Source organism: Phascolarctos cinereus, unplaced genomic scaffold (genome assembly GCF_003287225.1).
Source record: "Phascolarctos cinereus isolate Bilbo 61053 unplaced genomic scaffold, phaCin_HiC Scaffold_726;HRSCAF=1367, whole genome shotgun sequence".
NCBI lineage: Eukaryota > Metazoa > Chordata > Mammalia > Diprotodontia > Phascolarctidae > Phascolarctos > Phascolarctos cinereus.
This window is the reverse complement of record NW_027556098.1, coordinates 315577117-315845753: the sequence shown is the minus strand read 5'-3', so window position 1 is coordinate 315845753 and position 268637 is coordinate 315577117. Positions and strand designations below refer to the sequence as shown.

Sequence of the window (268637 nt, the reverse complement as noted above, 5' to 3'; positions counted from 1 at the left end):
TGTGACCTCATTTGGGTTTTTCTTGGCAAAGATACTAGAGTGGTTTGCCATTTCCTTCTCCAGCTTATTTTACAGAAGAGGAAACTGAGGCAAGCAGGGTTAGGTGATTTGCCTAGGGTCACATTGGTAGTCTGAGGCCAGGTTTGAACTCAGGAATATGGGTCTTTCTGACTCCAGGCCTGGGACTCTGGCCACTGTGCTACCCAGCTGCTCCTGTTATACACATGGTGCACCTATGTTTCACAAAGTGTTTCATGCTATCTTTATGGACAGACTATGAGCTAGATGATAGGACAATTAGGTGCATTCAGCATTGGTTGGAGCAATGTAAAATAAAACTGAATCCAAAGAGGAATTCTGAATGGTCAATGTCAGCTTGGAGGGAAGTATTTTGCTGATCTGTCCTTGATTATACTGTTCTGCATTTTTGTCAATGACTTAAATGAAGGCATTTTTGTCAAATTTTCTGATGACATTAAACTGGGAGGGAAAGTGAATGTATCAGATGACAGAGTCAGACCCAAAAGGACTGCCACAGGTCTTAGCTCCTCTCCTAGCTGTTTAAAGTCCCTTGAAGAGAAGGCTGGGGTTATGTTCTGTCTCTGTACAGTCAGCACTTTGCATTACTAATCACTAACCATCAGAAATGGCAGGCTGAAGACTAATTTTACTGAACAATTTTAGTGGAACAGTAGTAGATGAGCTCCTCCAAATTTCAAATAGAAGGATATATTTTTACAGAAATATTTGAAGTGTAAAAAAACAAAAATGTGAACTGACCTTTATTGTTTTTTTCTCTTGATTTTTGAGCTTTGTCAAGGTCTGGAAACAAATATTAGAAAAAACAAAGAGTTATTTCTATCAAAGTGTGGTTTCAAGGTAAATATTCCTCTAAAGGTAATAATAAATATGTGTCAGATTACTATACTGTAAGCTCTTTGAGGATGGAGGCTCTTAAAAAATCTCCTCCTATCTTCTAGTACTTTCAATATATAATATAGTACCTTGCATATAGTAGGTTCACAGTAATTATTTGTTAAATGAATAAATATATGATTAAAGCCATCACTGATTCAAGCAATTTTCCTTTGGTGAACCCTAGCTATTGTGGTTAACCTTCATTTTAATGAACTGCCAAGAAGTAAGGAAGAGTCAGCATAAAGTGGTGGATAGAGCGCTGGCCTTTGAGTCAAGAAGACCTGGGTCCAAGACCTGTATTTGACAAATACTTAAACTTTCAATGCCCCAGGCAAGTCTGACTAGCTGCCAGTCTGCATCAGTGGAGGCAGTTCTTTGCAATTCAACACATTCCAAAATTCAAGCAACATTTATTAAGCACCCACCATGTGCCAGGCAAGGTACTATGTGCTGGGGACACAGTAAGGAATGAAAAATTCCCTCCCCTCAGGGAGCTTACCCTTTACTGGGGGATGCAACATGAACACAGATAAGTAAATACTATGAGTGTGTATAAATAAAATACACACATATGCATGTACATACCTATATATGCACATACACATGTGTACATTGTGCATGTGTATATACACAGTATATTTATTCATGTACCTGTGTGTATGTGTGTATACATATATGCATGTGTGTATATTTTACACAAAGTGATTAACAGTGAGAATCAGGAAAAACCTGATGTAAAAGGTAGCACCTGAGCTGTGTCTTTAAGGAAGCTAAGGATTCCAAGAGAGAGAGAAGTGAGGAAAGAGTGCAATCCAGGCATGACAGACCACCTGTATAAAAGCATGGGCTGCTATTTACTGAGAACAGCTAAGAAGCCAGTTTGATGGAATAGAATGAAGAGTGTCAGAGGGGAAGTAATATGAGATAATACTGGAAAGCCAGATGAGAGCCAGTTTCTAGAGAGCATTTCTAAATGCCAGGCTGATGACTTTGTATTCTATCCTAAACATATGAGGGAGAAGAAGTTGACAAGCATCTATGTTTTAGGAATCCATATACTTTGCAACTGTGTGACGAGTAGCTTGGACAGGGTGGAAACTGGAAGCAGGAAGACAAAATAGGAGCCTAAAGTCAAGTCTAGGTAAGAGATGATTAGGGCATAAATTAATGTGAATAGAGAAAAGGAGATATATGTGAGAAATCCAGCAGAGACAGAATTGAAAAAAGACTAGAAAACTGATTAGAAAGGGGAAGAGGAGGAGGAAGAGGAAAAGTCAAGGGTAATTCCAATGCTGGAAGGATGATCATTCTCTTAACAAAATATTTAGTGGGATGGGATTGTAGGCCAATGAATTTTGTTTTGCACATGTTGAGTTTGAAATTCCATTCAAGTAGAAATATCCATCAAGTAATGTCATACAGCTCTCAGGAGAGAGAGTTAGGCCTAGATATATAGATTTCAGAAACGTCTGCATAGAATATAATAGTTGAATTCATGGGAGCTGTTGAGAAAGTATAGAGAAAGAAGAGATGAAGGCCTTGGGGTAAGGCCCATGCTTAGGAAGTCAGTGCTAGATGATAATCCAGCAAAGATAAATGATAGTCCGGTAAAAAAAAAAATCAGGTAACTGCCTTATACATAGAGATTATCTGGTCACAGATTCCTAGAAAGTGGGATGAAGTAATGTGATGCAAGCAGTGAAAATGTTTCCAGGATGTAAGATGGAACATGGCTAAGGCTGCCTAGATACAATGAGCCAGATGAGCCACTCACCAATCAGAACTCTTGGAGCCTATGGTAAGAGGGTATAGTTTCTGGTCCAAGGGAGCAATAGGAAGGCATGATTGTGGCATAAGAGTGGCAGATTTAGGCTGGATATAATGAAAATCTTCCTATTAATAAAGATTCTCTAAAAAAAATGAATGGGCTGCCTTAGAATAATAATAGCTAGTATTTACATGGTGCTTTAAAGTTAATAAAGCACATTACAAATATTGCCTCATTTCATTCTCATAATAATTCTAGGAGGGAGTAGATGCTATTATTGTCTTCATTTTTCAGATAAGGAAACTGAGGCATACAGTACTTAACAGCTTTGCCTAGGGTCATACAGCTAGCAAGTTTTCTCTTGATCTTTGAGGTTTGTCTGAGACAAAACTTGAATCTGAGACCAGATTTGAATGCACCTTATCCACTGCGCCAATTAGCTGTCTCTAGGAAGCACTGAGTTCCCCTTCACTGAAAGTCTTCAAGAAGAGGCTGGATGACTACTTTTCACTGATGTTGTGGAAAGGATTCTTGCTAAGGAAAAGGTTAGACTAGGTGGCCTCTGAGATCCCTTCCAATTTGAGATTCTGATACTCAACTATTGTTTGGCATAGTTTTATTTACCAAGGAGAATGATTTTCCTGACTTGGGAGAAAAAAAAAACCAAAAATTTTAAATTTGACATCAAAGATAAGTGAAGAGATGGTAAGAGAGGACCAAGCTGGTCTCAGTGAATTTGAGTCACCAGGATACTGAAATAACTGATGACCTGATGAACCATTGTCAGTGATCTTTTAAAATTGTGGAGAATAAGAAACATGCTGCAGAAAATTTTAAAAAAGAGAAAGGCCTTCAGACTATTGGCTAATGAACTCGACCTCAATGCCTGGAAGAATTCTAGAATAGACTATTAAAGATGTAGTTTGTGAGCATTATGAAGAAAAGCAGTGATCATTAAGAAATAGAATGGCTTCATTATGCATAGATCATAGTGGATCAACCTAATTTTCTTTTTTAACATGACAACTGGACTAATAAACCAGAAAAACCATTATAGACTTGGTATACCTGTATTTTAGCATTGGCCAAATCAGTCAATCAACAAGTGTTTGTCTACTATGTGCTATACACTGTAATCATCATTAGGGACACTTAGACAAAAACTAAACACTCTCTGCCCTTAAGGAGCTTCTATTCTGTCAGGGTAGATAGCATATACATGATTAATTTATTTATTAAATATGTACAAGATAAATTTAGTGAGAGGATGCTAGTAGCAGCTGGGGAGAGGATGGAGGGAGGTCCAGGAAAGACTTGATCAGACCCAATCTCTCATCCTAGCCTTGTGGGTCATGGGAGCTAGAGGGATTATACAGTTGAGAGATTCAGAACTGGTTAAAATACCAGACCCCAAAACATTCATTAAAGGAACAACTTGGAGGAAGAAATCTAGTGGAGCATCCTAAGGATCTTCCCTTAGTGATATGCTATTTAACATTTTTCCAATGGTTTGGATGAAGGCATATTTATCAAATTTGCAGATGATACAAAACTTAGAAAGACAGATAACACATTGGTTGACAGGCATGATCTTGAAAGATTATGAACCAGGATAGAATGATGGACCAGATCTAATAAGAAAAAAAAAATAATTGAGATAAAAGTATACTGCTGCTCTTGGGTTCAAAAAATCAAGTGCACAACTACAAAATATGGAAGAGGTGATTAGGCAAATGATTATGTGAAAAAGATCTGGGTTTTTTGTTTCTTGTTTAGTAAAATGCAGGCTCAACATGAATCAACAGCATAACATGGCACTGTTGAGATTTGGGTCTGCATTCAAAGAAGTGTAGCATACTGACCACCTCAGATAAAAATCCCACTGTCCTCTGTGCTGGTTATACCCAACCTTGAGTATTGTGTTCAGTTCTGGGGCAATATAAATGTGGGAAAGACTCATCAAACAAGAACATACCCAGAGCACAAACAAGTAGAGGAACTGGAGCTTTTCCACCTGGCAAAGGAATGACAGGAGGGATATAAGCAATGTCTTCAAGTACTTTAGGCAGAGGCACAACTCAGGGCAATCAATCAGTTAGTCATTCTATGCCAAGCATTGCGCTAAGCCTGGTGTATTAAGACAAAAAGCCAAACATTCCCTGCCCTTCAAGAGCTCACATTCTAATGGAGAGCCTCTGTCTCTCTTCTCCATACCCTCTCCAACCCTGCCCGTAGTTAAACCTTCTGGGAGATTTGTGCTTCTCATCAGCATCTTATTAGTATGCCCAAAATAGCAATGATTGGTGGCAATGTCTTCATCGGAGCTGAGAATAAACTAGACACTTTGATGAAAGGTAGCTTCAAGACTCTACAAGGAACTTGGAAGAAAGCTATACCATACCTAAGGGGAACTTCATAAGGACTCTACAAATATGGGGGAAGGATTTCAGATAATCATGAGCTGTGAGATTATACCTTTGCCATATGAGCTGTCTAAGCTCAAATTTGCTTTCCTCTAGACATTGTACATACCTGCAAAACACTATGTTTCAAACTTTGGGGGGAGGGTTTACAGCCAGTGTTCCCCTTATACCACCTTAGTAGTACCTTTAATGAAAAGCTAATTAAGTCTAGCTGGCTAATTGATATCAAGTGAAAATTACTGAGGGAAGCACACAGGTAGGGGCTTCTGATTAATATATTAATTTATTAATTAATATATTCCTAATATATTATTAGGAAAATTATCTCCCTGGTCCCTCAGGGTCTCCAAGAACCCTGATGGGAAAAGCAGCTGGCCAAGCTCTGGGAACACACTACTGTGAGTGGGATTTGAAGTGTGTATCCCAGAGCTTGTATTACAGGTATACAACACAAATACAAGGCAGAAATATGATAACCTTGGATGGAAAGGTACTAACAGCTAGAGGGACTTGGAAAGGCCCCCTATAGAATGTGACTCAAATTGATTCACTAAGTAAATCAGAGATTCTGAGAGGCAGAGGTGCAGGCAAAAAGCATTCCAGGTGTGGGGGTAGCCAGTGCAAATGCACAGAAACGGTAGATGGAGTATGGTGGGTGAGGAAGAACAAGTGTGCCAGTATGGTGGGACCATAGAGCGCATGGAGGAGAATTATATGTGAGAAGACTGGAGAGGTAAAAAGGCTTTAAGTTACAAATAGAGGGCTTTGTATTTGATCCCGACTCCCAGCCTATGGGGATCAATACAGTTTTTTATTGACACTTTTTTCTTTGAGGCAATTGGGGTTAAGTTACTTGCCCCGGATCACACAGCTAGTAAGTGTCTGAGGCCAGATTTGAACTCAGGACCTCCTGACTCCAGGACCAGTGCTATATCCATTGTGCCAACCAGCTGTCCCTCAATCCAATTTTTTTAAACAATCTCTCAAACGAAGGTGATCTTAGCTGAATCTACACAATGTTGCAGGAAGAGCACTCACTGTATGGCACTATGCAGATGTTCTCCCTTCTCTGGTACTCAGTTACTACCTCTGTGAAATGGGAATAATAATACTTGCCTTATCTACCTTACAAGGTTGTGGTTTAAAAGTACTCCTCCCCATATGTACAAAAATATTTATTATGGCTCTTTTATGATAATAAAGAATTGGACACTGAAGGGGTGCCCATCCATCAGGGAATGGCTGAACAAGTTACGGTATATAAATGTGATGGAATACTATAGTGCTATAAGAAAGGATGCAGGGAGGGGGCAGCTAGGTGGCACAGTGGATACAGCATGGGCCCTGGAGTCAGGAGGACCTGAGTTCCAATCTGGCCTGAGACACATAACACTCACTAGCTGTGTGACTCTGGGCAAGTCACTTAACCCCAATTGCCTCATTCATAAAAACGAAGAAGAAGAAGAAGAAGAAGAAGAAGAAGAAGAAGAAGAAGAAGAAGAAGAAGAAGAAGAAGAAGAAGAAGAAGAAGAAGAAGAAGAAGAAGAAGAAGAAGAAGAAGAAGAAGAAGAAGAAGAAATGATGCAGGGAACACTTTCAGAGAAACTTGTGAAGACTTTAATGAACTGATGCAAAGGAAAGTAAGCAGAATCCATTGGACTGTTTATGCAATAACAATATTGTAAAGACAAACAAGTTCGAAAGACTTAGGGACTTTGATCCACACCCAGTGACCCACACACGATTCCAGAGGACTCAGGGTGAAGCATGCTACCCACCTCTTGAAAGAGAGGTGATGGACTCAGAGTAAAGATTGAGACATATTTTTTTTTAACGTGGCCAGTGTGGGAATTTGTCTTGCTTGACTAAGCATATTTTAATGGCTTTTCTTCCTCTTGCTTTCTCAGTATGGGGGATGGGATTAGAGACAAGAAGTGGGGAATAAGAGCAGTTGGGAGAGCGAGAACATGGACCTGAAAATAAAATTAAAGTGAATTTAAAAAGTATTCCTTGTGAATTGTGAAGCTCCACAGTAGTGGGAATCGTTATATATCCTGAGCCAAGAATCTTCCCCCCAAAATGACAGAGGCTTTATTTACAGACAGATGTGTTTTGGCTTTAATTCAGTCCCTGATTTTCATCCTACCCCACAACCAGCCCCTCACTCACTTTCTTATTTATATTCTTTTATATTCATGGATTCTAGGCACATAGTAGGTATTTAATAAATGCCTACTCACTGATTGACTGGAAGTGCTTTGTCTCAAGGTACTATACAAATATGAGCTAATTTTTTAATTAATCCTAACCCGTATTCTGTCTTAAGATTCAAAGCTTCAGAGTTAGAGAGTTAGAGTTAGAGAGGGCCTACACTTTTGGGGGCTTGGTGATTGCTTATGTAACATGTTGAATATACCTCATCAACCCCAACCTTGGGATTAAGTTATTAGGCTAGCACCAATCAACCCAGCACTTTGGGAGAATCCTCTTAGTAAATTTACCACATAACATGGGCAAGAGCCTCACAGAAGATGGACAGGAATGGATGGATTATGATCTGCTTTGTTAGAAAGAATACACCCATCTATGAGATCATATATCCACTGGGTATTAGAGAATAAGATCAAGTTAGTTTTCCTTTCTTTTTATGAAATGTAGGAAGACTCTAGGAAGTCAGGACAGAGGGCAGAGAATTGTACTCATGTAAACTAGGTGCCTGAGATGGGAATTAACTTGGCCTGTGAGGAGGACAGTGACAAATTAACTAAGCTGGAGAAGGTGCCGTAGACAGGAAGATACTTGAATGTTATGCTAAGAACTTTATCCAGGAGGTCATTCAAGGCTTTTTAGCAAGGGAGTGATGTAATCAGAGAGATGGCAATATAATTAAGCTATGGCAATAATCCAGTTTTGAGATGATAAAAGCTTGAACTCTATTGGTGAGTACTGGTGAACATAGGGTTGGGGAGAAAATAAAATTGGAAAGATGGCAAAATGTGGAGGTCCTCAAATGCCATGATAAAGAGTTTGCCCTGTTTTGGTGAGTTACATAAGATTCCTGAGCAGAGAGGGGACTTGATCAGAACTGGGCTGTAGGAAGATACTTCTGGAAGCACATACATGATAGACTGAAGGGGAAACCAAAGACAGTTAGGAAGTCATTACAATACTCCAGATAAGAGGTGATAAGGCGGCTATGTGAGAAGACCAGAGCGGCTAAATCCAAAAATATTATGGAGACCACAGACCTACAGCTAGGGACCTCAGAAGTCATCTAATCCAACCCCATTATTTTATATATGAGGAAACTGAGGCCCAGGGAGGTTAAACGATTTACCCAAGGTTGAACTGGTAGTAAGTGTCAAAGGTAACCTGAGCCTACTTGACTACAGAGCCAGTGAACTTACTGTGTTACAGTACTTCCTGTAGATTTGACAGGACTTAGTAGCTGATTGACTGTGGCAGTGAGAAAGGGAAGAACCCATAGGACTTAGAGCCAAAAGGGACCTAGAATATAGAAGGTTTGAATTGAAAAGGTCTTCAAAGATAATCTAGTTCAGACTCTCATTTTTTTTTTACAAAGCAGGAAACTGAGACTCAGAGAAGGAAAGCAACAAAGGGTTAAATAATAGAGCTGCATGTCTGGGGAAATGGTGCTGTTGTTGATCAGAATAGAAAGTCTGAAGGACAACCCTGGAAATCTTATTTCAGAGCCCAGTAGAAGCGGGGGCGGAGATGTCTTTAACAACCACCTCTCTACTCTGTCTGAAAATGCTTATGTAATGAACAAGCCAATAAATCAGAGCTGAGTTGAGCTAAACCAGTCAGAGTCAAGATTTAATCAGAGGATCCCAGAAACTGAGAGCTGAAAGAAATCTCAAAGGTGGAATCCAGTATGAGCCCAAACAGTCATCCCCCCTAAAGTATCCCCAATAAGAAGTCACCTCACCTCCCCTTGCAGATTTCCAGTGAGAAGAAACCATCTACCTTCCCAAGCCTGTCCATTCCACTTTGGGGAAGCTCTAATTGTTACGGAGTTTTTCCTTTACATCAAAATGAAATTGAATCAACTGCTCTGTAACTTCCACCCCATGATTCTTATTTCTTCTCTTTGCTAAGTAAAATAAACTCAATCTTTTGTCCATGTGACTGGTGCAGTGAAAAGAACATTGCGTTTAAGAGTCAGAGGATCTGGTTTCAAACCATGCCTCCATAACTTGCTACCTTGGGTGACTTTGGGGGCAAATAACTTCTCTGGGTTTCATTTTTCTTCTCTGTAAAATGAGGGGCTTAGATGAGATGATCTCAAATATCCTTTCCTAAAATAAACCTACAGTTCTTTTATGAAATGCTTAAAGACAGCCACCATGTTCTTGTAAGTCTCTTCTCCGGGATAAACATGCCTGCTTCCTCTAATCAATCCTGTTACACCGTGGTTCCTAGTGCCCTTGCCATTCTGATTGCCCACATCTACACTCATTCTGGTTTATCAAGAAAATAATAATAGCTAGCCTTTACACCACACTCCCAAGGTTGGTAAAGCACTTTAAATATGCTATCTCATTTGATCCTGACAACAATCCTGTGAGATTAGTGTTTTTATTATCTCCATTTTACAGATGAGGAAACTGAGATTCAGAGAGGTTAAGTGACTTCTGTCCATGGTCATGCAAATAGTAAGTGTCTCAGGCAGGATTCAAACTGAAGTCTTCCTGATTCCACGCCCAATACTCTACTCATGGTGCCACTCGGCTGCTTTCCTAAGATGTGGTACCCAGAACTACTCAAGCATTACAGATATGGTCAGATCAGGTCAAAGTACAGTAAGATGATTAATCCACTCCCCACCCCCTCCTCATTCACTCTGCTTGTTCTAGATGCTATTCCTCAATTAATGCTGCCTGGGATAGGATTCCTTTTTTTACCGACTGCTTCTCACTGTTGACTCATATGGAGCTTTCAGTCTACTAAAAAACCCTGGACCTTTCTCACACAAACTACTGTCTAGCCACACCTCCCCCATCCCGTATGTGTCTAGATGATTTTCTGAGCCTGGGTGCACAAGAGACATCATAGTACAGTGAGCAGAACATATTGTCAAAAGAGCACTGAAAGTGGAGACAGGGGACCTGACTCAGGTCCCAGCTCTGTCATTTACTATCTGTAACCCTAAACAAGTCATCTCATCTCTCTATGCCTCAGTTTGTTTTATCTGTAAAATGAGAGCATTAGGGCCTCTACCCTCTCCGTTTTTTTTTTCCTTTTCTAAGTGTATGATCCTGGGAGGTCACATCTGAACATGTCATAAGAAGATCCAGTAGCTTCCTATTGCCTGTAGCATAGAATACAGTTTCCTCTGTTCAGGATCTAAAGCCCTTCATAATCTGTCTCCAAACTATCTTTCCAATCTATTTCATACTCTATGCTCCAGCCAAATGGCCCTATTTGATGTTCCAAATATACAACTCCCATTTCCATGTCCTTACCAGTCTGTCTCCATTCCTGGAGACTTCTCACTCTTGCCTTTTGAAGTCCATACCTCCTTCAAAATTCATCGCAAATGCCACCTCCTACAAAAGATCTTTCCTGATTACCCTGTTCCCCACAACCAAATTTACTTTATATTTCATTTGTCTATAATGTGTTTTTACTTATCTTTGTACACATTATTTTCCTCCAATAGGATATAAACTCCTTAAGAGCAGGGACTATTCTGCTTTTGTCTTTGATTTCCCCGCCCAGAACCCAGGACAGTCCTGGCATGTAGTAGGCACTCAATAAATGTTTACTATTCAAATAAATTCATCCGAACTGAATGGAATTGAATTGACAATCTTCATCCCCATTGCATTTCTTCTTGTTAGATTTGGCTCATTTTTCTAGCCTCTCCACACTTTTTGGATCCTATCTGACATCCTATGTCTCTAAATTTTGTACTACATGCAGACTTGATCAGCCTGCCACCTATGCCTTCGCCCAAGTACGAACTGAATTTTTAAACAGCCCAGTACCAAAGAGAGATTTTTGGTCACTCCATTGGAGACCTCCTTCCAAGCTTTTGTTGTTGTTCAGTCGTTTCAGTTGTGCCTGACTCTTTATGACCCCATTTGGGGTTTTCTTGGCAAAAATACTGGAATGGTTTTGCCATTTCCTTCTCCAGCTCATTTTATAGATTTGGAAACTGAGGCAAACAGGGCTAAGTGAATTGCCCGGGTCACATAACTAATAAGTGTCTGAGGCCAGATTTAAATTCAAGGAGATGAACCTTCAGGATGCCAGGCCCAGCATTCTGTGCACTATGGCATCATCCAGTCACCAGCTTTTCAAACTTTAATGAACCCCTTTTGGGTCTAGCCATTCACCCACTTTCAGATCTAGTAACTATATTGTTGCCTAGTTCACATTTATCTATCTAGTCCTCAGGAATGTGATGCAAAGCTATTGCTAAAAATATAGGTAAACTATAGCATTATCCTCTTCTACTAGGATAGTAATCCTGTAAAATTTAAAAAAAAATGAAAAGGAAATAGGGCTAGTTTCACATGATTTGTTCTAGATGAAGCCACGCTGGTTCTTTGTGATTGTTGAGTCTAGACATCTACCCAGTCTCAAACCTCCCTAACAACACTATCATTTAGCCCACACTGTCCACAAGAACAAAAGGAGATCCTTTACCAAATGTTTTTGCTGAAATTCAAGAATGTCTCCAGCATTTCCTTGATTGGTCACTCTAGTGACACTGTCCAAAAAAGGGAATGAGTTCAGTCTAGCATGTCCCGTTCTCGATGAAGCTATTCTGGGTCAGGGATCACTGCTTGCCCTTTGTAAATGTTCACAAAGTTTCTCTTTGAAAAAATGGAAAGAAAAAAAACCTTTCAGAATATGTTCTCTCTAGTTTTCAGATCCTACTCTTTATCTTTTAAATATAACAATTAACAAAAAAAATTCTTAGTATAGTCTCCTCCATGCGATCAGTGTTTATTCAAAAGAGAAAGGTCTAACAATCTATGCAGGAGGGTAAGACCCACAAATGGATAAAAAATGCTTATTGTTCAGATTACAACATTCAGTTTAATGATCAATACACTGAGTTAGAATACCAACACATATGTTTGGAACAGATACTGCAAATGAGGGTTAAGGTGGATTCAGAATTGAGTAGGAGGAAGAGACCTGGCTGTTGTACTTGAGGAATTGTGTAGTGTTTTTAATAACCCCAAGATGCTTCCTGATGCAAAGACCCATTTTTCTTTTCTTTCTTTTTCTCTTTTTTAGCTTACAGTAAGCAAATTTCATTTATTTATTTTAAATAATATTTTATTTTTCCCTAGTTACATTAAAGACAATTTTTAACTTTTTTTTTTATTTGAGTTCCAAATTTTCTCTCTCCCTCCTCACCGAGACAGGAAGCAATTTGATATAGGTTATACATGTTCAATCATGCAAAACATGTTACCATGTTTGAAAGACCCATTTTTCAATACAAATGTTTTCCCAGCAATGTTCTGTGATTGAAAATCTGAGAACTTCACAATTTCTGAATAATCAAAATCACAGATGACCCAAAGGGCAAGGAAGAGATGCATGATGGGAGCAAGTAAGCTGAAGCGTATTTCCAAGAATGACTTCTCCTCCAAGAAGTCCCATAAGGTATATCACTGAGGAAATATATCATCAGAAAAGGAGGCAGTCTGGTCATGTAGAACGAGGGAGAAATAAAGGGTGGACATTCAGGGGACTCCACTGCCACCCCCACAATGTAAAATGAATCTGTAATCTCATCGTTGAGAGTGCAGATTTCAACCTGTCTATGCCTTCTTACTCTCAGCAATTCTCGTCCATGTTTTTTTCCCATAGATCTTGCAGATGGTATAATAAAGATGTTAGACTTTCTTTAGGTAACAGCAACAACAACATTTAAATAGCACTTTAAGGTTAATGAAGCATTTTATAAATATTACCTCATTTGCTTCTTACAACAACCCTGAGAGGTAGGTGCTAATATTAGGCTCATTTTACAGTTGAGGAAACTGAGGCTAACAGAGGCAAATGACTTGCCCAGGATCACACAGCTGGGAAATGTCTGAAGCTGGAATTAAAATAAAAATTTTGTGATGTACAAGCCCAGCACTCTCTCCTCTGCACTGCCTGGCTGCTTCATTGATAATAATACTGCCTTACTTCAATGCACTTCCACACACATTATTTCATTTAATCTTCAAGAATTCCCTGTGTGCCAGGTCAATGTATCCTCAAATTTGAGAGTTGGAAGGGACCTCAATGGTCATCTCAAGCAACCCATCCAGGAAAGGAAGCCCTGTTATAATATTTCTGACAAGTGGTCACCCAACCTACCACATAGCAGGTGCTGAAGAAATGCTTGTAGACTGATTAATGGGGTTCTTTCAAACTTGTTTTTCTTTACCCATGGTATCTGGAACTGACTCTAATCCTCCAAATGAGGTTTGTCCAGGGCAATGAGCAAACAGGAAAAAATATTAAAGCTAGAAAAAAGCTTAGAACATGTAATGTACGATGCCACAGCAGAAAGAAACCTTGCAGGATTGGGAAAGAGAGTTGGAAATGACCTTAGAGGACATCTACTCTAACCTCTTTGTTTTAAAGAGGTGAAAACTGAGATCCAGAGATGTGGGCATGTGACTTGCCCAAAGTCACACAGGTATTAAATGGCAGAATTAGGGTTAGTGTCAATTCATCTTTTTTCCTCTTGTTATAAAATATGGAATCATACATAGCTAGAAGGGACCTAAAAGACCATCAAGTCCAACTCCTTTTTTCCAGATGGGGAAACAGTCCCAGAGAGGGAAAGTGACTTGCCCAAGGTCACACAAAGCTCATGAGTGGCCGAGCTGGGAGTCAAACCCAGGTCTTCTAATCCCTTTTCTTCCACCTCCACTCCTCTTGCCTGCGCTAAATGAGCCTGTACAGGCAGGACTCATTCTGAATCCTTCCTTCCTTCCTTCCTTCCTTCCTTCCTTCCTTCCTTCCTTCCTGAGGCCAGCTTCAGTATTGTGTGCCCCTCCCCCCCACAAGTGATCATCCTTCCCCATTCCCATTCATCTTGCCTCGGGCCTGGGATATCTGGAGCCTGCCTTCAATTATGAGCCAATAAATATGAGATGGGCAATGAGATGGTTCTCTCCCCCCCCCCCCCCCCCCCCCCCCCCCGCTCTGCTCAACGTTCCCGAGGAGATTGGATTCTGTGTCGTTCATTTTTTATCTTCAGCCCTGTGTCGGATGGGGAGATACACAAAAAGGACGAGTAGGTAATTTTATCCTCTCTCTGCTTATCAGAGATGGAGAGAGGGGGAGCCATCCTTCTCCTGGGCAGATGCTTCTTCACTCCTCTCCTCTGCCCTGCCCCCGCAAAGAGAGCTCAACTCCCACCCCCACCCTATGATAGAGCCTGCCTAAAATCCCTGATCAGGGCTCCCATTTCCTCGGGTTCTGCCCCTTACTCAGCCAAAGCAGGGTGGGGAATCAGCCTGGGAATCGGGAGACCTGGTTCTGGTCTCAGCTCTGCCACTGACTCACTGTGTGACCTTGGAAGAATCACTTAATCTCTGGTTCTCTGTTTACACATCTGTAGAATGAAGGGATTGGACAGGTGAGAGACATGGGTTTGGGGGGACTGAGGGATCCAGAGACAGACAGAGAGACAGACTCTGAGGCTCAGGAGCACAATGAGTATCCTTAAGGTGGGCTAAAGTAAGATGTTAGAGAGGCTCTGTGGGGAACTGAGTAGGAAGCCATAAAGGCCGAGCAAGGACAAGGCAGGGACCCAGGAGATACAATCAAATACAAGGCTGGAGATTGGTACCAGAGGAGCCTGGATGCTAAGCCTGTGGCTCTTGGCCTGGGGCCCCTGAGTTCTCCTTGTCTATGTCAAAGGTGGCAAAGGTACACCAGCCCCAGCTGTGAGGAGCAGAGGAATGTAGGGCTGGGAGGAAGGTGGGTCACTACACTTAATCATTTCTTTTTATTTTCTCCTCTCTCCCTTTCTCCCTCTCCCTCTTTCCTTCTCTCCCTCTTCCTTTCTCCCTCTCTCCCTCTTCCTTTCTCCTTCTCTCCCTCTTCCTTTCTCCCTCTCTCCCTCTTTCTCTCTCTCTTATTCCTCTCTTTCTCTTCCTCTTTCTCTATCTCTTCCTCCTTTTCATTCCTCCTCTCTCCTCTCTCTTCCTCCCCTTCTCTTCCTCCTCCTCTTTCCTCTTTTTACCCCCTCTCCAAACTGAAAATGTGTTGCTATCACTGTGGGTAAGTGATTCACCTTTGTCTACCAACACTGGGGAGCTGTGAAACCCTGCAGGGAGAGAGACAAAGGCTGTCAGCAGCGATGCTTCACGGGCCTTTCCACTCACTCCCCTTCCCATGACTGTCTCCCCATCCTCCCTCCGGAGCCTCTCTGTGCTCTCTCCACTTTTGTCCAGCCCTCAGTTCTCCTCTATGTATGTACCACAGTCTCTTCCTGGAGACAGGATCATAGCAGGAATTTCTGCTCCTGTGACAAATGCCACACACCATACCTAATGCATAAAGGATGCCCTGGAGCACCATAAGACCAACTCGGGGGAGGCTACTCCCACCCTCACTCCAGGAGGAGGCAGGCCAATTGGTAGCTTCCTTTTTAACGGATTATTCTTGACAACAGTCCTGCCTCTGACACTTCCTGTCTGTGTGACCCTAGACAAATTCTCTAGTGACCCAGGCAATTGTCTAATGCTGTGATTTACAAAGTAGGTACTGACCTGTAGTTCTGTATTAATAGAGGTGATTATATCAACTGGCTTTCTCTACATCATAGGTATGGTTGAAAACAATGACTTCTAACGAGGCACTAAGGCCGGCTGCTTCTTTGTACTCCAAGAAGCCTGATTACTTAAAGTGGGTCTGGGCTGGGGGTTGGGTGGTGGCTTTATGGCAAAAGAGAAATGCTTTTTCACAGAGGGGCTTAAAAGAGGACGTGAGCCAGCACCCTCCCCCTTTCCAAGTTCTCAAAGTATCAGGTCAGAGCTGTGTGGGAGCCTGGAGTCACTGGGTTCAATTTCTTTATTTTACACAGGAGCAAATAGAGGCCCTGATGGGGGGAGTTAGTTATTCAAGGTTACAGAAGAAGGCTTGTTTAACTCTTACTGAAATGGCAAAGTCAAAGCCTCACAATCTGTTAAAGCCAGGGACCACTTTGTCCAAATCCCTTCCTTTACAGAGGAAGATGCAGAGGCTGAGCTGTGTCCGAGCAGAAGTAGAACCCAGGACTCTTGGTTCTGTCAGCCAGGTGGATGAAGTCTAACCTCCCTGGGGAAACTGACCCTTCCCGAGCAGAAGCCTTTGGACATGTGACCCTAGGCACACAGCTGAGCAGGGAAAGGGGAGGGTGCCTCTTGATCCTTTCACGTGTATCCCAGCCCCAATTCTCCTAACCTCCTTATTCAGGAAAGTTTGAGAAGCCTAAATGGGCAAAACTCTGGGAGAAAGAAAGCATGCTCTGCTTAGGAAGGCAGAGACATTCATTCCTGGGAAGGTAGGGCCCTCCATGACCTTTCTCTGGACTTTGGTGCACTCCCTTCCCCCCATCTCTTCTGGTGATCCAGAAAGGATGGTGCTGAGAGGCAGAAGATGCTTTTCTGGGATGCAGGTTGGTACCCGACCCCCACAGGTCTCCCCACATTAGCTCACAGGGTAGTCCACTACACTTTCTATCCAGTCTTTCTAACCAAATTCCCATTCGCCTGTCTGTTGATGGTCTCCTGGACTTCTGCACCCTAGGTTGCTCTCCCGCCCAGGTGTAAGTTTACAATAAGGCCCCTGAAGTTATTGGCACCAAGAAGCCTAGCTCACTGGGCCAGGACCATGGTCAGAGCCAGAGCCCAGTATCCCTCTTTCCCCCAAGGCCCAGTTAGAGCTCAGGTCCCAACAGCTTTGACCTACAACCTCTCTACCTCCTAAGAAACTCCAAAGACAAAGCCTGAGCTAAAGTCTGCCGTTCCCCCATCAGGAGATCCCTTTCTGCCCCAAATCTCATCATCACCTCATCACCAGATCTATCCTAGCTTAGCTCTTCCAAGCTAGTAGGTTACAGCCCTTCTTCCTCCTTAGGCAGGGTCGAGAGCTGTAAATCAGACCCTTTACATTCCCCTTCACTGGGTCTACCCTACAGCAAGTCCTCACCATGAGGAAAAGTCCCATCTCCCTGTCCCAGCTTCAGCTCTGCTTCCTGGTATACTGGGAAGACCACTAGATTTGGGGTGAGGAGAACTGAGTGTGTATCCCAGCCCTACTCTGCACTAGCTGTATGAGCATGGGCTAATCAACTTCTCTAACGCTAAATTTCTTCTATGAAATGAGGTGGTTGGAGGAGACAATCTCTATCTAGAATTGGCTAGCTTGGATCCTAGGACCCTCCCCATCTTCCTGCCATCCTAAGCCTTGTCCTTCCTGCCTTCAAATCCCTCCAGCATCTTTACCTCCTCCAAGAAGAGCTCTTGGATTAGCCTCTCTAAATTCTAATCATTTCTTTGCTCCATTTCCCCTCAGCACTCATCCAGATAGTTGGCCTCAAATCCCCCCGGATTTAGGATGTTTTTATATCTCTTGAAGGCTTTTTCAAATTACTTTTTCTTATGTGTGCTTAGGTCATCCTAAGTGCTGTATGAGAGAATAGAAATGGCATTGAAGAAAATAAAGACGGGAAAGCAGCTGGATCAGATCAAGTACACATAGAGGAGGCATATAATGGAGACGACATGGGTTTAAGGGCATTAAGCAATTAATTTTCAAAATAACTGAAATAGGAGAGAATACTAAATTCTTTGTAAAAGCATGAATATCATTATTACCACTTGGGAAAAGACAATTGAGAAAATATCATAACTAGCAACCCATATGATACTTTTTCACATATACAAAATCTTTTTGAGGAAAAAAGGTGTGTGTATATAGGCATATATACACACACGTATATGTGTGGATGTATGTATATGTGTTATATACATATATGTGAACACATATATACACGCGTGTGTGCGCGCACACACACACACACACACACACACACACACACACACACACATATATCCACCACCTTTCCTGGCAGATGAGGCTAGTTTTTCCTTTAAAAGCATCAAAATGTCCTGAGATTTAATAGTTCAGGCTGTGGACATGGCTTCCTGGTCTCTCGAGTACCAAAGCAATAGTCAGGATACAAGGGACTAGAGTTCTTCCCTGAGGCTTTGTGACCAACATTTGTGCAGTATCATGAACAACAGTGGCACAAGAAAGTTGCACTCAACTGAATCCATTGTATCCTTAAGGAATATCCAGCCCCTCTTCTGAATGTCCTTCCCCTGCTACAGCTAAGTAAACCTCACTGGTTAACTGTTAACTCCCCAAAAGAAATAGTCTACACCTATAAAGGGTATCTTCACTGAAGATATGCAAAGGGAACAAAAAGATTTTCACAAATGATATTCTATGACCACAGCTTTATAATCACACAAGAGACAGCGAAGGGCAGAAAATACATCACTCTGTGTTTATTGCTTGTTGATTATGAAAAAGCATATAATTTGGTAGAGCACAGAGCCACCTAAATACTCTCCTCTATCAAAGTATCTCTCATGCATATGTAAAGTCTTTCAATATTCCTTGGAAAATGTTGTTCGGTGACACCAATATCAAGCAAAGCATAAAACAAGGAGACATACGCTCACCGATGGTGTTCATCACTGTCACAGAAGATACCCAGGGCAGAATGCAAGTGGAAGAGTGGTTGCCTATAGATGGAGAGATACTCCTATTTGTGGATAGCATTATATTAACCCCCAGAATATTGCAGACTCCTAAATGAGATCCATAATCACTCTAAAGTGTTTCACTAACTATCCACTCAGGGAAAATCAAGTGGATGACAAATATCTATTGTCATCTCATCTATATGATATACAATTGGATGGACACTGTGGATGTCAGCTCATACCACCGATCCATCAGTATTGTGGATGGACAATGATCAGTGCCTAGAATGGAACTGAAGGAGAGAAGGCCAGATTGCCTTTGGGACAAATGTGCAAAGAATGATCCAAAGCTCATCCCCGAAACAAGCCCATCTTTTTAACATCAATATTCATCCAGTGACACTATGCAAGTTAAGGAACACCCCAGTCTCTAAAGAATCAAAATTATGGGTCACTCAAAGAGCAATGGAGGAGGGACAGTGGACATAAATAGACTGAAGTATATTATAAATGAAGAATTCCACCTGAGAAGCAGTGCAAATTGGAATAAGCATTTATAAAATACCTACTATGTGCCAGGCATTGTGCTAAGTGTTTTTTTTTAAACAAATTTTATTTAACTTTATCCTCTCAGCACTTCTGAGAGGTAGGTGCTATTATCATCCCCACTTTACAATAGAGGAAACCGAGGCAAACAAAAGTTAAGTGACTTGCTCCAGGGTCACACAGTTAGTAAATGTCTGAGGCTGGATTTAAACTCAGGTCTTTCTGACTCCAGGCCCAGAACTCTATCCACTGAACCACCAGATACATGAATAGAGAAGGAGCTGGGCTTGTGTTGTATAAAAATCAAGGGAGGGAGCTTGGAGGGCTCACAAATCTACTGAAAACTTGAAGTTTTGAAAAAACATGAGTCATTCTGGGAGCTCCTGAAAGCAAGGGCCTTATCAGCCTCATTAGATCAGGGGTTTCCTGAAGGCAAGTGCTATACCTCTCCCTCCCCTCCTCATATTGGGCCTCCTTAAAAGCAGAGGTCTTAACTTCCCATCAGACCGTGGAGTCCTTGATCTCTGGAACTGTGTCTTCCCACTTTCTTGTCCCCTTCTCCTTTGTACCCTCCCTCATTCCCTTCCTTCCACCCAAAGCCAGTTTTGCTCAGCAGAAGTGCTCAATACTCATTTGGAACTATGCCCAAAGGGCTATAAAACCATGCATTCCATTTGACTTAGCAATACCACTACTAGGTCTGTATCCCAAAAGAGATTAAAAAAAAAAGCTAAAGGACCTATATGTACAAAAATATTTATAGCAACTCTTTTAGTGGTGGCAAAGAATTAGAAATTGAGGTGATACCCATTTGGGGAATGGCTCAACAAATTGTAGTACGTGATTATGATGGAATACTATGGTGCTATAAAAAATGATGAGCAAGATGCTCTCAGAAAAACCTGGAAAGACTTACATGAGCTGATGCAAAGTGAAATGAACCACATATAAAGTAATAGTAATATTGTAAAATGATCAGCTGTGAATGACTTAGCTAGTTTCAGCAGTATAATGATCCAAGACAACTCTGAAGGACTTATGATGAAAAATGCTATTCATCCCCAGAGAAAGAGCTGATGGTGTTTGAATACAGATTGAAGCATATGTTTTTAACTTTATTTTTCTTGAAGGTTTTTTTGGCCTATGTTTTCTTTCACAACATGGCTATTATGGAAATGTTCTGCATGACCACACATGTATAACATATGGGATTGCTTGCCTCCCCAATAGGGGAAAGAGGTGTGGAGGGAGGAAGAGAGAGAATTTGGGACTTGAAGTTCTAAAAATCAATGTTAAAAATTGTTTTTACATGTAACTGGGGAAAATAAAATACTAACAAATATTTTTTTTAAGAAAAAGAAGTGCTCAGTATTCATGGGGGGAAGGAGAGTCCTAGTTGCTTTCTAGGACTCATTATAAGGTGACTTTCCTTATGAAGCTAGGAGTCACTGTGTTTTCAGTACTCCGTGGTTCAAAGAGAAGCAATGGGGATCACTGGTTTTAATTTAATTTTAATTTTTAGCATTTAAAGAGAACTTTAAGATTTTTAAATTACTTTAAATATGTTAATTCATTTGATTCTTCAGATAGATGCCCGGACTCCGTGTAGGGAGTCAGGGGAGAGTGATGTATGTGAGTCAATAAGATATAAGTTCCTCCCAATAAAAAAGTTCCTAGTACATTGCCTTGCACATAGTAGGCATCTAACAAATAAATATTATCAAATTGAATTGAGAGGGAGAGGATCACAAAATGCTCAGTCCACAGCAACCTAGGGGTCTGATGACCTAACATTTTATGGGAGAATGGGAGGAGGGAGAGGATAAAGCAGTACTGCCTTGGGTCTGAGTAACCAGGAGAACCCCAGTGACCCAAAGCAAGGAGGAGAAGCTATAGTCAATAGAATAGAATTAGCAACAGTTTAGACACGTAGAATAAGTGAGCTACAAGGGAACTTGGAAACTACTATTTACATAGTCCTCATTCCTCATTTTACAATGAGGGAAACAGGCTGATGGTGGAAGGTCATATGGCCACTTACTGTCAAACTAGGACTAGAGCCCATCACACTAGACTCCTGGTCTACTGTCCTTTCCTCACATACCTGACTCATGGTACTCCTCTTGAAGGCCTCATAAAAAAAGTCCTGTCTATATCTTGTTTGTACATAGTTGTTTGCATGTTGTCTTCCCCATTAGACTATAAGGTCTTTGAGGGCAGGGATTGTCTTTTGACTTTCTTTGTATGCCCAGCTCTTAGCACAGTGCCTGCACATAGCAGGCACTTAATAAACGTTTATTGGCTGACTGAGCAACCTTTGAATATTTAGCTGCTGCAATTCCACCCCCCCCCCTTTTTTTTTTGAAGAATGGAGCACAGTTATGTAGGACAACAGAATGAATATAAATTTCTCTGCTTGCAACAGGGAAATTGTCCGGCTACCTTCTCCTTTCAGGCACCAAGGCAATAGAAGCAGACCTTCCTTTCTTTGGCACATATTTAGTCACAGTTCTCCACATCTCCCACCCCTACTATGTTCTTTTAACAATATTTTCCCAAGTGAAAATATCACAGGTATGATCCAGAGTGCTGTAGAGAAAAGATTACTGGACAGGAAGTTGAGGTCTGCCTTCTAGTGTCCACATTCCCCTCCATTTTGACAAATTTGGGGCACTCAGGCCCAGTAAACCCAATGGGTATTATACCCTCTAGGTCCTGCTCCCTCTGCTTAGACAAGACAATTCAATAGGTAATTATTAAGCACCTAATATGTTTATTATGCAAGTCTCTGGGAATCTGAAGACAAACACAAAACGGGTCCTATTATGAAGGAATTTATATTCTACAGGAATCATGTTAAATAGTTGTTTTAGACTCCAGAGGCTTTGGCTGTATTCCCAGTTCCATAATTATCCAACTGTTTGACTTTCAACTCATCACTTTCCTTTCATGGGCTTCACTTATCTTTAGAAATGAAGGAGTTGCATATGAAAAAATGCTCTAAATCGTTATTGATTAGAGAAATGCAAATCAAAACAACTCTGAGGTACCACATCACACCCATGAGATTGGCCAACACGACAAAACAGGAAAATGATAAATGTTGGAGAAAATGTGGGAAAATTGGAACACTAATATATTGTTGGTGGAGTTGTGAAATGATCCAACCATTTTGGAGAACAATTTGGAACTATGCCCAAAGGGCTACAAAAATGTGCATACCCTTTGATCCAGCAATAGCACTTCTAGGGCTATATCCCAAAGAGATCATACAAATGGGAAAAGGACCCACATGTACAAAAATATTCATAGCAGCTCTCTCTGTGGTGGCAAAGAATTGGAAATTAAGAGGATGCCCATCCATTGGGGAATGGCTGAGCAAGTTGTGGTATATGAATGTAATGGAATACTATTGTGCTATAAGAAATGATGAACAGGCTGACTTCAGAAAAACCTGGAAAGACTTATATGATCTGATGCTGAGTGAAGTGAGCAGAACCAAGAGGACTTTGTACACAATAACAGCCACATTATGCAATGACTAAGAATGTTAAACTGAACCCTTCTCAGCATTACAAGGATCTAAGACATCTCCAGAGGCCTCGGGATGGAAAATGCTGTCCACATCCAAGGAAAGAACTATGGAAGTCGAATTGCTATCACTTATTTTTACCTTCTGTTGAGTTTTTGTTTCATCTTTCTGATGGTTCCTCCCATTGGTTTTAATTTTTACTTACAACCTCACTAATTTGAAGAAATGTTTAATGGGTATGTAAATGTAAAGCCTGTATCAGATTGTGCGCCGTCTTGGGGAGCGGGGGGGAGGAAGGGGGAGAAAAATTTTCAACTCAAAAGCATATGGAAGTGATTGTTGATAAATCAAAATAAATTAATAAAATTTAAAAAAATAATAATGATAATAAGGCTGAAGCCAAGTCATGAAGAACTTTAAATGCCAGAGGAATTTGTATTTGGTCCTAGAGGTGGTAGGGATCTGGTTTGCCTTATTGAAAAGGAGAGTGGCCAGATAAAACCTGGGCTTTAGGCATATCACTTTAGGAGTTGAGTAAAGAATGAATTTAAGGCTGATTGAAAAGCAATTTCAATTATACAGATCAGAGATGCTATATATTCTATGTATAAGGTATTGCTAATTAAAGTCAAGTCAACAAACTCTTATTAAGCAAAAAAAAAAAAGAAAGAAAAAGAAATGAAGGAGTTGGACTAGATTATGATCAAGGTTCTTCCTAGCCCTAATATTCTAGGTTGTATGTTCTAAGGTCCTTTCCAGCATTAACATTCTATATTCTAAAGTCCCTTCCACCATTGACATTCTATGGTCTAAGCCATCTTCTAGCTCCAACATGATATATTTTATTTTTAAGTGTCCTTTCCAGATCTGATATCCTATGATCCATTTCAAAATCTCTAGGGAAAGAGGCAAAGCTGAAACTAGGAATTTTTGCACCTCTAGTAAGGTTAAATGAGCTGAGGACCTCACCTGGGACATAGCCTCAAGATGGAGCTATTGGTATCCTCTGAATTTCATACCCAGAGGTAAAGCCTCAGTCACTACCACCATCCTTCTGGCTCCAGGGAGAAGGGAGACATAATTTACAAGGTATGCAATATGCAATTAGCTCCTTGGCTCTCCTGAGATCCTGAGAGCCCCCTTGGGGACCACAGAGGAGATGCCAGGGGTGAGGGAGGAACAAATTGGGCACATAGGCCCCCGGGCTAGGAGTCTGAGATAGTTATGGGGCTAGAGAAGCCATGCATTTGCCAGTGGTCCAGCTAGCATGGTAAGGAAGGGATGGATGCCAGCAATAATGTGGGTATTGGATATTGGAGAGAGGAGAGGATGGGAGGGAGGAGAAGAAAGGATGAATGTGAGAGAGAGAGCAGTCAGAGACAACTGAAGCTTTATGCCTGGGTGACAAGAAAGATGGTGGCATCAACAAGAGAAACAGGGACTTGGGATCAGAAGTATAGCTATGATATGTGGGTTGAGGCAGGGAGTCTGTCTGAGGCAGTGTTGGGTGAGGGAAAGCACATTAGACCTCACAAGTGCTACGTTCTCAACCCAGGTCTATCATTAACTCAACAGGTGACAGTGAGCACATCCCCTCACTTCTGTAAAATGAGAAGCTGGACTCTAAGTTGGTCTATATGGTCTCTTTCAACTCTGACATTTTATGGTTCCATGGGACTTTGGTTTTAGACATCATCAATTTGAAATGCCAGCTAAAACATCTAGGTAGAGATGATAGGGAGGCAGTTCAAGGGTCAGATCAGAGTTGGAGGTATTGGTTTTGATTCATCTGCACAGATGTGATAAACTAACAAATGGGAGTGGATAGGCTTGCTAAGGAAAAGTGGGTAAATCAAGCTGGCAAACAGTAAGCATCCATGTCTTCTTTGTGTCTGGGTCCTGGGGATACAAAAATGAAACAGCCCCTGCCCTCGAGGAGCTCAAAGTCAACTGGGAAGACAACATGTACACATATAAGCACATGCAGAATAAAATTTTTTAAAAATGTAAAGTAGTTCCAGGGGTAAAGAAATTAACAGATGCAGAGATCAGGAAAAGCTTTGTGGGGAGGGTAATGCTTGAGCTGAATCTCGAAGGAAGTCAAAGATTCTCTAGCCAGAAAAGACACAGGAGAGAATTCCAGGTATGGAGGATGTCCAGTGCAAATTTACAGAGATGAGAGGGGGACTGCTGTGTGAGAGGAACAGCAAGAAATTCTGCATGCAGAGTGCACAAAGGCAAGTAATGTATAATGAGGCTGGAAAGATAGGTTGGGCCAAGTTGAGAAGGGCTTTAAAAGCCAAAGAGAGTTTTATTTTATCCTAGAGCTGATAAGAATCCTAATAAGGAAATTTGTGTGTGTGTGTGTGTGTGTGTGTGTGTGTGCGTGTGTGTGTGTGTGTGTGAGAGAGAGAGAGAGAGAGAGAGAGAGAGAGAGAGAGAGACAGAGACAGAGACAGAGAGACAGAGACAGAGAGACAGAGAGACAGAGAGAGACAGAGAGAGACAGATGGTCAAATCTATGATTAAGCAACTATGTCAAGAGTCTCTCCATATCCCACCCATTTCTTCATATTCTACCCTTTATTCTAGACTCCACTCAAGTCCCACTTACCTGCTCTAGGAAGCCCTCCACCTTCTCCTTTCCTTCCTCTGACCTCCTACACACTTAGAGTCTGCACTATGCACTCTACCAGTTGTCTTGCACCATTCTCTAGCTCTTGAGTCCTTACTCAGTTCTCTGAAATCAAGGACTGTGTTTTCTCCTTCCTTCCCATGGCTTACAGAGCCTAACATCAGGCTGGGCACATATTAGTTGTAGAGTGGGGAGAGCTTTGAGAGAAGAGAAGAGAGGCTGGGGCAGAATTCTGGGGAACAAAAGTCAGAAGGAGAAAAGGGGGAAGGACGAGCCCCTGAAAGCATAGGTCAGAGAAGGAAAAGAAGCAAATGAGTGCAATCCCATGAGGACAGCCTGTCAGATACAGGAGGGGCTTAACAGCATGAAAAGCTGTACAGAGCTCAAGGAAGGTAAAGACTGGGAGAAAAGGTCATTTGGTTTGGAGATTCCATGGTCACTGGAAGACTTGGACACTGTCATTGCAGTAGAGTGACAGAGTGGTACCCAGATTTCAGAGAGCTGGAGAATGACTGGGGAGTGAGAAAGCAGAGACAATGAATAAAGGTTATATCACTAGGAAGTTTAGCAGTGAGTGACAAGAAATCAGATGATAACTGAAGGGGTTAGAAGGATCAAAAGAGGCATGAGGTTTTTTGGCTTTGTTTTGTTTGTTTTGGGGGCTTTTCTGTTTGTTTTTTAGGATGAGGAGACCTGAACATGTGTACTAGCAGATGGAAACAAGCCAGTAAATGTGGAGACAGGAACCAGGCTCTAGAGGGGACCAAAAAGGGTGAGATCAAAGAGCACAGGTTTGGGGGTAAGTTGGCAAGAAGAAGTGAGGGCCACCTCACTCTCTGAGATCCAAGGGAAGGAAGCAGGGATGGCAGAGGTCTGGAGGAATAGGGGAGAGTGGAAGGAGCTCATGAGGAATGGCCTCCACCTTCCCCAGTGAAGTTGAGTCTATGGCATTTCTTATGAGCAGGGGTGCTGATGGTGCTATTGGGGACTTGAGGGAAGAAGACAAAGTTTGGAATACCTGCTGTGGAGAATGAGGTGGGGAGATTCAGGGCAGCAACAGCCACACAGCCCCAAATACCCCCCAGTTATAGTAAAGGTAGCTCAAGTCCTGCCTTGGGAGGACAGTATCAAGGAAGAAGACTATAGACGGTCCTTTGTGTCCACAAGAGGCAATATGAGACACTGCTGTCCCAGCCTCTCCACATCCTATCCATTTCTTCATATCCTACCCTTTATTCCAGCCTACACTCAAGTCTCACCTATCTCCTCCACGAAGCCTTCTACCTTTGCATCTCCCTCCTCTGACCTCCTACACACTCAGAATCTGCACTATATACTCTAGAAATTGCCTTGTACCATTCTCCATCTCTTGAGTCTCCACTTAGTTCTCTGAAATCAAGAATAGTATTTTCTCCTTCCTAGCTGTGCCTCAGAGGGCTAAGCACACACTACAGGTTTAATGTGTGATGTGGTAGAAATAGCCAAAGAATCAGAATCAGGATGCCTGGGTTCTGGTCCCAGCTCTGCCACCGACTTGTTGTACGTATGCAGGGAAAGCCAATTCCCATCTTTGAGCCTCAGCTTCTCCCTCATCAAAATGAAGGATTTGGATGAAAAGATCCTTACAGTTATTGGATCATGGAGACATAGAGTGTCAGAGTTGGAAGGGAATCTTAGAAAAAAAAGAATAAAGAATGTCAGAACCAGAAGGCACCTTAGAGGTCCTCTAGTTCAACCACCTCATTTTACAGGTGCCAGGATGGGGAGGAGATTTCTTCAATCAATCAACAAGTATTTACTAAATACTTAGTATGAAGCAGGCACTGTGGTAGGCATTGAGTATACAGGTGTAAAGAATTAAACAATCCCTACTCACAAGGAGCTTACATTCTCATGGTGAAGACAAATATGTAAAGGGAAAGGGAATGCATATTTTCAAGTGCCTACTATGTGCCAGGCACTCTACTAAGAGCTTTACAAATATTGTCTCATTGATCCTCACAACAACCCTGGGAGGTGGGTGCTGTTGCTACTCACATTTTACAGAAGAGAAAACTAAGACAGACAGAGGTTAAATAATTTACCTAAAGTTAAGTGTCCGAGGCTAGATTTGAATTCAGGTCTTCCGGACTCTAGGTCTAGCACTCTACCCACTGTGACCACTAGCTACTTCATAGTAATACATATATAAATATATACAGCAAAAATATAAAGTGCAGAAATATAAACATATAGAAAGTAGTTGAATGTAAGGTAGTTTGGGAGGGAGGGCACCAGTATATTGGGGGAGGGGGGTCAGGAAAGGTTTCATGAAGAAGATGGTTCTTAAATGAAAAGGCAGATGTCAAAAGGGTGTGTATCCCAGGCATATGGGATGGCCAGTGTTGAGGCACAGAGATGAAATATGGAGTGTCTGGTGGCAGAGCAGAGAAGATTTAGACAAGAAATAACTTTCTTCAGGTCTCTGAAGGGCTATCATGTGGAAAAGAGATTGGTCATGTCCTCAGCCCCAGAGGGCAGAACTTACAATAAGAAATAGACGTTATAGTCTTAGCTTGAGGTAAAATTACAAACAGAAACTTCCTGACCATCAGAGCTGTCCCCAGGTGGAGTGGGTTGCCTTGCTAGGTAGTGAGTTCTGTGATAGCAGAGGCATTCAAACAGAAACTGAATGACTCCCTGTAAGGGAGTTGTGGAGGGGATTTCTGTACAAGGACAGGTTGGAAGAGACCCCCTTTGTGATCTCATCAAGCTCTGAGAGTCTGTGATTCAGAAACTCAGGTCTTTTGATTCCAGGATCAATCTTCTGCTACACCAAGCTGCCATGACAGGTATGTCCAATGGAGCCTATTTCACTATCCTGGGATTTCCTGCAGCTGGCTTGTCCCCTGTCCTGTCCTGGGAGATCTTTGTTATCTCTGCTCAGCCTCCTATTGCTCCATCCAGACTGCCCCACCTCTAATGGACCAAGCTGAGTCCTTCCCCAGGCTCACAGACAACCAAAGCCACCCCTGAAAGGCACAGCCTCCCAATCTCTAGTCCAAGTTCAAAGATTCAGAATCATGAGGTTTCCCTGTAGCTCATGAATAACCTTCCCTCACCTGCGGCAGTCTCCTTCTTATCTAGAGAAAAGCAGTGGGCTTAATATCACAAGGTAAAGAGCCCCCAACTCAGAGTCAGAACACCTGGCTTTAGGTCTTGGTCCTGCCATGCTCACTATGACCTTTCCCTTCCTGGGCCTCAGTTTCCTCATGTGTAAATAGAGAAGGTTGGCCTAGATGACCTCTAAGCTCACAGGATTATAGATTTAGAGCTCTAATCCATTAGATCAAAGGGCCTTAGAGATCATTGACTCCAACAATCTCATTTTACAGATGAAAAAACTGAGACCCAGAGAGGTTAAGTCATGTTTTCAGAGTAACACAGGTATAGAGTATCTGAGGTAGAATCCAAACTCATATTTTTATGACCTCAAGTCCAGCCCTTTACCCATCACACCACTCTGCTATTGGTTCACTTCTTTCCAGCTTCAATACTACGCTTCTACCCAGTATCTTCCAGGTTTAACATTCTATATTCTATGTTCTTAGGTTCCTTCCAGGTCTGATATTCTATAGTTCTGAATTTCAGTCACCTGGGAGGCCATTCACTCAAGAGGACAGAAGCTCTGAACTGACCGCATATGTCTGGCTTCCTGTTCCTGTCATCTGTAGCCAGGGCCTAGAACCCTCAATCTTTTTCTTCTGCAAAGAGGATATAAGCCTCAGCCCAGTGGACTGAGGTAAGACATGAGTCTGGACTTGGCCCCCTCCAGGTCTGTGTCTGCTCTAGGCAGTTCCCTGTTCCCAAAATAGAACATCCTCAATGCCTAGGAGAAGAGGGTATAAGAGAGCCAATGTGTCTTTGGCCACTAACAGAATCATAGATTTTCAGAGCTAAGAAAGACCTGCCGTTATATTTGCTTTGTGACCGTGGAGAAACCAGCTTTCTCTCTCTGAGACGTATTATTACTCCTATGCAGATTAGATAATCTGTCAGGCCCCTTCCAGAGCTAATATGGTCTGTATTCCTATGAAATTACAGATCACCCAGCCTAACACTCCCATCTTTAAAGACCCTAGACAGATAGTGACTTTTCCAAGGTCACAGAGTGAGTCCATGGCAAAGCTAGAACCAAAACTCATCTTCCTCTTGTCTCTCAACTTTCTCGGCCACATTCCCACATATTGAGGAACAGCTACCAGCTGAGCCTTGGGCTATGTTCTGTAGGGAAATGGAAGGAAGGAGAAGGCCTATCCCTGGACTCAAGGCACTAGATGGGAAGTCAAGAGCTAGCAAATGGCACAAAACACATACTAGAGTGTGTGGTACAGACTCTATGGGTTGTAGGATATCAGTGGGAGGCCAACATGGTCTGAGGTGGTCCAAGAGGGCTTACTGGAGGTGATGGGTCTTGAGTTGGTCCTGAAAGGATGGAAGAATAGAAAGAGGCCAAGAGAAGGGTAGGTATCATTACATTTCAAAGGTGTTTGAGTAGCTCCTGTCCCAGAAAGCTCCAGGAAAAGCATACAGGAAGAGGAAGAATGATGAAAACCAGAGAGCTAAGAGGTAGATCAATGGGCAGGCAAAGAGCCAAGGAACCTAGACCATCCAGGAAGAGTGTCACTGTGCCCTCTTCACTCTCTGTCACTTTTCTGCCCTAATACTCTTGAGTCAAGCCCAATTTCCAGTTCCTCCAGGACAGGGCTGGGACCCCTCTGGCCTAACCCTGGGTCTGAAATTCATTTGAATTTCTTCTGGCAAGAACCTGGCGAGTGGTATCTCTCTGGCCTCAGTTACTGTTGTCTAAAGTCTTTGTGGATTTGTCTCATGAGGACAGCATTAACTATTATTTGATCACAATTTTTTTGTACATTCGATAAAAGCAGTTGAAAATCTGTGCATGATATTAATTCATTTATGCCTGAAGGCATTCAGGAATTCATACTAATTCATTCATACCTGAAAGGATTCATGTGATTTTTTTTTACTTCTTTGCTCCCACTCTATATTAAATGTGTAACATATAATTTGCACTATATATTATCCCCACGAGGACCCAACTGGACTCCAAACTGCTTTTTATTTTTTTTAAAGGTTTATGAAAATAAAATTTGTGCTGATTACAGATATAAGGCAGCTCTAGCCTCTTAAGAGCAAAGGTAAGGTACCTTTTTGTTGACTATCAAAGGTCTCTTCAGGCACTGATTAAATTGCATGGTGTGTTGGAAGACCCTCTGGACTGAAAGTGAGGAGATTTAGGTTCTCATCCTGGGTCTGTAACTGTATGAACTTGAGTAAATAACTTCCCTTCTCTAGGCCTCAGTTTCTCCCTCTGTAAAGTGGGGATGAAGGGGCAGAGCATCATCTCCAAGGTCTCTGATGACTCTGAGATCCTATGAGTTCTAGATTCCAGGGCAACATTTCAGGACATGGATGCTAGAACAGGACCACTGGGTATTTTGGGACTCAGGGAATTCTACATAAAAGAGGGATCATCATGGTCTGGGTTACAGTAATAAGAGCTCCTATTTCCTTAGCATTTTAAGGCTTACAAAAGGCTTTTCTCGTAACAACTAGGCAATGCAAGGATTATCATACTCACTTTCCAGAAAAGGAAAGTGAGGCTAAGAGACAGGACAGGGAATTAATACTCAGAACTAGGACTAGAAAGTGGGTCTCCAGAATCATGGTTCAGGGATCTTGCCTCGATGCTACCTGAGCTCCCCATTACCCTCTCTACTCTCCAGGCATCCTGGGTCACCATGGTCCACTGTAACAACCAAAGCATGCCTCCCCCCATGACAGTCTTCGTGCTGCTAGGCTTCCCAGCTCTTCAGGGGGCCCCTCTCCCACTCTTCTTCATCTTCCTGGCCCTGTACACCCTCATCGTTGTGGGCAATCTAGTGATCCTAGTGGCTGTAGTTGGAGACCCCAGACTCCACAAACCCATGTATTTCTTCCTGTGCAACCTCTCGGTCCTAGATGTTCTCTTCACAACCACCACTGTGCCCAAGATGCTAGCCATGTTCCTCTCCCAACATAATACCATCTCCTTTGCTGGCTGCTTCCTGCAGATGTACAGTTTCCATACCCTCACGGTCATGGAATCCTTTATCCTGGTAGTCATGGCCTATGATCGCTATGAAGCCATATGCCACCCGCTGCACTATCCTGTCCGCATGACTCCACAAGCCAACGCCAGGCTGGCAGCGAGTGCCTGGGCCATGGCACTGATCATCCCAGCTCCTGTGATGGTGGAGACATCCCAGTTGGAATACACGGCTAGGGCCACAGTGGAACACTGTTTCTGTGACCACCTTGCTGTAGTAAGGGCTGCCTGTCAGAATGCTGGGACTGAGCACCAGACTTTTACTGGCTTCTGCATTGCCATGACTGTCTCCTTGGTGCCTCTATTCCTAGTCCTCTTCTCCTATGGGCGGATCCTGGCCTCTGTTCTAAAGATTGCTTCCCAGGAAGGTCGGGCCAAGGCTTTTTCCACCTGTACATCCCACCTTCTGGTAGTTGGTACCTACTACTCATCCATCGCTGTGGCTTACGTGTCCTACCAAATGGAGATGGCCATTGACCTTCACGTGCTCAGCAATGTCATTTTTGCTATCCTGACCCCCATGTTGAACCCCCTTATCTACACATTGAGGAACAAGGATGTAAAGGAGGCCATTAAGACTGTTTTTCTAAGAATACTTCCTCATTCAAAGAACTCTTAGCCAGTTCATATAAAATGGCCTGGGACCTTTATTAGACTACAAAATCAATATGGGTCAAAAGTATGATTTGGCAGTCAAAAAAGCAAATGCAATTTTGGACTGCATTAACAGAAGCTAAGTATCCTAAACAAGTCAGGTCTTGCTGTTCTCCACTCTGTAAAACCCCATTTGGAATATTGCTTTCAGATCAGGTGGCCACATTTCAGGAAGGACTTTGTCAAGTTGGAGAGGGGCCAGAGGAAGTTAACCAGGATGAAGAATGGAACAGAAAACCATTTAACGTGGGGGATGATTGAAGGATTTGAGAGTGTTTAGACTGAAGAAGACTTAGGGGAATATTCTACTTTTCTTGAAATTTCCAGTCATTTCAGTTGTTTTTGACTCTTTGTGACCTCATCTGGGATTTTCTTGGCAAAGATAGTGGAGTGGTTTGCCATTTCCTTCTCCAGCTCATTTGACAGATGAGAAAACCAAGGCAAAGAAGATAAAGTGATTTCCCTAGGGTCACACAGCTAGAAAATGTCTGGGGTCAAATTTGAACTCATGAAGATGAATCTTTCTGATTCCAGGCCCAGGGCTCTATCCACTGCACCACCTAGCTGCCCCCTTTCTTCAAATGCCTGGAGGAAATGTGGAAGAGGGATTGGATTTTTTTCTTCTCGTACTCAGAGGACAGAACTAGAAACCATTGAGAAAGTACTATTTTAACTACCTACTGTGCACAAGGCACTGGGGGTGCAAAGAAAAAAGATGAAAAAGTCCTTGCCCTTAAGGAGTTTATATTCTCCTTGGGCAGAAAGAACATGTATGCAGTTCAGACAATACAAAGACAGAGAGAGAGAGAGAGAGAGAGAGAGAGAGAGAGAGAGAGAGAGAGAGAGAGAGAGAGAGAGAGAGAGAGAGAGAAATTATAGGGCAGAGAGTACTAACAATCTGGAGGGAGCAGGAAGGTCTTGTATAGGAGGTGACTCTTGACCTGAACCTTGAAAGGAGACTAGGTAATCCAAGGGAAAGAGAGAAGAGAAGCCGATTCCTGGCATGGAGAATAGCCTGTGTTAATCATGGAGGTAGGAATTGGAAGGTCATGTACAGGGAATGGCAAAGAGGCCAGTTTGATGGGAACATAGAGTGCACTGAAAGGAAGCAATGTGAAATCAATCTGGAAAGATAAGTTGGAGATAGATTGTGAAGGGCCTTAAATGCCAAACAGAGGAATCTGTATTTTATGTTGGAGGAAAGACAGAGGCACAGAAAACTGTTTAATAGGCAAATGAAATGGTCAGACCTGTGCTTTACAAATATCAATGTGGCAGCTGGATAGAAGATGGATTCAAGAAGGGAAAGACCTGAGGCCAATTAGGAGACCAGGACAAAGATGATGAGCTCTTCCAGCAGGGTGGTGGCCATGGGAGTGAAGAGAAGGGAACAGACGCGAACGATGTCATGAGGCCAGAATGGATAAGACTTAACAACTTGGGACAGTAGTTGCAGAGAGGAAGAAAGGTTCAGTGTCAGGTAAACTCACTGACCATTAGAGCTGTCCAAAAGGCAGAAAAGACTGACTCATGATGTCAGGAGGCCCACTTCACTGAAGGACTTTGAACAAAGGATGGATGAACAAATGTCAAGTATGATCAACAGAGGACTCTTTTGTATATATTGGTTGGACTCTACAGCCTCTGAAGTCTTTCTAATTCTGAGACTATTTGATTCTTTAAGTCTCCATGGGAAATTCATTCTTCCTAAGGGGGAGGGGGCCTACACTGCAAACTGAAACAGCCTCTGGGGTGGGTGGCAAAAACGCCCATATGTCACTGAGGTGACACAGCTAACCCAGCATCAACAGAGTAAAAATTTTGGTTAGGGTAGTTGGCAATGAGGATGGGTTTTTCTTGAACTATCCATCCTCTCTCACATGTTTCCACATGAGATCAGTCTGGGATGAGTATCAAGGCTCATTCTGGGATGGGGATCAGGATCATGGTTCAGCCTGGGGCCAATGTTAGGGCTCATTTTGTGGTGGGAATCTTAGGTCACTATGGGGCTAGGATTTGGGATCAATCTAAGGCCAGTGTTAAGGCTTAGGCTCTGACTAGGGGTCATAAGGTCATAGATCTAGAACTGGAAGGAACCTCAGAGGCCATTTGGCCCAAGTCTGGGTCCATCCGGATTACAGTCATCCAAACCTATCACCCCATACTTCCCAGATGAGGCCCTGGGCTAAGCTCAAGTGGGAAGCCAATAAGATTCTGAAGGTCCATTCACAACAGAGCCCAACCTATGTAAGAGGACAATCAGGTCCTTCCAGAAGACTCCTTCGTTCTGTTCTGCCCTTTTCTTCCAGCCTCTAGAAATACTTAACCTAAAATCAAGCTCAATTTGTCTAGTTTCTCCATTGTAAATCAGGGAAATTCCAGAAATTGGTTTTCCCCCAAAGTCCTGAATTCTCCAGGCTTTGCTATGATAATTAATATCCAGGGGACAGGTTTGGCTCTTCTGTTTTCAGCCTCCAATCTGAGTGGGCAGCAATAAGTCTCAGTCTGACACAGTCGGGCAAATTTCAGTTGCTATTTTTGTAGCTCTCTCCATGCATAGTACATTGGTCTTTCGGTGGGGTGAATGTCTACCATTTGATTGAGGTGGCCTGAGAATCTGTCTTTGCCTTCTTCCTTCATTTCCCACCTTTTTCTCTCTCCCATCTGTTCCTTCCTCTCTCACAGCCCCCATCCTAAGACAGGTCCTCATTGCCACCAAAGAGCCTCCTAATAGATCCTCTTGCCTCTACTCTTTCCCTTCTGGGCCATCTTTCATATGCTGCTGGACTGATATTCCTTATCCACAGATTTGATTATGTCACCTCTCTTTAAAAATCCTCCCTGTTTTCTTCTAAGTTCAAATTCCATTCATTCATTCATTCAGTAATCATTTGCTAGCCTCCAACAGATCTTCTGTATTTTCTCTCTCTCTCTCTCTCTCTCTCTCTCTCTCTCTCTCTCTCTCTCTCTCTCTCTCTCTCTCTCTCTCTTTCTCTCTCCCCATTCCTTCCTCCCTCCTCTTTCTTCTCTTTTTTCTCTTCTCTTCTTCTCTCTCTCCCTCTCTTCTCTCTCCCTCTTCTCTCTCTCCTCTCCTCTCCTTTTCTTTGCTCTTTCCCCCTCCCGTCTCTTCCAATCCATCCTTTACCTACTGTTAGAAAAAAATTAAACATATATCAGGTCACATCACTCCTCTATTTAAAGGAAAACTGAGAGAAGTTCAAGTTACTTAGCCTGGCTAATCTCATCAACAAATTTCTCCTTCATGCATTTTTGGGGCCAGACTACCTGGTCTACTCTCCCTAACTCCAGAACACACCCCACGCTTTCTTTCCTCTGTGCCTTGCTTGGCTCATTCTATACCACCTTTCCTCTCCTTCTATGCCTGTTGCCCAATTTAAATGCTACCTCATCCAGGAGGCCTCCCTGTTCTTGCCAGACACTAACAGCCTGCTCCCTCGGATCACACAGAGCCCTCTTTTTGCACCTCTTTATATATTATGGTTTACTGCATATTATAGCCATCTGTGTTGATATCTTATTCTTCTACTTGACCATGAGGTCCATGAAGGCAAGGACTCAGTTTTAGTCAAACTTTTTATGTCCATCAGTGCAAAGCACAGTGTTCTGCACACAGCAATGATGATGATGATGATGAGAGTGAAAGCCAGTCTAGACAATCACCCAACCCCACTTCAAGCAGGTAACAAAATGCTACTCCCAATAGTTTTATCAAGTAAGAGCACAACTGGATAATATGCTATGTATGAGCAAAGCCTAGATACCTCACTCACTCACTTAATCATAGGCTTTAGACTATGTGCAGAAAAAAGCCCTTGATCACCATTTTGTAAACTAGATGATGAAGGAAACTGTTTAGATTGACTAAGGAAACTTGGTTTCCTATCGATGAACATCATGGTTCATCTATAAAAAAAAAAAACAAAGCCAGTTTAGAACCCATCACTGCACCAGCAGTATCCCAGGGACAGGAATGAATGATGACAGTGTCTTCATCAGGAGCCAAAGACAGACTGGATGCAATGAGGAGAGTCTAATTAAATCCAAATCCTCTAGTCCTTCTCCAGCCAAAGCCTTAGTCCCCTTCCTCCTCCCTCCCAAATCATTCCATCTTAGAGGTATGGCTGGAGGCTTCTTTCCTTTGCTGGATTCTCAAATTTCTGGGTTATGAACTGGCTTACCATTTTACAGGTGACCTACAGGGCATGATTAAGTTTTCTCAACCATTCTGAATGTGCTTCCTGGGCAATAGCCCTCCAGTCCATCCCGTGGCTTTCAAAGACATCTAAATTGATCAAGTACTGTCACCCCCTCCCTCCCTACACACTTAGTCTGAGCCTACTTGATTGATTGATTGCACTGAGATTGAAGACCAAACAACTGAGATATGTTCTCACCTGATAAAGGTACGAAAGCACAGCATTTGGCTACTTTAAGTGGAGTGGGATACTTATCTAGGCTGACCTCTACCCTTGACAACAAGAGGTCATCATCAACAACAATGAAAGCTGACATCTAAGGTTTATGAACCACTATACAACCATTATCTCAACCGATCAGCAGGCACTTGATAATTCAATTTCTATACCACTTGAAGGTTTACAACCTGCCTTTCCCACACACTATAAGAGAAGTAGACCAGTATTATTATCCCAGTTTTATAGAGGAGGAAGCCAAGGTTTATGGAGCTTGCTGGGAGTTGCACAGCCAGTAGAGATGGGACTAGAACTGGTCTGGTCTAATACTTAGAGCTGTCCCAAAGTGGAATAAATGGCCTCAGGGATGGGGGCAGGGTAAGAGGTCCTCCCAAGCTGAAGGTCTTCAAGCAGAGATTGAAAGACCACTGGGGGATGTGGTAGAGGGAATTATTGGTCAGGTGTGGGTTGAACAAGGTCTTTGAGGTCCCTTCCAGCTCTTACAGTCTGTAATTCTGTGACTACTGTGAGTTTTCCCATTTAATAAACCTTCACACAATAAATGGTTGTTGTAGTTCTCATCTTTTCCCAGTTAATTTCTATTTTCACTTCCACAGTGAACAGAGGAAGTAACAAAGTTCTTTACTTCCCTTTGACCAGCTGGAGGACTTAGATTGGGACAAAAAGTCTGGGGGATGTTTTGTTGTCATCTGCTTTTTGTCTAGAGAAGATGGTGTTGGTCTTCTCTCAAATTGCATTGTTATCCCTAACGCAAAACAGGGAATTAAAAGAAACACTAAATGGGAAAGGACCAAAGAGTACAATAAGACAATGTCAGGATGTAGCACAAGCTGGGATCCTGTCTAGAGGCTGCCATTCCAGGTGTAGGTGTGGGATTCAAGCTTGTCTATAAGAGGAAGAGGGAAGCTGAGACAGGGCATAGAAGGTGGAAGGGAAGGTGTTAAGGAGAGAAAAGACAGTAGGAAGAGGCCAACATCATATCTGCAAGGGTGCAGGGTTCTAAACATCCATGTGGGGGAAGGGAAGTCTTCCTAGATGAAGTGGCTTTCAGATAGGGTCTTGAAAGGTGAGTAGGATGTCAACAGAGACAGCAGGGAAATGAGCAGAACTGGAGAAGACCCCAGAGGACAAGGTGAGTGAAAACACGGATGGAAGGGCTCAAGATGTGTTTAGGGGTTGGTTCCCCAAGGGAACAAGAGATGGAATTTATAAGGAGGCAGATTTCCGGCTAACATGGGAGAAACGTTCTAACAATCAAAGCTATACAGACATGGAATGGACTACCTTGATAGGAAGTTCCAAGTCCTGACCAGGTATTTAAGCAGAGGGTAGATGATTTGTCAGACTACTATAGATACAATTCATGTTTGGGGTGTGAAATGGGACTAGACACCCTTTGAAGACTCTTCTAAGGGCTGTGGCGTACAGCTCAGTTTGACTAAAGATTCACATGTGAAGAGGAATCAATATAATAAGGTTGGAAAGGTAGAGTGGAGACAGACTACAGAGAGATTTTAATACCAAGCAAAGTTTAGACTGTCCGATGGCCATGGAGAACTAATGGAAGGTGTTTAAGAGATGGATCCTTGTATTTTTAGCTACCCTTTTATAATCTTCCTCAAAAAGGCAGGAGTGATCTCTCCCTTCTGAGCTCCAATAAGCCTGTTTCTACATCTCTGCCTTGTATTATGGTTAATTTCTACCACACTCCTCTCCATTAAACTATGAGGTCTCTGAGAGCCATAATCAGGTTTGACCTAGTTCCCTACCTTTAATCCTTCATAGACACCTAGCACAATTCACAGGACCCTATGCTCAATAAACTTTCACTGATTATTAATGAACTCAAATGAGTTTCTCTAATGGTGGGATTTTAGTTATAGGAGCTGGCCCACATGGTAGAGACTTTAGAGACAGCTGGCTTGGGATGTTTCCCATATCACCCTCCCTGTGGATCACACTACCTATGCAATGGGAAGGAATTCACAACTCTCACATGGCCTCCCAGATATCTCATGAAGCTAAACCTTCTCACTCTTCAAAATGGCCAAGGGAAAATGCAGCCTAGTTCAAGTGAAAAAAGGATCCTGGACTGGAAAGCAAGAGGCATGTATCTTAAACCTTGTGACTTTGGACAACTCACTGAGCCTCAGTTTCCTCTTCTGTAAAATAGGGATGGTAATAATACACATGTCCCTTAACTCCAAGTATTGGTGGGAGGCTCAGATTAGACAATGCATTCGATTTTAGGGGCTACAAATAAAAGAGAGGGAGTTTCAAGGGTCACTAACCCACAGTTCCTCATGGAGAGGAAGGGCAGTGGCAGGGATGAGCTGATAGAGGGAGAGAAGTTAAAAAGCACAGTGAGCTCCCTAGGAATCCCATGGCAGCCCTACAGAGGTGGAGCAGAAGCTGTAGGATGCTGCCATCTGCTGGTTAAGGTAAATTTTGGCAGCCCAGCTGAATGAGGAAAGCTCACTTCTGTTATATTCCTGTCTTGGATTACTTCCTGGGCAATCTTAGACAAGTTCTCCTCAATGGGACTCAATTTCCTCAACCACAAAATGAGGGGATTAGATTGTAGGCCCTGCGGCATCCCTTCCAGTTCTAAGAGTAAACATAATAAGAATTCCCATTTATACAGCATTTCTAAGTTTACAGAGTGCTTTCCTCACCACAGCTCTTTGAGGCAGCTAGTATAGATATTATTATCCCTCCATCTTACTGATGGAGAAACTGAGGCTCAGACAGTTTGAGGGATCTGCCCCAGTCACATTAATAAGCATTAGAATTGGGATATTGTATGTTATATGTTTTATATGTTCAAAGGTCCATTACAGCTCTGAAATTTTACATTCAATGTTCTAACAGCATGTTCTAAGGTCCCTTCCATCTCTGACATTTTATATCCTCTATTCTAACTATAATTCTATGCCCTAAGAAGGGGCAGCTAAGTGGTGCAGTGGATAGAGTGCTGGGCCTGGAGTCAGGAAGACTCATCTTCCTGAGTTCAAATCTGGCCTCAGACATTTAACTAGCTGTATGATCTTGGGCAAGTCACTTAACCTTGTTTGCCTCAGTTTTCTCATTTGTAAAATGGGCTGAAAAAGGACATGGCAAACCACTCCGGTATCTTTGCCAAGAAAACCCCAAATGGGGTCATGAAGAGTCAGAGTCAGACATGATTAAAATGACTTCAACAACAACAACACATCTTAGCCAGCTACTGGACGACATGTCATGCCATCAACTACCAGTTCAAGTAACTGCAGACATGAACAGGACCCACAGATCTCAAGCCTAAATCCCTTTGCACATGCACAGGCTGATCCCTCCTGCATTCCACAGCACCAAGCCTTTCCTTTTAGAGACTGAGATCTGGTTTCTGTTTAAGGGTATGGAAAACTGTGGGAACTCATAAATTTTATAGCTTGGTTCTCATCTCAATGTGATTATATTCTTTTCCAACTTTGCATGTCCCTAAAGGATTGCTTACTCACATCTAGATTGAATACATTTTTCTAAAACAGATTGGAATTAGTAAAATATCAGATTTTAAGTCTAAAGCATCAAGATAGCTCCTCAGCAGTCTGAAATCTCAATTCCCCTACCTTCATTCATATTACTCCTCTATTATGATGTCCTACATATACTCCAATGAAAACAAAATTAACTGTCAGCTTCTATGTCTCTGTGACTAAAAATGAAAAAAGGGGACATTCTGAGAAGGAACCATTTACTGTTCAGGATGAAGGGGATGATAATAATGGATGAAAGAGAGAAGACAGATCTATTAAATTATCAGCTTCATTTCATTTTCTTCGTCAAGGAGAAGAGTCTTCAGGCCAGAAAGAACAAAATAAAAATGGTAAATAGGGAGGCAAAACCCAAAAAAGGAGGTGATTTTTTAAGTCCCTACATACTCTCAAATTAAAGTGTCCTAGCCACCATAGTTCTGAACTATGGAGCCACTCTTGCGTCTTCCCTCCCCCTCACCCCAATATCCATTCATCTGTCAAATCCTGTTGGTTGTACCTCCAAAACATCCCACAATCAACCAACCAGTGAATCACTAAGCATTTATTAAGCTCTTACTATGTGCCTTCCATTGTAAACCCAGGGGATACAACGAAAAAGGTAAAAAACAAGGAGTTTACATTCTAATGGAAGAGACAGCATATACACGAATACAAGAGATGTTCAGAGAAAATACCTTAGAGGGGAAGCTGCTAATATTTTTGGAGCACTGAAAAAGGCCTCCCACAGAAGATGACATCTGAGCTTGAAGGAAGCCAGAATTTCTAAGAGGCAGAACTAAGGAGAAAGAATATTACAGGCTGGGAGACAGCCGAGGGAAAGGCACAGGAATTCAGGAGATAATGTGGTATGTATGAACAGCAAGGAGCACAGTATTGCTAGATTACAGTGTACATGAAGGCAAGACTGGAAGAAGAGAAACTGGCCAGGTTAAACACTAGACAAGGGAGTTTATATTTTATCCTAGAGATAATATCTATCCTAATAAATAATAAAATATATGATTAAATCAAATAAATACATAAATAAATCATGAATGAATATCCTAGAGATAATAAAGAGGCACTAGAGTTTACTCAGTAGTGGGATGAAACAATCACCCCTAAGGTCTAGAAAAACCACTTTAGGAGGTTTTGATAGATTGATTAGAGTGGGGAGAGACTTAAAGAAGAGATGATAGATAAATAGGAGGTTAATGCTAAGGTTTGGTAAAAGGTGATGAGGTCCTCAACTGGAGTTTTGGCCGTGCCCATGGAGAGAATCCAGCAGATCTCCCCTTGTACCATCCCTACTCTCTCCCTTATCTTCAGTCTCTCCTTATCTACGGTCTTCTTTGGCATTGCCTACAAACAGGCCCACATTTCCCTCATCCTCACAAATCCTCACTTGATCCATCGGTCCGTGCCAGCTGTTGTCCCATGCCTCTCCTGTTTTTTGTCACTAAACCCTCTGAAGATGCCATCCACAATCGGTGTCCCTACTTCCTTTCCTCTTACTCTAATTAGGTCTCCATAGTTTGGCTTCAGACATCATCATTCAACTGCAACTGCTTTCTCCAAAGTTATGAGATCTCTCATCCACCTGTAAGACCTCATCAGCCTTGGTACTCCAACTCATTACTACCCTCTGGCTCTCTGATTGAAGGATGGGGCCATGAACTCCAAACCTTCATTTAAGGAGAGACCTCAGCTCAGACATCTCCTCATTTCTCACCTAGCTGCACTACTTTGAAACTTCTCCGACTGATATCTCCATCCATTTTGGGTACTTTCTCCTCCCCCCAACTCTGCCCCGACTTTTCAACTTCCTTTTGAATAAAGTCTTCCCCCATTAGAATCTAAGCTCCTTGAGGGCAGGGACCATATTTCTTTTTTCATATTTGTATCTCCAGCACTTAGCATAGTGCCTGGCATATAGTAGGCACTTAAAAAATGTTTATCTGCTGAGTGACCAATGATCTCCCAGTTGCCAAATCCAATGGCCTTTTCTCTATCTGAATCCTTCTTGACCTCTCTGCAGCTTTCCACACTGTCATGTCACCTACCTGTCAGACCACTTCTCAGTCTCCTTTGTTGAATCTTTATCCAGGTCAGACTTGCCAACTATGTGTGTCCCCATATATTCATTCTAGACCCTCTTCCCTTTGTCTTCCATAGGCAGCTAGGTGGCACAGTGGATAGAGCACTGAGCCTAGAGTCAGGAAGACCTGTGTTCAAAACCAGCTTCCCTCAAACATTTACTAGCTGTGTGCTCTTGGTTAAGTCACTTAGGTCTCTGTTTCCTCATATGTAAAATGAGGATAATAATAGCACCTACTTCTCAGGATTGTTGTAAGGATCAAATAATATTAGTAAGTATTAAGCACAGTGCATAGCATATAATAAGCACTATATAAATATGAACTCTGGTGATGATGATGATGATGATGATGATGGTGATGATGATTGTACTATTTGACTTGGTGGTCTCATCAGCTTTCATGGATTCAATCATCATCTATGTGTTGATGATTTTCAAATCTACTTATCCAGCCCTAATCTCTCTTCTCATCTCTATCTAGTCTCAACCCTACAACTGCTTGACTATTGAACATCTTGAACTGAATGTTCCATAGACATCTTAAACTCAATTTATCTAAAATTGAAGTCATTATGTTCCCTTCCCCCAACTCTCCCCCACTTTCTACCTTCCTATTACTGTGGAGGGCACCCCATCCTCCCAGTCACCCAGTCTAACAACCTAGGCGTCATCCTCAACTCCTCATTTTCTCTCATGCTCCATAATCTATCTATCACCAAGCCCTGCTGATTTTACATTGGTAATATCTATCATATGTTCCCCCTTCTCTCTGTAGACACTGACACTACCCCGGTGCGGACCCTAATCACTTCATGCCTAGACTATTACAATAACCTTCTGGTGGGTCTCCCTGCTTCAAGTCTCTCCCTATTCGTCTATCCTCACTATCACAACTATCAAAGCTTTCTTGACTCTGTCTCTCTGTGTCTCTCTCTGTCTCTCTTTCTGGCTCTTACACACACACACACACACACACACACACACACCACATACACACACACACACACACACATACACACACACACAGCACCCAATAAACTCCGGTGGATCTTGTTGCTTCCAGGATCAAATATAAAATCTTCTGGTGTTCAAAGCCCTTCACAATGTGGCCCCTTCCTGTCCTACCTTTCTGGTCTTCTTCCACTTCACTCGCCCTCACATCCTCTGTGATCCAGTGACATTGGCCTCCTGACTGTACATATTCACTGGCTGCCCCTCGTTTCTGAAATTTTATCCCTCTTCGTTTCTGTCTCCTGGCCTCCCTGGCTTCCTTCAAGCTTCACCTGAAATTCCACCTTCTACAAGAAGCCTTTCCCAATTAACCTTAATATTAGTTCCTTCCCTCTGTTGATTATCTCTAATTTATCCTTGATATGACTTATTTGCACTTAGTCATTTCATGTTGTTTCTCCCCTCCCTGTGCCCATTAGACAGAGCACAATGAGAGCTCAGACTGTTTTTGCATTTCTTTGCATCCCCATCACTAAGGCCAGTCTGGCACATAGTAGACACTTAATAAATGTTTGTTGATGGACTGGCTGACATGCTTTACCTCACACACAACAAATTAGCAAAGTTGAAAAAAGATGGGAACAATCAACAGTTGGAGGAAAAAGTGGCAGGCAAGTGAATTGTTAGTTGATCTGTGAATTGTCCAACCACTCTGAAAGGCAATTGGAAATTACACTAAGGGGAGGGGGGAGGAGAAGCAATACAGAATTGTACGAAGGAGCACGATTAAAACATCCACACCTCTGACTCAGAGATCTCACTGCTAAGCGTGTACTCCAAGGAAGTCAATGACAAAATGAAAGATCCCATATACACTAAAATCTTTATAGCAGCTTTTTTTTTTGTAGTATCAAAGAACTAGAAATGATGTCCATTGATTAGGAAAAGCTAAACAAAATCTGATAAAGGAATGTAATAAAGCATTAGTCTGTTATAAGAAATGGTAAGTATGAAGAATACAAAGAAAAGCAGGAAGATTTATATGAACTGATGTAAAATAAAATAAGAAGAACCAGGAAAACATTGTGCACATTCATTAATTGATTCATTACAACGATGTAATTGCAAAGAACAACAACAAAACAACTGCCACTGAATGCTACAAAATGATAATGCCCAAGCTTGGCTAAAAAGAGAAGGTCTGAGAATGCACCTCTTGCTTCTCTTTGTAGAGAAGGGGGTTGACAGGTGTGAGAAACTGCATATAACAGACTTTGCTGGCATGTTGCTTAAAAATTTTTGCTGAACTTTTAAAATCTTTTTATTCTGTATTATAAGGCAGAAATTCTTAACCCGGAGTCAAATAACTGTTTTTAATATTCTGATAACTATTTCTCAAATATAATTGTTTGCTTTGTAATTCCATGTATTTTATTTTATATAGTAGCAAAGAACTAGAAAGAATGTTGATGTCTATTTATTCCATGGCTTTACAAGACTGCTGAAGGGGTCCATGACACACACACAAAAGGCAAGAATCCCTCTTATAAAGGTGGGGCCAACATGGTAGAGTAGCAGGAAGCAGAACAGCGCTCCTCCCCCTGCCCACCCCCCAAAAAATACCATTTTCCAAACAGATCTAAAAAAACACACCAGGCAGAATCCTGGCAGAGGATGCCAAGGAAGAATCCAGGAGGAATGGAGGAATCCAAGAAGAAGAAAACAACAGTGAGTAATTTTTCCAGCCCAGGTCTGCCTGGAGGGACAGAATACTTTACAGACATTGGAGAAAGACTCTGGCCGGGAGCACAGGTCCTAGAGCACTCCAGCACAAGGTAAAGCTTCACATCAGGGCAAGAGGAGCTGCCACCCCATACCAGGGTACAGGTGAAAGTTGGCAGCTCTTCTGCCTCATTACCCAGTTCCACATCACAGATCCACCTGACCCAGGGTTAGCATTTCAGTAAAGAAGAGAAAATTCAGAAGCAAACTGCAACCAAGTTGGCCCAGGAGATCAAACTCAAAGTTCCAGCTTCCAGCCAAGTCTGAAGCCCTCTGAGAGGGCTGAGTTCAGCAGCGATCTACTATTTCTCAGGTCCAGACCTTGCAGAGCTCAAAGGGTTGGGGTGGGGTGGGGAGGGGGTAGGAGAGCAATCAGACTACTTTGGGAGCACTGAAAGCTTGCAGGCCCCTAGCTTGTCCCTGAGATTCTTGACTAACACAAAACTCAATATTCAAAAAAAACCAGCAACAGGTGTAGCCCAGACCTTCCCTCCAGAAGGATGGTAGAACTCAGCCGTCACATTGAACCTGAAGTTAGGAAGTAGGCTGAAAGAATGAACAAACAAAATAATCCCACCATATTACTATGGTGACAGGAAAGCTTAAGACACAAACCACCCCCCCCAAAAAAAATTACTCCAAAACAAGGAAAACCTCAATTGAAAAACACTGCTTGGGTACAAATTCAACTAGAGTTCCTAGAAGAGACAAAGCAAAAGCATAAAAAGAGTTTTGGTTCATGTGTGTGTGTGTGTGTGTGTGTGTGTGTGTGTGTGTGTGTGTGTGTGTGCGCGTGTGTGTGTGTGTGATAAATGTGTATTGTTAATAATATTTTTTCCCAATTACATGTCAAGACAATTTTTAGAATGTATTTTTACAAGATTTTGAATTCCAAAATTTTCTCCCTCCTTCCTCCCCTCCCCTCTTCCTAAAATGGTAGGCAATTTGATAAAGCTTATACACGTGCTATCATGTAGAACATATTTCCATATTGGTCACAGTTGTGAAAGAAGAAACAGATCAAGAGGAAAAAAACCATGAAAAAAAAACGAAAGAAGTATGCTTCGATCTGCATTCAGAGTCCATCCACTCTTTATCTGTATATGGATAGCATTTTCCTTCCTGAGTCCTTTGTACTTGTCTTGGATCACTGTGTTGCTGAGGAGAGCTGAGTCATTCATAGCTAATCATCACACAATGTTGCTGATACTGTACAATGTCTTCCTAGCTCTACTCATTTCACTTTGCATCAGTTTGTACAAGTCTTTCCAGGTTTTTATGAAATCTGCCTGTTCATTTATTATTCCACGATAGTATTCCATTACATTCATTTTCCACACCTTGTTCAGCCATTCCCCAATTGATGGGCATCCCCTCGATTTCCAATTCTTTGGCACCACAAAAAGAGCTGGCAGCTGAGCCAGGGTCCTAGTGCTGGTGTCTGGCATGTACTGAGGACAGCGGGGTGTTTCTGCATTTCCCAGGGGCTATGCTGAAGGACATGGATGGCTGGCCACTGCAGTTTGCCTGTTTGCCTGGATATCCTGAGGTACATGGCTGGGAGGAGTCCCTTGTTTTGGTGTTTGCCTGCTCTACCACACTGGGGCTCAGGATCTCCCACTGGTTTGCTGAAGTGGGACTTGCTGCTGGCTTACTGGGGTGCTTCCTGTCCTGGACTGTTTTCCCCTTTTGCCTGAGTGAGATAGACATTTCTTGGCTATCTTCAAAGTTTCTTGGGCTAAAAGATTGTTTTACCCCATCTTTTTGCCGGTTCTGCTGTTCCAGGATTTATTTCAGGGCATTATTTTATGGTTGTTTGGAAGTGAATACGGTAGAGTTACAGCAATTTACTAATTACTCCACCATCTTGGTTCCCAGAAGTTCTTACCATAAAAAGAGAGTTTTTAAATGTTTTTTATAAACAAAATAAGTGCATTCAAAGAACAAAGTAGGAGGTGGGGTGGGAATGAGTTATCAAAGAAAGAATTGGGGGATGGGAATTAATAGCATGGTACAGGAGGTACAAACCTTGCCCAAACAATAAAACCCCTGAGATTTTGAATGGATCAAATGGAAGTTAATGTCTCTAAAGTCAAAAGACTAAAAAACACAGGAAATAGGAAAAAAGTAAGGCATCTAATAGCAAAAACAACCGACCTGGAAAACAAATCGAGGAGAAAAAATTGAAGAAGTATTGGATTATCTGAATTCCATGATCAAAAATAGAGCCTAGACATTCTATTTCAAGAAATCTTAGAAGAAAACTAGAGGGCAAAGTAGAAATAGAAAGAATCCACTGGTCACTTCCTGAAAGAAATCCCTAAATGGGAACTCTTGGGTGTATCACAGCCAAAATTGAGTCTCTACCTCAAAGAAAAATTGCTACAAGCAGCCAGAAAGAAAGAATTCAAGTACCCAGGAGCCATGGTCAGGATCACACACAATTTGTTGTTGTTCAGTCATGTCCAACTCTTAGTGACCCTATATGGGATATTCTTGGCAAAGATACTGGAGTGATTTGCCATTTTTTTATTCCAGTGAATTAAGGCAAGCAAGTTCAGTAACCTGCCCAGGGTCACACAGCTAGTGAGTTTCTGAGGTCAGATTTGAACTCAGATCTTCCTGACTCCAAGACCAGTTGGCAGCTTTTTTGTCTCATTACCCAGGTCCAGATCACAGATCCCCTGACCCAGGGTTGGTATTTCAGTAAAGAAGTGAAAGTTCAGAAGTTAACAGCAACAAAATTGGCTCAGACACCAGGAGGAGACTGAAGTCAAAGTTCTAGCTTCCACTGAGCCACCTAGCTGCCTCCACACACAATTTAGCAGCTACCATCATAAAGGAGTACAGAGTTTGGAATAGGATATTCTGGAATGTCAAGGATTTAAGCTTATAAACAAAAATAACTTAGCAAAACTGAGTATAATGTTACACAGGGGGAAATGGACCTTCAATGAAATCAAAGACTTCTGAGCATTCTTAATGAAAAGACCAGCTGTTTGAAATTCAAACACAGGGTTGAGAGAAATATAAAGAGATAAACATGAATGAACAATCATAAGAAACTAAACAAGAATAAACTATTCAGATTCTAATGTGGGGAGATGATATATCTGTCTCCTCTGAACCCTATTATCATAAAGGATCAGAAAAGGACTATAATTCAACAAGACTTGGGAGTGCTTCTGTTATGTTCTGATGACCTTAACAGAAGAATGGAAAGAGAGAGGATACAGGGAAAATTAAGGAAAATTATCTCACATAATTGAGGTGCACAAGTAAATGTCTATACAAACAAAGGGAGATAGGGGAATTGTTTGACACCTGAATCTCACTCTCATCTGAATTGGTCAAAGGAGGGAAGAATACACATACTCAAATAGAGTTGGGTATATTTACCTCAACAGGAAAATAGGAGGGAAAAGAGAAAAGGCAGAAGGGGAAGTTAGAGGGAAGATAGATTAAAGGGGAGATCAGTCCTAAGCAAAACAAATCCCAGCTACGGACATAAAAAAGTATATGTGGTTCTTTTGAGATGGCAAAGAATGGGAATCTGAGGGGATACCCATCAATTGGGAAATGGCTGAACGAGTGATAGTATTTAAATGTAATAGAATACTGTTGTGTTAGAAGAAACAATAAAGATGGTAGTTTCAGAGAATCCTAGGAAGACTTGTATGAAATGATACAGAGTGAAGTGGGCAGAATCAGGACAATAATTTGTTTTTTAATTAATTTATTTTTTGTTTTCAACATTCACTTCCATAAGATTTTGAATTTAAAATTTCCCCCCTCCTCCCTCTCCAAGACAGCATGCAATCTGACAGAGGCTTTACATCTACACTCACATTAAACATATTTTCTCATAGTCATGTTGGAAAGAATTAGAACCAACGGGAGGAATCACGAGACAGGAGAAACAAAACAAAACAAAGAGAGAGAGAGAGAACAAATAGTGTGCTTCCATCTGCATTCAGACTCCCTAGTTCTTTCTCTGGATGTGGACAGCATTTTCCATCATGAGTCCTTTGGAGGCATCACAGATCCTTGCAACGCTGAGAAGAACTATGTTTATCAAAGTTAGTTATCGCACAATGTTGTTGTTGCTGTGTACAGTGTTCTCCTGGTTCTGCTCACCTCACAGGAGAATAATTTATGTAATGACAGCAAGATAGTAAGGACAAACAAGTATGAAAGGATTAGGAACTCTGATCAGCATAATGACCAATCACGATTCCACGAGAATCAACGATGAAACATGCCATCCACCTTCTGATAGAGGTGAAGAACTCAGAATGTAGAATGAGACATATTTTGGGGGGACACAGCCAATGTAGAAATGCATTTTTTTTTGCTTTTTTTGGCGAGGCTTAAGTGGGGGTCATGTGTCTAAGACTGGATTTGAACTCGGGTCCTTCAGACTCCAAAGCCAGAGCTCTATCCACTGCGCCACCTAGCTGCCCCTAAAATGTATTTTTCTTGATTATACATGTTTTAAAAGTTTGGTTATTTTGCATTCTCAGTTCGGGAAGAGGGAATTTGGGGAGGGAGGTAGTGAAGTTGGATGTTTGCTAATTAAAAAAGTAAAATACAACATTTCTTTTTTAAAAAAGAACTGTTAAAAGGGATGGCTCTCTGGAAGAAGGAGAGGAAGGAATATATTTTGGTGTATATATATTTGAAATATATTTCAAATGAAGATGAAGAACAAAAGATATCAATAATTTTTAAAAGAAAAAGAATTATGAGTGGTAATATTGTAAATGATAACCCCTTTTGAGAAATTTTACACCTAAAACAAGTTCACATTAATATCATTATTGTTATTATTTTTATAAAGGCCACTTAGCAGAGTACATAGAGAGCAGGTCTTTAATCCAGGAGGACCTAGGTTCAGGTCAGCCTCTGACATCAGCCAGCTGTGTAACCCTGAGCAATTCACTCAGTGAAGCTCTGTGCTCTGGGCAACTCTCTGAGACTAACCATTGCAGACACGTTGTCAACCTGCATTAGTAGAGGGAGTTTGTATTATACTAATAACATGATAGATACAATTTGTTGTTGTTGTTAAAAGGGTGGAGGTGTTAATACTTACAGGTTGGAAAACCCTGGACTGAGCAAGTGGAGCCTTCTTTCAGAAGGCAATAGAATCAAACACTAGGTGGCAGTAGAGGTCTAAAAGGGAGAGAATTCATGTCAATCACAAGGGCTTAATTCAATTCAATAAACGTTTATTAAGCACTTACTTTTGCCAAGCACTGTGCTAAGCTAGAAGGGGGAGGAGAAAGAACACACCAGGAAGTGTCTTGTTCCACGGAGTTCAGAGCAAGCAGATAAGCAGATGTGAAGTACTTACTGTGTGCTAGGCACTATGCTAAGTGCTGGAGATATAAAGAACAGCAGAGTCCGCTCCCCACTCACTTCAAGGAGCTTATGATCTATCAGGGGAGAGACACACAAATAACTATGCACAAACAAGATATGTACAGGATAAACCAGAGATAATTAACAGAGAGACGGCACTAAGCGTTACGAGTGATCAGGACAGGTTTCTTGTAGAAGGCTAGGGCTTGAAGGAAGCCAGAGAAGCCAGGATGAAACTGATTTAGCTTTAAATGACTGCATGCTGTCTTTCACTAATGTCCTCTAATGTGGCTCATTCTGGCATTGAGATGGATTCTTGAAAACCTTGCCACAAGAGCTGAAGCTCTGGCAGTTTTGACTTAGCCCCAGGTCCTAGTAAACTGTGCCTGGTGCAGTAGAAAGAACACTGTAAAGAACAGTCATCACATAGCTGAGTGGAGGGTGGATTAGAAGTGGAAAGAGACTTGAGGCAAAGATGACAGTGACAATAGTCTAAGCCTGAGGTAATGAGAGATGGTGACAATATAAGAGAACAAGGCATTCTTCTATCCATCCATCCATTCATTCCATAAGCATTCATTTATCACCTGCTGAGTGCAGAGCGCTGTCTAAAGTTCTATAGGAGAGACAAAGTTTAAATAAGACATGGTCTCTGCCTTCATGGGGCATGGAGACTGTGGCAGAGACATAAGTATATTGGTATAAGGGTGTGCATGTGAAGGCTTTAACTTCCCTTTCCCTAGCTAAGTTTATGTAATCACATGTGATGAGGTGTCCATTTATTAACACGGTATTAATACAGGTGACTCTTTTATGAAGGGTGAACAACTTTCTCTGATTAAATCAGAAAGGTTAATTCTACTGGCCATTTTTGAAAACTAGCCATTCTCTTAGAGGGAAGGGGAAAAGAGAACAAGCATTAACTAAGTTTCTGATATGTGCCAGGCACTTTGCTAATCTCTCTCTCTCTCTCTCTCTGTATGTGCGTGTATGTGTGTGTGTGTGTGTGTGCGTGTGTTCACACATATACATATATATGTGATAGAAAGTTTAAAGGCATTATTTTATTTGGAATTATACAAGGTATAGAACTTCATTATCTAATATAGCTTGGCAAGAGTGGTTAAAAAAATTAGAAAGGCACTTGGTGTTGTGATACCTCAATAAGCATATGCTAATTTTATTTAATAAAATAAACAATATTTCTATCTAGCAAAATGATGAAAGGTCTTTTGAATTTCTAAATAGAGTGGATAGTCAACTTCTAAGATTGATAGTAAAATGAGGAGTTAAACCTGAAGAGACAGGTGCCATTAAAATGGAACAAGTGCACCAACTCGTCGTATATTTCCAGTGGTTATAAGGTATAGCTATTTGGTCAGAGATATAAAAAAGATAGCAAATTTTTAAATAATTTTTAAATAATATTCCATTTTCCTCACATGCAAAAGGAATTTTAACATTTTATTAAGTTTTAATATAGGTTATACATGTGCAATCATATAAAACGTGATTCAAATTTTTAATTATTGAGAATAGTTCATCTGTCTGAACACTCTGAAAACTTTTAATACCATTTCCAGCCCATCAATTCAAGTATGTGCTACAAAAATCAAGAATGACTGGCGTCCTGGTGGCAAACAGAACAATAAACCATACCAATCCATTTGTAGTAACCAGAGAGCAAGGTACCAAAAATGCAGATGCTTTCATGGAAGATGACCAGCTTGGTAGAAACAAAATAATTTTTTTAAAAGAGTATCTTTTGTTTAGCTGTGACTTGGCAAAAGAATTTGCATGTATTAACAAGCTACAAGAAATGCAATTTTGGCATGTAAAACATTGAACTCCAGAAAGTTACTTCTGAGAAACAAAAATAAGACATAAGGACAGAGATCATCCTGGTGCCCAAACAATAAAAATTAGCTCATTCTCATATCATTGCCAGTTGGTGCAGGAACATTACTCTTAAGGTACCATCAGGAGAAGAGAACTATTACTTGTTGTAATTTTGAATTACCTGATCACATATATGTTATGTGCACTAAGAGACTGAGGGTGACCAACACATCTTAAAGCATCAGTGAGTTAGGAAGATGTCTACCCTAAACATGTGAAGACTTCCCCCAGCCGAATGGGCAGATGACAACAATTTGCTCCTATGCCCATGAAGGAGACTGAAGCAGCTGCCATGGAGCACTTAGAACTTGGTCAGACATCAAAGAAGCCAAAGTCATTCGTCACATCCCAGGCCATTGCCAGGTGTCTCGACTTTTGTTTTACCACTGTACTTTAATGAATGAGGAAGGAAGAGTGAGGCTGACCACTTTGTGTAACTCTGCCCTACTTGAATCCAATTCACATGCAAGTCAAGACACTGGTTCTTTTTGAAAATAAAGCACAACAAGAAGGAGAACTGTCATTTGGGTCAGAGGAAGCTGATGCCCGTAGAACTAATGTCAAAAACTGAGAGAACTTGTGGTCCAAGTTTGTTTCTAAGGCATGAAACAAGATTACAATGTTTTGGTGAGGAAACAAACAAACAAACTCACGAAGTATGGAGAAACTTGATATCCAATTGGATTGGAGAATCTTAATGGGAATTATTAATGAAGAGTCTTAATCATCACCTGAAAAATTAATCTGTTATCTGAGTTGAAGAAAAAATTTGAAAATTATATCCCAACATAACCAGGAATCCAAGTGGTATATCAGAAGAAGCTACGTGGAAGCAGAAACCAAAGACTATTGAAAAACCAGAAGAGGCAGAGCCAAGATGGCAGAGAAAAGGCAGGGACTCACCTTAGCTCTCCCAAATTCCCCCCCAAACAACTTTAAATGACTCAAAGCAAATTCTAAAGCACAGAACTGACAAAAAGACAAAATGAAACAATTTTCCAGCCCAAGATAACTTAGAAGGTCAGCAGGAGAGGTCTATTGCATCCAGGTGAGAGCAGAGCACAGTAGAGGAAACAAAAGGCCCCAGCAAACCAATGGTGCACACACCAGAAGTAGCAGGTCTTGGGGACAACTGAATCAGTAACAGCTCGGGTGTCAGACAACTGCTCAGAAGGAGACTACAGGGAGCCCCTTTGCTAGCACTGGTTGCAGGACTCTGTTGCAATGCCTGTAAGTAGATCCAGGTCATAGTCCTGGGCCACAATTCCAGGGTGATAAGGAGCACTAGTACACTAGGGCTTGTGGCTGCAGGGAAGGTGGGACCTTGGTCACATTCCAGGACAGAAAAGAGTGCTTGTAGTTACAAAGCAGAGCACAGGCCAGGAGAATAATAAACACACCTCTCCTTAGATCACACTACCTTGGAAGAAATGGAAATTTGCAGATTCACCACCACCACCAAGAACTAGCTCTAAAAACAGCTGCACAAAAATCCTGAAGCTTGGGACAGTGCCTCCTCCACCCTGGGAGCAGAGGTCAGCTTTAACATAAAGTTACAAGTCAAGAAATAGGCTAGAAAGATGAGCAAACAAACAGACAAAAAGAACCTGACCACAGAAAGTTACTATGGTAACAGGGAAGATCAAAACACAAACTCAGAAGAAGACAACAAAGTCAAAAAGGCTACATCCAAAGCCCGAAAGAAAAATGTGAATTGGTCTCAGGCCCAAAAAGAATTCCTGGAAGAATTTGAAAAAAGATTTAAAAAATCAAATAAAAAGGTAGAGGGAAATTTGGGGGTGGGTGGTGGGGAAATGAGAGCAATAAAAGCAAATTATGAGAAAAGAGTTAACATCTTGGTAAAGGAGGCACCAAAAAAATACTGAAGAAAATAGTCTCTTAAAAGACAGAGTAGGACAAATGTTAAAAGAGGAACAAAAATCCACTGAAGAGAAGAATTCCTTAAAAAGTAGAATTGTCCAACTGGGAAAAGAGGTACAAAAATTACTGAATAAAATAATTCCTTAAAAATCAGAATTGGGCAAGTGGAAGCTAATGACTCCATGAGACATCAAGAAACAATAAAATCAAATAAAAGAATTTTTTTTAAAAAGAAGAAAATGTGAAATATCTCATTGAAAAAACAATTGACATGTAAAATATATTGAGAAGAAATAATTTAAGAATTATTGGACTACCTGAAAGCCATGACAAAAAAAAAAAAGCCTAGACATCATATTTAAAGGAATTACCAAGGAAAACTGCCTTGATATTCTAGAACCAGAGAGTAACATAGAAATTAAAAGAATCTACCTCTTTCAATTTCTATTTCAACCTGACTTCATGAAAGAGAACTCAAAATGACAGCTAGAAAGAAACAATTCAAATATCATGGAATCACAGTCAGGATTACACAAGATTTAACAACTTCTACATTAAAGGACTGGAGAGCTTGAAATATGATATTCCATAAGGCAAAGGAGCTAGGATTACAACCAAGAATCACCTACCCAGCAAAACTGAATATAATCCCTCAGGGGGATGAAATTAAGGACTTTTAAGCATTACTAGATGAAAAGACCAGAGCTAAACAGAAAATCTGACACTTGAACCTGAGACTCAAGAGAAGTAGAAAAAAAAGGTAAACATGAAAGAGAAACCATAAGGGCTTTAATAAGGTTAAATTGTTTATGTCTTACATGGGAAGATGATACTTGTAACTCCTAAGACATTTTTCTTTATTAGATCAGTTAGAAGAAGTGTACGTAGACAGAGGGCATGGGTATGAGTTGACTATGATGGGATGATATCCAAAAAAATAAAATGAAAGGGTGAAAAAGAGGAATGCACTGGGAGAATGGAAAAGAAAGAGGCAGAGGGGGCAGCTAGGTGGTGCAGTGGATAGAGCACCGGCCCTGAAGTCAGGAGGACCTGAGTTCAAATCTGGCCTCAGACACATAACACTTACTAGCTGTGTAACCCTGGGCAAGTCACTTAATCCTATTGCTTAGCCAAAAAATTAAAAACCTTTTTTTTTAATTTTAAAAATTTTTAAAAAATAAAAAGAGAGAAGTAGAGTGGGGTAAATTATCTCACATAAAAGAGTTGTAAAAGAGCTTTTATAGTGGATGGGAAGATGAGGGGGTGGACAACACTTGAACCTTACTCTCATCAGAATTAGCTTAAAGAGGGAATAATATACATGCTCATTTGCATATAGAAATCTTTCTCACTTGACTGGAAAGTAGGAGGGGATTAGAGTAGGGGTGGGGCTGATAGGGAGGTTGGAAGAGATGGTAGTTAAAAGCAAAACACTTTTGAGGATGGACAGGGTAAAAGGAGAGAGAGAATAAAATAAACAGGATGGGGAATAGGATGAAAGAAAATACACAGTAATCATAATAATTGTGAAAACAAATTTATAGGAAGTTTCTCAGATAAAGGTCTCATTTCTCAAATATATAGAGAATGGAATATAAGAGCCATTCCCAAATTGATAAATGGTCTAAGTACATGAATAGGCAGTTTTCAGATGAAATAATCAAAGCTATCTATAGTCATATCAAAAAATGCTCTAAATCACTACTGACTAGAGAAATGCAAATTAAAACAGCTCTGAGGTACCACCTCACACATTTAAGATTGGCTGATATGACAGAAAAGGAAAATGATAAATGTTGGAAAGGATGTAAGAAAAATGAGACACTAAAGCACTGTTGGTGCAGTTGTGAACTGATTCAATCACTCTGGAGAATAATTTGGAACTATGCCCAAAGGGCTATAAAACCATGCATACCCTTTGATACAGCAATGCCACTACTAGGTCTGTATCCCAAAGAGATTTCAAAAAAAGGGGGGGGGAAGGATTTATATGTACAAAAATATTTATAGCAGCTCTTTTAGTAGTGGCAAATAACTGGAAATTGAGGGGATGCCCATCAATTGGGTAGTAGTTTAACAAGGTGTGGTATATGATTTTAATAGAATACTATCATACTATAAGAAATGGCAAGCAGGATGCTCTCAGAAAAACCTAGAAGCACTTAGATGAACTCATGCAAAGTGGGAAGAATAGAACCAGAAGAACACTGAACACAGTAACAGCAACATTGTATGGTAATTAACCCTGAATGCCTTAGCTATTCTCAGCAATACAATGATCCAAGACAATTCTGAAAGACTTATGATGAAAAATGCCATTCATCTTCAGAGAAAGAATTAATGGAATCTGAATGCAGATCAAAGCATACTTTTTAAAATTTTTCTTTCTTTTTCTTAATTTTGGGGGGGTGTTTTCTTTTACAACACGACTAATATAGAAATCTGTTTTACATTTCTGCACATGTATAACTTGTATCAAATTGTTTGCCTTCTCAATGGGGGAGGGGGAGAGAAGAGAATTTGGAACTCAAAAATTTTTTTTAAAAGTTAATTGTTTTAACATATAATTGGGGGAAAGAAAATATTAATTAAAAAAGAAAAATCAATGTACTTCATGATGAAGAAAGGGAACTAGTAAGAAAGATATTGTTATGATAAAATCAAAAGCTGCTTCTAGAATGGAGGAAGACTCCAGGTCAGATGATAATCATTTAATTGCATGTCAGTACTCACCAGCTTTGGATCACTCCACCAGTTTTATCTCTGTCAAAGGCAAACAAGAAGTCACAGAGTAATAGAAGTTCAGAAGATAATGTGGGAGAATTGAATCCAAAAGTAATCCCATTTTCTCCTGATGTATCAGTCATATAGAGATAGTACATTACATCAATAAGTAACTAAAGTAAGCACCTTAAGTTAACCAAGAGTAGAATTACTATCACATGGCATTGCTAATAAAACACCTAGAAACTTTGAAACTAAGGGCAAGAATACGAGACATATTAAACTGTCAGACTTAAATGCAACATTCCAGGTAAATCTGAAAAGGCAATTACTCATATAGCCAAACATAATTCTATAATGGCAAATGTGAAATATGCGATGTGCTTGTTCCTTTTTTTGATGTATTTTATGCCATCTGTGAAATGATTTGCTCATTGTTAAAATGTGACTACATGCATGTATTATTGCTACATGCATAGACACAGAATTTTACATGTGAATGATATATTTGGTTGTTCATTTGCTGATAGTTTTATGTATGTACGTGTCTACATAGTCATTGTATAGACACAGATATTTTCATTTTCATGAATGAAAATGGTTACTTTTGCCTATATATTTTCTAAAATGAGAAAAAGGTATGCTGTGTTGATCTAATGTGAAGTGTTAATATTTACTTTTGGTAGTATGTCGTACTGTTTTCTCTTGAAATTTTCATTTTCTTATTTTTAATTTTTTTTTGAAATTTTAATTTTCAGAGGACTACAAATACTGGATATGCTGTCTCTTTGGGGCCATTTTCATGAGGAGCAATTAATGGTGAAAAGGGCAGAAAACATGTTTTTGCCTCCTCTTACTAGAAGATAATTTACCTTGTTTATTGTCCATAATTTGTGTATAAACATCCGAAGCCATGGCTTTTATTGCTTGCTCCTTTCTTGGATTTTGAATGTTGTAAATTGCTAAACCTCCTTACTACTACTTTTCTTCTTATATTGTAGCTGCTACTCTCTAATCTCTTGTTGGAAAATATTTTAGGCAATTTTCTCTTTTCCCCTTCTTATAGCAGCATGTATGTATGTATGTATGTATGTACGTATATGTATATATATATGTATGTGTGTATATATATTATTATTCTGTACTTAATAAAAAGAAGTGTTTTCATTTGCAAAATAGAAAATAAAAAGAGGATTATACATGAAACCACAAATCATTATTCTGTACAGCTTGCTTTTCCTACTAAGTATACAATAAATTCAACAGGTAAGTTTTAAAGTTGTCCTGTTTGTCATTCTTTTCTTCTATTACCTTCTATGCATTAAAAATTTTCAACAACTATCTTTTTTTGGGTGGCAAACTGTTTCTGGTCTCCCTGTCCCTGCCCCCAAATCTTCCCCAAAACTAGAGGGAAAAAAGAAAAACAAAATCCTTATAACAAATATGCATAGTCTAGCAAAACAAATTCCAAAATTAGCTTTTGTCAGAATATTTTTTTAAAATAACATTTTGTTTTTCCTCAATTAGGTGTAAAAATGATTTTTAACATTCGTTGCTTTTTTAAGTTTTGAGTTCCAAATTCTGTCCCGCCTTCCCTCCTGAGATGGGAAGCAATCTGATATAGGCTATACATATGTAATCATGTGAAATATATTTCCATATTAGTCATTGTACAAGAAAACTCAAACAAAAAAAAAGGAAAGAAAGTGAAAATAGTATGCTTCAGTTTGTATTCAGATGCCATCAGTTCTTACTCTGGCAGCAGATAGCAAGTTTCTTCATGAGTCCTTTGAGACTATCTTGGATCACTGTATTGATGAGAATAGTTAAGTCATTAACAGCTGTTCATGATACAACATTGTTGTTACTGTGTACAATGTTCTCCTAGTCCAGGTTCACTTCACTTTGTATCAGTTGATATGAATCTTTTCATATTTTCTGAAATTATCCTTCTTGTTATTTCTTATAGCACAATACTACTCCATCAAAATCACATACCACAACTTGCCCAGCCATTCCCCAATTGATAGGCATCCCCTCAATTTTCAATTTTTAGCTACCACAAAAAGAGCTGCTATAAATATCTTTTTTTTTATAAAAAGGTTCTTTTCCTTTTATTTTTTTAAAGTCAATTTGGGATACAGACTTAGTAATGGTATTGCTGGATGAAAGGATATGCAGTTTTATAGCTTTCTGGGCATAATTCCAAATTACTCTCCAGAATGGTTGAATCAATTCACAGCCCCACCTACAGTACACTAGTGTTCCAGTTTTCCTACATACCCTCCAATATTTGTCATTTTCCATTTCCATCATATTAACCAATCTGATGAGTATGAGGTGGTACTTCAGAGTTGTTTTAATTTGCATTTCTTTAATCAGTAGTGATTTAGGAATAGCTAGGTGGCACAGGGGATGGAGAACCTGCCCTGTAATCAGGAGGACATGAGTTCAGATCCAGACTCAGACACTTGACACTTACTAGCTGTGTCACCTTGGGCAAGTCACTTAACCCCAATTGCCTAGCCCCCCCCAAAAAAAAATCAATAGTGATTTTGAGAATTTTTATATGATTATAGATAGCTTTGATTTCTTTGTCTGAAAACTGCTTCTTCATATCTTTTGCCCATTTATCAATTTGGGAATGACTTGTATTCTTATACATTTGAGCTATGTCAAAATATTTATATCTCATTCCACCTCTTGAGTCCATTGTCTCTCTGTCATCATTCTTCTGGGGTCATGGCTGGCTATTATATTAATCAGAATTCTTAAATCGTTCTAAGTTCTTTTCCTTTACAATGTTATTGTTATTATAAAATTTATCATCCTGGTTCTGCTCACTTTACAGTGCTTAATAAATTCTACCCCCAGTTTCTCAGAAACCATTCTTTGCATCATTTCTTATGATACAATAATATTTCATTATAGTCATGTAGCATAATTTGTTCAGCCATTCTCCAACTCATGGACACTCCCTTAGTTTCCAGTTTTTTAAACCCACTATAAAAAGAGCTGCTACAAATATTTTTATACATATTATATATATATATATACATATTATATATATATATATATATATATATACACACACACACACACACACATACATTCATTCTTCAATTTCTTTGGGGTCTAGACCTAATGTTGGCATCGTTGGATCAGATTTAGTGACTTCTGGAGCATATTTCCAAATTGTTTTCTAATTCATAGATCCATCAACAATGTATTGTTGTTATTCAGTTGTTCCAGGCAGATCCGGCTCTTTGCTGTTCCACTTGGAGTCTGCTTGGCAAAGATACTGGAGTGGTTTGCTATTTGCTTCTCCAGTTCATTTTATAGACGAGGAAACTGAGACTTCAGTTAAGTGACTTGCCAAGGGTCACGCAGCTAGTAAGTGTCTGAGGCCACAGCTGAACTCAGACTCAAAAGTTTTCGTTTGAACTGACTTTGTCCACTGCGCCACCTAGCGGCCCAATAATGTATTAGCGCAGCTTTCCCAACTGTCATTTCCCATCTTGGTCTTCTTGTTTATCTCACAGGTGTTTTTATTTGTTCTATCCTTCTATCAGGGATTTGGAGCATTTCTCATACGCAATTGATTAGATTTTTTTTTCTTTTGAGAACTGACTGTTCACATCCTTTGAACATTTATCTATTGGTGAATGCCTTTCATTCTTATATGTTTGAATTCTATGTATAATAATAATATATGTAATATATAATATATAATAATATAATGTATACGTACACACATCTTGGATATATATATATATATATATATATATATATATATATATATATATATATATATATATATATATATATATATATATATATATATATATATCTTGGATATCCAAATTTATTAGGGAAATTTTCTGTAAAAAAAATTCCAGTTAACTTTTTCCCTTAACTGCCTTGATTTTATCTGTGAAAAACCTTTCAAATTTTACGTGATCAAAACTGTCCATCTTGTTTTCCATCTCATCTTCTCTATCCCATCAGGTTATAAACTCTATCCATAAATTGCAAAAGGTGTTTCCTTCCTTCCTTTTTAAATTTGTTTAACATGAGACCTTTGATAAATAAGTCATGTATCCATTTGGACTTATCATGGTATATGACAGGTGTGTTTGTGTATGTATAAAACTTCCACCACACTGCTTTTCAGTTTTCTCAATTTTTGTCAAAAAAAAAATACATCCCAGTAGTTGGGATCTTTGGGCTTAGTGAACACTATGGTACTATGTTTATTTGTTTCTATATTTTGTATAGGTAGTCTTTTCTGCTAATCTACTTTTCTATTTTTGTAGCCAATTCCAAACACCTTTGATAAATATTGCTTTGTAACATAGTTTAATATCTAAAAGTTCTTTCCTTCTTTTTTTCCCAATCTTCTTCCCTCCAACTTTTCCTCCATTATTTCCCCGGAGATTCTTGAACTTTTTTTCCTCTAGGCATTGAGAATTGGGTTATTCCAGAACTTAGGGACTGCTCAGGTTGGAGACCTGCAAGCTTTTAGTGTATCCAAAGCGCTCTGATCCAGGGGCAACATCTAAGTACTGCCTTGCTGTTCTGAATTCTGTAAGTTCCTAACCCGAGTTTGAGTCTGAGCAACAAAACTGTGAGCTTGCCCCTGGGTTGGAACTCCAATAGACTGCTACCAGCCTCAACTTCTGTCACATAGCTGGAAGGCCCTGTAGGTTCAGAGTGAGAGAGCTATGGGACCCTCTCTGACCTGTGCTTCCTGCCCTGGTTATTCCCTGGGCTTCAGACTGGATAAGAGGTTGGATCTGAGATCCTGCTCCACTCTTAGGGTCAGAGAGACACACAGTTGGGGCTTGCTTCTGTACATGGTATTAACTTAGTACACCGTTTACAGCCTAGGACCACTCCCCGACCTGGACAGGCATTCCTAGACACAAGTCTTTTTCTCAGTCTGCACTTGATTATGTGGCCTAACATTGGGTAGGAAGTGACATGACTTCTCCAGATAGCACCTAGTCCTGTTCCAGTGTCAGGTACCTCCGGGGCAGTCCCCATGTTAGAATGATCTACACGGACACTTCTGGCTAGATCCTATTCATGGTGTGCACAGATAACTCTGTCTACCTATGTAAACCTGGGTTGAAAATTAACTCGTGATTTTTAAAAAATTTCCTGTTCAGAGCTTAGGCTGATACACTGTTTAGATCCTTGTGGGATAATTATGGGGCAGAGTCTGGCCATACTATTTGTTCCTACTCTGGCATCTTGGCTGTTCTAATATGTCCATTTACTTAAGCAAAAGAACAAACGGATACTGGAAAGGTCATACAGATTATAACATACCAGAAAAATACACAATTGAATGAGCTTTTCCAATGGGAATGAGCTAAGATCTCAGCCCAAAGAGGAACACCAATCTTATTGAAGGGGAGGGGGGCATTGGGATTCTCCAAAGTCTCTAAGTAAACAAGCTGGAAATTAGAGACACATGTTGAAGACCCAGTTTCTTTTACATGTCTGCATCTTCAAAAGTCCTTCTCTTCCCATCCCTCCCCTCCCACCCTCAGAGTCATTCCTGAAGAATGTCTGGAACCACATGGGTCACTGCTGAAGGCTATGTCTCCTTCTCCACCTCTCTTGCCAACACACAACCTCAAGTCAGATTTCTCTCTCTTCACCAATTAGGAATCTTCTGTATACACACTGGCATGCACAATGCCACAGGCTTAGAAGTCCTGATTACAATGAAATATGCTATTCAGGCCTTTGCTCTGGTCATTGTTCTCAGCCAGTACAATGATTTTTAAATTATCTCTCCTTGCACTGTTTTCCATGTCAAGTTGTTTTTTTTTTTAATAGAAGACACTTTACATTTTTTCTATTATTTCAACTTTTTGGGTTTTTTAAAATATTTTTCATCGTCTCACAGAGTCATTGATTTCTGTTTGGTCCATTCTAATTTTCAAGGAACCCATTTCTTGGGCAAGGTTTATTATCATAGCAGTCTAAGAGTTTCATTCCAAGTCTTTCCTCTATAGTTTTAATTTCAATCAATAATTTATATATATATATATATATATATATATGTATGTATATATATATACATACATATATATCTATAGATAGATAGATAGATAGATAGATAGATAGATAGATAGATAGATAGATAGATAGATATAAATTTATTAAGTGCTTACTGTGTGCTAGGCATGTGCTAAGCTCTGAAGATACAAAAAAGAGCCAAAAGACAGTCCCTGCCCTCAAGGAGCTCAAACTTAATTGGGGTAGACAACATGCAAACAAATATATACAAACTATAGCCAGGATAAACAGGAAATAATTAATGAGGGAAAGCGTTAGAATTAAGAAGAGTTGAGGAAGGTGCCCAGTGAGTGGTCAGACTCTGTTTTATCCTGACCTTGCTCTCCTGGGTTCCTGATGCTGACTCCCACTTCCTTTGTTGCATCTGTGTCCAGAGTATTAGTAGGCTTCAAGGTTCCAAGAAGAGATGGAACCAGTCTCTGTGGTACTTTGTCCCTGTTCAGGGCTAGGTGGTCTTCTGTTCCATTTGAGGCTTCCTGGATCAGAACATTTCTATAATCTATTGCCCCTCCCAGGTTTACCTAGTCAGAGTACTGCCTTTTCTGTGTCCCTGGGGACACCCCCACACACACACTCAGGGTACTGATGCAATCTAACACTTTTCCAAGTTTTCCCAGTCAGGTTGCTTCCTTTTCTCTGTTCTCTGAAGCCCCCCCCCCCATTGTCAGGGCACTGCTATGGTCTGCTGCCCTCCCTGGGGTTTTCCTCTTCGCAATTTAAAGGCCACTTCATCAGACTAGTAAGATTCCAGACAAATATATATTTTTCCCAGCCTTTATCAGATGCATTCCAACCCTGACCAAGAGCCTATCATTCCCATATTTTAAGACTTGGTCCAGAAATCCAACCATCTTCTTAATCAAATGTTTTCTTCCTAATTATTTCCCTTCTGAAGACATTACCATTAGTCAGTGTCAGTGAAGAATATACCAATTGCCCTCCAAAAGTCTTTATATTCTTGCTTGGGACTTCATAACCTTTAGCAATGATGCTTAAGTTCTTCCTGGTGGTGCCATTTGTCCTTAGGTGAATCAGGAAGGAGTAATGACTGTCATGTTTTCAGAGATCTCTTTCACAACCCAGATCTGTTTCTTCCTGGGAGGAGTCCTAAGAAAGCCTCCCACTTGTTAATAGTTAGGAGGGATCAAACTCAATCATATCTCAGAGTCCCTTCTAACTCTGGGATTCTGGTTATTTTCAGAGAAACTTCATGCAAAGACTTGCAACCATGTTCACACAGAGATGCATGTAAACAGAGGACAGCATCCACAAATGAGGCTCCTATTTCTTGCTGCCAAGTCAAGAATTTTTATCAAACAAGTCCAACTAATCTTGGCTTCTTACCTAAGTGGCAAGTTTAACAACAACTCTGAGACGCTGGACCCAATCTCCAGGTTGAGTTACTTAATGCTCTAAACAAAGCTTGCTCCATGACACATTTCTAGCCTCAACTCCATTTCAAGGGGAGAGAAGAGTTGAAGGCAAAGGAATCGAATTCCAGCTCTGCTCCACAGAGGCAGGAGTACTGCTCAATTTCCCTAGCTCACAGCTTCTAACGAATTAACTTCAGCTCAGGTTCAAGCACTGATCTCTTCTAGATACATCTGGTGGAAAGGAGAATACTGGACTGGACTGAACTTAATTCCATTAATTGAGCGTCTACTATAGGAGAGCCACTAGGCTAAGTACTGGGCAATGTTGTTCAATCATGTCTGACTCTTCATGACTCCATCTGGAGTTTTCTTGGCAAAGATGCTGAAGTGGTTTGCCATTTCCTTCTCCAGTGGATTAAAGTACACAGAAGTTAAGTGACTTGCCCAGAGTCATACAGCTTGTATCTGAAGCTGGATTTGAACTCAGGTCCTCCTGGTTCTAGGCCCAGGACTCTATCCACTGAGCCACTCAGCTGCCTGGGTGTCTAAATAAATGAAAGGACAGACACTGCCTTTGAAAGGATTCTCTATTGGCAAGTTCACAATCTAAATTAGTGGGCTTTTTGCAAAGTCCTTGGCCTGGCCAGAGCAGAGCAGAAGGTCAACAACTACATTCCTGTTGCATGAGCTGCCAGTACTAAATGAGCTCTTTGGGAGAAAAGCCATGGCTTCAATCAAGCACTTGAATTTTCAGGTATTAAACCTAATCCAATACCAAAAAAATGAGGTCACTGGACTTGGGAAAAGTCCCAAGAAGCTCAAGGCGATTGCAACACAAGTGTCTTCAGATCTGATGGGCTTGACATATGCTATTCTTTCATAAACTCAGAGAACCAACTCTCTGGACAGCATGTAACCTAAGCCACTACCGCGCAGTGGAAATACCCTAAAATGATACTCCTGCTAGGAATTCTGTTGGGGTTGTTTTTTCAATTCTCTTTTGGAAAAATTCTCTGTGAGAGGGTAGCCTGTGAAAAAGCTCTCCGACCAGTTCTGAGTCAAAAGATATTTTGCTAAGTTCCCAAGGCTGACAAAAAACATCAGAGTCTGCCCTCATTATATACTTGGCCATGGGGCAAAACTCTGTGATCCACCTGAATGCCATGATCGTCTTCAAGGTCAGGCTGCAGTACATGTCTATAAAGTCTTGGTGGATTAGGTTGCCATAAAAAACGCTTTAATCTTGTATGGATGAGGCCAACATGTTATTTTCTGGCTCCATTTGGTGGCCTAATAAAAAGTATGTTAGAACTTATTGTCCCCACCAAGCCTTCTTTGCACCACAAGCAGCCTGAATGGCCTGTCTGGCTTTCACATCTGCAGGGGGTGAGGTCACCAAGGTGACAAGGAATGGGTCCTGCTTGGGGCAAGTCACCCACTTACAGAGTGTAAAGGCAAATTCTGTATGGTAAATGGATTCATATGCACAGAAATACATCCTATTTTGGTCCTCAATCATCATATAGGAGAGAAGGTAGGGTTGTGCTTCTCAAAGAGAACCACTGATATCAGGGAGATGACGACATGACTTGCAATGACTTTGATTTCAGTGACGGAGGGCTGTGCAGGGTCACCAGCCTTACTTTCTCCCCAGAGCCATCTGGGTCCAATGGCCAGATATTCATCAGGACAACTGGAGATGGCCCAGGAGAGGTATCAGAAGAACAGTGACTGTGAGGAAGCAGAGCATCCAAAGGCTCCATCTTGGGTATCTCACAGACGTTCTGTGCCTTCCAGTGGTCAAAGAGGAGGCTGGAGTCACAGGCTTCAGAGGCTCATAAAACACTTGGGATACAAAGTCACAAAACAGTTCACCATCTCAAGGAGCAGGGAGGATGGGAAGGGAGGATGGACACTATTTGGACACAGGTAAGTAAATACAATAGAACTTGAGATACCAGGTTTTCCCCATGTACTTGTGGCTCATGCTTGACATGGAAAGTTTACACCTTGCCTCCTTGTCAATCTCACTTTTCCTCTCTTCTCTCTTTCCAAGAAATCTATAAGTCTATAAATCTCCTCAACATGTACTTAGTGTATGTCAGTGTTGGGAAACAAGAACAACAGACTGGCCAAGAAACATAATTTGGACCAAGTAGGATTTATTGAGTTCGCCAACAGGGGAGTCTCACTGGAAGAGGCAAAAACTCTCCAAACGAATAGTACACAAGGTATAAATAGGTTTCAGGGAGTGAGGAACAGGGTAGGGGACAGGGAAAAGTTGATTGGTCAAGGTCCTTGTTGCTCAAGGCTGATCCGGTGTAATCACCCTTTTACCCAGTTTCAAAGTTAAGAGTTTCTGCATAATAGGATGCCAGAGGCTATAGGAGTGGGGAACCTATGGCCTCAGGGCCACATGTGGCCCTCTAGGTCTTCAAGTGCAGCCCTTTAACTGAATCCAAACTTCACAGCACAAATCCCCTTAACAAAAGGATTTGTTCTATAAAACTTGGGCTCGGTCAAAAGGCCATACCCAAGGACCTAGAGGACCACATGTGGCCTCAATGCCACAGGTTCCCCACCCCTGGTAGGCTATTTTTTGGACAAGGTTGCACAACAGGATACCATGGCTCATCATACTTGCATTGCAAGCACTAATGGTAGAATACAGCATATATGTGGGAACAAAATGGGGTGATTTGCAAAATGGAGTAGCTCTGGATCCGCATGTCCCAGGGCTGGCCTCCAAGGAACTGCTCAAGCCACTTGTTGGAGTGGGAGTTATACAAGGGACTTTGGCAGCTACTGACAACAATGGAAAGATCAACTGATATCCTCATTCAGGTAGAAGGTAGAGGAATAGCTGGTAAATCACTTTGGTTAGGAGATATTGAGTACAAAGGAGAATGACATGAAGTAAGTATGGAAAAGTAGATTACATAAGAGTCAGAAGCCCTGGTTTTGAGTCTTGGCTCTGCCACTTAATGATTGTGTGATCCCAGTGACAGCCTCCTTGGCTGCCCTTTCTAGCACTGGTTGCACCATGCTCTCCGGCTCACTGGTCAAGGTGGAAGAGTTAGAATAGTTCTTGCTCTCCATTGCCATTTCTAGGTTCTCTCCCTACCTCCATCACTCAGTAATCTCTCCTCCTTTGAAGTCCATGCTATTTATCTTTACCACCTAATCGAAGTCATGGTAGCTGTTGTCTACAGACCTCCAAGTCACTTCCTCAATGAATTTGGTACATGCCTTACAATTTTTCTCTCCTCCCCAACTCCTGTCCTCATAGTAGGGAATTTCAACACACATACACACACACTCACGCACACACACATACACACACACACACATACATATATATATATACCCTCCCCCAAACACCCTACTCTGTTCCCTCACCTACTTATTTCCTGTGACCTAGTACTCCACCCCACCTCAGCCATATACAAAATGGTCTTGACCTTGATCTTGCCTTCACCCACAAATGCACCACCTCTGTGGTTAAGAATTCTGAAGTCCCCTTATCTATCATAATCTATTGGGTTCTCACCTCTCCCTCTGCCCTCCCTTTCCAAACTCAACTCTTTGCTAACAGCATGACCTCCAATCCCATGACTCAGATATAGCAGCAGTATTGCTGGGTCAAAAGATATGCACAGTTTTATATCCCTTTGGGCAGAGTTCCAAATTGTTCCCCTGAATGGTTGGGCCAGTTCATAGCTCCACCAACAGTGTATTAATATCCCTATTTTTCCACATCCCCTCCAGCATGTATCATTTCCCTTTTCTGTCATGCTACCCAACCTGATAGGTGTAAAGTGGTACCTCAGAGTTGTTTTAATGTCTATTTTCTAACTATTAATGATTTAGAGCATTTTTCACATGGCTATTGAAAACTTTGATTTCTCCTTTTGAAAACTGCCTATTAATATCCTTTGACCATTTATCAATTAGTCTTATTTTTTATAAATTTAGCATTGTTCCCTTTGTATTTGAGAAATGAGACCCTGATCAGAGGAACTTGCTATAAATTTTTCCCCAGTTTCTTGCTTTGCTTCTAATTTTGGCTGCATTAATTTTGTTTATGCAAACACTTTTTAATTTCATGTAATCAAAATTATCCATTTTACCTCCCATGATCTTTTCTATCTCTTGTTTGGTCGTGAACTCTTCCCTTATCCATAGATCTGGCAGGTACTTTTTTACATGTTCCCCTAGTTTGCTTAGGGTATCACCCTTTATGACTAACTGATGTACTCATTTTGAGCTTATCTTGGTATATGGTGTGGGATATTGATTTATCCCATTTCTTCCAAATTGCTTTTCAGTTTTCCAAGCAGTTTTTGTTGAAGAGGTACTTCTTGTCCCAAAAGCTTGAATCTTCTACATATTGTGTACCTAATCTATTACACTGATCCACCCACCCTATTTCTTATCCAATATCAGATTGTTTTGCTGATTACTGCTATGTAGGGTAGTTTGAGTCTGGTACTGCTAGGCTACCTTCCTCCCCTTTCCCCCACTTTACTGATTCCCTTGATATTCTTGACTCTCTGTCACTCCAGTTGAATTTTATTATTTTTTTCTAGCTCAAAAACATAATTCTTTGGTAGTTTAATGGGCTTAACATCTTGAGTTAAGCAACAAATCTATTCCCTAAACAAAAAACATATCTTCTCTCAAAGCCACACAGGGCTAAGTTCAAACAGTGCAATAGAGTTTTCACACCCCTGCATTGTTGCCATAAATTTAACTTGGTCATAAGGTATGACCTTTGTGATCTAGTGCTGTAATCTTGTTGGGTTGGGTTTTTTTTTTTTTTTAGTTTTTGCATTAATATTCATTAGGGAAATAGGTCTTTAGCTTTCTTTCTGATTTTGTTCACATTAGTTTAGTTACCAAAACCAAATTTTGTTATAGGAAGAATTTGGTAGGACTCTACCTATTTTTTAAGTAGTTTATATAGTATTGAAATTGTTATTTAAATGTTTGGTAGGATTTGTTTGTAAATCCATCTGGTCCTGGGTTTGTGTTTTTCCCTCTTGGGGAGCTCATTTGTGACTTGTTTAATATTTTTTTCCAAAATAGGGTTATTTAAGTATTCTATTTCTTCTGTTAATCTGGACAATTCATATTTTTGTAAATATTCACTCTATTTAGATTGCTAGTTTTATATTACATATAGTTTGGGTAAAACAGCTCCCAATAATTGCTTTAATTTCATCTTCATTGGTTGTGCACTCACCCTTTTCATTTTTCATATTGGTAATTTGGTTTTCTTCTTCCTTTTTAATTAGTTAATAGTATTTGAATTAGCTAACAACGTATCTTTTTTTTCATAAAAGCAGATCCTAGTTTTATTTATTAGTTCAATTTTTTTTAATTTTAATTTTATTTCTCTTACCTTTGATTTTCAGGATTTCTAATTTGGTATTACTGGGGATCTTTAATTTATTCCTCTTCTAGTTTTTTTAGTTGCATGCCCAATTCATTGATCTATTCTTTCCTTTACTGATATAAGCATTTAGAGAAATAAATTTTCCCTTAAGTGCTATTCTGGCTGCATCCCACAAATTTTTTGTATGTTATTTCATTGTCATTATCTTTAATGAAACTATTGATTGTTTCTATGATTTGTTCCTTGACCCACTCATTCTTTTGGATTATTTAGTTTCCAACTGATTTTTAATCTATGTTTCAAAGGCCCTCTATTGAATATATTTTTACTGCATTATGGTCTCCAAAGGGTGTATTTAATATTTCTGCTTTTCTGAATTAGTCTATAAGGTTTTATGCCCTAATATGTCGACAGCTTTTGTGAAGGAACCATGTTGTTATTTCTTCTTCGCTTTCAAAGAGGACAAATGGCACCAGAAGGTAATGCCTTGACTTGTGTGTGAATTGGATTTAAGTGAGGCAGAGTTGTGAAAAGTCATCAATCTCATTCTCTCTTCCTGAGCCACTGAAATCCAGTTGCAAGACAAAAGTCAAGACTACCAATGATTGCCCAGTATTCACTGGATGATGTTGGTGTCCTTAATACTTGAAAAAGCTCTAAGCACTCCCCAGCACCTGCTTTAGCTACCTTCATGGCCATCAGAACAAATTTTTCTCATCTACCCATTCCACTGGGGAAAGTCTTCACATGCTTGGAGTAGACATCTCTCTATCTCGCCAACAGGTTTGAGGCCTGTGGGTTATCCTCAATTTTGTTTAGCCCATTTTCTGAGACAATTTACCAGTGCATAGGTGCTATTCATGCTACAATTCCTTGGAGCCACAAGTGAGAGTTGAAGATGAGACACCAAAAGTGGATGAGCAGCCCTGTACAGTTAAGAAAAAGGCATACTCCTTTCTATTCCCATTCAATTTTGTCCATAGGTTTATTATATCTAACTTTTCTGAAATTCTATTCATCTCCTTAATTTCTTTCTTATTTAATTTATGGCTAGATTTAGCTAGGTCTGAGGAGTAAACTCAGGTCCTCACTAGCATAGTTTTTCTATTTCCTCCTATAATTCATTTAATTTTTCCTTCAAGAATTTGGATGCTATGCTTTTAGTGCATATGTTTAACACTGATATTAATTCATTGTCTATAGTACCTTTAAACAAAATGTAGTTTCCCTATTTCTCTCTTTTCATTAGGTCTATTTTTGCTTTTGCTTTGTCTCAGATAATGATTGCTAGCTACACCATTCCTTTTCTACCTCAGTGAAGCATAATAGATTCTGCTACAGCCCCTTATTTTAACTCTGTATATGTTTTACGTTTCAAGTGGGTTTCTTGTAAACAACTTATTATTGGATTCTTGTTTCTAATCCATTCTGCTATCTGCTTCTCCTTTATGGGCAAGTTCATTATATTCAGAATTAGTTGCTATGTATTTCCTTCCTTTTCTTCTATTTATTCTTCTCTTTTTTTTAACCTGACTTCTCAAAAATCTGTTTAGCTTTTGATCACTCTTTTCCCTAATCTATTCCCTCTTAGCCCTCTTCCCTTTCTTTTATCCCCTCCCCCTCCTACTTCCCTACTGGGTGAGATGCATTTCTATTCCCAACTGTGTGTATATATATATTCTTCTCTTTTTGAACCAGGTCAGATAAGAATGAGGTTCAAGCATTGTCCACTCTCCCCATTTTCACCTTCATTGTAAAAACTTTTCTTTGCATACCTCTTTTATGTGAGATAATTTTCCCAATTCTTCCTCTCCATTCTCTTTTCTCCTAGTGTATCCCTCTTTGTCATGCTTCTGTACTTTTTTTTGGAGATCATCCCAACATAATTGACTCCCACTCACACTTTCTATGTAGATTCCTTCTAATTGCCCTAATAATGACAAAGTTCTTAGGAGTCAGATGTAGGAATGCACACAGTTTAATTTTGTTAAGCTCCTTATAATTTTTCTTTCATGCTTACTTTTTTTTATGCTTCTCTCAAGTCTTGTGTTTGAATGTCAAAATTCAGTTCTAGTCTTTTCATCAGGAATGCTTAAAAGTCCTCTGTTTCATCAAATCTTCATTTTTTTTTCTCCTGAAGGACTATGCTCATTTTTGCTGGGTAGGTTATTCTTGGTTGTAATCCCACCTCCTTTGCCTTCCAGAATATCATATTCCAAGCCCTCCATCTCTTCATTGTGGTAGCTGCTAAATCTTGTATGATTCTGACTGTGGCTATATAATATTTGAATTACTTCTGACTGCTTTCATTATTTTCTCCTTGACCTGAAAGTTCTGGAATTTGGCTGTAATATTCCTGGAATTTTTCATTTTGGGATCTCTTTTATGAAGTGGTTGGTAGATTCTTTCTATTTATATTTCACTCTATTGTTCTATAAGATATCTGGGAAGTTTTACTTTATTCATTCTTGAAATATGAAGTGAAGGCTCTTTTCTATCATGATTCTTAGATTGTCCAATAATTCTAAAATTATCTCTCTTCAGTCTATCTTCTAGCTCAGTTGTTTTTCCAGAAATAGCTCATTTTTTTTTCAGTCTTTTCACTTCATTTTTATTGCTTCTTGATGTCTCATGGAGTCATTAACTTCTAATTTACAAATTCTAATTTTTAATTAGTTATTTTCTTCAGTGAGTTTTTGTACTTTTTTATCAAGATATTAATCTCTTCATAATTTTCTTGCATTGTTCTTATTTCTTTTCCCAATTTTTCCTCTACTACTCTTACTTGATTAAAAAAAATTTTTTGCTCTTTTTAAACTCTTTCTCTAGCTTTTCCATGAATTTTTGTTGGGCTTCTGTCCATTCTGTATTTTTCTTTGAGGCTTTGCTTGTAGATGTTTTCAAGTTTTTGTCTTCTTTGTCTTTTTATTTTATTTTATTTTTAGTTAGGCAATAGGGTTAAGCGACTTGCCCAGGGCCACACAGCTAGTGTTATGTGTCTGAGGCTGGATTTGAACTCAGGTCCTCCTGAATCCAGGGCTGGTGCTCTATCCACTGTGCCACCTAACTGCCCCTTGTCTTCTTTGTCTTGAGCTTCCCTGTCACTATTAAAGATTTTTATAGTCTTTTTTTGTTGTTTTCTCATTTTTCTAGTCTATTTCTTATCTTTGGACTTTGTTTGAGTTGATAATTAAACTATGAAATGAGGCTGGAATGCTTAGTTCTTTGAATACTCACCAGGAAAGATCACGATGGCAGCAAGAAGTAAGGCTGCAATCACACTTTAACAAGACATACGAGGGCAAACAGCAAGGAAAGTACAGAGATAAGTGGCAAAAAGAGGTACAGAGGCAGACCCAAGGGTATGGGATGGTGAAGGAAGATAGGCAGCTCTCAGGTTGGGGAGAGGGGAGAGGCACAGAGAGAATCACTCATATACCGTGGATTAGAGTTGGGGCACTTGGCAGCATGGACCTGATGGAAATGGAAGAGGGCTCTAAGATACAGGAGTTTTATAGGGTTTGGGGGGTGGGGAGGTGGGAGAACAGGCTAACTCTTGTTCATGCCACCTTGGGCACACTCATTAACATATCCAAATCGTCTCAAAGTTGTTGGTAAAATTTTAAAGTTAACATATTTATATCATCTTAACGTTATCAGCATTATTTGGTGTTCTAAGAATGTCTGGAACTTATCTGAGATTTACATATTATGAGGCCAAAAAGTTCTGATAGTAATGCTTCAATGGCTTCTTCTGATTCAGCACATATTACCAGGATATGCTTTTTGGTTACGATATAATACAGTTTATAAATTATATTCCTTTGATCTTTGGGACAGTTTGCACATGACATCCAGGTTCCCCTTTGCAGTCTTATTGCCTGCTGTTGCTACTTTATACTGGCTACTTATAAACTTACTTTCTATACTGACTAGAGGTGGTATGGGGTAGTCAGGGGGACCAGAATAAGATGCAATTTTAACACAATGTTAGAGTTAGATTCTGATCACCTCTGGGGGTGGAGGGGCTGGCTAGCCTGACCTTCTATGGCCACATTGGGGGTTTTCAATGTTTATGAGGTGGTGTGATCTGGGGAGCATTCTAGTCCCTATCCCCCCGGTCTATACGCTGGTCCTTACCCATGTACGTCCTCTGCTCCCTTGTGACAGCAGACCATGAGAACTCCTCTCCACCCTGGAAGTGCAACCCAAAACTGGGTAATAGATGAAAGAGCTTCCCAATGGCACCTGGTTCCGTGCCCAGTGCTAGCACAGGGGGGGGTCTCCTAGAACCTCTTTCTGAGCTTGCATGTCCTTGGATGCTGAGCACTCCAGTGCTACCACTGCTGTTCCTGCTTCCTCCAAAACACATCATGCTCCTAGGCTTCTCCCCCACCTTCCTCGTATCCACGGACTTCTCTGTCCCCTTAAGCAGTCCTAGGCTCAGAAAATGTTTCACTGTGACTTTTTTATCCCACTAAAAATTTTATTTGACATCCTTCTAGAAAGCTGTTCAGAGAATAAGATTAAAAGAGCTCAGCGGAAATGTTCACTGCATTCCACCATCTTGGCTCTGCCTGTCTAAAACTTTCCAATCTCTGTCTATCAGCCGTTTTCCTATTGCCTACAAACATGCTCATGTCTCCCCCATTCTCAAAAAAACCTCACTTGATCCTTTCATCCCTGATAACTATCTCACTAGATCTCTTCTGCCCACTGTGGCTGAGTGTACTCCATTTTCTCTCCTCTCAGTCTCTTAACCTCTTACAATCTGGCTTCCAACCTCATCATTCTACCAAAGCTGTTCTCTCTAACGTTACCAATAGTCTCTTAATTGACAAATCCAATGGCCTTTTCTCATCCTCATTCTCTTCGACTTTTCTGCAGTCTTTGACACTATCACCCTCTCCTCCTTGATACTCTCTTTTCTCTAGGTTTTCGGGACACCACTCCAGGCTGGTTTTCCTCCTCCCTATCCAACTCCTCCTCTTCTGTCTCCTTTGCTGGATCCTCTTCCAGATCACTCTCTCTAACCTTAAAGTTAGAACAAGGTTCTATCATGGGCCTTCTTCTCTTTGCCCTCTATATTACTTCACTCGATGATCTCATTGGCTGCCATGGATGTAATTACCATCACTATCCTGTTGATTCTCAAGTCTACCTATCTGCCCTGACCTTTCTGCTGACCTCCAATCCCACACCTCCAACTGCCTTTCAGACATCTTGAACTAGACACGTGGGAGATATCTTAAACTCAACCTGTCCCAAAGTGAACTCTGTATCTTTCCTCCTAAACCCTCCCACCTTATTACTATGGAGGACAACGCCATCTCCCAGAGTTCCAGGCTCACGGTTTAGGCTTCATCCTCGATTCCTTGCTATCTTTCACCCCCTACATCCAATCTGCTGCCAAGGCCTGTCACTGTCACCTTTGCAACATCCTGTTTTTCCTCTGACGCTGCTACTGTCACCACTATGGTGCAAGCCCTCATCACCTCACACATGGATTACTGCAATACCCTGCCGGTAAGGTTGGTCTGCCTCAAGTCTCTCCCCACTCAAATCCATCCTTCATTCAGCCACCAAAGTGATTTTCCTAAAGTGTAGGTCTGATCCTGTCATTCATACACACACACACACACACACACACACACACACACACACACACACACACACACCCCACTACTCAATAAGCTCCAGTGGCTCCCTATTGCCTCCATGATCAAATATAAACATTTTCTGTTTAGTGTTCAAAGTACTTCATAACCTAGCCCCCCTCCCACCTTCCCAGTCTTCTCACACCTTACACTTTAGCATATACTCTTTGATCCAATGACATTGGCCTCCTAGCACTTCCACTCACAAGACACTGCATCTCTCAGCTCTGGGCATCTTCTCCAGCTGTTCCTCCCTTCTGAAACGTTCCCCTCTCCTCATCTCTGCATACTAGCTCTCCTGACTTCCCCTGAGTCCCAATTAAATTCCCACCTTCTATTGGAAGCCTTTCCCAATTAATTCCAGTGCTTACCCTGTCTCACTTATTTCCTCTTTACCTTGTATTTAGCCTGTTTGTACATAATCGTTTGCATCTTGTGTCTCTCATTAGATTCTGAGCTCCTTAAAGGCAGGGCCTGTCTTTTGCCTTTTTTTGAATTCCCAGCACTTAGTCTGGTGACTGGCATATAATGACCCCTTAATAAATAAATATTTATTGACTGACTGACTCATGCAAATCCCTTCATCCTCTCTCAACCTTTCTCCATCTATAAAAGATGGCTAACACCTACATTATCTACCCCAAAGGGTCACTGAGAGGAACATATGAAATAATAATGATACCACTTACGTAATGCTTTAAAATCAGCAAATCACTTTCCTTGTAGTAAGTTGGTGAGAGATATATGTATAAATAGAGCCCGGTTCAACAAGGTATAAAGCTGAGCTCTGTACCTTTGTGGGTGCTAGAAGAACTCTTAGCTAGCAACTAGTAGGAAATTTCAGCCAAATTGTCTCAGTGTCTTTAAGCAGCTAGAATTCCAATGTCTCAAACTAAAATGGCAGCAGAAAGCCCTCATGCCAGAGTCCAAGGATAGGAAGAGGTCTTTACCAGCACCACCAGCAGCCTAGCTGGAAAGAGGAACAGAGAGGATCCAGTATCACTAAGGCTGATCAATCTCTTCTGTCCCTAAGAGAGGCTCTGGGCTATAATTATATCTATCTGCTACTCCTCAAATATCTCTAGTCTAGTGCAATATTCCCTGATTACTCTCAAGGGGATGAGTAGCCCTTGGCTACATCCCCTTCCCACTAAATATGTTGGTTAAACAAGGGACCATCATAAACAGCAAATAACAAGAAAGCTCATTTATCCAAGCAAAACAGGAAACACAAACAAGATTAAATGAGCTCTTTAGCCAGTAGTAAGATAATATTCTCTCTCTCAAACAGAGAGAGAGAATGATCTCACCCAGGAAAGATCCACTCTCAACAGTCTCTAGGGCTGCAAGCCCTGGAGTTCAAGGGACATAATAAGGCCAGCTTTCCTTAAATATCTGTGACTCCTCAGTCCACCATTCAAAAGTTTATATCTCATCTCTCACGCTCTACCCCTCTTTGAAGTTTCTCTCTAAAAGTTTCCCTCCAACCAACTGAAGTCCTTATAGTATCTTGTTCAGCATTTTCAGAATGAAACCAGGAGTCACAGTTCCCTCTGAATTTATAGTACAGAACAGCTCCTTTCCCAACCTCATCTGGGTAAGAGTGAATACTACACATAAATTCACTTTTATTTGTTTTTGCATTAATATCATGAATATCTACACCCAGAACACTGTTATGTTCACTGACAAGAACTATTACTTAATTTTTATATTTTGTATCTTTCAATGAAATAAAATATCAAAAAAAAAAAAAAGAAAGAAAGAAATCCACCTGCTTGGCTGACTACATTAATCAAATTAACTGAATAATTAATTACTAATATTATTTATAAGTCTGCCCTATCTCCCAGGATATATACATGATTTTTATAAAATAATGGAACATGGTCAATAATATTGCTCTCAGGAGTAAAAATATATATATAATATATATATATATATATATATATATATACTATCAATACATACAAATCTTAAATTTAAAATCAGCTGAATCCTTTAATTTCTTCCAACCTCCAGACATCTCCAACTGGATGTACAGTGGACATCTTAAACTCAATATGTCCAAAACAGAACTCACCATCTTTCCCCCTAAACCCTCTGTCCATCCAACCTTCCCTATTACTGTAGAAGGTAACACCATCCTCCCAGTCCATTGGGCTCAAAACCTAGGTGTCATCCTCGACTCTCTCACCCCCCATATTCAAACTGTTGCCAAGGCTATCAAATTCACTTTTGCAGCAAGTTTGGTATATGTTCCATTCCCTCCTCTAACATGACCACTACTCTAGAAAAGACCTTCCACACCTCATGCCTGGATTGTTCCAATAGCCTACTGGTTGGTCTGCCTGCCTTCCTCAAGTCTCTCCCCATTCCAATCTACCCTCCATTCAGCCACTAAGGTAATTTTCCTAAAACACAGGTCCAATCATATCACCCCCTGCTCAATAAATACTGTCTCTAGGAGCAAATACAGAATATTCTGTTTGGCATTCAAAACCTTTTATAACCTACCCCCTCTTTTCAGTCTTTTTACAATTTACTCCATGATACCCTTTGATCCAGTGACCACGGACCCCTGACTATTCCACGAACTAGACCCTTCATCTCAAGGCTCCAAGCACCTTCCCTGGCTGTCCCCCATGCCTGGAACACTCTCCCTCTTCATCTCCACCATCTGGCTTCCTTTTAAATCCCAACTAAAATCCCACCTTCTTCAGGGTATTTTTACCAATCCCTCCTAATTCCAGTGCTTTCTCTCTATTCGTTATTTTCTATTTATCCTATACATAGCTCATTTATATATTGTTTGCTTAGTCTCCCCCATTAGATTGTGAGCTCCTTGAAGGCAGGGAATATTACTTGCCTCTTTTTGTGGCCCTAGAACTTAGTATAGTACCTGGAACATACTATGCATAATAAATGCTTATTGATTGTTTTCTTCAAACAACTGACATGACTACAAAAGAGAAACAATTAAACATGCATAAAATATCATTTATCTTCATTGCATCCTTTTTAGTTTTTGTTTTGTGTAGTTATATTATACATATTAATACAAAGTACCATGTACATTCTATAATTTCACATAATTACATATTATATTTGTTGTTGTTCAGTCATTTTAGTTGGGTTCCAATCTTTGTCGCCCCATTTGTGATTTTCTTGGCAAAGATACTGGGGTGGTTCACCATTTCCTTCTCCAGCTCATTTTACAGATGAGGAAACCAAGGTAAACAGGGTTAAACGACTTGCCCAGGGTCATACAGCTAGTAAGTGTCTGAGGCAAGATTTGAACTCAGGAAGATTCACCTTCTTCACTTCAGGCCTGGCACTCTGCCACTAAGCCACCTAGCTGCCCCATATATTACATGAGATGTGTAAATATGTAACTTTATAGTTATATATGCGTGTATGGCATATGCTAAATTTTTTTTTTTACTTATAAGTATACTTGATCAATACAGTTTCAAGGGCACTGGTCTAGATGGTGATTGCTTAGGTCTGGCACTGTCTCTATGGAAAGCCATGGGCCTCTCTACCTTTCCATAGTTTGCACTGAAAAGGAAGAGTGTCTCCCATCTCCTTAACAGGGTAAAACTTCTTCCCAAAGCTGTTCTAAGTCACTGTCATTAGCCAAAGAGACAGCATCAACTTTTTTCTTTTAATATCAGACAACTGAAAAAGCTTATAGTCAAGATAACAAAAGAGTGAGCAGCTTGGGATCGACAGAATAAAACCTTTTACCTTTATTCTTCCCTTCCCCACAAATGAGGAGATGAAGTAGATGGTTCAGACAGATAACAGAGGGCTCCTCTCCAGACTGGGACAGAGGAGGAGAAAAGGCAGGCAGCAGGGACCTGGGGTGTGAGGCTCATCAGCCCTCCCCACAACAGGCGGCTTCCACTGGCATCCCTCACAGATCCCACCAGTTCTTGGGAGGGGCGTCACTCCTCAGCCTCTAATCACCATCATGCACAGCAGCAACCCTCGAGAGCCCAGTTAGCCAAGCTGGGTAGATGGGTGTCCTCTGCCAAGGCATACCCTCTAACACTGCACTTCCATGTGGCTCAGAAAGACAGATACTCTTCCTCCTTCCTCTTCTCAGCAATCTCTCCCACAATGACAACAACAATAATAGGTAGCATTTATATTGAGCTTTAAGGTTTGCAAGGTGCTTCACAAATATCTCATTTGATCCTTATAATATTCCTGGAAGATGCTCATATTATACCCCTTTTATGGCTGAGAAAACCAAGGGAGAAAGGGATTAAGTAATCTACCCAAAGTCAAAAATATAGTAAGGCTAAATTTGAACTCTGGTCCTCTTGACTGCAGGGCCAACACTCTTATACATAATTTAGCTGCCTCTTCTTCCACATGACCTAAACTTAAAAATTCTGGGAGAGTCTGACATCTATCTCATCTCCATGGTAATGCTCATAAGGTAGAGAATATGCAACACTTGTGGAAAGGTACTTAAAATCTCCTTTTTAGTTTCTCTAAAAATATTAAGAAATTTTATTAAGAATAGTAATCAGAAATTACTTATCTCTCCAGTCTAACTCCATTTGCAGACTTTTCTCTTGAGGAAAATGAGAACAAAAGCTGAGGCCTTTCTTAGGAAAATGGGATTCAGAGTGATAACCAAATTTAACTCTTTTTTTTTTTAAAGCTAAATTGCTCAGTGGATAGAGTGCTGGGCCAGAAGTCAGGAAGACAGGAGTTCAAATTTGGCCTCAGATGCTTATTAGCTGTTTAACCTTTATTTAAGTCACTTAACTGCTGTTTGCCTCAGTTTCTCCATCTGTAAAATGGGGATAATAATAGCTTTGTAAAGTGTATAGCACAGTGCCGGGCACACAGTAGGCACTTAAATAGATACTGATTCCCTTTTGTCCCTCCCACCCCTCTAAATATGTTACTGAATTGCAATAGAATTCAGCCCTGTATGGGACCCATCCGTTGTCTAGACAACAGAGCTTCTTCACTTTTTTTGTATCGTGGGTCCTTTTGGCCATCTGGTGAACGGTATAGCACTCTTCTCAGAAGAACATTTTTCAATTCATAAAATAAAATACACAGGACCACAAAGGGCACCAAGGTCAGCAAAAATGAAGGTGGAAGTTGATGGATCCCCTGAAATCTCTCCATTGCATTGACCCAAGTTAAGGACCTCCACTCTATTCTGATACCCTCACTTCGTGGAGTAGGGGATTGGGACCTCAAGAGATTACGTGACTTATCCAGGGTCACACGGTTAGTAAAGAGTAAAACCAGAGCACAAACTAGATCCTTGGGATTCAGATTCACATATCCTGTCTCCAAATCCAGCGTTCCTGTGTCGCTGCACCAAAACTGCTTCCCAGGGTATGTTAGATGTGAAGCAGACTTTGGAGGTGATCTCGTTGAAGTTCCTCATTTTGCAGAGGGGGAAACTGAGGCCCAGAGAAGGAAACTGACTTCTTCACATGAAAGTTATCCAAGAAAAAAAACATTAACACTAATATTGTACTCTGCCTCTTTAGACTCAAGTCTGCCAGAAACAATTTTGTTTAATTTATCATTAATCTAATAGTCAGATATTTCTATCTTAGACGTCCAGACAAATATAGTCTCCCATGCTCTCTGACATGAATTCCTACCCCAAGAAAGTTTTGTTAACATTTATAGGAATCCTGAGGAAAAGGGAACAATATGGAACAATACAGTTCTGGGTTAACATTCAGAATTGCTGCTTGTCACCATCCCATTCCTTCTGGACCATTCTGCTTGAAGTGGAATCAGTGGGACTCTTCCCAGACATCTCCATGGAGCATCTACATTGAACAGACAGTGGGAAGGTCGTCTCTATTTCAGTGGAAGAGGGCACTTCCCTCCCTGTGTTCTTGCTTCGGGTCATTTCAGAGGTGGGAAAGGCAAGATCTATCTCGATAATAACAGTAATAGCAAACATTTATTGAGTGCCTACTACGTGCCAGGCACTGTGCTAAGCACTTTACAAACATCTCATTTGAGCCTCACGACAAGCCTGGGAGGGAGGGGCTGTTATGATCCCCATTTTACAGTTGAGAACACTGAGGCAGACAGAAGTTAAGTGTCTTGCTCGTGGTGAGGCTGAATATGAATTCTGATCTTCCTGGCTCCAGGCCCAGTGCTCAATCCACTGTGTCACCTAACTAAAAGTCCTTTCTAGTTCTGAAAATACAAAGTCCCAGAAGTAAACTGAAAATCAGATATCCTTAGGGGGTTGAGAACAGTAACAGCTAGCTAATAAGCCCTTGAAGGTTTGTACAGAGCTTTATAAAAATACATCATCTCAGGGACAGCTAGGTGATGCAGGGGATAGAGCACCGGCCCTGAATTCAAGAGGACCTGAATTCAAATCCAGACTCAGACACATAACACTTACTAGCTGTGTGACCCTGGGCAAGTCACTTAACCCTACTGCCTAGCCAAAAAAAAAAAATATATCATCTCATTCTATATTTGTAACAACCCTGAGAGGTAGGTGTTATTATTATTCCACTCTTATAGATGAGGAAACTGAGTCAGATAGAGATAAAATGACTTACCCAGGATCACACAGCTAGTAAGACTCTGAGGCAGAATTTTAATTCAGGTCTTGCTGATTCTAAATCCAATACTCTAATCACTTCATCAACTAGCTGCACGTAACATCAGGCATTTTTGTAAATGTTATTTAGTTTTGTGGAAATTTTTTGCTTTTCTGGGAGGAAGTGACAGAGATACACAATGGAAAACATAGGTAGCATAAAAACAAGGAAGGGCAGCTGCTGAGGGGTGCCATAGTTTACAAAGCGTGGAAGACCTCAGTTCAAAACCAGCCTCAGACAGTCATCAGCTGTGTGACCCTGGGCAAGTCACTTAATTTCATTTGCCTCAGTTTCCTCATGTGTAAAATGAGCTGGAGGAAATGACAAACCCCTCCAGTATTGTTGCCAAGAAAACCCCAAATGGGGTCATGAAGAGTCAGACATAACTGAAATAAATGAACATCAACAACAAAACAGGAAATTCCCCATTCAGGAACAGGTTAGATTAGATGCCATCTGAGGTCCCTTCCTTTCAGCCCTAAGATTCTGTGACATGCAGGTGATAAGTTTAGGGTGGGGACAGGAAAAGTGGCTATCCTGTTTCACTGAGAAGTCTTGGCAAGCCAGTCCTGTGTCGAAATTCAGAAAGCCTCCCAGCCTCCAGCTTTCCCTGGCCTTGTCACACTTCCCAAAGTCAATACACCAGCTGTTGATTTTCTCTTTGGAGCCCTAAGCTCTCTCAAACAGATAAGGTAGAGGCAGTACAACAGGCTCTCACTTCTGATTCTGTGCCTAGGTGGTGACCGAAGAGTCTATGTTTGGAATGGCTCTGTTTCTAAACTCTTACTGTACTGAATATCAGAGACACTAATATGTAAAGTGACCATATGTCCCAGAATGTCAACACTGGAAGGAACCGTAGAAAACAACATCAAGCTGGGAAGGGCCTTAGAACGGTGAATGCCATAGCTGGAAGGAACTTTGGAACACTGGTAGAACTGGAAATGATCTCATGTAGAAATGCATTAGCTCTGGAAGGGGCCTCAGAACATAAAACACCAGGGTTGGAAAGGCCTTTAGGAGATTAGGGGAGGCAGCTGAGCCCTGCAGAGGAGGGATTTACTTAAAAGGACTGAAAACCAGTCTTGTGATTCCATGTCCAGAGTTTCTTGTTAGTTCATCATAATTTCAGATACCCTAAACCATTCAAAAACCAGAAGACAAACTCCTTCATGGAATACCCCCTCTAAGGGAAAGACGAAGCAATGGACTAAATTTGATGAGAGTGTGGAACCTCTGAGTTGCCAATTAATTTCAATCAATTAATTAAATAATTAATCTCAAGGCAAGGAAATATCAAATGGTTTCGGAAGCAGGGAGAGTAGACTTGGGAGGGCCTAGCTGAGTGAAAACCCAAAAATCTTTGCAGTCTATGCAAGCCCACCCCCTAACTCCTCCCCCCCCAACACAACATTCTAATATATCCTGATGAATTTGGCCATCATACTTGAAAGTTATAAAGGTCTAGCCCAAGATTCCAAGGGGAGACATGAGCACAAACAGACCTTACCTAAAGTGACTGGTTTTCTCTTGTAGGATTAGGCTTCAGCTGTCTTTAAGCCAGTTGGTTTAAAAGGCAGTCTAGTAAAGGGTATCCAAAAAGTCTTTGTGCAATGTTAAGCTTTAACATCTTAAAACTGCACTAAAGATTTATGGGACACCCTGTATAGCGAAAGGCCTCTGGACTGGTCAAGAGAAGACTTGGGTTCTACTCCAGGATCTTAGTCTCCCATGACATGTACACAATTATAATACAAAAGAGAACACGCATAGCACAATGGAGACGTGGCCTCAGAACCAGCAAGACCTGGGTTAAAGTCTTCCCTTGGATCCTGGCTAGGTGACCTTGGACAAGTAACTTCTTTACCTTCAATGCTGGGCAGAGGTGCCAACCTGCATTGTTAGAGGGAGTTTACTCATCTGGGAGTTCCCTCCATCCACCTTACCTCACTTAAATCCAATTCGCTTGCAAGTCAAGATATCACCCTCCTGACGTCACTGTTCCTCTTCAAGAACAAAGGCCAAACAACAACAAATGGCAATGAAATCACAGACCCCGTCCGCATAAAACAGAAGTTAAATATGTGAGAGGCACAAGCCGAGCTGGTCTGTTTCCTCATCTGTAACATGAGGTAGTCGGCGAACTTCCTAAGGTCCCTCCTAGAATGGTGCTCAACTTTTCTGTTACGCTGTTTCTGCCTGCCCACAGTCACCCTGGAATTTTGGCTGGCTGCCATGCTCCTTCCCTCAACTCCACAAAATCTTCAACTCAACTCAATTCTACTGGACAAGAACGCCGTTAAACGTAAAGTCCGGTGGTCAGAGCCAGACCTATAAAAGTGGGGAAATGATGTAATCCTTCCCAAGGAGCTTATAATCGAACAGAAAGCTACGATATAAAACCAACTAATTACAACACACTATGGAATGTTCTAAAAGTGAACGGCAGAGTCAGAGAAGGTGCCCTAGGAATTTCTGAAGAGGGAGAAATCATTCTCAGCTGTAGGTAATCAGGGAAGGATCCATGGGGAAGGGGGCTCCTAAGCTGGGCTTTGAAGGGAGAAAAGGGTTTTAATGGGCAGGAGTGAGGAAGCAGGAACGTTGGCATAAATGCAGAGGTAGAAAAAGGACGGATCAAATTAGACATCAGCTAAATCAAGAGTAGGTGAAGTGGGTGACTGTGAAATAGGGTTAGAAAGTGAGGTTGGAGACAGACTGTAAAAGAAGGTGAAGGAGTTTTTACTCTACTCTCTAGGCAATAGGGAGCCACTGAGTGTTTGAGAAGAATGACATGGTCAGAGCAGTAGATTATAATTATTATTCTGGCTCTGTTCCAATCTTTTCTTGAGATGATGTGGCAAAAATTTTCAAAAATGAGTCGGGTAGTCTAGTAAGGCTTCAAGCTTACGTCTTTATTACAGCACATTTTAACTCACACAAGAGAAGTCCTGAGGCAAGGCTCCCAGTGACAGGAGCACCCGTGGGTAGGGACAACAGAGGAAAGAAAACAAGAAAGGTCACTGGGCCTCAGGCATCATGTTCTTCAGTCCACAGCAGCAGAAGGAAGAACAATCAGCCTCTGTGGAGAGGCTGTCCTTAAGCAAGGCATGCCCGGCTTCTTCAATTCTGCCCTTCTTCCTGGTTAATGTGGGAAATTGCTGGGTGTCAGCCTGTTAACAAGAACGTATTAAGTACCTACTAGTGTCAGGCACTGTGCCAAGTGCTTAACAGTCTCATTTGATACTCACAACAACCCACACAAGGTAGATGCTGTTATTAACCCCATCTCACAGGTGAGGAAGCTGATGTAAACACAAGTTAAGTCATTTGCTCAGGGTCATACAGCCTGTGCCCGAGGCTGGATTTGAACTCGGGTCTTTTTGACTCCAGGCCCAGCTCTCTACCCATTCAGCCACCTAGCTGTCTCTGAATTAGGTTCGAGTTGAGCCTTCTTGGTTTAAAGGGATATCCCAAAAGTCTTAGTTCAATCTCCAGAAAGAGAGAAGAAATGCTGAGCAGAGGCAACTGTTAGAACATGGGCTAGACCCTTGGAGGGCTTGGGGGATAACCTAGGCAGCATGTGCAGAACTGACTGGAGGGAACAGACACCGGAGGCAGGGAAAGCCATTCATAAGATCACTGACTAGAGTTGGAAGGGTCTTTATAGGTCTTATAGTCTAACCCCTTCATTTCACAAAAGAAACAAATTAAGTCCTCGAGAGAAGAAATGACTTATGCAGGGTCACACAGGCATCAAGAAACACACCAGAGGTTCAAAGTGGGTTCCTTGTTTCACAAATTCAATACCCTTTGTGCTACACCAAACAGCCATCAGAAAGCTGTTTATAACGGTCAAGGTGACGGGCACAGAGGGACTGACACTGCCGGGGACAGTGAAGGAGAGGGGACGGAAGCAAGAAAGATCACAGAAGGCGAAGAGGGCTTAGAAGTTAATTACATGTACGGGTTTGGGAGGCTAAGAATCACAAGCAAGCCTTAGGTTTCCAAGGTAAGCGACTGTGAAGATGGTGAAAATATCAGCAGACCTGAGAGGGGTGAGGTGCCAGGGTGGCATTCAGGTAGAGATAGCCAGGAGTCAGGTGGACATCTCTGGGCAGTGCAGCCTCGCAGCTAGAAAGACGGCCTTGGTCAAGAAGCTCAGCTCTAACACGCATCGGCTCAGTGAAATCCTTTAACCTCTCAGAACTCAAGGCTGAGGTACAGAGCAGGTGCAGACTGCATCAGTAAAAGGGGTTTCCTCACTTACATCTGACACCAAAGAAAAACAGGTCCACCTCTGACCCCTTCTTGGGTAACCTATATGTAACAAGGCTCTCTTAAAGAGGAACCCCTTCAGGAGCAGAAGGAAAGAATGTAAGCTTCTCAAGGCCAGAACTGCTGTTTTTCTGTGCATTCCTAGGACAGTGCTTGCAAGGTGCACACACACGATAAGCATTAACAAATGTTTGGTGACTGACTGATCTCTCATGGTGAGATTTTAAGCCAGAAGGCAGATATTTTGGGGCAAGGCCTGGTTTTTGAAAGGCTGCACTATGCCCCTAAATTAAGGCCTGATCCACACTGCTCTTAAGACCTCCTGGTAAGGCCGGGGCATGAATGGTCTGGTCAGATGGCAGTGGGCCAGGCCATGGGTGGGGTATCTGGAAGCCAAAATTTTATTATACCCAGGGATTGGCTCACATGGATATGTGAGTGTGAAAACCAAGTGTGAAGTTCCAAGAAACTGCCAGATCCAAGCTGGGATTCCAGCTGTAGCCAGAGGAAGGAGACTCAGTGATGTCAGGTATAAGGAATAGACAAGGCATATCACTTATTTGTCAGTTAAGTCTCACAAAACCACAGACAACACAAAAAAGTTAGAAAGGAGCCCAGAGCACAGCAACATTACAAAAGAGGCTTCTTCTGTCTGAACCTCAGTGTCCTCATCCTTCAAATGTGATACTTGTCCTACCTACCTCACTGAGATCTGGAGGAGAAAATGAACAAAAAGCACTTACAGGCACACCTTACAGTGTCATACAAACATCAGCGATTATCATCATTATTATCTAGCAACTCTCTCAAAGATGCCATTTTCTCATTCAATCTTCCTTCCTCTTCTCTTCCTTTGTAGTACCTGATGAAGAGTCCTTGATCTGCTGTTGCTGTTGAGTACTGTCCAACTCCTTGTGACCCTATCTGATGTCTGCTTGGCAAGGATACTGGAGTAGTTGGCCATTTCCTTCTCCAGGTCATTTTACAGATGAGGAAACTGAGGCAAACAGGGTTAAGTGATTTGCCCAAGGTCACACAGCTAGTAAGTATCTACGGTCGCATTTGAACTCGGATCTTCCTGACTCCAAGCCTGGCATTCTATCCATTGCACCACCCAGCTGCCCTTGATCTGAGCTTGTTAAAATGAGACCCTCTTAAGAAGTCACCCTCTCTCATGGCCAAAGGGATGAATGAGCCAGGGAAGAGCTCACTCTGATAACGAGGTTCCTACTTTTTCCCCAGGCAGGAAAGAAAAGTTTCTGTGGGAGAGAGGAAAGCTTGAAAAAAGCTGCAAAGATTAAGAAGGGAGTTCAAGGGAGTAAGATGACCTTGGAGCATGAGAAAAGTTACACAATGGGAGCAGTGTGACCCTAGTTTCCTTTACAACAATCACGTAAGGGACATTACTGGGTTCCTCATTTTATAGGTGTAGGAGGTAAGGGACTTGCCCAGGGCCACTCAGCTAGAAGTGCCTGAGGCAAGATTATAACCCAAGGGGTGGTCTTTGACTCCTCCCCATCTCTTATCTCCTATATCCAATTTCTTGCCAAATCCTGTCAACTCTGCCCCGGTCACCTCTCTCCCCAACTCATCACCTCACACACCTCTTACTGCAAAAGGTTGTTCTCAGTCTCTCCCCACTCCGGTCCATCCTCCAATCAGCCCTTGGGATGCCCTTCCTAAAGTGGTTCCAAAGCTGCTCCTATCCTAGCCTCTTCCTATCTTCCCAGCCTACCTATCCCTCGCTCTCCTGCACATACTCTACAATCTGGGGATGCTTGCCTGCTCGCTGTTCTTCACTCAAGATGTGCCGTCTCTGACTCTCATCTCCACGTCCCTGATTATCTCCCATGCCTGGAATCCTCTCCCTGCTCACCCCTTCGCCAAGTCTTGGATGAGGTCCCGCCTTGTACAAGAAGCCTCTCCCAGTCCCCTTTCCCTCTGTGATTATCTCCACTCTGTCCTGGCTATGGCTTGTTCATACACAGTTGTTCACATGAGCTATGTGAGGGCAGGGACTGCTTGTGTCTTTCTTTGTACCCATCACTCTTGACACAGTGCTGGGCACATACAAGGAGTTTCATATAGGAGGAGTTTAATAAATACTTGCAGGCTCAACTGAGATCCTTGTCTCCAAAGACTGATTATGCAGGAGGTCACGGCTGGGCCAGAACTGTCCAAGCCCCTTGCATCTCTCAACAGGGATGAGGAGAGGACTCAGAGTTTCAGAGTTCAGCTTGCTCATTTCTTTCCTTCTCAGACTATCAGTGTTTGCTCCTGTCTATGCATCTTAAGAACCTCTGGGACACTGAGGCACTGAGAGGAGAAACAACGTATGCAAGTCAGCACAGGAATCAGCATCAGAGCAAGGACCAGAAATGAGACTCCCTATCCAGCACTTTTCATAGCATCAGGTCTTGGCAAAATGCCAATCAGTCCCTTTTGCTACTTGGAGAAGGGATGAAGGAAGATAAGGAATAAAATGCATGAAGCAGCCAGGCAAAGTGAGAATCAGAAAAGAGATACAGAATAACTCTAACTTCTAAATCTCCCTAGAGGCAGCTGGATAGAGCTCTGGTCCTAGAGTCAGGAAGAGCCAAGTTCCAATCTGACCTCAGAGATTTAATAGCCATGTAACTATTCATTTAACCTGCTGTTTGCCTCAGTTTCCTCACCTGTAAAATGGGAACAATAACTAGTAGCAGCTACTGGGTGGGGCTGTCGTGAGGGTCAAATGAGATAATATCGATAAAATGCTTTGTAGATATTAACAATATACAAATGTTATTATTACTACACGCCACCCCCCCACACACCCCCAGTTACCCTGAGATGAGAGAGACGCAGCTGTGGTTTCCACTCCTTTCACCAGGGGGTGGTGGCCAAAGCTAGTCTACATTTGAGCAGCTGGCCCTCTCTGAGCCTGAGCAATTGTCCTGAATGTGACTTAGAAGTTCTTGGTCTGTGAACACATGAAAGGCGATCTGTTCGTACTCATGCTTCTCCCCACACTCAAACAAGCACCCAAACGAGCCCTCCTCGAGGGCAGCCAGGTCGGAGTAACCACTGGGCCCACTGTGGAGAATCCAAGGTGGGGACCAGCGAGCAGTTTCCAGAGGGGCCTGGTTCAGATAGATGCCCAGGTCTATCCTACACCTCTTGCTCGTTGGGTGTGAATAAATGAGCCATGAACCTGGAGGTTTGTAACTGTTCTGCTCTGGTCCAGCAGTGCTGACCAGAGATGCTGGTTGGCTAGAGAGGTCACTGCCACCATCTGGGGCTTCATCTTCCTGAAGGCCCCTCCTGGGCCTGAAGCTCACAACACTTCCCTGGCAACCATGCGGGGGCTCATGTAGCTCCCGGACCAGGGAAGGTTTCTGAAAGTGTTCCCCCAGGTCTGTGCTGAGTGCTTCAGCCCGATACCTACCAGGGGTCCTGGCACTGCAGTATAACACTGGGCAGCCACTCGAATTCATCACTTCTGCAACCTCACACTCTATGGTTGGCCTAGATCGGAAGAGCTGCCCATGTTTCCATGTAGCACCCAGGTCATCACTGTAAAACATCAGAGAATGGGGCCTGGCTCTGAACCAGAGAGGGGGCCCCAGGCAGGACCAGCGGGATGAGGGATAGGCATAGGCAGGGATGACCAGTCTCCCAGACTGTAGCTGGACCCCATGGCCAGGTCCCACAGCAAACGTAGCCCAGTGCTCTATGTCCTCACTAAGGACCTGCTCAGTCAAGTCCTTGATCTGGCTCCAAGAATGTCCGTGGTCTGCGCTGGAGACAAAACACAGTCGAGCAGCGTTCTTCCCTGAACAAATCTGCCGCCTCTCTGTGACGTGGTTGCGAACACAAATGAAGAACAGAAAGACCCGCCCACTCTTCCGCTCCCATACAGGGCAGGGGTTCATGGTGCGGAATCCAGGTAACGTGGCCTCCATCAGGGACACCTGAGGCCCCCACTAAGAACAAGGGAGAAAAAGAGAGAGCATGGGAAAGGGCTAGGAGACGTGACTTACAAGCGTTCAAGAAATGGCTGCTGAAACAATAAAGTTGTTGTTTGTTTAACTGAAAATAAACCCAAATAAAAGGCAAGCCTCTTCCATCTAGAAAAACAAAGGTTAAGAAGGGAAGCTATAATAAAAAAAGCTTACATTTATAGGATATTTTTACAAAGCATATTATCCCACTTCATCCTTACAATATGTAAATAGTGTAGGCAATATTGCAATCACTAATATTAATGCTATTATTAATAACGGTTAGCTCACATTTCTATAGTGCTGTAAAGGCGATAAAGCACCTGCCCCACAAGGGGTCCTGAAGTAAATAACGCAAGGACGATTATCCTCACTTTAAGAATGAGGAGGGGTGAAGAGAGACCCCCAGACTCAGGCTGTTAGTAAATATCAGAGCTGATTTCCTGCCAAACCCAGGGCTCTTCCCACCACACCATACTGCCTTGAAAATGAAGATAACTGAGGAAACTAAAGCTCTAAGGCGTTGGTGAATTTCCCAAGGTTATCCAGCCAGGAAGTGGCAAATCAAATCCACAAACATTTATTAGGCTCTTACTATATGTCAGGCACTGTGCTAGGCATGGAGGATACAAAGAAAGGTAAAAACAAAACAAAACAAACAAACTCAGCACCTGCTCTCATGGAGGTCATGGCTTAAAGGGGAAGACAACATGGCAAACAACTATGGACAAACAAGATACAGACTGGATGGGCGAAATGCGAGAAGGAAAACACTAACATTTAGGGAGACTAAGACAGGCTTCTTGTGCAAGGTGGGCCTCTTAGCAGAGACCTCAGGGAAGCCAAGAGGTAGAGAGGAGAAGAGACAGAGAATTCCAGGAAAGAAGGACAACAGTGAGGATGTACAGTCGAGGGAAGGCAGGGAGGCAGAAGTGAGGCCAGTGTCACCAGATCAGGGCATATGGGGGTGGGTGAGGTGTAAGAGCACTGGACAGTCTGTCAATCAAGAAACATTTATTAAGTACTTCTTGTGTGACAGGCACTGTGCTAAGTGCTTGGGATACAAAAAGAGGCAAAAGACAGCCCCTGCCCTCAAGGAGCTGACAATCGAACGGGAGAGACAACATGCAAACAAACATATGCAGCTAGCTATCTGCAGGACAAATAGGAAACAGTTAACAAAGGGAAGGCACTAGAATTAAGAGGGGTTAGGGAAGGCTTCCCCTAGAAGGTGAGACTTTAGTTGGGACTTCAAGGAAGCCAGGGAGATCAGTAGTCAGAGCAGAGGAAGGAGAGCGTTCCAGACATGGGGAGCAGCCTGAGAGAATGCCTGGAGCTGGGAGACAGAGTGTTTTGTTTACGGGATAGCCAGGATGACAGTGTCACTGGATGGAAGAATATGTTTTGAGGAGTAAGGCAGACCTGCGGGGGAAGGAAAGGGAACAAGCATTTATTAAGCTCCTACTGTATGCTACAGTACACTGTGCTAAGTGCTTTACAAATATCATCTCATTTGACCCTCACAAAAACCCTGGGAGGTAGGTGCTATTATTTGCCCCATTTTACAGTTGAGGAAACTGAGGCAAACAGAGATTGACCTGCCCCAGGGTCACCTAGCAAGTAAGTGTCTTCCTGACTCCAGCTCAGTGCTCTATCTGCTGCACCACCCGGCTACCTCTAATCTGTGCTTTCCTAGAATCATATATTAGATCTCGAAGGGACTTTAGAGATCATCTGGTATAACTACTCACTTTACAGTTGAGGAAACAGAGGCTAAAAGAGGGGAAGTTAACCATCCAAGGTCACACAGCCTAAAAGCAACAGAGCTGGCATTCAAACATATCTCTGGAAACTTCAAGTCTGGACCTTCTACTATATCTCATGGCTTCCTTCCAGCACTAGAGTTATATTCTAATTAAACAGGAGAATGTACTTGCCTGTGTAAATGGTGGTGGTGGTGGTTGTGGTGGTGGTAGTGGGTAGCAGTACTGAAAATAACAATAATAACTACAACAATATTTATGTACAACTGAGTTCAAATTCAGGCCTCAGACATTTACCAGCTGTGTGACTCTAGGCAAATCATTTAACCTGTTTGTCTCAGTTTTCTCATCTGTAAAACGAGGATAATCTGAGCATCTACCAAGTGCTATATAAATGTGATTACTATACTGCTGTTGTCATTCCATTGTATTTTAAGCTGTGACCTTGGATGATTCACCTCCCAGAGGAGTCTCAGTTTCCTAAGCTATAAAATAAGCAGTCAGATCAGATGATCTCTAAGGTCCCTTCCAGATCTAACACATTATGATTCTGTGCAAGGACAGAGATACAAATTCGGACACTTGTAATCTGTAAGGGGAAAAAATGCTGGGATTTGTAGTTTGGTTCTTTAAAAGCAAGAGGACAGGACAAAAGACCCTTAAGAATTCTGGTTTTCCTGCACTAAGCGCCCTCTTCTGCAGTCATATCCAATACAACCCACATCACAACTCATCTGTGCACACAACCCATTCACTCATTCAATGAGGACAGTGGACATGGACTGGATTTGGACTCAGAGGCCCTGGGTTCAAACTTCAGCTGTCTTAGCTACTGTGTAACCTCTGACAGGCTGACTAGTTTGGAACTGTCTTTGGGCTCTTTGTTTCTTCATTTGTCAAGGGAGCATTGGTCTGGATGTTCCCCAAGGCCCTTGCCGCAATACCTAGAAAGTCTTCGTCATCACACACCCAACAGTTGGCCCTTGGCTTTGGGCTCTGCCCTGCCCCTGGGAAAAGGCCCACTGCGAGTACTCTAGCCTCTTGACAAGTTCCTCCCACAGGGATTCACAAGTTCTTAGACTCTTACAGCTAAAAGGGACCTTAGTTCCCCCTTACAGTACAAATGTCTTCTCCAAAATCTCTCATATGTGGTTGTTTCCTTGACAGGAATGTGAGAAGAAAGATAAGGACTAGAATTCCTCCTTCCTCTATGTGACCCCAGAGTTCCCAGGAGAGGGATCAGACCTACTTCTTTTCTTTTTTGGCTAGGTGATGGGGTTAAGTGACTTGCCCAGGGTCACACAGCTAATAAGTGTTATGTGTCTGAGGCTGTATATGAACTCAGTTCCTCCTGACTCCAAGGCTGAAACTCTATCTACTGCACCACCCAGCTGCCCCCCAAACCCACTTCTTCAGAGGCTTATAGTTCTCTTCCGGGTATAACAAAGGGCTGAATGAATAATCTCTAGAGGACCCTTCCCTCCCAGCTTCAACATTCTATGTCCCTCCAAGCATTCTCTATTTGAAGACCCTCAGAGAAAAATTTCCAAGAAGCCTTGCCAAAATGGAAGGATCAGTTACCTGCAAAGAATGGCCCACCCTTTGTCCTCGTCGCAGCACCAGATAAAGTGCATCTGTATCATCTACTGTGGAACGCTTCTCTGCAAAGGCCAGCAATACCCGGGCTGGTGGGATATAGAGCAGTGCTGGGATCCGATATGTAATCCCACTCACTCCTTCCTGATGGAACAGGGTGGTACTGGAACAGCACGATGTTCTTTCTTCCATGGCCCCTGGTAAAAAAAAGCAGAAAAGGCAGCTGAAAGAGACAGAGAGGGACAAGGAAGGTGAGGGGAAGGGAGAGAAGTAGAGAGGAAAAGAAGGAGAAATCGAGGAAGTGAGGGAGGGCGAGAGGAAGAGAGACACAAAGAGAGAGACAGAGAATAGGTGTGGGTGAATGCTCATGCCCATGTGGACACCTTATTGCTTACCGTCTCCAGAGCAGGGATTCGGGCCTACACTTCTCATTTTCTTCGAGGTCACAAGTGAAGTGCCTCATTTTACAGAGGAGGCCTCTCCAGCCCTCAGTGTACAGAAAGGGAAAGTGCTTTCCCATTGTCCCACAGGGAATAAGAGCCATAGATTCAATCCAAATTCTCCTACTCCAAATCCAGAGTTCTTTCAACTAGACCATATAATCATTGAGGATCTGAAGTCACCAAGAACCAGTTCTGCTGATCTTTCAATGCCTCAATATATCATTCCATCCTCAATCATCCTGCATGCTAGTGAAAGCTTAGACCACACAACACCAATTACTGCCAGAATCTATTGTAGTGATCTTATTTCCTCAAGCTCCTACTCTGCTATCTCTCTCCTCTGCTTTAGAAAATGTCATTTAAAAAATTAGCAGGCTAGAAGACTTCTATTAGCTCTGAAAAATCTGCCCTGATAGCAACTAAGTTTTCTACAAAGAAACAAAGACTCTCAAAATCAGAATGGACATCATAGCGTGTCTAGGAATTCCCCTGCAGCGTCCAGCCTCAGCTTGAAGACCTAGAATGACAGGGAAGTCACCATCCTGTAAGACATTTTCACTTATTTCTAGACAGATCCCTTTCTCCAGTACCACATTCTATGGTCTTACCAAAACAGAAGACAGAAGGACTAGCACTTTCCTTGGTCCACATGCTCTGGTTCTAACAATACGATATAATACCAAGTTAGAATTGTGCTACCTTGTCTCATTGCTGACTCCTATTAAAGCCTGAAGTTAACTAAGACTCCTAGGTCTCTTTCAGAGGATCTGCTTTCTAGCCACCTCTCTCCCATCCCTCAACTCATACAGTTGATGTTTTAAACTCATGTGCAGGACTTTACACTCCTCTTGATTCAATTTTATTGTCCTAGTCTGTTAAGACTATTTTGGATCCTGATTTTATGGTCCTACATACTACCTGTGCCTCCCAGGGTTGCATCATCTGTCGATTTTATAAGCACAATGCCTTCATCCAAGTCACAGATAAAAATAGCTCTTGTAACTCTAATTCTATCTCTCTTCCAACTCTTAACGGTTAAGGTCTCTGTTGTAAGGTCACTTCCTGTTCCAGCATTCTATATTCTATCTTCCAATGTCTCTTCCACCTCTCAAATTTGAATGTTCTTTTTTTTCCTTTTCCCAGGGAATACGAGCTAGCAACTTTCAGAGATGTCTAGCTACTTAAGGGTCCTATCAATCAGCCCAGTGTGTTCAACAAACTAAATGCCAGGTTGGGAAATAACCTCTCTGCTGACCAGCCTGCAACTTATCTCAAGGCAAGAGGAAACTACTAATGGCAGAGAGACCACCTTCCTGAGTTAGAGAGAGGGTAGAAGGGAAAAAGTGTTTCAGATGGGGAAAAAAAAAATCTTTCAAACACATGACTTCTTATTACCTGCCAAATAAAGTCCTAATTTTTCTTCCTGACATTCAAGGCCCTCCAAACCTTTCGCATACTACTCCCCTCCACCTTCATTTCAAACACTTCAGCTATCTTCTGAACACACCTTTCCCATCTCCCAACATCATACTGTTGAATTCAAGTCAGTAACACTTATCATGCACCAATTGTAAGCAAATTGCTGATTTCACCAGTGTAGGAAATACAAAGCATAGAGAGATGCTGAAGATTGGCAGCTTAAAAGGACCTGGGACCTCTCTACATGGAATTTACAGTCTAACAGGGGCACCTAAATAGCATAGTAGAAAAGCCAGAGATTTGGTGGGAGAACACATGAGTTTGAATCTAGGCTCTGCCAAACTTGACCAAGACATTCAATTTTCTGACTCATAAAAAAGGGATGATGATCTCTGCACTAAGTAATTCAGGAGGTTCAGAGAATCATATAGAATACTGGATGTAAAATACTTTGGAAACCCAAAAGCACTATATATAAACAGACTCTTTAGAAGGATGAGACACATATACACATAATGTATGAAGAGTGGAGTGCAAGCAAAATACCATTCCAGGTCTGAGGGAAACAAGGTCTTTACCAACAAAGTGGAAGGGCTTCCTGAAGGAGGTGGCATTTGAATTAAGCTTTAAAGGATGAGGACAGACAATGTAGAGGGAAGAGAATTCCCAGGCACAGAAAATAGCAGCAAAGGCAACGTGGCAAGAAAGCCTCGTCTCACACCCCTCTGCACCCCAGTATACTGAACTATTCTTTGCCACCCAATAGGGCCTTATTATATTATAGTTGGCACAAGAGAAATTATACAGTATTGCATCTTTTTGTATGTATTTTATTCCCCTGCTAAACTATAAACAAGCCCAATGAAGTCAGAGGTAATGTCCCATCTGAACTTTGTATGTTTCCCAATACCTAGCAGGGTTTTATATCTGGGAGGCATTTAATCGCTGTTGAACCAATGAATGAATTCCCAGAATTCCAAGTCTTCAGATATCTATTAAGGAAATGTGATAATGGAGTTATTTCTACATGGCACAACTTCAAGAGCTAGTCTCCCTGACTCTGTTCTCTCTCCTCTATAATCCATTTATCTTCCTAATGCAGGTCTTCCTATATCAGTGGCTCTCTATTACTTAATGAATGAAATATGCTCTTGAACCTAGTGTTTAAGGCCCTCATCTGGTTCTGACTTACCTCCTTCTCCAGCCATATTTCCCTCCCACTCCTCTTCACACATTCTTCTACACACTAGCAAATTATACACCTGCTGTTCCTTCATCACAGCCTGCTCTCTCCTGGCCCTGTACATGGAATGGGTTCCCCACCAGCCATCCCCGATTATTAGCCTAAAGTATCTTCCTGAATCCCCCTCAATGCCTTCCAGCAAGGAGGTGCAGTGGAAAGAGTACGGGGTGGGTAGTCAGAAGAGTGTGTATAAGCTCCACTTCTCCTTTTTCCCTGTGTGCCTTTATCCAAGATACTCAGCCTCTCCAGCTGTAAAATGAAGGGTTTGGCCCTCAGAATTCCCTTCTGGCTCTAAATCTATATGAAGGGAATTCCTGGACGGACTGGAAGACCTCTAAGGTTAATTCCAACTCCGAGGACCCTACAACAGGAGAGGTTTCTTTCATTCACTGTCAACTACCCAGACATTTGCTAGAAACCCTATTATCATAAAAAGAGTGCAGTGGACACACTTGTGACTTACTTGGCTCAGAACACAGAGAGAGCAATGAAGGGAAACACTTTTGAACTTAAAACTAACCAGAAAAGACCAACTAAATATTTAAAGGAGATGGGGTACATTGGAAGAAAGTGACCTAGAATTCATGCAAACAAATAAAGATAGTGCTAAGTATAAGCCAACATATTCCCAGGACTACAGAGAGAACCAGGAGTAAGCAGCTACTTAGGATGTACATACCCAGTAGGGGTTGAGGGAGACAAGGGACACTTTGCTTGGACACAAGCCAATTTGTTTGGACAAGTAACAAATTAGTTGTTGTTCAGTCATGTCTGACTCTTCATGACCCCATTTACGGTTTTCTTGGCAGAGATACTGGAGTAATTTGCCATTTCCTTCTCCAGCTTATTTTGCAGATGAAGAAACTGAGGCTTAACTGAAGGTTAAGTGACCTGCCCAGGGTCACACAGCTAGTAAATGTCTGAGGCCACATTTGAACTCAGGTCTTCCTGACTCCAGGCCTAGCGCTCTATCCACCACACTACCTCAAGCTGTTAGTGTCTGGTTAAATCTGTTGTATTTGCAGTGTTTCTATGTGATTGTAACAACAAGAGCTCGGCTCCCTGCCTCTCCCTCCTCTGTAATGCATGTTATCTTCCTAATGCAGAGGTCTACCTATATCATTCCCTTGCTCAAAAAAACTACAACGGTTCTCTATTGGTCACTGAATAAAATATGCTTCAGCGGAGGCAGCTATAGCTTAACGAAGGGGTACAATGACCTGTTTCTGTCTCTTACTAGGTGCAAGATCTTGGGCACGGCATCCTGTAAAACTGGGATAATAATACTATGCCACCTACCTCATAGTACTGTTGTGAGCAAATCACTCTTACAAATTTTAAAGTGGCTGATATTTCTACACGTTCAGGTCTTTCCCTTCAAGAACAGAGAGGTGCCACATTTTCCATATCATGAAGCTCGACTAGTGGAGTATAGGATCATAATAAAGATCATAGATTTGGAGGTGGAATGGATGCCAAGGTCTGGAGAGGGAGGGACCTCAATGGAATATCCACAGTGGTACACTGGGAAAACCACTGGATTTGGAATTACAGGACATGGTTTTGGTTTTGCCCCTGGGCAGGTAGCAGCCTTTAAATGTCTCAGTTTCTTCATCTGTAAAACTGAAAAAAAAAATTAAAATATAATATTCATAATATCTCACACAGGTTTGTTGGGAAGCTCAAATGAGATAATGGAAGCAAAATACTTTGCAAACCTTGAAGCACTATAAAAATATCAGGTAATATTAGCCTTAAAAATGTAGGGTATTACAGTAATCGAACTCTAAGATTCCTTCTCACTCCTCTTGGAAAATTCTCTCCTCCTCCTCAGATTTTCAATAGCACTTTACCTGAAACTCTCCTTTGTACTTATCTCCCTCTCCTTTCTATAGTAGGTAATGTGCCGGGGTGGGTCTTCATCCCCTTTACATAGTAAATTCCTTCAGAGCCAGGCTGGTGGATATCTTTGTGTACACAGCATAGCACTTCATAAACAGAATGGAAATATTAAGAGTCCTCAAGAGCCCTGGAGCTCTCCTACGGAAAAACTGGCCCACACTTAACCACCTCAAGATGAAACTGATGCAATGGGCCAGGGAACACTGATCCTATGCCAGGCATCACTTGGCTTTCTCTTCTCTACTTCCCCCACTCAATTCTCCTAAGAACTAAAACTAAAATTTTAATAACATCAGATGATATTTCTTTGGGAGACTGGAGAGAGAGGAAAGAATAGAGGAAGAAGCTGGGGCTTGGACACAAACTCAAAGATACTGATTTGTATAAGCTAAAAGTCGTAGCCTGAGAGTAGAAAGAGTGCTGGACTCAAAAGGAAGTTAAGCTCTACTGCAGTCTTCTAGGTCTAAGTTTCTCAAGAACTATGGTCTTCAATGGTATCTAAAGCCCTTTCCAGCCCTGACACTCTCTATTCTAAGGGCCTTTTGGCTCTGACATTCCCTGTTCTAAGGTCTCGCCCAGCTCTGACAAACCTTCCCGCTTCTAAGGTCTAAGCCATTACTAACTTTATAAATTCTAGTTCCTCGAGTCATTTGCAAATCTGATTGCAGGTTGTCCCAGGCGGCACTCCCATACCACCCCACATTCCACTCCCGACCTCGCACCTCCCTTCCCCCTCCTCTACCCTCGTCCCCTGCATGTTTTCCCCAACCCCCCCCCGCCCCGCATTCTATCCCCACGCCCCCCAGCCACCCCCGTACGTCCAGCTCACCGGGAGCCCCAGGCCGGCCCCCAGGCTCTGGACTTGGCCGAGGATAGAGGAGGAGCGTGACCCGGCCTGGGGCAGGCGGGGAGGAGGGGCAGGGGGAACAGGTCGAGCGCGGCAGACACGAAGTCCTGAAAGACTCCAAGTGAGCCTGGGAAGACAGGGGGGAAGAGATCCAGAAATGGGAGAGACAAAGTGGTGGGAGAGAAGACTGAGGAAAGACCGACCACAGAGCCAGCCCCAGGCCGAGCCTAGCCGGACTACCGAGCCGCGGACCCCAGGCAGGAGGCTTTATGCAGAATGCTGAGCATGCGCACGGGGAAGCAGCGTCCCTCGTGACCTCTCCGGGCAGCAGCCGGGTGGAGCGTGGGAGGAGCAGCGGTCTCCCTGCGCGCCTGGCCTTAAACCTCCCGCTTCCTGCCCGCCCCGCCCCCCTCTCCTCTCTCCCCTCTCCCCCACCCCGCCCCCGGGGGCCTAAACAAAAGTTGCCGCGTGCTCTGGAGCAAATGTGCAGGAGAGCCGGCAGCGGGGAGGGTGCAGACGTGGAAAGCTCCGATTGGGAGTTTAGGACCAGTGGGATCTTGGCCAAGTAACTAAGCCTCTCGGGTCGGTTTTGCCCTCCGTCAGGCAGGTCCTGGATTAGAATCTAGTTCATAGGCGGCTGCTCTCACATTCTCTGCTTAGAAATCCCTTCCAGCTCTGACATTCCCTGTTCTAGAACCCTCCCAGCTCTGACATTCTGTGTTCTAAGGTGCATTCTAGCTCTGATCTTGTGTTCTACGGTGTATTCTAGCTCTGACATTCTATTTTCTTAATTATTTAAATCTTACTGATTTTCATTGACTTATTTACTTACTGATTTACAGAGCGGTCAAAGGGACTTTGGAGAACATGTGCCCTCCCACTTCATTTTTCAGAGGTCATTTTACAGGGGAAGAGACCTAGTGTCAGAGCAGAGACTAGAACCCAAGTCTCCTGATTCCCAAATATAGCATTCTTTCTGACTGGTGGTCTGACAAGTCCCCCTCCATCCCCACTTCCAGAACAAAGGTCCTTGGTCCTATGACCAGCTGATGAATGAGGAGGAAGCCCTCAGATTTTTTCCAGTCCTCAAGCTCACTTCACTCCCACTCCCCTCCTGCTTAGGAAAATCTGAGATGCCAGAAACGGCAAAACAAAGACAAGGCCCCTGTCGAGAGGCAGAGGTAACCCCAGCGAAGCATGACCTTCAGCAGGCCTACCTAAGGTATACTGTCTCTCTTAGGTCACCCTGGCCCAATTCAGCTGACCCCACCACTTCCTGACAGGCCACTTATTGCAGTCCCTGGTTGCCCCATCTCCCCAGGCAAGCCATTTATGTTGTGGCAGCAACCCACGAAGGTTATCGCCCTGGGCAAAGTTTCTAGAACTATTTTAAAGTACAGCCCCGCTCAGGTCAACCTACAAGTTCAAGAGCATCTGCCACAATCCTAGATATTAGTGTATAGTTGCAATTTGATTAAGTCTCTGATCCCATCACTTCTCACTGTCCCTTGTCAAAATCCTGACTCCCTGTGGCCTATAGAACCAAATTCTAAACCTAGCATTCAAGGCCCTCGTTCCCCTTCCTACATTCTCTCTCCCTGGGCTTCCCCTTCATATGCTCTACCTGATAGCCAAACAGGATTACTTGGCTCTCCTCAGACAAGGTCCTCGGCTCTGCCCTCTCAGCTTTGCTTATACTGTTTTCTGCACCTACCCCGCCTATTGAGATCCTGTGGTTCCCTCAAGGCTTTCTCTGATAACCTCCACCTCCACTCTGAGGTGACCACTCTCATGTGCAGTCATATCTCTGTACTCCTGTGGATCATCACCTTCACATCTGTATTCTTGTTTACGTTACCTCTTATACTAGTCAGGGAGTTGTCTGAGAGTAGGGACTGTTAGTATGCACCTCTGGATCACTCCTACTGGACGCAACAGATGTCCATGTTCAATGAATGGGCTGTTAGGGCTGCAAGGCTCCTCAAATTATCTACTCCATCTTGCTAATTTTAAAGAAGCAGCTCAGACTCAGAGGTGATCTGAAAGGTTCCTTCCAGCTCAAACTACATATGAAATCATCTAATCAAACTTCCTTCTTTTACAGATGAGAAAATTCAGGCTCAGATTGATAAAGGACCTCATTCAGGAAAAGCAGCAAAGGCAGGAGCTGCATCCAGACCATGGCCAAAAGTAGTCCCTGCCTGGTCTAAATCCTAGGAGCTTCAACTCAAACCTGTTAGTGGATAACTCAACAAAAGCTCCACACCAATACAGGCTGATCTTTCTCTGCCATTAAGTCACAACACCACATTTGCATCTCTTCTTTCCTTTTATTGAAAAAAATTCATTTAGAAAATGGCAGTTAATAAGGGACACAGAACAGAAATTAAGAAAACAGGGGAGTTGGGGGGCAGGGGTGGGGGGAAGTCATGGAGGACATAAAGAGAACTAAAAATGCCATTGACTGATTTGATTGGTCAAGAGCATAAAACCTGATATCCAGAAGGATCTTTCCTTCCCCTGGCCTGTTTTCAACAAATTAATGTGATGGGTATTGTGTATTATTACTTTTTCAAAGTCACCCCCCCCCAATTCCGTCAAATAAATATGAAACTCAAAAGTAGGTCTGTGACTAGAAGCTGTTGTACCCCAAAGGTTTTGTCCTAAATCCCTAAAGGAGGCAGGGACTGAGACAAAAAAAAAATAATGGACAGATGCAACAGTCAGCATTATGGGGAACAGGTTAAAAAATTTAAAAGAAAGGGAGGGGCAGGCATGGCAGGAAGCTGTTGCTGCATGGTATAAGCACTGCCAGGTACAAAGGACAGCTTCAAGCAAAAACTCCTTCCAAAAGTCCTCGATAAGTCTAGAGTCTTTCAATCCAATCAATCCCAAAGGTCAGAGAGCAACCGTAATGACAGGTTAGAGCAAGACAGCCATACGGACTGGGTCTGATCATGACCTCGCTTGCTCAACACTAGCTCCCAGCTCCTGGTTCCGCTTTAGAAAATCCTATTGATCCAGAAGGGAACTGGGATTTCATGACAAAACATGAGACATTTTAAACATTTTTATTTTACTCTATCTGTTTTAGTTTCTGGCTTGTGGGGTGTTTGTTTCCGCTTTGTTTTTGTTGTTTGTTTTGTGTGTGTGTGTGTGTGTGTGTGGTCAGCATGATCCCAGCAGAAAAAAGGCTGCTCCTGGAAGGGTTATTTCATTTTCCTCTCTGTGGCGAGGCTGTCGTGGAGCTTGGAGATCTCAGGCTCATAGGCCTCCATGACCAGCATCCCGCTGTTGTCGAAAAACTTAGCGATGGATTTAGTGAACTCTGCTTCTCTCTGCTGCTTGGTTTTCCCACTGATGAAGGTCAGCTTCAGGGTGTACTTGTCATCAAATCTGAGTACCAGGACACAAGACACAGAATTCAGGTTTGGTAAGCATTTCTCAACAGTGAGTGGCATCTACTACAGACAACACCTTGGGTCCTGAATCTCAAAATGAATCATAACTAACATTTGTACAGACTTTTACAGTTTACAAAGCACTTCTTTATCAACAGAGGCAGGTGCTGTGGAGCATACACACCACATGAGAAACATTTATTGAATTACTGAATTCAATGGAGCAGTACAATTAAGTGACTTCTATAGTCACATGGTTAGTAAACTAAAGTCAGGACTGCCCTCCCACATGATTTTTCTTTTCATTTTTTAAAAATCAACTTAAATATCAACAAACATGGACATTTCAATAAACAAAAAACAGAAAAGGGGATTGTATGTGACTGTGAACTTCAGTTAAAAAGTTTTTTTAAAGAGTGTATATTAAATTACCATGAAATTAACTAAAATGCTCTGGTTTTCTGTGGACCTTTCTGAACTTCCTTTTATAGTCTGGCATATATTTTTAAAATGTTTCATTGATTCTCCTTTTTTCTTTTCTTTCTTTATTTAGCATTAGTCATCAACTGTCTCCCCTGAGCCCTCTACCTTCCCTTGTCTTCACGTTCTTTTTATTTTTGCTGCAGAGTCTCTGTCATCAAGGACTTTACAGTAGTTAGATGGATACAACAAACCTTAAAGATGTGAAATTTCACCAGTGTAGGGGCTCCCACCCCTAACCTCATTTGATCTTCACAATAACCCTGGAAGGTCCCTTATATCATCAAACTCCTATACAGAATAAAACAGGCAGGGTGGTGTCACTGGAAGAATACTAGACTAAGAGCTGAGACCTGGTTTCAAATCCCAGATTTTCTACCTAATGCCTATGTGACCATGAGCATGTCACTACATTCTTCATTCGGTGTATGGGGTGTTCAGAGAGAACTAGCACCTCTGGTGTGAGGACTTGCTGAGCCCTTTTCGGGACTGCTCGTCCATATTTGCTGTCTATTTGTCACCCAACTCTTCTTACCTGTGGCTCCAAGAAGCTGCAGCATGCACAGCAGCCACATCTGGCAAAAAGTCTCAGTAGATGGGCTAAAACAGGCTGAGAGTAACTAACAGGCCTCAAACCCATCAATGAGTTAGGGGGATGTCTACTCTAAGCATGTAAAGACTTTCCCTGGTGGAATGGGTGGATGAGAACAATTTGTTCCAATGACCATGAAGGCTGCAGAAGCAGGTACTGTGGAGCACTTAGAACTTGGTCAGACACAGAAAATGTCACGGTCATGCCAAGGTCATGCACTGCATCCCAGGCCAGTCGTCTTGACTTTTGTTCTGCCCCTGGACTCCAATGACCGAGGAAGAGAGAGTGAGGCTAACAACTTTGTCCAACTCTGCTTCTCTTAAATCCAATTTGCACTGGAGTCAAGACATCGTCCATGATGTCACTGGTTCTCTTCAAAGGACAAACAACACTTCCTCATTCACCTTTCTCACACATCACCAACAATGAAAATTACAACTAAATCAATAGAGTTGGTCACTACGTGGCACACAGTGGATAAAGTGGTAGGTCTGGAGTCAGAAAGAATAGAATTTAAATTGGGTTTCAAACACTTACTAGCTGTGTGACCCTGAGTAAGTCACTTAACCTGTTTGCCTCAGTTTCCTGAACTGTAAAATGATGATAATAAAAACACCTAACTTCCCAGGATTGCTGTGAAAATCAAATGGGATAATATTTGTAAAGCACTTAGCACAGTGCCTGATAAATAGCAGGCACCATATCAATAATCAGCTAGCTATCACCATCATCATCACTAATGCTTCTAGAAAAGGCATTTTCGATGGACTGCCCTATGGTTTTACTCACTATCCTGGTGAATTCCCAAACCAAAAACACTTCCCTGGCCATCACTCCTCTATGGGTATGATTCTTAAGGGAAGCAACTATGTCTCTTTAGTATTTTTATTCCCAGTACTTAGCACAATGCCTGGCACACTGCCTTTAATAAATGCTTTCTCATTCATTCATCCTATTTCTTTCTCTAGGCCTCAATGACAATCTGATTTCTAAAATCCTTTCTAGTTAGTGATCCTATAATCTACCTCTGTCAGACTCATCATTCATCTGGCACTTGGGAAAGCCAGCAGGTTTTATATCTATCTTTCTGTTGATATGTCTTGGTTCCCAAACTAGTTCATCAACACTCAGATTGTATTTTATACTTCTATGTCCCTAGTACTTGGCACAGAGCCCTACCTGTAGAAGAAGCTCAACGAATGTCTGCTGCTGGCATTGATTCAACAAACATCGAGCTGTGCAACAAATTCTATGCTAGGCACTGAGGCTTAAAAATGGGGGGGGGAACTTTTCTCTCAGAGAATTTATAGTGGGATAAAGTAGGAGAGGAAGACACAGTATAGAATGAAAGTTACACCTAAGAATAACATGGAAGTCAAAAGATTTGAACACTTTTCAAATGAGAAATTATGTACTATAGTTACTATATTACTATACTACAATGTACTCTATTATAACACTGTGTGTGTTATACATACACATACACTATATATATAGTATAGAAATCATACTATAATACTCTATATTCTCTCTCTCTCTCGTATAGTAATAGTACTATAATACTCTCTATATTCTCTCTCTCTCTCTGTGTCTTGTATAGTAATAGCACTATAATACTGTAACTACTTCAGGAAAGAAAATATGCTCTAAACCACTAATACCAAGAGAAATGCAAATTAAACCAATTCTGAAATTTTACCTCTTATTCAAATTAGCATGATGACCAAAAAAACAAGAAAAGTCAATATCAGAAGAGCTGTGGGAAGAGATATGTGTTTTTTTTTCCTGTCAATGGAACCATGAAGTACTCAACCATTCTGGAAAGCAATTTCGAATTCTCTAAGAAAAGTGACTAAAATGTCTGCTGCTCTTTGACCTAGCAATGCCTGCCTGTCATGAGTATTAATCTCAAGAAAGTTAAAGTGTGAAATCCCAGAATGTACTCAAACATTCAAAGCAGCACTCTTTGTAGCAGCAAAGCACTAGAAAGAGTGTGATGCAGTGGGATAGGTGCTAGTCAGAAGTGAAACCTAACCTCTCAGAAAGGAGGAAGGAAACAAGCATATATTAAGTGATTATTATGTGCCTAGAACTGTGCTAACCACTAACAGATATTACTCATTTGATCTTTAAAACAACCTTGGAAGGCTGGTGCTATTATTAGCTCCATTTTATAGATGAGGAAATGGGAAAACAGAGGTTAATTGACTTGCCCAGGGTCATATAGCTAGTTAAATCTCTGAGGCTGCTGAGCTGAGACTCAAGTCTTCCTAACTCCAGGCCCCACCCTCTGTCACTGCACCACCTTGCTACCAGTGGAGAGACTCTGAGTCTTACTTTTTCACAAATTTTTCATAAAATGGGGATAATAAAATTTGTACTACTGAACTCACAGGGTTCTTGTAATTAATTTTTTTTAACTTTAAAAGGCTACATAAATGTGAGTTTGAAAGAAAAGAATCAGAGGGAGGGAGGGAGAAGAGAAGAAGGAGAGAGGGGAAGGGGATGGATAGAAAGAGAGAAGCAGGGAGACAGAGAGAGGGAGAGAGAGACAGAGAGGGCAGTGTGTGTGTGTGTGTGTGTGTGTGAGAGAGAGAGAGAGAGAGAGAGAGAAAGAGAGAGAGAAGAAGAAGAAGGGGGTTAAGAGAGAGAGAGAGAATGAGAATGAGAATGGCTGGCAGTAAATATGCTTGAAGGAAAACCCATTTCTTTATCATATAAAGAATCATACAGTGAGCATACCGTTTAAGACTGGAAGAGAGCTGCCAAACATCATCAGGATCCATTCCTGATGGATCTTTTCTATGCGCTACAAGAAAAATGCTTTTCTCCTTATATGAAGTATAAATGGTCAGGATCCCCATCATGATGAAATAGGTTCAGAGTATGTTAAGGAAACAGAAAGCTATGACAAAGCAAAACAACGACAAGGAAATTAAAGAGGCCCTGGAAACTTTCTGTCTTCAGAGATGGCTGTGTTACTGCAAACATGTCAACCAACCTCTCTGGGTCCATTTCTGAACCTGTCAGATAAGGTTGTACTCAATAATCTCTTAACATCTTTCTACAATTCTACAGCATTTCTCTAATAGTTCATGTCTTTTTGCTCTGAAATCCTTATTTATTTCACTGGCTTCTTAGGTTACAAAAAGGGGTAGCAAGCAGAAGGACACAGAAAAGTAGCAGGTTATCTGCAAGAGAGGGACCAGGATTGTAAGGGACTAGAAGGATTGGCTAAGGACCTGTATCAGAGAAAGAGCCCTGGATTTGGAACCAAAGGACATGGGCCTGCATTTCAGCACTGCCAGTTACTACTTAGGTGACCTTGGGGAAGCCCCATCCCTTCCAGCAAAATGGGTTGGACTCAATGATCTCCAAGTTCCCTTCCAGCTTGGAATCTCTGATCCTATGACGCTGATCTGTCAAAGGAGAACTTATGGCTCCTTCCTAAGATCACCCACATTAGTCGGGCATGAAACCAGATTTCTGGAGTCAAAATGCAAATTTCTAAGCACTCTGTAAATCTTAAAGGTGTTCCTCACAACAACCCTATGAAATAAATAGTGTCAGAACTATTACCCCTATTTTATAGATAAGCCAACAAGAGGCAAAGTGATTTGTCCAAAATCTCACTGTTTAGTGGAAGCAGGACTGGAAGCCAGATCTCGTCAGTCCAAAAGTAAGCTGCCTCTTACTCAGTCTGATTTCCTTTAGTTCTCTTTCCTGTTCCTTCCCTCCAGTTGAACTGTTATTCAGACCCCTCCTCCCAGGTAAGTGAATCAATAAACATGTTTTGGAAGGGAAAAAAGGGCAGTGATTAGAAGGATATGATATGACACATAAGGCAAGGACTGGCTTGGACGCCGGAAAGGGGTGCAGGTAGTCCCAGACCAAAGCCACAATGGCAAAGAAACAGGAGATTGTACAGATGATGAGGCGGCCATCAATCAAACCAAAATTCTCCACATACTTGTACTTTTCTAGGAGCACCTGATGAGAAAACAAACATAAAAATAAATTGAGGAATCCAGCTAACAAGGATATTTCTTCTTCTCTTGGTTTTGTTTCTCGTGTGTGTGTGTGTGTGTGTGTGTGTGTGTGTGTGTAAAAATGCTTTTTTTATTACATAATCAGCATCATGTTGGGGGATAAGATGTACAATGTTGAAATAACAGATCTTTTGAAGTAATCAGAATCATCAAATCATAAAGACAAGCACTTTCCAAAGTCACCTAATTCAAGTTGTTTCAGTATTATTAAACTCTACACCAAAGGCTGGCAAACTACAGGCCATGAGGCCAAATACACCTGCTTCCTGCTTCTGAAAAACCCAAGAGCTAAGAACAGTTTTTACATCTTAAAATAAAGTTCTAACATATTTTAAAATGTAAGAACCATTCTTAGCTCAAGGGGCTTACAAAAGCAGACTAGGACATAGTTTGTCAACCTCTTCTCTAAATCACCTACGGCAACTTGAGTGTTTAATCTATTACTTAAGAACTTCAGAGAAAGTCCACACATTCTGCTACTAACCCAAAGCAATTTGATTCAATTCTACATGCCTTGGTGATGGGACTGGAAACATGAAAAATAATACAATCCTTGCCCTAGAGAGATTACAATCTAATAGAAGGATGGAACATGTACACAAATGTGTATGATACAAGGTAGAATGTGAACAAAGTGCTCTAGGAAAATTTAGGGAAATGATTATTTTTAGTTGAGGATTAACCAGGGGAAATGACAACATCTGAACCGGGACCTTGAAAGAAAAGAATTTTAATAGGTGCAAAGGAGTACCTCTTAGCCATAGCGGACAGCTTGCATGAATGCACAGAGTTTAAAGAAGGAAGCAAAATAAAAACTAGGAACAACTTACTTATTCCTGGCTGGAATGTACAAGTATGAAAAGGGAATAGTGTGAATTAATGCTAGAAAGAGAGATTATAGCCAGAGAGAAATAAAATACCAATCTAAAAAGGTTTATTTGTAATCTTGGCATCTCTATGTCAAGGATGTATTGAAGAGGGGGAAAAACTAGAGGTAGATATACCAGCTGGATCATTTCAATAGTACAGGTAAAGTTATAAAGGCCTGAACTAGAATGGCAACCATGGGAATGGAACATTTTTAGACCAATTTGGCAGCTCCACTATGTGGAGACAAATCACCAAGATCCTTTCTAGCCCAGTTTCAGCCTTTTGAGAACATTGGTCATCTGAGTCTACACAGAGAGAGAGGGGCACTCACACAAAGAGAGAGAGAGAGAGAGACACACACACACACACACACACACACACACACACTGAAGATGGATTACTGGTTGTCCACAGGCAGGTATTTTGAAGGCTCTTAATTTTAAAAGGGAAGCTACAATGATATTACAAAGAAGCAAGTACCTTTTTGGCAGAATCATCCAAAGAATTTTTCACCGCAGATCCATCCCACTTGTCAATTTTTACAGGTTTATCATCAATCTTCCACTGTAATACAAATTGAAAAGTTTCATATCAAAGGACTTGGTATCCAACTGAAATTAAAATGTATCTCCAAATGCTATGAGGCCCAATTTAGAAAACCCACAAATATACATAATGTTTGTTTACTCTTTGCCTACTGATGCTGTCTGAAGTTCTAGGGAATACAGCAGTTAAAAATGAAGAAGAAAAATAGAAAATTTTCCAACAGAAGAGCCACTATCTCCTCTTCCTTCTGGTACAGGGAATAAAGACTTTGAATGCTCTCCAAGGCTTACTTGCTATTTCCTGCAACACACTAACACCATAGTGTGATACAACATGGACCAATTTTATTTTATTTTTAAAAGTTCAATATTATTTTATCTTCAGTTGAGAATTCTCTCTCTCCCACTGAGAAAGCAAAAAACAAAAGCCATTACAAATATGTATAGTTGTATAGTTAGGCAAAACAAATCCCCATATTAGCTGTGTATTCTACCCCTCCCCCCGACCATGCTTCAATCTGCACTTTAGTCCATCAGCTCTCTATAAGGTGGTGGACAGCATATTTTATTATGAGTCTTCTGGAATTATAGTTGGTCATTGTGTTAATCAGAGTTCCTAAGTATTTCAAAGTTGTTTGTCTTCACAATATTGTTATTTTGTAAATAATTCTCCCGTTACTGCTCACTTCACTCTACGTTAGTTCACACAAACCTTCCCAGATTTTTCTGAAGCCATCCCCTTCATCATTTCTTACAGCACTCACTGTCATTCACATACCGTGACTTGTTCAGCCAGTCTCCAGTTAATGGGTACTTCCTCTCCCCCCAGTTTCCAATTCTTTGCCACCAAAAAGAGCTGCTAAACATATATTGGTACATGGGGGTTTTGGGCCAGTTTTAAATGGATCACTTTGCTGTCTTTTGGATCACAGGAAGCCACTCTTGAGTGACAATCCCACCAAACCAGGATATTCATGAACATATGCCATGCTTTGTGCCTTTATTTCCTAAATCCATCCCTCATCCTCACCTCTACTCACTGACAGTTTATCTCCAATACCACCTCTTTCATGTAGGAATCCTCTCTGACCAGAAGCATCACTGCTTCATATGAATTCACAGAAGAAAGAGCTGGGTTCACATCCTGGTTCTGCCTCTTATTAGCAATGTGCCCCTGGACAGGTCACTTCCCCTCTCTGGGATCTGAGATTCCTTATTCATAAAATAAGGGAATCGAACAAGATGATGACTAAGGTCCGTCCTACCTATAACAACTTATACACCTATAACATCTTTTCCCTTATATTCTTCTATACTTACATGCTATCTGTACTGCAATTATTTGTGCCAGTGTCTTAACTATTTTTTATCAAAAAGCACTAAACGTCAGGTAAATGACGAAGGGCATCATGGCACAGATAAATAAAACAAGCAGTTAATACAAAATTAATTGAGTTTTGGAATATGTTGTTTGGCTTGGGGAGAAGGGGCGTGAAGTGGGAGAAGTAGAAAGGGATGTATAGTATTTAGCTTCTTGATTATTTGGAGCTTAGACACAAAGGTACTTTTGTCTAAGTATTTAGACAAAAGAGTATTTCAAATAACAATTCCTTACATTTTAATTAAGACTTAAAGTTACCAAAGAATTTTCCTAACATTTCCAGGAGGCAGAATGCAAAGATGATTATCTTCATCTTACAGAAGAAACTGAGGTTCAGAGACAAGATTACATCCTGTGTGAGTGCTAGAAACAAATCACAGAATCTCAATATTTGAAGAGATTCAAACATTGGGAAAGCATGAAAAACAACAGTCATTACAAATACATATAGTTAAAATTCCCACAGTAGCCATGCTCCCCTCATTCACACTCTACCTCACAAGTAGGATCCCAGCTATAAATATGCCTAATAACTGATGATCCGAGGTCAGATGGAAAGCCTTTCAACGAAGGCAAACCCAAGACCTCCTGTGGCAGACCATTCTATTTTTGGATAATTCTGTTAGATCAGTTTTCCTTATCTGCTAGATGCTGGGATACAAACACAAAAATGAAAGTTCTCTGCCTTCAAGGAGTTTACAATTTCACCAGAAGAACACAGCGTGTGCCAACTCTATATAAATCAAAGTAATCTAAAGAGGGAGAGAACCTAGCAACTGGGAGCACCAAGAAAGGTTTCACGAAGGAGATGGCAGCTGAGCTGTGCCATGAAAAGCCTTCTCAGACAGCAGTTTGTATGGAGGGCTTTTCAGGAATAAGGAACAGCTAGCAGGCCAGTTTGTCTAGAATATGAAGTAGGAAGAAAGCATAATATGCTTATAGGGAAAGTTTTACAAATTATAAAGTGATAGAGAACTGCTGGCCAAAGTCAGATAAATAATACCAGGTCATCATTATATAGAAATATATAGTCTTTTACAAAATACTTATGCTACTTTTCTCCCCTTTATTTTTTTTTTCTTACTCCCACGGAGTTTCTTTACTTACTGAGATTACTGACTTTGAAAAACTTTTAAAGTAGCCTTCTTGTTGTTGTTCAGTCGTGTCTAACACTTCCTGACCTCAGAGACCGTAGCGCCCGTAGAGTTTTCTTGGCAAAGAAGATACCGGAGCGATTTGCCATTTATTCCTCCAGTGGATTAAGGTACAAACAGAGGTTAAGTGGCTGGCCCAGGGTCACACAGCTAGTACGTATCAGAGGCTGGATTTGAACTCTGGTCTTCTTGACTACAGGCCCTGAACTCAATCTACGGAGTCACCTCCCTCTGTCCTGGTATGTACTACTAAAATGGGCAATAACAACAGCTAACATTTACACAGAATTTTTAAGATTGAAAAAACATCTTAACACATATTATCTCCTCTGACACTCATAAATGCATTATGAAGTAGGCACTTTTATTATCCCCACTTTATAGAGAAAGGAAATTAAGGCTGACAGAAGTTAGAGAACTTGTCCAGGGCCATACAGCATATAAGTACTTTAATAAGCATTTCAGCCTTTTCTAAAGGTATGTGCACTGATTTCTATACTCACAATGAAAACTCAAGAACTCTTTCTTTAGGGATCACCTTTCAAAGACACCATCTTGTTTTCTATAGTCCGGCATTTCCAAATTGTAATCAGTGATGTTCTACATAAGAAATATGCCTATGCTAGTGACATTCCCTCTTGAAAATCAAATATGAAATTGTATGTGATAAAAATATATTGATTACATGCACCACTTTTTCAGTATGAAAACAGAAGTAATTTCCTCCTTTTTGTTACAAAACATTCCTGGCCATCCTTCATCCAGCAGGGTAATTCCATACCTACTTTTATGGAATCTATCAATATATTTCATGGCCCAAAGTGTTATGTGACCAGTGAGTTTGGGAAACAATGCTTTGAACAGATGCTAATTTGGAGTCAGAAGCCAAACTAATTTATAAAGTTTCTGAACCGGATCTTTTAGCCTAGAGAAGTAAAGATGGAACTGTCTTCAAGTATTTAAAAGAACCGTCATTTAGAAGAGGGATGCAATTTGTTCTGCTTGGCCCCAGAAAGTACAGAGAAGAAAAGAGTCTGACTACAATAATATTAAGAGTACTCGTCTCTGGAACCTCATAGCTTTTCCTCCCGACAACCCTAAGATAGAAAGTACAAGTACTATTATCCCCATTTTACAGCTGAGAAAACTGAAGCTCAAAAAGATAACATGACTACCCTATGGTCACAGAAGGTGAGTTTCCTGATCCCAGAGCCACTGCTCTTTACACTCCACTACAATGGTGAGGCCAACACATCCTTCACAGCCAAATTCCTAGAAAAATTCTTCTGTTCACAGCTTCCGCTTCCTGCCCTCCCGTTTCCAACTCCATTCTACTAAAAGTACTCTCTCCAAGGTTATCACTTATCTTAACTGCTAAGCCCAGTGGTCTTAATTCTCAATCTATTTGACCCAACTTCGGCCTGTGGCCCTGCTGACCATATTGATCTCTTCTCCCTTGGCTTCTGTGACAAGGAAGGCTGGCACTGCAGCCTGGTTCTCTTACCTATCTGGTTCTGCTTTCTTGGTCTCTTTGTGCAACATCGGACCACGTGTGAGTCTCTCTCATGCCTCTCAGTATCTGTGGACCCCCTGGCTCTCTCTACTCTTTATTTCGGTAGGCTCATCAGGTCCCATGGTTTCCAGCATCATCTCTATACAGATGACTCCTGAATCTCTCTCTATATATATATAGACAGATAGATATGTAGCTACAGACATATAGACAGATGGATATATCCAGTTTCAATCTCCCCCCTAAATGCCCTGTCCTGCATCATCAAGCGCCTGCATCTTTAACTGAGTGTCCCTCAGTTTCAAAATGAAACTGGAGCTCTGCCAACCATTCCCCACCTGCCCCTCCTCCAGACTTCCCTCATTCTGTTGGAAGCACTCCTTTGGGTCACTCAGTCATTCATCATAGTCATTCCTGAGTATTCTCTCTCCTTCATCCCTCATATCCAAGATTTGCTGATTCTACCTCCGCTTCTCTGACAGCTTTCCCATTTCTCTACTCTCAAAGCCACCAATATAATTCAGTTTGAGAGCTAGGTTATGACCTCATCCCTCTCTGATATCCCCTTTTCCAAAATATTAAAGAAGAGATGTGATCATGTCACTTTCCTCATCAACAATCTTCAGTGGCTCCCTAGTGCTTCTAGGATAAAATGCAAACTCTAACCTGGCACTGCAAAACTCCACAGTCTGAGTCTAACTCCTTTCTCAGACTTATTTGATATTACTTCCCTTCATGAACTCTAGGTTCCACCCAATGTGTTCCCCAAACTTTACAGTCTATAACCCCATTTGTGTGCCCTCTCCCAGACTGAAGCTTGCTTCTGAGAATCTTTCAAGGCTCAGCTCAGGTGCCATCTCCTATCTGAGATCCTTCCTGTTCCCCCCACCCCGTCACTGCTCTCTCCTTCCTTGATCCACCTTATATATCCTTACCCCTTTTCATGTTGTCTGTCTGTCTCTCTCTCTCCAGGAGAACAAAAGCTGTTTGAAAGCAGCATGTTTTGTCTTTAAGTCCCTCAAGGTTAGCAAAATATCTTACACATAGCAGTCACTTGCTAAGTATTTTAATTGCTAAAGTCTGTTTTGAAATATATAACCCCCATCTCACACTATACTGATTCCTTTCAGCAATTACACGTCTCTAGTTGGTCTGCTTAAATACTAAAAATGTCATTATGTTCAATAACAGTAAATGGCTGAAAAATGCAGCACTAGGATGAACAGCAGGATGAGAATGAAGTGCTAGAATAGCATGGGAGACAAAGTCAAATAACTCACGGCACTTAGAACATTAGAGTTGGAAGACACCTTAGAGATCATTTAGGATACCTCATATCTTCTCTGACAAAGTTACCAAAGTAGTAAAATAGATCAGAGGAAGGCCACAGACATAGAACAGGTGGATTCCAGCAAAGCATCTGACAAAGTCTTTCATGCTCTCCTTGGGGTCTAGACGGAAAAATATGAGCTAGACAATAATATAGTTAGATAAATTAAGAACCAGTTGAAATACAAGACCAAGAAAGAGTCATTAAGGTTGACTTTTGGGAGGGTCTCCAGTAGAGGGCCCTAGGCGTTTGTATTTATACTTGTACAGTTCATAGGTAAAAGTTGGAGGAAGATATATAGGTATGTTTATCAAATGTGCAAATGAAAGAGATAGCTATGTCATAGTAAGACAGAATCAAGGTCCAAAAAGATCTCAATAACCTAAAAAGATTAGATGAATATAAGACAATTAAATTTAATAAATACATATAAAGTCCTACACTAAAAATTCAACTCTGCAAGTGAAGGCGTTAGAGGGAGGAGACGGTTAAACAAACGTTCATGTGGGGAAAAAATGGGAGTTTTAATGGACCACAAGGTAACTAGGCATCAAGTGTGACTGGGCAGCCAAAAAAGCTGTGATCTTACTTTGAGTTCACAGAGGCTTTGTGTCCATAGGTAAGAGCAGTAATAATAATAATAATAATAATGAGAATAATGAGAAGAAGAATTAGCAGTAGTAGTACTCGTCAGTATTTATATAGCACTTTGAGATCTGCAAAGCCCCTGACAAATATCTCATTTTACCTTCACAATAACCCTGGGATATAGGTGCTATTATTATCCCCATTTTACAGATGAGGAAACAAAGGCAGACAGAGGCAAAGTAATTTACCCAGGGTCATATAGCTAGTAAGTGTCTTGATGCCACATTTGAACTCAGGTCTCCCAGACTCCAGACCCAGTACTCTGTGCACTATGGCACCACCTAGCTACTTCAGTTAGTACTCCTGCTCAGAGTACTCTATTTAGTTGCCATCATATTTTAGGGAGGACACTACAGCCCAGACTGATGGAAGGAACAGATGTTAAGCCAGGAGAAAAGAAAGCCTAAGAGACAAATGATAATTAACCTCAAGTATTTGAAATCACTTGGAAGAGGAATTATACTTGTTCTGCTCATTCCCAGAAGGGAGAGTTACAAGCAATGGGTAGAAATTAGAGGCAGATCTTAATATAAGGAAAAATCTTCTAACAATTAGTTGCTCAAAAGTGAAATGAGCTGTTTATGGAGGTGACATAGGTTCCCCCACACCAGAAGGCTTCTCTCAGAGGCCACATGATGACCCACCACAGGAAGTTGGAGAGGAGCTTTTTGATCAAGTGTAGTTTACACAAGATGATCAATTAGGTCACTTTCAACACAGATGCTGCAGTCCAGTACCTACAACCAACAGAAGGAAACTGAGGCTCAGAGAAATTAAGTAACTTACTCAAAAACACATAGGGAATTAGCAATAAAACTAAGCCTAGAGTCCAAGGGTCTGACAATTCTCTGGAGTAATGGAACCTTAGAGTAGCAAGGACCTCTGAGGTCATCTAGTTCAACCTCAACCCAAAATGGTAATTCCATCTACATTTACAAGCCATCCAAATTCAAATCAAAAACTTTTCTTGACAAGAAACACAAAATTAGTCCTTCAAGAATGGTTTTTCCTAAACTGCCTATTTTTCAAATAACTCCAAACAGCAAAATCCCTACTACCTGCACATTTCCAACAAACACCCCCACCCTCCACCACAACAGAAAGTCATATCTGCAAAAATACAAATGTGTATCCCTTGTGATATCCTCTGTCAACTAAAAATACTTTAAGCATCTATGATATCAGAATGAGTCCTATTTCCTCAGATATATCAAAGGCTCCTTCACACCTTAGTATCCAGAAAAATCCATCCCAGTGGCCAACCTACTGGCAATTAGCCTCTCCAAACTTGGGTTGGACCTCAGATACTTGACATAAAGTCCACTACAGACCAATACTTAAAACTTTCCAAGCTGGGCAAGACCCGTCACAGCCTATCATTCAATGGCACAGTACTCAATGAGCCAGAAGTTACCTCCACACGACAAGGAAGTTTCAGAGGAGGACTAAACTGTGCTACAATAATATAGGATGCAAGAGCTGGAAAGGCCATTAAGAGATCCTCTGGTCCAGAAGTTCTTAATACTTGTGTCTCACAGACCCTTTTGGCAGTCTTGTGAAACCTATGAATCCCTTAATAGTTTTAAATGCATAAAGTACATGGAATTACAAAGAAAATCACAAGTTAGCAGAAAATAAAGATGATTTGTTTTCCATCCAAGTTCATGGATCCTCTGAAATCTATCTACCAGCCCCCTGAGGAGCTCAGTCCTAAGCCCTCTTAGCTCCCTTGATACTACTTCACTTGGTGATCTCATCAACTGCCATAGATTTGATTACCATCTCTATGCTGATGATTTCTCAAATCTACCCATCCAGGCCCAACCCCTCTGCTCACCTCCAATCCCACATCTCCAAATGCCTTCAGACATCTCAAACTGCAAGTCTAGAAGGCATCTTAAACTCAGGTATGTCTAAAACAGGGGTGGGGAACCTGTGGCCCTCTAGGTCCTCAAGTGTGGCCTTTGATTGAATCCATACTTCACAGAACAAATCCCATTAATAAAAGGGATTTGTTCTGTAAAACTTGGACTCAGTCAAAAGGTCATACCCAAGGATCTAGAAGGCCACTAGTTCCCCACTCCTGGTCTAAAACAAAACTCATTGTCTTTCCCCCAAAATCTTTCCCTAACCTGCAAACTTCTCTATTACTGTGAAGGGAATCGTCTCAACTCACAACACAGGTATCATCTTCAGCTCCTTACTATCTCTCACTCACACCCACTCCCCATATCCAATCTGTTGTAAAGACCTGCACCATCTCACCAATATGCTTCTCTCCTCTGATACTGCCAGCAGCATGGTCCAGGCACTGTTTCAGTGGCCTGCTGGTAGGTCTGCCTGCCTCAAGTCTCTTTCCACTCCAATATGCTTTCCAGTCAGCCACTAAAGCACAAATCTTTCACCTACTAACTCAATAAATTCCAATGGCTCCCTATCATCTGCAGGATCACATACAAAACCCTATTTGACAGTCAAGGCCCTTCATAATCTATCTCTTCCCTACCTTTCCAGTTTCACAGTCTTCTTACACCTTATTCCCCATCCCATACTCTTCAATCCAGCTGTTGTTTGTCCTTAGTTCTCGAAGAGGACCATGACCTCAGGAAGATGATGCCATGACTTGCAAGTGAACTGGATTTAAGTGAGGGAGGGCTGTGCAAAGTCACCAGCCTCACTTTCTCCTCCGGAGACATCTGGGTCCAGTGGCAAGATACAGACCAGGACAACTGGAGATGGCCCCCTTCAATACAGTGACATTGGCCTCATTTGCTATTCCACAAACTAGACACTCCATCTCCAGGCCCAAGGCATTTTCTTTGGCTGTCTCTGATGCTTGTGATGGCTTTCCCTCCTTATCTCTGCCTAATGCCTTCCCTGGCTTCCTTAAAGTCCCAACTACAATCCTACCTTCTATACGAAGCTGTTCCCAACCCCTCTTAATTCTCATGCCTTCTCTCTTTTCATTATTTCCTATTTATCTTATATATATCTCGTTTGAAAATATTTGTTTGCTTGTTATCTCCCCCATTAGACCGTGAGCTCCTTGAGGACAGGGACTACCTTTTGGCTCTTTTTGTATCTCCAGCACTCAGCACAGTGCCTGGCACACAGTATGCACTTACATGTTTATTGAGCTCTCCCCTTCAGCCTGCTAATGGTGGCGAGCCTGTGAGGGTGGGCCAAACATCCTGCTCACAAACACATAAGGGGTTGGACAGACCACACTAGGTAAAGAACTTACATCAAGAACAGAACTTACCTACATTAATATGGGTATATTAGCACAAGGACAGTTATACAATGGCTTTGATGAAGAATATGAATGTCCCATTTTGGATGAAAGAGCAGCTGATGGGTTAGAAAACAAAATGAAAGAAGGCGGAGTTGTTGTTGATTACCATGGCTGGGACTTCTTCCCCAAACAACGGTTTCATATAGCTTTTGTGCTTCAAACAAATAATTCCATGTTGTACAAAAGATTTGAAAACAGGATATATAATGTAAAGAAACTACAGAACAACATTCAGTGTGAAATTTTCCAAATTCTTTATAAAGAAGCCATGGCCTCCTACATGAAATAGTATACTGGCTACCCAGCAGTATACCAGAAAACTAATGAAATGGATTAAGAAATGGATGAAAGATAATAATTGAACCTTGAGGGGAAAGCACTGACTTCAAGGCTTACCACCTAATGGTTACGTATTTTCTTGATGATCTCTCCCTCCACATGCAATAGAAATTAAGACAACATACACCAAATTTTACTATCCAAGACTACTGTAGAAGTAGCAGATGGACAATATATAAGGTTAAATTATGGATGAATTAATTTTTTTCTCCATGAGAAAACTAAAAACCCTTAAATAGAATGAACAAGGTATTAAGGACTTTTTTAAGTTTAGGAAATATTTGCATTCTCACTTAAGTTGGTTAACTACTAAAGAATAAGTAAATTTGAAAAAATAAGTGGAAAATTTTAATACTTGACATACAAAAGAAAATGAAGATTAGGAGAAATTGCTGACATAAACAAAAAAGCCTAAGGATAAAGCTATAGATATCAAATTAAGTGTTCTATGGTGGTGAACTGCTGGGGTTGTTTTGTTTTTTGTTTTTTAATTTTGAAAGTTGGTAATAGATTAGAATAATCACAAAATGAATGGTGAGGTCTTTGAGAAAACAGCATTTTTTTTAGTACAAGAATTCACTAAGCTCTTTTGCTTATAAAATTACTGCTGATCCCAGTACTGATATTTGTCTCTACAGAAGAATAAGCCAATCTTATTTTCCATATGTAGAAGGGAAACAGCAAAGTCTTCTGTGCACCCATGGAAACTGTAAATATTAACTTACTGCTTGACTAATTTCAGTCTTGCAAAGTTACATGAAAATTTATGTGATAATGCTTTGCTATCTTATAGGTGGTAGCATCTGAACCCAGGTCTTCCTGACTCTAAGTCCAGCACTCTACTATACCATGGATAATTCTTCAAAAATTTTAATAACTAATGTTTATATATTAATTTAAGGTTTGCAAAGCACTTTACACGTATCATTTCATTTGACCATCACAACAACCCTGGGATGTAGGTGCTATCATTAGCCCCATTTTACAAATGAGGAAAATGAGCTTGAGATCTGCCTTTTGGTGTCTGAGGCAGGCCTTACATACAGGTCTTCCTGACTCCCTGCACTCTACTGTGCCACCTAACGGTCTCACCTCTGAAGTTCCTTTAAGAGTCAATGACTTCAGCTTTCTTGGACTCAGTTTACTGATCTGAAAAATAAAGGGTCAGGCCCTGATAATCTCTAAGGACCTTTTCCAGTGCTAAAATGCCATGATTTTTATGATTCTAAATTTAATTCTACCACCAACTTTGAGAGCAGCAAAAAGGTAATCCAAGACTTTGGAACCTGGTTGAGAAAGTCAGAGTGAGGGAGTAGCCTGTCCTTAACAAAGCTGAGATACTGTATTCTGTTACCCTTAAAATATATGCAGACGATGCAACGTTTCTTGGACACATCACGCACATTACTTGGGAATCTCCCTTTACATCTGTCTTATCCTTTCTCCAAAACATAGCACAAATCCCTTATACTCTGTGAAGCCTTCCCTTAACCATCAAAGAACCAAAGAACGTACATTAGAGCTGAATTGGCTTTAGGGATTAATTTCTCCAGCATCTTTATTTTGTTGGATGAATAAGCTGAAGCCTAAAGAAGGGAAGTCATTCATCTAAGGCCAAAGAACAAGTTAGTGATGACAGAGCCAGGTCTAGAACCCAGCAATTCTTGTGGAGTCAAGCAAAGAGGATTTGGAGTCTGAGGCCAAGGCACCAATCCCACCTCTATTTATTCTTTATATAACCATGACTAAGTCACTTAACCTTCCTGAGCCTCAGTTTTTCTCATCTGTAAAAAGAGGGGATTGAACTAGATTAGCTCTAAAAACCTCTAACTTTTTTTTATTCTAAAGCCCAGGCTCTTCAGTTACAGAATTACAAAGATGAAAAGGAACTCAGAGATCTAGCCTAATCCCATTCAAGGCAATTTCATCAACAACATGCCCAATAACTGGTTATTCCACTTGAAAACCTTTAGTCAGGCAAACTCACTTTGAGCTGTTCCTTAAAGGATATTCTCCCTTAAACAATCTATTATTTTTTAAATATCTCCATGAAGACATATTCTAAGCAGATATATGTATGTGTGTATGTACATACACATACATGTATGAAATATCAATTCTGCGTTCTCCTAGCTTTCTGTTGGCGTGTGTATATGTGGATGTGAGTGCATACAAAAGGTTCTCTATTTTAATCTCCTCTTGAAATCTTTAACTTCCTAGGAAATTAGCATTAGATATATTCCTGAATATTGTCTTTTTGAGGCTTTCATGACACCGCTATTTCCTGGTTCTCTTCCTATCTGATCACTCCTCAGTCTTTTAACTTCTTAACTGTGATGTAGCCCCAGGTTCTATCCTAGATTTTCTATCCTCTCTCTACAGTCTCTTTCTTGGTGAACTCATCACCTTTGATAGGTTTAATTATTATCTCTATGTAGATGTCTCACAAATCTATATATCCTGCCTCAGTTTTTCTCCTGAGCTCCAGTCCTATACCATTAAGTGCCTATTGGACATTTCTGACAAGATGTCCTGTAAGAATTTTGAAATCCACATGACCAAAACAGAATCATCATTATTCTCTTCATTCACTCCACTTTGGAGCTTCTGGATAATTACTACAGAAGGCACCAATATAATTCCAGTCACTCAGGGTTACACTATAATTCTCAATTCCTCCCTTTCCTTCACCCCACATATCAAGTTTCCAAATCTTGCTATTTCTATCTCCACAACATCTCTCACATCTGTCCTCTTCTTTCTACTCACTGCCATTGCCCTACTTCAGGCTCTGATCACCTCCTGTCTGGACTACTGCACCTGCTTTCTGTCCTAATTCATCTCCTTGACTCAGGCTTTTCCCCATTCTACTCTATACTTCACACAGCTGCTAAAGTGATTTTCCCTAGATTGCAGGTATGACCATGGCACTCTCCTACTTAAACTTCAATAGCTCCCTATTATTTCTAGGATCAAAAATAAATTCCTGTTTGTTCTCCAAAGTCCTTCATAACCTGGCCCCAATTCACCTCGCCAAACACATTGCCCACTATTCCATTCACACACTCTCTGGTCCTACCATACCTTGCCTTCATCTCCGCAACTTTGTTCTGGCTGTCCTTTATGCCTAGAAGGCACTCCTTCCCTCCCTCTTTGATTCTCTTATTTCCTTCAAGTCTCAGCTATGACCTGAGGCCTTTAATGACCATCCCCCCACCTCTCAAGCTGCTAGTACATTCCCCTACACAAAGTACCTTGTATTTATTTTGTACATACCTATACATGTACAAGTTTGTTTTCCTTTGTAGAATGTGGGCTCCTGGGGGACAATGCCTTTACCTTTTATCTTTACATCTCTAGTACCTAGGGTGCTTAATAAATGATTGATGATTAATAACGAGGAAACCAGTCTGACAGTAAGACAGGACATATGTTGTGGAGCAGTCACTGTGTAAGTCTCTTTGCTAAAGGCTGTCAGACATGTAGCAGAAAAGATTCTTTAATGCAACAAAGAACAATAAATTCCAAGATCTTAGGGGTTGTTACAAGCTTTGGGTAGATCCCAGGTATTACTAGCTTCTGACTACCCACGCCCAGCTTCACACAAAAGGTTTCTTCCAATGCTTGTTCATTTACCAAACACTCTGCTTTTCTACCATATTTCCTAAGACCTGTTAGTAGATCCTATAGAGAAGTAACCAAACTCTGCTTAATGTTCACTACAACTGAAGATGCTACCATCTGCTTCAAGGACTTGAATCATGTTAGGTTTTTTTTTCTTTTTTTTCCTTCAGAGAGCCCCTAAGCCACTTAGGGTCCATTCCTGTAACTTACTCTTATGACTTTCAATCCAGATCATCAAACAGACTGCAAAAGCAGTCTTGATGAACAAAAACATTGAAATGGCCTAAATTCAGAAGTCACTAGACAAGGTCTGGGTCAATCCCCCCCACCAGAAGGAAAGCACTTCAAGGAGGCATTCTGAGCACAAAAACATGTTATAGCTCCACAACGAACGGGATGGACTCAAGTGAAGAGAAAAGAACTCTGAAAGGGGAACAGAAGAGAAATGAAGGAGGAAGAAGACTGAGGATTTGAGGGGGAAAGTAAAGAGAGCAACATGGGATGGGGAAAAAAGGAGGCAGCTAGGGGAGAAGAGAAAGGGAGGGGCCAAGAAGAGCAAGTGAAATGGAGAGGATTGAAGACAGCTCAGGAATGAAATGCGGTGAGAGGGAGAGACAGGAGGAGATGGGGCAGGAGTGGAAGGGAGGAAGCAGAGAGATGATGTAGAGGGAAACGGTACGGATGAAAAAAGGAAGAAGGTGTAGGAGGAGCTGGGGTGTGGGGATGAGAAAGCAGAAGCAGAAAGAACAGACAGGATAGGTGAGGAAGAGGAGGGTAGGAAGAGTCTAGATGGGGAGGAAGAGCAGATGAAATGAGGGGAAAGAAGATAAGCAGGAGATGAGGATGGGAAGAAAGGAGGAGGAATGGGTGAGGGAGAAGAGACAAGGAGGAGAGGGAAAGAGGAGACGGAGATAAAATAGGGATAGAGGAGATGAGGTGTAGAAAAAGGCAGGGGGTGAAGACGGAATGCAGAGAGAAAGGGTCAAAAGGAAGAGACGGTGTAAGGGGGAAAGGGGAGGAGGAAACTAGGTGCAGAGGAAAAGGAGGAAGAGACCAGGTACAGGGGAAGAGAGGGCAGGAGGAGATGGGGTCTAGAAGGGAGAGCAGGCAGGAATAGATAGGGTGCAGAAAGGGGCAGAAGGAGAAAAGAGAGTATGGGGGGAGAGGTGGCAGAAGGAGATGGAGTCTAGAGGGGAGAGCAGGTAGGAGTAGATAGGGTGCAGAAAGGGGCAGGAGGAGAAAAGAGAGTATGGGGGGAGAAGGGACAGGAGGAGATGGGGTCTAGTGGGGAGAGCAGGCAGGAGTAGATAGGGTGCAGAAAGGGGCAGAAGGAGAAAAGAGAGTATGGGGGGAGAGGTGGCAGAAGGAGATGGAGTCTAGAGGGGAGAGCAGGTAGGAATAGACAGGGTGCAGAAAGCGGTAGAAGAAAAGAGAGTATAGGGAGGAAACGGGACAGGAGGAGATGGGGTCTAGAGGGGAGACTGGACACGAGAAGATAAGGTGCAGAAAGGGGCAGGAAGAGAAAATAGAGTATGGGGGGAGACAGGACAGGAGAAGATGGGGTGCAGAGAGGACGGGCTGGAAGAAATAAAACGACTAGAGGGGAGATGGGGTGCAAGGGAGAGAAAAGACGAGCAGAGTCAGGAAGAGGGGATGGGGAAGGCAGCGGGGAGTGGAGGGCGGTACAGAGAAAGAGCAGGGTCGGGGGTCAGGGTCAGGCGGTGAGGTGGGTGGGGGAGGACACGGACTCAGGCCCCCAGGAGAGGAGGAAGGGCAGGGACTGGGCGGAAGAAGCGAGGTCAGAGGTCCCGGCTCAAGCTATCACGGCCAGGCTCGGCCTCCAGGCCCGGCTCCTCACCTTCTCCAACAACCCGCTCTTGTTGCTGCCGACTCGCCCCGGGGGCTGAGGCGGCGGGGCCGATGTCCCGGTCGCAGACGCCGACACAGGCGGCGGAGTAGCCCCAGCAGCGGTCGCCGCGGCCATCTTGTCTCCCTCTCCCTCCTCTCCTACTTGTCTCCAGCCCATTGGCTGACGCCGACGCCCCGCGCGGGGGCCGACGGGATCCGTAGTTCGATTGACCGCTAGGAGTCGGCGGCGGAAGCGGGCCGTGGGGCATCATGGGATTTGTAGTCTCGCGCAGGCCGGGCCTCCGGTTGCTGGTGAGTGGGCCCCGTGGCGTCCTGGTTGCTAAGGGGCGAGGAAGGGAATGGTGCCGCCTACAAGGAAGCCCGGTCCGGGCCGAGGTCCCGGCTCCGGCCCCGGAAGAGGAAAAAGCGACTGAACTACTGCCCGTCTCCTTCCCGGGAGCGTGGTAGGAGGAATAGACGCTGCCGGGTCAGGTGCGGCTGGAAAGTTTGGGAGCTCAATGGTGAGGGAGGAGCGGAGGGGCCGCATAAGGGGAGGTGACGTCCCCAAACCGCGTCTGTAATACTCTGGCCCAGCCTAGACGGATCGTGGTCCTCTGTATCTCACACCTCCAAGGTGGTCTCGATAGCATTAGACCCACCTTTGCAGCAGTGTAGGCTGTGTGACACCCCCCCCACACACACACACACACGCACGCACACACACGCTTTTGGGCAAGCCTGCCACCTGGTACTGCTCGGCATTCAAAGCCCTTCCCAACCTGGCCCCCTCTTACCTTTCCAGTCTTCTTACACCTTAGTCCTCCCCCCACCTCTACAGGGTCTCTAGTGACTCTGGCTTTCTAGGTGTTTCCCCATGTGACACTCCACCTCCCGCCCGTGCCTTTTCCTTGGCTGTCCCCGATGCCTGGAATGCTCTCTCCCCTCATCTTCCTCCCTGGCTTCCCTGAAGTCACAACTAAAGTCTCACCTTTTGTTAGAAATCTTTTCTGCTCCCCCTTCACCCCGACTCAGTGCCTTCACATCTCATTAATGTTTTATATATCTGGTACTTAACATAGTTATTTGCATGTTCTCTCCATTAGGATGGGGACCCCTTGAAGGAAGGGACTATGTTTTTCTTTGTATTGAGTTTAGCACAGCGCCTGGAACATAGTGATTTTAAAGTACTTAACAAAATATTTGTTGACTAATTGACTGGCAGGTTGGGTGTCCTGGGTACTATCCCAGGTGGGTGTGCACTCGAGCCCCCATCAAGGTATTGATAAATAACTTTTGATAGTCAGCTAGGGTGCACAATTAGTACAAGACAAAGGCATTTACTGAAATAGTAAGAAAAATAGTAAAACATCTCTCTACATAAAACTGCACACAGTCCCACAAGTACAGAGTGTCAGAGGGATGACTGATGCTCATAGAATTCACAATTGCAGAGGCCCACAAGTAGAAAACACATGTGGTCAAGACCACTTACATCTCTGGCTCTATAGGATGGAAGGGGCATGACCCCTTGTGACATTCTGGAACTGTTCTTCATGGGGTGCTGCATCCCTTTTGAGTTGCTCTCCTGGGATCACTGGGACTCTTGTACATGAAGGATAAAGCTCTGAGGCTTAACCATAATGCCCATAAATCTCCAGTTTGGGGCTCATCTGAAATCCTGGCCTAGGATACTTTTGTGTACTTTCAGAAAGACCTGGCATCCATAACCAGGAGTCTCAGCTCTGAGGCCCACCGTCTCCCAAATAGGATCCCATTTCCAGGCGCCTGATTCTTTTCTACAGGATGTTGCCATGTGTGTTTGCTATAAGAGGCCAACAGTGATATAGGGAGATATCCTAGAAACATACCGTACTGTCCCAGAGGCAAACAGAAGAAGGTAAAGAATAAAGTCAACAGCTGAATCTTTCCTCCATAAACGACTCTTTCTTTCTAAAGGCCATCAGGCACAGAATTGGAAATTGAGGGAATGTCCATCAATTGAAGAATGGCTGAACAAGTTGTGGTATATGATCATGATGGAATTCCATTGTGCTATAAGAAATGATGAGGAGGATAGTTTCAGAAAAACCTGGGGAGACATGTATGAACTGATGCAAAGTGAAGTGAGCAGAACCAGAGAAGATGGCACATAGTAACAACAATATTGTAATGATGATCTATTGCAAAGATTTAGCTATTCTGATCAATACGACGATCCAAGACAATTCCAAAGGACCCATGATGAAAAATTTTATCCACCTGCAGGAAGAGAATTGATGGACTCAGTGCAGATTAAAGCATATTGTTTTTTCTGTATTTTTCTTGCTTTTTTTGGCAATATAACTAATATAGAAATGTTTTGCATAACTTCACATGTATAATTGGTATAATTGGGGGAGGAACTGGAGGGAGGGAGAGAATTTGGAACTCAAATTTTTTAAAAAGTGAATGTTAAAAATAAAGGGGAAAAAAGATTACCAGAGCCAGCCAGTCACTAGAAGTTCACTGTGTACCATCATTGCCTTTTTCCAATGACCAATGCCCTATAATTCCATTGGGTTAAAGAACTTCATGCTTTATTGTTAGATTACTTAGATAATTCCTTTATACTCTATTGTTAAGTTATTTAGGAAAACTTTTTACACTTCCTTTATACTTACATATTCATCTGTATCACTTATCATGTTGTTTAGTCATCTCAGTTGTGTCTTCGTGACTCCATTTGGGGTTTTCTTGGCAAAGATACTGGAGTGGTTTGCCATTTCCTTTTCTGGTTTTTTACAGATGAGGAAACTGAGGCAAACAGGGTTAAGTAACTTGCCCATGTTCATATAGCTAGTAAGTGTCTGAGGCCAGATTTGAACTAGAGAAGAGGAGTCTTCCTGACTCCAGGCCTAGTACTCTATCCACTGCGCCACCTAGCTAATATAGTCTTATTATACATTACTGTATTAAACATTCTTCTATGTCACACATTATTATATTATATACATTGTTATATTAGACAATGTTCTCCATCACATGCCATTATAAAATAGTCTTTGTTACATGTCATGTAATAGATAGCCCTCCCTATCTCCTACCATTATATTATAGTACAGTCAATCAACATTCTCAACTTTTTCAGTTTCAAGCCTTCTCATGATTTTTTATTAGTAACCTCATTTTCACTTTCAAATTGGCAACCACCCACATTCCCGGGTATGTGCAGAAGAGAAAAAAATGAGAGGTACTATGCCAGAGTCCTGCCTCCCCACTGCTGTCCAGCCCAGCACAGCATCATGGCCAGCTTTTCACTGGGGAACAGTTCAACCACAGAGCTGAAAGAGAGAATAGAGAAGACAGGTTCTCCTTTTCCCTGTCTTACCTCATGACTCTTCTGACATCGCCAGCTTGCCCTTCCCTGTCCTATTCAGTCTTGCTTCTCCTCTCCCTTGTATTATATGGATTAATTCATGGTTACTGTGTTAGGAAAAGTGTATAACATCAGAATTAATGTTTTGTTATAAAGAATCACATGCAGAAAAGTGTATTTTCAGCAGTCTCTAGCAAATGATTATAGTTTTTGATGGTTGCAGGAACCTAATCCCCTATTTCCCATAGGTTCAATGTGTCAACAGTCTTTTTTTTTTTTTTAACTTTCAGGCCATTTTTTTTAAGGAACTTTAGCCCCATGAAAGTTGAGGGTTTGACTATATATTTCCCATTGTTCCCTTTTCCCTTTCCCAGTGAGAAAACCTTTTATCCATTCTCCCATAAGAGGGAGCCTGGAGTAGCACCTCTATTCCACCTTGGGACCCACTCCACTCTTCCCAATGATCACAAGCTCAGGCCCCTTCAGCTTTCTGGCTGTGGGGAAGATAGGGCCACTTACAATGCTTTAGTAAGCAGGGAGTGACCAACTATGATTCTAGTAAGATGGCAGACCACTGGGCATTACTATCTACCCTGCCACTGAACCCTAAAATCCACTTAGTCTTTCCATCTGCCCTGCTGCAGAGCCCTAAGGACCTCTGGGTCTTGCTATCAACCCAGTAGATGAACTCTTCTACATGTATTATTTCCCCCAATTAGAACATAAGCTCCTGGAGATAAGAGACTATCTTACTTTTCTATGTGTGTCTATAGCATGTAGCACCGTGCTTGGCACATAGCAAACACTCAATAAATGCATATTTCTTCACTCAATATACATTTATTAAGCACCTACTGGGTGCTGGGCACTATGCTATATGGGGTACACAAAAACAAAATAATCTATTCCCTTAAGGAGCTTACATGGAGGAATAACAAACACAAATAAGCAATCACATATACAGGAACTAATTTCAGGAGGGCTGGAGCAAGATAGCTCTCAGGCAGGAAGTAGCTGAGCCTCTACAGAAGCTAGGGAATCAAAGAAGTGGGGATGAGGAGGGAGGACAGCCCAGACAAAGATACTGAAAATGGTAGATGGAATGGCCCTTATAAGGAAGAACCAGTAGGTCAGTTTGGTCCTTAGAGTACAAGAGAGGAATGATACATAACAAAGCTAGAAAGGTAATTTGAATCCAGGATGTGAATGACTTTAAATGCCAAATAGTGGAATTTGTGTGCTAGCCAAGAAGCAATAGGTTATTACATACACCTGTGCTTTAGGAATGTCAGTTTGGCAACAGTATATTAAATAGTCTTCTCTATCACACATCATTAAGTTATAGTCTATATCATAAATTTTTTTGTGTGGGGTTGATCCAGGGACTTCCTTGAGCATTAGGGGTAGTGAGCCTTCATGTGAATATATCTTCTTATAGAGGGTATAGACAAGTCCTTTGCTGCTTATGGAGTATGGGTTTCACTGATGGGGGAAATGCCCCTAAGATGAATTGCTGTCCCCCATTCTTGAAACACTTTCACCCATCCAAGCTCCCACCTGTCAGAAGCCCCATGTTCCTTTCAAGGTTCAGCCCCAGCCACCTCCCATTTGAGCTGATATCTTCCAGCTGTTAAAGCTTATTAAGGAATGTTCAGGGGTCCCCTGAGCTTGTCTTTTTGAGTTGCCATATTTTCCAGAAACATTGGACCCAGAGTATGCAGGAGGCCCTGAGTATGTCAAGGATGAAGCCTCTCCAAGTTGACATAATTTGTTGTTTGTGTCTGAAGCTGAACTCCCTATGTGTTTTTGGGAATCAAGATAGGCACCAGTCAGTCTGCACTAGGCTGAGAAATTGCTTGTGTAGCTGGGGCCCATGTACATAAGCAGACCATCCTATCTTCGTGGTCTAGTAGTTCCCAAGGGGAAAAAAAAAATGGCTTTTGCCATCTCCTTTCTCTTCACCTTTGGGAAGGGTTTTGTCCTTTTCCATCTTTACTGCACAATTTCCCTTCCCATACCATATCCCTCTAGGTGGAGATTTCTGATACTTCCTCCCTTTGTCCTGCTATTATAAAAATGCAAACTTCTGCATGGATTGCCAACTCTTTGGGTTCCACATGCATGTTCATTTGTCTTATAATCAACCTAGTTTTCACATAAGTTCCTTGAAGTTGTGATTTCCTGTTGACAAGCTCTCCTCCCTGAAATTACTTTGGGTGAATTTTATATTAAGAGAGGCAATTTGGTAAAGTAGATGAAGAGCTGGCCTCAAAGCCAAAACAATGAATGTTCTGGGTTCACTATCCCTCAGGGATACCCCCGAGGGAGCGGGGTATCTCTTCTTTACTACTATTGGCTGATTCCTCCATTCTAGGTATGTTTCCCTCCCCCATTATTAGTTTCAAGTAATTATTGCTCTGATTCCATTTAACCAATTGTCATCAATCACCTTTTACATAGGGATATTTACTTTGAAGCTATAGCAAAAACAGAAATGTAAATATTTCCCCCCAACATCTTGAAGGCACACTCTCCTGTCTATCACCTGTCTCTAGGGAGAGTGGGTTCAGATTTAATGGAGCTTTTATTTAGGATTGGTCTGACCAAGTTTATGTACAAATGTGGCATCACTACTATATGAGTCTTCGTCTCCAGTTATAGCTAGGCTAGAACCTGAAGGTCACTCCTTGCTCCTCGGGGCAATGATGTTGAGCAAGCCACAAAACTTTTCATGGATTCCACTTCTGGACTCCTGGACCTTGGATGGTTCACTCTCTTGACCTTTAAAAACTCACAAGGTCATAGCATCCTACCTCTTCACTTAAAATGAAACAACAGATGGTAAGGCAGGCAAGGAACCTCGGAGCCCTGTATTTCTGGGGCCACATATTAGCTTTGGATGGGGGAAAAGCTCAAGAGTCCTCTCTTTATAACATTGTCTATCTCTCAGGATGCTGTCAGGCAGAAGGAAATCAGTTGAAGTGACAAAATCAAACCAAGAGAGGAGACCAAGGTCAACTAATGCTGCCTTTTGAAGTCACCCAGAGTTCTGGTTCTGCAACTGCAGCCACTCATCATAAAGCTAGCAGCCAGGAACCAGGCTCAGAAAGTCTTCTTCTAAATGTTGTTTTTAAAAAACCTGATTGTTGCCCTATAACCATGCTTCAATGAGAGAAATACTTGGAAAGTAATGAAGACAGAGGATCATAAAAATAAATTTATCTTTATTTGAATTGAAAGAAATATGAGCATGTTTCATAATAAATATATTTTAAAAAGTAATTTTTGATAATGACTTTGGGGTGTGTATATATACACACATACATACATACATACCTGTACATTTATTTCCCTTTCAAAAGCATCTCTTTTTCAGAACATAGCCCATATTCACAAAGAATTTATATTCAAAACAATACAATATATTTTTTTATTTTTAACTTTGCTTTTTTTGGTGAGGCAATTGGGGTTAAGTGACTTGCCCAGGGTCACACAGCTAGTAAGTGTCACGGGTCCAATGCTGGATTTGAATTCAGGTCCTCCTGACTCCAAGGCTGAAGCTCTATCTACTGTGCCACCTAGCTGCCCCTGTCCCTACTTTTACAGAAAGATCTTGTATGCTTGAGGGCACAGTCTGCTCAGATGCATCATTGCACTTGTTAAAAGATTCCAAGTTCACAGGATTCTCAGAATGTGTATAAAGAAGGCTATGAAAGAAAAATTTTGTTAACATTTCTGGTGACAGTGTGAGGAGTCCTTTGACAAATCATTTGACTCTCTGAGCCTCAACTTCATAGACTTATAAAGCATTAGAGTTGAAAGGGACCTCAAAATATATACTATCAGAACTAGAAGGAAATTTAAAGATTACTCAGTCCTTTAATTTTACAGATGAAGAAACTGAGGAAGGACAGCAGGAACCAGAAACAGTCTCATGAGTTCTGCAGCTCAGCGCTATATCCCATTGAATATAATAATATATGTGAAAACTGTAAGGTACTGTGCAAATGCCAGGAATTATTATTATTACATTTCATTCATTCATTCAGGAGTACCATATGGGTTGGAATATAAACCATACTTTCCCTCCAAGTGTGGCTTGTATAAAATCTGGCTGTGGTGTACAGTTGTTATTCTTTTCCTGTGTTTATATATTTTTGTCTTCTCAAAGAGGTTTCATTTTCGGGACACTGCCAATTTGGGGGATAGCCTATATTTGACCCAAAGTAAAATTTATGTATATGTACAGAGATGAAATAAGAGTGAAAGAATTTTTAAAGTATGTAAAGGTCATAGGTATAAAATATTATACTAATTGGTCCAGTTTCACCAGATGGAAAGAGAGCAATGAGAGATACAACTGGAAATAGGTAGGGACCTGGTTCTGGTTGTTGTGAATCTTAAATGAGATAATGAATGTGAAAGATATCTGAAAATTGCAGTAAGGCTAGGACTTCTAGCAAGACAGTGAAGCAAAAGATTCTGGCCAAATCCAGCTATCTTTACCATAGCCTAAAAAAGAATAAGAAATGTATTAAATATAGTAAAAGAACAGCAATAATGAAGGAAAAAAGAAAAGAAATCCCTGCAAGGTATTGCTCACAGAAAATGTTATGGAAGAACAATAAAGGTTGTATTCTCAAATCTGTGCTTCACCTCTCCCTTTCCCTTTTCTTCCCCCCCAACCCCTACCCTGTGCTATGGACTTACTGTGGTCAGTGGTTATACTAGATAACTGAGTCCAAGTTTGAATCTAGCTAAGTGTAGTAGGTGGGATGGGGTAGACAATCATGAGGGACCCTGATTAAGCACTTCATAATTCAGTGCATTTATCAGCTCCCCACTACCATTCCCAGTTCAGGTCATGTGATGAATATTCCTTGCTATGGGCTTCACATTCAGACAAGTGGCTACAGTAATTACTAAAATAAGATTTGAAATAAACTGTAAGTGAAGAGGATGAACACCAAGGCTCTTCATCATTCAATCTCAGTAAAGCCTCACATTAACAATGATTCTATCAGACTCATTCTGCCTATCCATATGGTAAAGTTTGGGAGTTAAGTCCCTATAGGAAGGTGAGGGGGGGTAGCAAAGAGATTGAGGAAATGAGTAAGCAAAGAAAAATTCCTACTAAAATGAAAAAAAAAATACCGTGGAATATGAGAATCCCAAGATAAAACTCAGAGGAAGAGAATGATGCTTCAATAAACCCAGAAAAGAATACAGAATAGTCACAAGGATTTTGAAAGTGATTGGGAAGCCTAATAAAAGAACCAAAGGAAGAGATGTGAAATAGCTATCCTGGAACAAAAGCTAGGAAACCTCAGTAAAGCAATGAATACTCAAAAAAAGAATAGAGGACTCCAAAGTTCAACTATCATAAGCTCATTCATCTAGAGCTGGAAGGAACTCTAAAGGTCATTTGGTCCAACTTTTCATTCATGAGGCCTACCAGAGAGATTAAGAGACATCCAAGGTCATACAGGTGGTAAATAGCAGAGTCAGGATTTGAAATAAGGACCTGTGACTCTTATCCAAAAATATAAGTACAGTGGGGGAAAAAAACAAACAGAAAATAATGGAAGAATATAAGAGATATTTTTTAAATGACCTGGAAGATGGGGCATAGAGAATTGATCTAGTAAGACAGGCTCCTGGAAGAATAACTCACAATACAGAAAACCTGCACCATATATTTAAAATTTTTGAAAGAATATTGCCCACTATTGGAACCAAAAGACAAAGTGCATATTGATAAAATCCTGAGGTCACAATCAGAGGGAAATCCCAGATAAAACTAAGAAGTTTATTTGTCAAGATACAAGGCTCCAAGGTCAAAGACAAATTATATATATATATATATATATATATATGTATGTATGTGTGTATGTATACATATTATAGAGCATCTTTACAATTCCAAATTGTTTTCCAGAATAGTTAAATCCATTCATAGCTGCACCTATAGTGTATTACTATGCCTGTCTTGCCAGTCTCTTCACCATTGAATAATTCCATCTTTTATCATTTTGATGAGTATGAAGTGACACCTCAAAGTTGTTTTAATTTGCAGTTCTCTTATTAGGGATTTAGAGTAGTCTTTTATATAATAGTTGTTCATTTGCACATGTCCTTACAAAAATTTTTATTTGGCTTTTTTTTAATCATTTTTCTTTTGGAGAATGACTCTTGATGTTATGTATTTGTGTCAGCTTTCCTATATATCTTATGTTCAAGATCTTTATGAGAAATATTTGATACAGATTTTTTCCCAATTGACAGTTTCCCTCCTTATTCTAGCTCTAAAAATGTTGTTTGTGTAGGAATTTTTAAACTCCATATAATAAAAAAAGTAACTATGCAAGAAATTTCATTAAATATTCATTCCCTTTGAACCATTGATCCCACAAGCTAGCTTATACCCCAGGAAGATCAATAACAAAAAGAATGGTCCTACATATAGCAACATATTCATAGGAACCTTTTCAGATAAAAAAATTAGAACAAAACAAAACATGGGTATTGATGGGGAAATAGTTGAACAAGCACCTACTGTGTACCTAACTTTGTATTAGATACTGGGGATAAAAATACAAAAATGAGACAGTTTCTGCGTTCAGAAAGTTTGTATTTTATTGGGAGCAGGGGAATAGAATGCAAAACATTCTGTGATAAGAAGAGAATGTGCGTACAAAATAAATACTCAGTGATAGGGTGGAGAGAGCTGGCAGCAACAACTGGGGAAGCAGGAAAGACTTTTTTAAGGAAGTGACCTGCATTTTAAAGGGAGCTAAGGTTCCAAAGAGAAGAGAATTACAGCATGGAGGCCAGAGGTGGAACATTATGCATGGTAAACAGCAAATAGGACAGTTTGTCTGGATCACAGAGTGAATAAGGATAGGTAGTGTGTAATCAGCCTGGAGGGATATGCAGAAGCCAAATGATGGGGTCTGTATTTTAAACCTATAGGCAATGAGGAACCACTGAATGAAGCTTCTTAAATAGAGGCAAGACCTGGTCAGAATGGTGCTTTAGGAATATCAGCTTGGTAGCTGTGAGGAGGATCAATTGGAAAGGACAGAGTCAAATGCAAAGAGACCAGTTGGGAGGACATTGCAGGAGTTCTGATGAGAGGTGATGAAAGCCTGGACTAGGGAAGGCATGCCGTGAGGAGAGGCATGGATATGAGAGCCGCTGAGGGGAGTAGAATAAACAAGATTTGGCAACAGATATGGAAAGGGGAGTGTGAGAGTGAAGAGCTGAGGCTGACTTAAGGTAGAGAACCTGGGTGTCTGTAAGAATAGGCGTACTCTTGACAGAAATAGAGAAGTTAGGAGGAGGGGTAGGTTTTGGGAGGAAGATAATGATTTCTGTTTTGGACATTTTAAGTTTGAGATACTTATGGAATCTCCAGGCAAATATATCCAGTAGGCAGTCAGAGAAGATGACAGATAGGAAGATGTATATGATGTTGCAAAGAGCATAGAATATAGGAGCAAAAGAACACTATAGAAAATGACTACAATAGTGCAAACGAAAACAAATGGCAGCTGAACCTGGATGAAGTGCACTGACCAATTTCAGACCTAGACGACAGAAGATGAAACACATCCCTCCTTGGTATAAATTGTTGCATATATTGTCAGATGCAGTTGATTTGTCAGTCGGTTTTGCTTAACTTTTTCTTTGTTACAGGGAGGGTTCAGGGGTGGTACTATCAAATCATTTAATCAGTCAACAAGCACTCTGCTGAGCCCTGAGATTACAACCAAAGGCAAAAACACACCTTTTCTTCAAGTAGCTCACGGTCTAATGGAGGAGAAAATTTGCAGACACCTATGTATAAGCAAGATGTTTGTAGGATAAATTGGAGATAATTGACACATTAGCATTAAGAGGGACTGAGACTTCTTGCAGCAGAGATTTGATTTTAGCAGAGACTTGAAAGAAGCCAAGGGAGCCAGGAGGCAGAGTTAAGCAAGGAGAGAATTCCAGGCATTTTCCAAGGAAATTGTATAGAGTCAGGAGATGGAATGTTTTATATGAGGAACAAGGAGGCCCCTGTCATTGGATCATAGAGTATGTGGAGGGGGAAGTAAAGTGTGATAAGATTGGAAATGTAAGAAGAAAGGGAAGGAGGGAGGAAACAAGCATTTAATAAGTACCTACTATGTGCCAGGCACTATGCTAGGAGCTTTACAATTATTGTCCCATTTGATCTTCACCACAACCCTGGAAGCAGGTTCTGTTATTTCCACATTTGAGTTGAGGAAACTGAGGCAAAAAACAGGTTAAGTGACTTGTCCAGGATCACACAACTAGGAAGTGTCTGAGGCTGGATTTGAACTCAGGACTTCCTGACTACAGGTCCAGTACTGTATCCATTGCACTTAAGGGCTTTAAAAGCCAATCCAATGATTTTGTATTTGATTCTGGAGCTAATGAGGAGCCTCTAAAGTTTATTGAGTGACAGTCAGGTCTGAAATTTAGGAAGATCACTTTGATACCTGAGCGGAGGATAGCTTTGAGTGGGGTGAGACAAGGCAGAAAGACTAACCTGAAGGCTACTGCAGTAATCCCAGTGTGCGGTGATGAGAGCCAGCATTAAAATGATGGTAGTGTCTGAGGAGAGGCGATATTGCAAAGGGAGAAGCTGACAGGACTTGGCAACTATGTGAGTGTAGGGTCTGAGAAAGAGAGAGAGAAGAAGAGAGAAGAGAAGAGGCACCTGGCTGCAGTTCCCTTCCCTGCCACCATGTGTCTGTGAGCACATGGCACCTCTGTAGTTGAGTGTTCCTTCCTGATTTTGAATAAAAGAAGATTCTGAATGGGAAGTGCTCAGGTGTGAGTTGGGGAAATCCTGAGATCTCATCATAGATCTCACCAGTGACTAGAATCAGTGGAAGAGTCCAGCAGAGTTGGTAGCAGTAGCCACCAGAGTTGGGAGGTGACCAAGCAGCAACCTTCAGCTAGACATGCCCAAGAAATGATCTTATGAGCCATTTCCTTCAGCCAATTCTCAAATTTCATGGTCTCCCTTTAGTCAAAAGCAAGCCTTGTAGCAAGTCATAAAAGACTACAAAGTCAGCCCTAGTCTAGACTTTTTAAAAAAAAAAATTGTCTGGCTTTTCCCAGGGTTGTCTTGGATTGAACTTTTGAAAAATCCCACTGTACAGGCTTCATGAAGTCTACAGAAACAAAGATACCAAAGTTAGTTATGTCCTGAATTTTCCATGTAAAATTTTTACCTTCCTGGACTACATATGGAATCTTCTGGAGAACAGGTTTACATTCACTTAAGTAGGGTCATTCTCAGTACTTACAATACTATAAAATCTCACATCAATAAGAAGCAGCCTTCTTTTTTTTTTTGCCAGGGGCTGTATATACTCCATTTAATCACTAACCATAGACATAAAATTTAAAACTCCAAGATGAGATCATTTGAATAGGCTACAACAGTTTGGTTATATTTCTACAAATCACTAAATGTATCACTTAAATACGGTATAAATAGTCTATGTTGTGTTTTTTAAAAATAAATTTTTGTTGATATCTTTTGTTATTACATTGCTTAAATCTCTCCCCTCCCCTTACCAGAGAGCCATCTGATATAACAAATAATATGTTTTAAAGAAAAAAGAAGAAAATCAGCAAAAATGATCAATACATTGAAAAAGTCTAAAAATATCTACAGTATTCCAACCCTATGTATCTCCCACCTCTGCAAAGAAATTGGAGAATGTCTTTTCTCATATTTCTTCTTTGAGGTCATGCTTATTCTTGTAATTCTGCACCATTCACTCTCCACTGTTCTGTGGTGGTGGTTCTTTCTGTTTATGTTGTTGTAGTCACTGTGTATATTGTTTTCTTGGCCTGCTTCATTCTGTATCAGTTCACATGAGACTTCTCTGAATTCATCATATTTCCTAGGGGCAGCTAGGTGGTACAGTGGATAGAACACTAGGGTTTGGAATCAGGAAGACTCATCTTCCTGAGTTCAAATCTGGCCTCAGATGCTTACTGGCTGTGTGACCCCAGGCAAGTCATTTCACCTTGTTTGCTTCAATTCTTCATCTGTAAAATGATCTGGAGAGAGAAATGGCAAACTGCTCCAGTACCATTGCCAAGAAAACCCCAAAATGCAGTCACAGAGGGTTGGACAGGACTAAACAAGAACAACAATACAGGTTTTTGAGCCACTCCTCAGTTGATGAGCATCTACTTGTTACCGGATCTTTGCTACCAAAAAAAAGTGCTCCTATAAATATTTTGGGGTATATGAGGACTTTCTTATCATCGTCTTTCTTGGGCTTAAAGCCTACCAATGGAATCTTTGGGTCAAGGGGTATGAACATTTTAGTCACTCTATTTGCTAATTACTAATTGTTTTTTTAAAATAGTTGTACCAGTTTATAACTCTACCAACAAAGAACTAGTGTGCCTCTCTTTCCACATACCCCCAACATCAACTATTTCCATTTTTTGCTATCTTTGCCAATTTGCTGGGTGTGAGGTGAAACCTCAGATTTGTTTTGATTTATACTTGTTTTATTAGTGATTAGGAACATTCTTTCATGTGGTTGTTAATAGTTATTAATGGGTTTTTTTGAGAACTGTTTCTTCATATTCTTTGACTATCTATTAAGAAATGGCTTTGGATGACATATGTATACACAGGTATACACAGGTACACAAACATATATTATAGATAATCGTTAGTTGTCGATATATCTGGATACCAAATTATTATCTGAGAAATATGACACAAAGATTTTTTTCCCATTCAGCTGCTTCACTTCTTAACCTAGATGCATTAATTTTGCTTGTGTAGAAGCGTTTCAATTTCGTGTCATCACTTCTGATTACACATAATCAGTAATGATTACATGAAATTGTAAAGCTTCCATTCTAAACCGAACAAGGGGTAGAGGCAATTACAAAAAATGAAATTAATTAATAATTGCTGCTAGCTCTTGTTTGGTTAAGAATACATCTCCCTGGCGTTGAGGAGGGAGAGCATTCCAGGCATGGGGGACAGCTAGAAAGAAGGCCCAGAACCAAAATATACAGTGTCTTGTTTGTGTAACAGCCAGGAGGCCTGTTTCACTGGATTGAAAAGTATGTGTCAGGGCGTAAGGTATAAGAAGACTGAAAAGTTTTGATAATTATGGAATCCCCTAACACACACCTTTACCCTTTCTTTTAAGGAGAAATACTTAGTGGAGATGAAGCCTTCTGATCAGGATACAAGTCTTTGACCCATTGCCTTCAAGAGACAGTGTAGCAGAGACTTCCAGGTCATGTTACAAATAAGATGAAGGACTAAACATTTCCTCCAGTCCTCAGGAACTCAAAACTCTCCCAGATAAGAATTATGTGCAAAGGTAAAGTAAATACAGCTGTCTTCGCATGCCAAGATACCGAGAAATATACATCAGAGAAAGATAATACCCAATCCCAAAAGTGTTCATGCAGCATCTCTCCTGACCAGCCTGAATATTCTAGCAGGCTAGAACAACTGTTTGTCCCATTGGCTTGTACTCTGAAACGTACTCAACAATATTCTCATTGTGGCTATAGTTGATGCTTTCTTGCCATTCTGTGGCAATAAGGAGAATACTTTAACTCTGCCCACCCTCTCCTGGAGGCAGGAAGGGTTGAGGAAACAGATGTATGCTCTGCCTAGGGTAGAAGCATGTTGTAGCAGTACTCACCCAGATGACTAAAGAACAGAGGGAATTGAGTGTATTTGTGTATGTAGGGGTGTGGGAGCTGTACCAAGCATGAAGGAAAAGTGACTAGAATCCATCTGGGGCTTGTTCTGACCTCCTAGAAGTCACTTTGGGTTGGGACTGGGACTACTGAAAATTCTTCACTGTGGGGGAAGGCTGAGATAACTTTTATATCTATTCATAAGGGGATCTAACATCAAAAAGGGGAGAGTCAGAATGTGAGCAATAAGGAATGAGGAAAAAAAGCCTGAAATTCCCAAAGACCTCAGGAAGAAAAAACTCAGTTAAAAACAGCACAAGCGGATGAATCAATAGGAAAGATTGGAAAGGAAAGGCTTTTTGTTGTTGTTGTTCAGTTGTTTTTCAATTATGTCTGACTCTTTATGACTCCATTTGGAGTTTTCTTGACAAAGATTCTGGAATGGTTTGCCACTTCCTTCTCCAGTTCATTTTACAGATGACTAACTGAGGCAAACAGGGTTAAGTGCCTTGCCCAGGGTCATATGGCTAGTAAGTGTCTAAGGCTGGATTTGAATTCATGAAGATGTCTTCCTGATTCCAAGCCTGGTGTTCCATCCACTGTACCACCTAGCTGCCTTCACCAAGGCATTTAAACAAGTTCAAATATATCTAAATAAATATTAGTGGACAAAGGAAACTGAGCTATGAGATGAGGCAGAGGACCCTGTGGAATCCCAAGAGACCTTGAAACCACAGCAGTATATTCCTGAATTTTTTAATAGAAAAACAGGAATCTTGAAAAACAGAATTTATGGCCTTGACCTGTACAGCAGAAATAATTAGCAGAATATAAAAACTTTAATCCTGAGTCTCTCCAAGGAAGTGAGAGAACAACAGATTGGGAATATAAAAATACTGAAGCAGAAGGCAACCTGGAAGAAGCAAAAAAAGCAATATTGTTTTTAAAATATTATATATATATATAGTATTATATATATGTGTATATATACACACACACACACACACACACACACACACACACACACAAGCATATTATTCTCTTTGTCAGAATGTGGAGAGACAACTTACAAATTATAATTCTCCCAGAATACAATAAGACAAAAAAGCCTAACCACCATAATGCAAGAAACAATACAAGAAAACTGCCCAGAACTTTTGAGTACAGAAAATAAATTGCCAACTGAAAAAACCTCTGGATTGCTTCCAAGAAAACAAGGCAAAACAAAATCAAACCAAACAGCTATCATGCAAACCTGAAGACATAGAATGATTAAATTTAATAATTCAAATGACAAATTCTACAAGCAACCAAGAAAAGGACATTCAGATATAAAGGAAAGGAAATTCGAATAACAAAAGGTGCCAGTTGAAAACCACTGAATGGAATAGTGTTTCAAAGAGCAAAGAAACTGAGGATGCAACCCAAAGTGATACATGCTGCAAATTTGAGCCTCCATGTCAATGTAAAAAGAAAGACATTCTGTGAAAGTCATTTCTAACATTCCTACCAAAAAAAAAAACCGAGCAGATTATTTACTTTACAAATGCTTAGGATCATAAAACATAAGAAAGGTAAATAAATACACAAATAACAAACACAAATGCAGGATTTGTGTATGGGAAAACACAAATAAAATAAATTACCTTCTAGAGACTTTTGAAAGGGGAAGAAATCTAGAAAAAGAAAAACAACTATGGGTTTAAAAAAAAGCAACAAACACTGAAAGGACCATTGAGAAGTTTTCTTGCTTTTTGTTTTTTGTTTTTCTAAAAATATACAAGATCAAAGCTGAATTTGAATAAAAGTGAGGAACGAGCCTGAAATGCTATCATCAGAATAATTTACTAATAACCACATGACCTCACTATAAGTGCATCAATGTGTTTTGTGGTACTAAACTGTAGAATGGGAGTGCACATGAAATGGTAAAGGTGAGATAGAAGACGGAGGGGAACATGTGATATACTCTAATCGAATCAATAATAAAAACTGAAGAAGAGAAAATAAGAATACATCTCCTTAAGATAGTTGCGAAAGGTATATGATCTCTTCTAATTGTTTTTGGCATAATCTTTAAATATTAATGTCGCATATCCATTTTGAATTTATTGTTGAATATGGTATAAGATGTTGATCTAAACCTAATTTTTGCCAGACTGTTTTGAGGTTTTCCCAGCATTTTTTATCAAATGTGGAGTTCTTTCCTAAATAACTTATGTTTTCAGGTTTATTGAATGTTGAGTTATTGAGTTCCACTGATTCTGATTCTACCTTGTCCTAGCCTGTTTTCTCAATCTACTTCTCAATCTCTTATCCAATACCAAATGGTTATGATGGCTACTGCTTTATAATATAGTTTGAGGCCAGGAAGTCCCTTCTTTTATTTAATAAAATTAAATAAAGTTATTTTTCTTAGACTTATGACTAAAATGTGATGTAGAGTATTTATATTTTTCTAAAAAATAATTGTAAGGTGAGCTCTGGCCTTGGAGTCAGGAGGACCTGAGTTCAAATCTGGCCTTAGACACTTGACACTTACTAGCTGTGACCTTGGGCAAGTCACTTAACCCGGATTGCCTCACCAAAAAGAAAAAAAAAGTAAAGTAAAGCCCCAGAGCTACCTTAATTTTCATTTCTTTTATTTTTGGAGCAGGCTTTCTTATGGTTGTTGAACATTTATATTTCTTCTTCTTCTTAAAACACTTATTTAGAATTCTTTGAGCAGTCATCTATTAGAAAATGGCTCTCGGTTTGATATATTTATATCAATAGCCTATATATTTTGGATATCATACTTTTATCATAGACCACAGCACTAGAATGGACATCAGATGCCATCTAGTCTATCCCATTTCACAGATGAAAAAACTGAGACCCAGAAAGACTTAATAATTTGTCTGAGATATGTGATGCAAAGATTTTTTTCCCCCTAATAATTTCTCTCTGTGTTAGTTTTGGTCATGCAAAAGTTTTAAAGTTTTATGTAGTTGAAATTATTAATTTTTTTCTTTTATGATTACCTATATCCCCTTTTGGTTAAGAATTCTTCCTCTCTATTCACAGCCATAGTTGTGAATGGTATCTTCTTTCATTATACTACAATTTTTATATGGTCTTTTATATTTAAGTCACCTATTCGTTTGAAACTTAACTGTGGTATACAGTATAAGTTGCTAGTCTAAGTCTAATCTCTTCCCATCTGTTTTGCAGTTTCTTAGCAGTTCTTTTCAAACTCTTCCCCCAGGGGTTTGTATTCTTGTGTTTATCAAACACTGGACTACTGTGTTCCTAGAGAAAGGGTTGTTTTGATTAAGTCATGGAAGATGAATTTTGATAAACATGGATAGTGATTGGGGGAAAAGACTGGCCCAGGGCCACTGGGCACCACAAAAAGATCCAAGAGAGAAATCACTCATACATATACAATTTCTATAGTGGAACTTTTAACTGCAGCAAAGAACCAAAAGCAAAGTGGGCCCCCACGAAGCGGAAAGTAGTAAACCAACGCGGTTGAAGAAGTTGTCAGGGTTTCACATACAATCCTCTTTTTCAATTTTCTTTTGTTTATGAAAATGCTTGTATTTGTCAATGTTTGCTAAGAATAACAACAACAACAACAAAAATTGTTCTTAAATCTGAGGTTCCGCTTCACACCCATCATTTTGCAAAGATGACAAAAAGCAGAAAATGACAATTGTTGGAGGGCCTGTAGAAAGACAAGAACTTTGATGGAGCTGTAAATTGGTTTAACCATTCTGGAAAACAATTTGGAACTATAACCCCCCAAATCACTAAACTACACATGTTTTTTGACCAAGTAATGCCACTGCTGGTACCAGAAAGAGATGAAAGAAAGAGGGAAATCACCCATACATATAAAATTTTTATAGTAAAACTCTTCATTGAAGCAAAACCCTGGAAGCAAAGTGGGCACCCACCAAATGGGAAATGACTGAAGAAATCATGGTATATAAGTGTAGCAAAATATGTTGGAAGAAATGTCAAAAAGGATGGATCCAGAAGAACTTGGGAAGACTGATGTGAATTAATGCAGAGTGAAATGAGAAGAACCATGTCTAACACGGTAGTTAATAGGCTCTACTCTGCTGAGACCACAGGGGCTTGTGACCTACCCCAATCCCTGTCTTTTACCTGCCTTTGAGGTCTGCACATTCATTGGCTCCTTATCCCCACCTCAACTTCCTGGAGAAAGTTGCTAATAACAGAATATTGCCTTTGACCTCTAGTCTAGGATTTCCCCAAAGAAGGGAGAAAGTAAAAAAGGTAATCAATATACAAACATGAATCAGATATGGAATGGATAGTTTATTCCCACACAAAAAAAAATGCAATAAAGAATCATAGAAATTCTGGAGTCAATCAGTCAACTAGCATTTATTTAGGCAACTATTACATGCCAAGAACTATGCTAAGAACTGAGGATACAAAGAAAGGCAAATGATGGTCCCTGTTCTCAAGAAGCTTACGGTCTAATTGGGGACAGAAAATGCAAACCACTTCATACAAGACATACGCAGGATAATTTGGAAATCATCAACAGAACTTCAGAAGGCACCAGCTTTAAGGGTGATCACAAAAGTCTTCTTACAGAAGAGGGGGCTTTAGTTGAGGCTTAGAGGAAGCTAAGGAAGCTAGAGGAAGGAGAAAGGAAATTCTAGGCAGTGAAAATTCTTGGAGTCAGGATGTGGAAAGTCAGTGAGAGGAGTAACAAGGAGGTCAATGTCACTGGATCCCAGAGTATGTCGGGGCTAGCGAGGAGGTGGGGAAGAATAAGGTGTAAGACTGGAAAAGTAGGAAGAGAAGAAGTTATAAAGGGCTTTATAAGCCAAATGGAAGATTTTTTTTTTTGATCTTGGAGGCAATAGAGAGCCATGGGAGTTGATTGAATGAGCAAATGAGGTAACATGGTCAGACTTGCACTTTAAGATAAATTTAACAGTCGAGTGGAGTGAGTGGGGAGTTACTTCCTATCTCCTCAGGAGCTACTTTAAGAGAGCCATTTCTTCTCCTGGTAGGCTTGGCACTTCCTGTCCTAGGCTCCAGCACAGCAACCAAAGTGGGTGGGAAGACTCAAACCCACAATGACACTTGCCTAGCCAGAGGCAGGCAGATGATATCTGTGCTTACTGAAGTTTCCATATGGTCCCTCAAGAGAAGGCAGAGAACACCTGCACATGCCCCAAAGGAAAGAGTGGGCAGAACTGTTACATACAATAGCTACAACAATACAAAGAAGAGCAAATTGGAAATACCCCGAAACTCTGATCAAGGCAATAACCAGCTACAACTCCAGAGAACCAGCAAATGAATCATGCTACCTACCCACTGGCTGGCAAAAAGGTGGAGGACTAAAGGAAGGTGCACATGTGCGGCCAGTGTGTGGATCCTCTTTGTTTGTCTGGGAGTATTTAGTACAAAGGGGTTTTTTTGTTTGTTTGTTCTGTTTTTATGGGAACAAGGAATCTGGAAAGGAGAGGGAATAGTGAAAGTAGTGCTACCAAAAAAAAAAAAAAGAAAAACAAAAGAAGGCCATTATGGCATTTTTAAAATTGATTTTGAAAATAGTATAAAAATAGCAGTAGATTAAGGAGACACAGAGATGCAGGACTTTTTTGGAACTAGTGGATAGAGTGTATTATATAACTTTTTAAAAGAAATTCAAGCTCTAAGTAATTGAGAGATGGGATTTCATAGGTGATCCTTTTTTTTTCCCTGCAAATGTTCATGTTTGTCAAGGTTAAGACTAAGAAAAAGAATAGGTAATTAGAAGACAAGTCAAGAACAATGAATGCCAAGCTAAGGAATTATTATTCATCTCTTTTTCTAGATGAGGAAACTAAGACACAGAGAAGTCAAGGGGTTTTATTCAAAGTCACACAAAAGGTAAGCGTTAAAATCAGCACTGTGGTCCCTAATCAAGGGAACTTCCTTTTTAAAACTTCGATGTTATTTTCAGTTCTGAATTCTCTCCTTCGCCCACCCCTCCCCTGTCAAATACAATGAGGTAAGAAAAACAAAACCCATTACAAATATGTATAATCATGAAAAGCAAATTCCTGCATTACCCATGTCCAAAAAGAAAAAAAAAGGAAGAGAAGAAAATACACTTCAATTTGCATTTTGAGTCTATCCATTCTCTATCTGTAGGTAGATAGCGTATTTCACCATGCATGAATCCTTTGGAATTACAGTTTGTCATTGTACTGATCAGAGTTTCTAAGCCTTTCAAAGTTGATTTTCTTCACTATGTTACTGTTGTATAGATTGTTCTCTTGCTTCTGCTCGCTTCACTTTGCATCAGCTTATGCAGGTCTTCCCAGGCTTTTCTGGAACCCTCTCCATCATTTTTTATAGCACAATAGTGTTCTATCCCATTTCATTCATGAGGGATGTATGCTTTTTAACTGTGGGTGCTCCTTGGGGCTTTGTCCTCAGCTTTCTTCTCCCACTTTACTAATTTACGTGGTGACCTCATCAGCTACCATGGATTTAATGACCATCTCTGTGCTGATAATTCTTAAATCTACTTATCCTGCCCCAAACTTTCTGCTGACCTCTAATCTCACATCTCCAAATGCCTTTCAGACATCTCAATCTGGAAGTTCAGTAGACATCTTAAACTCAATATGTCCAAAACAGAACCATTATCTTTCCTCTGAATCTTCCCCTGCTTCCTACCTTCCCTATTACCATAGAGGGCAACACCATTCTCCCAGTCCCTCATGCTTGATAACTAGGCATTATCCTCAACTCCTAATTGTCTCTCACAGCCCCCGATCCCATATCCAATCTGTTGCCAAGATATGTTGATTTCGCCTTTGCAACATCTCTCCAATATGCCTCCTTCTCTCTTCTGATACTGCCACTACCCTGGTGCAGGCTCTGACCACCTCATGCATTATTACAATGCACTGCTGGGAGGTGAGCCTGCCTCAAGTCTCTCCCCAATCAATTCCATCCCCCAGCCATTAAAGCAATTTTTCTTAAAGCTTGTCTAATCACATCACCTACCCACCCTCAGTAAATTCCAGTGGCTTCCTGTTGCCTTCAGGAGCAAATACGAAATGCTTTGTTTGGCATTCAAAGCCTTTCATAACCTGGCCCCTCCTACTTTTCCAGTTTTCTTACACCTTACTCCCCAACACATACTCTTCCATTCAATGACACTGGCCTCCTGGCTGTTCCACAAACAAGATACTCCCCATCTCTCATTATGGGAGTTTTCTTTCACTGTCCCCATACCTGGAATGTTCTCCTCCTCTGTCCTCTGCTCAGACTGCTGGCTTCCCTGGCTTCCTTTAAGTCACTAAAATCCCACCTTCTACAGGAAACCTTTCACAACTCCTCTTAATTCCAGTTTCTAACCTCTGTTAATTATCTATTTATTTATCCTGTATATAACTTTATTTGCATGTATCTGTTTGCATGTTGTCTCCCCCACTTGAAGACAGGGACTGTCTTTTGCCTCTTTTTTACTTCTGGTGCTTAGCAATGCTTAGCATGTAGTAGGCACTTAATAAATGTTGATTGATTAATTGATATTCTGGACCTTTTGTTCATTTAGATGAATTTATAATTTTTTTAGCTCTATAAAGTAATTCTTTGGAGGTTTCATTATTATGGCACTGAATAAGTAAATTAATTTAGGTGGTATTGTTATTTCTATTATATTAATCTAGCCTATCTAAGAGCAATTACTATATCTCCAATTATTATATTTCCAACTATTTAGATCTGTCTTTATTTGTGAGAAGAATGTCTTGTAATTGTATTCAAATAGCTAGTCCCTGTGTGTGTCTTGGCAGGTACACTTCCATTTTATACATCCATAGTTATCTTAAATGGAATTTCTCTTTTTTTTCCTCTTCCTGATAGATTTTGATGTTAATATGCAGAAATGCAGATGATGTGTGTGGCTTTATTTTTTTTCATCTTACAACTAGGGTTCTCAGAACAAACCATTATATCACCTGAAAAAGTGATAATTTTGGTTCCTCTTTGTCTATCCTTATTCTTTCAATTTCTTTCTTTCTCTTTCTTTCTTTCTTTCTTTTTGTCTTAATCCTATAACTAGCATTTCAAATACAATATTGAATAGTAGTGGTAAAAATAGACATCCTCCTGATCTTATTAGAAAAGTTTCTAGTTTATTTCCATTACAAATAATGCTTGCTCTTGGTTTCAGATAAGTATTACCATTTTAAGGAAAGCTCCATTCATTCCTATGGTTTCTAGTGTTTTGAACAGGGATGAGTATTTTGTTTCATCAAAAACTTTTTCTGTATTTACTGAAATAATCTATGATTTTTGTTGGCTTTGTTATTAATATGTTCAATTATGTTTATGGTTTTCCTAATATTGAATCAGTCTTGAATTCCTGGTATAAAGCCAACCTGGTCATAGTGTGTGATCTTTGTGTATATAATATATTAAAATTTTTGTATCAGTATTTATTAGGAAAATTAGTCTATTGTTTTCTTTGGCTGTTTTAACTTTCCTTGGTTTAGGTATCAAGACCATATCTGCATCATAGAAGCAATTTGGTTGGATCCCTTCTTGATCTATTTTCTCACAATTTATGTAGTACTGGAATTAATTGTTCTTTAAATGCTTGGTAGAATTCAGTTGTAAATCCATTGGGTCCTGGGGTTTTTTCTCTTTGGGAGTTCATTTATGGCTAGTTTAATTTCTTTTTCTAAAAGAGGGTTATTTAAATATTTTATTTCCTGTTCAGTTAATCTGGAAAATTAATGTTTCTGTAAACATTCATGCATTTCATTTAGATTGTCAGATGTATTGGCATATAATTGAACAAAAGAGCCCCAAATAATTGCTTTTATTTCTTCCTCATTGGTTCTGAATTCATCTTTTACATTTTTATATTAGTAATTTGGCTTTTTCTTTTTAACATAAAATTAGCCAATGTTTACCTATTCTGTTAATCTTTTTTTCAAAAAAACAACTCAGTTTTATTTATTAATTCAGTGATTTTTCTAACTTCCAGTTTTGTTAATTTCTCCTTCTATTTTGGTGTCTAATTGGAAGGGGAGTTAATTTATTGGTTTTCTAGTTTTTCTTTTTAATTACATGCCTAATTCATTGATCTGCTTTTTCTGCCTTTTATTGATGAAAGAATTGAAAGATATAAAATTTCCCTTAGGTACTACTTTGGCTGCATCACATAAATCTTGGCATGTTTTTTCATTGTTGTCATAATCTTTAATGAAATTATTGTTTCTCTAATTTGTTCTTTGACCTACCAATTTTTTAGGATCAAGTTATTTAACTGCCAATTAATTTTTACTCTTTGTTTCAAAGGTCCTTTACTGAATATTATTTTTATTGCATTATGGTCAATAAAATATATACTTAATGTGTCTACTTTTCTGTATTTATTTTGAGTATTTATGCCCTAATACATGGTCAATTTTTGTGAAGATGTCACACACAGCTGAAATGATAGATACACTCCTTTCTATCACAAATTAGTATTGTCCAGAAAGCTATCATATCTAACTTGTCTAAAATTCTATCCACATTCTTATCTTCTTTCTTATTTATTTTTTGGTTAGATTTATCTAGGTCTAAGATAGGTAAATTGAGGTTCCCCCATTGCTGGAGTTTTACTGTATCTTTCTGTAATTCATTTAGCTTTTTCTTTAAGTATTTAGATGCTATGCTATTTGGTACATATATATTTAGTATTGCTATTGGTAGAAATTTTCCTATGTGTCTGATTAAACAGTTCATTAAAAACCTGTGCCTTTTCCATGGTCATTTTTTCCCATTTGCCTTGAAGTCTCCTCCATGAGTTCATGTCCTCCCATTCTTCTGAGTGACAGTTGCCTTTAAAGGCAATTCACTTTCTCTTGAGTTCCATAATCTCTTAATTGTCAAATCAATGGCCTTACTAAATCTACATATCTCTTTACCACTCTGCAGTGTTTGACACTGTTAATTACCCTCTTCCTGGTTCTCCTCCTATCTGTCTGACTACTCCTTCTCCATCTCCTTTGCTGAACCTTCATCCATGTCTTACCTACTAACTGTGGCTGTTCTCCAAGGCTCTGTCATGGGCCCTCTTCTATTTTTCCTCCATACGTTGTCACTTGGCTATCTCAACAGTTTTCATGAGTTCAGCTATTGTGTTTCCGCAGATGACTTCCAGATCTATAAACCTGCCATTTTGGTTACACAGCTAGTAAGGGACAGAACTGGGACTAGAACCCATACCTTTTGCTCATGTTCTTTCCACTCCATATGCTTTTCCTAAAGGTAACATGAATAATTATGGTTGTTAATATTACTGCTAACAAGAGCTCACATTTCTATGGCCCTTCAAGGTTTACACATGCTTTTTTTCCCCCCATAAGAGCCCTGTGAAGAAATAATAATGGTAGCTGATATTTATTTAGTGCTGTCAAGTTTACAAAGCACTTAATATAAATTATCTCATTCGCTCCTCACTACAACTCTGGAAGGTAGGTGCTATTATTATCCCCATTTTATAGTTGAAGAAACTGAGGCAAACAGAGGTTAATTGACTCACCCAAGGGTCACACAGCTAGTATGTATCTGAGGCTAGATTTGAAATTAGATCTTCCTGAGTCCAGTTCCAATGATCTATCCACTGTGCCACCTAGCTATCTTTAAAAAAAAAAAAAGGATTGGGGCAGCTAGGTGGTACAGTGGATAGAGCACCAGCCCTGAAGTCAGGAGGACCTGAGTTCAAATGTGGCCTCAGACCAAACACTTGACACTTACTAGCTGTGTGACCCTAGGCAAGTCACTTAACCCCATTGCCTAAAAATAAAATAAAATAAAATAAAATAAATAAATAAATAAATAAATTAAAAGGATTAAGTGACCTGAGAATAGAGATTGTTTATTCCATTATTTGCCTTTTTCTCCCTAAGATCTTGCACAGTGCCTGATACATGTTTGGTGCTTAATGCTTGCTGATTGATTGAATATGTAGTCATTAGCTGTGGGAACAGGGTCTCAAAACCAAGTCTGCTAACCTCAAGGCCTCATGTCCATCCACTTCACGCTTCCTCATTGTCACTTCCTTTGCTGTGGTAATAATGGTTTCAGTGAGGTTTTTTTTGCTTCATTTCTTCCTTGCTTTACTTCCTAGGAAACCTTTTGACAGGATGTCAGGATCAGGACTATATAAAGTAGATGATGGATGTCATTATCTCACCAACTGCTTTCCAGCTAGAAGCATATTCAGGTCAAGACATGAAGGTAATGTAAATTCCTTAACCATGGAAGATTCTAGGCTACAATGATTCCTTCTTCTCTCTGTTCTACCCCCATTGCCAGTGGATCAACAAGCCCTCTCCATCCCTTGTAGTTATGATGTCACAAGTTTACCACAAGGATCAATCCTGGAATCTCAGAGTTTGAAGGAGACTCAGAAGCCATTTAGTCCAGTTTATACCTGAACAGGAATCCATTCTACAACCTTCCAAACAAGTAATCTGCCTTTGCTTGAAGAGTTCCATTGGTAGAAGGCTGACTATCATTTAAGGCAGACTATTTCATTTTGAGGCAATTTTAATTGTTAGTTTTTTCCACATATTGAGCCAGAAATTGCTCCCCCAGCTCCCATCCCCTAACATTAGCTCTATCCTCTTGAAATCAACCCTAACAAATATAATTTATCTTCCAATGTAAATGTAAAAGGAACTATCTAGAACCAGTTCTTTTCCACAGAATTACCCTTTAATCTTCCCTTCCTACGGCGAAATGGTTTTCGTATACTTCACATCTTGTATACTCTCCTTTGGATAGGCTCTAACTTGTCAATGTCCTTCCTAAAATGTGACCCCACAACTAAATAGCATACTGCAGATGGAGTCTGACCATGGTCAGAGATGTACAGGATTATTAGCTCCCTCCGTATTATGGACATTATACTTCTCTTAACATATCCTAAAATTGAATTAGTATTTTTTTTGGCTGCCACATCACACTATTGGTTCATATTAAGCTTATGGTCCACTTACTTTACCAGATCTTTTTTCATATTATCTGCTGTACTTGTACAGTTGGTTTTCAAATATCAAATTAGACAATGTATGTTTGGCATTTAAATGTATATGTATATTGGCATTTAAAGTTCTTTACCACTGGCACCTTCCTGCCTTTCCAGTCTTCTTATACTTTCTTCCCCTCCATACACTGTATAATCTATCTATACTGGTCTACTTACTGTTCCCCACACATGGCACTCCATCTTCTATCTCTATGTCTTTGCCTTGGCTTTCCCTCTCCTAGAATGCAATCTCTTCTCACCTCCATCTATTAGAATCCCTTACTTCCAGACTCAGCTCAAATGCCACCTTTTTCAAGAATATGGATAGTCAGGGCAGTTAGGTGGCACAGTGGATAGAGCACCAGCCTTGAAATCAGGAGGACCTGAGTTCAAATCTGGCCTCAGACCAAACACTTGACACTTACTAGCTGTGTGACCCTGGGCAAGTCACTTAACCCCAATTGCCTAAAAACAAAAACAAAAAAGAAAAAAAAAGAATATGGATAGTCTACATATAACTATTGTTTGCTTTTATAACACAGCTCAGAGGGCTTATTGTATGTAACTCTCTGTTGGAGATTGATTACTCAATGTCCCACACTTGTGGGGGGGGGTGCAGCTGGAGCTGGTGGGAGAAGGACAAGAGAGAGATCCTAGTCAGGGGTGGGGAATCTGTAGCCCCACATGTGGCCCTCTAGGTCCTCAAGGGCAGCCCTTTGACTGAATCCAAACTTCCAATCCAATCCAATCCAAACTGAATCCAAACTTCACAGGACAATTCCTAAGGAGATTTGATCAAAGGGCCACACTTGAGGACCTAGAGGGCCACATGTGGCCTTGAAGCTGCAGGTTCCCCACCCCTGCTAGGTTTTTCTGGTTTGTAGCTTTAAGAGAGAAGCTTTCCATTCCACCTCTCTTGAGGTCACTGAAGAGAGGGGAAAAACCCTGGGAAGAAGTCAATATGTAAAGAAAGCTTCAGTTATATCCCCATTCCCAATTTACTACACTAGAGATTTTGGGAAATTTTCTCCTTGGATGAGATCTGGGTGTATGTGTATGTACTTATGTCTGTCTCTCTCCCTCCTCCTTCTCTTCCCTCCCTCTCCCTATTCTCTCAGTTGAGCTGTGATATCTCTCCCAAATGGGAGAGCTTGTAGTTCTGCTTCCAGGAGCCAAGATGGTGGAGTAAAAAGGTAGTTGGTCTCACTCTCCCCTATCAACCTCTGAAAACCCAGAAAATATCACCCCAGAAAAAAGCCCTGGAACAACTGAACTAGAAGAAAGATGGGAAGCAGCAGTCCAGCGGCCCAGCAAACGGGTCTCCCAGTGCCTCAGCAAAAATAAGGGAAGCAGCACTACACAGGGCCCCAGGCAGATAAGCACCCTGCAGCATTCATCTGAAAGGAGCCCAAGAAAGCAACCTAGAAGTCTTCCTAAAGCCCCAGCCTTGCTGATTCCACCCCAACACCAGGTAAGCTATCAGAACCCTACAGCCTCCAACTGTCAACAGGAAGAGATCCTGAAGCTCCAACACCTGGACCTCCGAATGCCTCAGTGAGGGGGTGGGGGGAAAAATGGTGGAAACCAGCTCAGAAAACCACCAGGTGCCTTGGCACTCTACCACAAAGGAATCTCCCAGTGCATTAGCAGAAACAAGGGAGGCGGCACTGCAAGGGGCCCCAGGCAGATAAACACCCTGCAGCACCCATCTAAAAGGAGCTGAAGAAAGCTAAAGGAAAGGAAAAGTAGGCAACCTAGAATTGCCTGAAAGTTCCAGCCTTGCTGATTCCAGCCCAATGTGAGGTAAGCTGCCAGAACCCTACAGCTTCCAATCACCAACATAAGAGGCCCCAGTGCACAAAGCCAGTGACCAAGACCTAGGCTCCCAACACAAGAAGCTTGGGTCAGTGCCCTCTTTTCCCTAGCAGGAGAGCTCAATCTCTTTAAAGGCCAGGGAATAAAGAAACACCATGAGTAAAAAGAAATGTACCATAGATTCATATTATGAGAAGAGTGAAGATCAAGACAGAAATTCTGAAGAGGACAACATTGTCAACAAACCCACATCTGCAAAGTCAAAAGGGAATATGAACTGGTCTTAAGCCCAAAAAGCCTAATTAGAAGAGCTTAAGAAGGATTTTAAAAGTCAAATGAGAGAGGTAGAAGAGTCCTTAAAAAATGCAATTGGCCAATTGGAAAAAAAGTACACTGAAGAAAACAAGTCCCTAAAAAACACAATTGGCCAATTGAAGAAGGAAGTACAAAAACTAACAGAAGAAAACAATCTGTTAAAAACTAGAATTGGACAAATGGAAACTAATGACTCTATGAGAGAGCAAGAATCAGTCAAACAGAAACAAAAAAATGAAAAAATAGATGAAAACGTAAAATACCTCATCGGTAAAACAACTGACCTGGAAAATCGATTCAGGAGAGACAATTTAAAAATTATTGGACTACCTGAAAATCATGATGAAAAAAAGAGCCTGGACAGTATCTTTCAGGAAATCATAAAGGAAAACTGCCCTGAAGTCCTAGAACTAGAAGGTAAAATAACCATAGAAAGAATACACCGCTCAACATCTGAAAGAGATCCAAATTGAAAACGCCAAGGAATATAATAGCAAAATTCCAAAATTACCAGATGAAAGAGAAGGTGCTGCAAGCAGCCAGAAAGAAACAATTTAAATATCATGGAATCACAGTCAGGATTACACAGGACCTTGCAGCTTCTACATTAAAAGACCACAGGGCATGGAACATGATATTCTGTAAGGCAAAGGAGCTTGGACTGCAGCCAAGGATCAACTACCCAGCAAAAATGAGCATCATTTTTCAAGGGAGGAGATGGATATTCAACAAAATAGGGGACTTCCAAACCTTCCTGATAAAAAGACCAGAGCTCAACAAAAAATGTGATCTTCAAGTACAAGACTCAAGAAAGACATAAAAAGGTAAATGGGACAGAAAGATACAATATGTTATTAATAAGGGTGGACTGTTTACATCCCTACAAGGGAAGATGATACTTGCAACTCTTGAGAACTGTATTGTTTAAAGTAATATACATAAAGAGGGTGGATATTAGTTGACTTTGATGTAATGATAAAAAAAATCTAATCAAGTGGGTTAAATGGATCCAAATAAGTGGATCAATCTAATCTTAGAAAAGTACTGAGAAAGGAGGAGGCAGACAAGGGTAAATTACATTACAGGAAAAGACACAAAATCCTATTACAGCAGAGGGAAAGAAGGGGGGGGAGCATTGTTTGAACCTTACTCTCATCAGATTTGGCTCAAGAAGGGCATAATATAATCAGTTAGGTATAGAAATCTAACTTGCCCTATAGGCAGTAGGAGGGAAAAGGGGAAAGAAAAGGGAGGGGGGAAAGAAGGGAGGGAAGCAGCAGTAGGGACTGAAGGAGGCGGTGGTCAAAAGCAAAACACTAGTGAAGGGGAGAAAGGAAAAAGGAGAAAGAAAAGCATAATGGGGGGAAAAGGATGGAGAAAAAGAAACAGATAGTAATCATAACTGTGAATGTGAATGGGATGAACTCTCCCATAAAACGGAAAGATTGCAGAATGGATTAAAAACCATAATCCTACAATATGTTGTTTACAGGAAACACATTTGAAAAAGAGTGACACATACAGGGTAAAGGTAAAAGGCTGGAGCAGAATATATTATGCTTCAGCTGAAGTAAAAAAAGCAGGGGTAGCAATCCTGATCTCAGACAAAGCAAAAGCAAAAATAGATCTAATCAAAAGAGATAAGGAAGGAAACTACATCCTGCTAAAAGGCACCATAGACAATGAAGTAATATCATTACTAAACATATATGCACCAAATGGTATAGCATCCAAATTCTTAGAGGAGAAGTTCAGGGAGTTACAGGAAGAAATAGACAGCAAAACTATACTAGTGGGGGACCTGAACCTCCCCCTTCTGCACTAGATAATCTAACCACAAAATAAACAAGAAAGAAGTTAAGGAGGTGAATAGAACATTAGAAAAGTTAGGTATGATAGACCTCTGGAGAAAACTGAATGGGGATAGAAAGGAATATACTTTTTTCTGCAGTACATGGCACATACACAAAAATTGACCATGTACTAGGGCATAAAAACCTCACAATCCAATGCAGAAAGGCAGAAATATTAAATGCATCCTTTTCAGATCATGATGCAATAAAAATTATATGTAATAAAGGGCCATGGAAAGATAGACTAAAAAATAATTGGAAACTAAATAATCTAATCCTAAAAAATGATTGGGTCAAACAACAAATCATAGAAACAATCAATAATTTCATTCAAGAGAATGACAATAATGAGACAACATACCAAAACTTATGGGATGCAGAAAGCAGTTCTTAGGGGAAGTTTTATATCTCTAAATGCTTACATAAATAAAATAGAAAAAGAGGAGATTAATGAATTGGGCATACAACTAAAAAAACTAGAAAAAGAACAAATTAAAAATCCTCAACTAAACACAAATTAGAAATATTGAAAACCAAAGGAAAAATTAAAAAATTGAAATTAAGAAAACTATTGAACAATAAAACTAAGAGCTGGTTTTATGAAAAAACCAATAAAATAGATAAACCTTTGGTTAATTTAATTAAAAAAAGAAAGAAGAAAACCAAATTACTAGTATCAAGAATGAAAAGGGTGAAGCTACCACCAAGGAAGAGGAAATTAAAACAATAATTAGGAATTATTTTGCCCAACTATATGCCAACAAATTTGACAATCTTAGTGAAATGGATACATATTTACAAAAATATAAATTGCCCAGATTAACAGAAGAGGAAGTAAAATACTTAAATAACCCCATCTCAGAAAAAGAAATTGAACAAGCCATTGATGAACTCCCTAGGAAAAAATCTCCAGGGCCAGATGGATTTACATGTGAATTCTATCAAACATTTAAAGAACAATTAATTCCAATACTATATAGACTATTTGGGAAAATAGGTGAAGAAGGAGTCTTACCAAATTTTTTTATGATACAAATATGTTGATACCTAAACCAGGAAGAGTCAAAATAGAGAAAGAAAATTATAGACCAATTTCTCTAATGAATATAGATGCAAAAAATTTAAACAAAATACTAGCAAATAGATTGCAGCAACTTATCACAAGAATAATACACTATGACCAGGTAGGATTTATACCAGGAATGCAGTTGGTTCAATATTAGGAAAACTATCAGCATCATTGAGCATATCAACACCAAAACCAACAGAAACCACATGATCATCTCAATAGATGCAGAAAAAGCTTTTGATAAAATACAACACCCATTCCTATTAAAAACACTAGAAAGCATAGGTATAAATGGAGTCTTCCTTAAAATAATAAATAGCATGTATCTAAAACCTTCAGCAAGCACTATATGTAATGAGGACAGGCTAGAAGCATTTCCAATAGATCAGGGGTAAACAAGGATGTCCATTATCACCACTGTTATTCAATATTGTACTGGAAATGCTAGCTTTAGCAATAAGAGAAGAAAAAGAAATTGAAGGCATTAGAATAGGCAAAGAAGAAACAAAGCTATCACTCTTTGCAGATGACATGATGATATACTTAGAGAATCCTAGAGAATCAAGTAAAAAACTACTTGAAATAATAAACAACTTTAGCAAAGTTGCAGGCTATAAAATAAAGCCACATAAATATAAGCATTTCTATATATTACCAACAAAGCCCAACAGGAAGAAATAGAAAGAGAAATCCCATTTAAACTTACTGTAGACATTTTAAAATGTTTAGGAGTCTACCTCCGAAACAAACCCAGGAACTCTATGAACACAATTACGAAACATTTTTCACACAAATAAAATCAGATCTAAATAATTGGAAAAACATCAATTGCTCACGGGTAGGCCGAGCTAATATAATAAAAATGATAATCCTACCTAAGCTAATTTACTTATTCAATGTCATACCAATCAAAGTACCAAAAAATTATTTTATAGAGTTAGAAAAAATAAGAAGAAGATTCATTTGGAAGAACAAAAGGTCCAGAATATCAAAGGAATTAATGAAAAGACATGCAGGGGAAGGTGGCCTAGCAATTCCAGATCTTAAATTGTATTATAAAGCAGCAATCATCAAAACTGCTTGGTACTGGCTAAGAAATAGAGTGGTGGACCAAACTAGAGATAGAGAACATTATGAAATACAAAATGGATAATTTTGATTACATTAAATTGAAAAGTTTTTGCACAAACAAAGCCAATGCAACTAAGATTAGAAGGAAGGTAGAAAACTGGGAAAGAATTTTTACAACCAGTGTCTCTGATAAGGGCCTCATTTCTAAAATATATAGGGGAATTAAGACAAATTTATAAGAACACAAGCCATTCCCCAATTGATAAATGGTCAAAGGATATGAACAGACAGTTCTCAGATGAAGAAATTAAAGCCATCTATAGTCATATGAAAAAATGCTCTAAATCATTATTGATTAGAGAAATGCAAATCAAAACAACTCTGAGGTACCACATCATACCTATCAGATTGGCCAACATGACAAAACAGGAGAATGATAATGTTGGAGAAGATGTGGGAAAATTGGAACACTAATGCATTGTTGGTGGAGTTGTGAAATGATCCAACTATTTTGGAGAACAATTTGGAACTATGCCCAAAAGGCTATAAAAATGTGCATACTCTTTGATCCAGCAATAGCACTCCTAGGGCTATATCCCAAAGAGATCAAACAAATGGGAAAAAGGACCCACATGTACAAAAATATTCATAGCAGCTCTTTTTGTGGTGGCAAAGAATTGGAAAATCAGAGGATGCCCATCAACTGGGGAATGGCTGAGCAAGTTGTGGTATATGAATGTAATGGAATACTATTGTGCTGTAAGAAATGATGAATAGGCTGACTTCAGAAAAACCTGGAAAGACTTATATGGTCTGATGCTGAGCGAAGTGAGCAGAACCAAGAGAACTTGGTACATAACAACAGCCATGTTATGCAATGACTAAGACTGTTAAACTGAACCCTTCTCAGCATTACAAGGATCTCAGATATCCCCAGAGGCCTCATGATTGAAAATGTTATCTACATCCAAAGAAAGAACTATGGAAGTTGAATTGTTATCATATTTTTTTCTCTTTTGTTGAGTTTTGTTTCCTCTTTCTGATGGTTCCTCCTATTAGTTTTAATTTTTACTTACAACTTCATTAATGTGAAAATATGTTTAATAGGAATGTAAATGTATACAGCCTGTAGCAGATTGTGTGCCGTCTTGGGGAGGGTGATGGGGAGGAAGGGGGAGAAAAATTTTTAACTCAAAAGCATATGGAAGTGATTGTTGATAAAGCAAAAAAAATTAATAAATTTTTTTAAAAAAAATTTTTAAAAAGAAGGAAACTTCAGTCTATAATGTCTGGTATATTTTTTTATATGTATCCTTTGCTGCATTTCTGTTTTGCTACCAACGGGGATAACTTGTTGATCTGTTATGTGTGTTCATTGAGGAACTGGCCTTTGATGGGAAGGAAATTAAGTCTTGGATACAAAGCTTGGGGCCTTTCTTTCCTATTAAGAAATACCTGTCAGGAACTATAGCTTGAATCTAAAAACTACAGATCCTAGACTAATAATATTTCAGGGAGCAGATAGATATCTCTAGCCCAGGACCCTGCCCCAAGTAAAGCAGTGACTCTAGCCAACCTCACACTTTCTTTCCTGGCAGGAATCAAAGTCCCCCTTAGAAAAGGATATGGGGAGAAGTTGCTAGAGTTATCTATTTTTGCCTCCCTGCAAACCGTATCTAGACAGACCCATGTGGACATATATAATCCATGTGGGCAAAAGAAAGCACCTACCACACACGACACCCCTTGCTTTAGCTTTTTATCTACACAACGTCTGTCTCACTAGAAGCTATGGTCTTTGAGAATGGGGACCGTAGGGACAGCTAGGTAGCACAGTGGATAGAACACTGGCCCTGGAGTCAGGAAGACCTGAGTTCAAATCCAGGCTCAGACACATAATACTTACTAGCTGTGTGACTCTGGGCAAGTCACTTAACTCCAATTGCCTCACCAAAAGGAAAACAAAAAAAGAATGGGGACTGTTGCTATCGCTAGTTCCTAGTATAATGGAAGAAAAAACAAGAATTCTAGACCTATATTCATAGATGCACACATCCCAGCACCTCCGTATCCTCTGTCAAGGCCTCTTGCCTGTCCCACAGTTAGAACCATACTGCTTTTCTGTCTTTTCTCCCTCTAAATCATCATTATTATCACCACCACCAAGTTCAGGGTGAAAATAATAATCATTCAAACCAGTAAGAGGCCAGTGCATGGGCACAGGCTATGTTTATTTAGTGCCATCCTCCTACATTCATGTTGCTAGAACCTTTTGGGGTCCATCATCTACTCAAAACCACTGCTTATAAGCTCCCATTTTTTCTCTGAATCTCCTTTAGACCATCCAGAATTAAACAGGTGACAAAACCATCTCCTTTGGCTCCTGCAGTGCCAGGAGGGTGAAACTTCCCTTGTCTTTATACTTGGAGCTACTTTATTGACACAGTGTCAGAAACTAAGGAACAGAAAGGGCATCATGACTTTCCAGTTGGCTGAGTACCAGAGCCTCAAGGTCCAAAGGACCAGGAAGTCTCAACAATTAAAAGGCATTATATCTCAGCATGCCTACTAGGAAGCCTTAGAAACTACAGCTGTTATTCTCCAGCACAATAATGATAGAATCTCTGTGTTCCAATGTACTGTGAAGGAACAGAATGTCCTCAGTGTTTAAAAGGCTAGCATTAGCATGACCAACTTCTTCTGTTAGGAGTGGCATCCTCCTGGCTCAGAATCTAATTTTCTGAGTCTGACAGAGATTAGGTGATTTGCCCAGGATACCACAGCTATTTTGCATCATGGGTAGGATTCAAACTCAGGTCTTAGCTGGGTTGGCCTTCAGGATCCTCATTCATCTCTTTTTCCTCTTTCATTTGCTTACCCAAGTTCTCTTTAAATGAAATCAGAAGTCAAAAGGAATTGTTGCTTCTTCTCCTATCTCTTTTCACTGTCCCCTGTGCCTGGAATTCACTCCTTTCTCATCTCCACCTCTTAGGATGCCTAGTTTACTCAACTATACTCTTCTATATCAAACCTTTCTCAATCTCCTTAGCTGCTAGTGTCCTCCCTCCTCAAACTGTCCTGTATATATTGTATCTTGTAAATATTCTGTGTATGCTAATGTATGTAAATGACCCCATATAAATGTTAAGTTCCTTGGGAGTAAGGACTGTTTCACCCATGTCTTTCTGTCTCTAACACTTAGCTGGCACTTGTTAGGTCAAAGACCAAAATTAGCACCTAATTAGGAGAGTGAAAATGAGATGATTTGGTGTACAATTAAAACAGCTCTGACCTGATTCTTTCAAACAAGCAACTAAGACTGAAAAACAGGAAATGGATAAAGGACTGGTTATTAGCCCAGATGATCATTTCCTAAGAAATTTAAACTGATATAAAATAATCACTGCAATACAGAGGCCAGAGAATCTAGATACCAACTCAACTGAGTTGATCTCTCTGATCAGTACTTGAAAGGTGGTAGTCTAGGGGAAAACCAGTTTATCACATCAACAAACATAGATTAAGGATCTTCTGTGTTCCTGGTACTATGCTAATATAAATTCATTGTAAAATCTCATGGGGGAAAGATTATGGACATCTTTACCTCACAAAACAGTGAAGAGCAGGAGTATTAGTAATAACAAATTACAGAAACATGGTGAGAGACCCAGTTAATCCAAATCATTAATGAAATGATAAAAAATTAGAAGAACCACAGATGAGCTTTCTTTCACATAGCTGCTGATAGCTCCCACATCATCTTTTCATGTGGCTGTAAAAGATTCTTTGGCCCAACGAGCTCATTTTACAGGGAAAGAGGCTGCGATTCAGAGGAGGCACCAACCTGCCTTCATCCTGATAATACGTCTGATTTGCTGAATGAAACTGACCTTTCATCTCTCTGGAAAAGACATATTCTGGGTAGTTCCTGAAGGCATAACTTTGACCATTGGGTAGAAGTTATAGGAAAGCTAACATTGGCTTAATATAAAGAAAAACTTCCTAATAGAGCTCACTACTCCAGTGGAATGGGCTGCTTTGTGATATGGTGAGCTGCTGTTACTGGAGATGCCCCATCTCCATTGAGGATTTCTAGAAGATCATGCTTCAGGTAAGGACTGGACCAAATAAAAAGTTCCCTTCCAATTCTGAGTTTCTTGTAGGGGAAAATCCTGTTTTGGAACATCTTAAAGTGACAAGATGGAGTTAGGTCCTTAGAAAGAAGTGGTGACCTCCATCTCCATCTCTGTCAACTCATGCCCCGATGTTCATTAGAGCTGTGCAAAGTGACCAAGACTCCTCTATCTTAGAAGGTAGCGAGATCCCCATCACTGGAGGTATATATACAGAAGAGGTTGGATGATCATCCTCCTAGTGAGGTTTTAGAAGGGAGTGCTACATGTAAGTGCAAACAGGAGACCTGGGATCTCTTCCAGTTTTGAAGCTCCAAGTCTGTGTTACCAGCCTGGAAATAATTGTATGTACCTATATGAGATACAGAAAGAAAATGAATAGTATCTTTATGCTGCATCTCTGGTTTTTTTCCCTCCTTATCTCTTCTGTCCTCTTTGCTGTGCTTCCCTCCCTTTCCTCCCCTCTTCTCCCTTCTCTCCTCTCCTTTCTTCTTCCCTTCTCTTTTCTTCTTTTCTTTCTTTCTGCCTTCCTTCCTTCCTTTCTCTTTCTCTTTCTTTCGCTCTCTTTCTTTCTTCCTTTCTTTCTCTCTCTCTTCCTTCCTTTCTTTATTTTTCTTTCTTTCTCTTCCTTCTCATTTCTCTAACTTTTATAGGTAAAAGCCACTGGCTGGTGGCCCAAAAAGCTTCCTTAAAGAAGAAATTCAAGCAAGTAGTGTGCCCACACACAGAAGTTCAGGAAGACCACAAAAAACCTTCCCTGGCACAGATTCGAAGGAAGAAATGGACCTCAATTGAAAGCCTGTTCCATGTTCCTGCAAAGCACATCTTAGATCGGCCATTTTTGGTGAGAGAAAACTTGGCCTTGAGCTCTTTGTAACTTGCATTCACATAAGAGCAGGACTGGGGGGTCCCTAGACCAAAAACCCTACAGTATTTATTAGAGATGGAATAAGAATATAGAATGTCAGAGCTAGAAGGGCACTTAAAGATCATCTAGGCCAACCCCCTCATTTCATATATGGAGAAACTGAGGCCCCAAGAGAGGAAGTGACTTGTGATAAGATAGAACTTATAACAAATAGCCTCTGATTGTTGCCATATGTGTGAGGGAAGAAGACATTGCTACATTTTGCCCTTCTTCTTGCAAAGAACGGAAAGATCAGGGCTAGGAGTAGGCTGGGACAGTCATGCTGAGTGAAAAAGCCATATTATTGAACTAATGATAATTACAGTAATAACCTGTTTATATACTGCTTTGGAGCTAAAAGTCATTATACTTGCATTGGCTTCTTGGATCCTCTTAACAATCCCATGAGGGAGTTTAGAAGGCATAGATAGAGTCTTGCAATGGAAAGAACACCAGAGCTTGACATTGGAATCCCTGTTCCATTCCTTACTAGCTCTGTAACCTTGGGCTCCTACCCCTCTGGGTCTCTGATTTCTCATTCATGAAATGGGAATAATGCTGTAATAGCCACCACCTACTTTAGTGTTGAGATGAAGATCAGTGAGAGAGTGGATGTGAATGTGTAACCATAAATAAACTAATAAAACAGGTAGGGATTTGACGGGATGAAGAAGAGGCCAGTGGGTGAATGCAAAACATCATTGCACCAGCAAAGGCTTAGAAGGAGGAGGGCACATTCAGGAGACAAAGCATTGCCCCCTGGAAATAAAAGTACTAAATAAATACAAGCTATTGCCATTATTATTATAATTATTATTGTGTCTAGCTTTCTCCCTATTTAAAAAAAGTGTTCTGGGGGTAGGGTAAAGGATTTAGTTTGTATAAGAAATTCACAAAAGGATGCTCAGTGTTATCATTAGAATCTCTAGACCTCTTTGGGGATTAAGAGACAAAAATGGAAAACTGTTGGTAACTATTAACTGACTCTCTGACCAGAGAGCTCTCTTCTGGCTCTCAGAGTTGATGATGACTTTCCTGAGGTCATACAGCAAGTTAGTGACAAGCCTAAAGAAGGTTGTTAAAAGTCACACCACTAGTTCCCAGTAGAGACATGACCTCCTTATAGATCTTCCTAATCCCCAGCTTCCCCATAAGTCATCCATCATACGTTGTCAAAATATCTTTCTTGTTCATAGAACTGATCATTACTCCTCTGTTCAAAAACTGGCAGTGGCTCCCTAGTGCCTGCCAAGTAAAGTTTTGACTTCTTTGTCAGGGACGCAAGTCCCTCCACAATCTGGCGCAACCTTGTTGTTGTTGTTGTTGTTTCAGTGATTCAGCTTGTTTGATTCTTGTGACCCATTTGGGATTTTCTTGGCAAAGATACTGGAGGGCTTTGCCATTTCCTTCTCCAGCTTATTTTACACATGAGGAAATTGAGGCAAACAGGGTTAAGAGACTTGCCTGGGGTCATACAGCTAGTGTCTACCTCTATCACAACGTTACCTTTTCAGCTTAATATCATGTCACTTGCATCTATGCACTTCATTTTCCAGCCCAACTGGACGACCCTTTGTCCCCTGAATATAGCCTGCACCCTCCTCCTTATGGACCTGTGCTCATGCAGTTACATTTTTTCACTCCTCCACAGGCCTCCTCTTTGCCTGTCAAGTTCCTGCCCATTATTTAAAGTCTGACAAATGCCTCCTCCTTAGGAAATAAACTAATAAAACAGGTAGGGATTTGACAGGATCAAGAAGAGGCCAGTGGGAGAATGCAAAATGTAATTGCACCAGCAAAGGCTTAGAAGGAGGAGGGCACATTCAGGGGACAAAGCATTTCCTTAGTCCAGAAGAGTACCTGCCTTTTCCTTCAGACCTCACCTAGCATTTGTTTTATAGCTCTCTAATATATTTATTATGTAATATTGTTGTGATCTTTATCTGTGTTTGTGTCTTAGACCTTTATTTAACTGAGCTCCTTGAGGGAAGGGACCATTTCTTATCTTAGTTTATTGTAGTCTCTGGTAGTACTGAGCACAGTGCTTGGACTCTTGATAAATGATGTTATTATTATTATTCATAATAACCCACACTCATATGGCACTTCAAGGTTTACAACACATTTTCCTCACAGTGACTCTGTGAGATAGGACATGCTAGCTGCCGCTGTATCTTTCCAATTTTAATATGTGTACCGAGAAAATGAGCATTCTAGCTTTATGTTTTATTTGCCATGTTGTGACTGGTGTCCTATTTAGGACCTAGGAATTGAGCTGCCATTTCATTTCGGTGCTGTCTACTTCAATGAACATTTTGTTTGATTCTAGCATCTATCTTTGTAGTTTCACTCAGGCAGGAGGCTCCCCAGGTGTGAACTAAGGGCTTAAGAAAGGGTCAGGTGATGGCTTCTTCTTCCAGCCTGCTCACAGACTTTGCCTCTTGGTTTCAGCCTCTGGCTCAAAGCCCAGGATTTTAGTCCTGCATGTTCCTTCATTTGCCTGATTAATGGGAGAGGATCAGCAGGATAAGGAATGGAGAGAAGCTCTGGATACCAGACAGCTTGTTGTATAATGGCTATGACCATTTTCTCCGAAGCTTTGCAAAGGCCTCATCGTGTAAATCAATATTAATATGAGATTCTGTTAGAAAACCGTTGTCTTTAGAGAACTGCCGTGTAGATTGGGCATCGTCCCCAAATTCAGCTTATGGTTTCAAGGGAATTTGTATCTTAAGAATGCAATTGCTCAATTATTGTCAGTAAGCCCTGGGTTTCAGGGTTCCTCAGTTTTCAAATTCTAGTCTCCTCTATTTTCCTAGTGAAGCCACTCATGTTTCAGATACTTCAGAGCTCTGAAGTCCTTCTTCTTCTCATGTTGCCCTCAAGCTATGCCCTCTGGGCCCAGCATCACTGCTAGAGGAGCTCATTTGGACTCTTCTACCTGTCCCTCTCTGTAATTAGTACTTACTGCCAGAGCTAACTCTTTCTCTACTTGCAAAGCTTGTCTAGTCTCATGCCTTGACTGACTGAACCTGCTGCCTCGTGAATATAGTGTCTTCTTCTGGGCAAATAGTTCTGCTATAATTCGCTGTGACCAAATTGGGGTGGGGTGTGGAGCGTTATATCCTCTTCCATAGCTAATTATCTTCCCTAGTATCAGAACTCACATTTCTTAGAGAATGATCTCAACTACTCTCTAGAAGTTTTTTTAAAAATTTATTTAAAACTTAAATTCACAATAAGGATAGAAAAAGAAACATATTATAAACTTAAATACAAAGTAAGAAAAGAAAAAAAAAGCATTGCCATGTGCACAGCAGAATGTAAGAGACGATTCAAAATATGCAGCAATAAATTTCATTTCAAGAAAGCCTATATAATAAATACCATACATTGTGTTCAGAGCTATCCATCTTTTCTTTGCTTCCTTGTAAGTTTTCTTTTGTTCTCTGCTGTGCAATTTTTAGTTTGTTCATTTTCCTCCTTCCTCCTCCAAGGAGGCTACAATTAAGCACAAATATATTTTTATATATGTATGTGTGTTGTGTGTGTGTGTATATATATATATATACACTTATACATATATACACAAATGTATATATACATACATATACACATACACACACTTACATGCACATACATATCTATAATCATACTCATATACAGACATACATTCATATACATCTATGTAAGACTGTGCTTGTCTGTCTTCTGTTTCTCTGCAGGTGGATAACATTTCCTTCCTAAGTCCAAGTCTTTCCATATTTTTCTAAGTCTACCAACTCATAATTTCCTATACCACAACAATATTCAACTTTATGTTATCTAGCTATTTTAAATAGTCTAAAACAAAATTGATTAATATGGCTGACAGTTTCTCTATTTTTCTCTTTTGATTAAATCTATTTTAGCTTTAACTTTGTCTGAGGTCATGATTACCTCCCCTGCCTTTTTCCTAATAAATTCTACTTCTGATCTTTATTTTATGTTTGTGTATCTCTTATTTCCTATCCCTCCTGATTCCTCTACTTTGCTTCTACACACTTCCTTGCCCATCTGTTATTTAACTTACCCCTCCTCTGAAGATCCCTCCCTTAGTTCTCCACCTCACCCTTTTCCTTTACCCTCTTGTTTCTATCTGAATTTAGAAGACTTTTATAGCCTTTCAAATATATATGTTATTCCCTCTGCATCCCATTCCCATTAATCTAGACATCCTTCTATTTCCCCCTTATCCTATTCCCTCACCCTCTTATTCCTTTATAAATTTAGAAGACTTTTATTCCTTTCTACATGTATATATTGTTCTCTCTTTAACCCTTATCTTATGTGAGTAGGGTTCCCACTAAAAATCCCTCCCTTATCCTCTCCCCCCTCCCTATCCCCTTAGCCTTTTTATTTCTTTCTGAATTTAGTAAACTTTTATACCCTTCTAGATATATATATATATATATATATATATGTATGTATATATATATATATATATATATATATATGTACTATTACCTCTTTAACCCATTTCCGATGAGAGGAGGGTTCCAGAACTACCAGCTCTCCTCCCCATCTAATTCCTCTGTGTCAGTTCTTCCTCTTGCACCTCATTTGCATAAGATAATTACTCTTTCTACCTTTTCCTTAACTGTTTTACTTTTTAGAATCACATCATACTGAAGTCAACCCCAATCTTTCTTTCAAACTACCCAATTACTGATAACAATCTTAGATATGCTTTTTATATTTCCTCATAAAAAGTAAATAATCTGTCCTTGTTGAGTCCCTTATAATTAGTCTTTGATGTATACCTTATATTTCTCTTGGATCTTATATGTCAAATCTTCTATTAAGTTCAGGTTTTTTTGCAACAAAATCCTGAAAGTCTGGCAGTTCATTGAATTTGCTTTTTTTTTTCATTCAGGATTATGCTTAACTCTGCTGGGTATGATATTTTCAGCCACAATCCCTGCTCTTTTGCTCTTTGATATATACTGTTCCAAGACCTGTGATCTTTTAGTGTAACTGTTGCTAAGTTTTGTGTGATTGTAATTGTGGCTCTGCCATATTTGAATTGTTTTTTTCTTGTTGCTCATAATATTTTGTCCTTGACCTGAGGGTTCTGGAATTTAACTATGATGTTCCTGTAGGTTTTCCTCATAGGATCTCTCTCAGGTGATGATTAGTGGATTTTTTCTATTTCTACTTTCCTCTCTTGTTCTAATGCTTCAGGATAATTTTCTTTAATCATTCCTTGTATTGTTGTATCAAGATTCTTTTTTTGATCATAGTTTTCAGGTAGTCCAATTATTCTTATGTTTCCGCTTCTTGATCTGTCTTCCAGATCAGTTTTTCTTATGAGATGTTTCACTTTCTCTCTATTTTTTCATTTGTTATATTTCGTTTTATTATTTCTTGGTCTCTTATAACTTCACTGGCTTCCCTTTGCCCAGTTCTAATTTTCAAGGAGTCATTTTCTTAAGATTCTGGATCTCCTTTTCCAGTTAGTTGACTTTCTTTTTATAATCTTATTGTCTTTCTTGGGTTATTCTTATTTTTAAAAATTTCTTCCTTAATCTCTCTCACTTGATTTTTAAAGTCTTTTTAAAGCTCTTCTATGAATTCTATTTGGATGAGTGGCCATTTGACATTACACTTTGGGGTAGGAGAGGCTTTTCTTTGCTTCAGTATCTTCCTCTGAAGATGATCCCCAGTCTTTTCCATTCCTGCAGTAACTTTATGTAGTTGAGTTCTTTCTTCTTTACCTACTCATTTTCTTTTTTTATTTGTAGCAGCTTGTTATGGTAATCATCTCTGGTCCTGGGGTGTGGGGATGGTGCCTCTGGCCCCATATCCTTCTTCAGTCTTCTCCTCTGGCCTAGAACCAAAACTAAAACAACTTTGCCCTCCTGTAAGTGCTCACAGCCAGCTGTGTCCCTGCCCAACTGCTTCTCTGCCCAGCTGCTTCTACACTCACCAGGTGGGTGTTAGTTCCTTCTAGCCAAAGGCCACATCTTGGCAGCACAACTGGGCCTGGCATCCCTTATTAGCAGAAGTTTCCTCAAACTTCCCTTTTTCAGACAGCCAGCTCCCCTCACTGTCCAAGAGGTAAAAATTCCCCTGGCTGGGGCCAAAGCTACCTCCCATCCCAGGTAGCCCTGGGACTCACCACTTGCTGTTTCAGTAGAACTAGCCTGGAGGTGTTTACATTTCACAGGAACCAAACCTCAGTATTGGGATTTTTCTGTGGATCTTTTCCAGTTGTCCCAGGAAGACCACTCCAACTCTTGTTTGTTTTTATCCTGTACATTTACCCTGAGGCACTATTTTGTCTTGCTTGTAGGGGAAATCTGAAGAGCTTGGATTTTTGACCTACTCCACCATCTTCCCAGAAAATGTGTCCTGCTTTTTTTTTTTCATATTTAATTGATGTTTATTTCAGGACATGCCATGTCAAAAAAAAAAAACTTGCCTTTAACAACAATATTGCATTATGAAAGCACTTTCTATCCAATTTGCTTTTTTTAAAAAAAAAGTTATTGGTATGAAGACTAACGCTAGTCCTAAAACCCTGATTGATGGACTCTTCCATTTAGTTTCATAATCCAAGGACTTGGGGCATACTTCCTGGTGACAAAGAGGGTCCAGGGAGGAAAAGAAGTCAATGGGGATTCTCCCAGTTTGTTAGTTTTTGAAGGGCAAAGGACAGAGGGAGAGAACGTTTCATTGAAATTTCACCTTTATTGGAAAACTCCCAGGAATATTGTAGCCAAATTCCAGAGTTCCCAGGTCAGGGAGAAAATATTACAAGCTGCCAGAAGGAAACCATTCAAGTATTGTGGAAACACAATCAGGATAACACAAGATTTAGCAGCTTCTACATTAAAGGACCGCAGGGCATGGAATATAATATTCCAGAGAGCAAAGGAGATAGGATTACAACCAAGAATCACCTACCCAGCAAAACTGAGTATAATCCTTCAGGGGAAAAAATGGTCATTCAGTGAAATAGAAGACTTTCAAGCATTCTTGATGAAAAGACCAGAGCTGAATAGAAAATCTGACTTTCAAATACAGGACTCAAGTGGAACATGAAGAGGGAAACAGGAAAGAGAAATCATAAGAGACTTATTAAAATTGAACTGTTTACATTCCTTCATGGAAAGATATTTATAACTCATGAGACCTTTGTCAGTATTAGGGTAGTTGGAGGAAAAAAATTATATGTATGTATATGTAGATAGATAGATAGATAGAGGGCACAGGGTAAGTTGAAGATTAAGGGGTCATATCTGGAGAATGAAATTAAGGGATGAGAGAGGATTATACTCAGAGAAGAAGAAAGGGAGAGGCAGAATGGGGTAAACTATCTCACAAAAAAACCCAGAAAAGTCTCTTACAGTAGAGGGGAAACGGGGGAAGGTGAGAGAGAATGAGTGAATCTTATTCTCATAGGATTTGGCTTAAGGAGGGAATAACAAACACATTCAATTGGGTATGGAAATCTATCTTACCCTACAGGAAAATAGGGGGAGAAGGGGACAAGAAAGCAGGGATGGATGATAGAGAGGAGGGCAGATTGGGAAAGGGAGTAATCAGAAGTAAATACTTCTGAGGAGGGACAGGGTCAAAAGAAAGAATAGAATAAATGGCAGGCAGGATAGGATTAAGGGAAATAGAGTTAGTTTTTCACAACATGTCTACTATGGAAGTGTTTTGCATAACTGCACATGTACAACCTATATTGAGTTGCTTGCCTTTTCAATGAGGGTGGGTGGGGAGGGAGGAAGAGAGAAAATTTGAAACCTAAAGTTTTAAAAACATATGTTTTAAAAAAATGTTTTCACATGCTACTGGGAAATAAGAAATACAGGAAATGGGGTACAGAAGTCTATCCTGCCCTACAGGAAAATAGAAGGGGAAGGGGATAAGAGAAGGGGAGAGAGATAGAAGAGAGGACAAACTAGGGGAAGGGATATTCAGAATGCATACCATCTTGGGGTGGGAGGAGGGGGAGATGGGGTATAAATTTGGAATTCAAAAACTTGTGGGAGTGAATGTTGAAAGCTAAAAATAAATAAATTTATATAAAAAAAACCCCAAAGATGTATACAAATTAAAACTGAGAGGATGGGGAAAAAAAAGAAATTTCACCTTTATTATATTATGTTAAGTAACATTTACAACAGATTCCAGAATGGCCACCCTGCACTATAACTTCACAATTCTCTTTCTGCAAACAACTATATTTATAAATGTGTTTGTTGACTTATGCAGTGTCTTACTTTTTAAAAGAATACTAGAAGAATGGCTGATACTTCAGCCCTAAAGTGGCAACAAAGTACAGACATTTCTTAATATTTGGTTTCATACCTTAACAACTCTTTGTCTCTGATTCTTGCCCTTAATATCCCATAATTTCATCAACTTTGTTAGGGTAAATCAGTTGTTCAGAGGTCTCTTTAATCAATTTCACCATCTTTGGAATATGTAGGTCTTTTCTTTCTATTTTTGAGCTCTATGACATGTGCTTACCAGTGGGATCTCTATAAACTAAACTAAATTAAAGAAGCTATAGTCACCAACAAACAGGAAATAGACAAAAGAACAGAAATGGACCTAGATTGTCACCACTTCTTGAGGAAATTTAACCAATGTAAATCAATTGCTAAAATGAGAAGCCCAGAAGAACCTTAACCTTCTTAACCTTCTTGACAAGTGGGGGGGGGGTATGGCGGCAAAGGGGAACACTGGCTTAGAATATAAACTCACATGTAAAATCTTATTCAGGAGGAAGATAGAAGATATTAAATAGTATTGCTTCATAAAACAATAAGAAGCAGTAGAAGGAAAAATAAATTTGCAGAATGCTTGGTAAGAGATCCAACGAAGCCAGATCACATCAAGAACATTTAAAGATTGACCTATAAGGAGAAAGGAGACAGATAAAAATTGAAGATTTGTCATGACTCTTTTTTTAAAATCAAAAATAGGTCCAGGATCTGGACCTGTGATTTCATCGTATGGGGAGGTTCCAGTAAGGAAACTCCCTTTCTCAGTGCAGATTAGCAGCTATCGTGTAACTTACTCTTAGAGAGTGGTCTGGGAAACATTGAGAGGTTAAATGACTTGAACAGAGTGACATACTAATATGCGTCAGAGGGACTTGAACCCAGGTCTTTTTGACACTGAGACCCACTTTTTATCCACTATACCAGGCTGCTTCTTCTGCCAAAACCTTCATTTAAAAAAAAACAACCTATTTTTTCCATAAAAGACAGTGATTTTGATTTTGACACCCCAGTCTACCGTGTTCTTTATGAAGAGATAGAAATGTCACTAAAAAAATAACAGTAGTGGGAAGAATAATTGAACTAAAGCAAGTATACATAAACAATAGTTTTAAGGCATTGAAAGATGATTCTCAAGATATGTGAAGGGAAATGCCAAATTCTTAGAATAAAAAAATCAGAGACATTATTGCTATTTCAAAAATCAGATGGAGTCTGGACCTATGATTTCCTTGATAGAGAGAACTCCTTGAGGAAGTTTCTTCTGTCAATGAATATTGGACCATTTTCTCCAATTTATAATCCTAGGGAATGTTGGCTGTGAAACATGGAACACCATCCACTAGGTGGATGATCCTCTTCTTTGTCCAAGAAACATAATACATTGTGAAATCCCCTTCTTTCTCTAAAATAGGGATTCTTAATTTTATTTTATTTTTTGCCATGGACCCTGTAGACAGACCAGTGAAAACTATCAATCTCTTTTCTGAATAATGTTTAAAATGCAGAATTAAAGAATTAACATGGATGGGTCATGCAAATGAGAGAGACCATAGAGAGAGTAAATAGGCTGTGATGTAATACCAACAATTATGAACCAACAGTGACACAAGAGACATCAACAAAGAGAAGTCCCTCCAGCAGTCAGCCAATTGTGTAGCAGGAGTGGGATAACAGGTGAGGTCTCTTGTTGCCCATACGTCATGCAGATTTTGAGTGCAGTTGCAGTGAATGGCACCAGGCTGGTTTACAATGGTTTATCGATGTAGCCAAGTGCAGCATAGGGTGGTAAAAGCAGCTCTGTCAGGAGTAGAGTCATGTATGGCCTCCCTTGTTCCCACTGTCCCTTGAGGCAATGTGCTGGGTGGTAGGCTGGATTAAATCTGTCAAATGGGGCTAAAAATATTTATACTCCTTACCTCACAAAGTTATTACAAGGATGTTGCTGTGTTTGTCCTTCCTTTTTAAAGAGAACCATGCCATCAGGGAGGTGATGCCATGATGTTACAAGGATAATGAGATTATAAATGTAAAATAAATTGTTTTCTGACTGAAGGCCCAGAGCTCTTGGGGACTGTAGTCTAGGGTTTTCAGGGAAAGGGTCAGCCATGGCAGTTGTTACATTACTGTTAGGGTGATAGGGTTAGGGAGCAACCCCTCTTAATTCTGATGCCTTCCCTCTTTTAATTATCTCCTGTTCTGCATACATAGCTTGTTCATGCATATTTATTTGTTAGTTGTCTCCCCATTACATTGTGAGCACCTTCAGAGTAGGAACTTTCTTTTGCCTTTTTGTGTGTGTGTGTCCGTAGCATTTAGCACGGTGCTAGTATGTACTTAATTAATGTTTATTGACTGACTGTCTGGACTAATAGCAAATGTGGGGTTTCTAAAAATTAACCAGGAAAACTGACTTAGGATGAGGTAGGTAAAATTATAGCTATGCCACATCAACAAGCTGGCTGCAAAGTTTCAGCAGCCAGTTCTAACTAGATAGAGGTTAAAACTTAAGCATGTGTATCAGGAGACAGCCACAGGGGGGAGTGGGGCCGCGGATTGCTCTGGCCATTCAATATAAAACATTGTGGGACATTTGGGAGTATGCCTCCAGTACCCTGGTGAGAATTTATGTGAATATAGAGACAAGAATCTTTTAGGATGAGAAGGCATTGATAAATGTGATCTGCGACATTGGGTAGGACTACATGGGTGAGACTATAGATCCATCAAAAGACCGAAGAGAAATAGAATTTTCATAGTATTTTAGTTTATAAGAAACTTTACATTTATGATCTCATTATTCTTGTAACAACCACTTATGGTAGGAGTAACAAATATTAATATCCCCATTCAACAGATGAAGAAAATGCCTGGCAGATAGTCGGCTCTTAATAAATATCTATTGACTGACACTGGTCAGAATTCCCTTCTGCCTTCCTCTTCAGAGCCATTTTCTTTTTTTCCTTTCATGTTTACTTATTTCTTTCATTTTTTTATTTGTTGTTTTTTGTTTGTTTGTTTGTTTTTAGGCAATTGGGGGTTAAGTGACTTGCCCAGAGTCACACAGCTAATAAGTGTCAAGTATCTGATCTGAGGCCGGATTTGAACTCAGGTCCTCCTGAATCCAGGGCAGGTGCTCTATCCACTGCGCCACCTAACTGCCCCTTATTTCTTTCTGTTTTAAAGGAATACTTTGTTCTCTCTGGAAAGGTGTATTTGAGCCCCATTAATTTCTGTCTTTCTCACTTAGCTGAAATAAAAACATTGCCTTCCCTAACCAGATACTACAAAATTCTCCCTTTTCTCTGCATTTACCAGAAGTGAGATCTCTGCCTTCAGTTCTAACCACTTTCCTCCTTCAGCTTCTCCAATTTCTCCTTTCCAAAGAAGACATTCTACAACCAATATCTCTGTATCCATTCTCTACAGTCTCTTTCTTATGTAATGATGATTCAACCTGGACATACCATTGGAAAAACTCTCTTCATGGGGTCATTGATGGATGTCTAGCGCCACCTTATGGTTTATACTCCTCCTGAAAAATAAACATACTCTGGGGGCTACTGATCAAGCAACCCTCTTCTTTTTGGAGCTCTACTGTCCAAGTAATTCATTGGCTCTGCTTCTCAAGTAGGATGCTATGCAGAAACTAGATAGATGAGCCTCTTCTTTGTCCAACAGTCACGATGCATTGGGAAATCCTCTTCTCTTTCTAGGATAGAAGTTCTTAATGTGTGTGTGTGTGTGTGTGTGTGTGTGTGTGATGGACCCATTAGGCAGTCCCAATTCTTTCTCAGAATAATGTTTTAAAATTCATAAAATAAAAAACATAGGATTACAAAGGAAATCAGTTATGTTGAAGTATTGTTATCAAAATATTTGAAGAAATAAGTTCACAGATATGAGGTTAAGAACCCCTGAAGTTCTAGAATCTAGGTCTTATTCCCAAACTCAAAACCCCCAAAATTAGGTTACTGAAGAAGTAATTCCAGGGAATGGGAAAATTTCTCAAGGTCTCTCTCCTCGGGCCATATATCTGTGCTATGTGCTTTTGCAGAAACTCTATCAGTGTCTCAATTACTGCCATCTTATGAACTGGGAAAGTCTATTCTTAGGTCTCCAACCTGTGGTCAGGAAAACAAATAGAAAGACAGAATATAACCAGTAATTTGAGGTACTTCTCTCTTGGGCCACTGAAACAAACATGTGCAGACTACCATAAGCTTTTGCCATTGAGTCATCATTAATTTTTCTCAGGAGTTAGAAATTGTTTCATCATAGTTTCCTCTCAAGCTGAGTGTAAGCACATGTCCACTTCTGCCATGTGCTTCTACTGTAGGTTGCCATCGCATTCCTGAGGGCAGAAATTGTGCATGGGCATAGGTTCCTTCCTCCACTCCTTCAATAACATAAGCATACTCTACTACATACTGGTTTGTCTTCTCAAAGTCCATGAGTGCAAGCAAACAAAAAAGATGGAAGGCTCCACCACATAGAGGGACAATCCTACAATGAGAGGTCATCCCCCTGAGTCTGTCCATGAATCAGTTTGAATTCCCTGTACCCTGTCAGATCCCAATGGGCATATCATGGGAAGGTGCCCCTTAGATAGCACCAAACAAAAGTGTACCCTAACACTTCATTAGAGAGCTCATCAAATTGATCAGTGAATCAACTGAACACCTCCCCTTACATAGAATAGTGAACAAAAATATCAAATGGACTTAGAAGAGAATATAAGGTAAACAGATTTTTGGTGGGTTATTTTTCATGTATTTATTTGACTTTTCTTACAATATTGGGCTCTCTATATTAATGCCCTATGTATAATTTTATTCCTTTTTGCATATTTATTTTTATTTATTCTTATGGATGGTTATCAAGTTTATAATAAAGCTTTTTAAAAAGATAATAAATTTGGCCTTGGGATATATTGAGTTTGAGGTACCAGTGAGACATGCAGGTGGAAATTTTCATAATTTGTCAGAGATGTGGATCTAGAGCTCAGAAGAGAGGTCAGGGCTGGAGATAAACGTATCCTTAGTGCTAAGCACAAGGCCCTATTATTGAATTGAATTATTAAAGTTATAGGGAGTCAGAAAGCTCAATATAAAGATGAACTTCCTAACAATTAGCTCTTCCACAATGGAATGGGCTACCTTGTGATATAGTAAGCTTCCTATCACTAGAGGTATGCAAGAAGAGATAGGATGATCATTTCTTGGGTTGTAATAAACCATATTTTAGTTAGGGATTATACTATCCTTAACTAGACCTGTAATGTCCTTTCCAATTCTATAATTCTATGATTTCATGTACCTAGTGGCTAGATATCTGTGCCAAGTATATTCAACAAATGTTGAATGAATGAATAAATGAACAGTCTTTAGGTCCAAATAAATTCCTTTTAGATGGCTATTAGATGGCTCCACTGTCTAAGTAATTCATTGGCTCTGCTTCTCAAGTAGGATGCTTTACAGAAACTAGATAGATGAGCCTCTTCTTTGTCCAACAATCATGAGGCTTTGGGAAATACTCTTCTCTCTCTATTTTGAGTCATGCTAATAACTAGATAAAGAGAGGTCATCAGTTAGTATGGGAAGCTATGGGGAAGGCAGCATGATAAAGTGGGAAAGACTTAACCTGCCTGCTATCAAATGAGCACGTAGTTCCAGCATTTGCTGACTGGGTGTGATGTTGGACAAGCTTCTTCTCTTCATTGACCTCAGTTTCTTCCTTTTTAAAACACTGTTTTGTATTGGTTCTCCTCCTGTCTGCCTGTGCCTCCTTAGTCTCTTTCACAATATCCCCATCTATCCATCACCCAATATATATGGTGGTCCCCCAAACTCCATACTTAACACCTTTTTGTCTCTCTGTTCTCTTTCACCAGCTCCCAAGGTTTAATCACCATGTCCTAAAATTATATATCCAGTCCTAATCTCTCTCTGATCTAAGGTTCTTAACCTGAGGCCTATGAACTTGTGTGTAACAGTGTTTGTAATATTTTGATAATTGTATTTCAATATAATTGGTTTCTTTTGTAACCCCATATATTTTATTTTATGTGTTTAAAGATGTTATTCTGAGAAGGGGTCCACAGGTTTCACCAGACTACCAGAGGAACCCATAACACAATAAAAGGTTAAAACCTCCTGTTGTAATCCAGGAAAATGAGCTTTTATTAAGTGCCTACTTAATACATGTGCAAGGCACTGCTCTAGGGTACTGGGCATACAAATATAAAACAAAAAACAATCCCTGGGGAAGCTTATATGGCGGCAGGGGTGGTGAGAATATAATATGTAAGCAAATAAGCATGTAAATGATTATTTGAGGAGGGAGAAAGAACAAAGGACTAGGGCAGGGGTGGAGAACCTGCAACCTAGAAGCTACGTGTGGCCTTCCAGGTCCTTGGGTGCAGCCTTTTGACTGAGTTCAAGTTGTATAGAACAAATCCTTTTATGAAGGGGGGATTTGTTCTGTGAAGTTTGGATTCAGTCAAAGGGTTGCATTTGGGGACCTAGAGGGCCACGTGTGGCTAGAGGCTGCAGGTTCCCCAACACTGGCCCAGAAGAATCAGGCCCTGAGCCTTGAAAAGAAGCCAAGGATTCTAAGAGGTAGATGTTGAAGATGAAGTGCATACCAAATGTATTCCAAAAATAGAGTCCAGATACGGCTTCTGAGTTTAGAGCAGGCCAGTTTGGCTGAATTGTGAAGTCCACAAAGAAATAAGCCTGGAAAGGCGAGCCAAAGTCAGATTGGGAAGGTCTTTATGTGCCATACTAACTAACTGCCATTTATCTTAGAGTTCTTAAACTCTGTTTATTTAAGAAAAAAGACCCCTTTGGCAGTCAGTCTGGTGAAGAGCTATGGACCCCTTCACAGAACAATGCTTTAAAATGCATAAAATAAAATATGTAGGATGAAAAGAAAACCAATTATAATTGACACACAGTTATAAGGTATTGAAAAAGCAAATTCCACAAACTCTCTGAAAACTTTCCATGTGGGGCAGCTAGGTGGTGCGGTGGATGGAGCACTGGCCTGGGAGTCAGGATGGACCTGAGTTCAAATCTGGCCTCAGACACTTAACACTTACTAACTGCTTGACCCTGGGCAAGTCATTTAACCCCACTGCCTAGCCAAAAACAAAACAAAAACAAAAAACTATCCACAAACCTCTTTTTCTGGGGGGAGAGGGCAGTGTCCATGAATCCCATGTTAAGAACCCTTCTCCTAAAAGTGCTGAAGATTCTTCAATAAAAGAGCAACATGATCTGACTTTTGGTTTAAAAAGATTATTTTGGCAGCTGTGTTGAGGATGAATTGGAATGGGGAGTAGGGAAGACCACAAGCTAGGAGCCCAATTAGAAAGCTCTGGCAATTGGTGCAAGAAAGTGAAAAGTTATGAAAGCCCAAATTCTCTGTGAGAGGAGAGCAGAAATGTGAGAGATAAGGAAGTAGAATCAATAAATCTTCATGATTCATTATATGGAGGGAGGAGGGTGAAGGAGAGGTGGTCAAGGATTATGTGGAGGATTTGAACCTGGGTGACTGAAAAGATAGTGATACTCTAAATAAAAATAGGGCAGTGAGGTGCACATTGAATAGTCAGAAAGATTCAACTTCCTGAGTTCAAATCTGGCCTCAATATGTGACCTTGGGCAAGTCACTTAACCATGTTTGCCTCAGTTTCCTCATCTGTAAAATAAGCTGGAGAAGGAAATGGCAAACCAATCCAGTATCTTTGCCAAGAAAACCCTAAATGGGGTCATGAAGAGTCAGACATGACTGAAAAAGACTGAACAATAACAAAAAAACAGAAATAGGGAAATTTGGAGGAGAGGATGGGCGTAGGGGACAACTACAGTCCTGCAGCACTGTCTGCTACTGAAAATCTCCACCTGGATATCCCATCCACATCATAGGTAGAACTCATTATATTCCTCCCCTCCCCACCTGAATCCTTCCCTCCCTCAGACTTCCCTAGATCAGTTGAAGACCCCACTCTCTTTCCAGTTCCCTAAGTTTGTCTTTCAAAGTTCCCCTCTATTCTTCTCTTTTCCTTGTCCCCCACATTCAGTTACCAATTCTCCTTCCACGACATTCCTCACATTGGCACCTGTCTCTCCACCCATGCTGACTCTGCCTAGCACAGGTCCTCATCACTTATTGCATTGATCATTGCAATAGCTTACTTAAAACTGGTCTCCATGAGTCTACTCTCTCTCCTCTCCAATCCATTCTCTAAGGGCTACCAGATTACTGAGACAGGGGTCTGACCATATCATTCCTCTCCTCAGAAACTCAGTGCTCTCCTACTGTGTCTAAGATAAAAGATAAACTCCTCCATCTGACATTTTAAGGCCCCTCCGCAAGCTGGTTCCATATTTATTTCATACTACTTCCCTCCACATATTCTGTGTCACAGCCAGACTGACCTGCTAATTGTTCCCCAAACTAGCACATGTCATTTTCTACCGCCATATCTTTGCATAGACTGCCCCCCCAGCCTGGAATGCACTCCCTCCCCTTAAAATTCCTAGCTTCTTTGAAAGTTCAGCTGAGTTCATACTTCCTATGGGAAGCCTTTCCTGATCCACTCCATTGCTAGAACTCTCTCCCTCCTGAAATTAGTTTGTATTTATTTATCTGTATGTAAATTCTACCTCTCCACGAGAAGGTAAGCTCCTTGAGGGCAGGAAATATTTCATTTTTGTCTCTGTGGCCTCCCCAGTGAGTGCTTGTTGAATTAGATTGAACTGGCTGGATTAAACGAGCTTTCAGTTTTAACATTCTGTGTTCTGTGTTTTAAGATCTGGAAGGATTTGGGATCTTTTTTTTTTTTTTTGCACAACTCCAAATGACGGTGCTGTACACTGCTGTGGGCTGAATGACATTGCCTGTGCACATTTGGCATTTTGGAAAGGCCTTCAGTGTTGCGCTTGGATTAAAGAACTCTCTTGTTTGAGCGGTAATGAAAAGAGCTGACTGTTGTTTGGTTTTCCAGCTGAAGCACCACAGTGTAAAGAGACCTACAGATTTGTGCGCTGTGAATATCAGTGGCCAGAAGATTGCAAAAGTAAGTAGAAACTGTTTCTTACAGTCTCTGCCTAGGCTATTCTCTGATCCCAAGAGAAACATGCTGCCGTTTATCACCGTTGGCAACTTCACTTGGCAGGACCTGATTGTGGTGCCACCGAGTGGATGGTGGGCTAAGATTTGGGAGGCCTGAGGTCCTGGGCCTGGGCCTCCTGCTTGCTGCCTGGGCATACAAGATACCCTCTCTGGTCTTCAGTTTCTTCTTCTGCAAAATGTTGTTGTTGTTCAGTCATTTTTCAGTTGTGTCCAACTCTTTGTGACCCCATCTGGGATTTTCTTGGCAAAGATTCTGGAGTGGTTTGCCATTTCTTTCTCCAGCTCATTTTACACATGAGGAAACTGAGGTAAAAGAAGGTGAAGTGACTTACCCAGGGTCATACAGCTAGTAATTGAACTCATGAAGATGAATCTCCCTGACTCCAGGCCTGGCACTCTAGCTGCCCCTTCTTTATTTTTTTTTTGTTTGTTTGTTTTTTGCTTGTTTGCTAGGCAATGGGGGTTAAGTGACTTGCTCAGGGTCACACAGCTAGTAAGTGTCAAGTGTCTGAGGCCAGATTTGAACTCAGGTCCTCCTGACTCCAGGGTTGGTGCTCTATCTACTGTGCCACCTAGCTGCCCTCCTGCTGCCCCTTCTTTAAAATGAGGATAATGATTGCCTTCTCCCTGGGCTACCCTACTGTGAGGATCTAGTGAGACAACATGAAGACATTTGAATTTTAGAGTTAGAAGAAGCCATCTAGCCTGAGCTCATAATCCAAAGGAATCTTAATAACAGTAATAATGATAATAATTGTAACAATAGCAACAACAGGAATAATAGTAGCAGTTTTAGTAGTAGCAATGTCACTAAAATTCCTGGTCTCTTCATGAAGACATCCACAGAGGAGGGCACCCTCTGCCTCCTGAGGCAGCCCATCCTACGTTCAGCTCTGATTGTTAAGAAGTTTTTCCCGACTCCAAGCCTATATCTGCCTTTTTGCAACTTTCTGCCCCCTGCTCCTGCTTCTGCCCTCTGGGGCCCAACAGAACAAGCGTGATCCCGCTTCCACACGACGGACCTTCAGATACTTACAGACAGCTCTCATGTTCCCCCCAGTCTTCTCTTCCCTTGACTAAGGAGCCTCAGCTTCAGATGGTCCTCATGCAACATGGACTCAAGACCCTTCACCATCCATCCTGGTAGCTCTCTCCAGAGGTTCTTGACTTTATCAGTGTCTTTAAACTGGGGTGCCCAGAACTGAACCAACCTTCCAGATGAGCTCTGTCCAGGGTAAACCACAATTAGGCCTTCATTACCTCCCGTCATGGAGCCCCAGATGGTGGGAGCTTTCTGGGCTGCCTGTACCACCGTACTGCTGGCTCACATTGAGTCTGCAGAGCACTAAAACCCCCCTTTACAAAGTGCTCACCATCCTGCCCCCACCTTGTACTTAGGAAATTGATCCTTATTCAGTTCAGCCTAGTGCTCTTGCCTGTCCAGACCTTTTGGATGCTAGCTCTGTCATGAACTGTGCTAACTGCCCCTCCCAGCTTAGTGTCATCTCCACATCTGATAAAGCATTCTGTCCCTGCCTCACTCCAAGTCATTGACAAAATATTAAAAGGCCTAGGACCAAGCACGAATCCCCGGAGCTGTGTAGCACATTGTAAACTGTACATTATAAATCGCAAATTACAAAACTTTATAAACTACAAAGGGATTTGTGGGCTTTAAAACACTTTGTAAATGATAATGCCCTTTGAAAAATATAAAACCTTCTACACAAGTAAAGGTTTATTTTTGCTTTGATGTAGCATAGGGAAGGCCCTGATTCCTGAATGATCAGACTAGTAGAGGACCAACTTTGACAGGTCTTGTGAGCTGGAAAATCTTTAAGCATGGCTCTCCCCACACTCCCTCCTGTTGGCCTTAGGGCCCAACTAATCCTCCTCCCCCAGAAAAAGTAAATAAGAAAAAATAAGGCTGAGGGACAGCCTATATATAGGTGTCTGGTATATTAGCACCAGACCAGCTCTGGGTAGAGAAACTCACCACCAAAGTACTGACCTCCTGGGCACAGCTTTGTATGGGCCCAGCAACTCTTAAAATGATCCTTAAGCTGTGCGGGAGCTGTGGTCTGTAATAGTGCAGGGTTTTCACACAAAAACTCATGGGTCACTGAAGTCCTCAAACATGTTTTCATGTAGTTGTGAAGTCCTAGATTTGGGGTCAGAAGTTCTGGGTCCACATCCTGGTTCTAAACCTAGTTTTAGGACATTGGTCAAACTCACTTCTCCTCTCTGAATGTCAGTTTTTCTCATTTGAAATAGTAGTACTTGTACAACCTATCCCAAAGGTTTTTTTTGTTTAAATTAAGGTTTTATTGATATCTTTTTCAATTAACAAACATTTATTTTCTCTCCCTGTTGCTCCTGCTCACACACACACACACACACACACACACACACACACACACACACACACACACACATTTTTTTCCACTGAGAAGGAAAAAGAGAAAAACAAAACACTGATAACAAATATTTAGTCAAGCAAAACATACTCCTTCACTGACCATGTTGAAAAGATGTATGTCTCACTCTTCACCTAGAATTTATTGCTTCTCTGTGAGGAGGTGGGTAGCATGCTTCATCATCGGTTCTTTGAAATCATGGCTGGTCATTGGGTTTATCAGAGTTCTCAAGTCTCAAAATTTTTTCATCTTTAAAATGTTGTTTTTATTTTATAAATCATTCTCCTGGTACTAATCATTTCATTCTATATCATTTCATACAAGTCTTCCCAAATTTTTCTGAAGCCATCCCTTTTCATAAATTTATTTTTTTGTTCTATTCATGTACCATAGTTTTTTTTTCAGCCATCCCCCAATTGCTGAGCATCTCCTTTGTTTCCAGTTCTTTGCCACCACAAAAAGAGCTGCTATAAATATTTTTGCACATGTGGCTCCATTTCCTCTTTGATTTCTCTGTGGTATAGATCTAACAGTGGTACTGAGTCAAAGGATATGCATGATTTAGTAACCTTTGGGGCATAGGTCCAAATTGCTTTCCAAAATAGCTGTGCTAATTCACAGCCCGAATAGCACTAATAGGGCATTAATATGCCTCTTTCCCCTCAGCCCCTCCAACATTTGTCACCATCCCTTTATTGTCAGCTTTGTCAGTCTGATGGGTCTTTGATTGGAACACAGACCTGCTTTAATTTGTACTTCTCTCATTATCAATGATTTGAAGCATTTTCCCCCACATTGTTGTTGATAGCTTCAAGTTCTTCTTTCACAAGGTTGTGACGAAAGTGCTTTCTAAACCTTTAAGGGCTAGGTAAATGAGAATAATCATCATCATTATTATTATTACAAGCACAGAGACTTCCTTTATAAGTAATAATGTTAAAAAAAACAGACAAGCATGTGGGTACAGGAACATCCCACTTAGTGCCATAAATTGTTGCCACCAAAACGCTTGAGGCAAAATATTCCATGATTCTGTTAGACTATAAAATGTCTCAAGACCCATCTTAATGTTGCAACAACAGGATGTCAATCACCTGCATATAATACTGCTCTTACCAAACTGACATTCTAATACTAGAAAGGACCTTAGAGATTCAATTCACTTAAATAATTTAATAAACATTTATCAAATTCCTACTATGGGCCTGTTAATGGGCTCAGTGCTGGAAACCATCTAGTCCAGTGACCTGATTTTACAGAGAAACTGAGGCCCAGAGAGGTCATGTGAGATACCTTAGGTCATTTGTTGTTGTTGTTGAGTAGTTTTTAGTCATGTCCAACTCTTTGTGACCCCATTTGGGGTTTCCTTGGCAAAGATACTGGAGTGATTTCCCATTTCCTTCTCCAGCTCATTTTATAGATGAGGAAACTGAGGCAAAAAGGGTTAAGTGACTTACCCGGGGTCACACAGCTAGGAAGTGTCTGAGGACAGATTTGAACTCAGGAAGAAGACAGAACTCATTGGAAAAGACCCTGATGTTAGGAAAGATTGAAGGCAAAAGGAAAAGGGGATGGCAGAGGATGAGATAGATAGATATGTCGTGGAAACAATGAACGTGAACGTGGACAGTCTTCAAGAGATAGTGGAGGACAGAAGAGGTTGGCGCTGTGGTCCATGGGGTCCCAAAGAGGCAGAGATGACTGAATGATTGAGCAGCAACAACAAGAACACAGATAAATCTTTCTGATTCCAGGCCCAGCATTCTGTCCACTGGGCTGCCCAGCTGCCCTGCATTGACTATCTCCATCCCCAAGGCTGCCCAGCGCTCCACTCCACCTGCCTCCCTGCCTCCCTTCTTGCCTCTGGGCCCTAATGATTCATTTATATGTGAGTATTTGAGGTGGCATGGTGGAAGGAGCTTAGAATCAGGAAGACTCTTCTTCACAAACTCAAATCCATCTTCGGACACTTACTAGCTGTGTGACCCTGGGCAAGTCACTTCACCCTGTTTGCCTCAGTTTCCTCATGTGTAAAATGAGCTGGAGAAGGAAATGGCAGACCACTCCAGTATCTCTGCCAAGAAAACCCCAAACGGCTCACAAAGAGTCGGATACAACTGATACAACTGAAACAACTCAACAAATTGTTTGTTGATGCACTGACAACACACTACTTGAAAAAAAGCCCAGATGAAGAGAATCTCTTGAAATCCCAGAGTGCTCGGGGGCAGCTAGGTGGCACAGTGGAGAGCACCGGCCCTGAATTCAGGAGGACCTGAGTTCAAATCTGGCCTCAGACCAAACACTTGACCTGTACTAGCTGTGTGACCCTGGGCAAGTCACTTAACCCCAACTGCCTAAAAAAAAAAAAGAAAGAAATCCCAGAGTGCTTTATAATCTCCTTTATCTATTTTGATCCTTACAACTACTCAGTACAGTAAGGGAGTGCAAGATTTATTATCCCCATTTTACAGATTGAGAAGTTGAGGCTTAGAGAGGAGAAGATTGATTAGTGTCAGATCCAGGACTCCTATTCCTCTATTCTTTACACTATACAATATTACTTGCTGTGGAACAAATATATATGTAGATATATGTATAGTATAAGACTAATGCCTATTAATATTATCTATATATATGAAATGCCATATAATATATATGTATGTGTATATGTGTATGCATATAGCATTAGTCCTACATTCTACATTTTAGGTATAAGCCTTTTCTTAATTTGTTTAGTTATTCTTAATCCAAGCATTTCTAGCTTAAGAGAGAAATGTCTAAACTGACAGAGTTCTCATACCATCAGTTGCAAGATCTTTTGAAGTAATAGGTATCCTGGAGAAGGAAAATTTCACAACAGTTGCTGTTTAGCATTGACATTTTACTTCGCATAGTACACCAATAGTCACTTAATCTTTCATACAATTCTCTTTCCAAAATCACTCATTCACACTAATGCATTGTTGGGGGAGTTGTGAACTGATCCAGCCATTCTGGAGAGCAATTTGGAACTATGCCCAAAGGGCTATAAAATTGTGCATAACCTTTCATCCAGCAATGTCACTTCTAGGTCTGTATCCCAAAGAGATCATAAAAATGGGAAAAGGACCCATATGTACAAAAATATTTATAGCAGCTCTTTTTGTGGTAGGCAAGAATTGGAAATTGAAGGGGCAGCTAGGTGGCGCAGTGGATAGAGCACTGGCCCTGAAGTCAGGAGGACTTGAGTTCAAATGTGGCCTCAGAACAGTCACTTGACACTTACTAGCTGTGTGACCCTGGGCAAGTCGCTAAACCCCAATTTCCTCACCAAAAAAAAAAGAAAGAACTGGAAATTGAGGGGATGCCCATCAACTGGGGAATGGCTGAACAAGTTGTGGTATATGAATGTAACGGAATACTATTGTGCTATAAGAAATGATGAACAGATGGACTTCAGAAAAACCTAGAAAGAATTATATGAACTGATGCTGAGTGAAATGAGCAGAACCAGGAGAACATTGTACACAGTGGCAGCCATACTGTGCGATGACTGACTTTGGTAGACTTAGCTCTTCTCAGCACTGCAAGAATCTAAGACAACTCCAAAAGACTCATGACGGAAAATGCTGTCCACTTTCAGAGAAAGAACTGTGGAGTCTGAATGCAGATGGAAGCAGACTATTTGCTCTCCTTTTCTTTGGTGGTTTTGTTTTGTTTCTTCATTCTTGTGGTTCATCCCATTAGTTCTAATTCTTCTTTACATCATAACTACTGGGAAAATACGCTTAACGTAAATGTATAAGTAGAGCCTATATCAGATTGCACGTCATCTTGGGGAAGGAGGAGGAGATGGAGGGGGAGAAAATTTAAAACTTAAAATCTTATGGAAGTGAATGTCGAAAAATAAAAATAAATAAATGAATAATTTTTAAAATTGCACATTCCCTCCTTGCTCCCTCTCCTGAAGGGCCTTCCTCCCACTCCTACCCCCAAGGTGACCTAACTTAATCAAGGGATCTCCCCTTTCTGATACCGTAATCTTTTCAGGACAGGGAAAAGGGGAGACTGCCCTTGAGTGGGCCATGTCTTCAGATACATCGGAAAAGGGTGCCTTATCCTGGTCTTTGTTGGGTTGGTGCACGATTAACGACTTCAAGAGAAAACTTGGAGAAAGGGGAACAAAGATGTTGTTTAGGAATTGATGGTTGAAGAAAATCTGAAAAGAATTTCTCTTCCAAATTGGTCCACAGGCTTCAAACTGGGCTAATTGTTAAGTGTTTTCAATATTTCTAACGGTGGGAATAGGAGACTTTGTCCACTTCTACTGTGCTCTGGAACAAGAGGTCCTACTCTTTTTCCGTCCCTGTGACCTTTGTAGGAAAGGAAATACATTCTAGAATTTGTCATGCATGTGCACAATAAGAAATAAAATATAGCAATTCATTAAGTTCAATAGGCTAATATAATTATTTACTCAACAATTCCCTTTACCCCCTTGATAAGCTTCTCATTTTCCCTAGGGGTAAGTATACCTCAAGTTGGTAACACTTGCTCTGGAACAATGGCATGTGTTCGAACAGATCGTATCATGCTGAATTGCATTTGAAACAGGGAGGGGCAAGGACATACCAAATGTTAGACATTGGACAACTGGTACAATAGCCCCTCATATTTGTTTAGCACATTATAGAGCTCTCTCAGATATCTCTTTTGATCCTCAAATAGTCCTGCCCAGTAGATAAGTACAGAAGGAATTATTATGGTCCTTTTGTATAGATGAAGAGATTGAAACTTAGGCTTCACTGATGATTTGTCAGAGACATTATTAAAAACACCCTGCGAGGTAGGTAGTGAAAGTATTATTCCCAATTTCAGATAAGGAGATAGAGACTCAGAAAAGGACAGCAAATCATATTAATCAAATTTCTATAATCCTTTAAGAATTAAAAAATAATTTCCTCACAATAATTCAGTGAAATCAGTCATATAAAGCTTGGCTGTCCCATTTTACAGATAAAGAAACTGAGACTCAGGGAAATTTAAAGGATTTGCTTAAGAGGCAGAACAGAGAAAAGAGGCCAGATCTTTAAGCTCTGGAGATGAAAGGAACTTTACAGATTATTTAGTCCAATCCCTACATTTTGATAGTTGAATAAACTGAAGCCCAGAGATTCTTGTCAAAAAGAATCTATTAAATGCCTACTGTGTGCCAGGCACTGTGCTAAGCTCTGGGGCATACAAGGAAAGGCAAAAAACATGATCCCTACTCTTGGGGAGTTCACAGTCTAGTGGAACAACATGCAAACAACTATGTAACTAAATAGAAGTAAATGTAAGGTGATTTCAAAAGCTCTAGCACTTGAGTAGGAGGAGGGGAAGACCTGGGTGGATGGGGAACCAGGAAAAGTCTCCAGAAGGTGGGATTTAAGCTTAGTCTTAAAGGAAGCCAGGGAAGCAGAGATGAGGAGGGAGAACATTCCAGGTATGGGAATGGCCAGTACAAAGACACAAGTCAGGAGATAAGAGTGTTGTAGGCAAGGAACACGGAAGTCCCACCTTCTGCATTTCCCAGTCTCCCTTAATGCCAGTGCCTTTCCTCAGCTGATTTTCTCCACTTTATTTAATTTGCACATAGTTGTTTATATGTTGTCTCCCCTGTTAGACTGTGAGCTCCTTGAGGGCAGGGACTGTCTTTTGCCACTCTTTGCATCCCCATCATTTAGCACAGTGCCTGGCATATAGTGGGAACTTAATAAATGCTTGTTGACTTGTCTGAGGAACAGCACGCAGAGCGTCTCTGAATAGAAGAGTATTGTGGAGAGGAAGGGGGTGTTAGAAGTAAGAAGATTGGAAAAGTAGGAAACGCCATGTTGTGAATGATTTTAAAAGCCAAATAGAGGGTTTTTGCTTGATATTGGAGTTAATAGGAAGTGAGTGGGATTTATTAAGTGGAGAGGTAACATGATCAAACCTACACGTTAGGAAAATCACTTTGACAGTTAATTGAAGGATGCATTGGAGTAAGGAGAGACTGAGGCAGGAGCAACCAACTAGAAGACAGTACCATAATCATTCAGGCACTAAATGATGAGGGCCCGTCCCAAAATGGTGCCCATATGAGCAGAGAAAATGGGATGATAGACAAGAGATATTGTGAAGGTAGAAATAACAAGACTCAGTGATAGATTGTGTATGTGAGGAAGATGGTAGTGTCCTCAACAGTAATAGGGAAGCTGGGAAGAGGGGGGTTTTGGAAAGATAATAGGCTCTGCTTTGGGTGTGTTGAGCTTGAGATATCTGTAAGACATCCGATTCAAGAAGTTTAAAAGGAACTTGATGGTGTGAGACTGAAACTCAGGAGAGAAACTAGGGATGGCTATATAAATCTGGGAATTATCTGAATAAATGCATGACAACTGAACCCATGGGAGCTGATGACACCAGCAAACAAGGTAGTATAGAGGGAGAAGAGAAGGCCCAGGGCGTAGCCTTGGGGGATACCGATGGTTAAGGGGGATCACCTGGATGGGGATCACCTGCAGCAAAGGAGACTAAGAAGACTTGTCAGAGAGATGGGAGAAACACCAGGAGTGAGCAATGTCATGAAACCTAGTGAGGACAAAACATCCAGGAGAAGAAAAAGACTGACAGTATCAGAGGCTTCAGAGCAGTCAAGAAGGATAACAACCAATAGATTAGATCATTGGCAACTTTGGGAAGAGCAGTTTCAGTTGAATGGTGAGATGCAGAGAATGTGGAAGAGTGAGAAGAGAGGGAATCGAGGTATTGAATAAAGTTGGATTTCCCAAGGAATGTAATAGAGAAAGGGAGCAGAGAGACCTAGGATGATAACCTGTGAGCATCATCCTATCAAGTGTGGGGGGTGGGGTTAAAGGTGGGGAAGACATGAACATATTGGTAGGCAGCAGAGAAGGGGCTAGTAGCTAAGGAGAGACTGAAGATTAGAGAGAAGGTGGTAACAATCTGCCAAAGAAGGTGAAATGGAATGAGGTGGGACTGAGGGTACATGTAGAGGGGTTTGCCTGGCCAAGGAGAAGGGGCCAGTTGCCCAGGATCACACAGGTAATAAATGGCAGAGCCAAAATTTAAACCCAGCAGTCCGGCATTCTTTCTGTTACATGCTGCCCCTCTAGAATTTCACCCAGTATGATCCCCACTCTGGGTTCAGGCTTTCCCTATTATAATGAGTGCAATGACCTCTGCAGAATTATGTACACAAGGAACCTGATGTGACTAGGAGAGTAATTAGATTTGTGGTAGAGGAAACTACTTTATTACAGAGTTCTATTATCCTTAATAAGACATAGCTTTCCATGGAACATTGCCCTTAAAGCCCACCAAGTTTTCCTGAAATGGAAATAATACTGTGCTTTGCTTTGTTTTGTCTTGTCACCCCACCCCTTCAGGCTAAGGAAAAGGACTTCAGGCACTTTGACGCTGTTGTTTTTATAAATGCATCGGAAAACTTGTTACCTCTAGGTAAGCTGTCCTCTGATGGAAATGCCACTGTCCCACACTAGCTCTCAACTGTTCTGATTTCACTATTGCTTACTGATGGCCTTTGCTCACTCCGCTCTCTAAACCGGTAGAGCCTGCCCGCCTCCACCCCCACCAACACTGTTGCCTACTGACACCTTACCCTTCCTTCAAAGCCTCCCTCAGGTGTCAGCTTCTCTGTGAAGCCGTCCCTTATTGTCCCAGTCAGTAATGACCTCGACCACATGGCAAAGACCTTTGTTTGCATCTCCCTAACCTGTTTACCGTGAGCTATTGTATTATAGAGTTATAGGTATATGTGTCCCTGCACTGAAATCCTCCTCAGGTGCCCCATTGTGGTTTACAGATGACCCCAAATTCTTGAAGAGTGTGCCAAGGGCACACAAGTTTTGTAGGCTTCAAGTATATGCCTGGCAATGAACTGGGTGTCCATCATCTGAGGAGCAGCCTAGCTAAGTGCAGAGAGGCTCCTGGCCAGAAAAGCTGATGAATTTTTCTTAGCCCTGCTGCTCAGAGGGTTGCAATCAGAATCACTGGGAAGATCTTCTGCCAATTTTAAATCAGTGGGTCTTTGATATATTGAAATAAGTGCACGTGTTGCCTTCCATGACTATGTCAGGAGCTCCATGAGTGTATGGACTGTCTTCATCCTTGATCCAGTGCCTACCACAGGGCTCTACAAATAGGTGCTTAATAAAGTTTTATTGAATTAAATCTAATTGACAACTAATGTATGCAAGGCCTTGCCCTAGGCACTATGGGAGATACAGATACATATGTAACAAAGGTCTTGCCCTCAAGGAGATTATAGTCTACTTGGGGAGAAAAGACCATAAACTTAATAACTGTGTGCCTTGGACTTAATCTCTCTGACCTTCAGCTTCCTCTTCTCTAAAATAGGGATAATAATACTTTCCCTGGTGCCTCATAGGATTGTTGTGAGGATGTAATGAGATCATGAGTATAAAGTGCTTTGTAAAGAAGAGTGCTATATATTCTGTGAAAAGTAAATATAAATAACAGTTTGAGATACTAATAAAGATGTTATAAGGCAATACAAAAGGATGGCTCAATTAATAATACAGATGGCAAATGATGGAAAAGTAGACAGAGGGGAAAGAAGAGGTAAATGGGACCTAGAGTAGTCTAGGAAGGCTTTGTGGAAGAGAGTTGACTTACCTGTGTTTTGAAGGTTAGCAAAGATTTGTATAGCTAGAAAAAAGAAAAATATACTCTTAGAGGGGGCAGTGAAATATGCAGAATCAAAGAGAAAGGAAAACAGAACACCTGTGTAAGAAAAACTTCAAAATTATAGAATGTCAGAGCAGGAACCTTAGAACATAGAATGTCGGAGCTAGAGGAGATCATAGAGCACAGACTTTGGGGCCGGGGAGGGACTGTAGAACCTTAGAACGGAGAATGTCAGACCTGGACAGGACCTTAGAACACAGAATTCCAGAGCTGGAAGGGATCTTGGAACATAGAATATCAGAGCTGCAAGGGGCCTTAGAAAACCAAATGTCAGAGCTGGAAAGAACTTTGGAATATAGAATGTTGGAATTGACTTAGAACGTAAGAATATTAGCATTGGAAGGGACCTTGGAACATAGAATGTTAAAACTAGAAAGAACCTTGAAACAGAATTTCAGAGCTAGAAGTTGTCCCTGCCCATGAGAAGCGATGGTCCAAGTGCTACTAGTGATTAAGATGATATTTTCCAAGTTCTGATTGAGAAAATAAATTGGAGGTCATGCAGAGTCAAAACAGAGATCGTAGAATAACCAAATCTAAGATCCAAGCACATATTAGGAGTTTATAACAGCAACTCTAAAAAATGAAACAACCCAGAAAAACGGGGGGGGTGTCATTAAAGTAATGGCTTGTCTCAGGAAGCTGCTGTAACCTAGTGTTTTAACCAAATCATTGATAAAAATAAATAAATAGCATAAACAAGCACAGATCCCTAGAACACTCCCACTAGACATCTGCATTAAAATGTAATTAACGTTTTCATCAATAACTTGGATGAGCCTCAGGCTTAGCACTTCGGTGGAATGGATGACATGCTCATCAAATTTGCAAATAACACGAAGCTGGGAATGATAATATTGAATGACAATTCTGAATCTGAAAGATCATTGAACCAACCTAATAAGAAGAAATCATGGAATTATGGAAAGATGTATTAGGAATAAAGATAAAGATGTATACTTCAATTCAAAATACCAATTTTACAAGTTCAAGATGGGGGAGCTATGGCTGGGTAGAAATGCATCTGAAAAAAGATATGGAGGTTTCTATGAATTGCACTCAGTATGAGTCAATAGTGACATATAGCATATATCTGATATGGTATAGGATAAATATATGGCATATAGCTAATATGATCTTGAACTGAATTAATAGAGACAGTGTAGAGTATAAAGGAGTTGATTATTCCATAGCATTCTGCACTGATTGGACCCCATATGGAATTAGTATATTCAGTTCTGGATATGACATTTTAGGAAAGCAGAATGGTTTTTTTTTTTTTTGAAAAATGGCCCTCAATAGGGGCAGCTAGGTGGTGCAGTGGATAGAGCACTGGCCCTGAAGTCAAGAGGACCTGAGTTCAAATCTGGCCTCAGGCCAAACACTTGACACTTACTAGCTATGTGACCCTGGGCAAGTCACTTAACCCCAATTGCCTAAATAAATAAATAAATAAATAATAAAAGATGGACCTCAAGATCATGCCATACAAGGATCAGTTGAAGCAACTGGAAATGTTTCCTTTGGAAAAAATAAGAGATCAGGCTCGTGTATTTGGAAAGTTTGTCATGTGAAAGAGAAGCTAGACATGTTCTGCTTGGCTCCAGAGGACAGAAGTAAAGATTAGACAAAGAGGAGAGCAGTGGTGATTGGTGACTGCCTGCCGAAGGGAACTGAGGCAGTTGTTTGTCAACCCAATAGCACTAGAGAGGCCTGATGTCTTCCTAGAGCATGTATCCAAGAGATGAAAGAGAATTTGTCAAAAATAGCTACTCCCCACTTCTGGTAATTCATGTGGGTACAAACGGTACTGCCAGAAGAAATTTAAAAAGAATTGCCAAAAATTTATGTAGTCTTGGGCAAGAAACCGAAGACCTTAGGGGCACAAGTTGTGGTTTCATCACTGCTATCCACTAAAGGCAGAAGACAGAGAAAAGAAAAACTAATCTGGGAGGTGAGCAGCTGGTTAAGAAGACAGTGTCTGAGAATAGGATTTGTGTTTCTGAAACCTGGCCTAAAATACAGGAATGCAGATTCATAGTCAGGATGGAATATGCCTACAAAAGCATGTAAGAATGTGTCTGCTTTATGTCTTGCAAATCTAATCAAAGGCACTTTAAACTAAAGAGGACAGGAGAAGACGCTATATATAACCACCAAGTTAGATACCATGGAAAGAAGCTGCAATGAAGGAAAAGTAGCTGTTGAGATATAAGAAGCTCATAAGAAACAAAACCTAAAAAAATAGCCAGTAGTAAAACCCATGGCCTCAAAAGTTTATATTCAAAAGCGTAGATTTTAGGGAACAAGAGATGAACTAGAGGCCCTAACATGAGGAGATAAATTTGATATCATATATATCACTGAGATTTGGTAAAATGAAACCCATACCTACAATTTGTCTCATAGGTACATACTCTATTTAAGAAGAATTGGATAAGTAAAAGTAGAGATACGGTGGGGTTAGCATTATATCTTAAGAGGAAATCCAGAACTAGAGTCTAGGGAACCATGGCTGAGACCATTTGAGTAAAGATCCTTGGAGGAAGAAACACATGTTTATATCATGGGAATATGCTACAGACCACTTGGACAGAAAGAGGAAACAGACGAGGAGTTCAGGAAAAAGAGCATAAGTGTGGCATAGAGGCATAAAACAGTAGTAGTGGAGATTTTAATAGTCCAGACACCTACTGACGTCTCTCTCCCTTCCTCCCTCTCCTCTCTCTCTCTCTTTCTCTTTGTCTGTCTGTCTGTCTCTCTGCCAAACTCAAAGGAGTTAGTAAGTTCTTGACTGGTTTTAATGGTAATTTCATCCTTTAAAAGGCAAAGGAACCAACAATTGTGGATATGATTATCACCAGTAGAAAAGGACTGGTTGCAGGGGTGGAAATGATGGAAATCCTGCAAAGTAACTCTTCTCCCTTAAAGTCTGTGATTTGAAATGAGTCAAAGAAAGGATAGGCAGGATACCACGAATTAAAATTGTACATTGATAGCCCAGGAAATTGGGAAACTGTCAAGAATTAAATTATAAAGACTCAAAGCAAAAAAAACTAGGATGATAAAATAATCAATATGCACTTATTAAACACCTACTGTTTGCCAGGCACTATGCTAGGTATCAGGGATGCAAAAGTTGGGCAGTCCCTGCCCTCAAGAAGCTTACTTTCTTCTAGGAGGCTACGGTATAGATAAATAAACACAAGATATATATAACATAAATGCACAATTATTTCATAGGGGGAGGATACCAACAATTCTAGGATCCAGGAAAGACCTCTTGAAGGAGCTAGTACTTGAGTTGAGCTTTGAAGGGAGCTAGGGTTTCCAAGAGGCAAGAGGTGAGAGGGAAGATTATTTTAGTCTGGGTAAAGGTAGAGAGGCAAGAACTGGAATGTCCTATATGGGGCATATGGTAAGAGAAACTGTAGTTGTTTGAAGAGGCCTATGTGAACATATGGAAAGCTTGCCAACTAATTTAGATGTTTAAAATATAAATATAGAAGATAGAAGAAACAGATGAACATGAAAGTGTCCTTGTCCTATTAGAATAGTGCCAGGAGTGCTAATGCTCAGAAAGAAGTGGAGGATGGGAAGGAAAGGACGACCAAAAAAAAATATCCTTTTGAATCTACCTTGGGGAAAAGCAGAAGACAAGAGAAGGAATGGGGCCACTGCTTGAGGCGAAGGGGTGATGATAACTCACAACAGAGACAAGAGCTGCTCCATTCTGCTCTTGTTTTTGTTTTCTCTACCAAGAAGAATGATCTTTGGACCGGAAAGATCAATGCTTAAAGTAAGGAAGGAATGAGAGAGAGTTTAAGCTGTTCTTGATAAATCCAAGTCACCTGTGCCCCATGAACCATCTACCCTTGAGTACTGAAAGAATTGTTTGGTGGAATTAATTACTGAACCAGTCAGCGATATTTGAAAGATCTTAAGAGAACAGGAGAAGTACGACATTATTAAAGCAAGACAAGTGTTCTGATGTGGGAAAAGAAAAAAAGACAAAGATTGGAATCTGTAACCTACGGTCCAGGGAACTTGACTGATTTCTGGGGAAATTCTAGAACATATTAAAGAGATGCTTGGTAAACATTTAGAAAAGGAAACCTCCATCACAAAGAGCCAGCATTGTTTCAGCAAGATCAAGCCATACCTAACTAATTTTATTTCCTTTTTGACAGCATTACCAAACTGGTAGATTAGAAGAACATTGTCAATTTAGTTTGTCCATTTATTAACCAAAGCATTGAAGTCTCTCATGCTATTTCTGTGGAAGAGATTGAGAGACAGAGGTTTGCCAATAGTACAATTAGACAGATTTAGAACCGACTTAATGGTCAGACTCAAAGATTAGTCATCAATGGCTTGATTTCATCTTAAAATAAAGCGCCCTGAGAAGTGCCTTGAGGGGAATCTATGGTTGATCCTGTGTTGGCTAACATTTTTACCCAAGACTTGGTTAAAGGAATAGACAGCAAATTAATCAACTAAGCAATTCACACAAAGCTAGGAAAAGTAGTTAACACATTAGATAACAGATAGGCTAGAAAATTATGCTGACTCCTAATATGACATTTATTTGGGATAAATTTAGGACTTACATAGGTTCAAGAAATTAATTTCTCAAGTACAGGATTGTACTTAAATGGCATAAGGATACAATGATAAAAAGATCTTTTTCTGATAAGAAAAAGTTCTAGGGGTTTTAGTGGACTGCAAATTCACTGTGAGTCCACAGTATGATGTGGCATGAGCTCTACTAAAAGAGTACAGCTTCTAGATATAAGAAGGTAATCCTGCTGTAATTTTCCCTGGTCAGACCACATCTGGTGTATTATGGGCACCTCATTTGAGGAAAGATATTGATAAGGAGGAGAAAATCCAGCGGAGGTCAACCAAAATGCTAAAGAGTCTCCAGATCATGTTTCATGAAGCTCAATTGGAGGAACCAGGGATGTTTACTCTGGAGAAGAGAAGATTTAGGAAGACAAGATAATCACCTTTAAGTACTTAAGGGCTGTCACAAACAAGAGGGATTGGGCTTTGACTCTAGGAACTATGGGGAGAGGTTGCAGGGGTAGATTTAGGTTTCACGGAAGGAAAAACTTGCTAATTAAAGCTATGGAAAAGTGTGGTGGCCTTCCCCAGGAGGGAGTGGCCTCCCTGTCATTGGAAGTCTTCAAGCCAAGGCTAAATGTGTTGTAGAAAGAATTCTCATTCAGCTTGGACTGAGTGTCCACTGAAATCTCAAATGCGCAATGATGTGATTCATGTAACCTGCTGTTCTTCTGCTGTGCCTAGAACCATGGACTCCCCACCCCCACCACCACCCCCACCCCTCTCGCTATCTCTTCTGGGAAGCTGATTTTGATTTTTGGCATGAACCACCACAGATAGTGCACTGGGGCAGGAAGAGCACTGTGTTTAGAATGAGCAGACCTGCGTTTAGCCCTGTGTCTGCTACCTGCCGCCTGTGCTATCTTTGGCAAGTTACTTCCCTTCTCTAGACTTAGTTTCTGCATCTGTGAAGTGGGGGCGTTGAGGTAGATGATAGTCACCACTCTAATTCCATGACACATGACCACCTGCATAAGATGAAGAAACAAGTCTCGACACTGTGGGCATGGAAGCCATGCTGTGCCTTGACTGGCCTTTCCCTTACACTAATCCTAGGCCCTCTTGATCCCCATTATCTACAAGTTGGTTTAATCCAATATGACCCCAAGCCTCTCCCCTTACACTTTCCCCTAAATACTATGGTGGAAGTGCCAAGGCAATGGCTTAAGGGTACTTGAGGCATGACTGCAGAACTGAGCAGGCAGCACTCCCCGGGTCTACAGCCCCTCCCCGCCTTCTCCGTACTAACAGTAACACAAAACGATCAGTATCAGAACTGATGGGCTCTTCAGAGACTTTCCTCATCCTGCAGTGGTCAGGGAATTCAATTCAGCTCGGGTCAGCTCCACAACGCCTTACCAAGCACGTGCTCTGACCGAGGCTTAGAGGTGTGGAAAGTCTGTGAGAGATGGCTTTGGAGTCAGGAAAACCTGGGTTCAAGTCCTGCCTCTGACCTCTGACCAGGATCAGGAGCATGACCATGAACTGGTAAGTCCCTTAGCTCTTCTTGGTGACCCAGGGAGCGCTCCCACAAGCTCTGAGATGAGGAGTTCTCCGTAAGGATGAAGTAACACATGCTGGACTCCGACATGAGCAAAGCCCCTTATCTAACAACAACAATAGCTAACGTTTATATGGTGCTTACTCTGTGTCAGGCACTGTGCTAAGTGCTTTACAATTATTATCTGATTTGATCATCACAACAACTCTGGGAGAGGTGTGCTGTTATTATCATCCCCATTTTACAGATGCAGAACCTGAGGAAAACAGAGGTTAATTGACTTGTCCAGGGTGACACAGCTAGAACAAGAGAGTATGGTGCTGTGGAAAGAGTCCTGGAATAAGACTGAGGAGTCCTTGTTGCTAACTTGTGTGGACCTTGGGCATGGCACTTCCACCTCTGGACCTCAGTTTCCTCATCTGGAAGATGATGAGATTGGATGAGATTTGAGTTCAGAATAGTAGGATCTAATCTACTCACAGGATCATAAGACTGTCAAATCTTCCGTTGACACAATCTGTATGCTCCATTTGTTTACTGCCATTTTTCCTTCGAGCCACAAATCCCGGGAGCCTCCATTTCCTTATCTGTAAAAAAAAGATGGTTTATATCACTCTAAGGTGAGTTTAGATGACCTCTCACTGGAGGATCCTGTGTAAACAATGGCTGTGCTCTGCCATCACTCACCTCTCTCAGAGTTCTTCTGTATGGTTCAAGGGAAGCCTCTAATCTTAGTTCATTGACTGAGTGCAATTAATGGGCAGGTCTGAGCCAAGAAAATGTTGACATTGGTGCTGGCAGAGGCCCCATTTCTGCCCAATGCCTCAGGTCAGCTTCACAACCACTCACACTCCCTCGCCCTTCCCCTTGAAGGGTACTCTGTACAAGTCCATGTTAGGGTTTCACAATATTGAAAGTGCTTTGGGTAGCTTTGACTAACAATAAGGAAAGGGCAGTTTGGGAACACTATGTGCCACTTGTTCCTGAACTTGGGGAATGTGTGTGTGTGTGTGTGTGTGTGTGTGTGTGTGTGTGTGTGTGTGTGTGTGCATGTGCGTGCGTGTGTGTGTGTGTGTGTGTGTGTGTGTGTGAGAGAGAGAGAGAGAGAGAAGAGAGAGAGAGAGAAAGGGAAAGACAGACAGAGAGGCAGAGGAGGGAGGGAGAGAGAGACAGAGAGAAAGATTAGATATGTATACACATACATATATACATATGTGTATATATAAATATGTATATATTTGAGTTATGCTCTTTGGTTCATTGGTAAGGAAAAACTCAGTTTGATTCCTTGAGGAAAGCCTAGCCCTAAATTGCTTGAAGACCGTTTGAAAGCATGACACTCTGTCCATATTTGGAGTCCTTCAAGGCTTTCCTGGGGAGAAGGACTGAAAACAGCCATGGTACAATGGGAAGAACACTAAACTAAGAATCAGGAGGCCTGGCTTTTAACCCCAGCTGTGCCATCGTTTTCCTTTGGGCGTATCCCAATTTTTTTGGTCCTCAGTTGGTTCATTTCTAAAATTAGAAATCTAAACTGTCATATTTTTAAAAATTAGATTTTATAAGCTGCCGTCATTCAACAGTCTCTTCTCCATTGAGGTTCATGCTATCCAAACATCATTCAGTCCAGAGACTGGTAACTGTTCTCCGCCAATCCCCAAAACATTCTTCCTCCTTTCTCAATGACACTACCGACTAGTTCACAATTTCCCGTTCCACCCCAACTTCATATTAGTGTTCATATTAGTGGACTTCAACATATAAATTAGGTTTCCCTCCAATACTCTAATTTCCAAATTCCTCAATCTACTCAGCTCCCATGACTTACTCAACTACTCCCTGATAGCCCCACAAGGATGGTCATACTATTGGTCTTGTACCACCCATGTGTCCCACTTCCATGATCAAGAATTCTGAAATCTGGCTGTTTCAAATCTCCTCTTTCAAAACCCTTGCAACACTCACTGCCTTCTTGGCAGCCAGATGAGACAGTGGATATAGCAATGGGCCCAGAGTCAGGAAGACTTGAGCTCAAATTACTTACTAGCTGTGTGACCCTAGGCAAGTCACCTCACCTTTATCTTCCTTATTTTCTTCAACTGTAAAATGGGGATAATAACAGCACTCACCACCCAAGGTTGTTGTGAGGATAAAATGAGATAATATTTGTAAAGTGCTTAGCACAGTGTCTGACACATAGGACTTAATAAATGCTTATTCCCTTTCCCCTCTCCCTCTCCTGCACTTTATATTTTACTGGAAAAAATTGAGATCATTCTCTTAAGAGTTTCTTTTTTCCTCCTCATCCCACAGCCCCTTGATATAGCCTCCCAGAATTTCATCCTTTGTTCTGGTTTCTGATGAAGAGGTGACCCATCTTGACAAGGTCGACCCCTCGACGTCCACCCTTGATTCCATTCCCTGCCATTTCCTCCAGCATATTCTCCTCTCAATCATTCCCCCTATCTCACTAATCTTCCATCTTGTCCTATCTAGAGCTTCCTTCCCCCCTTCCTATAAACAAGTCCAAAGCTCCCCATCCTTAAAATACCCTCACTTGATCTTACCATTCCCTTTATTTTCCTCTATCTCTTCTCTCTTTCTCTTAGTAAAAAAAAAAAAATCACACTCAATACCTCCACTTTTCAGTGTCTTCTAAACCCTTTGCGATCTAGTTCTATCTCATCACTCCACTGATGTTGCTCTCTCCAAAGGTACCTGACAAGGCCTTTTTTTAGTCTTCTTCTTGACTTCTTTATAGCATCTGATACTGTTGATTACTCCTTCCTCCTAGATACTTTCTTTCCTGGGTTTTTTATGATAACTGTTCTCTTCTGGTCCTCTTCCCACCTGTTTGACTGGTCTTGTACTGGTTGTCCCCTAGACCTGGAATATATTCTCTCCTATCTTCCACAGCTCCAAAGACTTCCCAGGGAGCCTTGTGTGAGCCCTGACCCAGTCTGCCTGCCTGTGGCCTCTATGTTCACCTCAAGGCCTTTTTCTGTGCTCTGGAGGCTTGTCTTGGATCAGACCCACCTAGAATGAGATATCTGCCTCTTCTCTTGATCGTCCCAAGCCATCACCTTCACCTGCTGCTGCTTGCTGTGAGATAGACATATTGGCCTTTATTGGATGCAGCATTACCTGCTATAGGGTTGGACTTTAAGGGAAGGCCCTTAACAGTTTATTCACCTGCTTCCCTCAACTGACCTCTTTCCAGCCACTGATACTCAGCGTGGATTCATTCTTCAGTGGTTAGTATACTCCACCCCCATCATAATCTCTCTTCTCTCTCTCTCTCTCTCTCTCTCTCTCTCTCTCTCTCTCTCTCTCTCCTCTTCTCTCTCTCTCTCTCTCTCTCTCTCTCTCTCTCTCTCTCTCTCTCTCTCTCTCTCTCTCTCTCTCTCTCTCTCTCTCTCACACACACACACACACACACACACACACACACACACACACACACACACACTCTTAGTGACTTAGTCACTGTAAAAACCCTATTCCCTATCCCCACTGCCTTCTCCCTTACTCTCACCCTCCTCAGGGACCATCATCAGTTGTCCTGACCTATGTCTTGCCACTGGACTCTGGAGGAGAGAGTGAGGCTGATGACTTTGCATAGCCCTGCCTCACTTAAATCCAATTCACTGAAGTCATTCGTCCTCCTGGAGAATGAAGGACCTACAACAACACCTTCCTCAATTCAGCCCTATCAAATGTTCTCCTTATCGTCCTGTTCTTTTGATGGTGCTCTCTAGAATGCCTGCCCCATGACTAACAAACTTCCTTTTATCTTTTATCTTTGCTTTCCCACTCCTTCTTCTAGTTCTAATTGAGACCTGGCTTCCTCCTAATGACACTGCATCCCTGGCTACTCTTTCCAGTACTGGTTGTACCTTTACCCATAACCCCCTCTCTCTCAACTCACTGGTTGAGGTGGCAGAGCCAGAATACTCCTCGTTCTCCATTTCTAATTCTAGACTCTCTCACTGTCAATATCACTTAGTAATCTCTCCTCCTTTGAGGTTCATTCAATAGAAATTTATCACCCAATCATGATTCTGGTAGCTGTTATTTAACCACACTACCCAGAATGCTGTCTTTCCTTTCTCAGTGAATTCAGTGCCTGGACCACCGTCTGTCTCTCCACCCCAACTCTTTCCATGATACTAAGAGACTTTAACATATATATATACACACAAATATAACATATAACTACACACACACACACACACACACATATATACTCTTTCAAACATCATAACTTCCCAGTTCCTCAATTTACTCATTTCTCATGACCTGCCCTTCTACCTTAGCTACCAAAAAAAAATGATCCTACTCTTAATTTTGCTATCACTCACAAGTGTTCTGCTTTCATGTTGATTAACTCTGAAATTCCTTTATCTAGTCATAATCTTATCATTTTATCTTTTCTTCTGCCTTATCACCCCTCATCCTGTTTTTTGCCCTCACTGTGACCTCCGATTCCTTCATCCCTCAATTCTTTACCAGATATTTCTAATCACTTGCACTACTCTTTCCCCTTTCCTATCTCAACCCTTTGGTGAACCAGGTCAACTTCATACTATCCTATGTACTTGAGCCTTTTGCCCCTTTATTCTATTGCCAGTCATGCTCTGCCAAGCCCCAATCTTGGATTACTGCCACCATCCACATCCTTTACTCTTATTGACATGCTACTGAACAGAACTGGAGAAAATGCCAAAATAATGCTAACGGATCAACTACGGATTTATGTTATGGAATCTCAACTAGGCTCTCACCACAGCAGGGCAATCCTTTTACATCTCCCTGATTGTTTCTCTATCCCATTCACCACAATGGCATTTCTAAACCTTCTCCTCATTTCTCAGATCTTCTATGTAGCACCTTTCCCCAACTCCCTTAGCTGAGGACGTCACTCGTCCTTCACTGAAAAAATCTCAGGCCATCTCTTCCTTCACCTCAGTCTTTCATGAAGAGATGGCCCTTCTCCTTGCCAAGCCAAAGAAGAAACCCATTCTACCCCATCTTCATCAACAGATTGCCCCTTCTATCATCCTCATACACTCACTAATCTTCAGTCTTTCCTGATTAACTGCCTTCTTCCCTGTTGCCTACAAACATGCCTCCAATGTCTTATATAACCATCACTTGTTCTAACCAACCCCACTGGCGATCATCTTATATCTTCCTGACTCTTTCATGGCTAAACACCTTGAGAAATCTGTCTTCACTCATTTCCTCTCATTCATTCACTCCAACTTCTGTCCCTAAAATTAATTGTTAAATCCAGTGGCCTCCTCTTAGTCTTTATTCTTGTCCACCATTGACATTATTGATCACCCTCTTATCCTGGACGCTGTCTCTTCTTTAGGTTTTCCTGACACTCCTTTCTCCTTGTTCTTCTCCTAGCTGTCTGACCAGTCCTTCTCAGCCTCCTCTGTTACCTCTTCATCCAGGTCACATTTACTAACGATAAGTATCCCAGGCAAGACTATGTCCTAGATTTCCTTTTTTTCCCTTCTCTGTACTGTCTCATTTCATCTTTTCATCAGTGCCCATAGGTCTGATTATCATATCTCAATGTAGGTGATTCTCGGGTTTATTTATCTAGCCCTAACCTCTCTGCTGAGCAGATAGGTGTTTCAGTGGATAGAGCACAAGGCACACATAGTGGGGCAAGCTCTGGGGTCATCACCAGGTTGAGAAATACAACTAGCACCATGCTGGTAAACAATGCTTCTAATTTTACAGATGGAAACTGAGACCTAGAGAGAGGTGACTTGACCAAAGTCACGCACTAATTCTTTGACAAAACTAGGACTAATGTCCGGGTGTCCTGACTCCACGTTGAAGAGTCTTTGCCCAATAATGCTGCCTTTTCTTAGGACCTTGCTTTGTCATAATCTAAGAGGTAAGGTTGTGTATTTCTAGCATGAGTCAGGAATAAGAGGGCCACATTCTAGTTCCTCCTAAATTAGCTTCCTCACCAAGTATAAAGGAAGCATCTTTAGGACAAATCAAAAAGGTTCATAAAACCTCTATTAATTGAATATTCTGTTCAGAATACTCCTTTGCTATCTTCCTTATTGTTGAAAATCTTAATGTGTGCAATTCTACTTTCCTGACTTAAAAGGTGAAATCTAGTGAACACAGTGAAATTTTTTGATTTTGCAAGGTCGTCATTCTGAACATCTACCTGACACAGGAGAAAGTGCAGGAAAAGGGGTTGGAAGATGTGGGTTCCAGCTTCACCTCTACCTATGACTCCCATTACCTTGTGCAAAGCACTTTGTCTTGGTTTCCTACTATGACAGATTAAGTGATCTCTAAGATCCCTTCTAGCCCTACCATTCTATTGCCTGTGCTCTACGGTCCCTTCCAGCTCTGACATTATAAAGTCCTATGAACCATAGCCCAGGTCAAACCAGGGAAGGTGTTTTTTGTTTGTTTTGTTGTTTTTACTAAATTCTGGGCACAAACTTGTTTTCTTGTCATCTGTCTAAAAGTAGAAATACTCAAAAAAGTCCAAGGGTTATTGCTTACATTTACACAGTACTTTACACTTTACAAAATATTTTATAACACATAGAATCATAGATTCTAATATTCTTTGATTTTAAGATCCTATGATCCTAAAATTCTTTGATGTTACTGGATTCTATGAGACCCACCATGAATAATTCCAAGATTTCTATCTAATTTAAAGACTCTTACTACTTCAACACTTCAGAGGTCTGTGATTCCACTGGTCTGGGTATTCCCTTCAATGACACAGATTTCAGGCCTTGTACAACTTAGGAGATGGTTTGGGGGAATTGCTGGGGCTGAAAAAATTCATCACCTCTAGCCAGCCTAGCAATAAGTCTCTCTAAAGACTTAGCATTGTGTCACTGGGCCTGTCCTAAGAGCCTTTCCAGGTTGGTGGAGACTGCCAGCATTTGCATTCCACTGGTTTGGCCTTTAAGCACCTGGGGTCACCTCCCTGGTGGGAGGAGGCATCAGATAAGGACACTAGTAGAGAATCAATGACTGAGCTTGAATTTGAGTCTATTATTCTGAACTCGTTATAATGCTATAATTCTGAGACTGTGATTCTAAGTTCGATTCTATAATATTAGAAAAGTCTCTGATTGTAAGATTTTATTATTTTAGTGTTCTGTGATTCCAAGCTCTCATGATTCTGGCCCTAAATCACAATGTAAGAATAGTTTGGATTATAAACTAAAGTATAAGTCCTTGAGGTCAAGGGCCATATCTTATTTATCTTTTCATTCCCAGTGCTAAGTAGCTCTGCCCATAGTAGGTCCTTAATAAATTAATGAATTTGAATGTTCTTTATAAGTTAATGGCAATAGTATTAAATATTATTAAAATATATATTATATTAAATTAAAATTAAAATATATATTATAAATAGTATTTTTTTAAAACAGTATAAAAAAACCCCAGAAAACCAAAACCCTACATTTGTTATTGTACTGTTTGGCTTTTGGGTTTCCTGTTCAATGTGTGTGGTTTTTGTTGTTTTTTTTTTCAATCTGTAAGTCTCTATGAGATGAAAGATACAGATGTTGTATTTCTCATTTCCCATTTAGAGGTATTTCACACATTTCCTGCTTTAAAGGAACTGGAACTTTGTTTCAACGGAATTAAAACTGTCAGCATCAAGACAGGAGAATTTCGATCCTTGGAAGTAAGTCTGGGACAAGGTGTCCTTAGAGAGGGTGCCTATTTGTCATCTCTCCACTTGTGGGTATAGAGCTCCCTCCTCCCAGGAGGTGTGAAAACTGTACTTCCTGGTATCTTTTTGTCGATTCAGTTCCTTTCAGAGTTGAATTGAACATCAAATCGAGCTGGAATCATGCTGTGGGTACTGCCACACCTACCTACCACTCCTAGAGCTTGGAAACCTGACTGTGTTCTTACTGGCTGTGTTCCTCTGGGCAGTCATTTTACTCCTCTGGAGCTCAGTTTTCTCCTCTAAAAACTGGACATAATAATAGTTATGAAAGAATGTATGTGAAGTATGTAACCACAGAATACTATATGAATTGTGAACTTTGATAATGATGACAAAAATAATGAATACATCTTCCACATAATGAAAGCTTATGTATTTTATATATGTTTGTCTGTATTTATAGAGAAAAACTTTGATTCTTTTCATCATTTTCAATGTGAGCCTTTATAAAATATATTCAATATGTAACATATGACCTAGCACTGGGATTACGTGTGGTTGGTTCAGACTTGGAGGCATCCCCTCACTCTCCCTCATACACATCCCAATCACTCTCTCTTTGGCTCACTTTATCCTTACCCAGAATTTACTCTAGGAAATTTCATAATAGAGTTCAACTATCGTCTTATCTATTTCTCCACAGATATGGGTGAAAAGATCCCCAGCTGCCATATAAGGCCTCAAGGAATAATGCATATATTAGGTATAGATAAGCCTTTATTTCACACTGTAGAAAATGCATATAGGTCTCACAGAGCCTCTTAAATAATCAACATCATCTTCCTCTCTCTCCAGTCAGTTCTTATAGATAGCACGTAAGGTTGCTAAACAGGCAACCCCTTTCCCATCAGACCAAAACAAAAAAAATCACAGTAATAGCAGAGGGCAAAGTCCATGCCTTCCTTATGTTCAACTCTTCCATAGCTTAGACTCCCCTGATGCTTCCTCACTCTGAGGGACCATGTGCAAAATATTCTTTTCAAGAGGTTGGCACTACTCAGCATCTTCTCTTCTCTTTACAAAAGCAAACATCTATCTCCAAGCTGTCAGACTTGAGGTCTCTAGAGGCAACCCTAAGGCTGATGCAATCTGTGCTCCAGCCAAATTGTAAGACTATGAGGCCATAAACTTGCACTACCTTTTCCCACTTCTGTATCTTTGCTCACAAAATCCCCTGGGATGTCCTCTTTACCACCCACCCTTACCCCAACCTCTACCCACCTGTACCAACTATCCGGTCTCTGGCTCTGAAAATAGTACCTATTCTTCACAGCCCAGCTCAAGAGCCCTGGCTCTGTCTAGAAGCTCTTTGTGATCTTTGAAGTCAGAAATGGCATCTCCCCACTCTGCACTTTCAAAGTTCTTCATTTTCATGTTATATATTCTTCCTGTTCTTCAATTATTTGTATATGTATTTCATCTTCCTTACTAGATTATAAGCTTTATTATGACAGGAACTGCCTTATTCTTTATATTTCTTCTAGGGATGAGTACAAGGCTTTATCCACAGTTGGCTCTCAATATATATTTGTTGAATTGAATTGAATTGATAGTACTGGGGTGCATTAGAGAATTAGGGGCCTGAATTTTAGACCTTCCATTGCCTTCCATCCATACCCCCTCCCTTTAGCTGAATTGTGTTTCTACCTCGCTTCAGATACATTAACATCCAGAATACACAAGTCACTTTCTGAGTCTTAGTTTCCTCATCTATAAAATGAGAAAGCTGGTCTCAATGATTCTAAGGTCCCTTCTGACCTAAATCTATGACCCTATGTCTCAGTCCCTCCACCCTTGTCATGAGTGGCTATGGCCACAAAAATGCATCACATGTTGGCCAACTGTCTGGTGATGAGCATCCCCATACTACATTGGGCTGGCCCTGGGATGGAAGATGCTCAGTTCATTGCAGAACCCATATACAAAAGACTTTCCAGTTTGGTGGGCCCAGTCAGAGCTGACATTCCACAGGCATAGCTTTTGCAAGACCAGGGTCCCCTCCAAATTGAAACAAGAGAAACAAAAGAGGAAGATTTGAATGGAGATGTTTTAACTACCATGGAAAAATAATTGCTCTTTTCCTAAACCCTTTCTAGAGAGTCAGAATTCCCACTATTTCATAGCCCATGTGAATAAGATATTTTCCTTCATGCTTATTTAATTTAGCATTTTAACATCTGACCAAGGGGATTACTGACTTACTTCATTTTATAAACATTTACAAAATACTGTTCCATCCTAAGAGAGATATAGAATTTAGAAAAGACCCCGTCTAGACCCAGTCTGTTGTAGAACTTACAGTCTAGAAGGGAAGTAAGATACAAATACATCTTGATCATCATCACTATAAGAATATTTCGCATTTTTACAGCACTACACGATTTACAAATTGCTTTCCTCATAATGATCCTATGAGACAAGTGGTGCAAAAGATATTCATTTTACAGATGAGGAAACTGAGACCCAGAGAGATAAAATAACCTATCCTGAGATCACTTATCTAATAAGATCAGAATTAAGCACAAGTACCCTACTCCATGTTCAAGGTTCTATCCACCCTACCCCACTCTATCACATAATATTAGATGACATTTGTGTTAGAAAGGTAGAAGCAAACCTCTGAGAGGCATTGGGGGAAGTCCATTACTGGCATGGAAGATGAGGGGAAGTTTTCTGAGCGAGGTGGTCCTTAAGTCGGCTATGAATTTAGTAAGCAAAGAGGAATGGGGAAGATGTTCCAGCCAAAGGCATCATTCATTTTCAAAAGCTTGGCCAATGCTTTATGGTGGTTTTGCTAGCCAAAGTACTATGTAGTCACTCAACAAACTGAGTATGGACTCTGAAATCAGATGTAATATCTGGCCTTGGGGATCTTTCAGTCTAATCAGAAGAAAAGAGATGGTCACAGATAATTCCATATAAACTATCATAAAAGTTGTGCAATGGAGAGGTTTGAACAAAGCACTCTAAATGAATGGATGAGCATTTTATTAGATACTGTATGCTGCTAAGCCTTGGGGATCAATCATTCAACAAGCATTTATTAAATGCCTGTTATGTGCCAGGTACAATACAGGGAGTTGGTGACACAAATATAATGAACCTACTCACAAGCTTGCATTGAAAGATGGGGACATGCATAAATATATCAGAGTAAACTTAAGGAGAATATCTACAAATAAATGCACAGTAGTTGATTACAAGGTAGTTTGGGAGGCAGGGCACAAGTAGCTCAGGGGGAGGGGGGTGGATCAGAAAAGGCTTCATGCAGAAGGTGATACATATGCTACACTTTGAATGGAGAGAGGGACTCATTGAGGTGGAGGTGAGGGGGAGAGTACATTCCAAGACAGGTGATGGCCAGTGCAATGGCAGAAAGAAGGCAAATGGAATGTTGTGTGTCAGGGACAGAAGACCAGTTTGACTGAATTACAGAGTACGGGAGGAGAAGGAATTATGTCATAATGATACTGGAAAGACAGGCTGGGGTAAGGTTGATATATGGCTTCAAACACTAAACACAGGGGTTTATATTTCATTCTACAGACTATAGGAAAGCCTCTGGAGCTTATTTAATATGGAAGTGACAGGGCCCAGTTTGCACTTAAGGAAGCTCACTTTGTGGAGGATAAACTGAAGTGGGGAGAGACTTGAGGCAGGAAAACCAATTGGAAGAGTGTTGCAACAATGTAGGCAAGAGATGATGACATGGTAGCCATGTGAGTAAAGAGAAGGGCTTGAATGTGAGAGATGTGTAGCTAAAAAGCAAGATTTGGCAATAATAAATATATGGGTGAATAAATGAATAAATATATAGGGTGAGGGAGAATGAAGTATTAATAACACCAAGGTTATAAACCTGGGTGAGACTGAAAAAATGGTGGTTCCTTCAACAAAAACATGGAAGTTTGGGAGAGGGTTGAGTTTTGGGAGGAAGATAATTAATTTAGTTTTGGACATGTTGAGTTTGAGATGTTTTTAGGACATCCCATCTGAAATATTCAAGAGGCAATTTGTGGTACAGGGTGGAAGCTCAAGTATTAAGTATTAAGAACTGAGGTTGACTATATAGATCTAGGAGTTATTAGTAGGGAAATTATCATTAAACCCATGGGAGCTCATGAGGTCACCAAGAGAAAGAGTGTAGAGAGAGAAGAGTAAGGGGGCCTAAGACAGAGCCTTAGCATATACTCACAGTTCAGGGACATCATTTGGATAATGAATCAGTGAAGGAGGCTGAAAAGGCTCCATACAATGGAACAAATATAGAGGAGTGATGGCCAGGGAGTGATATTTTGGTTGGGAAAATTACAGGGATGGTGAATGGAGCCAAAGAGGAGAAGATTGACATACCTTTTCCAGGAGTGACAATGGAGTTTATTTGATTATGTTTTTAGAACTGGAGGGGGTAGGAAGATTGACTAAGGGAATACATGATGGCATGGCAGCTGGGGAGAGGTCTTGGAAGTGAAGGAAATTATGTTGGGAACCCAGACCTAGATGTAGTTGCCAACTGAGATAGCTACCAGTTAGGACAGTGGGGCCCCAGGGTGGGATTACTGGGCTTGGAAGGGTTATTGTGGTTTCTGAGATTGGTTTCTGTGAGATTCAAGATTCAAGGAAGTAGAGACTTCTTCTAGCTGGGGGCCTGGAGCAGGTTTCCTGGAGAAGTAGCTCCTGGGTAGGGCCTTGAAGGATGGGAAGAAAGGGCAAACATACAAATTGTAAGCTATAACAGAATTTCTTCCCATGAGTAAGTTTCATTATAGTACACAATATACTATAACATTTGGATACTTTTTTCCCTATCTTTTTGGAACTTAGCACCTGGATCTTTCATTCAATAATTTGTCTCAAGAGGCCATCCGTGAGCTAGGAATTCTGCCTCGCCTTAAGATATTGCTTCTAACAGGCAATGGGCTTACTTCGCTTCCTCCCAACATGGCTGTCACAGAACCGTAAGTGTCTATTTCTGACCTAGCTTCAAAGAAGCCCTCATAGAACCCAAGGATCTCCTTTCAATTTGCTTTTCAAACTGACTCTCACAGATTTGTAAAAGTCTCTTTCTAATGTGACACCTGACCTAGTTTTACCATGCTCCCATAGCCCCATCTGGTAGAGCTATAAGCATCTCATTTTGATATGCCTTCCAACCCACCTTCAGTATGGTCCATGGCCAGATGCAACTGTCTCCTAATTTACTAATTTACCTTCCCACCTATTGGCAGCACTCAACATTCATTAAAAACAAAAACAAACAAACAAAGAAGTCTACTGTGTGTTAGGCACTAGGGAGGTACAATGTTTAGATAAGTTGTGATCCCCGCTTTCATGGAGATTACAGTCTAATGAGAAGATAAAACGTATATACAGATAACCATATCTGAGAGCCTAGAGTCCAGGGGAGTAGAGGAAAGTATATGGAAAGCAGCAGCAAGGTCAAATGAGGTGATGGAGTTCATTAAATTATTGAATTTAATCTTCTGTGCTTGGGTTACTGTGTCCTTATGTCTCCTCCCTGGGTATTGTTTGCTTCAATTAAACAAATTAAGCCTCAATAGAAAATTTTACCTGTTAGTCAATAAGCACTTATTTAACATCTACCATGTGCCAGACCCTGTGCTAAGCACTGGGGATACAAAGCAAGGCAAAAGGCAGTCCCTGCCCTCAAGGAGCTCACAGTCTGATGGGAGAGAAAACAAGCCAACAAATATGCACAAATAAGCTACAGGCAGGATAAATAGGAAATGATGGAGGGAAGGCACAAGAACTCAGAGGGGCCAGGAAAGGCTTGCTGTAGAAAGATGGATCTTATCTGATATTCAAAGGAAGCCAGAGAAACCAGGAGGCAGAGATGAAGAGGGAGAGCATTCCAGGCATTAGTGACAGCCAGGGAAAATGCCGGGATGGAGAGATGAGGCATCTTGTTTGGTGAATTGCAAAGACTCCACTGTCACTAGCCGAAAGAGTATGTGGGAGGTGCGGGGGGCAGAGTTAAGGGGTAAAAAGACTGAAAGGTAGGAGGGAACGGGTGTTGCCTGCAACAAGGGAGGCACCTCTCACGGGAGAGCAGGAAATGAAGAGACGTAAATGGGGATTAAGTTATGAAGGGCTTTGCATGCCAAATAGAGAATTTTGTATTTCATCCTCGAGATGATATGGAGCCACTGGAGTTTATTGAGTAAGGCGGTGACTTGGTTGGACCTGTGCTTTAGGAAAAATAATTTTATCAACAAAATGGAGGATGTCCTGGAGTGGGAAGAGACTTGAGGCAGGCAGACCTTCCCCTCCTCTTCCCCCCACCCCAAGTAGGCTATTGGCTGATAATAAGCACCTGCACCAGAGTGATGGTAGTGTCAGAGGAGAAAAAGGGTGGGGATGTGTTCAAGAGCTGTGCTAAAGATGAAATGGACAGGCCTTGGCAACAAATTGGATATGGATAGGCCAGACCAATAAAATAAAAATAACTGTGCTACCTAAATTCATTTATTCAGTGCCATACCAATCAAACTACCAAAAGTTATTAGAAAAAAAAAACAAAGAAATTCATCTGAAGAAACAAAATGTCAAGAATTTCAAGAGAAATAATGGGGAAAAAAGTAATAAGGAAGGTAGTTTAGCAGTATCAGATACCAAATTTTACCACAGGCAGTAATTATCAAAATGATTACATATTAGTTTTTATAAAAGACAGGTTGTTCAGTGGAACATACAGAAGTTAGTAGTCTGGATAAATCTCAAAACTCCAAAAATCTAGGGTAAAGACTCACCATTAAGCAAAATCTGCTGAGAAAACTGGAAAGCAATCTGACAGAAGTCAAGTTCAGACCAACACCTCATAATATATACCAAAATTAGTTCCAAATGGATATATGACTTAGATATAAAAGGTTATATCATAAAAAATATAGAAACAAAAATGAAATTTCCCTTCGGATTTTTAGGTAAGGAAAGAATTCATGACCAAATGGGATTAAGAGGATCACAGAAGACAAACAATTTTGATATCATAAAATTTAAAAGTTTTGTGGGGGGTTTTTGTTTGTTTTTGGCTAGGCAATGGAGTTAAGTCACTTGCCCATGGTCACACAGCTAGTGTTTGAGGCCGGATTTGAACTCAGGTCCTCCTGACTCCAGGGTTAGTGCTCTATCCACTGTGCCACCTAGCTGCCCCAAAAGTAGCTAAAATTAGAAGGGAAATAGTAAATGGAGGCAAGGAGGATCTTCATAGCAAGTTTCTCTGATAAAGCTCTAATTTCTAAGATGTATGAGGAATTGATTCTAAATGATAAGAATGAGAGCCATTCACCAATTGATAAATGGTCACAGGGTATGAATTTGTCCTCAAAGGAAAATATCCAGGTTATCAATATCCATATAAAAATGCTTCAAATCACTAATAATTAGAGAAATGAATATTAAAGCTATGCTGAGGTTCCACCTATACTCATTAGATTGGTAAAAGTGACAAAAAAAGAAAAATGACAAATGTTAGAAAGCCTATGGAAAAAACAGGCATGTTAATGCATTGTTGGTAGAGCTGTGAATGGGTCCAACTTCTGGAAAGCAATATGAAACAATGCCTAGAAAGTTAGCTGTGCATACTCTTTGATCTATTGATACCACTGTTAGGCCCCAAAGAAGGTGAGAGAGAGAGAGAGAGAGAGAGAGAGAGAGAGAGAGAGAGAGAGAGAGAGAGAGAGAGAACCCATATGTACAAAAATATTTTTAAGTAGCTCTCTTTGAAGTGGTTAAGAATCAGAAACTAAGGGGGTGCCTGTTGATTGGGGAATGACTGAACAAATTATGGTACCTGAATGGGAGTGTGCTATAATTATGATACATGGAATGTTATTGGGTCAGAAAAAAAAATGATGAAAAGAATGGTTTGAGAGAAACTGAGGAAGATTTATATAAATCAGTGCAGAATAAAATGAGCAGAACCAGAAGAACAATTTATATTATAACAACAACACCGTAAAGACAACTTTGAAAGACTTGAGAACTCTGATCAATGCAATGGTCCACCATGATTCCAGAGGATGGATAAGAATGTGTGCCATCCACTTCCTGGCAGAGAGCTATTGGCTTCAAGATACAGACTGAGATATACATTTTTTTGGACCTGGTCAGTGTAAGAATGTATTTGGCTTGCCTGTGTGTATTTGTCTGAAGGGTTTTGTTTTTCTTTTCTTTTTTTCTTTTCCAATAAGATGAGTAGGAAGGAGAGCAAATGCATGCTTGTTAATTGAAAATCAAATAAAAACGCTAAAAATAGGTATGAGAGCCTTCCTGTATGGAAGCTGTACTATCTCTGGAGGAAGAAGCTTTATGTGCTCCAAGCAATGAAATAGATTCACAGGTACATCTAGATAATGTCATGCAGTAATGGACAGAGAAAGAATAGTGGTCGTTAGTGACTCCCTGTTGAAGGGGCCTGAGCCAGCTATTTGAGAACTTGACATACTCAACAAGAGAGATTTGCTATCTTCTGGGGCATGTATCTGGAACATAACAAAAAGCCTCTTAAAGACTTATCAGACCTGATAAACATCACCTTCTTCTATAGTTTAAGTGGAGATAAAGCAAGTAAGAATCATTGCTAAGGATTATGAAGTCTTCAGCAAGAAATGGAAGATCTTAGGGGCACAGCCAGTGCTTTCATCACTGCTTCCACAAAAGAAAGCCATTTTTGGGATATGAACAGCTGGTTGGAAAGATGGTGTCTGTGAATATGGATTTCTGGGTTTTTATCCAGGTATGGTGTTCACCTAACAAAATCTAGGAAAATTATATTTAATTGGAGTCTTGCAAACATGAGAACTTTATAATGAAAAGGAAGAGGAAAAGAAAAAAAACAAATAAACAACTGTCCACGTAAGTTTAACCAAGGGGAAAGAGAATAATGTGGGAAAAGACCATTAATTCATAGGAAATAATATCTAAGAAGAAAAGCAGCCATGAAACCCATGACTGCCAATGTCTACATACAAAGACACAAAGCATGAATAATATATATGGTAAGCTAGGGAACCTAGCATGAGGAGGTAAATTTGGCTTCATAGGGATAACTAAGTCTTGGTGGGATGGAATTCATGATTGGGATTTGACTTTGGTAGGGGTAGATAAGATGATGATGGTGATGATAATGGACAGCAGAACAACTCAACACTTATTCTGCATCTCTAGTCTCTTCCAATTTGAATGGGAATAGCTATAACAAAAATGGTTAGCAGGATAGAGAAACCCAATGTAAGCGAGGAGATGGTGAGGGAATATCCAGTTCTCTCGCCAGGCCTGAGTGTGAATTGAATTGTGTAGTATCACATGTACTTGGATAGACCTGGGATCTCAGTGCATGGATACTATCTACCAGCTCATCCACATCCCACCCGTAATGTAATTCTCCTATATTATTTTTGTCCATGTGTTTTCATGATTCTCCGAAGAGTCATCTAACACACTGGAGGCCTGCCTTTGGTTCTATTTTTTTACTGTCTTGTGGCTGACAATGTACCCAAGTTATCACAGAACTGGTGCCAAATGTCCAAACTCATTCATAAAATTATAGGAATTAGAGCTGAGAGAGCCTTACAGATTATTCAGTCAAACCCCATCATTTTACAGGTAAGGAAACTGAGGCCCAGAGAGGGGGATAGATTAGTCCAAGGTCACACAGTGTCAGGACAAAGATCCAACCCAGATCCTCTGCCTCCTCAGTAGGGCTGGCTCAAAGGTCCTTGAGCCCCCCTCAAAGAGGGATTGTTCATTTCCCACCCAGAGCAGCGATCCTTCCCGAACTTTGCCTTCACAGGAACCTTTCCGTCATCCACCTGACCAACAAGCCGCTATGTGCTAAGGTTCCAGGCTCTGGAGACACTAATCTTGGATGACAACAAACTCTCCCACCCTAGCTGTTTCGCCAGCCTGGCCGGACTCAGAAGGTAATGCTGACTGCCGCGGGCAAGCCGCTTGACCAGCTTCCCCTCCTGCTCTCTTCCCTGGCTGTCCCAACCATCCCAGCCCCTTGACACCAAGGGAAGGCCTCAGCCGCAGTTTATGGCTGAGATCACTCTGCTGGTGTTTTGTCACAGGATCTTAGAATTCAGAACCAGAAGAAATCTTAGCAGCCATCCAGCACAAAGTGTTCATTGTACAGAAACAGAGACCCTGAAGAAAGCAGAGTGGCTCACCCAAGCTCGCACAGCTGAGTCATATAAAGACAGCATTTTAGAGTTCGGAAGTAACAGAGAGAGATAATCTGGCCTAACCGCCTCATTTTATAGGTGGGGAAACTAAGGCTCAGATAAACTATCTTGCCCAAACTCACATAGCTAAATCATATAAAGACAGCTTTTTCGAGCTAAGAAGTAACATAGAGAGATATTCTAACCAAAACACTGCATTTTATAGATGGAGAAACTGAGGCTCAGATTAACTCTCTTTCTGAATAGTAGAAGCAAGGAGCAGGGCCAAGATTTGAACCTTGGTCTTCTGACTCCAAGTACGGCCCTTTCCCAGTATGTGACACTGCTTATGAGCCAACAGGGAGTAAGAACTGCCAGAAAAATTAATGAAGTCTCAGGCACCAAGATTAGAAGTCTCAATGTGAAAACAGGTTCAGTATGAATGTATATGCAGAGCCTCTATCGAATTGGCATCCTGTCTTGGGGTGAGGGGAGGGAAGAGATGGGGAGAAAATTTGGAACTCAAAATCTTATGGAAATGAATGTTGAAAGCTAGAACTAAATAAACATTTTTTTAAATATATATATAAAAAAAAGATTCTCAAATCCAGAAAAGGGCAAGTAATGGCCTCAGTGTTATGACTAAAGAAACTGAGACCCACAGACATAAAATGGTTTGTTTAGTTACAAAGTAACAGTAAATAACAGAACTGGAATTTGAACGTGGGTTCTCTGACCCCAAGTCCTGTGCTCCTTATGTTACACACTCCTCCTTAATAAAAGAAGGGTTGATATTCTATAATGATGACTCGTATTTGTCTTGTAGAGTGCTTTAAGTACTCTCCTTAAAATAGCCACGCATCGTGGGAAGCAAGTATTATAGTATTATCCGCATCTCACAAATGAGGGAACTGCCGGTCAGGCTAGTTCAGGGAGTTGCTCAGAGTACTAAGGCTTAATAATGTCAGAGCGACATTCTGAGCCCAGGTATTCTGGCTCAGCAGCTTTTTCCAATGTACCACACTATCTCTATTGTTCTTATATTTCCCTTTTTTTTCCCTCTTCAGTCTGAAGAAATTAAGCATGGAACAAAACAAGATTTTCCGCATCCCATACCTGCAGCAAGTTCAGTTACCCAAGTTCTGTGATGAATCAACCAAGGGAAAAGCTAGTTCCCAGAAAGAATCTAGCCCTAAACAGAAGCTAGCACAAGGTATGAATGGGGCCTTCCTGGAAAGCAAGTCGGGAAAAGGACAACCAGATTATGCCATATTATCGATGAAAAGGGATGTGGACCGGACAGGTGGGTACATTGTATCCCCAGAGATTTTATTCCACCCCTAGTTTTATTCAAGCAGAGCTTTCAACAACGCTGAGCTTAGACCTGGAACAAAAGTCCATCTTGCCGGCATCCAAATGGATCAACACAAAGGGATTGCCAATCCAAATAGAGTGCCACAAATGAATTGCCATTCCAAATAGATTGCCACAATGGAACAGTGCTGTATCTAAACACTCAAGATGGCAGGTCACTCAAAGGCCTGGGAGAGATGGATGGTGGATGTAAATAGGCTGCAGCCCATTTCTGACACACACAGCAACATAAAAGTCACCATCAAAGAGATGTATGACTAGGAAAAGAGGTGGGCCACTTATGACATGAAAGGGAGAGGAGACTAATAGATGAAATCAATAAACATTTATTAAGTGTCTACTATGTGCCAGGTACTATACTAAGCACTAGGGATACAAAAAGAGGTAAAAGACAGTACCTCCCTTCAAGGTGCTTACAACTGGGGAGACAACATGTAAATAAATATACACAAAGCAAGCTATATATACAGGACAAATAGGACATAAGGAAAAGAGGGAATTCACTAGAATTAAGAGGTGGTTAGGGAAGGCTTCCAGGAGAAGATGAGATTTTAATTGGGATTTAAAGGAAGCCAGGGAGGTCAGTAGTCAGAGTGGAGGAGGAAGAGCATTCCAGGCATGGGAGATAGCCAGAGGAAATGCCTAGAGCTGAGAGGTGGAGTGTATTGTTTGTGGAACAGCCAGGAGGCTAGTGTCATTGGATTGAAGAGTATGTGTTGGGGAGTAAGATGTAAGAAGACTGGAAAGGTAGGAGCGGGGCAAGGTTATGAAGGGCTTTGAGTGCCAAACAGAGCCCGCATACTTCATTGGCACCCATGGGATATCATGAGATCCACAGGAAGGCCCCCCCCACCCCCAACATGCTGGGTGGATCAGAGTTGCCTGGGATGAGAAAGCTTGGACAGGCTGTGATCTGCACTATTAGAAGGGGTTTCTACAGTGATGAGATCACAGATCCCAAGCATCCAGGTATCACAGTGCAATGGAAAGAGAAAGCCTGGACCTTGGAATCACGAGCCCTGAATTTTAGTCTGACCCTGCCACTTATTCACTGTGTGACCTTGGACAAATCATTTTTCAAACGGGGATGACTCCTGTCCTGCCCTGCCTCCTTCTCTAGGCTGTTGGGAGGAGGGGGGAAAGCATAAGCAAATGGCTTTGGAAAGGGTTTTGTCAACTTGAAGTCCAACATGAATAATATCAGCCCACATTCCTGCAGTGTTTTGCAGTTTACAAAGCAGTCTAAAAATGTGTCTTCTATGTGGTAAGCACTTGTTGAATTCCTCACAAGAGCCTTGTGAAATGAGTAGTTTGATCATTATTATCCCCATTGTACAGATGTAGAAACTTAGACTCAGAGAAAGGAAATGACTTGTTCGATGTCATATAGCTAGTAAATGTCAGAGATGAAACTCAAATCTAGGGCTCCTGAATCCAAGCCCAGGGCTTATTCCTTTAAAAATACCATAGTATTCTGCCTCTTCAAATGAATGTCCATTTTCTTCATTATCATTAGCCAACTTAGACTTTGTTTCTTATCTGGTTACAGAGGTTATATTCCCATCTTTCCCTGGATATTCATCCAACCAGGTAAGACCACATATTTAGCCCTGAACCTTTTAACTTAGGATGGTAAAAATAACAGATGTAGAATGGAGTAACCAGAGGGCCAGCCTTGTCTTCAGAAGTACTTTGGTACAAGCCCTGCCTCTCACACATACAGCCTATAGGCTGCAGAACTATTATGGATAATAATCATAACTAACACACAATGTGCTTTAATGTTTGCAAAGCAATTTACATATATTGTCTCATTTAATTCTCAAAACAACCATGTGAAGTAGTTGCTATTCTTGTTTCCATTTTATAAATCTGGAAACTCAGGATGAGAGAGGTAGAAGTGTCCTCACTGGAAGTGTCCTTTGTCAGTGAAATCAGACCTGGAATAATAATGATGATGATGGTGGTGGTGGTGGTGGTGGCGGTGATGATAATTTCGTTGCAGGGATGAAGTGGTAGGGAGGTGCAGACCTGTAATTTCATTGTGGGTAATCTCCCTCCACTGATATTTATATTCTTAGGGTTGCTTGGGACATTAAGAGGCTAAATAACTTGATTATGCTTACATAGCTAGTACATAAGGGCAGCTAGGTGGCACAGTGGATAGAGTGCCAGGCCCGGAGTCAGGAAGACTCTTCTCCCTGGGGTCACGTCTGACCTCAGACACTTACAAGCTCTCTGAATACCTAGGTTCATTCCTGCCTCTGTCATGTACTAGCTTTGTTGTTGTTCATGACCCCACTGGGGGTTTTCTTGGCAAAGAAACTGGAGTGGTTTGTCATTTCCTTCTCCAGCTCATTTGACAGATGAAGAAGCTGAGGCAACAGGGTGAAGTGACTTGCCCAGGGTCACACAACTAGTAAATGTCTGAGGCCAGATTTGAACTCAGGAAGAGGAGTCTTCCTGACGCTAAGCCTGGAATTCTATGCACTATGCTGCCACCTAGTGACCCTCTAGGTAATATGACTATTGTAATTATTATGATTATGATTATGATTATAATTATGCATTGGATTTAAAGAAGGGGAGATGAAGGCAGGGCTGCATTAAGAGGTAATACAATGTAGTGCAGTGGACTGGGTTTACAATCTTGGAGGTCTGGGTTCCAGCAGTGGTTTTGCCTGATTCACTCTATGACCTGAGGCAAATAATTTCCCCTCACTGGGTTTTCTCTTGTATAAAATGGGGTGGTGGGGGGAACAATCCCTGCTCTAACCATCTGACAAGACTATTTGGAAGCAGTGTGGTATTGTGGATAAAGGAACTGGACTTAGAGTCAAGAAGACCTAAGTTCAAATATTACCTTAGACACTTAGTAGCTGTGTGACCATGGACAAATCTCTTAACCTCTCTGAGCCCTTGTCTCTTCATATGAAAAATGAGGATAATGATAATAGCACTTACTTTCCAGGATTGTTGTGAAATGAGATGAGCTGTTTGCAAATTTTAAAGTGCTATGTAAATAAATGTTAGCCAATAATAATAATAACTATGAAATACTACATAAGTGTAAGCTGCCACTAGTCTTTGCACCTTATAATAACTCACATTTTATAGTAATTGCAGTTAACAACATTCTTTCCTCAGAATAACCTTAGAAGGTAGGTAATATAATCATAATTACTCTCACTTTACAGATGATGATAGTGAGGTTCTGAGAAGACAGGTGACTTTGCCCTCACTGCTTGCAAATGTTGGAGCCCAGATTCCAATGCAAGCCTTATAGCTCCAAGACCAGTGCTTGGCACGTTGTACCAGGTCACCTCTATGGAGGGAACTTAGTTTAAGAAGGACACTGATTAGTCATTCTCTGTGGTTGCAGATGAAATGGGCCTAAGTAAAAGCAAGCGAGATCATGGTTAAATCTAGGAAAAACTTGACCTTGACATTAAGTGTAAGGGCTAAAATCATAGAACTAGTGACTGAAGGAGGCTGTAAAGGCTCTTCCCCTTCAGGAGCTGAGGGAATGGAACCAAAGGGTCTCCACTGGGTCCCTTCAAGGAGTCTAGCACATTTAATTCAGCCTATTCAGGATTTTCAATTATTTGTGCCTATCAGAAGCCAATCTAGAACTCGAAGCTGTTTAATCTGCTCTTAGGTACATTGGATCATAGTACTCAGAGCTAGAAGGAACTTCATAAATCATCGAATCTAAATCCTTCATTTACAGAGGATACATATCCTCAAAGAGGCAGAGTGATTTGTCAGAAGTTATATACCCAATAAGTATCTGAGCTAGGATTCAGCCTCAGTCCTTCCAAATCCACCATTCTTCCTACAGTGCCTAAGCAGGGCAAGGCTCATAGAAGGGCATTATTTTCCCATTTGGTTTGTTCATCTCTGTATACATCTGCGTCCCTTTGAACCCTAGAGTTTGGGTCTAATTTGACTCAGAGTCCTTGAATAAAGTTTCAGCGTGGACAGCTCCCAAGTCCCTGGTAGGGATAGAACAAGGTGTCTTGGTTCAATTCAATTCGATACAATTTAAGTAACATTTATTAGGCAAAGATCTCTCTAATTATCATACTCTCTCCCCTTCCTGAAATTACTTTGTACTTACTTATTTGTGTGTGTGTATGGATAGGAACATGTAAGACCCTTGATGACAGAGCTGTTTTGGTTTTGTCTTTTTCTTTGTCTCCCCAGCACCAGACCCATTGCCTTGTATGCCGGGTACCTAGAAATCACTTAATGAATGCTGGTTGACTTCAATTGAATGTGTTTCTTAGTTTTATCTCTCAGGAAATGGCTATCTTGGGCCCCAGATTTCTTGGGAGGCATCTATCTATCTGTCTCGTGCCACTATAGATCCTTCTGCCATGAAATACCACTTTGACTTTCTTTTCCTTATTTTAAGGCAAACAAAGTCTATCCACTTCCTCCCATATTTGAAATTCTTCCTGTGAAGTCACTGAAGGCCCTGAACCAGACATGGGCTCCACCTTTCCCAGAGCTGAAATATCTTAGCCTGGCCCATAACAAGGTGACTCTCTTTTGTCTAGAAGATACATATTTGGGCCCTCCCATTTAACTGTGTCTTCCCTCAGACCATGGGCTAACAAAGGGTGGGTGATAGAGCTGGATCTTCCCTCTCAGACCAGGGGTTCCCTAAGAACAGGGGCTATGTCTCACCCTTCTGACTAGGGGCTTCCTGAGGGCATAGAACATGTTCTGCCTTCCAGCTCAGACAAAGGCTCTTTAAGAGCCTCAGACCAAAGGCTCCTTGTAGGTTGGGGCCTTTTCTCTTCCCTCAGCCTAGGGAGCCTCCCTATGGGTAGGAGTCTTAACTGTCACCTCAGATTGGGAACTCCCATAAGATCAGGAGCCATCTGTGTCCCTTCTGACTTAAGGCTTCCTGTGGGCAAGAATTATTGTCCTCTGTCTTCTGGAGCTCTACATTTCCCATTATTAGTGTCTAGGGCATGTGGGGAGCTCAGGACATAGTGTTGCCTGACAGCCTCACTTTGAGACTTCTAGGTCACGGCAGAACCATCTTTTGAGGGAGAGAATGTTCAGGACAAAACTCAAACTGTAGGGCTCCCCTGTGTTCCCAAGACAAATGCCAGAGAGAGGTTATCCTCAAAGCTCTCATGTCAGCCCAGGATTCAACCTCCTTAACATTTCTAGTACCCACTGCAAGCTTCTGTTGCCTAGTAATTTCCCAGTAGCAGGCAGTGGCCATTGTTTGGTGGGAAAATCACATTCAATTATCGAATCATAGCTTCTTAGAATCATAAAATAATAGAATTTTAAAATAACAAAATCCAGAATCATAGTATCACAAGATCTCAGAGTTGGAACCAGAAGTCATCCACTTCAATCCATATCTAAACAAGAATGCCCCTCAGAATACCCTTGCTCTGATGGTAGAGACTGAATGCTAGGGACTTCACACCCTAAGCCCATCCCCTGGGATTATCCAGATCGCTGGGGCTTGGCCATTAGTAGGGCCGGGGCCATATTGATAGAGGTATTCTTGTCATTCCAGATCTCAAACGAGGATGCCCTCCTCCCTGTGGCTCTTTTCCCGTCTCTAAGGGAGCTAATCTTCCACAACAATCCACTGGTGATCCATACAAAAGGTTTGCAATTCAGTGTAGCCCAATAAATCTATACTGAATACCTTCTGGGTAATCTTTCCTAGTCAGAGCCCATGTGATTGTGTCCAGTTCTATGTACCTCCTTTTGGGAGGGAAAATGGCAAGCTACCAATTTCCATCCATAGTAGAGTTACCAAGATGGGGAGGGGGCAATCAGCCATGTCATATGAAGATCAGCTGAAGAAACTGGGGATGCTTAGCCTAGAAAGGAGGAGATTTTGGAGTTGGGGGGGCAGAAATGATAGCTGACCACTATCTTCTAATCTCTAATGGGCAGTTTTATGTGTAATCATATTTTTATTATACTATATTATAGAAATGTTTGTTTTATTCCATAAATTAAAAAAATAAATAATTTAAAAAATCTATAAAGGGTTTTCCTGGGGTATAGAGAACAGGTTTGTTCTGAAAGGCTAGGTCTTGAAAAAAGAATGAGAGAGAGAGAGAGGAAGAAGAAGAGGAGGAGAAGAAGAAGGAGGAAGAAGATTGTGAAAGATGTGTGGAAGATTTCAGAATTGTGTGGGGCAGCTAGGTGGAACAGTGGATAGAGCACCAGCCCTGAATTCAGGAGGACCTGAGTTCAAATCCGACCTCAGACACATAACACTTACTAGCTGTGTGACCTTGGGCAAGTCGCTTAACCCCATTGCCTAGCCAAAAATAAAAAATTTTAAAAAAAGATTTCAGAATTGTGAAAACCAGTGCCTGGTACATTTAGAAGGCTTTAAGGAGAAAGAGAACCTGAGATGAAGGGAAATGTATTAAGGAAGAACACAAGGACTGAAACAGAAGACTCATGGCAAAGGGAAAGGAAATGAGTTAGAAGTGAAAAGGGAAAAAAGGGAAAAAAGAGTCTGAAAAGAGGAAGAAGAGAAGAGAGATTAACAAGAAAAGGGAAAAAGATGTTATCTGGAATGAGGAGTTAACAGGCAAAGAGTGTTCACCAGGTGAACTGGCCACAAGTGCTACTAAGCAAGAAGGAAAAGGACCAAGAATCTTGCGTCCTGAAACCAGAGATTTTTTTCCCACTGACACACATAGAGTACCTAATATTTGTCTTTCTGCCTTGACAAGTTACCAATCATCTATGCTTAAATACAGGCTGGTCTCCTTCCTAGAAGAGAGAGTAAAGGGGCTAAAGGAATGTCTCTCCACTCTCTGGGTCATTTGAGACAATAAACTATTCCCTGACACAAATCAGTAAGGCAGCCAAGGATCTAGAGGCAGAAGGGAATCCTGACCCAGGTCAGGAGAGCGGAAGGTAGAAGAACATGACCCAGCAGGTGGCAGACTCTGTAACTGACTCCAGTCGCTGAATCTCTCCAAACGTGTGTAACCTGACTTGTTTCCGTCTTTGCTGCTCAGTCACCTTAGATCAGGAAAGAAGAACATAACAAAGACAAAAGAAACAGGAGCCATGCTTTTGTGGGACTATGGTGGCCGTGTAGGGAGAGAGGCCCCCTCCCCAGCTGAAGGCCCACAGCAGCTTGCACTTTGTTCTCCTCCCAGGAAGAAAGACCATTTGACTGTATACGTCTTTTGGATGTTCACTCACTTCCAACTCAGCAGCCAATCAAAAGGCTTTTTGCCACCCTAAAGTAAACCAAGCAGAAATAGAGAATATGTGTGATTGCTCTGAAGCAAGATCCTCCACCAGTCATTTATGGAATCAAGTTCATCAATGAATTAGTTAATTAATTTAAAACATTTTTTAAGCACTTACTACGAGCAAAGCACTAAACTAAATGCTGGCGATACAGATAGAAAAATAAGACTGTCTGTGCTCTCAAGGAACTTCCATTCTAATGAGGGAGACAACATTCATGGGAAATTTCAGTGGCAAGTCTGTTGGAAAAGATCCAGGATCCTTAAGATGCATAGAAAGTAATACCTCTTCTTTAATGTGTTTTCCACTGGTAAAATCACATCTATTTTTAAAGCTGAACCATTGGACAATGCCAAGGATTTTGGTGGCAAGAACTGTCCTTTCTGGGTCTTCAGTAGCTGGGCTGTAGTCCTGCTGGCTGCATCTCCACGGACACTGCTCCCCAGGATGATGGCTGAGGGCACTGGGCTGGAAGCATTGCTATTCTCAATGTTCAAGGCTCAGGGCCTTGGTGATGTCTCCATCAGGGTCTCTTAGGGGAGATATGATGATTATAGTTTTGACTTGACTGGCACATGCTGTCCCCTCAGGGTGCCCCACTGCCTCAGCCAGACTGACTTGCCTGCCCTGGATATGGCAGGTGATGGGGATGGCTGGCCCCTTCTCCACAGGAGCCTCCATGCAAGTTAATAACAGGTAGAAAATATTGTACATACTCTAAGAACTCTTCTCACTGCACAAAGAAGAAGTGTGTTTGAATGCATGAAACAAAACAACAGCTCCAAAGCTCTTCCTGAAGAGAGTTGGACTCAGAGAAGGAAACAAATGCTTATTCTTCAAGGAACGAGTGTGGATTCCTAGGCACTCTCTGGTCAGAAGAAGCTGTGGTTGGTGACAGCCTCCTAAGGGACACTGAAGCTGCTGTGTGAGGTCTCTTGGTTTCCTGAGGCTTGATTCCAGGATATGACAGACCCAAGACTATCAAATTTGGTGACATTTGACACATTTCTGGCAATTCACATGGACATAAATGATGACACCAGAAAGAATCTAGAAAGCATTACTAAGGATTATGCAGAAGGACCTTTTTTTGTATCATGGTCCCTTTTGGCAGTCAGTCTATAAAGCCTGTGGACTCCTGCTCAGGATAATGTTTTTTAATGCACAAAATAAAATACATAGGAGTGCAAAGGGCAAAAAAATAAAGACCTTAAGAGCACAGGGGATATTTTTATTCCTGCTATACGCTGACAAGAGCTTCAGAACAGAAAAGGCAGATTTGGCAAATGAATATACTGCTTAATAATGTGGTGTCTGAGAACAGGGCTTGGATTTCTAGATTAAAATATGAACTCTTAAAAAAAGAGTTAAAAAAAAATATGAACTCTTGGCCAAGGATGAAATTCCCAGCAAAGATTGGCAAGAATATCTTTACCAAGAGCCTTGCAAATCAAATCAGAAGAGCTTCAGACTGAAAAGGAAGGGGAGCAAGAAAACTATCTACATATTGCCACCAAGCTAGGCATCAAGGGCAATAGCTGCAAGGTGTGGAGAAGAATAGCATTGGAGATGCCCAGAAACTCATGGGAAACGAAATCCAAGAAAAGAACCAGCAATAAAATCTTGTAGTCTCAACCATCTACATAAATGCTGTATGGGTCACAAGTAAGGCAGAACTAGAGATCTGGTGCAAGGAAGCAAATCTGACCTAATGGGTATCACTTAAACTTGGTGAGCTAGGATTCATGCCTGGACTATGGGCCTGGAAGGTCACACTTTATTCAAAAGAAACAGAACTAGGGCAAGGGCATGTACTATATTAACAAATTATTCTCATGCAAGGAAATACAGGAACCAAAGGTAAGAGCGAAGTTGAGATAATTTGAGTGAACATCAGTGGACACAGAAATAGAAGTGATATTGACTTAGCACTAGGCCATCATCATTATCCCTTGGGGGACAAGCAGCTGCTCCCCTCAATGATAATTTAATCCTTCAAAAGAGAGAAATCATCAATATCATTAATATTGAGTCAAATGTTTAAATAAAATCCTGGCAAAAAGACTGTAGCAATTGATTTTTTAAACTCTTCACTACGATCGAGGTGAATTTATATCAGGGATACAAGGAGGTAGTTCAATAAGAGGAAACCAATTAATTTAATCCCCCCCCTCCATCTTCTTGCCTTTGGTTCCTACCTCCTGAACTTGCTGGAGAAGAGACCGCACCCTAGGGGACTTAATCCCTTCTTGCCAAAGCCATATCCTGATCGATGAGTGCCCCACTCACAGGGTCCATTATATGGAGACAGCTGCAGTCATGCTTCACTTTATACCCAACCATCATCATCACGACACATAATCATCCCCCCTTCTTCTCTTTCCAATTCTGAAATCAGAGTCAGAATCAATACTCCATTGCTACTGGAAACCACGAGCACGTGCACTTCTGTCCTCCAAGCCTGGAATGCTGTCCTCCTCACCTCTGCCTCCTGGCTTCCCTGGCTTCCTTCAAGGCCCAGCTAAAATCTCACCTTCTCAAGAAGCCTTTTCTGATCCTCCCTAGAGCTAGTGCCTTCTCTCTGTTGATTATTTCCTTTTTATCCTATATATATTTTGCAGGCTGTCTCCCCCATTAGACTTCAAGCCCCTTGAGGGCAGGAACTGCTTTTGCCTTTCTTTGTATCCCCAACACTTAGTACAGTGCCTGGAAAATAATAGACATTTAATAAGTGCTTATTGACCGACTTATCACTGACTTATCACAAAGGGATTAGAGCAGAGAAGCACCTTTACATAGTTAGTTTAATAGCCTATTAATACTTCAAGATTACATTCTGGGCCTCCTGTGACTATCAGCTGAGATGAGAGTAGGAAGGGATGCTTATAATAGCTTACAAAATAATGATAAACCCTTTTTGTTACCCTTAACTTCCTTCCCCTGTCTCAGTTCATTTTGAGCTTTAGCACAGTTAACATTTTTTCCAAGACCATGCCACACTCTTAGACTCATCCTCAGTTAGGTGGATAGAGCACTGGACATGGAGTCAGGAAGAGCTGAGTCCAAATCTGGCCTTGTTGCATGACCTTGGCAAGTCATTTAACCTCTGCATCAGTTTCCTCCGTTTTAAAATGGAGATGATAATAGCGCCTACCTCCCAGAGAGTTTTTGAGAATCAAATGAAATAATAACTGTAAAGTGCTGAATACAGCACATAGTAGGTGCTTAATAAATGCTTATTTCCTTCCTTGTTCCATTACCTAGCCTTGATTTGCCTTGATTCTCCTTACATTTCTTATTAATAACCAAGTTGATTAGTGAGCTCCCCGCACATCTACAGTAGTCTCTTCAGTCAAATCCTATGTGTTCCTCCTCATTGGAATTATTTCTCTTTCATTTTCAGAATTTCATTCTTAACATCTCCCATACCTCCTGGAAAGACTTCTCCTGAGGTATTTTAGTCTGTGGGTTCCTTGAACCCTTTGAAATCTGTTTTTTCCAAAATCTAGGGTACAGGTCAGTCTATGACCTTAATTTCATCTTCTTTCTATTGCAAAGTCTGGGAAGATGTGATCACTTCTTACTTCACCTTCCCACCACTCCCGCCCACCAAGGTTCCCATAATTTCCACCACAGTAACCCACTGGCCCCTCTTAATGAGAATCAGATACAGAATAGATTTTCCCTTTGTTTCTCCGCCTATTGAAGGATGAAATTATTATTAAGGCAAGTCAAGCAATTATTATCTTAAGGTTCCAACATGGAAGATTGAATGGTGGACAGATTTAATTGGAAAGATAATCTCATTTTTGTGCATGTAGAGTTTGTGAAGCCAGTGAGAACACTGGGTGAAGAAGTCCTATATACAGTTAGAGGGGAGAGCTGGAGCAAGGAAGGGGAGGTCAGGACTATAGCTATATATTTGGGAATTCTCTGTATTAAAGTGGTAGCTAAAGCTATATGAGTGAATGAGCTTGCCAAGGGAGAGAATATGGGTATAGAGAAAGAAGTCAGCAAGAGATTTGGAGGGAATATTCACTTATTAAGGGGTCAGAAAATGAGTGAGGAGCCAGTGAAGGAGACAAAGGCAGACTGGTGATAAAAGTCAGCTTGGGAAGTGAAGAAGTAGAAAATAGTGCCAAGAGAGCTGGGCTTCAAATCAGAAGGATCTGGGTTCAACTCCTGCCTCTGACCCTTACTGGCTGTGTGACTCTGGACAAGTCAGTGAGCCTCTCTGAACCTTCATTTCCTCATCTATAAAATGTCAATAATGGCATCTAGTTCACAAGATTGTTGTGAGGCTCAAATGAGAATAATGTATGTAAAGTCAGTTTGAGCTAAGACAACTAGCATGTATTCAGCACTTATTATATGCCTACTGTGCTAAGCACTAGGCATACAAAGAAAGGCTGTAGTTTCTAAGCCCTCAGGGAGCTTGCAGTCTAATGGAGGGGACAGCATACAAATTGCTAAGTACATACATAGAGTAATTGGAAGGGAAATACATAGAAGCCACTTTACTTTACAAAATCTGGCTTGAGTAAAATCTGAGCATGGCCTACAATAGGTTCTATTTTTTTCAGGGATATTTTTGAGCATTGGAATATAATTATACTTTTATTCCTTTCAAAAGCATCTAATTTTAGAGGCATGACCCATTTTGGACATGGCCTATACTTGGACCAGTATAGTGCTAGCTAGCTGATAAAAACCAGCAGGAGAAGGCAGTTCTTCACTGATGGTCTATTTATCACTTAAGTCTAGTGCCCAAAGTATCCAAGACAGCTATTTGTAGTATGGGTACTATGTGTTTGGCAGGTGTGAAAGTAGTGTCAAGCTATGGTTAAGAGCTCAACTAGGAGGGGGCAGAGGAGAGAGAGAGAGAGAGAGAGGGAGAGAGAGAGAGAGAGAGAGAGAGAGAGAGAGAGAGAGAGAGAGAGAGAGAACTGCATATCCTCCCTGCCCATTTATTTGTGGGAACTGTGCATGATTCCCTTAGGGTCATGCCATAGGGTCCAAACTCAAAACAGATTGGCACAAAGCAGATTGTGTTGGAAACAGAGATGGATTCTCTGGTCAAGGCCCTAAGTTTGGCACTCTGTCCCGGGCCCAGCCCAGGGCACTGACCAGGGCACATCCGTGTTTCTCCTCTCCAACAGGTGATCCACCTTTGCTGTACAGCTTCCTCCAGAAAAGACTGGGGATCTGCTTAATTCGAAAGCCTACTGAGAAGCTCAAGCGTCCACACGTTGTAATTCCTCGGAAGTCCAACCGGAAGGTATAGATGGGCCCAAGGGGCTCCTGTTGGTTTATGGGAGGAAGGCCCAGGATGGGGAGGCCACAAGACATTCCTCTTCATAGGGGCTAACACAGGAATGGGCCCACCACTAGGGCTAACCTGCATGTGCAGCGTGTCCTTCACCCTTTTATTATAGTGCCTGAAGGGTTCGGCCTCAAGGTGCCTGAGCAAACTCCTTGTCCCACTGTTAGAGATTCATTTCTTTGAATTAAACATTAGCCTTCCACTTGCTCCATAAAAATATAGATATCCCTGAGAGGAGTATTCTATAATGTATATGTTGAACAAAGTATTAGAGCTAACTCATTTTATTGGTAAGGAAAGGTGAAATGACTCACTCAAGGTCACACAGCTAATTAGGGGCAGAGCTTATACTAGAACCCTGGTTCTTGCCTCCTAATCTAAGGTCCTTTTTTCTGCAGCATATACCACTTCTCTTAGCTAGCCATTAGCTAATCTTCCCCACATACTACCCCTGAAAGGTGTAGATGCAATTTAATAGGAGTCTCACAAGCTCTTAAGACCCAAAGAATAGCTCTTCAGTGGTAAGATTTTAGGTGCTTTGGGGGGTTAGAGAACGAGAGATTCTAATAAATTTAAAGCTATGAGAGCCATGTACAACTATATCAGAGGGGTTTTGCTGCACTAGCCCAATTATTACATGACCTCAAATCGAATCACATCCAATCACAGAATCTTTGAGCTAGAAAGGGCTTTCATGGTCATCTAGTGTTTAATCTCCAACCAAAGAATTCCTTCTTATAGACTCCTTGACAAGGCGTCATCCAGGGTCTCCTTGGAACTCCCCAGTCCCTAATGACAAAAATCCATCTTTTTAACAATATTCCTCTGATGATGCTGTTATACTGCAAGTCCTGTAATGCCACAGATTGAAGGATTAACATGGAGGGTCTTCCAAAAGGAAATGGCTAAAGGCATGGTAGCTATCAGTGGGACCACATGTGGGCTAGATAGTATTATCATTAAATTATTGTATAGGAGAAGCGGAATAAAGGAGATGGATGACTGGAAAAGAAAGTTGGTTGATCCATGAACAGCCCTCCATTGATATCCATACAACATCAAGAGATTTAGAGGAAAGCCCTTAGAAAGTTGAGTGAACTTTCTCTCTTCTTCCCTCCCCCAATGGAGAATATATGCATGGGTACAAGCAAGAGTCACACAAAGATGGTGGATGGATAGTGTCCTCCATTGAGTATGGAGGGAAAGATCCACTCAACTTCCTTTAAATCTCTTAATGTTGTATAGATACCAATGGTTCATGTAGGCGAGGAGGAGGAGGGACTGCCTATTTTGAGGAGATCACAGACCTACTAAAATTTTGGAAGAATGGTCATTCATATTTATTTAGGACTTTGAATTTTACAAAATATTTTTAAAGCTGACCTTAGAGTAAAACAAAGATCTAGGTTCAGGTCCTAATGTAGATACATACTTTGTGACTCAAGTCTTCTAACTTCCCAGCACTCTTGTTTGTCCTTCATTCTTGAAGAAGACTAATTAGGCAACTCTCTAAGTCTCTGGGTGCAGACCAGTTGTGGATTTGCATCAACAGAGAAAGTTTCTTTCCTCTAAGTCTCATGAAATTATATTTTTAAAAAAGCCCCGATCAGATAGGAAGACCAAGTATTATTTTTCCTATTTTGCAGAGAAGCAAACTAAGATACAGAGACACCAAGTGATTTCTGTAGGCCAATGTAGCTAATGAGTGTTAAAGCCAGGCTTTGACCCTATTTCTTCAAAGCCTTTCACCTGGTATTCTTCCCATTATACTGTACCACCTGCCCAAATCACATGTGACAGGGTTCCCATAATGTTGGATGACTAAATCTCTTCACTTTATTGTTTATCTTCTGAGGCCAGACTATCAGAATTGTGATCTCTAATGTAAATACAGTTGTTCTTTAAAGAAACCCCTACTTTGGTCATAATTCCGCCCCCCAACTTACAGAGCTCTCTCTCTCTCTCCTCTCCTGCCCTGGTCTCTGAGAGATTATAAACAAGCTTGAACATACTTCTCTCCTCTTGAGCCAAGACATAAGACCAAGACATGAGGCCAAGACATGGTGGGCATGATAGTCAGTTAACCTCATGGTTAGTGTTGGGCTAGTTCATGTTAGGGATCCTAACCAGTCAGTCCAGCTTAGAAGTTCTAAGGAACCATAAAATTCTAGTTGACTAGTACCTTACAAATGAACCTTTAGTTTTGGCTAAACAGCCAATCAAAGAGGCTCCTCTTCACCATCTGGTTAGCAGACCAGAAGCAGTTACATAATGTATGTGTATGCCACGTGGGCATTGCATCAGCTGAGCACTCTATATTTGCTCATAAGGGTTAGGATCCCTAACATGAACTCTACTCCTGAATCTCCTGGCGGCTTGCTCTCTTGACCTTCTCAAACTAACAAGGTCATAATTCCTAATCCCCTTTTGCTTAAAATGAAAGGACAAAGGCCAAGGCAAAGGACCAAGGCCCATATCTAGGCTGTATGTTGGACTTGGATGGAGAGGGCCCCGGGCTTCTCTCCTCACAGAATGGTCTCCTCTCTCTAGAATGCTGCCAGGCAAGATGAAATTAGCCAAAGAGAGGGCACGGGCTCTGGACAACTAATATACCTCCCAGTTCCAGCCATGCAGCCACAGATAATCAAAGAGTCCATTCTCTTGACCATGGGGTTAACAGACCACAGTCAGTTGCCAAATGACTATGTATGTTCCAAAATCAGCTCGAAAGGACAGGGCTTCTCAGCCACTCCCTATCATGCCTACCATGTCTTGGTCTTATGTTGGCTCAGGAGGAGAGAAGTATGTTCAAGCTTGGTGTTGGGAGGTTTGGTTCCAATTCCAGCTTGGCCACCTTCATCCCATGTGACCTTGGCAAAATACTTTACTTTCTTTGGGCCTCAGTTTACTAATCATTAAAATGGGGGTGTTAGTTCTGATGCCCCATTCATTCCAGAATGGATCAAATGAGATCATAGGAAATGCTTTCTAACCATAAAGTGATTGTTGTTATGGGGGTGGGGGGGTGTTGTGGGTTTCCTTCTGTGACAGGTGAGAACCCAAATTCCGAAGGTCCCAAAGGCCCCCATCATACTAGAGCTGCCAACTTCAGAAGTGCCCGATACAACAGCCCCACCCATGTCTAGGCGGACCTCCACACTTCTCCCACCTATCCACTCCTCTACATCCACCAAAGAGGACTCTCTGAAGACAGACACATCCAATGAGATGACCGGTTCTGAAACAGGGTCGGATGATGATGTGAGGAGCGTAGAATCCTTCTTCATGACTCAGGTGCTTCTGACTCAGGTCCTGATGACCTCTATTCTCTGGGCCAATGGATCCTATAGCCAGCCAGATCTTGCCTCTGAGAGAGCTAGGATGGCACATGGTAGCAGAAAGATCACTGCATTTGGAGTCAGATGACCCGGCCTCAGATCCTGGCCTTGTTTCTTACTGGCTGTGCCCTGGAACCTGCCTGGGCCTCAGTTTCCTCCTCTGTATTATACAGAAGGGATTGGGCTATCAGGAATCAGCAGATTCTGGCCAGAGGGCATTTTTATACTGCCCACAAGCTAAGAATTTTTTTTCACCTTTTAAAATATTATAAAACTTTATTTTGAAATGTAAAAAACCAATTCTTAGCTTTCTAGAGATACGAAAACAGGCAGGTGTGATCTGACCAGCTGTGATTTTCCAAATGCTGGGCTAAATGGCCTTTAGGTCCCTTCAACTGAAAGTTCTAGTATCCTAATATAATTTTTCTCAACCTTCCTACTGCAGACACAGAAACCTTCTATTGTCCACAGTCCTTCCTCCTTAAGCATAACATAGCCAACCTCACCTTGTTCCTTCGTGTGTCTTGCACCTGCCACCCCACTCTGGTAGCCACCTCCCAAGCCTCTTGAGAACCACTGTGCTGAAGTTGCAGAGGATTCAGAGGCCACAGTGAGTCCACTGTGGAGGATTGAACTGTTTTATTGGCCTGTAGGACAGTTTGGATTTCAGGATGCTGCTTCAAGAGATGGGAGGATCAGGGAATGGCAAGGACAAGGTCACTGAGGCCTAAATGGGCAGGCTGTGTCTGGGGATGTCAGGTCATCCAGTTTGCCCGGAGCATATAATGTGAGACGGACCAGGAGGAGATAAGGAATGAGAGAAAGTTGATTAGGGAGGGCTTTGAATGCCAAGTTGAAGAGTGAGAAGTGAAGATCTTTGTTCAATAGACCATTCAATAGGCCATACTAAAGGGCTTAGAACATTTTCTAAATACTCATTCCTTGCCTCTCCTCATCTTTGCCTCCTACATCTCTAGAATTCCTAGAATGGGAAACAGAAAAGCTGGAAAATCCCTTCAAGATGATCCCAGTCTCTCATTTTATAGATGGTGAAGCAGTAGCCAATAAGGAGGGGAGGTCAAACAGCTAGTAAGTGGCAAAACCAATGCTTGAAGCTGGGCTTCTGACTCCGAATGCAGAGATCATTCCTCTGTGCCACTTTCCTTCTGGATGCTTCCATAGGGGGTCCCCAAAGGGAGCTCCAGGAAGGGGTTTGGGGCTGTGTCTGCCTGTGAGGGAGGAGGGCCCCGAGGGCCTCTGGAGCTAATCTTCCATCTACCACCTCAAGGTGACCAAGGTGCAGAGAACTCCCAGAAGCCACAAGCAAGCCAAGTCATTGGAGGAGGTTAAGAAAATGAGGGAGAAGGACAAAGAGGCAAAGAAACCGAGGAAACCCAGCACCCCCATCCCAGAGAAGTACAAAGGTTATAAGGAACTGATCCAGACAAAGCCTGACCCCAGCTTTGTGGAGCCTGTGGGTGAGTGGGGTCATGAGAGCCAGCCCACCAGTCCATTTCCCAAAGATATTCAAATCCCAAATAGTATCTGGGCTGATCCAGCCTGCAGTCATATCATCTGATGAAGGGAGGGAAGAGATGGAAGTAGAGAGGCCCAGCTCCTCTCCACAACTTTGTTGTTGTTATTTCACTCATGTCTGTCTCTTTGTGACCTCATTTGGGGTTTTCTTGGCAAAAATACTGGAGTGGTTTGCCATTTCCTTCTCCAGTCCATTTTGCAGATGAGGAAACTGTGGCAAACAGGGTTAGGTGACTTGCCCAGGGTCACACATCTAGTAAGTGTCTGAGGTCAGATTTGAACTCATAAAGATGAGTCTTCCTGGCCCAGCAATCCACTGCACCACCTAGCTGACCCTCCTCTCCACAATAGGCTCATAGTATTTAGAGCTAGAAGAGGACTTTAGGAATGATCCCCCTAATCAATCCCTGTTATACAGATGAGAAACTTGAAGATTCAGAAATGGGAAATTACTTAAGGGGATCCTAGGATCCTTTATCATACATCAATCCTCTCCTTGTTGTAAATAAAGAAACTGAGACCAAGGTGAGAAGGGACCTGCCAAGGTCACACCAGAAGGTCAGCAGAGCTAACCTAGGTTCTCCAGCTCCTGAAATGCCACCTTCTCTGGGAAGCCATCTTGTATTTGTCAGATCAAAGGGAAAGAGTCATTATTTATTAAGCACCTACTATGTGCAGGGATGGTGTAGAGAGGTGGGAAGAACCCCTTGGTATCAAGAGGCCTGGATCCTGGTCCCACTTTGTCAAAGCAACATTCCCCTGGCTCCCCACAAACCTATTTATAAGTACAGGAAAAAGGTAAAGGCTCTTGGCTCTGATACTAACTTGCCAGGTAATTGTGGGTCAATCACCTGGCCTTGATGAGCCTTTATTTCTTTATGATACTAGCAATTAAGATACTAGCATTATCTACCTCATAGGGTTGTTGTGAGAAAAAATTCTTTGCAAATCTTAAAAGGTTTCAGATATGTACCTTCACAATAATAATAAAAAATAGGCTAGCATTTTATAGAACACTAATTTTGCAAATCACTTTACAAATATCTCATTTGGTCCTCACAAATCAGGGAGGTAGGTGCTCTTATCAACTCCATTTACCAATGAGGAAACTGAAGTAGACAGTTAAGTGACTCACCCAGCATCACAGTTAGTAAGTGTCGGAGGCCAGATCTGAACACGGGGATTCCTACCCCCCAGGTCCAGGGCTCTACTCATTGTGCCACTAACTATATAATTATTTACTGGGATTCTTATGTATATGGGCCTGGTATGAAGGGATCTTATGTTGCTTTGCTCTTTAATTAAATGACTTCTTTGAACTAGTGTGTTCTCTGGTTGGTCTGGTGAAAGAAATATTAGCAGGAGCTTCTGAGCTGTGGTCACCCATTGGTCTGACAATAAGCTGTCCTCCCTTCCCCCCATCCTCCACTCTGAGCTTTATACTTGTACTCCTTAATATTAGAACTATCATTTTTTTTCCTTTCAAAGAGATCTAGTCTTTAGGACCTAGGAGGTAGAAGTTAGGATGATAGGTCTTTGTACAGTTTGTTAAATGTTTATCTGCTCTGATGAACTCTAGATTCCCTGCTCTAATGGAGAGGCACTTGGCACAGATAATCTTGGATGTAGCTCAGGCCACTCCCACCTGTGGACCCCTGAAAGTTACCCCAAGTTCAAAGCACACAGGTTCAGCATCCACTCAAAACCATTCAGGCAATCCCTCAGTAAGCATTCATTTAGCACCTGCTATGCACCAAGGACAGTGCTACACACTGGACATACAAAGAGAGGCAAAAGACAGTCCCTGCTCTGAGTTCACAGTCTGTGGAGGGGAAGGAGAGGCAACATGCAAACCATATACAAATAAGCTCTATACAGGATAAATTGGAGATGAGAGAGAGAGACAGAGAGAGAAGGCACAAACAGTAAGGGGGATCAGGAAAGGCTTCCTGTTGAAGGTGGGATTTTAGCTGGGACTTTAAGGAATCCAGGGAAGCCAGAGGTGGAGATGAGGAGGAGGAGAATTCCAAGCATAGGGGACAGTCATAGAAAAAGAACAGCTGGGATGTGATGGAGTGCAAAGAACAGCCAGAAGACCATTGTCACTGGATCAAAGACTACATGGGAGTAGGTAAAGCATAAGATGGCATAGGAAAGGTAGGATGGGGGCCAGATTATGAAGGGCTCTGAACACAAAACAGAAAATTTCATATTTAGTCTGAGAAGTAACAGGTAGTTAGTGTAGTTTATTGAATATGGGGTGATCACCACCTGCTTTGAGCTTTAGGAAGATCAATTTGACAGCTGTGGTGGATGAGTGGAGGAAGGATTGGAGCAGGGAGAGACTTGAGGCTAGCAGAAGCACCAGCAGGCTATGGTACCAATCCAGGTGTGAGATGATGAAGGTCTGCACCAGGAGGGTGGTAGTGTCAGAGGAGAGAAGGGGACATATGTGAGAGATGTTGCAAAGGTGTAATGGACAGGCCTTGGTAACAGACTGAATATGAGATGGAGAGAAACAGACAGACACACAGAGACAGAGAGAGAGAGACAGAGAGAGACAGAGATTGAGAGAGAGAGAGAGAGAGAGAGAGAGAGAGAGAGAGAGAGAGAGAGAGAGAGAGAGAGAGAGAGAGAGGAGAGAGGAGTTGAGGATAGCATCTGGGTTTCGAACCTGAGGGACTGGGAGGATAGTTGCCCTCGATAGTAATAGGGAAGTACGGAAAAAGTGGAGAGTTTAAGAGGAAATATAATGAGTTCAATTTTTGGATATATTGAATCGGAGCTGTCTACAAGATACCTGGTTTGTGATGTCCAATAAGCAGTTGGCAATTCAGGACTGGAGACCAGGAGACACATTAGGGCTGGACAAGTAGGTCTGATAATCATCAGCGTAGAGATGACAATTGAAAATGGGAGCTGATGAGATCACCAAGTGAAGTTGTATAGAGGGAAAAGAGAAGAGGGCCCGGGACAACACCCTGGAGGACACCCACCATTAGAAGACTCTACCTGGATGAAGATCCAGCAAAAGAGATAGAAGAAGTAATCGAGACAGTTGCCTATGACAGATGGTAGGGGAAATATGGGATGGGGATGTGGGGGGGAGGGGTATCTACCATTCAGACCAGCCTGGTGGACTCTAGGTCTTGAAGGCCTTTTGATCTGTACAATCTTCTATTAAACTACAAATATCTCATTCAAGGGTAACAAGGTGGGGAGGGGTGGGGAGTAATTAGCTGACAGCTCCTTAAGAAAGGCAGTGTGCTATGGCAGAAAGACCCCTGGAGCCAGGGAATATTCACATCCCAGCTGTACCACTTAACAGTTATGACCATGGGTATATTATTCCTTCTTTCTGCATCTCAGTTTCCTCATTTCTAAAACGCATATAGCAAGACTTGCACTTCCTCCTCAAAGGGGCATTATGAGGAAAGCATTTTTAAAATTATAGTACGCCAGATAGATGTAAATTATAATTACTATCATTATCTGACTGGGATAGAGAGAGGGGCTAGAATGACCCACCAGGGTCAATCAGTTAGCTAAAGCTTCCAGGGAGAGAAGTCAGCTCTGTTGAATAAGTCCAGAAGCTGAGTGAGCACATCCTTTTGGCCCTAGGAATCCAACAGAATGTCAAGGCTCTGTACAATTTGCTTAAGCATCCGCTGATCTATCGCTCCTCCAAGGCCAAGCTTGATGCTTTCCAGAATCCCTATTGCCCCAAGGAAAAGCAGGTAAACGGACCACAGGGTCCTTTCCCTGCGAAAGGAGCCAGGCCTCTTGTGCCCCTCCAACTCCCCTGCATGTGACTCTCTGGAGCTTTCCTTCCCCCCTCCCTCACAGTTCCAGGAGTCTCCCCTTTCGCCCTCCTCTTTTCCTCCCTCCACTTTGCATGTCTCTCCCCTTTATTCCAGGGTCTCTCCTTATCCTCCAGTCCTGGGGGACTTTCTCCCTTTCTCCCCCACAGGAAACCAGGGACACCATCTCATTTTCCTGTAAGGATACTGTCTGATGTTTGTGAACCCACAGCCTCCTCTCAGTGGGACTGGCTTGTTTTACCTCTAGCACTCGGGCCAGAGGATGCACTTTGGGAGGGGACTCTGGGCCAGCCATGGGGTGGGGATATGTCTCAACTAACATATCATTCCCCCTCCCCCAACATACAGGTCCCTCGGAGTAAAGTTCCTAGCCCTCGGAAGACCCGAGCACAGTTATTGGAGGAAATCTTGTATCAAATGAGGAACCCCCAGCAAATAGTGGACAGTCCACTGAGTATGTCCTTCCCTGCCCTCACCCAATGGCTGCTCCCCAACCCCAGCCCTAGAGGTACCTGAGTAGTGTCCATAGGAATGGGAGTGGGGAGGATGGAGGACTATGTAGCTCCTTTTGGAGCCTAGGGGGGAAGAAATGATGTCCAGTGAGGGGAGAGGAGCTAGATTCCTGAGGAATACTTAGTGGATCTTTGAGACCATCTAATCATGAAATGAAAAAGGCCAGAACTGGAAGGGGCTTTAGAAATAGATGAGCAAACTGAGACCTAGAGAGAGAAAGTGACTGGTTTGTGGTCACAGAGCAAGTTAGTGGGAGAGTCAGGACTAGAACCCAAGCCTTCCTTTCCCGTCGCCATACGGAAATCTTTCAGACTAGGGACATCCCCACCAGGGATTCCCAGGGCCAGGCATAGGAACTGTAGAAAGGTGCCCCTTTCTGTTCGCAGGTTCTGTTCTACAGAAGCGTGCAGAACGCAGGCTGGAGGATCAGAAGCAGTATCAGGAGGCCCAGCACCTCCTGAAGGAGTTCAAGACCAGGTACAAGAGAGTGGTGAGGAGCTCCCTGAAGGAAGTCTTTGATAAAGCCCCAAACTATGATGAGATGGAAAGGATGGAAGGCCGGCAGAGGCTGTTGGAAATCCAGGGTTTTCTGCAAGAGTGTGAGGACGAAGAGGAGGATGCAGAGAACAAGGACTACGTTTAGACCTTCTCAGGGGCTGTCCACCTGCTCACCTCTCTCTGGGGTCTTGCCCCTCCCAGGTCAGTTCTCCCAGGACTGTGGTCTGAGAGACACCTGCAGGTTCCGGGCAAGTTATTGGGTGGGGATGGGGGGTGGGAAGAGAGTGGGTCAAACTTACCAGATGAGCTTTGGTCTTGGAGAAGACCCAGGAGCCCACCCACCCAGGACTCACCTTCAGGGCCAAGGTCACTCATCAGGGGATTACTCACACCTACCAGCTGCAATAAACAGCACACACTGCTTGTATTTGGACTCTATTATTTTATAGGTTCATAGAAACACTCCTTCATCACCTTTTGCTATCTCTTTAGACTCTGGGCTCTTGAGAGCTATAATGGGGAGGCATGAGCTCTGGAAGATCCAACCAACCTGTAGATTTCAAATGGGATCGTAGACTTCAGAGCTAGAAGAGATCCTAAGTCATCTAGGCTGACTCTTTGCAAATGAGGAGACTGAAACCCAGGGAGATTAAGTGACTTTTCCAAGGACACACAAGTAGGAAGAGGGAGAATTGAGATTCAACCCAGTCTTCAGACTCCAAAGCTAGTGTTCTTCCTCCTACACCAGAGATACGGGCCATTGATGTGCATGGCATAAGGAGACTAGCCAAGCTAAATATAGGGCAGCTCATCTCCCGAGAATTGGCAACCAGGGAGTCTGTATTTCCAGCTAAAACCCATGAAAGTCTACTAAAGTGTGGGGAGGGGTCAGGGCCTGTCATTGGAAAGAAGGACCCATGCCCATGGCATCAAAGACCTTTTAGAGCACGAGAGCTCTGAAAGCACTGGAATTCCAGAGCTCAAAGAAACCTCAGTATCCAAGCACTCCAGTTACTCCCTGAGAGGAAATCATCCAATTCACCTGCTTTTACCTGGCCTCTTGAAATGTAGTCCCAGCTCTGCCAATGACCTGCTGTGTGACCATGTCCAAATCCCTTCTCCCCTCTGGGCCTCAATCTCTCATATAAAATGAGGTCACTTAGGTCATCCTAAGATCCTATCAGCTTTGTCCTCCTAGTTTTATTATTAGCTTATTTTCCCAGGATCTCTTGACCTGTGCCTACAAACTGCTGGGCTAGCCACATGCCATAGGTCAAGAGAAATGCTTGGTGGAATGTAGGCATTACAGCTAGAGGAAAGGATAGGCTTCTTTGGGTCTGGGGGACAAGAGACTGGTGAAGACAAGAAATACCTTCTTGATGTTTCCTGTAGAAAGAGTGTTACAAATGATTATTAGGTTCCCGATAACAACAACAACAACAACAACATTTATATAGCACATATTATGTGCCTGGCATCATTTAATCCTCATAACCACCCCAGGAGGTAGATGCTATTATTTTGTGGTTGACCCAAAAAATTCCACAATGTAGTTGAAAAATGGTTACATTAGGGATGAATAGATTTTTGTGGGCTAAACTGAGAACCTAACAAACCTTTAGTTTATTCTGAATCCCAAAGAATGAATGAATTTTTGGAACACAACAGAACCACCCATACTCATATAGAGTCTTAAAATGTCAGAGCTAAAACAGACCTTACTGAAATCATCCTTTTGGGAACCATGGTTCAGACAAAAACACTGACCTGTGTCAATGGCAATGTCAAAATTTGAACCCAGGTCTTCTGATGCCGGTGTTCCTTTCTATTATACCCTAAACCTCATGCTAAGCAAACCTGGACCAGGCAGGGTTAGTACTTGGGTGAGTGCCATTTTGATGAAAGTGGCAAAATGGATCCAACCTTCCCTGCCTGGCCAAAACACTAAGGGCAGGCAGGACACCTGCAGCAAGGAAGGGACTTTGTGGTCTCTAGTATGGAAGTCAAAGGAAAGTCTGAGCTGACAGGGCTTTCCTGGTCATCAGAAAGAGCCACAACTGGAAGTTGGAAGGAGTGGGCCTCCGGGTACACACAGATGGGTCTGGTGGGAAGGAAGAACACGGCTAAGACTAAGCCTCATCCATTCAACAGGTCAGCCTCTGGGCAGACCTTCAGAGCTCAGAGCAGAAATCTAAGGGGCCATAGCCAAGCCCACACACATGGGCCTCAGCATGTCAGCTACAGGCTGACCCATAGGCTGACAGTTCCCAGGCATCCAACCCATGGGTTTTCCCCCCAGCTCCCAAAACACAACTCCAGAGAATACAAAATAGGGTGCCACAACCCTCAGGTTGCAGAAACACCAGTAATCATCATCCGGGGCTAAGAGCTGGGGGCCAGAGGCTGCAGGTCAACCACTGCCTCATTATATGTCACTAATGTTTTTTTTTTCTCCAAGTCCTGCCCAAGAAGAAGTCTTAATTCCACTTTTACTTGACTACACCTATCATATTCCTAAGTTTCCTTTACCTGACCCATATCTAGCAAGGCCTTTGACCTTCCTGGTTGCCTTACTCTGGATACCCTCCAGTTTATCCACAAGGAGTTTGTCAAAGTCTTTCCTAAAATGTGGTGTCCAGAATGGAACAGAAGCCTTCAGGAGTGTTCCAACTATGGCAGAAGGCAGCGCTGCTCTTCCCCATTCTAGTCCCAGGCCTCTGCATCTCTTAATGTAACTTAAGCCACATTCGAGTCTTTGGCTGCCATATCACAGTGGCAACTCCTGTTGAGCTTGCAGGCCACTAAAATGGTTAGACCTTTTTCAGATGAACTGCTACCTAACCCTGCCTCTTCCATCTCCGAGTTTGAAGACGATTTGTTAATTCCTGTTAAATACCTTCTAGTTAAATTAAGCACAGTGTTCCAGGCTATTAAGATTTTTTTTAATACCCTTTCTTCATACAATACATTAACGATTCCTCCTAGTTTGGTGTCATAAGTATGTAATCTATGCCTTTATCCTTTGATAAACAGTGTTAAATAACAAATGCCCACGGCCAATGTCCCTGGGAAAAGTTGGTATTGAACCAATTATAAGTACTAACCGTTCAACCTGGTCTGACTCCCTTAGTTGTACCCCTGTGCTGCATCTTTCCACCTTGTCCATAAGAATAGTATGAGGGACATCGTTAAATATTTTCCTGAAATTCAGATAATCCACAGAATTCCCTTAATCTATCAGTCTACTAACTTTGTCAAAGGAAATCAGGTTAGTCTGGCATCACATGTTCTTAATGAAGCCATGATAGCTCTTTATGATCACAGCTCCCCTTTCTAGATATTCCCTAACTATCTGTTTAATGATATATCCTAGAATTTTGCCAGAAATCAGTCAAGTTTACTGGCTAGATGTCTGTAAGATACTTTTTCTTGTTTAAAAATAAGGATAGCATTTGTTTTCCTTCCCTTACCTCTCCAGTAGTACATGAGCTTTCAAAAATCACTGACCACAGCTCAGTAATCTCATATACCAGTTCTCCCAGCATCCTGGATTTAGTGTGGCAGGCGGAGATGGGGGGAGATGCTGCCACACAGGCAGTCGAGCAAGGGGCTAAGAGGGGTGCTTTGAGGAGCCATGCGAGGTTATAGAACAGGTTATTTGAGTCATCCATCAGAGTCACCGAGCAGGTTCTGGGTTTGCCGAAACCTCTGGAACTACTGAGACTAAGGCTGGTGATTCTTCCTCCTTCTCCTTCTCCCTTCTGCTTTTTCCCTGACAGAAGCATGCCTCTTCTCTGAAGCTCTGATTCTTAAGAGTTTATTTGTATTCTATTCCCTTTTACTTTCCTAAAGCCAGTTTTCTAAGATAAATGTAGTTAACCACACTAATCTATATGTCTCATTACTCAAATACAGCAAAGAAAAAGGGAATGGGGATAGAGAGAACACCTGATACCTGAAAAGGAAGGAGGATGGAGAGGGAAAAAGAGAGAAAGGAAGAAGGGGGAAGGGGAGAGGAGAGGATACAGATTGTGGGATAGGAAAGAGGGAAAGAAAGGGAGGGAGGGAGGGAGGGAGGGAAGGAGGGCGAAAGAGGAGATGGAAAAGGGTAATGCTGCCCACATGCAGGTGGGGGGCAATGAGAGGGAATAAATAGCTAGTCCTCTTCATCAGCCCAACTTAGCACTACTAGCATCACATTAGGAAGCTAGGTGGCATAGTGGATAAAACTAACGATAATAATAATGACATAATAATCAACAATTAGCACTTACATAGCATTTTAAGGTTTGCAAAGTACTTTACATAGGCTAACTTGATAAAGTACTGAGCTTGGAGTCAGTACAGACATGGGTTCATTATCTTGTTTCAAATACTTATCAGCTGTGTGACCATAGGCAAGTAACAATTTCAGCCTCAGTTTTACCTCATCTATAAAATGGGGAGAATAATAGCAGCTTATTCTCAGCAATACAATGATCCAAGACAATCCCAAAGGACTAATGATGAAGCATGCTATCTGCCTCCAGAGAAAAAAACTAATATTGTTTGAATACAGACTGAAGCATGCTATTTTTCACTTTCATTCTTTTTCTTTTATTCAAGTCTTCTTGCACAGAATGACTAATATGGAAATGTTTTACATGATTGCACATTTATAATTTATATCTGATTGCTTGCTGTCTCAGGGAAGGGGGAGCAGAGGGAGAGGTAGAATTTGGAACTCAAAACATAAAATAAAACCCAAATGTTAAAAAATTGTTTTAACATGTGAGGGGGGGAAATTTTATACATATATATATATATATATAGAGAGAGAGAGAGAGAGAGAGAGAGAGTATGTATTATATGTATATATTTAAATTTAAAATAAAAAAGAATAATAGTATCTATTTCACAGGATTGCTGTGGGAGTCAAATGAGATAATATATATAAAATGCTTTGGAAAACTCAAAGTACTATATAAATATATGCTAACATCATTACTATACTGCTGAATTAGCATTCATCCCCAACCTCAACTATTTTGAGCTAAAGTTCTCTTGACTCTGTTCTTAAGGTCTCTTTCTCACTTTTACATTCATCTTCTATTACTTGCTCTTCCTTCCACCTTCTTTATGTTTTTCTTAAAAGTTCTCTTTTCATTTCTAATGTCTCTTTTTTTTTTGAAAGTTTCATAACCCTTCTGGTCTGACTTCCTCTGAAGAATTTTAGGTTATGGAATCCTATCAATTCTTTCTTTGAACTCTGAAATCTGCTCACCCCAAAGTTAGGGTGCCAGACTGCTCAGTTTTCATTTTCTACTCTATAACCAAATTCTAAGATGGAGTAGAAATTTCATCACCAAACTCCCCTCTCCCAATCCCAGATTATTGGATTTCTTCACATAAATTTATCTTAATAGAGAATGCCTCTTTGTCATATATACATACATATATGTATGCATGTATATACAAATATATATATATATATATATATATACATATGCATATATATCCTTTATTTATGCCTATCAGTTCCTTCTCAATAAAGTATATTCTTCCAGATCCACATTCACAGAATCCTGTATTTTCAGAGTTGTAGGGAAGCTCAGTGGTCCTGCTGTCCAACTGGTACTTGAACAAGAGTCCTTTCTAAAACACCCAATCAGGACTCTCCTGATTTTCCTGGAATACCTCTAGGAAATTCCCATTACCTCCCAACACAATCCCTTCCACTTTTGGACAGTTCTGTTAGAAAATTCTTCCTGGCATCAAGCCCAAATTTACCCCTTTGCAAATTCTGCCCTCTCGAGGCCCAAGAGAACAAGTCACCACAGCCGTTCTCCGTGACAAACATTCCCGTTTCCTCCCAGATCCTCACAGAAACCAAAGGCCCTTGACCATGCCCTCCTCTGTATACTTCGCAGCTTATCAATATCCTTCCTAAAATGTGGCTTCTAGAACTGAACACAACATGCCAGCTTCCAGTAACGGACCCGTCGCACCAAGTCTCAGTGATTATTCCTGTGAGGTCAAAGTTGACATATTTTGTGCATTTGTACGTATACAACTGTGGTAATCAGAAAAAACCCTCTAGTTTCAAGCTCCATAAATCTCATCTCACAGATTGGATTTGTTCTAAATATGACCCCTCCTCTAGCCTTTGCTGGAATTTTGCATCCTCCATGACTGACAATGACAGGTAGGGAGAAGGAAGGAGGATGAACATCATTTGGCCATCTCCAGAGATGGACAACCGATAAGTCATGGCTGCACAAGAGCCCTCGTTATAAAACTAGGGGCCCCCACCTGCATCTCTGAGCATCCCTTATGAAGAATGGAAGACTCAGGCAGCACACATATCAGATAGGGGAAGTGACGGAAAGTTTGCAGGCCATGGATGTGCCAAGTTCAGGCAGCATCAGGATCATCATGACCCGCTCCCTCCTCCTACTGTTACCCAAAGAATGCCATATCCAAGTTGCTACAGCTTCCCTGGATGTCTTGATGACTGCCCCCACATGCCCTGTGTGTCTCGGGGCCTTGTGCTTCCCCTCAGCTGAGTTAAAATCTACCTGTAGTAAAGGCCTGTTACTTCCACCATTTCTAGCTGGGCTTCTTTCATGAAAGTCTCTAAATCTCAAATCAGCCACAACATACTGGGACACAATTCAGTACCAGAAGTCAGGTTTATTTTGCAAAAGGTCAGATGTGCCTAGTCTGCCCATCCTCATTCTCTGCTACGGCCTTTATCCAGGCCCCCTCGCACAGATGTTGTTCTGTATCTTCTCCTCCTTCAGCCTCTCTCCCTTCTTCTTTCTCTCTCTGTTTTTCCTCTTGTGTGCCCTTTCTCTCTAATTGCAGTTCTGTGGCATTTCACAAAGCAAAAGCAACCTAGTAAATCTCCTTTAGGCCCTTTTGGTAAACCCTCAATAAGGGGCCTGTAGCAAGTCCAGAGAGGTTTCCAGACTCCATTAAAGTTCCATTATACTTGAAACCCCGATGTACTATCTCCAGTCTTCTCGGGAGTCTACAAAATGCAATCCAAATATTGATTGTATAGGTTGTTAACTTAGAGTGTTTATTGGACGGGAGACCTTGCCAGGTTTCTGTGGTCAAGGTATGCCCTGGGGGCCCAGCCTCCTCAGCTTCCCTTGTAGTAGGAAAGCCTTGTTCTGGTTTCTCTCCTTCATGCACCTTTCATTCCCCTCCCCCACTCAGGTGCCTCCAAATAATTTAGCTTGGGAAAATGTGGTACCTGCCAAGAATGGGAGCCCCAAGCCCAGCGGCAGAAACAGGAAAACATCACAGGGGCCTGGTTCCTCTCTTTTTGTGATAAGGGAACAGGGTCTATGGAAGCTATTCTGAAATAATCTCAGTTCCCTTCAGTGGGGAGGGCAGGTGGTAGTGGGGAAGGGACTACCATGGGATGGCAGTTGGCTGAAAGTAATGTTTGTTTTTTCTTCTGGACAGATAGAAGGAAGCCACCACAGTAAGAGAAAGAGTTGTTTGTATCTATTTACATTTTATTGGCCTTCCCTCCCCTGACCTGTTCAGTTGCAAAGCCCAGTTGATGAGGTGACTGGGGCTTTGACTTTTTGGAGAATCTTTAGGGAAGTTACTGGCCAGGTAAATCTCAATCACTATTTAATTTTCAAAGGCTTTCTTCCTAAAAATTGTAGGGTTTTGCTAGGAGATTTGTGTTTAAGTAGGGAACATCTTTTTGAAATATGAAAAGCCGCTGAATAGTCCTGGAAGTGAGTGGAAAAGTTTAAAAGCCTGAGGGTACCTGGAGCAAATGCAAGAAGCCGCCCCTCCCACATTTCAAAAAGATGTTTTTGCAGATACAAAGACCTGGTAAATACATAGCCTCATAAACCGGATATTCCTGTGCTATGTGATTTGAGAAAGGGATGACCTAAGGCAGTATCGACTTCAGAGGCTGTTTTCTCCTCCCTGCTTGAAGAACTATGTGCAGAAGATAGATCTGGTAGAATTCATTATGCTTTTTTGACTGTTGATTTTCTATTGGATTGAATACTTCTGTAGCACCCCTTTAGAGATGCATGATGGAGGGGTCCTTCCCCCACCCCTCCACTTCGGAGCAGGCACAAATATCCTCTGACAGCATCTTGTTGGCCATAATGACTCAGCTGCTCAGCTTAAGGCTCATGCTGCTGAGCCTGAAACTGTGGATCGACTGAAAGGGAGATCTTTGCTCCTTAGGCCTCTTCTTTCTGACGGCCTGGAGCTCTCTGAGCTTCAAAGGTGGAGGAGGGTGGGCATGCCTTTCCCCTCACTGGATTGGGCCACAAGCCATGAGCACGTGGCCTCCTAGGCAAGCCTGTGTCTGGGATGGGGCCACCTCCTGTTTGTTCCTTCTTTCCTTTGGTACCAGGTTTCATGAGACCTTGAAGTCAACAGTTCCCTTCCTGGACATTTCAAGTTGTGGTATATAAGTTAGTGGAGCAATTGCTGCAAATATATGGGCAGTGGCAGACATGGCAAAGAGGGAAGGAGTTGCCAGCTGCAGAGAAAAAGCCCACAGAAACGAGCTCACTTGGTGTCACTCAATCAATCTTCAGTGGAAATGAAATGCAAATTGGCTAATAACCATCCTTTGTAAAGAAGCAGTTTGCAAATATCCCAGTGAGGCGTGAATGTTACTAGCCTCTTAAATGATTGTAATTCTCCTGTGATTCTTGTTTATTTAGCATTCCCTTTTGTGTGCAGAAATAAAACAGACTCTTCCATGGCTGATCCATATTTGGTCTCCGCATAGTTTTTTTTTTTTTGCTTCCTTCCCACCTTGAAGAGGAGGACCCCTGAGATCGGAGCCAATAACAGAAGTTAAGGGATGGGAATGCTAGAAAACCTTCCCTTACTGACAGAGGCACCTCTGAAGCAATGAACCCAGGGCAAAGCACACGGGCAAGGAAAGAGCAGGAGGTGGCAAAGGTCACCAGCCTCTGCACTGCCAGGCTAGGGGGTGACGGGCTTGCCGCTGCACTAAACTTCTATTTTAGTCATCTTTCTAAAGCGGCAGAGGTAGCGCAGTACGGTGGAGAGTCAGTCTCCAAGACAGCTTCAAGTGCCCCCTCTGCTGCATATTAGCTGTGTGACCTTGGACAAGTCTCTTAACTTTTCAAGGCTCAATCAAGTATAACTCTTCAAAAGACTCAAGTTGCAAAGAAAGTGCTAAGGGGAGTTTCCGCACCCTGGAGTTCCTGTGGCAGTAATGTTACAGACTCATTGCCCATCCCCTCTAAAGCTGCTAGGAATAATGACTGATGAGGGAATGTGTTACTGAATCAGCAGCAACCCACCCGGACCCTCACCAGGGGAGAAAGCTTAGCAGGCTATGGATCTGGCGCTTGCTGAACAGTGGGGGATAAAACACCGGAACTGGATTCAGGAAGCCCTGAGTTCAAATGCAGCCTCGGACACTTCCTAGCTGTGTGAGCTGGGCTGAGTCACTTCACTTCTGTCTGCTTCAGTTTCTTCACCTGTAAAATGGAGATCACAAGAGCACGTACTTCCCAGCGTTGCTGTGAGGATCAAATGAGATGACATTTATAAAGCACTTAGCACCGTGCTTGGCACACAGTAAGTGATTCATAAATGCTTGTTCCCACCTAGGGATTAGCTATCCTGGACCTAATCTTTCTCAGTAATCAAGAAAGGATTAGGGCATACCGGGGCCATGTGACTACATAACGCTAAAGATCCTTCCAGCTGTCTCAACCAATGCAACAGGCCATGCCGAGTCAGAGGTTGTGAAGAAGCTGACAGTGAGGGATGTTGCTGACCGAGGCTAAGGCTGTCACAGCATATAATGGATGTGTCTCTGTGATGATGTGGAGGCGGCTCAGGGAGGGAAAGATGGAGGAGCAGTTGAAAAGGATACTGAAGAACTACAGATTCCCCCTAAATGTTAGATTTTTAAAATCTCTTCCTTGGCACTAGGTCCTAGGGATACAGAGAAAGGCCAAAAAGACTCCCTGCCTTCGAGGAGCTCACAGTCTAATGAGGGGAGTATGAGAGCTTATCAGTCAAGAGATGGAATGTGGTCATCTGAAAAACCTATTGTGTGTATGTGTGGTGGGGGGGATAGATCTGTCTATCCGTCCACAACGCTTGTGTGTTACAGACTTTTACTGTAATATTCCCAGCTCTCCTGCTTAAAAACTCCTCTTTTGCTGGAATCATCCATGACCCATGATTGGCAATCAGGGTCATTCCCTGGCCATTCTCTAATATCTCAGCCCCCTCCTTTCCATAAAACTCTGACCCTTGCCCCCATCCCTGAGGAGCTCTGAAGCATGAAGGAAGAACCACCCTAGCATCCCACTTTTCAGACTAGAAAGAGTGATGAGAGCTTTTCTTGACCATACCTGACTGTGCCAACTCCAGAAAGTGGCCCCCCTCAGGACTTTTGTGACGCTCATCCTTCTGTGGTGGCCTGAAGAGCATCACATCATAACTTAGGCTGCAGCAACCTTACTAGCTATGTCTTTAATTGCTCCTGGCCCATGTCCAGGTGTCCTATTAAGGCCTTGTGCCTTCTTTTGTATTAGGTTAAACATGCCCATCATAAAAGTCCATTGCTTTTAGCATTACCGGTCAGCTTGTCTCGTTAACAAAAACTCCTACCGTCTCAAAGCAGCTTCAAGGAGCTGAGATAACACCTGAGGGCAGCCATGAGTTTCATTTCTAACCCTTTTCTTGGACTTTGTTTCCCATGCATCCCTACTTGCTATTCTTCCTACACAGTATCTACTTTCTATGGTATCTATAAGCAGGATTCTCCATCATCCTATCCCCTCCTTATTATTTTAAAGTCATTTTTATTAGATTTGCTAGACTTCAGACAAACACTTTTTTTAACCAGCCCCTGTAAAGTGATCTTTATTCTTGACCAGGAGTCCATAATACCTATATTTCAAGCTGTATTCTGGAATCCAAAACCCATTCCCTGACACCATCTTACTAACCAGATGTCTCCCTCCCAAATTCACCTTTCTCTTCTACAATCCTCGCCTTTAACCAGCAGCAGTGATGAAGCCACCGCTTGTGCCCCCTTAAGGTCTGCAGGATTTTGTCCAAGGCTTCAAATCTTTAGCAGTATTTTCTAGATTCATTATGAAAGTATAAAGATTCATGATTCACCAGGTACCCAGAGGAAGCAAAAGTAGGTATTAGTTAGGAGCTCTATCATCATGTCCTGTACACGTGCCTTGGAAAGACAGCAGTCTGTATTGTTAATTTCGATGTCACAGAATTTTGGAGCTCAAAAGGACTTCAGAAGACATCTAGTCCAACCCATACCTGAGCAAGAATCCCACTTAACACCATCTATGACAAGTGATCATCCAGCCTTTGAAGATAAGCAGAGCTGAGGAATTCACCACCTCCTGAGGCACCTCATTTGTCTCTCAATTCTGTTACTAAGTTTTGTTGTTTTTTTCCCCTGACGTCAATCTCTACAGTTTCTTCCTATTATTCCTAATTCCATTATTGGGCCCAGTCATAATGAATTTAATCCCTTTTCCATGTGACCCAGAGCTATAATTAATGCCAGGCCACACTGGGGTCTGTTCCAAAGTGCCAACAGCCATGAGGCATGCTTCCTCCTCAACCTTATGATACTCTGCTGGCCCTATACTACCTCTGTCCTTCCTCTCTCACCTGCCTGCCATTTCCTCATGATCCAGTTGCTACCATGGCCCTCTTGGGTACCCAGCTTTTGCTGGCACAATTAGAGCAGATTTCCTACACTGGGCCATGTGGTCTGGAGATGCCACTAAAGATTATGAAAAGTGTGCATTTTGGGGGCCTAGACCTCCACACCACTTCTCATCTATCTCCCATCACGGCCTTATTCATTTATATCCCCATCATAAATTTGGACTCTGTCCTGAGGTTCCCTGGCTCTGATAAGTGAACTTTTGCCTTACCTTGCCAGGGTCCAGGTTGCCATGATCTTTCTGGTCATCTCACCTCATTTAGGTATCTTCCTTCCCCAACCCTTTACCAGCACCCCTTCTTTATATGTTGTTTCATTCTATTTGAATATAAACTCCTCAAGGACAAAACTGTCTTTTTTGCTTGTATTTTTATCCCTAGTGCTTAGAAGAGCACCCGACAGACTGTAAAAATTTAATAAATATTTTATATAAAATCCAGGCTGCACCAGGGGAAGAGTCACCACCACCACCACCAGGGCTCCCTAGCCCCTTTGCTCTCCCCCAGCCAAACATCCCAGAACCCATCTGGGGTGACCAGGCAAGAAGAAAGCCATTACCTGGGGTGCAGCATCTCCATCATTTTCCCTTTACCTGGGATGCTTGATTGCTCACAGGGCTTGAATGAAATGGAAGTCAGCAATTCCTTTCTGATGAGATGTAGCCTTATCACACCTTATCACCTACCCCTACTTTATGCCCTGTAATCCCCTGCCCCTAAACACCAAGCTGAGTGGAGCCTCTGGCTAGCACGAAGGTGACCAGACCAAATGATGTCAGGTTTCTGGAGCTACAAGCTCCCTGAAGCAACCACTTGCTATACATACCACCTTTGAAAAGCAGTTGCTCAGCTATTGTTCAGGAGCCCTACAGTTGCTACTGAAGAGATAATGTATGGTCATACTATCTCTCTTCATCTAAAATTGTCTATTGTGAGTTGAGTGAAGCAAAATGACACCTCTACAGACTTGGTGGTTGTCCATTACTGAAGAGGACCAAGATAACATCACAATGTTGGGTCAAGGTACAGTGTGTCTGACTGTGGCTGATCAGACCAAGATGAGCTCAAAGGCTCTGCCACAGGTTGGGCACAAATAGTGCACGTAAACATTTGGAGTGGAGATGTCTCTAAATTTGCACATCTCATGTTTCTTTTGAGCTACTACAACTCTGCTTTGCTGATAGCAGATGGCATCTTCTTTGATGTGGACAAAGGAGGCCTCTGTCGTTAACTGGAAATGATACATTCAAAGTCGCTCTTGCTGGGGTCCCTCAAGTGTTGTTAGCACTCTTCACAAACAGGTTGTAAATCCTTTAGAGGCCGAGGTCTCTAATGCTAATCCTGATATTGCATCATCCACTAGCCCAAAAGGGGGCCCCTCATCAGGAATCAACTCCTGAAAAATGCCCCTTTAGCTTGTTCACCAATACCTCTGTCCTCTACCAAAGTGCATGCAACTGGTTTTTTGTGATCATTAATCCAGGAATGGGGACTACCCTGAGAAATGGACCCAGTGAAATAAACTGTAAGCCATATGGCTAGTATGTGAGAGAACCTTGAGGGATGAGTGGGAGGAGACCTTCATTTACTGATTCCTAAGCCACGACCATAGGTTTGAGGCCTAGACAGCACAGGACTGGACGATCAAAAGCTCTTTGGGAGAATGGAGAAATTTTGTAGATGCTTCCCCCTTGATAGTTCTTTGTGGACCATCTCATCACCCACTGGTGACATCATATGCTTTCTATTGAACTAAAAAGCCAAGTAGGTGCCATTTCAAGAATGGCAGAGGATATCAATCTGGACATTGAGGCCATGATGCTGTGTTGTGCTGAATGAGGAACCACATGCCATCCCAAGTATAAGGCAGCTACTTTTGACCAGTGGAGCTCCCTTTGCTAACTAATGCTCACTTATCCCTTGTGGTCCTCAAACTGTGCTCAACTAGTATTTTGGCTCTCTTCCTCTGTCTCAAGGCATCATAACCACCCCCTCCATACCTCCCACTAAGCACAAGCCTAGTCATCATGTTTGCTTATATATTCCATCTCCCACAAGGCATATCCAGATGAATCAACACTATCTCACATAAGGGAGAGGGTTCTCTGGTTCATTGGTTTCTTGGATTCATCCTCCAGGAACACTTACTGAATAAGGGCAGACTGCTCTTGGACAGAATTCTGATTGATCATTTCCAGCCTTTATGTTCCTTCACACAGAGTAAGTCAGGCCTCAGGATCCTTGCCCCCTCAAAGAATTCCATATACTAAGACACTCCTACATTGGAAATCTCTTTTCTCTTGGGATAGTTTGGACAGCTCCTTCCCAGAACAGGCTTAGGGTACCAAAGGGTAGTATTGTTGTGGGATGTGTTATTTTCTAATGACATAAATAGTAGAAATTGTTTTTGTATAATTATGACAAGCATGTATTTACCTGCAATAAAAGAGATCCCCTAGCTGATCTGGGAGGAGAAGAGCAAATCTGAGTTCTTGGTGAAGGTGAGGAAAGAGTCCTTCCTCAGCCCCTGCATAGGTAGCCTCCAAAGAGGCAAAGATTTGGTTTTGTCTCATGCATAGGTCCCAGGAAGATGAATGCCCTGCCTGGTGGGCTGGAAAACACTTGAGAAGATGGTGGGTCACAAGTCTGAGTATGGACTTTGACACTAGGATGGGCTGTGTGCAAGAGGGAGATGCTCTCTTAGCAACCTTCGTGCAGATGACCCTTACTCATGATGAAAATTGGTGACTTGTAAATGATATTATCTGCACTATGGCCCTGATATTCTTGGTTCTACTCTTACTCATTCTCATCATTTTACATCAGGAGATTAGTATAAACTGCCCCAATATGACGGATCTGGATATTGGTCCTTTTCTGGTTTTCTCTCTCACATTACTCAGCCTTAGCACTGTACTCCATCAGGGGGACCACTGCTCGCTTCTCCCCACCCCACCCCCCACCCCGCCACTTTACCTATGTTCCAGTGCTCCCTGTGCTAGGCTTCTCACATCCCTGAGATCAGGATTAGCCAAGATGAGCTCTGAAGACATTTAAGTCGTGGAAGGCCCCCTAGCAGACCTTTAGAGCCTGGCCACTATCAGGTAGGGTATGGTAGGAAATATCTGCCATGTAGACTAGGCTATTTTTCCTCCCAAAAGGCTTGATTAATCAAAGAGGATAATGTTTGAGTTAACTGATATGACTTTCCGGTCATCTAGGGACTGGAAGGCCAGCCTGTGAAAAGGGCCAATCAGGCTTAGAGGATGTCTCTCTGCATCCATTATGCCCTACTGACCAGATGCATTTGCATATGGAGATGAGGGCCTCATCTACCTGAACCAATACTGCACCCTTGCTGAGGAGCCTCTCCATTCTATGGATAAATAAAACTTTCCTCAACATTTTGTTCTAAACACAAGCCTGAAAAACCAAACCCACCTGAATCAGGAGGATACATCACCATATTATCTTCTTTCACTGAAGTGACCTTTGATTGGCTGAATCCTTCTTTTCTCCACCAGCTAGTGCCTTCCCAGGGGTTCCTCTGCCAATGGAGAACTATCCTTCCCTTTCCTCCACTTTCCTCATTTTCCTTTTTGCCAGAATGATGGTCTCTTCCCCTGACATATTGTTTTGGGGAAGGAATCAAGAATCTCAGCATTGGCAGAGATCTCAAAAGTCACCTAATCTAATGCATACTTGCATAGGAATTGCAGTTTGGTGGTGCAATGATTAGAGCACTGGACCTAGAGCCCAGAAAACTTGACTTCAAATATAGCTTTGGACACTTACTAGCTAGCTATATGACTGACCTTGGACAAGTCACTTAACCCTTTTTTGCCTCAGTTTCTTAATCTATAAAATGCAGGTAATAATTGCACCTCAGGATTACTGTGAGGATCAAATGACATAATATTTATAAAACATTTAGTATAGTACCTGGCACACAGCAGATGCTTAATAAATGTTTGTTCCCTTCCCTCCCAACCACCCTCCACGACATCTCCAATAAGTGGTCATCCCATCTATTCTTCAGGCCTCCAGTGGTAGGGCACCCATGCAAGCTCTCAAGGCAGCCCATTTTGTCGATATAATGCTCTCCTTGTTAGAAGCTTTCTTTTCCACTGGGACTAACTGCTTCTCTACAACGTCCTCCTTGATCCTAGTTCTGCCCTTTGGAGCCATGAAGAGCAGCTGCAGTGTACTTTACCCACTTACTGATGTGGCATCTGGGCTGCTATAGCAAAACTAGAGTTGGCAGGGAAAAAAAAGTGTTGAAGCAAAGTATATCAGGAGTCCCTCTCTCTCATGTGGTCTGCCTTCCTTTTGGCCAGAGGAGGGGGGCAGAGGGAGATAGACAAAACAATTTGTCTTATTTCTTTATGCTTTTTAGTCCCCACTGTTAGGCTGTCCAGCCTGCCAAGACCTATGTCTTGAGCTATGGGCAAAGCCCCACCTCTGCAAAAATGGACTACCAGTTGGAGTCACTGTGGGGTCTGGTGCTTTGGAACAGAACAGAGAGTCTGGAGAAAACATGGTGGCATAAGAAGCATTAGAATCTAGCTCACCCCCCATACCTCCTTGACAAACATCTAGAAAATTCACCTGACTCAATATGGATTGGGAAAGCTGAGAAAAGTCACAGTGAGTCATTTTCATGGCAATTTAGAGAGGTCTGTAGGTGGACACTAAGAATGGAGAGGGGCCAAGAGACACTCACAGCAGCACCAGTGGCAGGAAATAATCTGGTGTTCAAGACAGAAAGGGAGCCAAGACAGGATGCCATATCAAGAAGCATCAGGGCAGAAAGACATCAGGAGATCCCTGAAGAAGCTCTGCACACAGGAACAGGTGCCACCTGGCAGTTCTGCTGCCCAATATCCAGTTCTAGGTCACAGATCCAGGCTGGAGAGAAGTGGTTCTGTTAGCCCCTAACTGTGTACTGATCAAGGAACAAGATAAAAGAAGCAAACAGTAGCTGGGTGGCAGTGATCCCAGGAGCAGAGGGGAACATCCCAGACCAAAGGGAAAACAGCAGTTCAAGTGCTCTGAACCTGCAGATCTTCCCAGTAGGATAATAGTGGCTGACTCCAACAACAGTCTACTGAAACTTCCAACCAGGAACAAGCTGATAGATCCAAACCTGGGTCATAAACTTGCAGAATTAAGACCAGAAAGGCAATGAACAGACTTCTTCCCAATCACACAGCTTGGGAGCATGAAAAGCTTGCAGTCTCCCCTTTTGGGAACCATGAAAGCAGCAGAAAAATGTTAAAGGAAAGAAGTCCAGGCAAGACGCTGAAGAAGATAATATGATGATGTATCCTTCTTCCACAGAAGTGCACATAGCCCAGTGCTAACAAAGTCCAAAGTCAAGAAGTTGGCTGGAAAAATAAGCAAACAAAAAAAGAACCTGACCAAAAAGAGCTCCTATGGTGATGTAGAAGCTCAAGACACAAACACATGCAAAAAAAACTGCAAGCAAAGCCTCAAAGAAAAATTTATTTTGGACATAAGTCCAACAAGAATTTCTAGAAGTGTCATAATAATTTTTTAAAAGAGCTAAAAAAATTGGAAAAAAAGAGGCAGAGCCAAGATGGCAGTGATAGAAAACAATGCAATGAATTCCTTTCTACAAACTCTTTAACAGATCTAGAAAATACACCAGATTAAATTTTGATTGGGAAATCCCTAAGAACTCAAAATGAGTCCAACGTCCAGCCCAGATCAGCATAGGGAGGCCAGAGAAGGAGGTCTGTAGACATTGGAGAAGGGTTGCACCATGAGTACACTGAGAACAGAGCACTCCAGCAACCAGGGAACGGTTGTATAACAGGGAAAGACCATACCTGGGCACCCCTAGACTCACACTGGGGCACTGTGATAGGTACATGTGCCAACTGGCATCTTTGCCACCCAATGCTTACTTCTAAGTGGCAGATCCAGGACAGAGTGAGAGGTGGATCTGTACATGGTGGTGATGTTCTGGGTAAAGAGATCCTGGATAGTGTGTGGAGAAAGGAAGAAGTTTAAAAGTCAACAGCAGCAACAACAGTGGTGTGGGTCAGACCATGGGCACAAAACTAGGTCTCATTTCCAATGTCTAGCCCAGGTTATAGAGGAATAACCAGAGTGTGAATCCCAGACCAAAAAAGAACCTACAATTCTTCTGCTCTGAGCCAACAAAGTTTTCCAGTTGGCTGACAGGGTGGATTCCAGTTGCATTCTACTCTTACTCAAACAGAAACCCAGGTCAGAAGCTTGTAGAGCTCAGATCAGGGGAGCACTAATAAGACCTTGCCCTTAAGCAGACCACTTTGGGAGCATTGAAAGTTTGCAGGATCCCAGTCTGTTCCTGAGATCCTAGAATAATACAAAATTCAATATCCTAAGAATGCAGCAACAAGAACAGTCCAGACTTTCCCTTCAGAAGTGTCACAGGGGAACACAGCTAGGTGGCATAGTAGATAGAGCACTGGCCCTGGAGTCAGGAGGACCTGAGTTCAAATCAGGCCTCAGACACTTACTAGCTAGCTGTGTGACCCTGGGCAAGTCACTTAACTCCCATTGCCTAAAGAAAAAAAAAAGAAGTGTCACAGAGCCTAACCATAATATCAAGTCTAAAGTTAGGAAGTAGGTTGAAAGAACAGGCAAACAAAAAAGAATCTCATCATAATGAGTTATTTTTATGGTGGGATACTAGAGACACAAATGCAAAGGAGAATGATGCCAAAACATCTACAAGCATTGCCTTAGAGGAAAACACAACTTTGGCACAAACTCAACTAGAATTCCCAGAAGAGATGAAGCAAGAGTCAACAGATTTTAAAAGTTGGTTTTTTTTAAATAAATGGAATGAGAGCACTTGAGGAAACAATCGAAAAACTTGAGAGTTATGAAAGAAAGAATTGGAAAGAGAATTAACAGCTTGGCACAAGAGGTTCAAAACTTAGTCTAAGCAATAAGCTCACTGAAAGTTCTTATGGACCAACGGGAAGCCCATGACTTCATTAGGCAACAAGAAATATTAAAACAAAGTCAAAAGGCTGAAAGAATAGAAGAAAACATAAGGTATAAGCCATAGCAAAAACAACTGACTTGGAAAATGAGTAAAGAAAATTTAAGAATCATTGGACTGACTATCATAATGCCCCGCCTACCAAAGCCTAGACATCATATTTCAAGAAATCCTACAACTGCCCATATTTCTTAGAACCAAAGGCCAAAGTTCAAATAGAAAGAATTCACTGGCCACCTCCTGAAAGAAACCACCAAATGAAAACTCCCAGGAACACCATTACTAAAAGCCAGATCTTCCAGGTCAAAGAAAAAATACTGCAAACAGCTAGAAAAAAAAAAAAGAATTCAAGTACTAAGCAGCTACAATCAGGATCATATAAAGGAACAGAGGGCTTGGAATACAACACTTCAGAAGGCAAAGGAGATGAACTTACATCTAAGAATAATTTACCTGGCAAAACTGAGTATAATCCTACAGGGGAAAATATGTATTGTTAATGAAATAGAGAACTTCTAAGCATTTCTGATGAAAAGACCAGGGCCGTGTAGAAAACTGGACATACAAATACATAGAGGTAAACATGAATGAGAAGTCACAATGGACTAAAATGTATGCATTCTTATATGGGAAGATCATACATATAGCCTCTTAGAACTTTATCATCACCGGGGGTCATAGAAGGAGTCTAATTATAAAGAGGCCATGGGTGTGATTCCAGTATGTTTGGATGAGCCCAAAAGAATGGACAGGTAGGGAAGAAGAACATACTGGGAGACAGAAGAAAGGAGAGGAAGAGCAGAGAAAATTCTCTCACATGAGTGGGGTGTACTAAGAAGAGTTTATACAACAATGAGGGGGTAGTTAAGAGGAACAGATAACACCTGAACCTCACACTCACCCAAGCTAGTTAAAGGAGGGAAGAAAACACAAACATACATAGTTGGGTACAGAAATGCAGCTTACCCAACAGAAAAGTAGGAGAAAAAGGGGGATATAAGAAGGAGGGTGGATTAAAGGAGGCATTAATCAGAAGCAAAACAGACTTATAAAGAGGAAACAGGAAAAAAAAAAAAGAAAAGTATAATATAACAGAATGGAGGAAAATAGTTTTTAATCATAACTGTGAATGGCATGAACTCAGCCATAAAAAGAAGAGGCAATATTAGACACCCGAATACAATATGCTGTTTACAAGAAACACACTTGAAAAAGAAAGACACAAAGTTAAAATAAGGGGCTGGAGCAGAATCTATTATGTTTCAGCTGAAGTTAAAAAAAAAAGGCAAGGGTAGCAATTATGATCTCAGACAAGACAAAAGCAAAAACATCTAATTAAAAGAGAGAAACAGGGAAAATATATTTTACTAAAAAAAAGAGAGAAGGGGTACCATAGACAATAAATTAACACAATACTAAAAATATATGTACCACAGCTACATTTTGCAGTGACTGACTTTGATAGACTTAGCTCTGCTCAACCATGCAAGGATCTAAGACAACTTTAAAAGACTCATGATGGAAAATGATATGCAGTTGGAAGCATACTATTTGCTTTCCTTTTGTTGTTTTGTTTTGTTTCTTCTTTCTCGTGGTTCATCCCTTTACTTCTAATTCTTCTTTACAACATAATTAATGTGAAAATATGTTTAATATGAATGCATAAGTAGAGCCTATATCAGATTGCATGCTGTCTTGGGGAGGGGGAAGGGAGGGAAGGGGGAGAAAATTTAAAACTCCAAATCTTATGGAAGTGAATGTTGAAAACTAAAATTCAAAAAATTAAAATACATGTACCAAATGTAATAACATCTATATTCTTAAAGAAAAGTTAGGTGAATTATAGGAAGAAATATAAAACTACAACAGTAGGAGGAACCCTAGAAAAATCTAACCAAAAATAAATAAGAAATTAAGAATCTGAAATAAATTTTAGAAAAAAATTAGACATGTTAGAGCTCTGGAAAATACTGAATGGGAATAGAAAGGCATATACCTATTTTTCAGCTGGGCATGACCCTTTAACAAAAACTGATCATGTACCAGACAAATAAATGCAGAAAATCAGAAATATTAAATCTTTTGCCAACCATAATGCAAAAAAAAATACATTCATTAATGGGCCTTTGAAGCAAAGATGAAAAATTAATTAGAAACTAAATAACTTAATCCTAAAGAATGAGTAGGTCAAAGAACAAATTAGAGAAACAATCATTTCATTAAAGATAAGGACAACAATGAGACAATATGCCAAAATTTGTGGAATGTAGCCAAAGCAGTACTTAGAAAAAAAAACTTTACATCTCTATATTCTTTCATCAATAAATGAAAGCGCAGATCTATGAACTGGGCATGCAACTAAAGAAAAAAAAACCCATGAAAATTAAAAAATCAAAAGCCCCTAACTAAAAACCAAAACAGAAATTCTTAAAATCAAAGGAGAGATTTAAAGAAAACAAAAGTTTAAAAAATTGAATTAATAAATAAAACCAAGAGCTGGGTTTTTTTTTTTTTGGGGGGAGAGACACAATAAAATAGATGTCACTAGCTAATTTTATTAAGAAGAAAAAAGCAAACCAAATTAAGAGTATAAAAAATTTTAAAAGGCGAATTAACAGTAAATGAAGAAGAGATAAAAGCAATTAGGTGCGATTTTACACAGCTATATGCCAATAAAACTGAAGCAGAGTGCAATAAAATACAGAAGCAAATGAGCACAATAAACAATAATTTGATAAACCCAAAGATCCTAGCGATTTGGGTTAAGAACTCACAGTTCAATAAAAAACTGTTGGGAAAACCAGAAAGTCTGGGAGAAATGAGGTATAAACCAATATCTTATACCATATACCAAGATAAACTCAAAATGGGTACATGATTTAGACATAAAGAGTGACATCAAAAGCAAATTACTGGAGGATAGAAGAAATTACCCATCATATCTATGGACAGAGGAAGAGTTCACGACCAAATAAGAGATACAGAGAGGTAAAATGGATGAAATGTAAAAGTTCTGCATAAACAAAATCAGCGTAGGTAAAATTAGAAGAAAAACAGAAAAGGGAGGTGGAATCTTTGCAAAAAGTTTCTCAAGTCTTATTTCTAAGATATATAGGGAACTGAGTTAAGTTTATAAGAGCAGTAAGCATTCCCCAATTGATAATTGGTCAAAGGAAAGGAATAGACAATTTTCAGAAGAAGAAATCCAAGCTATCAATAGTTATATAAAAGGTACTCTAAATTACTAATAGAGAAATGCAAATTAAAATAACTCTGAGGTACTACTTCATACTGATCAGATTATCTAAGATGACAAAAAAGGAAAATGACAAATGCTAGAGGGGCTGTGGAAAAAAAGGTATACAAATGTACTGTTTGTAAAGCTGTGAACTGGCCCAACCATTCTGGAAAACAATTTGGAACTATATCCAAAAAGCTATTACACTGCATGCCTTTTGACCCACTGATGCTGCTACTAAGTCTATATCCCAAAGAGATCAAAGAAAAACAACCCATATATACAAAAATATTTATAGCAGCTCTTTTTGTAGTGGCAAAGAATTGGAAACTGAGGGGATGTCCATCAATTGAAGAAGGGCTAAACAAACTATGGTATATGAATGTGATGGAATACTATTGTGCTTTAAGAAATGATGAAGGGAAGGGGCAGCTCGGTGGTACATGGATAAAGCAATGGCCCTGAAGTCAGGAGTACCTGAGTTCAAATGTGACCTCAGACCAAACACTTGACACTTACTAGCCTCGTGACCCTGTGCAAGTCACTTAACCCCAATTGCCAAAAAAAAAAAAAAGGATGAAAGGAAGGGAATGATGAAGGGGAGGGTTTCAGGAAAACCTAGGAAGACTTTATGAACTGATGCAGAATGAAGTGAGTAAAACCAAAGGAACAATTTATAAGACAACAATAATGTGAAGATAATCAACTAGGAAAGACTTAAGAACTTCAATCAATACAATGACCAACCACACTTCCAAAAGACTCATGATGAACCATGCTTTCTGCCTCCAGATAGAGAGCTGACAGACTCACAGTACAAACTGAATATCTGTAATACATGATATGATATATGTATTAAATATATATATATATATATACATATATTTATATAAAATGTGTATCAATATCTTTTCATCTCATTCTCTTCTTTCCTTTCCTTTGCTAATGCGGAAAATTATTTTGCATCACACACATATGTGTATATATATATATATATAAATGTATATCCATATATAGATACATATATATGTAATGAGTTTTAGTTTTCTTGTCTTCTGAATGGGTGCAGGAGGGGGAGGAGGAAGGTAGAGAATTCGGAACTGAAATAAAACTGAATTTAAAAAGAAAAAATAGGAAAAATGCAGAATGATATGAAGTGGCCAATCCTGTTTGCCATTTTGTTTGCCTATTAGACTGGGCATAAATCCCATCTCCTGTGACCTGGCCGGACTGAATGGTCAATAACTTGTCTAAGGTTTGTGATTCTATTCAACTGAATACAATTAACATTCAGTAAGCCCCTATGACCAAAGCCCTGTGCTTGCTACTAGAAATATTGAGTTACAGTGATGGTCTCTTCCTCCAGGGAACAATTTAAAAGCAGGGGTTTCTAACCATTTTTGTGTGCTGTGGTGTTCTTTGGCATTCAAGGACATTTGGACTACTTAGAATAATAGTTTTAAATAATTGAAGGAAATGGTAAATTTCAGTTAGAGGTTAGTGAAGATAAAAATATAAATTTTTCTCATTCAAACTCACAGGCCACTGAAATCTAGTCACAGACACAAGGTTAAGAATCTTTGATGTAAAGAGGGAAGAATGTACCAGTTACTTGTGTATATATAAGTTGCTCCCCCGTTTATACATGAGCACTTTTGGTTGCTGAAAAGGTGGGAGGGGAGAATATATAAGGGAAAGTGATAAAATGAACTTGTGAAGAAACATAGTTTATCAGATAAAATGTTGAGAATATGCAGAGGCCCTGAAAGAGAGCTGTCCCAACCTGTTTAAAGGCTAGATGACTGCAGGGAATTGTAGTCCACCAGCCCATTTGCATGTGGCTATATGTGAGAGTCTTGAAGATTATAAAGACAGAAATCATAAATCAAAGGTTATATAAGGACTTTTGGGTTCAGATCTGACAAAAAGATTTCTTGAGTTTTACCTTATAAAGATGAGTCACTAAGCACCAGGAGCCTCTGAATTGAATCATTAGAAGAATCTGTATAGGAAGATACAGACAAAGCAAGAGAGAAAGGCTAAGGACAGAAGTCCCAGAGGGTTGGGGACAGAATAAAGAAGGCTTCCAAATGAATCTACTGACTTCAGCAGCTTGGTTAGGAACTTGCTGACTGGGAGAGAAGCATTGCTTTACTGACTGGCTGGAGTAGCTTCTAGAAGCTCATTGGAAGAGAGCTGTATTCAGCTCTGTGAAGAGCTATACAGGTTTATGGCTCTCTAACATCATGAACAGGATGAGAGAGGGAAACCTCTCAGGCATATCTGTTGCCCTCCCTGGTGTGAGAGGGAGAAAGATAGGTTCACAATCTGTTTTTTTAGTGAGATGGCTTGAAGGCGATTGGATCAAGCAGAATCCCTTGCTATTTGCAAATATGAGGTGCTTGGCAGTTTTTGGACAAGGAAATTGCTTGTCACTACAAGAGGGTAACACTTTCTCCAGTTACCCTGTTAAGGGTTGCTGTGAACAAAAAGAGTCTGTCAGTGCTTCATTAGAGCAACAGAGGAACAGCTAGCAGAGAAGTGGCTTTGTTCCTGAAGGGATCAAGGACACCAAGGCCTGCATTCCAGATTAATGAATTGCCCTGGGCACATGGGTTTTCTGAACTTGGCTGCCTCCCATCTAGGTTTATAAGTGTGACCACTGTTCACCAAGGACACTCTACACATTGACGGGAGTGTATGACTCTTGTTTATGAGTGAATTGTTTTGATTATCTCTGCTTTTGCTTTCTATGGAGTAAATGTTTTATTATTCCTGATTTTGCCCTACATTAGTTAAAAGTTATGATTATTTCTGCTTTAGTCCCTTAAGTTAATGTTAGTATTATTGCTTTATTGTTAAGCAAATATTGTTATGTTAAAAGGTTAATGGTGTCATTTCCCTCCACCCCCACTCTTTTGCAGAGGAAAAGGGGATGGGGAGAAGTGTGTGGGGCACTGCACTTAGATTTTTTTAGTATATTAACTGGTTTTGCTGTTTAATTATTTTTTAAAAATTTATTACAAGCAATGGCTTTCTTGGAGGGGAAAGGGAAAGTGATACAGGAGGAAATTTAGGTAATCTAAAACAAAAGATATCAATTAAATTTTTTTTAAAGTTACTGGTATCATGGTGACTGATTTATTTATTTATTGGTAAATAGAAACGTGGGAGCTACAGGGAAATTAGAATAGTAACAGCAACATATCCTCTCCACATTACCATTGCTCCTAGGACCCTGAATGTATATTGCAGCAATGTGGCATACACACCTCTGGCAACCCTAGACTTGGTAAAACAAAGGCAGGTTAAGTGACTAAGCCAGCTCAGGCAGTGAGGGTCTACCCCACACTTGGGTTATATATACACAAATAACTGTAATACAAAAGAACGAGGAATAAATGCAAGGAAGAAATCTAGACAAAGTGCTACTTGAAAAGAGAGACCATTTTTCATTTAGAGAGCCAGGGGAGACTTCATGGAAGAGGTGGTCCCACAGGTGTACCTTCTTAGTAACTTGTTGTAAGAACAAAATAGGAGGCTTTCTTGTTGGCTACAGGAATCTGTGGCTTTGCACATTTTTTCCAAGGAGACAGACTTGAGAAATATCTCCATTGGCACCTTATTTATTTTTAAATAAAGCCCAAACTCACCTGTCAGTCACAATCTGGTGTTAGCCCACCTTCTGAGCCTTCTCTGCCTTTGCTCCTAGAAATCACCTGCACTTTCCCACCTGGAGCCCTTATAGTTTAGGGTGCCTGAAATGTCTTTCCTCCATTTCTTCATTTGCCGAATTCCTACCCATCCTTCTCCAGGAAGCCTTAACTCATCTCTCCTTCCCTCTTTTCTAATGCCTTCCCCTCTAAGGCTTCCATCCATTATGCATGTGTCCTGTATGTGCCTACTTATATACATGTGGTTTCCTCCATTAGAATGTAAGTTCCTGGAGACTTGCAGCTGAGACGGCTGCCAAAAGTGAATCAGACTAGTTGCCACACACTTAGTCCATCAAAATCCCTGAAACTCAGACTGAATAATAATAAATAACCCCAATTTAAAAGTTTTCATTGGCTGTATAAGTGACTTTTGAAACTCAAAACTTCCCCCCCAAAATCATCCAGAACCCTACAGTAAATGGGAAAGGGAGACCAACAGAAAAGTCACACAAAGATGGGAGTCCCCAGAGTGACCAGAGACACTAAAGGACTACCCCAAGAAAATCCCAAGGAAATCAGAAACCCACAATGGACATTGGAAGTGAAAGGGAGCAGAAGCAACATTAGGGTTGCAGCAATGTGTAGACCAGGACCTCCTCAAAGGCTCCATGGTCCTTATCACTTTGTCCTGAGATACCATTGAGGGCCCTGAAGATCTTGCACTCTAACCTCAAAGACCAAGGGGGCTCTAACCCCAGGCAGTGGAGATTAGCGCACCACGTTACTCAAGAGCAATCAGAACTGATTTCCACAGCAAAAGTGCAGCAAGAGGCAGAGTTTGGACCCAGCACAAAGACCCACATCAAGAAGACTGGAGAGATGACTAAACAGAAGACACCAACCACAACACTTAATTATTGTGCATTCAGAGATACCAAAACTCTAGCTCAGAAGGAATATCTCCATAACAACTGCAAACAAAGACTGAGAGGGGGTAAAGGGGGATTTTAGAAAAGGAGCAGGAGGAGGAGGAAGGATAGAAGAAAGAAGAAGAGGGAGGCAGATGTGAGGAGCTCTGGAAGAAAAAAATGGAAGGAGAATAAATAGTTTAGAACAGAAAACAGTCTTACACACAAATAATGGAATTTCTAAAAATTAGACTAGCCCTTATAGAAATCAGTGACTCCATAAGACAGCAAGAAATATTAGAACAAAATTAGAGGACTGAAAATGTAAGATATCTAATATAAAAAATAGCTGATATAGAAAAAAAAGGAGTGATAATTTAAGAATCATGGGACTACCTGAAAATCATGGCTTCAAAAAAAAGCCCAGAACCATACTTCAAGAAATCACCAATGAAAACTGCCCAAATCTAATACAACTTGAAGGCAAAATGAAGATATATTTCTGAAAGAAACCCCCAAAGGAAAAGTCCCAGAAACGTCATAGTCAAAATTCACAGTTTCCACAGCAAAGAAAAAAAAATACTACAAGCAGCCAAAAAGGAGTCCAAGTACTAAGGACCACAGTTAGGGTCATTATCAATAGTTTTCAACTAGAATACACTACTCTAAATGACAGAAGATAAGAGTTTACACTCAAGAATAATTTACCCTGCAGAGCTGAATATAGTCCTACTGGGGGAAGAGGAACAGACTTTTAATAAAATAGAGGACTTTCAAACATTTCTGTTAAAAAGGCCAGAGTTGCATAAGAACTTTAAAATTCAAGACTCAAGAAAAAACTAGAAATGTTTAATTTATTTAAGGAATCTGCGAGCTGTGAAATGATAAAGTACTAACAATAGTTAAGAAAATAAGAGCAACTTTGGATTTATTCTGAAGGTTTTATAGGGGAAAGATAAGGGATGATAAAAGAAATACATTGATGGAGAAAAGAAGAAAGGAGTGGAACTTGCTATTTCAAATAATTGGAGTATATGAAAAGAATACACAAACATGGAAAAAAGGGGTGTGAATTAAAGAAAAACTGGAACCTCAATTAAAGAAAAACTGGAATTGGTGCCCATCAACTGGAGAATTGCTGAACAAATTTTGCTAGGTGGAATACATATGCAATGGAATATTACTGCACTATGAAAAATGATGAAAGAGACAGTTTCAGAGAATCCAGAAAAGTATAAACTGAAGAAGAGTAAAGCGAGCAGAACAAGGAGAACGATTTATACGAGTACAAAAACAGTAAAGAACTCAGATCAAAGCAATGACCAAGTATGTCTCCAAAGGACTGATAATGAAACATATTAAGAGAAAGGTGATTTATTCAAAGTGCTGAAAGAGACATATATTTTGGGACATGGTCACTGTCTAGATTTATTTTGCTTGATTATGTTTATTTGTTAAGTTTTTTTCCCTCTTTTTAATGGTAGGGATGAGAGCAAGAAGGAGTATTTGCAATAATAATACCAAAACAAGAGGGTCATTAACACATGTTAAGTGCATAGAACTCCAAAGAAATTAAAGAGGAAAAGGATCTATGTATACAAAAATATTTATAGAGGCTCTCTGCCGGGTAACCAAGAATTGGAAACTGAAGGGCTGTCCATCTATTGGAGAATGGCTAAACAAATTTTGGTATATTAATGTAATGGAATATTCTTGTGCCATATGAATGATAAAATGGACAATTTCAGAGGAACCTGGGAAGACCTTTACATACTGGTGCAGAGTGAAATGTACAGAATTAGAAGAGCAATTTACAGAATAACATAAAAAAAAAACTTTGAAAGACTTTAGAACTCTGATTATCATAATGACAAACCATGAATGAATGCAAAGAATGAAGATGAAACATGGCACTCACTTCCCCACAAAGAGGTGACAGACTTAAATTTCAGAAAGAGACATATATTTTCAGACTTGGTTAATGTGGAGATTTGTTTTGTTTGACTACATATTGAAGGATTTATTTTTAATTTTTTTTTATTTTTCAAATTTGCTCAATGAAAGGGGGATAGTGAGAAAGACAGATGCATAAAAATACTTGTTACCTGAAAAATAAAAATAAATTACTTTTTTAAGTGTGCAGAAAAGAGCAGAAAGAAGTTTGAAGAGAAGCATAAACAGAACCGCTTTGAAAATAACACGTTGAATTTACATACTTTTTGAAAAGGAAAGAGGTACGAAGCAGAGACTCATGGTTTCATATACGGTCCTCTTGTTTCTTCCTGTGTATATGGAAATGTTCATTTTTGTTGGTGTTTAAGTTCAAGAATAAAAAGAAAATTTAAAGAATGTAAGCTCTGTGCTTTTTCTTTGGATCTCTAAGACTAGTTACAGTAGTTATGTGCCAGGCTCAATTAATGTTTGTTGTCTCATTTGAATGCCTCAACACTGTGAAGCAGGTATTGCTAGTATTATCCCTATTTATAGATAAGGAGAGAGGTTTCTAAAGGTTGACCTGCTACATATCTAATAATAGTGGAACCAGGATTTGAACCCAGGTTGCCTGGCTCCAATCCAACCCACACTTTTTTTTTTATACCATGCTGAAAATTTCCTACCATTTTCACCTAGAGATTCTGGTATAGAGCATAAATGGCAGAATAGAAGGAAGTACATCCCAGTTCCCCCAACAGAATTCCTCCAAAAAAAAAATATAGAAAATGAAGTAGACCA

General features: G+C 41.1%; 4 protein-coding genes and 2 pseudogenes across 7 annotated transcripts; 3 read left to right on the top strand and 3 right to left on the bottom strand.

Annotated features, from left to right (window-relative positions):
* The first annotated feature begins 31377 nt into the window (after positions 1-31377).
* LOC110210574 (olfactory receptor 2AT4-like) lies at positions 31378-32409 on the top strand. Its single transcript, XM_020989560.2, has one exon. The coding sequence runs from the start codon at positions 31378-31380 to the stop codon at positions 32341-32343; it is 966 nt and encodes a 321-aa protein (XP_020845219.1). The 3' UTR covers positions 32344-32409.
* A 32767-nt stretch (positions 32410-65176) lies between these two features.
* Positions 65177-74057, bottom strand: LOC110210722 (UDP-GalNAc:beta-1,3-N-acetylgalactosaminyltransferase 1-like; annotated as a pseudogene).
* Positions 74058-85270: 11213 nt separating this feature from the next.
* NEU3 (neuraminidase 3) lies at positions 85271-100005 on the bottom strand. Of its 4 annotated transcripts, none has more exons than XR_013487783.1 (5): positions 99865-100005; positions 93793-94004; positions 89893-90430; positions 89292-89427; positions 85279-85360 (listed from the first exon to the last, which is right to left on the bottom strand). XR_013487783.1 is itself a non-coding variant. In XM_020989565.2 (4 exons), the coding sequence occupies exons 1-4, from the start codon at positions 94237-94239 to the stop codon at positions 85356-85358; spliced, it is 792 nt and encodes a 263-aa protein (XP_020845224.1). In that variant the 5' UTR covers positions 94240-99533; the 3' UTR covers positions 85271-85355. The 4 variants fall into 4 exon arrangements, 1 of the variants encoding a protein (XP_020845224.1); XR_013487782.1 differs by having other exon boundaries at positions 99644-100004; XR_013487781.1 differs by lacking the exon at positions 99865-100005 and adding an exon at positions 94203-99534.
* Positions 100006-101971: 1966 nt separating this feature from the next.
* Positions 101972-124923, bottom strand: SPCS2 (signal peptidase complex subunit 2). Its single transcript, XM_078156913.1, has 5 exons — positions 124741-124923; positions 109534-109617; positions 107965-108124; positions 106877-107012; positions 101972-103057 (listed from the first exon to the last, which is right to left on the bottom strand). The coding sequence occupies exons 1-5, from the start codon at positions 124906-124908 to the stop codon at positions 102871-102873; spliced, it is 735 nt and encodes a 244-aa protein (XP_078013039.1). The 5' UTR covers positions 124909-124923; the 3' UTR covers positions 101972-102870.
* On the top strand, positions 117924-119281 carry LOC110210710 (adenylate kinase isoenzyme 6 pseudogene; annotated as a pseudogene).
* XRRA1 (X-ray radiation resistance associated 1) lies at positions 124873-239763 on the top strand. Its single transcript, XM_020989566.2, is given in 21 exon segments — positions 124873-125222; positions 139299-139475; positions 145655-145710; positions 150965-151074; positions 162777-162967; positions 180326-180397; positions 190283-190355; positions 205353-205450; positions 210323-210456; positions 215313-215343; positions 215345-215442; positions 216753-216988; positions 218609-218649; positions 221477-221602; positions 222608-222701; positions 229485-229603; positions 232700-232942; positions 234275-234464; positions 238144-238259; positions 238692-238797; positions 239243-239763. Coding segments are annotated over 19 exon segments (2391 nt in total). The 5' UTR covers positions 124873-125222; positions 139299-139475; the 3' UTR covers positions 239500-239763.
* Positions 239764-268637: the final 28874 nt, after the last annotated feature.

Excerpts from the sequence above, each read along its gene's own strand:
- LOC110210574 (XM_020989560.2), top strand. The coding sequence starts at position 31,378 with ATGGTCCACTGTAACAACCAAAGCATGCCTCCCCCCATGACAGTCTTC.
- NEU3 (XM_020989565.2), bottom strand. The coding sequence starts at position 94,239 with ATGAGAAGTGTAGGCCCGAATCCCTGCTCTGGAGACG. Across the intron at positions 94,005-94,202 it reads GAATCCCTGCTCTGGAGACG|GGGCCATGGAAGAAAGAACA; the intron begins GTAAGCAATAAG and ends TTTTTTTACCAG. Across the intron at positions 90,431-93,792 it reads GGGTGGGCCATTCTTTGCAG|TGGGGGCCTCAGGTGTCCCT; the intron begins GTAACTGATCCT and ends CCTTGTTCTTAG.
- SPCS2 (XM_078156913.1), bottom strand. The coding sequence starts at position 124,908 with ATGGGCTGGAGACAAGTAGGAGAGGAGGGAGAGGGAGACAAGATGGCC. Across the intron at positions 109,618-124,740 it reads AGAGCGGGTTGTTGGAGAAG|TGGAAGATTGATGATAAACC; the intron begins GTGAGGAGCCGG and ends TTTGTATTACAG. Across the intron at positions 108,125-109,533 it reads TGGATGATTCTGCCAAAAAG|GTGCTCCTAGAAAAGTACAA; the intron begins GTACTTGCTTCT and ends TTTTCTCATCAG.